Source organism: Mustela nivalis, assembly GCF_964662115.1.
Source record: "Mustela nivalis genome assembly, chromosome: 9".
In the NCBI taxonomy this organism is placed as follows: Eukaryota; Metazoa; Chordata; class Mammalia; order Carnivora; family Mustelidae; genus Mustela; species Mustela nivalis.
The window spans coordinates 61920960-62179585 of NC_139028.1; the positions used below are offsets into that span (position 1 = coordinate 61920960).

General features: G+C 50.5%; 5 protein-coding genes, 2 long non-coding RNA genes and 3 pseudogenes across 32 annotated transcripts in view; 6 read left to right on the forward strand and 4 right to left on the reverse strand.

Moving 5' to 3' along the window:
- Positions 1-5008: 5008 nt before the first annotated feature.
- On the reverse strand, positions 5009-19050 carry LOC309872686. Of its 2 annotated transcripts, XR_014316055.1 has the most exons (4): positions 18700-19050; positions 9185-9251; positions 6876-6931; positions 5009-5566 (listed from the first exon to the last, which is right to left on the reverse strand). It is a non-coding gene; the product is annotated as an uncharacterized lncRNA (long non-coding RNA). The 2 variants fall into 2 exon arrangements; XR_014316054.1 differs by lacking the exon at positions 9185-9251.
- A 16416-nt stretch (positions 19051-35466) lies between these two features.
- On the forward strand, positions 35467-109033 carry ARRB1 (arrestin beta 1). Of its 17 annotated transcripts, XM_082747213.1 has the most exons (20): positions 45279-45338; positions 45857-45995; positions 54899-55026; positions 58491-58674; positions 59164-59343; positions 83106-83136; positions 84940-85000; positions 88085-88129; positions 88980-89176; positions 90404-90463; positions 91311-91378; positions 93569-93704; positions 94521-94605; positions 95045-95117; positions 95931-96068; positions 97222-97305; positions 98515-98538; positions 100767-100837; positions 101706-101757; positions 103138-109033. In XM_082747213.1, exons 5-20 carry the CDS (start codon positions 59273-59275, stop codon positions 103247-103249), a joined length of 1308 nt encoding a protein of 435 aa, XP_082603339.1. In that variant the 5' UTR covers positions 45279-45338; positions 45857-45995; positions 54899-55026; positions 58491-58674; positions 59164-59272; the 3' UTR covers positions 103250-109033. The 17 variants fall into 17 exon arrangements, with proteins under 17 accessions (XP_082603338.1, XP_082603343.1, XP_082603332.1 ...); XM_082747212.1 differs by lacking the exons at positions 45279-45338; positions 45857-45995 and adding an exon at positions 35467-35637; XM_082747203.1 differs by lacking the exon at positions 98515-98538.
- LOC309872690 lies at positions 70175-72032 on the forward strand. The gene is made up of 2 exons (XR_014316058.1): positions 70175-70550; positions 71716-72032. It is a non-coding gene; the product is annotated as an uncharacterized lncRNA (long non-coding RNA).
- An 8468-nt stretch (positions 109034-117501) lies between the features above and the next one.
- On the reverse strand, positions 117502-121700 carry TPBGL (trophoblast glycoprotein like). Its single transcript, XM_082749644.1, has one exon. It carries the CDS (start codon positions 121421-121423, stop codon positions 120254-120256), a length of 1170 nt encoding a protein of 389 aa, XP_082605770.1. The 5' UTR covers positions 121424-121700; the 3' UTR covers positions 117502-120253.
- LOC309840279 (olfactory receptor 2AT4) lies at positions 121357-232060 on the forward strand (the record flags this gene model as incomplete). The annotated part of the gene is made up of 3 exons (XM_082682361.1): positions 121357-121467; positions 129157-129244; positions 231028-232060. The coding sequence occupies exons 2-3, from the start codon at positions 129183-129185 to the stop codon at positions 232058-232060; spliced, it is 1095 nt and encodes a 364-aa protein (XP_082538487.1). The 5' UTR covers positions 121357-121467; positions 129157-129182.
- On the reverse strand, positions 152869-198564 carry SLCO2B1 (solute carrier organic anion transporter family member 2B1). Of its 2 annotated transcripts, XM_082749642.1 has the most exons (14): positions 197441-198564; positions 185609-185739; positions 184424-184561; positions 182878-183040; positions 179864-180103; positions 179522-179620; positions 177242-177432; positions 168135-168234; positions 164661-165018; positions 162607-162772; positions 158038-158201; positions 156292-156356; positions 155845-155965; positions 152869-154752 (listed from the first exon to the last, which is right to left on the reverse strand). In XM_082749642.1, the coding sequence occupies exons 1-14, from the start codon at positions 197454-197456 to the stop codon at positions 154572-154574; spliced, it is 2133 nt and encodes a 710-aa protein (XP_082605768.1). In that variant the 5' UTR covers positions 197457-198564; the 3' UTR covers positions 152869-154571. The 2 variants fall into 2 exon arrangements, with proteins under 2 accessions (XP_082605768.1, XP_082605769.1); XM_082749643.1 differs by lacking the exon at positions 184424-184561 and having other exon boundaries at positions 197441-198561.
- On the forward strand, positions 208499-212306 carry LOC309841240 (olfactory receptor 2AT4-like; annotated as a pseudogene). The gene is made up of 2 exons: positions 208499-208612; positions 211504-212306. The product of its transcript is annotated as an olfactory receptor 2AT4-like (transcript).
- LOC309841241 (olfactory receptor 2AT4-like) lies at positions 215583-217887 on the forward strand (annotated as a pseudogene). The gene is made up of 2 exons: positions 215583-215695; positions 216809-217887. The product of its transcript is annotated as an olfactory receptor 2AT4-like (transcript).
- Positions 232061-232687: 627 nt separating the features above from the next.
- LOC309840280 (olfactory receptor 2AT4-like) lies at positions 232688-235557 on the forward strand (annotated as a pseudogene). Its single transcript has 2 exons — positions 232688-232763; positions 234587-235557. The product of its transcript is annotated as an olfactory receptor 2AT4-like (transcript).
- A 19964-nt stretch (positions 235558-255521) lies between these two features.
- NEU3 (neuraminidase 3) overlaps positions 255522-258626 on the reverse strand; it is a 15741-nt gene continuing 12636 nt past the window's right edge. For all 5 annotated transcript variants that reach the window (XM_082749648.1, XM_082749646.1, XM_082749649.1 and 2 more), the window contains one exon: positions 255522-258626. This exon is cut by the window's right edge. The gene's annotated coding sequence lies outside the window, so the exon portion shown is untranslated.

The window sequence follows — 258626 nt, forward strand, 5'->3', positions numbered from 1 at the left end:
GGGGCTAATAATACATTATATGTTTATAACAAAATTTTAAAATTTTTAAAAATTATTTTTCCTTACATTTTGAAAAATTCAAGCATACAGAAAAGTTGAAAGAATTGTATATATGCCTCACCAAGGTGCTCCAATTAACATTTTTGCCATAATTGCCTTATCATATATCTATCTGTCTGTCTATTCACCCAAGGGTGAATCTTTTGATGCATTTCAAAGTAAGGGGCAGACATCAGCACACTTCACTCTGAAACATCTCAACAACAGTTTTATTGAGAAATAATTGCCATACATCACTGTATAAGTTTAACACATACAGAATGATGGTTTGATTTATAAATATTGTGAAATGATGACCACAATAGTTTCAGCTAACACCTATCATGTCATATAGATACAATAAAAAAGAAAAGAAAAAAAAAAAAGCTTTTCTGAACAGTTTTATTTTAAATTTGCATAGTTGGCCTACATTTAAAAATCAGGAATTTTTGTTATAAAACTATTTTAAGCTTCTCTTAAAAATGTAGAAAGACCTATCAAAATACCAAGCTCATGTTTCCTCATGGCAGCATTCTCCGTCCCTGTTAGATAGCAAAGGGCTTTCCAGTGTGCCAGAGTCCCTGGTGGTTTCACTCATTTACTGTCTGGCCCTAAAAGCTATTTGAGCTTTTCCCCAACAGTAAAAAGACTCTGATGCAAAGATCTGTCCTATAATCATGGAATTACCAGAGTTCTGGGGGGGGGGGGGGAGCAGAACAGAGGGACCAGGGAAGATGAAAAGACATGGATGGACTGGGATGCCTGAGTGGTTCAGTCACTTGAGCGTCTGCCTTTGGCTCGGGTCATGATCCCAGTCAGGCTCTCTGCTCAGCGGGGAGCATGCTTCTTCTTCTCCCTCTGCCCCTCTGCCTGCTTGTGCTTGTTCTCTCTCTCTCTCAAATAAATAAATAAAATCTTAATTAAAAAAAAAGAAGTGGGTGGACCAAAGAGAGAGTAGGCTATGGACCTATGTATTTTGGTGATCGATTGAAGTTGAGGCAGAATTGAGAAGGATACTCCAGTTTCTTTCTTCTTCTTTTTTTTAATTAATTTATTTATTTATTTGACAGAGAGAGAGAGAAAAAACAAACAGGGGGAGCAGCAGAGGGAGAGTAAGAGCAGGCTCTCCACTGAGCAGAGAGCCTGATGCAGGGCTTGACCTGAACCAGAGGCAGATGCTTAACCAACTGAGCCACCCAGGTACCCCAATACCCCAGTTTCTGACTCCAGCGGTGGGCACTTGGTAACAGCCCTCACTGAGATGAGGAACCCAGGATTTGGTTTTTCTTCCATGTATTCTCTCTCTATGCTCTTCACTCCATTCCTCATCCAGCTCCGTGCTCCATTAATTCAGTGGTGCCAGGCTGATCAAGTATTCACCCTAGTGAATCTGACTTCTCTATGCCCTCATTAGGGATGTGGGTGCTGTGGGAGAGCAGAAGCCTTGTATGCTGGGGTCAGCATATTTCCTCATTCGGGTATGCCCCTCATTCTCCCACAGTTCCTGTTCTGATCTTTGCCAAATCAGAATCTCTTCCTCACTCTCAACAATGAACTTGCCTACTAAGCTTTTGCCACCGGGTATATTTGTGTAATCTACCTGGGCATAGAACCAGGCAAGAACTGCCTCTCACCCATCCTATAATTCTGTGTGTTCTTGGCCACCCCTTCCTGCTTAGGAAAGAGACTCTTCTTGCCCAAGGTCAACCTCCCCCGTGCATTTTGGTTCAAGTTCAGTTCTCTTCTTTGGAGACCTTGCTCTTGCAGTCATACCTTCTCTTTCCTGTGATACTGTTCTTTGTTCCTGTCATACCTTCTCTTTCCTGTGATACTGTTCCTTCCCAGTGCTGGATATGTCACTTCCTCTTTGTTGCTCCCATAACCATAACACCTCATCTCACTGGGTTGGAATGGCCTGCTTGTGTGCCCCACTAGACCACCAAGACCAAACTTGTCTCTGTTCATTATATCTAGAGCCTAGGATATGGCCTGGCTCAAACTCAGTGTCAGTAAAAGTTTGATGAGTAAATAAATCAACACATGGGGGCGCCTGGGTGGCTCAGTGAGTTAAGCCGCTGCCTTCGGCTCGGGTCATGATCTCAGGGTCCTGGGATCTCTGCTCAGCAGGGAGCCTGCTTCCTCCTCTCTCTCTGCCTGCCTCTCTGCCTGCTTGTGATCTCTGTCTGTCAAATAAATAAATAAAATCTTTAAAAAAATAAAATAAATCAACACATGGATTCTGGTTTTAGATCATTTCCTAGTAGCATCATTCATATGAATTTGCTTGCAAATGCCGTTTCTAAACCAAGCTCTGGAGACTCCAAGTTGAGCATCAGACCATGGCAGGTAAATCCTGCTGGAGGCTCCATGGCTGCCCATCCGCTGCCCTTCCCCAGTGACCCTAGGAGGCTGCCCACCTGGGTATTGCCTTCTGGTTCTAGAAGGAAGCACACAAAGGAAGCCTTTGTCTTTATCCTGATGCCTTAAATTTTATCTAAGACTGCTGAAAGAAGATACTGTATTACTCAAAATGACACCATAAAAATAATAGTGGTCACAATACATTGAACTCTAATCCAAGCAGGGACTGTAGAGTGACTTCATCTCTCCCTTGGTATCTGAAGTGTAGACAAGGCTTACTGTGTTGAGCCCAGGGTGCCACAGAAGTGGCCTCAGAAGCAGGAAGAGGGAGCCGTGTGTGTGTGTGTGTGTGTGTGTGTGTTTGTGTGTGTGTGAAAGCAGATTCTTAATCTACTTAATCAGGCCATGCCTGGGCTCTGGGAGTGCCACACGGGTGCTGCCCTGAAATTCCTGAAAACGGAAGGTGAGATTTGCCCTGGTTGCATGGTTTTGAAGACAGTTTAGTCACTTGAAGACCAGAACACTGAAATCTCACAGAAAGCTTTGAACTTACCCGGCTCCCACTGGAGGAGTCGAGCAAGAAAAAAGTGCAAGCGGGAGTACCTGGGTGGCTCAGCTGGTTGGGCGGCCAACTCTTGGTTTTGGCTGTGGTTGAGGGATCCAGCACGCCCTCCGGCTCCAGGCTGGGAGGCAGTCAGGAGAATCTCTCTCTGCCCCGCCTGCTCACACCCATGCGCACTCTCCTCTCCCAAATGAATAAACAAAATCTTTTAAAAAACAAATAAATAGGGGCGCCTGGGTGGCTCAGTGGTTAAGCCGCTGCCTTCGGCTCAGGTCATGATCTTGGGGTCCTGGGATCAAGCCCCACGTCGGGCTCTCTGCTCAGCGGGGAGCCTGCTTCCTCCTCTCTCTCTGCCTGCCTCTCTGCCTGCTTGTGATCTCTCTCTGTCAAATAAATAAATAAAATCTTTAAAAAAAAAAAAACAAATAAATAAAAGTGTGTGTGTGTGTGTGTGTGTGTGTGTGTGTGTAGGGGTGCCTACCCCCTGCTCCATGAGCACATCCTCCAAATGAGATGGACTGAGGGAATCTCCACCCTCGCAGATGGTCTCACCCCTCAGGGGGCAAACAGCTAGGTGGGCTCTGTGTTCAAAGATTCATGTTTTTTTCTACACGACCCCCAAATAAGCTTATAACTCCATCTAGTGTTTGCCCAAAGAACTGGCGATCCTTGCAGGCCTGGAGGAAAAGCTGAATTCACCCAGAGAAGGTACACCCATCTCCACTAGGGCACTTCCTGAGGGATCATGTAGGGGGAAGGGGGCGGGGACAGTGACCATATTTAGTTATCACTCCCTTTAGATTCTAAGGCCCCACAATAGGACGTGATGATGCTGTCACATTCTCAGTGAAATTCAACAGTGACTCACTCTGGGCCTGGAATTGAGTCTCTGGATATGAACAGAAGAATACTGTAGAAAAAAATCTCAAAATAGGGGCACCTGGGTGGTTCAGTTGTTAAGCATCTGCCTTCAGCTCAGGTCATGATCTCAGGGATCAAGCCCCATATGGGGCTCCTTGCTCTGCGGGAAGCCTGCTTTCCCTCTCCTGTCCGCCCCCCCCCCCAACTTGTGTTCCTACTCTCACTGTCTTCCTCTGTCAAATAAATAAATAAAATCTAAAAAAATTTTGTTTAATCTCAAAAAAATTTTTTTGCTGCTTTGGTATCACTACTAAATCTGATACCCCCCCTTACAATACCAATCAGATCTGGTGTATGACGGAAGGTTGTAAGAAAACCTCAGACTGAGCGGGGGGGAAGGGGTATGAATTGAACTTCTTTGGGGAGGGCAGCTTGATGGTACCTGCTGTCACTTAAGATGTGGATTTCCCAGCAAATACACTCCTTTTTATCTCCTCCAGAAAAACACCTACACCAATGTACAAGGATGAAAGGGCAGGAATGCTCATGATAGCTGTATTACTAATAATGAAAAAACACATTAGAAACAGCCAAAAGCCATTCAACAGAGAAATGGCCATGGGATATCATGCAGTCATTGAAGAGAATGAGGTGATTCAACATATGCACGTGAAAAGAGTACTGAGAAATACTGCTATGTCAGAAAACCAAGTTGCAGAACAATATGGACTGTGTGATATTTTTGCACAATAAAATAAGACATACATGCATGTAAAAACATAGAAGAATCTATAGCCAAGGGATAGATAAGCTACTTCTGGGAATGGAACAGTATTGAGGGAGGGTTAAGGGGCAACTTACTTGATTGCTTCCCTTATAATAAAAATTTATTCACTACTTGTGAACTTAAAAACAAATTGAAAAGAAAAAGAAATGCAAGGGATCACTTGTGAAACAATGTGAATGTCCCAGCCTCCAGCACCAAACGCCATAACCCTTTCTTCTGAAAGCTGAAGAAAAAGAAAAGTTTATTTTCTTAGATTATAAATCCATACTGTCCCATACAGTAGCCATGGACCTCACAGGGCTACCGAGCACTGGACTTGTGACTGGTCAGAGTGGAAAGTGTTGGAAGGATACAATAAACACCAGATTTCGAAGTATTAAAAAAAAAAAAGAAGAACATTTCCTTAATCAGTTTTATATTGATTACATGTTGAGACAATAACATTTTATGTATATTGAGTTAAAACAGGCTATTAAAATAAGTTCACCTGTTTCTTTTGGTGTTTTTTTTTTCATGTGGCTGTTAGAAAAACTAGAATCCCATATGTGGCTTCCATTTGTGGTTCTTACATTTCCTATGGACAGTGCTGCTGAAGTCCTTTTTACTGCAGAGATCCATGGTGCCTGACTTCTTGTTTCCTTGGGATTGGGCGCAGAGATCAGCAGAGCATGGTAATCAGTAACTGCTCATGGACTTAATGAACCGAAGATAGCTCACGTGGAGTGTTACATACTGGTCTTGTTTCTCTGTTTGTCTGAGGGCCTTGGGAAACTCAGAGTTAAATTTCATCATGCTCGGTTGAGATCCTAGGACCCCATTCTGTCCCAGATCCACTCCAGACGGGTGGAAGAGACCCATCCAGAGGAATTCAGGATTGTTGCTGCTGTCCTCAGGCCAGGAAAGTCAGACCATCACAACCCATCTTCCACATTCACACGTCCTTCCTCTTCTATGGCCTGTGGGGTCCAGGGAATGAATAGGGGTGAACTCAGTGAGCTCAGTGAGAGCAATCATTTTATTTTGTTCACCTTTTTCTGAACAAACTGCCTGTGTGGTCACTAGAGCCACAGGGGAGGTTGGGGTATGGAGTTAAACCCCTGTCTTTGGGGTCAGTCAAAACACTTTTCACATGGAATGACACTTTGGAGAAATTCCAGGTTTCCTAATCCAGCAAAACTTTCCCAAGCATCTTTTCAGTATAGCATAATGTTTAAGGTCATGGATTGGAGCCAGACAGCCTGGGTACACATCCCTGGTATGGTTATTTTCTAGCTCCATGACCTCCAGCTAGTTAGCTCTGCATAAATTTCCTCATCTGTAAAATGAATGAAAAATAGGGGTGCCTGGGTGGCTCAGTCATTAAGCATCTGCCTTTAGCTCAGGTCATGATCCCAGGGTCCTGAGATCGAACCCCATGTTGGGGTCCCTGCTTGGCGGGAAGCCTGCTCCTCCCTCTCCCACTCCCCTTGTTTGTGTTCCTGCTGTAGCTCTCTCTCTGCCAAATAAATAAATAAAAATCTTTTAAAAAATGAATGAAAATAGTAGTAAACCTACCTCATGGGACAGTTGTGAGATTAAATGAATTAATAGAGGCAAAATGCTTAGCACAGAATAAAGCACCTAAAACATAGTAAGTGCTCAATTAGCTTTAGCTAGTATATGGATCTGCAGCTTTTGCCAAGTCCTGGGGAAACTGATGAATCTAACTGAACCCCTGCTCAAATCTGTAGGTGAGGTGGGGGTTACAGATAATAAGCATCATACCAGATCATGGGGACCATAGAGTACTGAGGGGGCAGAGTGTTTGAAAGGATGTCACAGAGACCCAGTCCTGCACTAAGGCTCACAAGACACTCAGGTGTTTGCTGGACCAAGAGACACCTCAGGCAGAATGAATGGGCTGAAGCCTCTGGGGGCAGAAGAAGGACCTCCCCCATGCTGAAAATAGTTTTCTGATTCAAAAAGTAAAATACATTAGTAAAAACCTTGGAAAAGAATCAAGAATATAAAAACAGTGCTCTAGTTAAGCAGTATAAACATATTGGGGCACATTTCCTCAGATCTTTCCTTAGGCGGTGGGATAGATTGTGATGGACAGATGGGCATTTGCAATGTCACACACACGGTGTCCTCATGAAGCACAGGTGCCAAGAAGGATGCTTGTGCCACATCAGGAGGGAATGTAAGCTGGATCGGAGGTGAGGGGGCACCGGGGAAATAATGAAGCCAGCCCCATCGGTTTCATTTTCCAATTCTGCCACTTACCAGCTTTGTGATCTCAGGCAAACCTGCTTAACCTTCCTGAAGCTCAGATTCTTCATCTGGAAAGAGGAGAAACAATCACTGCCCTCATAGGATTTCTGTGATCCCATTAAATGGTAGCTTAAAACACTCAATATAGTTGCCAGCACATGGAAACTGTCTGTTACGTGGGGCAAAGTAGCATTGCTTTTAGCACAGATAACTTGGCATTTAGGTTTGCCTCCATCTTCCATGTTTTTGGGTAAGGGGAGTTCTCTCGCTGAATGCTTCCCAACACTAACAGGTGGGCTCACTCGGCTGATCTTTGTGGAAGACCAGAACACACTAGCACCTTTCTTTTCTTTTTTTAGAGACTTATTTATTTGAGAGAGAAATAGAGAGAGAGAGAGAAAGAGAGTCTGTGCTTGCGCAAGTTGGGGAAGAGAGGGAGGGGGCAGAGGGAAAGAATCTCAAAAGGGCTCCACGCTATGAAGGGAGCCAGATGCCCGCTTGATCCCAAGACCCTGAGATCATCACCTGAACTGAAACCGAGAGTTGGGAGCCCAACAAACCGGGCCACCCAGGCGCCCCCACACTGGTACTTTTCTTTCTCACACAATTTGACTACTGGTAAAAGGACCATACTACTGTAATGTATAGGGTGGAGAAAAAAGTCCCTTAAAGGGAAGATGTGGAAATAATTGGGCCAAAGACAAGACTGCTGAAGCATTAAATTAAAAAACAAAACAAAAGGGGCGCCTGAGTGGCTCAGTGGGTTAGAGCCTCTGCCTTCGGCTCAGGTCATGATCCCGGGGTCCTGGGATCGAGCCCTGCATGGGGCTCTCTGCTCAGAGGGGAGCCTGCTTCCTCCTCTCTCTCTCTGCCTGCCTCTCTGCCTACTTGTGATCTCTGCCTGTCAAATAAATAAATAAAATATTTAAAAAACAAAACAAAGGAAAACAAAAACTGCTGAAGCAGAAAGATATAGCCATGGGACAGAAAAAAGCCACGAGAGCCTCAACCCATCAAGGCTTCCTCTGATGGCCTGGGACCAGTGTCAGGTCTGGAGAGGTGGGGCCCAAGAACAGCTGTAACAGGGACCAGGAAGGACGTGGCGGGCAGGTAAGGAAGGCCGGCTAGACCCTTCCTGAGAGGGTTTACCAAATCCAGTTCAAGAAGGGGAAACACGGGGGCGCCTGGGTGGCTCAGTGGTTGAGCCGCTGCCTTCGGCTCAGGTCATGATCCCAGGGTCCTGGGATCGAGCCCCGCATCGGGCTCTCTGCTCGGCAGGGAGCCTGCTTCCTCCTCTCTCTCTCTGCCTGCCTCTCTGCCTACTTACGATCTCTGTCTGTCAAATAAATAAATAAAATCTTTAAAAAAAAAAAAAAAAAAAAAAAAGAAGGGGAAACACGAAGTACCCAGAGACCCTCTCTAGTCTGACTTCAGAAATTCCACCATTCCCAAATTGGCTCTCCCAAAGCTTTGCTTACTTTGCCCTCTGGCGGCTACAGTCTGTAACTACATCACTTTGGTAGACCTCTTTCCCACAAAGGAGTGGGGCCGGTTGCTCTTCCCAGCGGGTACTCCTTACCCTTCAACTGATACGCTAACCAAATGGGCATCTTTGGTAGTCAAATTCCAGGGGCTGAGAATGTACGAAAGCACACAGCTTTAGGTGGGCGTGCTCCCCAAACAAGAGGCAGGAGGCTGGCTCCCCCAGATTTGACTAGTGAAACCCACACATCAAAATTTACTGTGACTCCATTTGGAGTGACGGGAGGAAAGGAATGAGATGGTAACAAGCCAGTGCTACCAACAGCCCCATTTCCTGCCCACACCAAGGTTGTGTGAACAGGTGGCTAGTTAGCTTGGAGACAAAGGAGGAAGGCAGGAGCCAAGAGCCGGCTTGTAGCCATCAAGGCTCAGGGGCAGGAGCCAGGCCTAGGGTATGACACGGCTGGCTGTGAGCAGAGAGGACTCCTTCTATGAGGTACCTACTCTGGGCTTTTGTAGAGAGAAGCCATTAGAACCTTCTGATCTAGTTCTCCAGACCCTGATCTGACAGGCTCAGGAGCCCTGGAGTTCTGGCAGCAAGTCACCTCCACTTAGCCTTGTACTTTCCCAGAAAGACATGGACATAGCAGCTTCCAGAATGTTGCAGACCTCCACACAGTCATGGAGCATGGGGGAGGAGTCTCAGCAATAGGATTCATCTCTATTGCTAGGGGCCAGCCAGGAAAAGGGGAGCAGGGTCGGGGTGGGGGATGTCAATTAGTCCAGCTGCTTTGGAAAGTTCAGTACCCTCGAGGAACCTGGATTGTACATCCACAAACCTCAGCCATTCCACTCCTGAGTGTGCAACCTAGACCCGGTCTTCAAAATTGTGCGCTCCCATCCTCCCTACAAGAATGTAAAGGATGCGGTTTTCCTTTGTACATTTCAAGTTGCATAGAGCTTTAACATAGGTAGAAGTTTTCACCAGAAGTTGGTATAATTTCCAGCACTCTCATCATGTCAACACCTTAAAATATAGCAGTCATTGTTTTAAATGTATCCATAGGAAGATAAATGCCACAGTGATTTGATACCCACAATTATCCACTTTAAAAATACACAAACACAGGGTGCCTGGGTAGCTCACTCGTTAGGCACCTGCCTTCGGCTCGTATTGTGATCCCGGGGTCCTGGGATGGAGCCCTGCGTTGGGCTCTCTGCTGGGTGGGAAGCCTGCTTCTCCCTCTCCCACTCTCCCGCTTGTGTTCCCTCTCTCACTGTGTCTCTCTCTGTCAAACAAATAAATAAAAAATCTTTAAAACAAAATACACAAACACACTTTTCTCAAACAGCTGCACCTTTTATATTATTTCAGTCTCTCCTTAAACTTATGTTTTTATTGTGCATAACCCCGAGAATGCCTTAATGCCCCCTGACAAATCCAGAGCTCCCTTGGATTGGATCCATGACCCTTCCCACTAACACTCCTTGTCCTCGTTGGCCAAGCTGACTTAGGTTTGATTTAGGTGGTTTTCCAGGAAGACCCCATACCAGCTGGGTGTTTTCCTAGCTTAGGGATCTGCTGAAATCCTTCCTTCCCATGACCCCTTGTTTACTCATCAAAAAGGGCCTGCAAAAAAAAAAAAAAGAAGAAGAAGAGAAAAAAAAGAAGGGTCTGAACCAAAGTCCTAGCCTGCAGGGTACAAGGTTCTAGCCACAACACTTGTAAAAGATTTCCGCTTATGTAAACAGCAAGCAATTTTATATACTAATAGCTGAACATATTGAGAGCTTATAATGTACCAAGCACTATGCTAAGTACTTTATATACATTATACATTTTTGCCCCATAATTCTCATGATGCAGTTTAACCTGCTTACTATAATATTAACCCATTTTACCAACCAAGGTCTTCTAAGACCAGCCTGGAAATCTACCCCCCCTCAAGAAAATTACGTATTAACATCCATGAATTTAAAGGGTTACACAATATCAATAATTTTCCCCCATCCAGAAGCCACAGTTGGAGAAGAACTTACCTGAGACACCTTAATTGTATTGAGACCCGTTGAAAAGATTGTAACTGGGGAACAGGACATTTCTTAAATTCTTTAGGTAAAGTGACTTTGAATTAAAATCAAGACTAAAATCAAAACAGGATAGTACGTGAATGCGATAAATGGTTTGGGACCACAAGGTATTTCAAGATACCAAGTCCAGTCTCACCTCCAACGATGAAAGGTCATTGAAGAGCAGGACAGCTTGGAAGAGCAGCCAGTAGAGGGCGGCAGAGCACAGCGGACCCAGACAGGTCAAGGGCGGCCTCAGCCTTTGACCGCGTGTCAGATTAACGAGCGCGGTGGTGTGCGCCTCTGCCTGCCCAGTCCTCACCAGACACCTCCACAACTTCTCGTGAAGGGCAAGAGAGGCAGGTGCCTGGAGGAAGTCTATGCACAGCCCTGTCCAGCAGAAATGTAATGTGAGCGCAGACATAATTTCAAGTTTGCTGGTAGCCACTCAGAAGGGAGGAGAAACAGTTGATGTTAATTTTAATATTTAATTTACCCCACCTATCCAAAAATGTTATCACTTCAACATGTAATTCATATGAAAGTTATCGAGATGTTTTGCTTTTTTCATTAAGCCTTTGAAATCCAACATGTATTTTCTATTTGCAGCACTTGTCAATTTCAAAAAGCCACATTTCAAGGCTTCAATAGCCCCTTGTGACTATAGACATTTAATTTACATCACTGAAGTACCTCTTGCTGGATAAGGGCCTTAGGAGGATTCCAGTAGTCCCAGAGAGGACAGTCCAAGGACCTTACCTGGCTCTGCCCACAGCTTTGACCTAGAGCCCCTGCCCCATCCCCCTCCCTCCCCTCACAGGCCTGCCACAAATATTTTCCCTAGGGCACAGTGGTCTCTCTCTCCTCACCTGTCAGGGGCATTCTTGCTCCTTCCTAAAATGTAAGTTAATGTGTCATGCCCCAGGTTAGGAACCCTCCATGGCTCCCCGTCCCCTCTGGTCTGACATCAGAGCTGTTCAGGCTTGGGGAGGTGTGAGGGTTTCGATAGATTTCATTTCAAAAGAGCGCTGTGATTGAGAGGACAACAACTTGATTCTCCATCCAGTTGCCCATTGAGAGAGGCAGATGCTCAGAGAGGAGAACAGGCTCTGGTCTCCCGGAGCCTGGCGCACAAATCAGATGGGATGGCCTTGGGCAAATGGCTTAAAGCTCTGTCAGGGTTTCCTCACCTTTCAAACGGGGATAATAAGAATACTTCCCCGCTAGGCTAGCTGTGAGGATTCCACGAGAGACTTCTAACAGTGCTTGGCACATAGTAAGAGCTAAATCGGTGTTAACTTCGAGAAAACTCCGTTGGCATGACAGCATTTCAACACTTTTAAACAATTATTTTTTGGCAAAATATTTAAACTTCTGGGAACTCTCTCAGCTGCTGTGCTGCCAGATGGGCCTGGCAATGTTCTGATCAAACCCTTACATGTGGTCCCTGCAAACCGGGACATTATGACGTTACCTCCCGTCCCCTTGGGCTAAATGGATCCCATCAATGCCAGTGGGACCCGAATAAAATTTGTAAACAACACAAAGGCAAAGATTACCAATTAAAATACCTTTAAACACAATTTAGTTCTTTGCTAATACATGGCTAATGCTTTCAAATGCCTGCAAAGTTTCAGGTGTTTTTGTTCTTTCCTTTTTTTTAAAGATTTTGTTTATTTATTTGACAGATAGAGATCAGAAGTATGCAGAGAGACAGAGAGGAGGAAGCAGGCTCCCTGCTGAGCAGAGAACCCAATGTGGGGCACGATCCCAGGACCCTGAGATCATGACCTGAGCCAAAGGTAGAGGCTTAACCTACTGAGCCACCCAGGCACCCCCCTTTCTTTTCTTTTTTTTTTTTTTAACATTCTTTAAGGCATTGAATTTCCACAACAAGTATGAATCAGAGTTTATATTTTGCATATGAAAAGAGAGGTCACAGAGCTAGGAAGTGACAGAAGATTCAAATCCAGATGGTGTGGCCCCAGAGTCTGAGCTTAGGCCATCCTTTTTACTTTTCATCAGCAAATTTATTCCATCTGCACCCCCACCCCCCATGACCTGTTCTGTGTTCCTGGATCTATGTTCCCAGTCGCAGGGTTCAGGCCTCCTGCTGGACACCTGTCACATGACATCACTGTGAGCCATGCTAGAAAGTAGTTCCTCATTCCAGGGTCCAGGCCTGGGGGAGGGAGCCGGACAGGCCAAGGTTTGATTTCTGGCTCTGCTCCTTACATCATGGGTGCCTTAAACAAAAGGCTTACCTCACTGTTCCTGCTAGGTCTCTAGTGCTTTTAGCACTAGGTGTCAAGTTCCTGACATGCAGTATATGTTTTATAAATCATGGTTTCTTATCATCAGAGACAACGATTATGCTACATTTTTTTCTGTGAATTAAAAAATAAGTTTCTTTACAATCAAGAAATGACATAATCAGCAAACTGATACAGCACACAATTTGGTTACAAACATAAATGCTTTAAACTTGCCCTGTGACCTTACTATTCCATTTCTGGCAAATTAGCTACAAATATATTCCTCTAAGTGAAAAACTGCCTATGCACAAGAACATGCATTGTAGCAGAAGAGTGGATTCCCCCAAAGTGTCCAACACTAGGAAACTGTTTCAAGATTTTATTTGTTTATTTGAGAGAGAAAGAGAATAAGCACAAGCAGAGGGGTGGGGGGGGGTGCAGGTAGAGGCAGAGGGAGAAGCAGACTCCCTGCTGAGCACGGAGCCCAACACGGGACTGGATCCCAGAACTCCAGGTTGAGGACCCAAGCCCAAAATAGACGCTTACCGGCTGAGCCACCCAGGCGCCCCCAGCACTAGGGGATTGTTTAAATGAGTTGTAATCTATCCATCAGATGGGCTACTATGAAATCATGAACAAGAATGAAATGGCTCTATGTGTAGGGGAATGAATCACTTTCCAGATTAAAAAAGGAAAGAGCCAAGTGCAGAACAGTATGGAAAAATGTTATGTTTTGTGCAGAAACTAGAGAAGAAGGTTATATATGTGAGCAATTACACTTGCACTGAATATCTCTGGAAGGAAATCCCAGACACTGCTTCTGGATGTGGTCTCTGGACAGGAGACTGCAAAGCAGGGCTTCAGACATGGAAAGGAGGTTGGCTTTTCAGGAACCACCCTTTCTGAATGTCGTAAGATGTGCATGCATATTGATTAAATTTTTCATTAATTTAAACATAAAGAAGAACACCTGAAGATATCCAGTCTCAGTTGTAACATTTTTTCAAGGTGATAAACAAATGGCCAATGGACACATGAAAAGATGCTCAGCATCGTGCATCATCAGAGGAATGCAAATCGAAACCACAACGAGACAAAAGCATCACCTCACACCTGTTAGAATGGCTATTATCAAAAAGACAAGAAATACATGCTGGCAAGGATGTGGAGAAAAGGGAACCACTGCTGGAAATAGATCCAAAGGAAGTGAAGTCACTGTCTCAAGGAGATATCCTTAGCCCATGTTTATTGCAACTTTATTTACAATAGCCAAGCCATGGAACCAACCCAAGTGGTGGCTGATGAATGAATGGATAAGGAAATGTATATACATTTCAACCAAGGGAAGGAAATGCTACCATTTGCAACACAGATCGAACTTGCAGGCATTATACTAAGTGAAGGAGGTCAGAGGGAAAAAATATTGTGTGATCTTAGATCTTTTTTTCTTCTGAAGATTATATTTTTTGCGGCGCCTGGGTGGCTCAGTCAGTTAAGCATCCTGGGATCCCAGGGTCCTGAGATTGAGCCCTACATTGGGTTTCCTGCTCAGTGGGAAGTCTGCTTCTCCCTCTGTCTCTCCCCCTGCTTGTGCTCTCTCTGTCCAATAAATCAATAAAATCTTTTTAAAAAATAAATATATTATATTTAAGTCATCTCTACACCCAACGTGGGGCTCGAACTCACAACCCCTAGATCTAGAGTCACAAACTCTACTAAATGAGCCAGCCAGGTGCCCCTAGTGTGTGATCTTATATGTAGGATCTTTAAAAAAAGGAAAAAGAAAGCACCCCGAACTCGTAGAAGTGGAGAGTAGATTGGTGGTTGTCAGAAGCTCAGGGGTGGAGGAAGTGGGTGAAGGTGGCCAAACCCTCAGTTATAAGATGATCACGTTCACCGCGGTGACTGTAGCTAACGATACTGTGTGGCACACTTGCAAATTGCTCAGCACAGATCTTAGAAGTTCTCATCACACACATCCACACTCACAGGGTAGGTAGCTATGTGAGTGATGGATTGTTAACTAACCTTAGAGTGGTGATCACTTCCCAACATATGTGTGTATCAAATCATTACACTGTACACCTTAAATTTACACAGTGTTATATGGTGATTTTATCTCGATAAAACTGAAAAAAATAGGGTGCCTGGGTGGCTCAGTGGGTTAAGCCTCTGCCTTCGGCTCAGGTCATGATCTCAGGGTCCTGGGATCGATTCCCGCATCGGGCTCTCTGCTCAGCAGGGAGCCTGCTTCCTCCTCTCTCTCTGCCTGCCTCTCTGCCTACTTGTGATCTCTGTCTGTCAAATAAATAAATAAAATCTTAAAAAAAAAAAACTGAAAAAAATAGTTGTAATAAGGGAAGTGCAAAGTAAAACAATGAGATTATACTTTTCACCCATCAGATTGGCCAGCACTTACTTACTTTCTTCCTTTCTTTCTTTTTCTAAGATTTTATTTATTTATTTGTCAGAGACAGAGAGTGAGTAAAACCAGGGGGAGTGGCAGGCAGGAGAAGCAGGCTCCCCACTGATCAGAGAGCCCAACATGGAACTCCATCCCAGGACCCTGGGGATCATGACCTGAGACTACGGCAGACGCTTAGACTGAGTCACCCAGGCGCCCCTGGCCAGGATTTTCAAGTCTGGGGTCAAGTACTGGCTCACACCGACTCTGTCCGATCCTGTTGTGGCAGAGTTAAAGGACACAGCTACCTCTAAAACAATCTGGCAGTACCTAGTAGGATGTATTTTTCAATGCCAGTTCAAGGCCAGAGTCAGAATCAGGTCCCTCCTGATTCTAAGGCTCCGCCTTAGCCCTGCAGGAACAGTTGTCCCCAGAGGCCTTGGGCCCAGACCGGAGGCGCTGGTCCGAGGACACTGGCCTTGCTGTACTCTTCCCCGTGTCTTCTAATACAAGGAGAAGGTTCTCATGCATTATTTAAGGAATGAAAAGTTTAAAAACTGTTAAGTATTTTACAAACATGATTCTCTAGAGACTTGTGGGAAAGGAAAAAGAGAAAAGGAGAGAGGAAGAAATATTTCTATGGCCTGAGGTAACCACCTTGACATTTTACATTTTCCCTTCATTGAATTTTTTGGTGCCTAGATCCGCCTGCGCAGTGCTGAGAGAGAACACGATTTCATATCCTGTTTTTCCCATTAACTTTGTAACTTGGCATTGGTTGTGAGACAGGACCATGAGTCTCTCTCCACGTCTTTTAATGGTCTGGGGATGTGGGGGCAAGGCGGGTGGTTAGGGGTGGAGGTGGGGCGGGAGTTCTGTGTGCCCTGGGTATGCCTAGAGAGAGGTGCACTTTGGTCTGGATAATTCTTGGTTGTGGGGAACTCTCCTATGCACTGGAGGGTGTTTAACAGCTCCCTGACCTCTGCCCACCAAAGACCAGTAGTACCACCCCTCCAGCTGAGACAACCAAAAATGTCTTCTGACTTTGCCAAATGTCACCTAGGGATATGGCGGCCAGATTTAGCTAACAGAAATAAAGGATTGCCCCACGGAAGCTGGATTTCAGATAAGCAAGAAATAACTTTCTATTATAAGTATATAAGAAAGACACACAGTATAGGGGACATAGCTACATGGAAAAACTACTTGTTTATCTAGAACTCACACTAAACTGGTGGCATGCATTTGATCAGGCGCCCTGGGGGTGGGGAGGGAGGGATCACCCTCTGCTGAGAGCCCTTGCCTCAGCAAACCAGACAAAACAGGGTCTCCCCCACTGCCCCGGGATTGAAGAGGTGGGGGTCTGCGGGGTGGCCACTGAGCCTGGGAGGGGTCACTGTGAGAGGGGAGCAGATTCAGAACCCAGAAACAGTGGATGAGACTGTCCGGTCATTTACTAAAGTTTACTTATGGAGAGCTCACTGTGTGCAAGGTGCTAGGGAGGCAGCGGGAAACAGGAAGAGCTTGTCCTTGCTCAGGTGGGCACAAAAGGAAGGTGCAGGCAGGGAGGACGGTTGGTGCTGTCTGGGAGAGGAAGGGCATCCAAAGGACCAGCTCGAACTGGTCTGGGGGGCAGACAGGTGATCAGTGGGTGGTAAGCCCAACTCTGGATGTAGGTAGAATTCAAGGTGCCTGAGACATCTGGGGTCCAGGGAGTGAGAGGACTGTGGATCTGGGCTCCAGAGAGAAATGTACTCAGAAGCCCTGGGGAAGGATGGCAAGAGTTGGTAGGAGAGAGAGAAGAGGGTGGGGACAGAGCCTGGGAACCTCAGTAAGCAGGGGCAGTGAGGGAGACTTTGAAGAAACAGTCAGAGGCCTAGATAGGGCTTGAGTCTGGAGGGCCAACACAGAAGAGAGGTCCCAGGAGGAAGCGGTGGGCAACCCGTAGCACTGCGGAAAGGGCAGGTGGGCTGGAGGTGGCAGTGGGGTCACCAAGGACACAAGCCAGCACAGTTCTGGGCCTCCATTTCAGGATGAATATTCACAGGCAGAGAAGATTCGGGGAAGGGCCAGGTGTCATTTGGGGAAATGTTTGAATGAACTGGGGAGGCCAGCATGAAAAGGGAGCCTCCGAGGGTCATGGGTGACCCACAGCTGCAGCCACTCAGACTCAGAGTGCCTAGGGTGGCAACACTGGCACCCACTCTGCCCCCTGCTCACTCTACTCCAACCCAGCTGGCCTCCTTACTGCTCTTCAGATATGCCAAATGGGCTCTCACCCCAGGGCCTTTGCACCTGCTCTTCCCTCTGTCTGGAACACTTCCCTAATACATCCTCATCTCCTTCAGGATTTTTTTTTAAAGATTTTATTTATTTATTTGACAGAAATCACAAGTAGGCAGAGAGGCAGACAGAGAGAGAGAGAGAGAGAGCAGGTTACTCAAATATTATCTTCCTTGTTAGACCTTCCCTGACAATCAATTTAAAATAGGAGCATCCCTCCCTGCATTACCCTTCCCTTCTATATTTTTATTTTTTATATTTTTATTTGTAATCCCCTTCCCTACTTTATTTTTCCCCATCACACATTTATTACCATCTAATAAAACGTACATTAAAATTTAAAAGTTATTTTGTTTTGGTTTGAATGGATAATATGTTCCCACAGTTTAAGATTCAAAGTTGTGTCCAGCACCACCAGTCCTGCAATGGATAACCTCATGCCTACATTTTACTGTGCAGCAGAACTCTAGGCTACAGTCCCAGAAGGGGGGTTATTGGGTCAAGGGGTAAATGCATTTCTAATTTTATCTTACTTACTTTTTTTTTTCCTGTTCTTCCAACTAGAATGTAAAGCCCAGTATCCCCAGTACTTTAAACAAGTTCTGATGCATAATAGGTGCTCAGTTAGTACATATTGAATGGACTATTCAATATGTATGATGAGGAACCCATTCCTGGAAGCCTGAAGGTATGCTCCTGATGACCCACGTGAACGTCTGCCCCCCTTCCCAATTTCTGGGCTATGAATCCTTAGAGATCCTTGAATACAGTACATGGTCTGCATGGGTCCCACACACCCTTCAGAAATGAAGAGCCTTTTCCTCAGCAGATTTCTAAGGCTGCTTGTTTACTCCCTCGTTTCCCCTACTTTATCCAGGAAGGCATTTAAAAAATATTTCTACAAAGCAACCTGCATAATTTCCCCTGTAAATTCCCTTCCCTGACTACAGTTTTCTCTTTTCTAATAATTAAAAAAATCACTGAATACTGGAAGAATGATCAGGTGGCAGAGAAAGTGGGCTCATTTTCAGAAATGGAATTCACCCATAGAATGTTTCTGTTGTGCCTGATCTTGCACTGGCGATGAGAATGGACAAGGAGAACATGATGAAAATCTTGCCTGCCAGCTGGGCTTCATCATTCACAGGCAGATTATGTTCAGGAAGTTTCCTTGAGGGTGGGGGCTCAGTGCCTGGGTTATTCAAAATAGACAGCCCCCTCCATGTGTGCGTGCACGCCGCGCGGCGCGCGCACACACACACACACACTAGCTGGTTAATGTTTAAGCCCCACCCCCAAGAGTGAAGAAATTGACTTGAATAATTCTCCGATTTTTCCTCACCTGTTGAAAAGACCATTTTTGGTTGGTGCTGCTGTAGGTCCGTTGATTGACTGTTGGTCGGTTCGTTGGCTGTTGGTTTCATGTTTCTGGGAGTGTCTGTTATTTGTCTGTGTCAACTGTTTAACTTCAGGAAACTTGGCCATTCTGACTCCAGGAAATCCCCTTTGGACCCCTCAGGGAACACCCAAGTTCCATTAGGACTTTTCCTTTTGGCTCCCAAGTGTTTTAGGATTGGGGAAGGAGAAGAAGTGGGTAAAATATGGAGCCAGACTAACCTGGGTCCAAAACTAGCCCAACCTATTGGTAACTGAGAAGTCTTGGGCAACTGAGATCCAAACTCCCTTCATCTTGTGTTCCAGCCCCACCTATCCCTTCTGCCCTTCCTGGAATCAACAACCTGATAAAGGGGAGGGAAGGGGTAAAGTCCAGCACCCAGGCAGGCTGGGTTGGGCTGGAGGTGCAAGGTTGCAGGATGGCAATCCTCCAGGTCAAGGGAGCAACTTATGACAAAAACTGGGACCCCTGGGTTCATTCCTAGGGGCGTCTTCTGTGGTTACAGCTCCAAAAACCTTTTGGCCCCTAACCTAGACTTTCTGGATTTTCTGAGGAGTCCATATATAAATTAGAGCATTGTTTGGTCTCTTTAATTTCCTCTGGCACTCAAGTATCCATAGCATGTTTAATTCGGGGAGCTTTTAATATTAACTTCGGTAAACAGAAAAGTCCAGAAGACTGCTAGACAGTAGACACCTGTCTCACTGTTTATGCTGGAATGAGGAATCCCAAATTTCTACATGGACTGGGTCACCAAGAAAAGGTCCTTTAAAACCTAAAGATAAAGCACCTGGAAATTCTTCTGCCTCTAAAGAAACTGAAGATTTGAGAGAGCTTGAGGCAGCATGAACTTGAAGTTAACCCCATGGTTATTTCAGGAGATGATATTGATTAAGACAAAGGATTTGGCCTTAAAGGAAGAACAAAAGAACCCCTGCAGATTTTAGATGGTGATGGATCAGTAGAGAAGGAAATGTCATTTCAGTCCCTTAACTGGTGCTATCCAAAGCGGAGTAACCCATGGGAGGCACAGAAGACACAGCAGCTAAATACAATACACAGACCTTGTTCGGATCCTCATTCAGACAAATCAACTATAAAAGACAAAACTGACTAGATTTTGAGATTGAGCAGACCTTAATAACCACTGAAGCTGAGTGATGGGTACATGCAACTGAATTTGCTATTCCTTCTACCTCTGCATGTGTTTGAATTTTTTCATAATATAAGTGAAAGAAAATAAGGCTCCCAAAAAGAGTATTTCAAATGTTAAGACAAAATACTTCTCTTGCCTTACATATCAATCATTAGAATCATGCCACATTTTTGTTTACTTCATATTGAATCACAATTTTCTGGTACAGTTTTGTGTTTTTCCTGGAGTTTCTTGGCATCTTTCCCATTTCTTCCTGATAGAAGAAACATGCTCCTTCTTTATCGTATGACTAAGAGCTTCTAACTTCTTAATTGTACAATCTATTAACTGGAAGTCAATTTATTCTTGAAGACATTTTTAAGACACTGTTATCAGAGCCCACGTTTTCCTGTTCTAATTTAAATGAAATACTTATAGGCAAACAGTTATTACCCTGGAGGTTCTTTTAAATGTGTATTGGGGGTTAATTCTACTGTTTCATGGCTATTAGGTCGTGTTAGTCTGAAGCAGAGCCTGAGGCAAGGATTCTGGGATAAGACCACTCCTCCAGTGGATCACCACCACCAGAATAAAGCAGGGGAATTCCGGAAGCTAAGCAAGAAAGTTTTAGAGGGGTTCCATGAAGACTCTGGAGACTGTCTCCCCTTAAGACTGGGGTTGGGGGGAGAGGAAGGAAGAGAGGACAGCTGCATTTTATGCAGCAACTCACAGCAACCAAGCAGTGAGTGCATCAGACAGCTAAAGGAGATTCGAGAGCGTAACCCACAACTCCATGGGTTCTGCAGCTTGTTAAATGACACAGATGGCTGAGCCCACCTCCAAAGTTTCTGATTCAATAGGTCAGGATAGGGCATGAAAATTTGCATTTCTAACACCTTGGGAGGTGCAGCTCCTGGAACTAAGAGAAGGAGAACACTACATCATGTCTTCCTTTTTCTGTTTTCCAGGAGCACAAACTCAGGTTACTTTTTCCAGCAAGATTGCATGGGAAGTAAGACTTCTTTATTCTCACAAGTCTATTTGGACCCTATGCTTGTTTTTTAGTTTGGGTGGTTCAAAAACATTTGCCCTGATTTTGTAGGCCATTGTTTCCTAACTTCTAGCTCCAGAAAAGCCTGATGCTAATTTGATCTTTACACCTTTATAGATCATCTGTTTATTTGTTTTCAATTTCTAGGAAAAGTTAGGTTTTCTGAGACCTCAGGAGACCTTAGGCATGGTTTTTGGTTTGTTTTTTATTCTGCTCTGCCTTCAGTGTGTACTTTTAATCTAAAGACTTGTTCTTTCTCTGGGGAAATTGTCTTCTATTATTTCTAACTATTTTCCTGCCTCTATTTTCCCTTTTCTCTCTGGAAATTTCATTACACAAACATTAGGTCTCTTGAATCAATCCTTTGTGATTCAATTTCCCCCCACTCTGTAAAAAAATTTTTTTCTCTATAATCCTGGAGAATTCCATGACTTTTGCTTCTAGATTTATTTTATTTATTTATTTTTTAAATATTTTATTTATTTATTTGACAGAGAGACAGATTACAAGTAGGCAGAGAGGCAGGCAGAGAGAGAGAGAAGCAGTTTCCCTGCTGAGCCCAGAGCCCAATGCGGGACTCGATCCCAGGACTCTGGGATCATGACCTGAGCCGAAGGCAGAGGCTTTAACCCACTGAGCCACCCAGGCGTCCTATTTATTTTTTAAAGCAGGCTCCATGCCCAACATGAAGCTCAACATGGGTGTTGAACTCACAATCCTGAGATCAAGGCCTCAGCTAACATCAAGAGTCATCTGACTGAGCCACTCAGGTTCCCCCTGCTTCTAGATATTTTTTTCATTAAGTCTTCTATTTTGGAATAATTTTAGATTTATGGAGAAACTGACAGGATAATAAAGGGGGTTTCCAAATGCCCTTCACCCAATTTCCTCTAATGTTAGCATCTTACATTCCCACGGCACATCAAAACTAAGAGATGAACAGTCATACGTTACTATTACTGAAAGTCCAGATTTTTTATTCAAATCTCAACAGTTTTCCACTAACATCTTTCTTCCCTTTCAGGACCCAAACCAGTATAGCACACTGTGTTTAGTCCTGTCTCCTGAGTCTCCCCGGGACAGTTTCTCAGTCTTTCCTAGTTTTTCGCCTTTTTTCTTTTCTTTTTTTATTCACTTTGACAGTTTTGAAGAGTATCACGTATTTTGTAGAACAGCCCTCAAATGGGACTTTTCCCCAGGACTAGAGCGGGGTGGGTTGCTTGGGGGAGAATACCACGAAGGGGAAGGGCCTCTTCTGTCGCGTGGTATCAGCTGGTGACGGTCACCTTGATCACTTGATTAAAGCACTGTTTGTGTGTCCGATTAGCCTGCTGTATAGTTACCATTTTTTCCCCCTTTCCATAGTCTATTCTTTGGAGGTGAGTCACTCGGTTACAGCCACATTCAAGGGAGAAGAGACAATTAAGCTCCATCTGGAGCAGAGAGTAGCTACATATGTTCCTTGGAACAATTCTGTAAGAAAGATTTATCCTTTCCCCGCAATTATTTATTTATTCAGTCCTGTAGGTCAGTCTGGACTCGTGTATATTTGTTTTGTACTTTAGGCAGCTTCGGCCACTGACGTCCCTTTCAGGTTGGCGTCTGTGTCCTGCTGACCCGCCCTCTCCCGGTTTATTTAAGGCCTTCCTTACTTTCTGGCACTAGCTTTTTTTCTTTTCTTTTCTTTCTTTTTTTTTTTTTTTTTTTAATTTTCCACATTTATTTGACAGAGATACAGTGAGAGAAGGAACACAAGCAGGGGGAGTGGGAGAGGGAGAAGCAGGCTTCCCACTGAGCAGGAAGCCCTACATGACCCCACAAGGGGCTCGACTCCAGGACCCTGGAATCAGGACCTGAACTGAAGGCAGATGCTTAAGGCTTAATGACTGAGCCACCCAGGCACCCCAAGGCACTAGCTTCTAGACTTTTAAATTATATATTTTTTTACCTTGGCAATCAGATTTTTCATTTCCCGAAACTCCTCCCTGGTTTTTTAAGACACATATTTCTTGTTTTATGAATCCATGATGATCTTTAATTAGAATCTATTTCTAATCATAAGGTTGTAGATGCTGTTTACTGGGTTTAAATGATCAGAATTACTCTCTAGATAAAGCATGAAAGATTCAATTATGGTTACAGGACATATATAACTATAACTCTTGGCAATGTAAAAGTAATGGTCTGTCAGAGTCAGAATGGGGTGGGGGACAGGCAAAACGGTGCAGGGAGGCAAAGTCTCCATTTTACATAGTAGAAAGTATGAGATGTAGTTAACATGGACGGAACCAGAAATAAAGATTGTCAATGACCATGGAGCTTGAGGAAACACTCAGTAGAAGGATGAACTAATATTACAACCAGGGCAATGTGGGGGGGATCTGAAGATGAGCAGGAGAGTAAGGGGTCAGGTTTCTTCATTTTTTTCCTGAAGGGACTCACTAGCTCTTAATTAGTTCATAAATCAAGACATGAAGGTATCGGCCTATGAATCAGATTTGTGGTGAAAGTCACCACGTTTAAAAGCAGAAAAGGTTGCTGGTTTCCTTGGGGACACAGGGCAGGGCGAGGTAGGGTGGGGAAAAACCGAGTTTTTCTTTAGTAGCATTCTATATTGAAAAACTTAAAAAGCGTACTACGTTTGGGGGCCTGGGGTAGCTGAGTCGGTTAAGCGTTTGCCTTTGGCTCAGGTTGTGACTCTGGGGTCCTGGGATCGAGTTCCACGTCAGGCTTCTTGCTCTTCTCCCAGGCTCCCCCTCTCCCTCACATCACATCTCTGTCACTATCTGTCTCTCTCTTTAAAAAAGAAAAATGTTTTACTTTTATTAAAATAATTTAAGTGTATGTAAATGGTAGTGCAGAAACAGGCTGGTGCTTGGTGGACCACGTTGGGTGGGCAGGGATATGACGAGGTTGGATGAAGTGCCGTGTGTGTGGGATTGTGGCTGCAGGAAAGAACCCGCCTGGGGTAGGGGTGTTCTGCAAGGCAGGGCCCCTTTGCTCCTTCAATATGTTCCTTCATTCAGCAATTTATCCGGCGCTCACTGAGTTCCAGACCCTGCTTTGGGGCGGAGGATAGGAGGCATCTTGGCTCTTGACATTTGACCAAACTTGACAAAGCTGCTCACCCTGGAGGAGGGGCTCCCCACCATGGCCAGGGGATAGTCCCTTCGTACTTTCCTTTCCAGGGTGAAGGTCACTGTGGGGAGGATTCCCAGGAGGTGCGGTGACCAACCATTCAGGTTTGCCTACCAGCATCCCAGTTTTCAAATGGGAAGTGCTTTGTGTCAGGAGACTCCTCTGTCTTGGGCAAACCTGGGCAGTGGGTTGCCCTTTCCAAAGGGACAGCTCTAGCCCTGACTCTCACTCTTCCTCCGTCTTTGTTCTGGAGGAGACCAGGGAAGCCCGCAGCTTGTGGGCTTGTGGGTGTCACCACTAGAGCCATTAGCATGATCTGCTTTCTGAATTTTAGGGGGTCTGCAGTGAGAAAGGGTGAAACATGGATCAGAAAGCTGGTAATGTCGATTTCTGGATGGTGAAGATGAAGGAGAAGGGAAGAGAGGACACTGAAGAAGAGAACTAGGAGACATGGGGTGAGGTAGGTTAAAGTGGGGTGTTTGCTCCACCTTCAGAAATTACATCTGACGGGGACATATAGTTCGACCTTAGGAGAAGGCTGAGTGGTAATGCCCACTCCACTCCTTAAAATGCACTTATTTAATCAATATTTACTGAGCACCTACTATGTACCATGCTGTGATCATTAAGTTGCATTATACTCATTCATTAATTCAGGCCTGTTTTAGACTCCAGAGATGCAGCAAGGAACCAGACAGATTCAGATACAGGTATAGAGTTCACAGGCCAGAAGGGAATGTTAACAACTGATCTGTGAGCTTATTTCCCTCCTGTTAATCTATCTTTTAAATTAGTACCACTCTGGATTCATGATTGCAGCTTGACATTAAGATCTGAAATCTTGTAGTGTGTGTCCTCCAACTTTGTCTTTTCCTTCCCCTCCCCCAGGCTGATTTCACTATTTCCATATACATATCTACTAAAAAAAAATTGAAAAGATTATTGGGGTTGTATTGACTGATTTGGGAGAAAAATAGACTAATATTGAGTCTCCCAAAACTATGAACTTAGTATATTTCCTCATTTATTTAGCTCTCCTTTGCTTTCTCTCAGCAATGTTTTATAATTTTTAGTGTAAGGGATAAGGTATTGCATGTCTTTTGTTAAATTTATTCCTAAGTGAGGTGCCTGGGTAGCTCAGTCCCTTGAGCATCTGCCTTTGGCTCAGGTCCCTGCTCACTGGGGAGCCTGCTTCTCCCTCTCCCTCTGCCTGCTGCTCCCCCTGCTTGTACTCTCTTTCTCTCTGTGTCAAATAAATCAAAAAGTCTTTTTAAAAAATTATCCCTAAGTATTTTATGTTTTTTGATGCTCTTGTAATAGAATTTTTAATTTCATTTTCAGTTCTTTCCTGCCAGTATACAGAAACACAATGGATTTTATGTATTGACTTCATTTATTAATTCCAGCAGTTGCACATTTCTAAGCATTTTCTGTATTAACAATCATGTCATTTGCCGATATAGACAGCTATACTTACTTCCCAGTCTTCGTCCCTTTTATTTCTTTGTATTCCTTATTGCAATGGCTAGGATCGCTGCTATCACATTCACTGGAAGTAGAGAGAACTATCTTTGCCTTATTCCTGATCTTAAGGGGAAAGTATTTAATGTTTCGAGTTTAAGTGTCATGTTAGTTATAGGTTTTTCATAGTTTCTCTTTATTAAGTTGAGGAAGTTCCCTTCTACAGCTAATTTACTGAGTGAGGGTTTGTATCATGAATGGATGTTGAACCTTGCCAAATGCTTTTTTCTGCATCTATAGAGATATTCATATGGCTTTTCTCCTTTAATCTATTAATGCAGGAAATTACATTGATTTTAAAATGTTAAGCCAGTCTTATGTCCTGAGATAAATCCACTTGGTCATGATATATTGTATTTTTCTTCTGCACCTGGATTCAATTTGGTAATACATTGGAATTTTTGTTTTTGGCACCTACCGTGTACTATGCTCTGATAATTAAGCTACATTGTACTCATGAATAGTGAGGTTTATGCAGAATATTTACCTACAGTTTTTCTTTTTCTTGCAATGTCTTTCAGGTTTTGGTATCAGGATTATTCAGGTGGTTACTACAAGTTGGCAAGTGTTCCTTCCTTTATTTTCTGAATCTGTCTGTGTAAGATTAGTATTACTTCTTCCTTAAATATTTTTTATAATTCACCACTGAAATCCTTTAGCCCCAGACAAATCTTTTGATAATAAAACCAGATTTGATTAGAATTCAGATTTTTTTTAATTAAAAAAAATTGTTTTTTGAGAGAGAGAGCACAAGCACACAGTGGAGGGGAGGGGAGCAGAGATGGTGAGGGAGAGAATCTTAAGCAGGCTCATGCCCAGAGAGCCCAACCTGGGCCTCAGTCCTGCAACTCTGAGATCATGACCTGTGCAAAAATCAAGAATTGGACACTTAACTGAATGAGCCACACAGGTGCCCCTAATCTCATTGATATATATTCTGATATTTATTATTTCCTTTCTTCCACTTGCTTTGGGTTTAATCTGTTCTTTGTTTTTTTGATTCCTAAGGTAGAAATTTAGGTGATTGATTCTAATCGTTTCTTCCTTTATACTATAAGCATATAAAATAGACATTTCCCCAAAGCACTACTTCAACTGCTTCCCCCGAGTGTTTATATGCTGCATTTTCTTTACCATTCAGCTCCAAATAATTTCTAATTTTCCTGGTGATTTCTTCTTTGACCCATGTGCTATTTAGAAGTCTGTTACTTAATCTTTAAATGCATAAAGCCCCATATCTTAATCTTATTAATTTTTAATTTAATTATGTTGTGTTCAGAGAATATAGTCTGTAAGATACCAGTCTTTTAAAACTGAGTTTTGTTTTGTTTTGTTTTGTTTTGGGAGGTCTTTTTGTGGCCCAGCATAAAGTCTACCTTGGTGACTATTTTATGTGCATTTGAAAAAAAAATGCGTTTTCTGCAATTGTTGGCTGTATACTTCTACAAATGTCAGTTAGGTGAAGGTAGTTGACATTAATGTTAAAATCTTTTTGAATTTTACTTATGCTTCTCTAGATGTTCTTACTTACCAAGAGGGGAATATTAAGAATCACCAACACAGGAGAGTGCCTTGGTGGCTCAGTTGGTTAAGCATCTGCCTTAGACTCAGGTCATGATCCCAGGGTCCTGGGATCGAGCCCCTCCCCTTATCAATATCCCTGCTCAGTCTGCTTCTCTCTCATCCCTTACCCCCTGCCTTTCCCCCTCCCCCACCCTCTGCCCCTGCTCTCACTTTCAAATAAATAAAGAAAATTGTAAGAAGAAAAAAAAAGGGAATCACCAACACAATTGTAGGTTTATCTATTTTTCTTTTTAGTTCTGTGAATTTTTACTTTATGTATCTTGAAGTTCTTTTATTAAGTGTGTACCCATTTATGATTATGTCTTCTTGATCAGTTGAGCCTTTATTGTTATGAAATATCCCTCTTTAATTTCAGATAATAATCTTATCTTGAAGTCTCTTTTCTTTGGCATGGATATAGCTAAATTAGCTTTCTTATGTTCACAGCTTTCTTATGCTTCCGTGGTATATCTGTCACCACCCCTTTATATTCTATCCATCTGTGTCTTTATATTTAAAGTGTAGCTCTCGAAGGCAGTGTATAGTTAGATCTTACCTTTTTTATTCTTTTCTTTTTATTTATTTATTTATTATTTATTTATTTATTTGACAGACAGAGATTATAAGTAGGCAGAGAGGGAGTCAGAGAGAGGAGGAAGCAGGCTCCCTGCTGAGCAGAGAGCCCGATGCGGGCTTGATCCCAGGACCCTGGGATCATGACCTGAGCCGAAGGCAGAGGCTTTAACCCACTGAGCCACCCAGGTGCCCCTTATTCTTTTCTTTGATTCCATTTCTATTTAATGTAATTTTCTTTCTATGGTAGGATTAGGTTTACCATTTTGCCATTTGTTTTCTTCTTTCGTCTCATCTCTTTTTTGGTCCTCTGTCTCTCCCTTCCTGTCTTCTTTTGGATTAGTCAAATACTTCTAATACTTCATCTTTATTTACTTTTTAAGTTTTAAGTGGCTGCTCTAGGGATTATAAATAGGCATCCTTAACTCATCATAGTCTACTCAGAATAGAATATATGAACCCTGCAACAATATAATTCCACTTATCTCCATCCTCCATGTCCTATGGTCCTAATGTTGTCATATATTTTACTTCTATATGAATTAAAAACCCCGTAATAAAATGTTCTTATTTTGGTGTTTAACAGTCAGTTAAAAGTAAAGGGAAAAAACACCCTTATTTGTCCATAGAGTTACCATTTCTGGTGTTCTTCATTCCTTTCAAAAGATTTACCTTTCCATCTGGTGTCATTTTCCTTCAGCCTAAAGAACTCTCTTTAGCATTTTTTACGCTGCCGTGCTGCTGGTTTTGGACAAGCTCTCCTGTCATCGATCTGAAAATGTCGTTATTTCACTTTCATTTCTTTTTTTTCTTTTTTTTTTATTTTTTAAAAGATTTTATTTATTTATTTGAAAGACGGAGATCACAAGTAGGCAGAGAGGCAGGCAGAGAGAGAGAGAGAGGGAAGCAGGCTTCCTGCGGAGCAGGGAGCCCGATGTGGGGCTCGATCCCAGGACCCTGAGATCATGACCCGAGCCAAAGGCAGCAGCCCAAACCACTGAGCCACCCAGGCGCCCCTCACTTTCATTTCTTGAAGGATGTGTTTGCCAGATAGAGAATTTGGGTTGGCCATTTTCCCCCTCTTCCAGCACTTTAAAGATGTCACTCCATTGTCTCCTGGCCTCTGTTGTTTCTGATGAGAAGTCAACCCTCATTTGTAGCTGCTTCACTGTGTATAATCGTGTTTGTAACGTGTCTTTTCTCCTCTGGCCACTTCCAAGATTTTCTCTTTATCTCTGGTTTTCTGCAGTTTGATTATGATGTACTTAGATGTTAGTCCTCTGTATTGATCTTACTTGGATTTTGCCAAGCTCCTTGGATCTACAAGCTGATTTTTTTCATCAAATTTGTGAGATTCCCAGTTATTATTTATTCAGATGGTTTTTCTGTCCCATTCTCACTTCCTTTAAAAAACTATCAGTCTTTAAGTTTGTTTAGAACAATTTTAGGTTCCCAGAAAAACTGAGAAGGTACCGATTTTTCATATATCTCCCACCCCCACACATGCATCTCCTCCCCCACTATCAACATCCCCCACCAGAGTAGTACATTTGTTACAATTAATGAGTCGACATTGACACCTTATAATCACAAGTCCACAGTTTATATTAGGATTCACTAGGAATGTCTTACATTCTAAGAGTCTGGACAAATAAGTAATAACATGTATCCACCATTACAGTATCATACAGATTATTTCCTTTTTTTTTTTTTTAAAGATTTTTATTTATTTGAGAGAAAGAGGGAGAGAGAGCACCAGCAGGGGGAGGGGGAGGGGCCGGAGGAGAGGGAGAAGGGAGCCTGATGAGGGGCTCCATCCCAGGACCCTGGGATCATGCATGACCTGAGCTGAAGGCAGAGGCTTAACCCACTCAGCCACCCAGGCGCCCCAGGAATATTTTCATTGCCCTAAAAATCATCTGTGCTCACCTATTCTTTCTTCCCTTCCTCCTCAATGCCTGGCAACCACTGATCTTTTTATTGTCTCCACACTTTTGCCGTTTTCAGAAGGTCATATAGTTGGAATCATGTAGCATGTAGCCTTTTCAGATTGGCTTCTTTCACTTAGTAATATGAATTGAAGGTTTCTCCAGGCCTTTTCATGGCTTGGTAGCTCATTTGTCTTTAGCATTGAATAATATTTTATTGTACCCCAGTTTATTTATCCATCCATCCATCTACTGAAAGACATTTTGGTTGTTTCAAAATTTTGGCAATTATGAATAAAGCCACTGTAAACACCTATTTCAGTTCTCATGCAGACATAAGTTTTCAGCTAATCTGGGTAAATGCCAAGAAACCTGATTACTGGATTGTATGGTAAAGGTATGTTCGGTTTTGTAAGAAACCATCAAACTTGTCTTCCAAAGTTGCATTCCTATCAGCAATGGGTGAGAGTTCCTGTTTCCCTGCATCCTTGCCAGCATTTGACGTCTGTATTTCAAATTGTCCATCCTAAGGGGTGCCTAGGAGTATCTCATTGCTGTTTTAATTTACATTTCCCTAATGACAGAAGACATGGATCCTTTTTTCATTTGCTTATTTGTCACCCGCATATTTGTCTTGGTGACATGTTACTTCTTCTTCTGGGGCTGAAACTACATGATTTTGTCCATGCCTCAGAGAGGACTTGAGGATAATCTATACAAAGATTTGGAATCTTAGCCCCTCTGTAGCTCCCTCCCTCCCAGGACTTCCCCTGTCAATTTCTGGTCATTCTAGCATTCTCAAATTCCTTCTTCTGATACCTCAAACAGCTTTCATCTCCCTCAAGCTTTCTGCTTGAGTTCCAGCTTCCCTAGAGGGAAGGGCCCTCAGTAGAAGAGCATATAAAGGCAGATTTCCCCCAGTGCGGTTCCCATCTTTCAAGAGCAAAATCCCCTCCAGTTTTGGACTGTTTCTGTTTGTTCTCCAGTGCCTTCAAATTTTTGTTATTGTATTTTGTTCAAAGTTTATATTGCTATCTACAGGGGTTAGTCAGCTAGAACATACTTCACTATTACTAGAATCCTATCTGCTGCCTCTCTTCTTTAGAAAGCTAACAATATCAGGCCGACCTAGCAAAGACCTCTCAGTTAGCAAGGGTAGCTGTCCCTTCCTGTCGTCTTCTGGCTCTGAGTGGTTACCAAAACTCATTCAGCTGCATTTCGTAGTAGAGTGGGTATTTGTACTTTTTGGCAGCTCAACCTCTAAATTCCCATCTTACGTTTGGGGAATCCTTTGCCCTACAAGTCTCGGAGTAAGTCAAAGGCTGCCTCCCAGTATGGAAATCACAAATGCCAACAAGGCAGTTTCTCAGGGTCCTTGCCTGCAAACCTAGGATCACGTGACCAGGCTCAACCAACCATGGGGTATTTTGAAGAGTGGAGGGCTTTGCCTCAGGGAATGTAGAGCCGGTGAAGAATCCTTTCCTTTCCGGGGACAAAGATGTGGCAGTGGCCATACCTACTTTCTAGGGCTAGGCTCGAGGCTGGCAATAGCTGGGGGTATGAGTTGTGGTGTTCCTTCCTCAGCAGCAGCAGCTATCTGAATATCCTGCCAATAAGTTCTTCGGATATTCGAGTCAGCCAGAATTGGTTTTGTCAATTACAAATGAGAACCTTGAATCATCCACTGAGTGATAGTTTAGATACCAACAATCCCACCAACAGCAATCTTGTTCAACAAGCTGGAGGTCTTGATACACCCTGACAAATTGGGGAGCTGACCCAGCTATGAGCCTGCTTCCTCAAGATAACGGCCCCATCCTCCTTTCCAGTCCTACTCCTCCCCTCTCTGTGCTCTGGCCGCAGATCCATCTGAATTCTTGCAAAGTGCTGTGCCCTTTTCCTTCCTGCCTGGCTTTGCAGCTATTGAATGTCCTCTCCCTGGAATGTGGTTATGTCCTTTCCCTGAACTGCAAACAAGGTCCCTCCCCTCTGCATCCCCTCCCCTCCAGCCCACATCTAATCCATCCTTTACAACAGCCAGAGCCATTGTCTCAAAATACAGGTCCCAGCATGTCACTGCTCTGCTTAAAATCTTTCAAAGCTCAAAAATCTTCATTGATCTTTGGATAAAGACCAAATTCCTTAACATGACCCTCCAGGCCCAGCATGGTCTGGGTCCTGCCTATGTCTTCAGCTTTATTGGGAGACACTTAGGAGGTAGATGCCCAGGATGGCCCGATAGGGATTAAGCAAGGCAAAGGAGAAGTCAAAGATGACACCTAGATTTCTGGTTGGGGCAAAAGTAGAGAATCTCCCTAGTTTATCAATCTTTAACATCTCAAAGGCATGCATCAGTCAACCTCACATCCTTTGTTGAACAAGGAGCTAGAAACAACCCCCCTCCCTGCCCCCACTCACTCCTTCTTCAATCTGACATTCAACTACCTGACCAACTAAGCACAAACTTTAGGTTTCAACTACAGGTTTGAACTACCTTTTATTTGCTATGTCCTTGACTTAGGCACGTTCCCTCTTAGAGGTTTTGTTTTCTCATCTATAAAGCAGGAATAATGCTTCATATCTCTCTTTCTCTTTTAGTAAGAGGTTATTATTGTGAGTGGTGAACTTCAGGGCTATGACTGGCCCAGGCTGGGTCAGAGCTGGACATGACCATCCCCTACGAACCTCAGGAGTAGAATCTATTTGCCTTTTAGAAAGACCAATCTGGTTTGCAGATGGAGGCTGAATAACAAATGGGTCAAGACCAGAAGGAGGGAGCCTCCAGGACTCCCAACCCTCGGTGCCCTTGAAGAAATGTGTGGGGGAGGTGGCCTGCATGAGGGGTGGAACAAACAGAACTGACCCAAACCTCAGAGCAACCTTGGATCTCCTACTGTCCACAACTGGTCCCCGAGCAGGTGCTCTACCTCCAAATATACATGAACCCCTTTACTTCTCATTTCTGCTGCCACCACCATTGTCCAAAACATGATCCGCTCTCTCTTGCCTACTGTCCCTACTTGTCTGGTCCAACACCTCTCCAGCCAACAGCCAGAGTGACCTTTCAAAATATAAGCATGTACTGTTTCTCATCTCTTGTGTCCTCCACTGACTCTCCAAACTCTTAGGCCAAACAACAAATGCTATAGGATCTGTATTCTGCTTCCCTGGCTCACCCAAACCCAGGCACCCTGACCTTATTCTTGGGCTTCAGAAGGGTCCAGCTCTGTATTTGCTCCTCCCTCTGCCTGGGCAGTTCTCCCCGCAGGCTTTCACCGCACAGCACCCATCACTGGGTCCTTACCCGCAGGTTTTACCCAGAGGTCAAGAGCCCATTTCTGAGTATACTTGCCCCATCACTCTTTGTTTCTTCACTGTTTTATTTCCTTCCTAATACTTGGCATTGCTTGAAATTAGATCATTTATACTTATAGAGTTCTCCTCAACATACCACATTTACATCTTTGTTAATTTTAAGGATACTAAGAATATTTTATACTGTCTGAAGGTCCTGATAGGTAAAGCAAAAATACCTCTTAACTCCTCTTCCCCCACCCTAGATCCCTCACTGGAATGACAGCCCTGTTTGTCCTACAGATCACTGATTTGTAAGTTCCCAGAACAGCGCATGGCATATTTGACGAACAGTTTTTGAATGAAGAGTAAATCAAAGACCAGTTTCTGGCTCTTCCATATACTAGCTTCCCTTGGTGGTGCGGGTGGGGGTCGGGGGAGCTGGAGAAGGGGAGGTCAGATGCCAAGGTCCCCGGGAAGGCTATGGATTTGGGCAAGCTACATAGCTTCTCCAAGCATCAGCTTGCTTATTTATAAAACAGGGAGAAGAGAATTTATCTCATAGAATTCTGAATATCAAGTAGTGTCAGGGACACCATTAACTCCCTCATGAAGTTTATGGGCTCATGGGGATGTACTTGACATCGTGTCTGTTAACTGCACAGCCTACCAATCTGTTCACTGTCCCCAGAGCATTAGAGCCATACTTCACTAAATGGGCTGGGAAGAGCTGTGTGGGGGCAAGAGTTACTTGAAACAATCTGATGCATCTTCCTGGACCATTCGTTTTCCTTGGAAGTAATGCACATTATGTCTTGTAGCAAACTAAACATAAGCATTTATTGAGTCAAAGGGAGAATTAAGATGTAAAATCCAGGTGCTTTCGGCAACACCATGAGGAGAGCCATTGTAGATCATGTGGCTGGGTTAACCCCATTCTCCCAGGGGAAACTGATGCGGAGAGTGGCAGAAGCTGGTCTCTCCATCCCAGTTAGGGTCCTCTCAAGCTCACACAGTGAGCCTCCCCTCATCACACAGGACTCTGGTACACTCCTCTCAAGTCCCTGGGCTCAGCAGAAACAGCAGGTGGCTTCTCTCCTTTCCCTGAAGGAGTAAGGGTGAAGCCCAGAGGCCAAGGCCAAGATGAAAGTCCTGGGCTCTAATCCACACTCTCTTAATTCCCAACATTGCCCAGACCCTGGACCACCCTGTCTGCCTATCAGCACAGCCCTCCTAACCACCTGCCTATCTGGACATAATTACAGTAATTTTATTGGGATATCCTTACCCAGCTATATATAACCAGCATAGGTAACTGCTTCTGAACATAATTACAGGAGATGTTTACAGACCCACAATCACATAAGAGTAAATGATAGCTTCCTTTCCTCCCATTAATATGCCAATATTAGGGAACTGTCTGGTCCAATTAGTCAAATCCCAGCAGTGAAGGGGTGGGAAGGACCTCATATTGTTCTACTACATGGACAGCAGGAAGGGGCAGCAGGGTCCCAAGCCAGGGTTTTACAGCACGCCAAGATGTCTGCAGAGGGATGGGCTAACATCTACTGGGCTCCTACCCCCTGCCAGGCACTCTGGGAGGCCAGCAAACACCTGTGAACAATTCTGCAAGCTATATTAAGTATCTCACTTTGTGTGTTTGGAGCCCTTTGGAGAGGGCTGGTGTCCAACGTCACCCGTAAAAAGCCATGAAGCTCGGTAGGGGCCTTTCCACGGTGCTACCCCACCAGGTCAGACTCCCAGGCCACAGGAGACCAGCTCTAAGCTTCTTCTTACCTCCTGTGCTCACTGCTTCCTCTTCTTAGGCAGCTACCTCCACCCGCCCCCTGGTGGTCTCTGGCCCACGCCCCCTCATCAGTTCCCCAGCGTTGATGGCTGCCTTCTCCAACCCCCCCCCCCCCGCCCCTTCTTCCTGTCCCGGTAGGGTTGTTGGGTGTTATCTCTCCAGAAGGGCGGGGAGTTGGGGTGGGGGAGGGTGAGGCATGGGGCTAAGGCGGTGCCAGGCACCCGGGGTCTCCTACAGGCCCCCACCCGCCCCCTACCAGGGGCGCCGCTGGGAGGGAGCTAGGCCTTGGGGTGGGCCGACCTTGGGCTTCCACCCTCCCGCATACACAAAAGGCTGCCTCGCTAGCACCGGGGAGCCCTCCTGCACACACGCACAACTGCACAAAGACGTGCATACCGTTCCACCGCACGAACACACTCCCGACTCGGCCGGAGCACACGGCCGTGCTCACGCACCGGCACACTCGCGTGCACACACGCGCACGTATAGACACCCCAGCGTGCGCCCTCACGTACACAGACACACAGCGGGGTGCATGGCGGTGTGGACCCCCAAATGCCGGCCTTGAGGCCCTGACGCGCCCGCCGCCCTGCCCTGGCGCGCACACGCAGGCACACGCGCAGGCACACGCACCCTCCCGCACTGCTACACGCCCCTGGCCGCGGCCCCGGCGGGCGCTGTGCTGCGCGGCGGGCGGGCCCGGGGCGGGGGCGGCGGCGGCGGCGGCGGCGGCCGGGAGAGCGGAGGAGGCGGAGCAGGGAGCCGGGAGCCGGCTGGCCCGCGCTCCTCCTGCCGGCCGGGGATTTTCCAGCCTGGGCGCTGTCGCCTCGGACCTCCTGCGGCCGTGGCGGACCATGGGCGACAAAGGGACGCGGTGAGTGCCGGCGGCGGCCCAGCCGAGTGCCCTGGGGGCGACCTGGGCGAGGGCTCGGGCGGGGGTTCCAGTCGGTCACCCCGGGAGCGCCGACGCCTGGCTCCGCGGTACGCAGCTCTCCTGTGCCGGAGGTCTCCTCTGTGTGGTCGCTGGCGGGGCCGAGGAGACCCGGGGGTCCTGGGTGGGGGGTACCTAGAGTGAGGACCTGGACGCCCCATCTGGCTCACATCTCCTCGCCGCCACCGCCGCCGCCACACACACACACAGACACACACACTCACACTCACTCGCTGCTGACACCCAGCACCTACCGGCCAGCAGACGCAGAGACGCAAGGGGGCAGGTTAACACACAATGGCACACACGCTCCTGGAGACACACGGGCACACTCATCCGTGGGCACACTCCTGCTGGCATGCACACGGACGTTCACTGCCACAAGCTTATCGTGTACAATAACACACCGTCACACACTCACTGGTACACATTCATGAACACATTCTTGCTGACAGTCATGTTGTCGTACACATGTCACACTCTAACACACATCAGTTCTACCACACCTTCATGTTGGCACACTCATGGTGGCCTACACAGATACACACTCACTGTGACAAACACTCTGGGATATACCCTCACACACTCATGTTGGCACCTATCTCCCCAACACCTTGTTTGTGAGACCCACCAACTGACCCCCACAGACAGTCAGACTAAAGCCCACACACTCTGGTGCCCCATGGTCACTAGCCAGCAGACCCTGGGGCCGTTGACCGCTGACACACTCACTCCAGTCCCTACATGGCACGAAGTGGAAAGACACACATCACACAGGCCCCCACAGAGCCTGGGAAAAATGCATCCCATCCACTCTGTTTCCCTCCCTCTGACCTCCAGAGGCCTAGGGTGGCTGGCCACCATCTGTCTGAAGCTGGGGTAGGGAGAGGGGTTCCTATCTCCTTAGGAGCTTGGCATGGCTCAGAAAGGGAGAGGCTTTGCCTCTGAGATGGAAAACTGGTACAAAATAGGGGGGGGGGGGAGCTGGGGCAGGGCAGCCCCTGGGGATAGCCTCTGTAGACAAGACAAGCCCAGATCAGGCACTCTGGTTTGTCACCCTGGTTGTACCCCTTCCCTCTGCCTGCTCCTTTAAGTGCCACTAGACGCTTCCCTCTCTCCTCCCCCTACCACTTCTACAAGCCCTTCATTTTCATTTTTTTCTTTCTTTACCTTCTATCCTTGTGCCCCACTTCTCTCTCCTCTCTTCCCTCTCTTCTTGCTGCCAATAATTATTTATTGAGTGCCTGCTGTGTACTAGGCATGGCGTGGGGATCAAAGACATGTAAGACCTATTCCTTCCCCAAAGGAGCAGCTAGACTAGGAAGACATGACCCCAGTGGTCATTACGTTTTGCCACCACGACAAAGCAATTTCACACACAGCCTGCTGTCTGACAGCGTTAGTGAGATCCTCTAGAGACTATTTTCTTCTCCTCAGAAGAAGAAACTGAGGCTTGAAGATAATTTAGAAACTGCTTCCCAACCGTCCCCCTGACATCTTTTTCAAGGAGGCTAATTTTCCTTTTCTGCTTTCCAGAAGAGGAACCAGAGTGTTAGAGGTTACCTGACTTTCTTAAGGTCAGGGGACATCAGAAGCTGGGCAGAGGCTGGGCCCCGCTTAGTCCATTTCTCTGGGGCTTGCCCTTGAGCAGTGCCAAACCCTTTATGGGCCCTGAGGGTGCCCTGCTCTGTGTGTGGAGGCCCTGGGCTTGGAGGCGAGGCTGCAGAAGATCCTGAAGCTTCTGCATTCACCTTGATGACTAGTCCTCATTGCAGCTGGCTGGCCGGCACTGCGACCATGTCTTTGTCCTCACTAGGATGTGCGACTCTCTCTTCTGCTATGGCTAATGTCCCCCAAAGCCAAGATCCTCCTGACCATTGAGATGAGACTTTTCTCCCCGTGAGCGTTAGGAGCCTTTGCCCTTCTCACTTGTTCCTCCTGTGCTGCTCTACCATCAGGGTGACTCAGCCCCTCTTGGGCCTTGGTTTGCCTCTCTGTGACTTGAAGAGGTGGGTCATTGCTGCCCATGGCTGGCATAGAGTGCCAGCAGGATGGGGACCTTGTGAGCAGCCCAGTACCTGTTGGAGACCCTGTCTTTGGGGTCAAGATCTTTCCCACGACCCCCCCCCCCACTTGCCTCTAACTCACAGGGGGCTTTGGACATTTGTCCTTACCCTTCTGGACCTTAGTTTTCCTGTCTGTAAATTGGAGCTGTCAGTACTTAAGCATTTCAAGGCTCTGTTGTGTTTATTGAATTTGCTGAGCAGGGAAAGAGGTGCTGCCTGAAGCCTGGAGCCCAGGCTTGGCTAAAGTCCATTGGATGGATGGTGGCCCTGCTTTCCCCTCCGCCCTCTCTCATAGCCCCAGGAGGCCAGGTTTCCTGAGGCATTTGGAAGAGAAGGACGAAATCAATAATGGGCTGTACCGTGCCTCACTTCGGAGGCCATGGGTTTCTTTCTCTGACCTGGAAGAGGAAACTGCAAATACCTCATACTGTAAGGCTCAGGAGTCATGGCATCCATCTAAGCACTTGGACTCAGCCCCATGTGGAAGTGATAGTGAGAATTAGTTAGAAACTGTCACTGTCCTCTAGGAAGTCTTGGGGTCCAGGGGGAAGGCCGGGGAGACCAATGTCTGGATGGGATTAATTACGGGGCAGGTGTTACGATGACTGTTCTAGCAAGGTGCTCTGGGAGCAATCGTACACCCATTCAGCAAATGTTGATGGAGTGTCCGGGGCTGGGGCTTCTGAGAGGAAGGGTCCCACTCTGTCGCCAAAGGATTTAGAGCTGAGCAGGTGACTACACTGCAGGGTGACAGGTGCCATGGAAGGCCTAGGGAGGAGTCCCCACCCCAGTCCCAGCAGGGGACATGGTGAGGGACGCTTTCCTGGGACAGAGGTGGCTCTGGAGCCCCTGAGCTTCATTTGGAAAGACAAGGAGGCCAAGGCGGTGGCCCTGGGGATGGTGTTCCTGGCGGAGGGCGCAGAATGTGAAAAGGTCTGGGAGGCTCGAAGCACCCTGTGTGTGCGACCTGCGGGCGGGGCTGGTGATGATAGGTGAGCCTCAAGAGAAAAGCGCAGGCTAGTCAGCAACAGCCTGGAACGTCACTAAGGAGAGAGTCTGCGGTGGTTCAGGGGGCAGTGTGAGAGGAGAGACGAGAGCAGATTTCCCTTGCAGAGGGACACCTTTGGCAGTGGCAGGGGTGCAGAGGGCAGAAGCAGGGAGACTGGGTGAGGAGGCCGAGGAGGAGCCTGGGAGAAAGCAGGGTCCAAGCTAGGCTTGGGGAGAGGACGCAACTGAGAAATATGAATGAGGAGGTGGTGTCCATTAGTCTGACTGCTCGGTGTCTGGTATGTGTCAGGAAACTGACATGCATGATCTCATTTGGTTCTCCCAGTGATCCTGTTAATGGAGGGATTGTTACTCCCTTTTACAGCTGAAGAAACAGACTAAGAGAGATTAAGTAATTTGTCCGCTGCCATTCAGCGGAGAAGCCAGCCCGTGTGTTCACAAAGCCCTCTGCGGCACCGAGGGAGAGGGCTGAATGGCCCACACAGCCTCCCGCACCTCCCTGGCCAGTCCACTCTCTCTCGGGCTGTGCATCCCTTCTGGTTCTTGCTGTTCTTCCTAATTCAGCTGCCAACACTAACGATCAAAGTGAGATAACAGGAGGGACTTCCCGAGAGGTAATGGGAAGGAATCGAATTCTTGTTCCTACAGATGGTTATGAAGTTTTCTTTGTTGGAAGGGGAGGAAGGCGGGTGTGATAGACATGTCATCACCAGCTCTTCGAACCTTGGCTGTCATCTCTCTCTCAGCAGTCAAGCCCTCTGTGACCTATCTTGGGTGGAATAGGGAGAAGTCTTGTGGCTTTGTCCAAGGATGCATCTGAAATTGCTGAGAGTGGCAGTGTTGAACCTGACTTACCATCTCTGGTCCCCAGTCTAGGCTGGCTTCTGGGCTTCAGACTTGGCCACAGCTCTTTCCCTTCCAAGTTTGGGCATCCTTGCCTGAGGCTGAAGTTTTCCATTGGCATGGGTTCAGGGGGCTTGTCACACCTCGGAGCTGTGACAATGGAAAAACAACAGAGAGTCAACACCACCCAAGTGGCCCCTGGCGTCAACCAGGCCACCCTCCACTGCTTCCAGAGTGACCATTCTGGCCATTTGTCTGTCTGAGGCCGGCAGGGAAGGGGCAGCTTGGCAGGGAGCCAGACTGGAAGTTGAGGAAGATGTAGGGAGACTTCTGTCTGCATAGATGGGTCAGGATCCTGGGGGTAGGGATGGTGGAGGGAGGTAGGGATTGGAAAGTCCCAGGTTTGGAAGTGGCAGTTGCCTCCAGGGGTGCGTGGGTACTGTGGCGTAGGGAAGAGTTATGGTGTGTACAGAGAGGAGAGTTAGGGGCAGCTGGGGCCTTGGAGAGCTCAGGTGCCTGAGGGGGAAGAGGGGACCAGCTTGAGCTACGTACGCACCTGGGAGTTGGCCAGAAGGCAGCGGCTGGTGACTTGGTGAGAGGGCTTTTGATGGGGTGGTGAGGGCAAAGCTGGGTCACAGGGGAGAGGGGAGGACCTGCTTTTCCCCTGTGCTTGGAGCTCAGGTAGGTCTCATGGAGGAAGGGTGTGAGGCCCTGGGCTCAGGTGGTGGGGACTGGGGGTGTGGGAACCTGGGGGGTCAGGCTCAGCTAGGGGTGGGAGGGACACGGTAGAAATGCAAGCTGGTCACAGGAGAGGGTGTCTCCTGAAAGAGGGGCCTCTGATTGTGGCCCGGGGTTTTGGGAAGCCTTTCATAAGGAAGTGCCTTCTGAGCTGGGTTCTGGAGCAAGGGGAAGGCCGAGTCGTCTAGACAGAAATTGCGGACAGCGGCTGCAGGCCCCGGAGTGTGGCTGCTGAGGGACGAGGCTGCCCTAGGAAGTAGGCCTTGGGTACTGGGTGGGTGAATTTCCTGGCAATTTCTCACACATTTATCCATACCCCAGGTGTTTTTATTTCCCAGTTGGTGAGCTTCTTGTGGTTTGGGAGCTATTTCTGTTTTCTGTTTGCTGGTCTGTTATCCACCTCTGGGTCTGATTCATTGGAGATGCCTGGGAAGGGTAGTTGAGTGCACTGAATCCTTCCTCCCCTCTTGCCTCTGCTGTCAGCCTGGGGGCATCCTAAGGGCTAATATTAGGTCCTTCCCATTAGGGGATTCTAAGGATGAAAGCCATGTTTCCCACATTAGACTAGGTTTGGTGGGTGGAGAGTGGGGAGTCCATTTCCTCCATCAGATTGTGAAGTCTTGAAGGAGAGGGAGGTCCCATCCCTATCAGAATGGGGTTCCTCAGAGTGAAGCCGGTTTCTCCCCCATCAGACAGGCATCCGAAAGAGGAAGGTCTGTCTGCCCCATCAGACTGAAGGCTGCTGAGGGTGGGGCATGTCTCAGTATGAGTAGGTATTATCTGGGATGGTTTCAGGCTCCCTCTCTGTCTTCTGTGTGCAGGATGGGTCCTGCCCCAGGAGTGGCTGGAGTCCTAATGGGGGGGGTGTCCAACCAACAGAGGGGGTGGGGCAGGACAGGGTGGCTGCTTTTGAGAGGGGAACAAAGGCGTCTGTTGTCCCAGCCCCAGCCCTCCCTCCCCAAAGGGGCCCTGGCAGGGTCATCTCTCCGGAGACGCCTCCTCCTTCCTGGGACGGGCCCCATCTTTAGTCCACTTGAGAGGAACTGCCTGTTCCTTCCCAGGAGACCTGGTGCCAGATGAGGCCGGGCTTCGGGGACTGGACCAGACAGGTCCTGGAGTTCTGTATGGCTGAAGTCACCACAGCCACTGAGTGGTTTTCCCTCTGCCGAGGACGGGGCTGGGCCTGGCTGGGACCACAGCCGAATCCCTGGGGCCCCTTGTACTTGGAGAGGAATCCATCTATTGGTCTGAAGAGCCTGGAACAAGGGGGACACTCTGGCTAATGTCAGGCCGGCTAGAGACTTACTCCTCGCTCAAGGTCTGAGCATTCAGTGGCAACATGGCAGGCGCCCACAGGTCCGGAAACGGAATGGGTATGGGCCTGGGTGAAGTCAAAGGGCCCTCCCATAGTGGTTGTGGGCCTCTGGCCCCACAGCTGGTCCTCCTGGTTCTTTTGCGGCTCTATCCTCTTGCCTTCTCCCATGCCATTAGTGGGCATGGGTGTGTTTTGACCAAGGGCAGGGGCGGGGCGGGGGGAGGAGTGGACAGCTGGGATGTACCATCACTGGAGGGTCCCAGAGGTATGCTCTAAAGCTTAATCATTACTGTGTGATCCAGGCACCACATACACCTTCTCTGGGTCTTGGTGTCCCTGTGGAAGTCAAATCCTCCATGCTGTGCAAGGAGGTAACTCTCCTTGAGATATCTCCTTTCCTGTGTTCTGCTAGTGGGCGTGGGGGTGATCTTTCTTCCAGAGGGTGGCCAGAAGTGGGGGATAGGTCAAAGTTCAGGCCTCTGTCACAGACCAGTGGGACCGAGATTGCAGGGGAGCTGGGCCTGGGTGACTGTGGATTGTGCCCTCAGCCCACTCTGTGATCCGATTAGCATAGACTGATTAGTATAGTGGGTAGGCTTTACGAAGAACCAGATTTCCTGGTTTCATATGCCAGCTCTGCCACTTACCAGCTCTGTGACTTCTATTATTTAACCCTTCCTCTGCTGTAGCACTCTCATCCGGGAAATGGGCCAGCAACTGTGCCTATAGAGTAGGTTGCCTCAAGGAGTAACTGAGCTGAAATAGGTAAAGCTCAGGGACAAGTCCCTGGCCAAAGGGCGGTATTTACTTGAGGTCAGCTCCCTCAGCAGGCTGTGAGCTCCCACACAGAGTAACCATCTCTGATTCACTCCTGAGGCCTCAAAGTTCTTGGCACAAGCCTGTTTCATCATTGGCCCTTAGTACACAGGTGGTGACCTGACCCAACACAGTGCCCTTCCTGTCTGTCCTTCAAGGCCTGCATCATATATGGCCTCCTTCTTCAGGAAGCCCTCACTGATCACCCTGATCACCAAGTACCTTGTGGGGTTTTTGTTTTGTTTCTTTTGTGTGTGTGTGTGTGTGTGTGTGTGTGTGTATGTTTTCTTGTGTTTTGTTTTGCATTCTTTCTGTCTCTCTCTCTCTCTCTCTCTCAGTCTTGGCATTGATCCACTTCCCCACACCCCCAATATGTCCTGGTTATTTACATAGTTGCAGTGTCCCCTGGGTGAGACCAAGGACACCTGTCCTGAGTCTTTTGTCTTTTGTCCCTGTACCTGTGCAGACCTGGCATGGTGCACTGAACTACGTAAATATTTGTTCAGTGAAGGAGACTGAATGTAGGTGTTTCACTGGGAGAAGAGATACTTGGAGGGGGAGGGGGATGGGCAGTATGGTTGGTGAGGACAATGGGATATCTTTGCCGGCTTTGAGACACCTACAAGTGATTTTGTGTGTGTGTGTCACCCAAAGGGCGGAGGTCATTGGATGAGCGGCTTTACCTGGCTAGGAGCATGTGTTTTCTGATAACCAGAGCTAGCCGGCATGGGGTTTGGTGGCTCGTTCCAGCCTTCTTGCTTTTGCTTCTCCTGCTCCCCCCATTTAGGGTACCATCCTTGCTTCTTACCGCTTGTCCAAATCCTTCTCCCTAAGTAAGTGTCCCAGCCGTGGAGCCATCCCTTGCTGGCCCCAAGAGTGTGGGTTCCATTCTTCATCCCCATCCTCAGACATTTCCTGAGCCTTCCTGGGTCTGGACTGTGGCGTACATGATTGTAGAGTCTTTAGAATGGACATCTGGATCTGGCCCCAGTACACCCAGTGTGGTTTGACCTGGCCTGAGGAGGGGTCCGTGGCTTCCGATCAAGGAGCTCTTTATGCAGCTGGAGAGATCTCCCCCTTGGCTTCCCACTGGGCAAGTACTCAGGACCCACCTAATTACTGGGGACAGCGTTCTGGGCACTGGATCCAGCAGGCTGCGGTCATGATCAGCTAATTAAACCACCCAAGAATTGCTCATTGGCTCTGAGGAGGGGAAGGAAGAACGTGGGGGGTGGTGGGGCTCAGAAGAATGTGAGAAGGCGAGCAAGGCTGTGAAGGAGGCTTCAGACATGGGGCCTGCAGGCAGAGCTAGGAAAAGAAAGCAGGAGGTGGGGAGAGAGAGTGGGGGAGCTGGGAGAGAGACAGACAGACAGACGGATGAGCCAGAGTGCTATCTGGGTACAAGAGCCAAGTGAGATAAGTCAAGGAGAGGGGTGCTGACCTGGGAAACAGGGACCCCACTTCTTTGCTATCCCTCTGATACCCTGGATAAGCTGCTTTTCCTCTTTGGGCCTCAGTTTCTCTGTGTGTCAAGAAGGAAGGAGAAAGGGCTTTGGCCTACGAGGGCCTTAGTACTCTTTCCTTCTCAGTTCTACAGCTGGAAGGGGAGAGGGCAGAGACAGCAGGCTGTCAGGCTGTGCTCTGTGCTGGATAGCTTGGCCGCCAGCAGCCCTGTGTCTGGAAGGGGCAGGCAGTGGGTGGGTGTGATCCCGCCTGAGATGGAATGCCTCGAGTTGAATCAGAAGGGAAGAGTCTGGGTGGCAGGCAGCAGGCAAGACCTTGGCCTCTGTTGTGCCCTGTCCCTGTCTTCATGGCCATCCTCTGGCTCCCAAACTAGCTTCCTCAGTGGGGACCAGTGTGGTGTCTGTGTGGTGTCTCCCAATAGTAGCACCCCCGGATGTATGTGGATCCCCAAAGCTAGAGCCATGAAGTCTGGAACAGGGATGGTAGAGTCTCGCAGACTTGGGCAGTTCTGCTGTCCAGCATATTGCACACCAGCTCCATGACTTCGGGGGAAGGCTCTCTGGGTGTCAGTTTTCTCGTTTGTGCGGTAGGCATGATAACATCACCTAGTGCATATGGTTGCTGTGGCCCAGAGGGTAAGGATTTGCTGAAGCCCTCACTGTCATTCAAGACCAGGAGTGGGTCTTAGCTCTTCTCTCTGCTTCCCTGTCTCCTGCATCCCCTCCCTCCCGCCCTGTCTGGTGCTGTGCACTCAGATGAATATGCGGGGGTGGGGGTTGCACCAGGCTAGAGAAGAAGTTCAGATGGAGGCAGGAAAGGGAAGTGAGATTGCCCAGAGGCCAGGGAGGGGCAGTGCGGGGCAGCCTGAGCCCCCAGCCCTATGGCCCCTCACCTATGACAGATTGTCTAGGAGGCAGTGGGGAGAATCTGGGGGGCAAGAAGCTGGGGCAGGGGTGGACACTGTGGAGGGCCCCAGGCTTCTCTCCCGTAGCCCATGCCCCCAGGTGCTGCGGTGGGGACTAGAGCCAGGTTTTTTGCCCGGGAAGCCAGCAGGCCACTGTTTTACACACACTCCGATGACAACAGCCCTTCCTGGTTCCCACCCCTAGCAGGAGGGTGCCTGCTTGGAGCTGAGAGTCTTGGAGAACAGCGCCAGCCTCCGAGGTCTGCTGAGGTCTGGAGGAGAGGCAGCAAAGGAGGGAAGCAAGCCGCCTCGCCCTCCCCCAGCCTCTCCCTGCAGTGCTGGGCTGTGACATGCCAGGGCCTCTGACTCCAAGGAAGCTGGTTACATAACTCGGCCCAACTCCCTGGTTCCTTCTTCTCTTCCTCCCCAGAGGGGCCCAGGAGGAGGCCGGAACTGCTTCGCTGGGGATTTCTGGGCCTGAGATGTCAATGTGAGCAGTCCCCTGCCTGGGCTGGTGGTATGTGCTGCCCACACCATTTCCGGGGGAGAGCTGTAGGGCCGCTGAGGTTGGCTCTGGGCACTGCCCCCCTCCCACACTCCTGGGAGTAGAGCTGCAAGAGGGAGAAGCCCTCATTAGAGGAAACAGGCTGTGTCCTGAGATAATTTGCCCACGAAGTACCCCCAGCGGGGACCTGGCCTCTTTGCAGCCAGAGGAACAAATAGCCAGCATTTTTCAGTTTGTTCCACTAGGTTCCACAAACATTTCTCAAGCACTCGCTGGGTGCCAGGCCCAGACCTCCATTCAACACATGTCCCCACGCTGCCTGGCTGACTTGCGGAGCAGCTCTGCTCCTGTCCCCTACCTGAAACCCCTTCTCAGAGGCCTAGCCCTCGGGGGCTGGGGTAGCGGGGACTTCCATGATAGAGAACACCATGGGGGCTCCTCTGGGCTGGGCATTTACAGGCTTGGCTTATCCCTTTCTCTTCTGCCACCCCTGTCCTCCCAAGAAGAGACCTGTGAATGAACACTTCCGGGGCTGGGCATCTGAAGCATGAAGAGGAGGAAACATGCAAGTCTCAGCCCTGGGGCTGCTCCTGTCTTTTGAGGGAGAGGAAATAGATCATCACAACACACTAGAAGAAGGGGGTAAGGTGGATTCGTTTATATAGGGGGGGCAAAGCCCGCCAAGTGGCTCAGGGTCAGAGGCAGCTCCTTAGAAGTGGGAGACCCTGGAGCAGGCTTTGGCTGGTGAGTCTGTGCCAGGCACAGTGTCAGACCCCTCAGCTGCTGTTAATTAGGGGTAGGCGGAGACTGCAGATTGTTTTTAAACAAAAAAAAATTTTTTTTAAAGATATTATTCATTTGAGAAAGAGACAGAGGGTACATGGGGGGTGGCACAGAGGGAGAGGGACAGAAGGCTACCCCTTGAGCTGGGAGCCCAATGAGTTCTGGGCTTGATCCCAGGACCCCGACATCATGATCTGAGCGGAAAGTAGACGTTTAACTTACTGAGCCACCCAGGTGAGGCTGCAAAGTGTTGGGGAGCACAATATTTAGGGTGAAATTCAAGGTTCTGCCTCATGGCCTCACAGTGAATGTTGGGGCCTGGATGGAAGAAATGGGACGGATATAGGAGGAGACACCAGGTCCTGCAAACCCACTGTCAGAAATGAGGCAGTTTGGCGGGGGGGTCTGTCCTGGTCTCTTCTGGTGGAGGGCCATCAGAGCAAAGACTTTCCCCGGTGGAGGAGATCTGTAGAAGGTCTGATGACTTCTAGATGAGCAATGGACATGAAATGGGAAACAATGTCTTTTGAGAAACAGTGCTAAGCTTTGGGGCTGTGGCGTGGCAGTGGAGGTGGGGGGCACGTGGCTCTGAGGTCCATCTCTGGAGGTGAGGGGCTGGGTGGCCAAGAGAAGCAATGGGTTGGGGTTCTCACCTTCCTTCTAGCAGGATCTCCAGTATCCCTGGTAGCTTTTCCGTTCTTTCTCTGTTGTATCTGTGCTAATGAAAGTGCCCAGCACGTCAGCAGGATGATTTTATTATGGACCTTTATAGCCCCAGGGCAGTGGAAGAAACCAGGAGGCATTTTTAAAACTCAGTAAGGAGAACTTTTTCTTTGCAAGAGATTTTTTTTTTTTAATATCCTAAAAATGACAAAGATGATCACATGGGATAATGGAATGGTTAATATGCTCGTATTCATTTCTCATTTAGAGGGCTGACTTTAGCAGCAAGGTCTCAGTGCACAGACTTCAGACAATCTGATCAGCTCTGACGTTCACTTTTTTACAGTCAATTTTGCTAAAAAAAAAAAAAAAGGTAAAAGTTTTTTTGGTAAGTAGAACTTTCAACCAAAGAACCATGGCCCAGTCCCAGATCGAGTCCTGTCCCAGGCCACACACACAGCAACTTGGCTCCCTCCAGCCTCAGCTTCTGTTGGAGTGTTTGGGGGCAGGGATGTGCCAAGCTCCTGATCCTTACCTTTGGGGCACCCAGCCTCATGGTGATATATACATGTCCTTATCACCAAAGTGCTTTTCTTCTCCCTATTCTCCTCTGGCTGGCTCAGGCTAAGCACTGCTTCCAGCCTGGACTGTTACCAGAATCTTCTGGCTCCATCCTGGTCCTGCTGCTCATTCTAGATGCCCCCCACACCGTCCTCTTATTCTGAAATTCACATCTGACTCCATTTTTCTCCTCTGTCTTAGAAACTGGCCGGTTGCTCCCCATTTCCTGTAGGACAGTCCACATTCTCCAGGGGGCATTGGAGGCCCTCCACCAGTCTGTGCCAAACTGCCTTCCTGTGCTCCTTTCCCAGCTCTCCCCACCACCCTGCCCACACCCCAGCTGCGCTGATTTTTTTGGGTATTCCTCTACAGTTTTCACATTTTCTCCGCACTGTGCCTTTGTTCAAGCCGGCCTCTCCAACTGGAATGCCTTCTTTCTCTGACTGGGCACAGCTCCCTTCTATTTGAAGGTTGAACTTCACCCCCGTGTGGTATAGTTGATCTGTTGTACTGAGCACCTCAGTACAACACCTTCCCTTGACTGGGCGCCCTGCACCAAGGCCGTCAGTGTCCTCCTTCGTGCTCCTTCGCACCTCACAGTCTTGCGGGTGGGATGGCACGTTCCGTCACAGCTGGCTGCTGACACATCAGTTTCCTGTGCTTTCGGGCAGACCTGTGTCTGGTACCTCTTGGCCCCCCCAGCTCCTGATAGGGCTGGCCTGGCCCCGTGAGGTCTAGGTTTGCAGAAGTGAACTGAAGCAAGAGTACAAGCCCCACACACCCATGGGCATGTGTGCAAACTCACACACTTCTGACACCCATGGCTGTTGGTAGGGGCCAGAACTGGGTGGAGGTGTGAGTCAGGGAAGATTCCCTGGAGGAAGCGAGCCCTGAGCTGCTGACCCAAAGGAGAAGCACTCTTTCCCTCTTCTCACTTCCTTCCTGGCACTAGCGCTTTAAGAAAACAGCTGACACCGGCTGTGGAAAGGGAAATGTCGGTATTGTGAGTTGGGGGTTGGGATCTCTGAGCCTGGAGGTGATTAAATTAGGCACGTGCCTCCCTCCCTCCCTCCCTTGCCCTCCCTCCCTTCCATCCCCTCCCTCCCTCTCTCTCTTCCTCCCTCCCTCCCTAGTCCCTCCCTTTCCCTTTCTTCCTCCCTCCTTTCCCAGTCTCCTTTATCTTCTCCCTTCCTCCTCCTCCCTTCCTCCCTCCCTCTTCCCTCCCCTCCCTGCCTCCTGCCCCACCTCTCTCTCTCCTGCCTCCCCTCCCTCTCTCCTGCCCCCTCCTTCCCTCCCCCCCACCTCCTGCCCCCTCCTTTCCTCCCTCCTCCCCGCCTGCCTCCTGCCCCACCTCTCTCTCTCCTGCCTCCCCTCCCTGTCTCCTGCCCCCCTCCTTCCCTCCCACCTCCCTCCCCTCCCTGCCTCCCTTCCACATACATTTCTGAACCTCTAGCACATGCCAAATATCTGGGGCTGATACACAAAACTGATCAGATAAAACACATCTTTATATTTTTCTGTCTTCAGAAAAATTCATGTTGGAACCTGCCCTTTCCTTTTTCTGTCTCAGGGGATCTGAGTTCAAGTGTTGGCATGTCCCTGATAGCTCTGGGCCGGTCAAGTCACTTCTCTGAGCTTTAGTTTCCTGTGTATACCATGGAGATGATAATACCCTCCTCCTGAGACTCCAGTGGATCATATGTGTGAGGTGCCCAGCAGGCGCCTTTGATGGTAGTTCCTCACTGAGTGAGAGCCACTCTCCAGCTGGAAGCCAGATCCGGTGTCTCCTCCTTGACCAGCACAGGGCCAGGCACACAGTACAGCGGTGTGCTCAATCATTCCAGTTTTCCTGGGACTGTCTTGGTCCATCTAGGGATACTCCTTTGTCTTGGGTGACTGTGGACAGGACTACATTCTCCATAAGGGTTTGTAGAACAGACATATGAGTGGGTAAATCATAAGGGAAGGACAGAGATGGGACTTGGGCAAGCAAAAGCAAGCACAGGGCAGCTGGCTTGTCAGGGGAGAGGTGGTCTTGTGAAGGGTCTGGGTAGCGGAGCAGGTGGAAGGTGGGAGGTGGGCTCGGGACCTTCTGCTGCTTGGCAGCATAGGGAAAGGTACAGGCCCTGAGTCTGCAAGGCTGTTGCTTTTAAGCAAGCTTCAGGCTTCCAAAGCATATGCACTCGTTGTCTGATCCCCTTTTTCTAGGAAGGCCTGTAATAAGCCACTGGCTGCTCCTCTGCTTCAGAAGCTAGAGGCCTATTGTTCCTCATGGGACACACGGTGTTCCTCAGGAGCTGTGTACTCCAGACTGTGAAGAGACTAGGCCGAGGTCCAGGCTGGGAGATGGGAGAGCAGGGCTCTAGCCCCATTCCCTGGTCCTGGGCCAGAGACCTAGCAAGGCCTCAGTTCCCTTCCTGTTCCCTGAGGATCCAGCCTTTCCTGCCAGAGTGTCTGTGAGATATCACCTGCAAAGTTCCCTTGGCATGTCTCCCCCAGAGGAGGCATAAAATGCGTGTCCTCTGTTGTTCCTTTCTGTAAATGGGGACAATACAATCAGCTCTGCCTACCTTCCAGGGCTGATGTGTGGACCAGATGGGATGCGGGATGTGGGAACTCTGGGTAAACAGTGTCATAGCCTTCAAATATTTGGGGCTGAGGTTCTTGGTGGGGCTGTTTCTGCTGGCCCAGGGGTCCAGGCACAGGTGGGGGCGACCCTGCCCACCCAGGCATGGAGGACCCTCCTGGAGGCATGCTCCAGGATCACAGAGAAGTCCAGCGCTGCTGTCCATGGGAGCACACACACTCCGTGGGCCGGTCCTGAGCTCAGACGAGCTCTGCTGCTTCCGAAACCGTGGCGAGAGGGAGACAGCCAGCCAGCCAGACTTGGTTCTGTGGCAGAGAGGGTTTAGTTGCAGCAGGACGCGTGACCAGAAGAAGGAATGTCCTCCGGAGCCTCCTCTGTCAGTTGGGCTGGGGGCAGGGCCTTTGTGAAGGCGGGTGGTGTTCGGATCGCCTCTGGGCCCTTCCTCCAGCCCAGGGGCGGACTCACCGTGAGGCTGGTGCAGCTTCAGCTTCAGGCCCTCTGTGCTCCAGGGCCCCTTCCAAGACCTAGCGCTGTGTCCACAGACTCAGAGGTTCTGTGAACGGTGCAAAAAGAAGATATTTTTGTACTCTTCTTTTTTCTTTTTTTAAAGAGGGCTTCCAAACTCTATGAACTCATTCAAGCCTCAATCCCCCCCTGCTCAGGCCGGGTGGTCCTTTGTGCCAGGATGTCAGTGCCATGTCCCTGCGTGTGCTCGGGGAGGTCTCACCCCACACACACGGACCTGGTCATCAGTTATGGCCCTCCCTGCTGAGGCAGGACCCAAAAGCCATCTGGGTGAGCCACTTCCGGGCCAGGCCCAGCTGCCAAGCTCTCTGGCTGTGTAAAGGAAAGACTGGAGAAGTCCTTCGGCCCTCAGACTTACTCATCTGTAACGTGGACATCATCCCTACGTGAAAAGGCCTGGAAAGGTCTAAATAATGTGCCACAGGTGAGACCGCCTGGGACAGCCCCCGGCTTGTCGCGGGAGCTCAGTAAATGAGTGGAACCTGGATAGAGATGGGGAGGGGTTGGGGTAGGGAGATTTGGAGGCTTGGGGGAACGGGGTGGGAGGCACCCCTTCCATTGGGGTCTCTGTCAGATTCACCTATACTGTGCTGGGCCTGGTGCCAGCATTCAGACAGCTGGGGTGGGGTGCCGGTGGTCAGATGAGCTAAGAGGAGAAAAGGGTTTAATAGCTGTGGAGTACAGTTTCCTGGGAAAGGGCCATTGTAAACTGAGTGGCCCTTTGGTGGGGGAGGGCAGAGTGGAAATCTGGATCGAACTTTCCTGCTGCTGGGGGTGAGAGGTCACCAGCCTGACCTGTTTGGTTTGAGTGAAGCAGCCCAAGCAGGCAAGCCAGACCTTTCCTGCTTAGAAGGGAAACCAGGCCGGCAGGGTGCGCTGCTTCCCACGTCGTGCATGCGGGCGCTGAGCTGGGGAAAGGGGAAGGTAGCTTAATGACGGTGGTCCCGTCCCTCACAACTTCAGCGCCCCCTTCAGGGAGGGGAGGGAACGGCAGTGAGGTGGGGACTGGGAGGAAGGAATAGAAACTTTGGTGTGAGGCTACCTTTCAAATCCAGCCACTATTGCTTATGTCTCTGACCTTGAAACAGTTACCTAATCTTTCTGAACCTCTGATTTCCTATCTTTAAAATGGGGGTGATAATATTCTCTCCCCACTGCCTGGGTTGTAGTAAGGCCTAAATGAGATGGTGTAGGGCTTAGCACTGGCACACATTAGGTGCTCAGTAAATACTGATTATCCCTCACTCCTCCCCCATGACCCTCATCCAACTGTCTTGCATTCTACTCCATTATCCATATGCGTATACCCTTGGTTGGACTGGGATGCCCGAGGGCAAATGTTGTGTTTTATTCATCCATCACTACACCCCCAGCCCTGGCACAGTATCTTCCAGACACCTTGAACTGGTTGGCGAGAAGCTGCACTGGGTCAAAGAAAGGTGCGGGACATTTAAGCCAGAAACTCACTTACTGCACACCTACTGTGCGCTCCTGCCAGAGGCCTAATGGGTGGTCTGTGCCCTGCCTGTCAGTAGTAACTTGAATGGCCACTGACTGTCAGTTGTAATTTGCTGTCACCCTCTGTACCAGCGACTTTCTTTTCTTTTCTTCTGGTCCCAGTACCCGGCACAAGGGGTACCCATACATTTTTGGTGAATGAATGGCTGCCTTCCTCCCCTCTCTCCCCCGCCTTTCTGAAGTCAGGCTTTGTGTCCCGCCCAACCCAGCCACTTTCCAGCTGTGGCAAGTCACCCTGCCTTGTTCAGCTTCAGCTTCCTCCTCTTTAAAACGGGGAAAATAGTGGTATCAGATGTCCAAGGGCCCAACTGTGCCAAAGAACAAGGTAAGCACCCCATAATGTCAGCTGCTGGTTTTTGCATGATCTCCAGGGGTCTTTGTCATCTGGCAGGGGGAACATTCCATTCCTGCAGACCCTCTCTGCTGGCCTCACAATGGATTTGGAGCTCAGTGCAAACTGTTTATGTTTCCCCAGCAGAGTTTATTACTCAGGCAGTCTTACTGCAATTAATTACTAGCAGAGCAAATAACTTGTCCCTGGGAGGCTGGGCTTGGCATAAACATTTACATCCAGCCAGGGGCCAGCCCAGGGGCTAGGCTCTTTCCTCCAGGCTCTGGAACAGAGGGAGATCAGAGGATCAGGCTGAGAGGTGTAGGATGGGGTGGGGTGCCAAAGAGAAACAGCTTTCCTTCAATTGCTTTCCCTGGAGGACTCCTTAGCCCTTGAGGTGCTGGGCCTCTGCTTTCTCTTTTCATCTCCCTCGCTGCCCCACAAGGAGAGTCCTGTGTGCAGATGGGGAAATTGAGGCTCCGCTAAATTAAGCAGCCTGCTTAAAGCCACAGAACCTGCAGGAGAGGCAGGAGGTGAAGGTTCAAGTGGTAGCAATGTGGAAAAATAGACTGGGAAAGGGAGGCTAGAAGCTGGGAAATCATTGAAGGATTGCTTGTTGGTTCTCTTGTTCATTTGCCACATGTTTGTCTGGCCTCTGTGAGGGGAGCCTGAGGAGGCGGTGCTGACTGTTAGTGACGACTGAGACTGACCAACTCCACACTGAGTTCCAGAAACTCCCTCAGGATGGTCCCATTAACAGTTAAACATGTGGCAGAGGTAGTTACTTGGAGGACAGGAAGGAGGTGGCCTCTGTGTATCTCTAGAGCTCAGAGCCCCACTGTCTTACACAGAGAGGTGGCCTGAAGGGGAGTAGTCTTCAAAAAACAAAAAAAACCAAAAAAACCCAGAAGGGTCCCTGGATGGCTCAGTCAGTTAGGCATCCCCCTCTTGATTTGGGCTCAGGTCATGATCTCAGGGTCGTGAGATTGAGCCCCATGTCTGGGTCCATGGTGGCCACGGGCCTGCTTAAGATTCTTTCTCCCCACCTCCACCGCCCGCCTCCCCATACCTCTTTCTTTTTTTCTCCCCCTCATTATCAAAAACCCAAACACCAAACCAAAACAAAACAAAAAATACCAAAAGGAAGGGCCCTCTGAAGGCAGCTCACTCCTCTCAACCTAGAATCTAGAATTCTAGAGTCCCGCCTGAGCCCCAACTTTTGGGCAAAGAGAAGGTTCAGAGAAAGTTTAGCTCAAAGTTCCACAGCAGGAAGGCTTAGTGGACATTCCAGACAAAGGGCTTTATCTCGTGCATTTATGTCTTAGGGGTGAAATGACCGATCGTAGGGGAAACTCTCGTGGCTGTCCTGATCCCATGCCCCCTCTCCACTCCTTCCAGCTCAACATTCCTGCTCCACTCGAAGTCTTGCTGTGTAACTCTCTAGAGCCTCCTGCTGGGGCCATCTTCCCTCTATGCTGGAAGGAAAGCTAAGGCTTAGGGAGGAAAAGGAGCAGGGTCCTCCTGCCCCACTCATTCTGGATGTGGTATGCCTGGATTCTGGAACCTCTGGGGGTGGGCAGGAGCGCATCTCTGCAGCTTCAGGCCCTGGGGCACCCTGGGGCCTCACCTAAGCCCTCCACTCTGTGTTGTCAGCACCTGGCCCAGAGCCTGGCTTGTGGTAACTGATGTCCAGGGAAGGCGTGGCTTGCAGGGTGGGTGACTGGCTGGTGGCAGACGAGGGTGGCAGGCAGGGGGCTCCACTCCGAGTCACCTCTGGACCACAGATGAATATCGGCGTTGCTTCTAGAAAGGAGACAAGACAATAGTCCTCACTCACAGGGTCATGGTGAGGATCAAAAGGCAGCCGAAAGTGGAAACAGATGGTCCAAATGTGCATCAGTGGATGGATGTCTAAACCAATTGTGGTCGGTCCAAACCATGGAGGAGTATTGAGTCATAACAAGGGATGACACAACGGTGCCTGCTGTGACAGGGACGAGCCTTGAAAACATTGCTCTAAGTGAAGGAAGCCAGTTGCCCAGGTCACACATTGTACGATTCCATTTATATGAAATGTCTAGAATAGATCCATCTGTAGCTGCCAGAGGCTGGGGGAAGGGGAGAATGGGGAGAAGAGACTTCCTATGGGTGAGGCATTTCACTGTGGAGCCATGGAAATGTTTTGGAAATGGAGGAGGTAGGTTTTTTGTTTTGTTGTTGTTGTTGTTGTTGTTTTTGCACATCTTGAATGTACTAAATGCCACTAATTGTTCACTTTGAAATGCTAAGTTTTATGTTATTTGAATTTCACCTCAATACATTATTTTTTTTTAATGCCCCCCCCCAAAAAAAAAAACACATCCGTAAGGAAAGGATGCTGGAGGTGAGACATGGGTGTTGGGGTGAGCCTTCTGGAGGAGGGTGGGGTGAGACTGAACAGCCGTGAAGTGTGCAGGTGTCAAGTGGAAGGCAGTTTGGCAGACTGGTAGGACCAAGGGTTCTAGAATAAGACTGAGGGGATTCAGAGCTCTGTGGCCTTGGGCAGGTTATTTAACCCTTCTGTTTCTGTTTTCTTAGGTGTGAGATGGGAGTAATGAAGTTTTTATTATGGGACTCGTAATCTTTTATTACGGAAATCATAAGATGTTCCTGAGGATTAAATGCATTAATATTTGCGAAATGCTGAGAACGGTGCTTGGCACAAAGTGGGTACCGCGTTGAGTGTTAGCTGCTGTTACTGTCGCTCGTTCATATTTTCATTTATTTGCTCACTTAGCACCAGGCCCAGGTTGTGCCCTGAGGGCGGGACTGGGAGAGCAGGGAGGTGGGGTGGGAATGGGGGTGCTGGGTCCTGTTCTCAGGGGCGCCCTCATATCTGGATGCAGAGTCAGGCCCTACTGTACCTCCTCCCCCACGCCGAGCCTGTAGCTCCAGCTGTTAATGAAAATCGTGCATCACCTCCCGGTTCTCGGAGTTTCCTGAGCAGGCACTGTCTCCCTTAGGACCTGACAGTCCTCTTTCTTAGATTTTGAAAACACCTGGGTCTTGGGGGCTGGTGCCTTGGGCTTTCTGGAACGTTAGTAAGTCCCTGGGCCTTGGTTTCCCTGCTTATCCTGGGAGAGGTCAGGCTGTGCTCTGGGGCTGTCAGTGTCTTTTAACCTCCAAACCTGAGCCCATGTGTGGGATGGGCCTGACATGTCACATCTGTGGAGATTTAATTTATAAAAAATGGATAGTATTTTTAAGGCTTGCGTTCTGGACAACTGAGGTAGGGGGTCAAAGAGGGAGTCAGGGGTCTCTCCTGAGCTCCCGCCTTCAAGCTTTTGCCTCATTTTGGGCCTGGCCAGCCCCTGTCGGCCTCCCCGACTCTTCTAGCAGTCATTCAGGCTCAGAGTCTCATGGACTGAAACAGTTTGTTTCTGGCTGCCGCCCATCTCTGCTGTCAACCCATCCATGTCGGCACCCCTCCCACTGCCGTCCTCAGCCTGTCACTCCAGCACGGTCATATGCCCCATTCCCTCCCCGTGACACTCAGTACACACACAATCACCAGGTCCTGGTGACTCCCGTTCACCCCCAGGGGAGTCTTGCTCAGCTCCCGTACTCCCCTTCTTCCACCTGCATCCCTCAGCTCACGCCCAGCCACCTGCCCTCCTTCCACCTAGAGCTCTGGCTCCACCTGCTGGCTCCCCTGCCAGCTGCTTGTCATGGAGGTTGTCCCAGGGCAAAGGAGCAGAAAAGTCATTCCAGGAAGGAGCTTGCTTTCTCTCTTCTTGTAAAAACAAAGTTACGTCTTAAGTAGCTTGAGTCAGGCTTCCAGAACTCCTCCCTGGTGGTGGGAGGATGGATAAAACAGGCCGTGGCCCTGTGCTAGAGGGCCTCTGGAAGCAAGCAGAGCCAGTCAGGCCAGGCAGAGTTCTCTGGCTTCTCAGAAAGCCCTGATGTATTCATATCCCCTCCCCTCTCTCCCAGACACAGACAGCACACTCCTGCACATGTGGACACTGGCTCTCAAGGGTTTGGCACACTGGGTTCAGGGAAGTTTTCTTGGGTAGAACACTCATTTATTCAGCCTTTCATTCATCCATGGGTCTTTGTTCAGTGCCAGGCCCTGTGCCGAATCCTGGGGATATGGAGTGGGGCCAGACCAGGTCCCCGTCTGAGGGCTGGTTCCGGAGGCTGTTGGGCACTCAGAAGCACACAGTGCGGTCTGATAAGTGCCATGCATTCGTTTGCTCATTCAACAAAGGCTTGCTAAGCACCTGCTGCGTACCAGGCCCCATTCTAGCACCGGGGCACCGGCCCAGAACAACAAAGGCAAGAACCCTTACCTTTACCAGGCTAGCCTTCTGGGACTGTGCCATCCCAGAGACACAGTGACGAGAGTTCTGAGGGCACATTTAAAAAGAACTAATATTTATCATTCAATAACTATTTTAAAAAACACAAAATCAGGGGTGCCTGGGTGGCTCAGTCATTATATGTCTGTCTTTGGCTCAGGTCATGATCCGGGGGTCCTGGGTTCGAGCCTGGCATCCTGGGATCTAGTCCCTCCCTGCTCAGCAGGAAGCCTGCTTCGCCCTCTCCCACTCCCCCTGCTTGTGTTCCTTCTCTCCCTGTGTCTCTCTCTATCCGATAAATAAATAATGAAGTAAAACTTAAAAAAAAATAAAAACACAAAACCTTCAGTTTAGACAAGGAGAAGATAGCAATTGTCCATAATTTCATCACTTTGGAAGAACATTAAAAATTTTTTTTCAGTGTTTGCCCTCTCTGCTATGCATGTGTGTGTACGTGTATGTGTGCAGGTGCCTGTGTGTTCAGGGACAATGGTGCATAAGCTGTCTGTGACATCTGGACTAGTGTCTTTTTTCCTCCAGCATTTCCCTGCCATTAACCCAGCATTAATAAATCCATATTTATTAATGACACACAGAGCTCCTCATGCAAATGCTCCTCAGTTTATCGAACTCTCCCCTTCTTTGGCATGGACATTATTTCTAGTTTTTTTGCTATTCCAAATAATGCTGAAACAATTAGTTTCGAAACCACCCAATGACCCTCTGAGGGCAGGATCCTGGAAGTTGCAAAGGTCCCAGGTTCTGCAGCTGCCCGTCCTCCCTCTCCCCTGCAGGCCTTTCTCGCTGTGAAGGCTCAGTGCCTTGCCTATGGGAGAGGAGGCGCCCGCCAGGTCAGTCTTAGTACAAGTTGTTGCATTTCTCCTTGGCTGCATAAACAATCAGCTGATAACTTAGTAGCTGGAAATAACAACGTTCATTTTTTTTTTTTTCTCTCCTGGTTTCTGCGGGTCAGGATGTGGGAAGGGCTCAGCTGGGCACGTCTGGCTCAGGGTGTTGCGCGGTCACAGCTGGCCCTGGGGCTGGAGCAGCTGCGTGCTTGAAGTGGGCTCTTGTTGCTATCACCGCTGGAGTCCGGCCCTGCCTCCCTTTGTCTCATGGCTCCCTCTCACATGAGGGCGGCCTCCATGTCCGTGTCTCCCCTGGGCAAACCATGCCAGCTGAACACACAGGGCTGTCTGCGGGCCTGGGATTCTTGCCAGTTCTTGACGTACGTGAAGTTGCTCATTGAATCCTCACAGCAACCCAAGGAGGCAGGTGCTGTTGGGATCTTGCTTCCTGCTCAGAAAGTGCACATGTGGGATCTGAACCCAGAGCAGCCTTATTACTGAGCCTGCCTCCCTCCCCCAAACTGGTCTGCCAGGGTCTACTCCAGCCTCTCTGCCCTTCCATTCTCCGCCTAGTGGCCAAAGTGAGCACATTTAAGGGTCATTCCGTTGTTTGCATCCGTTCCTTGCTGAAACCCTGCCAATGTCTTACCAGGCTGACGATTAAAATCCCGACTGGTGACCAAGGCCACCTGGTGACTGGGTGCTGTTGGTCTTGTCCCCTGCACCGCATGCCCCTTCTCCTTCAGCACCTTCAGTGAGGCTTGCCCCTGCCTCCGAGCCACTGTGTAATGGGCCACCCCTTGCCCCTTTCCAAGTTTTTACTGCTGCTGCTTTAGCTCCTAACTCAGACCTCCTTTCCTGAGGAAGCCTTCTCAACTTCCCAGGCTGGTCGATCACCTAACCTGGGCTCTTGGAGCCCTGTATTTGGCAGCCCTTACTGTAAGAGTCACCGTGTACTATTTTCGGATGTCTGTCTTGCAGGGCTGTGGAGCTGCACACTTGTGGGTGACGCTGTTGGCATTGTGGCCTGTGCCACGGAACCCCCTGGTGTTGGGCAGTGTGGAGCCCTGCTGTCTTCGCTGCTAGAAGGGAAACATTGGGTCTGTTGTACAAACCTGCCCTAGTCACCATTCGTCCCTGGTGGTCAGCAGTGTCTGACATGGAAGTAAATATTTGTGGAATATTATTCATAATAATAAGAGGTATATGTGTTACCAAGCATTAGGCATTATATTTGGTCAATCCTCAGAACAACCTTATAGGGTAGGCCCTCTTGTCATCGCCTCGCCTTGTCATTAGGTGAGGAAACAGGCTGAGGAAGGGGGAGTCACTTGACTTACGTCCTCTAGTGAGTGGAAGGTTCACCCGAGGCAGACTGGTTCACTATGATAAAAAAACAAACAAGAGAAGGATCCCTCAATTCTAGCAGCTTAGAGCTGGTCAGATGAGGGAGAGCCCAGACACACCCCAATGCAATAAAGCTTCCCACACAGTGGTGAGGACGTATGTGCGGGGAGGGTTGTTTTCCTCTAGTAGGGAGAGAGGAAGGAGAGAAAGGGCCCCTGGACAGGAAGTGAATTTGCTTTGGGGCCACTCTCCCATTTGGATGCCAGGCCTGGCCACATTCTCCTGACCACAGCCTCTGTCTCCCCAGCTCGCTATCCCAACATGAAGGCCTGAGGAAAGAAGATACCAGCCAGGACAGGGATGGGGTGGGACTCTCCTATGTGCCCAAGTCATACCAGAAGCCTCAGCTCTTACTTATGTGGAGACCTGTCCTTAACCTGGTGATTCTCCTGAGAGGAAAACAGATAGGAGAATTTCCATTATACAGGTGAGGGAATGGAATAACCCAGAAAAGTCAAGAGAATGATCTGAGTCCTAGAGCCAGGATGAGAACCCAGATCCCTGGAAGCCCCTCAGCCCCAGGACTCTCTCTGTGTTGCAAGAGAGAGTGTGTGTGGGAGTGTGTGTGTGTGTATGAGAGTATGAGTGTGGAGTAGGGGTGGGGGACAAAGATGAGGACTCCCCCTTCCTCTCCCCTGGTTCCTCCTGACTCCTTATCCCAGCAGCCTGTCCCACCAGCGGAAAAGGCACCCATTAAGGCTCTATGGATTGTCCTACAGTGCTTGCCAGTCCTGTTTGTCTGGGAGTTCGGAGTTGCCTCAGTGCCTGCTCTCCATCCGTTGAATTCCTTGGCTTTCCCACCAGCCTGTGGGCTTTCTGAGGGCTAAGCCTTGACTATACCATCAGGTCAGTTTTGCTGCCCAGTATTTTCTGAGTTTGTGTTCAATCCTGTGTGGAGCCCAGCCCAGCCCAAAGGTTGGTTCAGGGGCTTTGGGAAAAGTTGGTACCTGAGTGGATCGTGAAGGAGCAGTAGGAGTGACCAGAGTCCTTGTCACCTTCCTCCCTGAGCCCCAGGCCCTGTGAGTACAGAGCTGGGCAGGCACTGGTGATTGATGCCCAACCCCCACCCCCCATGCCAGCTCCAGTCTCTAGCAGGGCTGCCCAGTCCCTGAAGATTCCAGAGACTCCAGCCCTGGGCGCCTGCCCAGACACTGCCCCTCTAAGGCCCCGGCTTCTTTCCCTGTCTCCTTCCTCACAGGTCTGTCTTCTGGAGATTCTGTTTTGGTTGGAAAGAGGAGGCGGAGGTGTTTGCGTGTCTGGCTCTTTCCTCCTTTCTCATTCCTCCTCCCTTCCTCCCTCTTGCCTCTCAAGATGTTTCCTCTGCCAGTCTGGCCGCACTCCAGGCTCCCTGCTCCTCAGTAGCCGTCCTCTCCCGCCTGGGGCTTCTGCGGGCTGTGGCTTTCCCTTAATGCCTTCTGTCTCCAGACGAGAGGTCCACGGGACATATCCTTCAGGGTGGGGCCCATTGCCTCCATCTTCCCCTCCTGTTTAAAACCCACGTCTCCTGGGAGAGGAGGCTGCAGGCCCATTTTAGCGCTGCCTCCTGCTCCAGGTGTCCCTTTTCCCCTCCAGGCCTTGGTTCCCTGTGGAGCCCATGGCATAGGCAGCCCCTTGGTGTCAGGGCACATAACGTGCCTTGCGTTCATTTCATTGTAGTTTTGTGCTGCTTTGGCAAGGATCTGTGCTCCAGGCATGGGACACTGGGGAGCTGCTCCCTCCAGCTAGGCAGTGGCCTGGAGTACAGAATTTGCACTACCTACCCCCCAGCCCCAACCACCTTTTCATGTTCCCAGCTGAGGTCCCATCATTCCCTGAGGACCCTCAAGGACCCCTTCTCCATCTGCCCCCCCTGGAGGAGGTTCACAGGGTGAAGGAGACCCATACTCGGGCCCAATGGAGCTCAGCCTGGGCTGTGTACCCTCAACACATCGCACCGTGTCTGGAATAGGGCAGATAACTTGGTAAATATTTGTAGAATGACTTCTGGAGGAGCAGCCAGTGAACCAGAGTGTGGCACATTAGAGAGGTGAGGACGGATAAGGTGCTGAAGGGGCACTTCCTAATAGAGGTGACATGTTTCAGAATGGGTCAGAGCTGGACAGAGAGCAGGGTAGGGAGGGTATTCCAGACAGAAGGAACAGAGGGTGTGTGATCTGGGGCTGAGAGTAGATGCGAGTAAGTGGAAAGAAGGGAGGCTGGAAAGAAGGACTGGGATGTGGGAGGAGCCTCTGTTCTGGGGATGGGTGCCCGGGCCTGTTGGAATGGTGCCAGCACTTAGCCCACTCAGCAGGGTCCCAGGTCTCTGTGCTGTAGGCCTGGGTTTGCGGGGGCAGGCAGGTGGTGGAGGGGGAGGGCCCTCAGGGCTTTCGAGGCCTTGCTGGGGCATGGGACTGCGTGAACCCAAGGCCACTAGCTCTGTTTCCCTGGGCCGAGCAGGTCATGGGATTAGAACCTGTCAGGGCCAGCTGGATGAAGCAGGCTTGTGACAACACTTACGTTAGAACCAGGTTCAGCTGCGGTCTCCATAATTTCCTGGCCAGGACCCTGAGCAAATCACCGACTTCTGCATGAGAGATTTCCTCTTCAATAGAGATAACACAAGCGGCCTCTCGAGACTGTGACAAAAATTAAGGTAACCTGTGTAAAGTTTTTCTTTTTCCTCCGTTTCTCTCCTTCCACTCCCACACTCCTTCTTGGCAGGGCTGGCCCTTTGCACTGGGGGCCTGGGTCCGCTGGCAAGGACGCAGGATATTCTCAGCGCTGATAGCCCATCTCTCCTTCCACAGCGTCCTGGATTCCGCATGCCTCTAAGTGTGCATTCCTCTGGGTAGCGGTTCTCAGCATCTCGGGGCCACTGTGTCTGAAGTACCTCTAAAAAGGCAACAGTTGGAAATGCATATTCCCAGGCCCACCTCTCACCCTCCCCACCGAATGTGAACTCAGAAGGTAGGGCCCAGCAAGCTGGGTTTTAACAAGTCTCCCACGTGATTCTGACCCATGCTCAGGTGTGAGAACCTTTCCCAAAAGAGACTGATGCCCAAGGGCCTCTCAGCCAGAGGAGCCTGGGTTTGGGTCAGGAGTCAGAACATGGGAGTGCTTCCAGGTGGGTGACCTGTACGTTCACCTAGAGCCCCAAGCTCAGGAGGCCCTCTGGACTGGTTAAATGCTTTTCTGTTACTGTCTTGACATCTGAACAAGGGGCCCTGCATTTCCATTTGGCACTGGGTGCACAGATGTCTTAGCTGGTTCTAGGAGCTGGTCCCAGCCACGGGCCAGGGTAACTGGGTGTCCTCAGGGAAGTCGCTATCTCTCTTGGTCTTACGTGCTCATCTATACAGGAGGATGAGAACCCCCACGTCCTAGTAAGCGCAGGATTCAGCATGAAGCTTGGGCTCAGCAGTCAGCCCCGTGCCGGGCCCAGGCCAGTGTAGAGTGGCCTGCCGAGGCCACGTGCCAGTTCTAGGCACAGCCCTGGGGAAACTAGGGCAGCACACAAACCCTGTCCTTGGCTTCATGGGGCTTTCAGTCTGGAGCAGAGAGATGGCAAGAGTTCCCACTGTGAGGGGTGCCCTGAGAATACCTGAGGGGGTGCTGACCTACTTGGGGGAGGTCACCAAAGGCTTTCTGAGGATGTACCCAATGAGCGAATATCTGAGATGGAGTGGATGTGAACTTGGCATTGGGGGTGGACAGCCTTGTCCGGATGGAGGCAACAAAACGCCATGTGCTATGTTCATAGTTACCAACAGCGGATCTCTGGGGAGGCTGAGGTAAGGGGAGAGGGCCTGGAGTGAGGTGATGGGCCCCAGGAGCCGCAGGCGGCTGGTCAGGAGGCTGGCCAGGAGGCTGGCTGCCTTGGGGCCAGATCATGGCTTTGGCTTCCTCCCCTGGACCCAAGGCTTTAGAATAGGAACAGCTCTTGCCCAGAGGCCTCCTGGAGCAGTAGGAATGTGGCCTTGCCAGCTCCCGTGGCTGGCATGTTATTGACCCTCTGCAAACCTCAGCTTCCTCTTCATCAGAATGGACCTCCTAGTCCCGTCAGGTGGCTGTGGTGAATGAGGTGTGAGCAAAGTGACAGCCCAGAAGCCCAGCACAGTGCTGCCTGTGGGAAGCGGATTCTTCCCTCCGGGAGGGCAGTACAGTGCCCTGATTTGGATCAGGAGCCCCTGTAGCCCAGGCTGACTCCCTTGGGGTAGTCCTTTCTTTAACGGGAAGGAAAATCAGGCTGGTAATCCCTTTCCTAGAGACAATCTGGTGGGATTAAGAACTAACCAGCTTTGGGGGCCCAGAAGCAGCGGCTTTGCAGACAGCTGAGTATCCTTCTGTCTGGGTGTCCCCCACCTCAGGGCCCAGCCCGGGGTTAAATGAAACCTACCGGCTATATCACAGAGAGGGATGAGCTCCCCCAGCCAGTGTCCTGAGTCCAGTCCCTGCTCTCTCAATGGCGAGAGTGGCTTTCACTTCACACAGGCCTCCCGGCACCGGGTCCTGTCCATGCGTTCATCAAGAAAGGCACTGTTATTTCCATTCTATCGATGAGGATCAGAATAACTCGTTCCTTGCCCAAGGTCACCCAGCTTGTGAGTGGCAGACCCAAACTCCCATAGTGACACAGTGTGGAGCCAGGGGCGAGTCCTGTCCTTCTCTGGGCCTCTGTGCCACTACGTGTGTCCTGAGGGGTGGGCCCTAAGGTTCTTAGAGACCCCATCAACCCCACTGCCCTGGGGTCCACACTTCTGGGAGGGCCTGCTCCCCCGTGAAGATAACCCACCACACTCTGTGCCCCATCCAGGGTGCTGTTCCTTTACTGTGTAGGAAATGACTGGCTCACTCGGGCCCTCTCAGCTCCAGTCTGCCAGGCCTCCTGCTGCCGAGGGCTGACCTCTGGCTTTGATCCCTCTCCCTTACCCTCAAAGAGGAACGGGTGTGGCCAGGACCATGAGTGCGTGTGTACTGGGCTGATGAGGCAGGAGCCTCTCTCCTGTGGGAGAGTCCACAGAGTTGTACAGAATTTGGTGTCTTCAGGGAAGTAACCACGGTCAGTGTGGCTGGAGGGCGTGTGTATGGTGGAGGGACGGGAGTGGGTGGGTTCAGACTGTGAAAGGCTTGCAGGAAGCAGTGAAGGGGTTTGAGGCCCAGAAGAGACTCAACAGGTACGCATCAAGCCTAACAGAAAATGTCAGCGACAGGAGACACAGAGTTCAGTAGTCATTGGTCATGGTTTCCTTACGTTGATGGTCACAAACACGCAGATTCCTCTTCTTACCAGCTATGAGAACTTGAGGCCACCACTAACCTCCAGGGCCTCATTTTCGCCACCAGTCCTGTGGGAAGAAGGATAAGGAGTCTTCCTCTCAGGGGTTTTATCAGGAGCAAAGAGAGATAATGGGGAGATTTCATCTAATCTTGGTTAATCCTGCAAATTCGTGGCCCACTCTGCCCAGCTGCGTAGCCAGGGCCCTTCCTCCCTGTCATAGGCCTCCCCCGCTTCAAGGTTTGGGGCAGGGTAGTACTCAGTCACTGGCTCCAGGAGGCCCCAGCCATAATACAGTTACTTGTAGGCACGGCTTTACCCTCCCCAGATCCCATCCTTCCGCTATCCTCAACCTTGACCCTGCAGTAGTAGACCCCTGCCTCCCTCTCAGACTTTCCCCTAGCCTTGAAGCCTTGGCCAAGGGGCTCCCAGCCTTCATAGCCCCCGGAGAGTCCCAGGGGGTCCTCCAGTGTGTTGTGGGAGGGAGCATGCAGGACCCAAGGAAGTCACGTGCCTTCCCTGAGGCTGTGTCCCCATCTGCAAAATGGGAATGGGATGATTAGTCTCCTGTTGCTTCTATAACAAATTACCAGAGATTTAGTGGCCTAAAACAGCACATATTTCTTCTCTTACAGTTCTGGAGGTCAGAAGTTCTCAAGTAGGTTGGTAAGGTTGCGATCCTTCTGGAGGTTCGAGGGCAGAGTCCGTTCCTTTGCCTTATCTAGCTTTTGCAAAGCTGCCTGCATTCTTTGGCTCCCGGTAAAGCCAGCAACATAGCATCTTCCAATTTCTTTCTCGATGCTTCCCTCTGCACAAATTTGCCTCTTCTCTCTCTGACCCTGCTGCCTCCCTCTTATAAGGAGCTTTGTGATGACACTGGGGCCATCTGGATAATGTAGGGGAGTGGCCCCATCTTGAGATCCTTAACTAAATCACACCTGCGAGGACCCTTTTACCATGTAAGCTACACTAGTCACAGTTCCAGGCATTCGGATGTGGGCATCTCAGGGGGCCATTCGTCAGCCTGCCACACATACTTTGCAGGGTGGTTGTGAGGATTAAGGAGACCAGAAATGTGAAAGCTTCCAACAATGCCTGGGACATGGCAGTCAGTCTCCAGACCTGCTTCTTTGACCTCCTCTCTCTGGGCCTCTGTCTCCCCATCCATAAAAAGAGGCCCATTCCAGCCCCAGCAGTTAGATCCCACCTTCATCTAGAGCAAGTGGTAAGGACAGGCAGACTGTGCCCTTAGCCTAGCCTGGGCTTCAGCAGAAGCAGCAGAATGGAGCCCTGCCTCCAGGACGCCCCCAGTGGCCCTCGGAAAAGCCCAAAGCCTATCTTCTCCTCCTCCCTCTCTGGGGCAGGCCTCTGCCGGTTCCTGGCCTTCTGTGCATTTCCCAGCATTCCCAGGGATGGCTGATGGGAAAGGCTGAGCTCACTGCTCCCTGGGGAGGGCAAGAGCTGGAGGGAGGAGAGGGAGCGGCTGGCGGCAGCTGTGGGAGCTGAGGAGAGGATAGGATATTTGCAGTAGGAGAGGTCGAGGTTATCAGCGTTCGGGAGTGGGGGGTGGCGCCTCCAAACTGGGGCTCCTAGAAGCTCAGCTCTCCCTTGGCCTCCTCTGAAGGCTGCTCTGTCCCTCTGCCGGCCACCCTGCTGAGGGGCCTTGGGCTCTCTGGAGGAGAATGCACGTATGTTGGGGCTGGGAGGAGGGCATCACAGACCAGCAGGGTCGGGGAATGAGGGACTATTGCCAAACAGGAATAAGAATACCACCCCCTTCATGGGGAGAGGCTATCTCGGCCAGCATCCCTCCTTTACTCGTACCCTCTCCCCCGGAAATTGGCCCCCATTTACCGTTGGGCTCATCATCTGTCTTCCCTGGACCTTATTTTCCTTATTTGCATGTGCGTGAGGGGCAGTGAGAGAGGGCAGGTAAGAACACCACTATGGGATTTGAGAGAATTGAATGAGATTGTGATTTTGGAATGATCTGGAAGCATAAAGTCTGCTCTAGAAGGATATGTATTTCCACGCATACGCACATCACTTCAGTGTTCTCTCTTCACCTTGATGACCTGGCAAACTCTTAATCATTCTCCAAGTCCGATCACACATGTCGCCTGTTCTCTGTGACTTCCGAGCCACTTCCTGGAATTACTGTCACCTTCTTTACAACTCTCGCTCACAGTCCCTTTGCAGGGTTGTCTTTGGTTTGTGGCATCTACCTCCCCTATCACATGTGGGCCTTGTGTTCACCCCAGACCCCCTCTGCTTCTCAGGGTCCCCATAGTTGCAGTAGAATAGAGGCAGGATGGTGAAGGCTGGGCAAGCTGGCTTCCTGGGGTCTGGCTGGGGCAAGGTCCCCATGGGGCAGTCCAATCCTCAGAATGGAGCAGGTCCCCACAACCAGCTCCATTAGATTTAAAAGCATCTGGGTTGGGCAGCCAGAGCTGGTTCTAAAGGAGCCCCACACTGTTCCTCCTGGCAGGCTTCTCACACTTCCCAGGACAAAGAAGGGAATCCTAAGGAGCAGGTGGAGGGTTTGGGTTGGGTATGGAGGTGTTGATTACTAAGCCCCAGGGTGTGGTTCTGGGAGAGGTTTGGAGATGCCCTGAGGGCTCCTTCCTGCTTGTGGCCTCACTGAGGACAGCTGCTCTCATCTGGCCTTGCTGTGCCCACCTGATCTGTAGGCCTCTGTGTTCTTGAAAGTAATGAAAATGGATTTCTTACAAATGCTTGCTAATTCAGCCTTGTTCTTATAATAGGCCTCTGTCTCTGGCCTCCTAGGAACTCCTCATACCCATTACCTCCTCTCAGCTGCTAAGGCCCATCAAGGTAACGTGACCTGGATTGAGAGCTGGTGAGCCAGTTGAGGCCAACGTGGGCAGGAACCTGCCCAAGGCCACTCAGCGAGTTTGTTTATGGTGGTGGTGGTGGTTAGTATTTTCACCACTTGCAGGGCTCTAGCTGAGTGCCAGGGCCTCATCTAACCCTGCAGACAGCTGAAGTCCGGGCTGATGAAGCCACCCGTCTTCTGCCTGACCTCAAGCCGCTAACCCCTTTGATGCACCTTTTCTGGGCCAAGCGCAATCCCCTCCCCTGAGCAGCTCCCAGCCTGGGCGGGGCTGACATCAGTGGGTCACGCCCACCACCACGCCCACCAAGGTGCAGCAGATAGGCGCCCTCAAGGGACTAAGGGAATAATGGCTTCTCGATTTGCCTTCAAGATTAAACATGAGAAATACGCAAAGTACCTAGCATATAACAAATACATGAGAAATCTTAAACCGATTGCTATTGTGGATTTTTCTTATTTTCTAAATTTTAATAAAATTGCTCAGTGAGAAGTTTCAAAAGAAGAAGTGTGTAAGTGTGCCTGGGTGGCTGCGTCCATTAAGCATCTGACTCCTGATTTCAGTTCAGGTCACGATCTTGTGGTGAGATCAATCCCTGCATCGGTGTCAGCTTGAAATGGTCTCTCTCTCTCTCCTTCTGCCCCTCCCCTGGCACACGGGCTCACTCTTGCTTGCTCTCTCAAAATGAATAAAATCTTTAAAAAAAAAAAAAAGAAAGGAGAACTGTATTTTGAGAGGACTGAGAAGCTTGTGTTTTACAAATTTGTAATATTCTCTCACATCTTGAGAATACCACAGTATGTTCAATAATGAATGTATTTGGTTTGGAAGACAGGATAAATTATATCTTTCAAAAGTATATAAGTCCTTTAAAATTCAGAAGCATTGTAATTATATTTTCACTTCTTAATTGATGAAGCAGATCATTTGAGCTGCTTTTGTTTTTTCTCTTCTGCTCTGTGATGTTGGACAAGTTACTTAACCTATTTGTCTCTAATTTTCATCCTGTGTAGAGTGGGAATAATGAGAGTATCTACCTTACAGGGTTCTTGTGAGGTTTAAATGAGTTAATATAGTGTTTACAATAGCAGTGGGCTTGTATTAAATGCAATAAATAGAACTTATAGTAATAATAACAAAATATACCCAGGTTAAGTTACCAGATTAAGGTGGCTTTTCAGCGAATATGTATTCAGCTGACATTTGCTGGGTGCCGGCCCTGGACTTGTTTGGGCCTTGGCCTTGGGTCTCCACTGCTCTCTCCCTCTGCGCAGTGGCCTGGGCCCCCCGGCTCCATTTCCACATCTTGTTCCTAGCCCCCAGGGCCCCGGGTGAGGCTAAGCTCATAAAAAGTGTCAGCAAAGCACTTTGTGGATCGATGCTAACTAATAGCAGCTCCCTGAGCTGGCACATGTAGGGAAGAGGACTGTGAAGGCAGCTTGGACCAGGCTCAGGGATGGCACCTGGCCCTCGGGGAGGCCATTAATGTCCTCACAGCGGGACCTGTCCTTCCTCTCCTGTGCCTCCTGTCACTGTAGCCAGCAGTGGGTGCTGATTTGGGGGCTGGGGGGGGCATTAGTGGCCCCAGAGGGAAGAGGTTTGCCCGCTGGCAGCAGAGGCAGGACCAGAAACCGAGGGAGCCCACACATCTGGTGGCATCCAGGCCAGAGCTGGGTGCCCAGCTTGTCCTGGCCATCCTCCTGTCAGGGCTTTCCTCATCACCCCCTCAAAATCGCTTGAGAAGTCAACATTCCTGGATTGGGACAGGCGGCCGCTGGCCTCCATCCAGACACATGGCTATCTTAAGTATGGCAAGGTTGCTTTGGGTCGGTTGAGGGCATGAATGGGAGGTGGTGTGAGACCCTGCACAAGGGACGATTGGGCAGAACTCCCCCTGGTTCTGCCCCCAGAGGAAAGCCCTTCTCCTCTTTGACTGAATGAAGTCTGTTCCGAGGACTGTTGTGGGGGCAAGCAGGTGGGGGGGGGGTGTCCTCTGGGAGTTCCTAGTCTAATGGAGGAGGCATGGCCCCATCTTCCAGGAGAGAGACTCCTGTCTGATGGTGGGGGGGGATGCGGCTTCTATTTCCTGGGGCTCCCCATTTAATGGAGGGGACATAGCTCTCTTGTCCACCGGCAGCTCGTTGTTTAAGGAAGGAGGCATCATCTTTGTCCTGCAAGAACCTCTAATAATTGAAAGTCACAACCACTTCCCTCAGGGGAAATCTTTATTTGATAGAGGAGATCTGCCCTTTGCCCTCAAGAAGGTCTCCTGTCTGATGCGGGAGGCTCATCTTGTCACTCAGGAAGGCCCATTGATGGCCTCTGCCCTTGTCTCCCTCCTCTCTGCTTACCCGCCCCCCCCCAGCATGATTTATGGGGCGCATAGATCTACAGGCAATAGCCACAGAAGGCTGTGCCATGTATGTTGAGGGGGGGTGGCTGCTATAGGGCAGGGAGGAAGGGAAGAAGAGGGACTACAGAGGGACTTCATAGCAAGTGAGGGTGACATGGAAGGCTTCCCAGTAGAGGGGTCTTTATGGGACAGTCTGATGCACAAGAGGTGCCTGGCTGTGATGAGTATCCCCTGGGGGATAATGTATAGAGGCTCCCCTGGGCTGGGAAGGAACACTTGAGAGGTCACTCCAGGGAGCCCCTGTTCATGCAGGCCCGACTGCTGGAGTGGACGGGCCCCAGGGAGACCCTCACCTTCTGTCTGTACACAGCTGAGTGCGGTCAGCCCAGAGACATCCGCCCTCCAAGGCCCGAGAACCCAGAGGAGGAGAGGAAACAGGACGCGTATCAGGAACGCCTTTTCCTTTTCTTTGTAACTAACCCCCTCACTCGGGGCTGGGGAGAGCTGAAGGGCCTGCCCTGGCCTGGCTGTTGCTGCCTCCAGCCCCCAGCTCTGGGTCCTACACACACAGCCTTACCCGCCCCCTTGGCTGCTGCTTCTGGGCTGGTCCCTCGCTTCACCAAAACTCAGGACTCTCATCTGTAAAATGGGGTAAGACTTCCTATCTGCCTCACATGGAAGTTTGTTTTTTTTTCCTCTCTGTGTAGGATTTACATAACTTATTCCTTTATTCCTGAGATGGACATTGAGTACCTAGGAGCTTTGGGTTGGGCAGAGGCATAGAACAGAAGTAAGGAACAGATGTGGACAGACAGGAAGTCCATGTGGGACTTGTCTGAGGAGCTGGAGGACATCTGAGTGGAGATGTCACAAAGCTGGTGGGTGTGGGGTCAGAGAGGATCTGGCTGGAGATGGGGTTTGGACTCACCACCCTTGAGTGGCAGCCAAGTGGCTGGGTGGGTGGAGTCACCCAGGGAACTGCTTGTCATGCACCCTGGGAAGGAGTGGAGGGCCAGACTCTGGAAGCCACAGCCCTCAGGGCTCAGTGTACAGATTGCTGGACACAGAGCAGGGATGGGGAACCATGCAGCCAGGGCTCCAGTGACCAAGAGGCTGGTAGGGAGGTGGTGTGTGGGGAAGGGTAGGCCACAGAGGATGAAGAAGGAGTAAAGGTAAAGGTACTGAGACACTGAAGAAGGCGGTCAGTCAGACTGGCATTCTTTCACTGTTTGCATGATTTCAGATACTATTGGTCTCTGCCGACCAGAAGGCTCCTTATGTGTGTGTTTGTGTGGTGTGTGTACGGCCTGTGTGTGGGGATATTAGAGTGAGATATGTGTTGTAGGCGTGAGTGGTGTGTGTGTCTGTGGAGTCCGTGTGCGTCTGAGGTGTGGCGCACATATGATGACGTGTGTGGTGTAGGTGGCAAGTGTGCACAGTGAGCGTGTGCTGTGGTGTGTGTGATATGTGGGTGCTTTCTGTATGTGTGGTGTGCATGGTGTTTGTAGGTGTGGGTGAGGGATGTGCAGTGTTTGTGTGGTCTCTGTGGGTATGTGTGGGGTGTGTGTGTCTAAGTGTGTGTGTGTACGGTGTGCGTGGCAATTGTGTGTATGGGGGGGGGGTAGACTTCGTGCACATTTGGATCCTGGTTCCACACTGCAGAAAGCAGGCTGGTGCTGAGCCATTTACCTGGGCTGAAAACTGACCAGCATCTCCCAGGCTTGTGAATTCCCTTCTTTACTTAGGGTTACACCCAGTGGTGTACTGACAACAACTGGCTGTCCAGAAGACAGCGGAGGGGATGTGGTGGTACTTGCTACCAAGTTCTCCCACCAAGGAGTTCGCACTACTAAAGTGATGTCATTGAACGTGGGGATGGGGAGAGATGCGCAGTAGGACACCATCCGACAGCATTCCCACGGCGGCATAAGTAGCCTCAAGAGCATCGTAGGGAAATTTAGTGAAATTACAGTAATGATAAATTTGGAGTATGTATTCCCTTTGTTTTTAATACAATTTATTTAACTCTAAGTTTAGAGCAGGATTTCTCACTATCAGTACTTTGGGCTGCAGAATCTTGCTTGGCGGTGGGAATGGGGTTGACCTATGTCTTGTGCAGGCGGCATCCCTGACCTCCACCCACTGGATGCTGCTAGCACCCATCCTCCAGAATGTCTCCAGACGTTGCCAAATGTCCCTGGTGGGGGATGGGGGGTGGCGCATTCACCCCGCCATGGCGAGCCATGGCAATGGCTCTGTTCTTCCCATACGAGCCTCCTCCTGCCCGTCACAGGCACCTTGTCTAGCTAAATATGAGACATGGCTTTTTTCCCTTAGAATTCTTTCTCAGAGAAGAGCTGCCACCCGAGGCCATAGCTTTCAGTCTGGACAGAGCCCCTGACCACAGAAGACGTTCAGCCTCTGACCCGCCCCTGGGGAGGTCAACACAGAGTCCGAGATGCGCTCCATAGCAATCGGCTCTGCTGTTTTATGACCCACTAGAAGGAAAAAAGTATTGCTTCTGAATTACTGTCTCATTTTGATATGTTATTCTATGATCCTAAAACTTTGTATGTGCGAATTGGCAAAACAACAAAACAACCAAACCCAAACAAATGAAACTTCAAATAAAGTCTTCCTCTGGGGACATCTGACTGCCTTGTGTCTGGGGCCGCCCTGTGTGTCCTGGGCTCCCGCTGAGGCCCACGCGCCACGTCTCCTCCTGCTGGCCAGGCTGCCCACCTCTGATTTGCCACTTGGCCCTGGTCTGTTTCTCCCCAGCTTCATGCTTGGGGGTTGGCTCTCTTTAATTCCTTTATTCATTCATACAGAATATTTATTTAGCACCAGCCATGTACCGAGGAAAGTAAATGATTGAGGGAAGAGGCTTCTGATCTCTGCAGTTTCTCAGTGTTGCATGGCTGTCTCCAAGGAGAGGTGGGATACAAGCCAGTGCGGATGCCGAGGGGACATGGGTGCTGGATGGGGGAGGGGAGGGACAGGTGCTAATGTGTGTGGGTGGCTCTTTTGTGCCTGGAACCGAGCTGGACATTATACATCCTCTCATTCCGCCCTCCCACTGTGCTTTTGAGGGAAGCTTTGTTTATTTGTGGAGCATCTGTCTTCCTGCTCCAGAGTGTAGGTACCCTGGGGACAGGGCGCAGGGGCCTAGATCTCCTGGAAGTAAGAACCGTGGCAGGCCCAGAGATTGGAAAATAAAAGGAAGAAAATAAAGGAAGGAAGGAAGATGGATAGAAAGAGGGGAGATGGGAAAGAGGCAGGAGAGAGGAGCCAGCACAGTCCCTCTGGAGATGAGAGCAGTCAGGGAAGGCTTCTCGGATGAGGTGACATTGGGAAGAAAGGATTGCAGTTGGGAGAACAGAAGGAAAGGCTAGTACAGAAAGAAGAAATAGGGCATGTCCCCAGAGATTTCTGAACTGTGAGGGTCTAAACTGGGAAGAGAACATTACAAACTATTATTTTCCATCTGAGACCAAGAGGAAGACAGACAACTAAAAAAACTTGCCTGGGGCGCCTGTGTGGCTCAGTGGGTTAAGCCTCTGCCTTTGGCTCAGGTCATGATCCCAGGGTCATGGGATCGAGCCCCGCATCGGGCTCTCTGCTCAGCGGGGAGCCTGCTTCCCCCTCTCTCTCTGCCTGCCTCTCTGCCTACTTGTGATCTCTCTGTCAAGTAAATAAATAAAATCTTTAAAAATAAATAAATAAATAAAAAAACTTGCCTGGCCCAGCAAGGCTAACATAACTATCTCTTCCCACCCCAAGGCCTTCTCACTCAAAGGACATTTAGGCAAGAACTCTCCCCTGGGTGCTGGAGGGGGAGGGGAACAATGATAACAACAATCATCATATTACCAATCATGTTGGCTTCCTTTTATCAGTTCCCTGCTGTGTACCAAGTCCTTGTATGTGCCTTCATGCTGTGTGGTAGATAGCGCCCCATATTCCTGACAGGGGAAAGTATGCCTCAGAGAGGTGCTAAACTCACCCGAGGACACACAGGATTCCAGCCAGGTCTGCCTGCTTTTCTGCCAGCAGTCTTCCCTAAGCTGAAAGAAGCCTGGAGAGTATTCAGGTGCGGTCTGTGGGCTCTTTGGGATCCAGTTGCCAGCCCGCTTGTTGAAATTTTTATTAGCCTTTGATGTTCAGATCTCCAGTTTCTTAGGTTACCAGCAAATGCGCCACGCTTCTTTAAGAAACTCTCCTCTCTCTTCAGGGCCACCTGGTGGGCCCCCTCCTTCCTGACTCTGCACCCTGTAGATCTGGCTCAAGGCCAGAAAAGGGAACCTGGGAATGCAAGCAGAAGGGGGAGGGGTTGCTGTCAGCTCAGAAGCCAATGGGAAGTCCAGAGGCTGGGAGCGTGACTTGGTCAGAGCCCTCATCTACCACCCTTGCCCCGCAGCCCTGCCAGACACGCTGCCCTCTGGACACAGGAGCCTTGCCAGGTGTCGAGCTGCTGCGATAGGACAAGAGCACCAGGAATCTGGGGCTCCCCTCCCTGTCTGGGACTCTGTGCACGTGGGCAAATCTCTCTGAGCCTATTTCCTGGCCTCCGCAGGGACCCTTCCCTCCCTTGGGTTGTGATTTCTCCATCTGTGGAATGAAGCAGGCTGTAGTGTGCTCCCTCAGGCTCCCCAGATCTGTGAAATGAGGGTGACATTTCCTGTCTTCCTGCCCTTTCCCCCTCCTGGACTGTCCTGAACTGCAGGTGCACTAATGGTAGGTAAACAGGCAGGCGATGTTCTGACACGGGGGGGGGGGGGGGGTGTTCAATTTTGCCAGAGCGGACGAGCTTGTACATAAATAACTCTGCTACCAGGGAGCATGTGATAAGGGCCCTAGAAACCTCTTTGCTGCCATAGCCACCTGCTCTTCATGCCTCCCTGCTCCCTGATGGCTGCTCTCACACCCAGAAAGTGGGTCAGAATGTAGGGCAGAAGGAATGCCCCCTTGTGTTGTCCCCACCCTGCCCAATTGAGTCTATGATTGCCTATCAGGCCAGGGATAGAGGAAATTTATGGGGTTGGGGGCACGTCTGTGTCCAAAATACAGTCCTGGCCCATCATTCTCCCTCCCCCAAAGGCCCAAGGCTCCCTATTGCCTTCTGGTTAGGGTTCACGTTCTTTAGCTTGGCATTCAAGGCCCTTCACACCTAGCCCAGGACCTGATGGATGGAGGTGCTCCATGACTCTCTGGGCTGTGAGTGGACCTTTTTCTGGTCTGTCCTCCTCCCTGGTGCTCCTCTCAGACCTGCAGGACAAACAGTAGCCACACCAGCCTGCCAACCACCTCCTGAGCACAGCGTGGACTCAGTCGCCCTCTCCAGACCTTGGCCTTCATCTCTGACCGTTCCTCAAGGTCTTCCTCATTGCCCCATCCTCCCTGGAAGCCTTTCCTGACTCGCCAGACAGAAACACACGATCCCACTTAGAAGGGAGTGTGAATGATTAAAAGTGTGTGATCTCTGGAGCCTGACGGCCCTGGGCTCCAGCATGTAGCTACACCCCTTACTAGCTGTGTGAACTTGGGAAAATGAGACATCCTCTGTCTGTGTCTCAGTTTCTGCATCTCTGAAATGGAGATGGAGTCATACCTCCTTATAATGTTGTTGGAGGAACACAAGAGCTGATATTTATGATGCACTTAGAGAAGTCCCTGGCACCTGGTTTCTCTCCAGGGTGAGTTTTCCGATGGTGATTGAAGACTGAGTAATATTTGAAGGTCTTCCCCCATTCACTGTATTTGTTGCATTTTTCTCCACCATGAATTTTCGGATGCTCATAAAGGAATGAATTGTAACCAGCACTCTTCCAGTTCACTGGTAGTGAACCCACATTCGTGGGTAGTCCAGGATGAGGTTCCTGGACCTCAAGTTCTATCTGATATTGAGTAAGACAAGTTCTGTCTAAATGATTCCCTGTAAGTGGGGTTTCTCTCTGGTATAATTTTCTGATACTGACGTCATGACTTTAGATGTTATTTATTGGAGTCTTAGGTTTCTCCTCTGGAAAAAATAGGAATGTTTAGATGGAATAACAAAATATCTTTTTTTAAATAAAGATTTTATTTATTTAATTGACATACACAGAGAGGGCACAAGCAGGGGGAGCTGCAGGCAGAGGGAGAGGGAGAAGCAGGGAGCCCAATGCGGGGCTCGATCTCAGGACACTGGGATCGTGACCTGAGCCGAAGGCAGACGCTTAACCGACTGAGTTACCCAGGTGCCCTGGAATGACATAGTATCTTAATGTGTGTAAAGTGTTCACCATAGCACCTGACTCCTAGGGAGAGCTTAATGCATGGTGGCCATCGTATGTGGTTGGTTCATCTAATTTGACTATGCCATGGTCATTGGTCAGCAGGGACCACGAACTGCTCGCCTTAGTACCCCCAGAGCCTGGCAGTGACAGGGGCTGTGTGAAGGTGGGCAGGTGAGTGATAAACTTTATCAAAGCTGAGTAGATGAGACCTGTTTGGGATACACCCGTTGTATTTTTGACTTAGCCTGATGGTGGCCGGGACCCTGCCCCTAGGAAGCATTTTCTAAGCTTGATTTTCATAGATCCTAACATCCAAAGAGAAGGATAGCTCCAAGAAGAAATCTCTGGAGTCTGCTAGCCAGAGAAGATCATCATCAACCCACCATCTTTTTAAATTTCATCCATCCTCACTTTTGACCATTCTCTCTTAAAAAGTTTATTCATTCATTCAACAACATTCACCCCCTTGTTATTTACTGAGCCCCTACTATGCCCCAGGAACCATGCTATGCCCCAGGGATCGATAACACAAGTAAGATCTGTGCTCTCACTTATGTAAGTGAGGCAGAAAGTAAGTAAACAAACCACTGCCAAATGTGGGACATGCTGTGACTCCCTGCCAGGTGTGGGGCTTGGAAGAGTCAGGGAGGGCTTCCTGGAGAAAGAAATAGCTGAGCAGAAGACAGCACAGCAGTTCTCATAGCTGGCACAGCAGGCCCGGAAGGGATCTGAGCAATCACAGAGAAACAGACTCCACAGTGTAAAATCACAGCATCAGAGACTCTAACATCAAAGGATTCAGAGTAATAGGTTCCATATTTCTCTACTAACAATATTTTTTTTTCCAGGCTCTTCTTTCACCAAGACCTCAGACGTATCTTGTTAGGGAAGCCCTGGCATCTTTACAAAGTGACTTACGCCTATTGTACAACACAGAAAAATAATATCTATAAAGAAGTGGGTTCGTGGGTGGAGGGAGTCTCCTTCAAGCCCTGGTAATATTTGGGCATGTTTCCTTTCCTTTCGCGTACTTTTTGGGGGTTTGTTTTTAGTCTTTTATTTTTTTTCAATTGATATAATTTACATACTGTAATAGTCAGAATTTTTCTGTAAAATGTAGTGGTTTTTAATATATTCGCAAGGTTGAATAACCGTCACCACTGTCTAATTCCAGGACATTTTCATCTCCCCAAGGAGAAACCCCCTACCCGTTAGCAGTCACTCCTCATTGCCCATTCACGCCAGCCCCTGGTAGCTACTAACCTGCTTTTTGTCTCTATGTGCTTGCCTATTCTGGACATTTCATGTAAGTGGGATCAAACAGTAGGTGGTCTTTTGTGTCTGGCTTCTTTTCTATGACATGTTTTCAAGGTTCGTCCATGTGGTAGCAGGAATCAGTATGTCATCTCTTTTTATAACTAAATAATATTTCTTTAGATACCACATTTAAACAATACATTCATCAGTTGATGGGAATTTGTTTTTCTTTTTCACCCTTTATGACTATTATGAATAATGTGTGCTGTGGACATTTATGTACACATTTTTGGTGGGGATCTGTTTTCCATTCTCTACGGTATGGACCTAGGGATAGAATTTCTGGGTCATACTTTCAGAGGAACAGCCAAACTGTTTTTCCAAGTGACCCCACCGCGTTGCATTCCCACCAACAATGTATGAGGTGAGTTCTGATATCTATGCATCCTTGAGAACACTTGTTATTGTCTTTTTTTTTGGATTGTAGGTATCCTAGTGAGCATGAAGTATCTCATCGTGCCTTTGATTTGAATTTCTCTGATGATTAATAATGTTGAACATCTTTTCATGTGCTTATTGGCCACTTGTGTATCTTCTTGGAGAAATGTCTATTTGAATCCATTGCCCATTTTTAATTGGGTTAATTGCCTGTTTATTGTTGAATTGTAATAGGGTTTTTATATATCCTGGATACTAAACCGTTATCAGATACATGATTTGAGAGTATTTTCTCTATTCTGTGGGTTGTCTTTTCACTTTCTTGATAGTGACCTTTGAAGCTCAAAAGTTTTTAATTTTAATACAAGACAATTTTTTCTCTCTCTCTCTCTTTTTAAAAGATTTTATTTATTTATTTGACAGAAAGTGAGAGAGATCATAAGTAGGCAGAGCAGCTGGCAGAGAGAGAGAGGGAAGCAGGCTCCCCCTGAGCAGAGAGCCCGATTCAGGACTTGATCTCAAGACCCTCAGACCATGACTCGAGCTGAAGGCAGAGGCCCAACCCACTGAACCACCCAGGCACTCCAATTTATCTCTTTTTAAAGTTGTCTATGCTTTTGGTATTATATGTAAGGTTACCATTGCCTGATCCAAGGTCATGTTGATTTACACTTAGGCTTTCTTCTAGGAGTTTTATAGTTATAACTCTTAGATTAAGTTCCTTGATCCATTTTGAGTTAGTTTTCATATATGGTGTGAGGTAGTAGGGAGTCTAATTTTTTTGGGGGGTGGGGGCATGTGGATATCCCGTTGTCCCAACATCATTTGTTGAAAAGACTGTTTTTTTGTTTCGTTCCCCCATTGACTTACTTTGGCTCCTTTGTCAAAAATCAATTGACCATAAATATATGAGTTTATTTCTGGACTTTCAATTTTGTTCCATTGATCTTTGTGTCTATCTTTATGCCAGCCTCACAAGTCTTAATTATTGTAGCTTTGTAGTATGTTTTGAACTTGGGGGTATAAATCCTCCAAATTTATATTTTTTCAAGATTGTTTTGGCTATTCTGGACCTTTGCATTTCCATATGAATTTTAGAGCCACCTTTATTTTTCTTTCTTTCTTTATTTTATTTTATTTATTTATTTGAGGGAGAGAGAGTGAGTAAGCATGGACAAGCAGGGGGAGGGACAGAGGGAGTAGGAGAAGCAGACTCCCCGCTGAGCAGGGAACCCACCCGCCTGAGTGCGGCTCTATCCCAGACCCCAAAACCATGACCTGAGCTGAAGGCAGACACTTAACCAACTGAGCCACCCAGGTGCCCCAGCCTGTTCATTTCTGGAAAACAACAACCACAACCACCACCACCACAACAACAACCAGCTGGGATTTTGATAGGGATTACACTAAATCTATAGATCAATTTGGGAAGTATTGCCATCTTAACATTAAGTCTTCTCATTCTTTCTTTTGGTATTTTTGGATATAAAGTTGAGCTCATGCCAAATATGTTGTTTTGAATCCTAACTTACATTGCTTAATATTCTGTCATAGGCATTTCCTTGTGTTTAAAAGATGTAAGAATAATTTTAGTGCTACGTAATATTCCATTGTTTAGCTGTACCACACAGAATCATAAACTTTTGGTTTTTGGCTAATCTGTCATGGGCCCCTCATGATGCAGGCACAAGGGGACACTGGGAGTCCAGGTGGCTCACAAAAAGCCAGCAGAATATTCAAGGTATCCCCTGCTACAGGGGCTCACTGGAAAAGACAACGTTCTGGTTACTGGAGAGCTGACCTGTCTGCCCACCTTGGGAGCACCACCCTGAGGGAATCAAATCAGAATGTTGTTTTAAGCTACGAAGTTTGCAGTCATTTGTCACAAGCTTGGTAGGAGACAGAACGTGTAGTAGCCCTTATGTGCTTCTCCCCTGAAGTGATATGTGACACTTCTACTCCTTTCTTGTTGGCCAGAGCAAGCCATGTGGGCATGCCTAACTTCATAGGACTGGAGAAATGTGCCCAGCCTTACAGGGAAATGGCATATTGATGAATATAGTCATATCTGCTCTATCCCTGCTCTCTGTGTGTCTTGCTGATGTCTTCTATTCTAGTCCGTGGAAACAAAACAAAACAACAAAGTGCTGGTGGCAACCCCCCCCCCCCTTTTAAAAGATTTTATTTATTTATTTGAGAGAGAGAGAGATCACAAGTAGGTAGAGAGGTAGGCAGAGAGAGAGGGGGAAGCAGGCTCCCCGCTGAGCAGAGAGCCCGACATGGGGCTCTATCCCAGGACCCTGAGATCATGACCCCAGCCCACTGAGCCATCCAGGCGCCCCTGGTGGCAACTCTTTTAAGTAGATTTTGTGATTCACTAATGGGCTGCGACGCCCTGATTAGTAAAACACTGCTCTATAGACCCTCCTCCGAGAACCCTCATGGAACACATGACACGCCCTCGATAAAGCTGATTGGTTCAGGCAGGGGGGCACCTGACCAAAGCTGATCAATCAAATTCCTCTCCTGGGAATTTGGAATTGGGCCATTCAGCCAGTTAACAGTGCGAAGCTGAGTGAGAGGCTGAGTAGAAACAGGGTTGGAGTGAGCTGCATGCGAGCCAGAATGACGGAGGAGCAGAAAAGGCTTGAGTAAGCAGAGAGAGTTGGTCCCCAGAGACAATGGAGCAGCCGATCAGAGAACAGCACAGCCCCGAGAACATGCAGCCCCAGGGGGAGAGGCTGAGAGAGAGCTACCACCCGAGAGGCTGATGGCTTCCCCATTCGTGGCTCCAGCACTCCTGCGTCCTGCCTGCGCGTCCTTCCCGTGAGAGTTTTGTCTCCTTATTCTCCTCCCGCCTCCTTTCCCCTAGCCACCCTCGCGGGGTTTCTGTTCCTTGTCTCCAGGGAGCTTTAGTCTTCTAGAACCAACCCCTGGTGTTTCTCTTACATGGGACTCAGCTTTGACTCTTAGAATCAGGCTGGTGGGGCATGGATGGGTCTGAGGGGGTAGGGGGTGGTGGACCAAACCCAGCTAGCCCACAGTCTTGCACGTGTGACCTTGCCCTTCACGGTGGACAGGCAGAAGCCATCTGCGTGGTGCTGCACAATCTCAGGGTCCAGGGAACTGGAACACCCGTCCCCACCCCCTGCGGGGGGGGGGGGAGTAGGGGGGGGGGTTCCTGACAGTGTTGGGGTCAGGAAGCCAGTGGGGTTGTTTCAGGGAGGCCTAGGCTATGCAACAAAGCGGATAGGACATGGGCTCTGGAGACACACAACCAGAGTTCGTTCACCTTCCAGAGCCTCAGTTGCCTCATCTCTGAAATGGGGTTGTTGAAGGATCAGCAGTGTCCTGGGAAAATTACTGAGAGGTAGGACTAGGGCAGAATATGGACTTGGGGCATGGGAGGCTGCTGTTGTTGTTTGAGGAAGCTGTCAGAGTCCAGGCTTCCTGAGGAGGTGGCCCTGGGGGCTGATTGAGTTAGCTCAGGACATTCCCCACCACTGGCCATGTTTCCTGCCCTCGTTGCCCTCACTCTCCTTCTCGCCCCACACGCACCTTTCCGTCCCTTTGCCCTCCCCTCCCCTCTCCAGACTCATTTCCCCTGTTTTCTGTGTTTCCCCGAAGCTGATAAAAGAAAATAAATAAATAAATAAATTTAAAAAACACCTGCTTTAGGAAAGCAGCAGAATTGGATATAAAGTACTCAGCCTCTGGAGGCAGACAGAATTGGGTCTGAATCCTGACTTAGACTCTTGGCTTGCTCTGTGTTCCTGGACAAATTGCTCCATCTCTCTGAAACTTGAGTTCATTATGTGTAAAATGGGAGTTACATTTTACAGTGTGTTAGGAGAAAGAACTAATTAGGCGCTCAACAAATGCTAGTTCTGTCTGTCTTACTGCCCTTCCTCCTTACCCCCCTCTCTTCTCGACTATCGCTTATCCTAGCCTGGATCCCAGCCCCCACCTGTGGTAAGGATGCCCCTCGCTCCTCTCCAGGATCACCTCAGTGGCTTTCCCTGACTCGCTTAGAACTCAGGCATTTGTGTTCTCTCCTTTCCGTCAGGCCCCAGGCTCTTGAGAGGTGGGCTGAGGTTTCTGGAAGCAGCTGGGAATCCCTGTGACTTCTCTGGTCTCCTGGACACAGGTCCAGCCCTAGCTTGGGAGCTGCTGGTTCAAACTGTGTGATCTGTATTTTTTTTCTCACGTTAGTGACTATTACACCCCAGCTGACTGTGGCATTTTCACACTGCAAACACTGATAAATATTTATGAGGAGGAGAAAAGCCCAGAACTAGGGTTGGTGGAGGGGAGAGAAGTGCCAGTGCCTTCTTTGCAAGCCAAGCTCAGCCCTCTCAGTGGTCCCTTGCGCCCTAGATGTTAGGGTGGGAGTGGGGTGGTGGGGTCCACGGAGGCAGAGCAGAGCCACCCCCCACCCCTTCAAGGAGGAGCGACTGTCCCCATGGCACTGTGGAGCTCACCCCACCTTGCCCTGGTGGCCTGCTGCACTTCCTGCTCCTGGGGGCCTGTTCCATGCTCCGGGTTTTTGGCTGGTTTGTTTCATCTCTCATTCCATCTGTTATGCTCACACCTGCAGGGCAGCTTCCCTCTCCTCTCCTCTCTCTCCTTCCCTCTTCCTCCAGTACATTCTCTGGTCTCTGCCTCCTTGCTTTTTCTTCTCTCTTCCCAACATTACTCTGAGCAATTCTGGGGCTAGATGATGGGGTTAGGTGAGGGGGTCTCAGGCTCCCAGACCAAGCTGGGGGAGAGGACAGGGCCTGGTGGAGACTGCAGTGTGCTCTAGAAGGCCCAGAGAGCACTTCGCAGGAGTTGGGGGCTGCGTGTCTGCCTGACTCGGTGTCCAGTGCCCTGCTCTGTGGCCAGGGGCACATCCCCTGTCTTTCCTGGGCCTCAGTCTCTCAGTTGATTCCTTCACTGATTCCTTTGGCGCCCACTCAACTAATATTTGTCAAGTGCTTGCTACCTGCCATGCATTAACACAGATCTATTAAACGCCTACTAGGGACACCATTCTAGGGACTCAGGACACATCAGGTGGAGAAGAAAGTTCAGGCTGTCTGCCTCGTGGAGCTGGCATGTTAGCAGACCAGACAGGCATAAATTAGCAAGTCACTTGAGAGTAGGTTAGCAAGTGCTGAGTGCTGTGGGAAAGTAAATAGAGCCAGAGGAGGAGAGGGAGTGCAGGGCGTGGCCATGGTGAAGCCCCATCACAGAAGGCATGGGGCTGGGCCAGCAGATCTGTGATGGGGCAGGTACTGCTCGAGCAAAGGCCCTGAGGCAGGGCCAACTCACCCTGGTGAGTTGGAAGAACAGCAGGGAGGCACTGTGACTGGCAGGGTGCGAGAGAGTGGGAGCTGATGCGGACGGGTGAAGGAGGCAGAGAAGACCACTCTCACAGGGCTTTTCTTCTGCATGAGCTGGGAGGACTTTGAGCAAATGAGTGGCAAGGCCTGACATGTCTTTTGAGAGCCCCTCAGCCTGCCGTGTGAAGAGGAGGCTGAGGGGGCCACGGCAGATCCCACGAGAGCTACAATGGCCGTTAACAGAGGCTTGGGTGGGGTAGCACCGGAGATGGTAAGATCTGATGACTGCAGATGCTGTTTTGGCTCTCAAGGCTTGACAGTGACTGGAGATCACTCCAGGTGCTTGTTCTCTGTCCTGCTGAGGGATGGCGTGTGGAGATCTCCCACCTGGCAGGATGCACTAATCCTAGCTTCCTTTTTTTGTCCACAGGGTGTTCAAGAAGGCAAGCCCGAATGGAAAGGTGAGTCCATAACAACCGCACCCCAGCTCCTCCCTGGGCCCACATTCTTGTCTTCTCTTGGGCATTTCTATTGCCCATGCAGGACCCCCGCACAGCCCCGTCAGTCCCTAGGAGCTGTCTGCCACAGGGGAGGGACTCTCAGGGAACTTTCTGTCTGAGGAGGGCAGTCCGACTCCCCTGGACTTCAGGGAGCCCCTACTCCAGGCTGAGGCACAGCCTCTCTTAGAGACACTTCAGTGCAAGTGTGGTCATTAGACTAAGTGCCAAGGGCCTCAGAAGCACTGGGTTCCCTGGTATGAGAGGCCACTAGAGCCTCTCCTCTGAACCATGGCTTCACCTAGTTTTCTGGAGCAGCTCCCAGGGCCTGCCCTGCTTTCTTTCTTTCCACAGGCCCCAGGCTCCATCCTGCTTTCCTTTCAGTTCAGCAAATAGATATTACTGACATCATTCCCTGTCGGGTACAGGCCTGGCCAGCGGGGCCCGGGATAGGGTATACTGAGACAAATGAGGTACGGCTCGGGCCACTCCCAGCCAGACGGGAGAGGCAGACACAGACACCCATTACTTCAATGTGTGGCAGCAGGGGTGAGATCAAGGGATGCCTGGGGATGGCAGGACCCAGCCTGGGCAGTCAGGGATGGCTTCTCTCCAAAGAGGCTGCGTATCCAGGCGAGGCAGGGTGAAGAAGGGCATTCTAGGCATGAACATAACTCACTGAGAGTGTGGAGGCATCAACAGCAGTTGAGTTGGAATGCCCAGAGGGAGGCTGGGGGAATTGGGAGCTGAGGGGAGGCAGTTGCCGGGTACAGGAGCTTGGACTTATGGCCTGGGCTGGCAGATAGCACTGCGTTGCACCCAAGGAGATATCACGCATCCCTGTTTGCCCTTTCCTGCTGAGCCAGGATTCCATCTTAGATGCCTTCTCGGCCCAGAGTCCCTAGGCAGGCCCCCTGACCTATCAGAGCTGGCATTTGGAATGAAACCCTTTTGTCATCACCTCTGGGCACAGCAACCATTAGAGGGTTTTCAGACAGGAGTGACAGCACTGAATTTGCATTTTAGGAGAACCAGTTTGGCTAAGGAGGGGAGAAAGGCCTCCAGTCCAGAGCCATAGAGGGGGCTGGTGTGTCTGGTGCGTTGTCCAGGCAATGGAGGCTGTGGGGAGGAGGAGGGTTGGACCGAGACAGAGGGGGTGAGGGGGAACTCCGCACAATGCAGGGACTGTGCAGGAACACGAAGTGTCTGGCATGACACTCTGGATCCTAGCTCTGGAGGGTTTTCCCAGCAGGGCACTGGCTCCTCGTTCCTCATTTGCCTCGAAAAACCAATCCTAGGATGAGTGGAACCCGGCCAGACTGAACAGGGGCAAGGAGCAGTGAGGAGCACAGAGCTCAGGGTTGTGAGCCTTTGAGCCCATGCTGAGTTGCTCTTGCTGTCTCGGAGATGTGCCCAGCACCTCCTGGGCCACAGACTTCTTTGCTGCTGCTGCTCGACGCTCAGCAGTCAATCTTGGTGTGAAGATCTCAGGCCTCAGTGTCCTCATCTGTAAAATGGGAACAGTAACAACTGCTTCGAAGGGGTTTAGGATAAATAGGCACTTTCAAAATTGTACAAAGGTTTGGTTTGTATTGGGGCTGGAGCTCAGGTCCAAGTCCAGTGTGGACTTTAGTGTGGGCTTGGGTTGGGTTTAGTGGTTGCAGAAGCAGCTCCCAGGGTTTCCTCCCGAGCAAGGGCTGGGGGCTTTTCAGGGATGTGTCCTCCAGGTCCACAGCTGCTAATGTCCCTTGTGCCTCTCTTCCCCAGCTCACTGTCTATCTGGGAAAGCGGGACTTTGTGGACCACATTGACCTCGTGGACCCTGTGGGTGAGTGTCTGTAGGCTGTGGAGGAAGGTGGGGAAAGGTGGAGCTGACCTGGTCCCTTCTAGGGAAGGGAGTGTTAAAGCCACCTGGGAGTGGCCCTCAGGTCTCCAGACGGGCCTGGCACCAAGAACAGGAAGTGAGTGTCTTCCTGTGACCATTGGCAAGCATATACCATGTTTACTGAGCAGCTCCTTGTCCCTCAGCGAGGATTATGTGAGTGGAAAGTGCAGGTGGATTGGGGGGGGCCTGGAGCGTGGCCAGATGATCGTGAGGACGGTGAGCAGCCACCAGTGCGAGGCTCATTACACACAGACACTGGGGTAGCTCCATGATTATCCCTGCTTTGCTGCTGAGGAGAATGAGGCACAGAGAGGTCAAGTGACTTCCTCCAGGTCACAGAGCTAGTGGTTTGAGGAGCCTGGATTCAAACCTGGGCGGCCTGGGTCCACAGAACCTTTGTTCTGTTGCATCCTGATGGCAAAGGTGGGAAGAAAACCTTGGAGCCTATGAAATGGGGGCTGTACTCATGGGGGTCTCAGCATGCGCCGGATTGGGGCTAAAGTTACCTTTCAAAGTATTACTCTAGCTCAAGTTTTCTCAGCCTCGGCATTCTGGACAGTTTGGGCTGGGTGATTCTTTGTCCTGTGCATTGTAGGTTGGTTAGCAATATCCCGGGGCTCTAGCCATTAGACCTTAGGACTACCCTCTCCATCCCAGGAGGACAATCAGAAATGTTTTTGGACGTGGCCAGATCTCCTCTTAGGAGGTACAGTCAACCCTGGTTAGGATTCTAAGAACCATAGAAGAGCCTGACCTCACTGCCTTTTTTCCACAGCTATAGGAGGGAGGGAGGGAGGCCCAGAATTATCCGTTTCACATAGGGGGATGGTGAGGTCCAAAGCGGCTCTGATTTCAGAGGGACAAGACCAAACCAGAGTAAGGCCAAAGGAGGTGACCACTGGGGAGGATGGACACTGGAAACTGCCTGAGGCCAAGTCCAGGTGAAGAAACTAGATGTGTTACATGGGGAACATTCACAGAGAATGTGGCCTCTGTTACATATCCCTGGAGTTGTCCTGGGGCCAGAGGGCAGAAGTGAGCATGCGGTTCCAGAGCCGAGGTGGGAGCAGAGAGAGCATAGCTGGCAGGTTTCGGTTCACTGGGAGGAATCCCTTTGTGACAGTGGGGGCAGGAGAACTGGGGAGTCCCTGGGGTCTCTCTGCTGAGGGGGTGTGTACAGGGCTGTGGCTCATGGAGGTCAGCCCCCGTTAGGCCCTCCCTTCCTGGCCTGGAGTAGGATGACCCCACTTTTCCTTCCCTGTGCTGTGGGGACCCTGTCCCCTCTGCCATTTTCATCTCCTCGGTAAGCTGCCTCTTGGAGGGAGTGAGCAAGCATCCCAGTGTTTATCTATGGCTTGCTACAAAGCATAGTTTCCGGCAGACTACCTGGGGCCAGGGCTGTCCCTACCCATTGGCCTATTAAGGACAGCAGTGGGATGGCACTGAGGCTGGGGGGCAGGGAAGGAGCAGGAGGGAACCAGCTTCTTCGGTGCACACAGGCACCCCGAGAACTATTTGGTCAGTGTTCTCAGAGCAGAGCAGCTACTTTGAGCCAGGCCCTGTGCTGGGCCCTGGGGATCCCAGAGAGCTCTGGGGCACTGTCCAGAGTTGATCAAATGATCCACAGAGAGAAAATATCAGCCGTGACATTTGGCTGATTATGAATTCCCAATGCATAGCTATCCCCTAGGGTTCCCTGTTAGGCTCCGGCGCAAGTCTGAGACTCCCGTCACATGCGCCCACCCCACCCCCTGTCTTATAGACAGGATGCCGCTGGTCAGGCCTGGCCCTGCTTCCTCCAGCACCCCCAGGATCTTCTCTCCCAAGCCTCAGAGCCACACCCTTCCCCCTGTCCGCTTTGTTATGCCCCATGGTCATCTAACTGGTGACCCATACTGCCCTTTAAGACCTGGCTCCTGCTTCCCTCCTTCAGGAAGCCTTCCCTGACACCCCTGGTGGTGGGAGTGCCCTCTCCCCAGATTTTGTGCAGAGCCCCTGGTGCTCGGGGACAGAGGCAGAAGGAGAGAAGATGGGCAGGTTTGGGGACAGGGTGGACAGTCCCCTGATCAGGTATCCCTTGGTCCCGCCCAGGGCTGGATAGGACCAGGAGCCCTCCGGCACTCTTTTCCAAATGTGGTACCCTGAGATTCCCTGAGAGATTGCTGTATGGGCGGCTAGGGGGAGGGTAGCGGTGGATGAGAGCTGGGGAGAGAACATTTTGCTTATTCCATGGATATGGCTGGGTGAGGTTCGGCCAGAGGTCACTGGGGATGTCAGGCAAGGAGGCAACCCCTGAGCCTGTGTTTCTGGTCTCCTGGGGTCCTGCGGGGAGAAGATGTCTTTTGTGTCCAGCTGGTCTCTACATGGCCTCGGTCAGGCCTGGGGACATTTTCTGGGATCGCATGAACGGGATACTGTCTCAGCCTTAGATGTATTAACTCCATCTTCACATCAGCCCTGGGAGGTTGGTTCTATGGGATTGCAACTTCTGATGGCAAATCCCAAATCCAACAATCTCTAGAAGTCTGCACTCGTTCCTAAGTTTGACATGGGATTCATTTAGTGGCAAAACCTGACCTGAACTAACAGGAAGGTCTTTATACTTCAGCCTCTCAGTGAAAATATTCCTGTTTCCCTGCAGTGGTGTTAATGGGTTTGAGCCCAGATCCTGCAGAGGGTGTTACGGAGTATATGGACGATGTACCCTGTTGTGGCCTTTCCACAGTTCAGAACCTCAAAATTCTAAAGTACACCTGATCATAGCAGTTTTGGGCCTGTATTGTTCTTATGAACAGGGAAGAAACAGAGTAGTCACCTGCCCTAAGTCACCTGCTGGGCCTATAAGTCCAGCCTGCAGGGAGGGGGTGGGGCATGGCAGCACCCTCCCTTGGGTGATGGCCTCCCCATGTCTCTCCTGAGGCTTTCCAACAGAGGGATAGTTAGGTTCAGGTTTGGCTTGGTGTTTGGCGCTCAGGAATTTGAGAGGTTGAGCTGGGAGGGTGTGCTTACTCTCTGTCCTTCTTCTAGATGGCGTGGTCCTCGTGGATCCTGAGTATCTCAAGGAGAGGAGAGGTAAGGTGGTAGGCCCCACCTCTGGCCTGTGAGGGGGCATCCTATTCCCCACTGACCTCTAGCCTAGGGCCTCCCTGAGACCCTGTCCAGGCAGGACATTAACTAATTCTGCGGCCTTGACTTGCCCAGCCCCACTGGCTCTTCCCTTGGCAGCTTCAACAAACATCAGAGCAGGTGCCCTGGCCTCCTCTGGCCTGAGCAGTCCACCCTTGCCCATTTTAGAAGAACCTGGTCAGTGCCCCAAGCATGCTAACGTCAATATATAGTGATTTTTGCAAGGCCAGGATGCCCAATAGGTCAAGAATAAGGGTCTCATTATAGATGAGAAAATTGAATCCCAGGGAGGTGAAGGGATTGTCCAGGGTCTGCAGGAAGACACAGGGTGGAGATTGAGTTAGGACAAAACCCCGTGCCTCCTAGACACCACTCAGCACTTGTTTCCCCTTACCCTCCGCTCTCTCCAGCCACAACTCTTCCCCAGCCACCCCCACCCCAATCCTGCCAGCGTACTCCAGCCCTCACCAACCCTGTAAGACCATCTCCCGTGCTCCTGCACACTCCACTGGCCAGAGTGGGTGGGGTTGTGGGGGGAGAAGGACAGAACCAATCCAGTAGTCAGACCCTACCTCCCCGACCCCTGGGACCAGGCTTGAGTGGCTCCCCTGGGTACCTGGTTCCCCCATCCCCAGGGTAGCACAGCCTTTCCTACAGGAGCTCTGGGACAGACCTGGGAACTCCCACCCTGGGCCAATCCCAGGGCTCAGCTGGTGCTCTGGAGTGTGGGGGTTGCGGGGGGGGGGGCTTGTTTGCTGCCCTCTGGGCCCATCCTCAGCATCCCCTACTCCCACAGTCTATGTGACACTGACCTGCGCCTTTCGCTATGGCCGGGAGGACCTGGATGTCCTGGGCCTGACCTTTCGCAAGGATCTGTTTGTGGCCAACGTGCAGTCCTTCCCGCCGGCCCCTGAGGACAAGAAGGCCCTGACGCGGCTGCAGGAGCGCCTCATCAAGAAGCTGGGCGAACATGCCTATCCTTTCACCTTTGAGGTTAGGGCAGGCCGCGCCCCCCTAGGAAGCCCTGTGGGCAGGCACATGAGGGCAGCCCTCAGTTTCTCAGTGTACATTGGGACCTGGGGCGCTGTCACTGATCCTGCCTGGTAAGTGTCTCTTCTCTGGCCACTGCCAGGGTGTGTCACCTTACCTCTGAGCTCCTCCTTGGAGCCTCCAGAGTCCAGCTCAGAAGGGAGCCTGGTCTTGCCCCTGAGTCATTACAGGACTGCCTCCTCCTTCAGACCATCCACACGCCTGGCTTCTCCAGCCCGGCTCATAAACGAGGCACGGCACGTAGTGAGTTCCCTTGCTCTGCCCCTTTTCCGAATAGAAAGGCTCCCAGACTCTGGGTTTTAAAATTTCCTGTTTCTCAGACTCCGATTCTGTGATTCAGTGAAATCCGCAGGCTTTCTGGGAAGCTAGAGCGGGAGGGAGGATACAGTCATTCCATCCAGCGTGCATGTATTGGTTTCCTGTGGCTGCCTTAATGAGCCACCGCCAACCTGGGGGGAATGAAACATGACCGTGAAAACACGCGTGGATGAGCTTACTGTTTCAGAGGGTAGACGTCAAACACAGGTCGTGCTGGGCTAAAATCCAGGTGTCAGCCGGGCTGTATTCTTTTTGGAGGCTGTAGGTCCCGCCCTTTCCAACTTCTAGAGGCTGCTTGTGTTCCTTGGCTGGTCGTTGCCTATGCCTCTGTCTTCCAAGCCCGCAGTGGCTGGCCAGTCTATCTCTGAGCCTACACTCTGACACTGACACTTCTGTTTCTGGCTTTCCCTGCTAAGGTCCCTTGTGGTTACATCGGGCACACCTGGATAACCCCGGATCCTTAATTTAATCCTTAACACCTGTAAAGTCCCCTTTGCCAGTCAGAGGTTCTGGGGATTAAGACGTAGGCATCATTGGAGAGGGCAGGGGGATGTAGGGGGGTGGCTCTTATTCTGTCTTTACCACAAGCTAGGGGTGACCTGTTAGACAAAGAAAAGCATTGACATCCTTGGCTTTGCCGAAGGGGCTTCTGGCCCAGTGTGGGGTATCCTTGGGATGATCTGACAGGGGAGACATTGTCTGTCCTCTGGAGCCCCTAGTCTGATGGATGAGACATGGCCTGTTGCTAGGGGCTCCCTGGTGTGACGAACATGTATGGGGGTGGTGGGTGGGCAACATGGGGAGGTTAGGGTCAATATGACAGGAGACCTATTCTGTCTATCCTCTTAACAGATCCCTCCAAACCTCCCGTGCTCTGTGACATTGCAGCCAGGGCCTGAAGACACAGGGAAGGTGGGTCACCTCTTTGGATGCGTCTCTCTGGGCATAGGACATTTGTATCACCAGGGCCCTGGCTTGCTCTCTGAGAGGCATGGACCCCTCTGTGTGGAAGCCTCTTTGTGTCTAGGCCACTTCAGTACCACCTCAAATAAGCAGTCTCTTCTCATAAAAAGAGGGTGTCACTCCCCTGCCCCCCGCATTCAGTTACGTGTCGTTTCTCCTGGGCTGCTTTTTGGCTGCAGCAAAACCAAAATGTTCTCTGAACTACCACCTGGCCTCACTACCTTGCATGGGGGTGCATTCGTTTTGGTTTCAGAAGTGGGGAAACTGAGGTTCCAAAAGAGGTGACACCCCTTGTGTTGTAGGCCCTAGATCTAAGCCCCTGTTTCCTCATCTGAAAAATGGGCACAGTAAAATGTGCCGCCCCGTGTGGTTGAGAGGGTGGAGTGAGGCCCTGAAGCGCCCGATGGTCTGCACACAGTTTGTGCCTCCCCAAGCAGGGCTGTGGAGGCATCCGTTGTGATTTCCGGGTGGCTGCCTCTGTGAGGACAGCCACCCAGACCAGTCAGGTGTCTGAAGGTAGAGCCCAGTTAGGACAGTTTGGGATGTCCAGAGGCGGGGCGGGTGGGGATGGGCCGTTCTGGGAGAGCTCTGTGTATAGGTCAAGAGGGGGAGACAGCCACCCCCAGAGGAAGCACAGTGCTGGGGCTGACGCCGGGTCCTGAGTCAGGCTGCGCACCAGGCTGTGGGGTTGGGTGTTCCTATCCAGTGCCCTGGTTTGTAAAATGAGAGGGAGCTGGCTGTGATGTGGGGACCCTGCCCTGTCCGAGACCCGTGGTCAACAGCTGCTTCCCCTCAGGCCTGCGGTGTGGACTATGAAGTCAAAGCCTTCTGTGCCGAGAACCTGGAGGAGAAGATCCACAAACGGTGAGACGGGTGCAGCTTCTGTGGGGTGTGGGCTGCCCGCTGGCAGTGGGAAGGAGACAGGGCCAGCAAAGCCTGAAGAGATAAGTAACAATACCGGGAAGTGTGCGAGGAGGGGCCACGCATTCCAGCCTCAGGAACCCCAAGATGGGTGCTCTGGAAGGCTGGCGAGTCATGGAACATTTCCTGGGGCAGGTGATCCAAGGACTTGGGCTCAGGCCTCAGTGTTTCTCCCTTTACACTGCTGAAACCCCCTCCTCCAGCTCCCTGCCTCTCGGTTTGCCCCACCAGACTGCATGGCTCTTTATTTTGTTTCATAAAGAAACAAAATTCAGATTGTTTTTAACAGTGAGCAAGACTTTTCCCAGCCATCCTAGACCCCCACTTCTCACTTCTCCTCCTGGGGAGCCATTAGCAGCAGGTGATGGTTGGGAGGGTGGTGGGGACTGGTTATGGGGTCAGTGGAAACTTCTAAGTAAGGGAGGGAATTGTAGTCAGAGAAGCCCCTCTGGGGAGAGTGAGGGGGGGAAAGTCAGCCCACATATCCGAGAAGGTAGCATTTTCCTGGAGAGGCACAGCCCTGGGCAGAGAGCCCAGGCTGGCAGCTGGAAAGAGCTGGCCTTGACTTCTGAGATGGACTGCCCAGCCCTGCTCTCAGGCCTGCTCCTCCTCAAGGCAGGCTCTGCCCTGCTTCCTGGTGAGGCTGGCCTCAGCCCCCAGATCTGGTGAACCCACTTCACCAGGCAGTCAGTGACCCTATGGGAGGAGGCTGGCTGAGGGTGGGCGCTGCAACTTCCTAGGAAGTGGGCTGAGCTTGCCACCTGGCGGCGGGAGAGTGTATTGCAGGCATCTCCCTTTCCAGCCTGGGCAACTCTGGGGTGTCGGGAGATGGGGCACTTTTTTCCCCTTGCTTTTCTGTCTTGCTTTTCCTCTTAAGACCCGAAACAGGGGAAAGAAGGGAGGGTGTGGTTTTTTTGAAGGGGGCCTGACTAGAGCAAGGAAGAGGAACAACACTGAGGGCTACTGTCTTCGGCTCACCGTAATGGCACATTTTAAGTCCATACCAGAGTTAATACTAATGATGATATAGCAACTATCATTTATCAAGGGCCTATTAAGGACCAGACACTATTCAGAGTGACAAACATGTACGAACTAATTTAATCCTTTCAGCAAACCTGGGAAAGAGGTGTTGCTATTATAACCATTTTACAGATGAGGAAACTGAGACCCAGAGGTGAATTGACTCAAGGGGGTATAGTTAGTAAGGGGAGAGCTAAGGCCATAAGCCTGGCTGTCCAGTTCCAGGGAGTGAAGGTGAGCAACAGGGATGCTGGGTCCCCTAGCACGCCACAGACACTCCCTCAGCAGGTCCCCTCCCCTCCCAATCCTTGTGTCCTCGTTTCCTTCTTAAGCCCCTGTCACCATCCTTGAGACCCATCTCATCTCTGGACCTCCGTCTATTCACTGGGTCCCTGTTCTCTTCAATGACCTGCGTCCCCCTGACTGAATCCACACCCCTTCACTGAACACTTTCACCTCTCTGAGACCCCACTTCTTCAAGGGGCCCCTCTGCATATTTTGATCAAATAGATATTTGGAAGGTGTTCATTATATGGGAGGTACTGTCAGAGGTGGTGAAAACCCAGCAGTGAACAATGTAGACAAAAATTTATCTCCTTCAGGAGCTTGCCACTATTAAGTAACCTAAGAGAGGCTGGAAGTGAAACGTAGTCCCTTTCTTGTCCTCCTGAAGACTGGCCACAGGGGTTCAGCTCTGATGGGGTGGGAGTTCAGACAGGAGAAGATCAAGTGAGCTGATCCAGGAAGGCTTCCCAGAAGAGGAGGTATTTAGCTGGGCCTTGAAGAAGGAAGGCCCAGCTAACTGCCTAAATGAGGGCAGAAGTGGGAAGAAGGTATTACAGGTGGGAGGCCAGTGGAGGCAAAGCTGCAGAGACAGGACTAGATAGACTAGGATGACAGAGAGGAAGTGGGGATGGCTGCAAACACAAGGCAGGAGGATGGAGTGGGACCAGGTGGTGACAAGGCCCCTGTGTCTGCCTCTGCAGTTTGGACTGGATTCGAAGGTCACGGGAGCCATGGCAGTCTCCTGAGCAGGGAAGGGAGGATTACAAGGGAAGGGGATGGAGCCACGTGACTCTGGCTATCTTCTGCTCTGCCCATGTCCATTAGGAATTCTGTGCGCCTGGTTATCAGGAAGGTTCAATATGCCCCCGAGAGGCCTGGCCCCCAGCCCACAGCTGAGACCACCAGACAGTTCCTTATGTCGGACAAGCCCTTGCATCTTGAGGCTTCCCTGGACAAGGAGGTAGGAGGCTTGGACTTGGCAAGGGGTGGGGGCTGTTCAGTGGTGGTGGGGACCTCCAGCTCAGCTCTCTCCTGGTCACTAGAGCTCCTGGGTTCAGGGAATCGGAGACCTCCCTTGGGGGATGTAGGGAAGCCTTGGAGGCTGAAAGGAGGGGCAGAGTGGAGCATGAAGCTGAAGGATGGGATCGACTTTGAAGTCAGGGTACCTCCTGAAGGGATATGGGTCCTGGCCATTTTCCTGCACCTCTCGCCCCCTTTTACAGTGTGGGCATGCCTCTCTCTGTGGGGACAGTTGAGGGCAAGTGCTGGTGGCAAGATTTGAGCTGAAGTCCTTCAGTGAGAATTCCGACCCGGTTTCCTCAGTGAGCCAGCCTTTCTCCTGCTTCTTCCAGACCCGCCCTGAGTCTAGAATTCCTGGCCTCCAGTGCCAGCAGGGACTTGACACACCACCTAGTCCAAATCCTCCACTGAGCAGAGGGGGAAACTGAGGCTTAGGTAACTTTCCCAAGGTCACGCTGCTCTCATTCTCTTCATCATTGTTATTACTATTGTTCTCACTTTCTGGTGACCAGATCAGGACTGGAGCTCAGGAATATCACCTTCTAATCCAGTTATCTTTCAAAATCCCATGAAAGCACTAGTCTAACCTGCCCAGTGCCTTAGCATCAGTGGGACGTGGCTCAGGAACTTGAGGCCAATGTCAGAGTGGCCAGAGTCTGTGTGGTCAGGAGTTGTGTGTGGGGCCTCTTCTCCCTCCCTCTGTCTAGAGTTTTAGTAACCCCCCGGTCCAACCCTCCTGCCTTCTTCTGCCTCCCAGATCTATTACCATGGAGAACCCATCAGCGTTAACGTCCACGTCACCAACAACACCAACAAGACAGTAAAGAAGATTAAGATCTCGGGTATCCAGGGCAGAGGGCCAACCCAAGGGGCGGGCAAAAGGGACTCCTCCCAAGGGTTGGGGGTAGCTGAAGGCTCTCCCCTTGTTAACAGCCTTGTAGAGAACTACCAGCCTGTGGGGAAGCCCAGGGCCTCCTCTAAGCCAAAGGGGAAGGCTTTTGAGGCTAGTAATGCAGGCTGCTCATTGGCCAGGTAATAAGTTTACTGTGTAAGCTGCCTACTCTTAGGTTCCCTGGGTTCTCAGCAGAGCTGTCCCCAAGGGAGGGTTTTGATGATGGGAGGGAAGGGTGCCTTTGGGCTATGCTTCGGGTATAGACGGGGTGGTCTCTTGCAGGATCCCCTGGTGCACTCCAGGGATGAACATCCCCAAGTCGAGGGAGCCTGGGATGCCTGGGAGCGGCAGCCCTGGCTCACACCACCTTGTCTCCCTCTTCCTCCCAGTGCGCCAGTACGCGGACATCTGCCTTTTTAACACAGCCCAGTACAAGTGCCCCGTGGCCATGGAAGAGGCCGAGTAAGTGAGCACAAGCCCAGCCTTGGATGTGTGGGGCTGGGCAGGGAAGTGGGAAGTCCTGGCTGCAGGGACAGGGGCACATGGTTTTTTCCCACCTGCCAGAGGGCTGGGCCTTGGACTTCAGCCACTCATGATACATGATCCCAAACAGCCTTTTAGAAAACACCTACTTGATTTTAGCTACAAGAAAATGCATACTACAGTCAAGGGAAAGATCTGCTCAAACTAGAATGACAAAATGAGAGCTATTGAATTGAAGGGGACCGGGGCTGTAATTACACTGTACCGGAAACCTAGATTAAAGGGCAGACTTTGCTCTGAGCTTCCTGGCAGCCAGGGCAAAGAGGGTAAGGCACTAGGTACATAGCTTTTCTTGTCTGATGAAAGACTAATCCAGCTCATTGGGTAAAATGGTTGTATGTGGAAAGGTTGAGAATAATTATATATAAAAAATTTAGGTTTGAGGGGCAGCTACTATGGTTGGGCGTGGAGTTTTGTCTCAAGCTTGTTAACAACTCAGGCAAGGGGAGAGCTCTCCAGTGAAACGTCTTTTCTCACCTGAAGGAAGTAGATGCTCCCATTAGAAGACACACCTGGTTTTTGGTTTTTCCTGGCCCTGCCTCCCTTTGGGAGGCAAGTGCATTAAGTGTAATTTTTCGTGTACATGTGTGTTTATGGACAAATCTAGCCCTCAGTATTTTGGAAAGTTACAAACGTGTTTTTAATGCTACTCTGTGGTCTCTGAGTTGTTATAACTGGGCTATGGGGGTAACGGATGGGGTGTGTTTCCATACCTGCCTCCCTTCTTCCCAGTGACACCGTGGCTCCCAGTTCAACCTTTTGCAAGGTCTACACACTGACCCCATTCCTGGCCAACAACCGAGAGAAGCGGGGCCTCGCTCTGGATGGAAAGCTCAAGCATGAAGACACGAACTTGGCCTCCAGCACTCTGTGAGAATCCACCTTCCCTCTTCCCTGCCCCCCTCCCCGGGGGTCCACAGCCTTCTTTCCCACCAGTGCCTGTCCATGCTGTGGTCTTCCTTTCCCCAAGCATGGTCCCTGGCCCCATCCTCAGGAGCTTGAGCTGTAGGGGAAACTGTCCCCTTACTCCCATCCCTATCCAGGGCTGCCCCAGAGAGCCAAATGGGCCCCTAGACCAAGCTCCCTCTGTCAGTGCTGGGATCTGCTGGCTTCCCAAAGGAGGGCAACCCAGAGAGGCTTCCTGCAGGAGGCAGCAGCTCCTGACCTAGTGTCTTGAGTCAGGTGGGGTATGTCCCTGAGGCAGAGCAAGGCTGGAAGGAAAGGAGTGGCTTCGGTGGGAGAGGATGGATCAGGAGGTGAGTGGGGAGTCTGGGGAGATGTGGACAGTGAGCTAGGCTAAGGGGTCCCTGGGCCACGTGATCACTCTTGTCTCATGGGCATAACTGACTTGGAGGCTGCCCTGCTCTCATGGAGACCTGGGGTATAGGGAACTCATCTCACCCTACCCACTGAGGTCTGACCCTTCTGCGGGCTCTGGCCTGCCTCTGCTGCACCCCTGCCCTGGACTCCCAACGTGGACCCTGTGCTCCAGCCACACAGCTGGTCACACGCGTGCTAGCCGCTCACCTCCAAGCCTTTGCCCTCTTCTTCCACCCTGACCCAAATCCTACCAGTCATCAAGACTTGGTGGAGGGACCACCTCCTGCTGGGTCTTCCCCAGTACCTCCTCCCCTGCCTTGCCAACCTCCCTCCCTCTCTCTGAACTCCCTGTCTAGCCCTTTGTGCCCCATGGGTTGCTCAGTAGTGGGAGAGAAACATCCATCCACCCAAGGGTAGTAGGAGCCCCCCCTCCGCATGCTGCTGGGACTCAGACCGAGGGAGGAATGGGGCTTATCAAGTGTGCCCGAGGAGTGAATTTCACGGCCAGATAGGGGGCCCAGGGATCCAGGTTCCCCCCAACTCAGGGCAAAGCTTCCCTTTCTTATATACTGGGCTCTGCACATGGTGGCTAAGTTACCCAAGAGAGGGACAGATGGCAACTGCCCCCACTGCACCCCACTCTTGCCATGTCTCTTCTCCCCAGAGATCATTGGTGAACCTGTTTCCCTGTGTCACCTTGCAGGTTGAGGGAAGGAGCCAACCGGGAAATCCTGGGCATCATTGTTTCCTACAAAGTGAAAGTGAAGCTCGTGGTATCACGGGGCGGGTGAGTGTTCTAGCCCAGCCCAAGACTCCCTAAGTGTATAACGGGGTGTCCCAGATCACCTGCAGCTCACTGCCCCATCTGTCTGATAGCTGCATCCACCGAGAGGGTAAACCAAGCTTGAAGACTTCCTGTTCCTTCTCTTCCACCTTCATGCCTCCCTTTTCCTCCTCCTCTCCCCCACTTCCCTCACCCACATCAGAGGCTTTTGACCCTTCCCCTGCCCTTTCCATGTCTCTCTCTCCCTCTTCCCCCTTCTTCCTCCCTATCCCTGTCTGGACATACAGGGCTGTTGTGGGGGAAGCTTCTTCAAAGTCTGTGCTGTGGGGTCTCCAGAGGGTTCTATTCCCTCACTATGTCTTGGGGCCCAGCACCCACCCCTGCTCATGTCCACGCTGATTTGCTAAGGAAATGGTTAAAGGGGCTCAGAACCCAGCGCTGGATTAGGGATGTTCGGACTCTCCCATTTTACAGATGGGGAAGCAGAGGCCCAAACCATTCTCCAGACATTTCCTGAAATGTCCTCCCCAACCTTCAGGTCACAGGCTGGGCACTGGGGTCACTGCAGTGGGCCAGACATATTCCTGCCCTGGAGCATGGTCTGTGCCCCACCTCAAAAGGGGGGAGCTCAGATAGAACAACTTTTCCCCACAGATGGGGCCTGCATTGTCCTAAACCTAGAATTCTGAATCTGGGCTTTTCGTCTGACTCATAAATTTCTATGAAAAGATTTACAAGCTAATAGCATTAGACGTTAGAGTCATGCCCTGTGTAGATGGCTTTCTCTAATACTGACCGCATGTTCTAGGACATCTCAGAATTGCAAATCCCAAATCCTGGGTTCTTTGACTCTCCACAACTTCCTTGAGGAATCCTCGGTGAATCCCAAATTGATTTTTCCTGCTGTCAGAGAGGCCTCCGTAGGGCAGGCTGCACAGGGGTTGGCTATCATTTCTCCTTTGCCGAGGGGGATTCTGGGGACTCAGTGAGTCCTGGGATTTCGGTACCGTCCCCCCCCCCCGCAAGGCTAATGCCATTTCTGTGTATCTCTGAATGAGAGGTCACAGCTGCAGAGCGGTGGGTGGGAGGGAGTGCGTCTCAGGGTCTACCCTACCCCGGAGGGCAGCAAGGTGGTGAATGAACGTGCTTTCTGTTTTCTTCCTCTCTGAACTCTCTCCTGAACACCTCTCCCGCCTCCTCTGACCCACCCAGCCTGTTGGGAGACCTTGCATCCAGGTAAAGCCCCTCCCTTCAACCTGACCCACGCACCTTCCTGGAGGATCCAGAGACCCCTGGGCTGACCATCCGGAACTGTAGGGCACTGGGTTGGGAGGAGTCTTAGCACTCACTTTCGATGGCCAGGCTCGAGCAAAAGTGCTAGGACTAGAATCCTCTCCAGAGGGACTAGGGAGATTCAGTTTCTGCTTTAAAACAACCTTGCCCTGTTCTTCCATCCCTGCCAAGTGAAAGGAACCTTTGCAGATAGCAAAGTCAGCTTCCTGGATCTGGGGCAATAGACTCCCGGCCCCCATCACACAGTCTGATGTTTTGGAGAAATGCAGGCTTTATGGCTTCCAGACTTGTACCCTAATGAGAATTAACTGCTGGCCATGTGGAGAGGGAGACCTAGGGAGAGGTCCTGCGGTCCTGATCTTGTACACAAGGTTCATTGTAGCACCTGGATCCTTACACCTTCCAAAAAAGGCATGTGCCCCACATGCAGTGGTTTTGCCTCATCTTGTCACCAGATGGCAGTAGTGCTCACCCCCAAGAAATCAGGCTCTTTGGCGAGGTGAAATTAATTCATTTGAGTTCAGTTCAATATAATTCAGTAAAGATTTCTGGAATCCAGATTTATGTCCAGCCTTGTGCTACAATTCTGGGGCCCCAGGGAAGAATCAGACCTATCCCGCCCTTGATTACTCATGGTGTGCTGGAAGGTTAATGTTCAGATTTTTCCATCCAATCACTGTATGGCTTTCACAAAGGTTGGCAAAAAGCATTCCTCCCTTCTGTTAGTTCACTCTTCCAAGTGAACCTGGAAAAGCAATCCGCTTGGCAAGCAAAAAGAAAAAAAAGGAGCCAAATTGTTTCAATAATCTGTGAATCCTTATGGCCCCATGGAGGGGAAGTAAAGCTTGAATCAGGCAGGTGTAAGTTTCACAGTTCAATCAAACCTTTTACCTACATCATCTCCTAGAAGTTCTCGTGGTTCTAGAAGTTAAGCATTGTTATTCCCATTTTCCAGATGAGCTCAGTGAGACCTGAAGATATAAAAGTGTCCCCCGAGACACTGCTGGGGCCTGAGAATGGACCTTTCTGGTTGTACAGCCTCTGTCCCTTCCTGCTCTGTTCCCCTCTCCCTCCCTGCCACCTGGGCCCCAGGCAGAAAGGTCAGTAAGATGAGGTTGTGCCTGAACATGGTCACAGTTGACAGGTGACACCAGCCTGCCTGAGCTGAGAGGAGGCACTTTTGTGGCTGCTTCTCTAGGAGTAGAGAGCAGAGGTTGGGTAAGAATGTGAATTATGCGGTCAGATTCCTCTCTCTCACTTCCAAAAAAAAAAAAAAGAAAGAAAGAAAGAAAGAAGAGGAATCCTGTCTCTCATTTCCCATTAATAGCTGTGTGGTCTTGTGTGATATATTTTTCCTCCTTGTGCCTCAGTTTCCTATTCTGTACCTATGGTACAATAATGGGACTGTTGTGGAGATTAAATGAACTACTTAACATCCTTGGCACAAAGTCAGTACCATGTGTTTGCTCTTGTTATTATTTTGCTTGTCAGGGCCCAGCAGAGGGAAGTCTGGGTCAGAAGCACTGGCCTGTGTCAGCACATCCCCCGTTCTTCCACCCCCACCCCCCACCCATACCCTCCATCCCTACAGGGCTTCAAGGAAGGCTCAGTGCACGATATCGGTAGCCCTGGGCCCAGACAACCTGAATTTGACTAAACTCACCTCAGCAGTACGTCATCCAGGTGGCAGGGCCCCGGAGTACTTTTACTAGAGCCTCCTGGAGATGTTGGGAGGTGGGACTGAGTAGGGGGGAGAGGGAAGGGCAGGAGGGCAGTGTTAGGGAAGGCTGGGCTGGCCGCAGCAATCTGAGGCCTTCGGGGTCCTCGAGCGCCTCTGGAGTCACCCAGGGACCAATGTGTACATGGCCCTGGGCAGTCCTTTCCCCACCCCCTTGCCTCGTCTCAGCTCATGAGAACCCAGGGATCCTTATCAGGAAAAGGGAGGTTTCCATTTCTTTTTGGAGGCAGCAGAAAAGGTCTTCTAATTCAACTTCTAGAGGAAGTAAGCTTCAGAGAATGAGAGAACTGGGGTCTGAGTCTGGATTCCCTGCCTCAACTGAGAGCTACCTCCTCCAACCATAAACCCCTCCCCAGGCCTCAGACTGGTAGGGCATTGAGTCTTCTAGCCTGAGACTGACCTTGAGGCTCACTGGGTCCGGGTCTTCTTTCAGTGACGTGGCCGTAGAACTGCCCTTCACCCTAATGCACCCCAAGCCCAAAGAGGAACCCCCACATCGTGAAGGTAAGCAGGATCTACGGATCACTGGAATGGGGGTTTCCTGGTTGCCCAACCCATTCTCCACCAGCTACTGTCTCTCCCCATCACCCCATCTAACTGTGGGTTAGCCTGCAGGCCAGGGTCACCCTTTTTCCTCACCCTCCCCGGGATTTTTTGTGAGGCCTACACTCCTCTATTTGCATCTGACTCCCCTAAGAAGCAGAGGTCTGACTCCTTTCTCCATGGGGAGGGAGGCTGGGAGCTTTCTTGGAGCTCTTCAGGCCGTTTTTGGAGCTCTTATCTTGCATCCAGGCATTGGGAAGGGGCTGCGCAGATTAAGATGGTCCCTGAACATATCTTAGTGATTTTTCGAAGTGATACCAGATTGGTCATATTTCTGTAAATCTAAGACTGTTTAAGTTGAAAGGGGCAACACTATAGTCTGAACCACAAAGAAAGAAAAATGTTCCCACAATTAAACTGTGAAATGCCATTGGTTGTAAAATACACCCTGAGTTCAGAGATGTGCAGATGCGCAGGTGTGGGGGGAAAGTAATGGTTGTCTTAACACTAAATGCAAGTCATGTATTTAAGAAAATAATCTAAGTCATGCAGAACACATGCCAAAGAGCAGGGTCCAGAGGTTTTTCTGTCCTGGCGCTGCTAGGGGCCTCTGGGGCCTCCTTGGACCCTCCCTGGACTCTCCTTCCTGCCATTAGGATGATTGGGGGGTGTTTTCCAGACCAGGGACCAACACTTCTTCCCCACCTCCCTTCTTTCTTAGCCCTCCCCACCTTAGCTTGGTTGCCTTAGGGTGGGGATCTGTGCCTGTTTGCCCCGTGCCCCCTGCCCTGCCCACTAACCCAAGGGCCTCTGCCCACCCTGTGTTTAGTTCCAGAGAACGAAGCGCCAGTAGATACCAATCTCATAGAACTTGACACAAAGTAAGCCAAACCCTGCCCGCAGACGTCGCAGGGGTGGGGGGGGGGGCATGCCTGGGGTGGAGGCGGGGCAATGGGGTCATTTGCATATATGCTTATTAACCCCTGAAGAACAGCCGGTCTAACCCCATGTGCTGAGAGCTGCTTCTGCTCGCCTCTTCAGCAACCCGCTTGCCTGCATGTGACTTGAAGGACCCTCCGTGCCTGTTCCTCTTCCTCCTGCCTTGGTGGGGTCTGTCTTCCTCCCTCATCCTTGCACGTCCGTCAATCCCGTTCGTCCGCCTGCAGCGCCTGCTCGGCTCTCACAGGGCTGATTGGGTTCGGGGGCCCTGGGTCTGGCTCTCCAGCCTTGCCCGCACCCAGCCAGTGGAATCAGGCTGTGGGGTGGGGAAGGTTTGGGGAGCTCTTGTTGCTTCTGACTCCTGAGGACAGATGCGGATTTTCCTGCTGTCAAAGGCCATCGCCTCACCGGACAGTGGCCAGAGGGGGAGGACCTGGGCGGACTTCCTGAACCACCTCCAGAGCCAAGCAGCTTTCTCTCCAGCTCCAAATCCACCCTTTCATTGTCTCCCAGGAGATATTTGGGGGTGTGGGGTCTCAAGTCATGCCTTGAGGATGTCTCACGGGGCTGGCTGAATTCTGTGGGGTGGGGGACTTGGTGGGCTTAACTCTACATGTTACGTGATAGAACAGAACTCACTGTTCTTAGAAGCAGCCTTCGTCCCCAAAGCCCACTCAGGTGCCCCCTTTCCCCACCTACCCTTCTTCTAACCCCACAATTTAGATTTGCTACCCTCAGACCCCCTCCTATCCAAGATCACTCAGGGTAGAGTGGGCTGACAGCTCCCTGGAGAAAGGGCGTTTTGTGGTTTTCTCTTCCACCAAGCCAAGCCCACACGGTGCTGTGCAGAAACAAGAATTCTTCCTGAGGGTAGTTCTTTTGGTGGGTGGTATGGTTTCTTGGGCCGGTTCTGGGGGATTCGAAATATGCTGGTGGCCTGGTCTCTCTGGGTAGGACTAAGTTTTCCCTCTGGCCCCAGCCTAGCTACACTGCACCTTCATCCCTCTTTGATACCTCCCCCACTCCCAGATCCTTCAGAACCGGGTCACTGTCCAGTCCTGGTTACTTTCCAGGCTGGTCACTTTTCAGCCCTTAGGCATGAGAATTGAACTCATGCATCCCTCTGGGATTTCCACAACTAGCTGGAGCCCGGATGCGACCAGTCCCACTGTCTCCAGAGGGCATCTAGACATGCCAGCCTGGAAGGCCTTTCTGTCCACAGGCTGCCCCAGGGACTGGCCTCTGAGTCCCCTCTGAGCCTCTGGGGTTGCCTGCTTCCCTGCCTGGCAAACAGGCCCCATTTTCCTTGTCTTTCCCACCAGCGATGACGACATCGTGTTTGAGGACTTTGCCCGCCAGAGACTGAAAGGCATGAAGGACGACAAGGAGGAGGAAGAGGATGGTACTGGCTCGCCACAGCTCAACGACAGATAGACTGGGGCCGGCCCTTCCTCCGGGCAGCTCCAGGTCCGCGTTCATGCACTAGGATGCTTATTCGTCTTCTTCCTGTCCTTGTTACCCCTCCCCCTTGTCCTTCTAGTTCCTTCCGGGGACGGGGCTGCCCAGCGGTCTTCCAGGTCACCGTGGTGAACCTCTGGCCTCAGGATTGGCCCCACGCCAACAGGATCACGAGGACCACCTTCCCCCGTCACCCCACTCATGGGTCACCCCTCCAGCCTCTTCTCTTTTCCTGCTGACCCCCAGGAAGGCCATCAGGCTCTGGCCTTGGGATTTTACTTGGGATGAGGAGGAGAACAGGGAGGGTGGGGCAGAGAGCTCGAGACACGGGAGAGGATGCCTGTGGCCCCAGGTGGCTGGCGCAGCTCTGGCAGCTAAAAGATGACCATGCTGAGGGCCTCCCTCTTCTGGCCATGAGAGGCACACCTGTGGATTGATTCTCAATACTTTTTACAGTCCGGACCCACCAAACACCTCTCCCCTTCCACCCCTCCGTCCTCATCCTGTGTCCCCCTGTGTCTCACAGTGACATTGGTGAAGGTTCACAGACCCCAGAAGTAGAGAAAAGCCACTGGACTGACCTTCTTACCAGCAGTTACCTAGTCTAAGGCAAGCTGTGTGAACTAGCCCAAGTCTAATTCAGTCCTCTCAGGATGTGACGTCCTAGCTACCTTGTACCTTATGCGTGTGTCATATCTATACACATGCACAGAGGGAGAAGGGAGGAGTCTTCGCAAAGCACCAACAGGCCGCATAGTGAGGCCAAGCTCCTGGGGGCTTTTCCAGAAGGATGGCTCCGAGAGATGGGGGTTAGGGGCAGGAAGATGAGTATCTGCTCAATTCCCTCCTTTGTAGACTTAAGAGCAATTAGTGATCCCACAGGAAGTAAGGCTGGAGGTCCAGATGGGGCTGGGGACACTGGTCCAGTCCCCTACTACCTCCCTTCACAGCCCTCCAGGGCTGAGCTGGGCTGGCCCTGCAGGGTGGGAGAGTGTGCTTGGGGGTCATCACGCCCACAGTCAAAGGGCCTCCTGCCCCAGGAGGTGGCGTGGTCCATCAAGATGTCCTCCCCTAGAAGGAAGGGGGCTGCTGGGTAGCAAGGAACCCTTCATTTCATTGGGGATTTAATGATCCCCCAGTAGGTCCTGGTGTCATGGATGCTTGGTACCCACTGGCTGGGGTTGATGTGATTGGGACTTGGGACAGGGCAAGGCAGATGATGAGGCAGAAAGTGATAAAAGGTATTCGTTCTTGTCTGGTCTTTGATGCCCACTTACTGTGTGACCTTGGACAAGTTTCTTTCTCTCTCTGGGCCTCAGTTCTTCACCTAGAAGACTGAAGGATTTGACCAGACTCTGGTCTCCAAGGGAGACCCCAACTCTGGCCTCGAAGAATTTGTAAACCTTAGAGCTTCTGGTATGATGGGTGGAACCATCCAGACCACTGACTCTGGTCTCTCTGCCTCCAGAGATGATTCAGGGCCCCAGAATTGGCAGGGCCCTGGAGATCTCCTAGCCCATCCATTCCCATGCCCCTCTTGGGCCACTGGAGGGTCGTCTGATGTTAAGCTGTGGCCATAGCTAGCATGAGCTGCTTGGCCCTAAGGCCCAGTATTAAAGATGACAAAGCTTAGATTTGTTTATGATAGGGCCTTGGGTACCTCACAGCTCCCTGTGGCTGCAGACCCCCTAAGGCTCACCGTATACACAAGCAAATATATTTCTTAGCAGGGTGAGGGGAATGTCTCCTCCATCCCTGCTCCCTTTTATCTGTTCCCATGCTTGCCTGGAAAAGGAGACAACAAAAATGTTATTATGGGGACCCTTTTCAGGGCAGCCCCTCCTGGGGTGGGCTGGGTAACCATTCTCCACGGCAAGAGTGCCCAGTTCACAAGCCCAGCTCAGCACCCTGGCCCTTACCCTTCTGAATCTCATGAAGTTGCAATTCTAGGGAGCCCTACCCCACGGCAGGCCAAGTCAGCTTGCAGCGGCCACGATCTTCTGGCCAGTTCTGGGGTCCTAGCTGTGGGTACCCCAGGCATCCAGCCCCTACCAGAACTTGCTGGCAGTTTGCACCTCCTTGGACAGTTGAAGAGTTGATGAAGGGCTGGAATCCATGCCAAACATATGCTCTCCTGTGTCTTCCTCTGGGAACTTTGAGGCTGGTACGAGGATTTGAGGGGATCACTCCCCTACCGACTGGCCTCTTCCTCCATCCCTCAGCTGTGCTCACAGATTTGTCACTCGGGTTTCTGGAGCTTCTTCACCTCAACATCCACACTCCCCCTTTCGGATTTGTCCATGTATGACTGATTCCCCCAGCTGCAGGAAGTACCATACTCCCATCTAGACCTTTACTCTTTGGGCCCAAGGCTGCAGAAGGGCGGCCCCTGTCCTCAGGAAGCTCATGGTCAGGTGAAAGTTCTAGGGGGAAGCAATGGGGGCCATTGGAGTCAGGGGTCCTTGGCTGCTGCTAGTCCATATAGTGCCTTGATGTGAAGTAGAAACAGTCCCCTTCGAGGTGGGTTCCGTCCATTTGAATGCTCAGCTTTGAGAATGGCGCATAGGCTGGAGTTCAGCCCCACTCGCCCCAGCTGGGTGCAACACAGGCTGGAGTGTTTCCTTGGGTCACTTCCTGAGAGAAAGCATCTTTCAAAGCTTCTGGTTGGCTCCAGACCCCACAGTGTTGGCTCTGTGCTGACCCCAGGGCTCCGCAGTGGTACCTCCCAGTGCCCCTTGTGGGTGGCATAGAGAGAGCAGTCTGGGCAGGAAGGAGAGGCCTGGCGCTGGGGGAAAATCTACAGGCGGAGGCAAGCTGGGCTCCCTCAGCTTTCCGACCACGAGAAGGGTGAAGTCCTGTGAAGAGAAGGGCTGAATTATTTGGTCAGCCTCCATAGGCATACCAGGTGGGGGGTGGGGTTGCTTCAGCTGCTTGGCTTGTCCCTGACAAGCTGGTTCCCACATGGTGCTGTGAAAAGCATGCTGGCCTGGAAGCCCACGGTGTCTCCAGCTCAGTTGTCACCAACCAGCTGAGTAGCCTTGAGCAAGTCTCTCACCCTCTTGGGCTCAGTTTCCCTAACTAGAAAATGAGACTATAATCCCTTCCCCAGCTGATGTAAGGGATCTGAAGCCCAGAAGAGACAAGAGTCAGCTCTGTAGCTCCGAGTCACACAGGAAGATTGCTGCGGGCTGTGTCCTCCCACCGGTCTTCATCTCTTGCCCCCTTCTCCCTTAGGCAGACATCAACCCGGAGGAGATGCAGTTAGCTTGGCTTTGGTGACCTAGCTCAGAGAGAAATGTGGACACTGCTCAGGAATGCCTTGCCCACAGATAGTGGTCCCAGCAATCATGACAGAGAGACAAGCCATGGATATTGCGAGTGATTGGGCTTGGGCAGGGGGCATCCTGGACCCTTCCAGGCCTGGTGGACCCCCATCTCCCGTCTTTCAGTTCCCACAGAGGACAGGAAGCCTTGGCTCTGATCCCAGATGAGGGAGAGCCACCCACTTCCAGGCCCAGGGAGGGCTGAACTATCATTCCATCAAAGAACCCCAAGACTGAGGTGGAACAGAAATTGCCCTTCAAAGTAGAAGCCCTCCCCCACCCCTCCCCCTGCAATCCAGGATCGAGCACAGCTGCTGAGGCTCCTTCGTGATACCTGGAAGGGATTCAGGTCCAGGGGAAACCCAGGCCCATTCCCCTGAGAGCTGAGTCCCTGTGGACCCATTCACTCCCCATGGTTACAGCCTCTCACAAATGCAGCCTTTCCTGCCAGTGACTGGGGACTGGACATTCTCCATCCATCCCAGAGGAAGGCATTGGCCCCAATCTTGTATTATAGGGTCTCATGGGCACAGGCTTATGTTCTAATTTTTTTTCTTTTTAAAGTAAAAAAGGACCAAAATAGACCCTCCGACCCTCATGCATAAGGCTGTGTCGAGCAGTCTGATGGCATTTTGCCATCCTGGTCCAGGGAGGTCCATCACTTCTGTCCCCCATCCAAGGCTGAAATGGCCTACCTGTGGGGCAGGATCCCCACCTCTTCCACTCCTCTACATAGTGGCTTCAACGAGAGGCCAACAAAGGGGGAGCACCCTCCCACCCCAGCACTCTCTCCAAAAGGGCAATCAAAGCACAGGTCCCCAGGACCCATGACCTATAGACACTCTGATGCAGTGGTTTTTCAAACCAGGTGCTGTGGAACCCCTGGAGTTCCACAGAGCTTCGCCAGGGGCTGCTAACAGTGGGACAGTGGGGGTGGAGGCAAAGGCTCAGTCTCCAGCTCTCCCCAATCCCCACTTCTACCAGGACAACTCTGCTTTTTTCTGTCTTGCCTCTTGAGGTTCCACCTTCAAACTTTTGAAGAAAAGCTTCTTCAAACCACCATTCTGAGGTTTGATCTTCAACCAGCAAGCACAGGTTCTCTTCCTGCTTTTCATGTTGGAATGGCTTTAGCATTCCAGTACAAGTGGCTTGTACTGGAACTTGGGTTGCAGACCCAAGTCCAAGTATTTGCTTACACAAATACACATACTTGTTTGATGGTTTTGTATCTCACCCACCATGGAAGCTTCCCTGGCCTGGGTTTGGTTTGGTCTTACCTTGGTATCAGCCATGCAGAGTGGGGGACAACAGAGCAAGGAAATAGGCCCAGCCCCCACCTCACGACTTCTGTCTGCACCCCACTTCCCTGGCCCAGGCCTGGCCTATGGGACACATGATGGGAGAAGGAGAAACTAGTCTCAGGTTCCTTTTTACATACAGCCAGATGGATGGATGTCTGGGTTCTCACATAAGAAAACTGAGGGAGGACATTATACAGAAGTCCCTCCATGAGGACACGACAGGGTCCCTCCAGAGACCTTTAAAGCAGCCAGTTTCCCTTGAGAAATTCTACTAGGCTTCCACTTCCACATCTGTGGACAAGCAAATATGTGGGCAACAGGAAGGTTCTGGAAGAGATGTTGGTCCTCCACCCACAGTCTCTGCCAACCTGTCCATCTGTCCAGGCCCCCCTACCAGGGCTAGCTGAGGGGTGGCACATTGGTGAGACCCGGACTAGCCCTTGACACAGAATCCTGCCTGGGGCTCTCACTGAGAGCATTCTAGGTGAAAATGCGGGTCTCAGGGCCCAGCAGATCATGTGGCATGGGAGAAAGAGAGTTCTATGTTCAGTCTGAGGTATCCCACTGACCTCAGTTTCCCCAGTATGTAAGATGGGGCTTGTGCCGGGCTCTGACCACCTCGCAGATTACTGAAAAGGAAGGTCATGGGGGGTATGATAGGTGATGTCCTATGAGAGGTGGGAGCCGCACAAACTCGGGGTGTGGTCATGGCCTGCACCGCAGAGCAGCAGAGCACTTGAGGGAATGAGTATGGGATAATGCCATCTTCCCATACTCTTGCACTTCCCAGACTCTACTCTGATTCCCATCTCTGCTCAGCGCTAAGGTCCAGCCACAGATGCTATGGGAGATTCCTCCTCTTCCTACCGGATGGGAGCCAGCATTCAGCCTGGCTGAATGTGGATCCTGGACGCAGGGAGTGACAGGTGGCTGGGACAGGTCTCCAGGTCTGTAGCCCTTCTGTTAAGTGATTATTTTGTGACACCCTCTTTCCTGGGCCACCTGCCAGGTTTATCTGTTGTACCTGTGGCATTCCTTATTATGTCAGATAAGTTATTACAGTTTATTCAACTCTAACAGGACAAATGAACAAGAGAACCATAAATAGGAGACCATTAAAGGTCTATTGTGACAGATGCTCCACGTGCATTCATTTCTGTCTCATCAGCTTATGGCAAGACCTAGATCAGCAAATCCTGTCCCTACTGCCTTGGAATGTTGGACAGCACCCGTGACTGGGTCAGGTGTTGTCTTCCTTTCTCTGTGGCCCCAACTCCAATCTAGTCTCTGCACCCTCTCTGGAAACTAACAAAGAGATCCTCCCCTCCCCATCAGTTACCAGTCTTCTGGCCCTGGGGATGTTGCCAAAACTCTCAGACATCACTGGATCCCATGACCCATGATTTGCTGCTCAGGTTAAAGCCATCCCATCTTCTCTTTGGCACCACCAACCACTCCAGCTGGAATCCTGCCCCAGTCTCAGCCCTGGGTCTTATTCAGTACTTATCTCCTGTTCCGTGGGTCTCCCCAAAGTCACTTTACTTTCCTATGACTTACCCAATGCCTGTTCCAAAAGAACACATGGGAAGTATGGGGATATATGTGAGGAAGATTAGAAGTTCTAAATGATAATGTGTTGCGTTAACACAAAAGGGGGATGCCAATGAATGTGAGATGGCTTTCCTGGAAAACTGATTATGTATGAAAAAGAATTTGTTTTTACATTCCTCTAAAATATGTGACTTAGATCAAAGATTGCCCTCCTGGTTGAGAAGGTAGTCTCTTTCCTCTGATGCTCCCTTTGGACCAGAGAGGGTGGTGGGAAGATGCTGACATTTGAATCAGGAGGCTTCAGCTCGGGGCTCTCATTCAGCCTTCCCATATGGTCTGTATCAGTCTAGGTCCAGAGAAATAGCCTCCGCCCATATTTCAGTAGCAGGGATTTTACTGATGACACTGGCTATAATGTTGCAAGGTTAAAATGCAAGTGAGGCAAGGGACGTGAGGCGACCCAGAGATTAGGTGTAAACCGGAAACCACTACTACCCGTGAAGTGGAAGGACAGGGTGAGGAGTGACAGCCCTGAGGAAATAGGAGCATTGAGGAAGGTATCTGAGGAATTCAGACCACAGGAGAAACACGTCTGTCGCTGGAGATGCTACCCAAAGCAGAGAGAGAGAGAGAGAGAATCACTCCTCTCTTTCTGCCCCCTTGATTTTAGGCCCATGCCTACTTTTGGCAGATCTGGGTGCCTCGCAATACAGAACAGAAAAGTCAGGAGATTAGATCTGAGACCTAATAGGCAAATTACCAGCTCTTCCTCAATCTTCGCACCCCCAAAGTAGAAATAGTCATATTGGCCTGGATACCACAATTGAGAAGGAGTGTCCTGACATCCACACAGGACCATAAATATGGAAGAAGTATTTGTTTTTGAACCAAAACCTGATAGAACTAAATGGAGAAATACACGAATCCACAACACTCCCCTCTCAGTGATCAGTAGAGTAAGAAGACAGAAAATGAATAAAGAGAGAGAAGACCTGAACATTATCAACTAACATGGCTTACTTTATCTTAATAAAATATTTCACCTTAAAATAATAAAATGTGTATCATTTTCAAGTGCACATGGAACATTCACCAAGAAAGATAATTTTGTGGGCTTAAAAATACCTTAACCAATTTAAAATAATTTAAATAATAGAAAATAGGTTTTCAGACTGTAACAGAATTGAATTAGAAATTAATAATAGAAAAGTATCTGGAAATTTTACAAATACTTGGAAATTAAGCAATCTCATTAATAAAGAAAAAATCACATGGAAAATTAGAAAATATTCTGAATTAAATAAAAATGAAAACAAAAATAAACAAATCTGGGAGGTGCTGCTAAATTATTTCGATAGATGCAGAAATGGCTTTTGACAAAATTCAATACCCACTCTTGATTAAAAAAAGCAACAACAACCTGAAGCCTTACTGAACTTCCTTAATCTAATAACAATCTAATAACCATACTTAGTGGTGAAGCGGTGTCGTGGTGGTGGCAAATGATTTTCTTTGAAGACTGGGAACAATGCAAAGATGGTTTTTCCTAGCCCTCTTATTTAACATCCTACTAAAGGTCCTAGCCAATACAGGGAGGCAAGAAAAAGATATAAAAGGCCTACTGACTGTAAAGAAAAAAATAAAATGTTCTCTATTCACAGACAACATGATTATTTATGTAGAAAAGCCCAAGAATTCTACCCCAAAAATGTTCTAGCACTAATGAATGAGGCTACATAGGTTACAGGATACATGATCAATACACAAAAATCAATTGTACTCCTGGATAGTAACATCTAAGCTTTGGAAATTGAAATTAAAAAGACAACACCAAATCAAAAGATAACACCATTTACAACAGCACCAACATGGAAATACTGAGGTACAAATGTGACAGAATATACACATAATCTCTACACACATCTTTAAAGCACAAAATGCTGGTGAAAGAAATCACCAAATTGAGACATTTACCATGTTCATGGATCAGAAGATTGAATACGTTAAGATATCGGTTCTCTCTGAACTGACTTTAGAATCAATGCAATGTGAATCAAGATTGCGTCAGGATTTTTTTTTTTTTTTCAGATAGAGACAAGCTGATTCTAAAATTCATATGGAGAGGTAAAGGAACTAGAATAGCCAAGCAATTTTTTTTTTAAGATTTTAATTACTTTGAGAGAGAGCGAAAGCGAGAGCGAGCAAGCGAGCATGAGCAGGGGGAGGAGCAGAGAGAGAAGGAGAAGCAGATTCCCCTCTGAGCAGGGAGCCCAAGGCGGGGCTCAATCCCAGGACCCTAGGGATCATGACCTGAGCTGGAGACAGACACCTAACGGACAGCCACCCAGGCATCCCTAGCCAAGCAATCTTTAAAAGGAAAAATAAAAGTGGGATTCTCTGCTACCTGATCTCAGGAATTATCACAAGGCCATAATAGCCAAGATAGTGTGGTAGTATAAAAAAGAATAGAGATCGACATCAGATGGGACAAAATCAAGAAATAGACCTGTATATACACCACCAATCATTTTTCCAAAAAAGTGCAAAGGCAATCCAATTGCCTTTTCAGTGAACAGTGCTGGGAGGACGTAGAGAGTGAACAATCCACACTACCGGTGGGAATGGGAAGTGTGTGGACACTTGGAAGAACAGTCTGCCAGTTCCTTGCAGATTTAAACATACTTACATAAGACTTAGCAGTTCTATTCCCCAAAGAAATTAAAAGGTATGTTCTCACAAAAACCTGTATGTGAACCTTAAAAATGGCTTTATTGTCAACAACTGGAAACAACCCAAGCGTTCTTCAGCTGGAGTGGAGGGATGAGCTATTGTACCGCTGTACCAGGGAATCCTGCTCTGTAGTAAAAGTGAGCAAACTAGCAATGCTTGCAATGATCTGAATCATAAATACATGGCGCTAAGTGAAGGAAGACAGACTTGAAAGGACACATATGTGTGATTCTACTTATATGACATCTGGAAAAGGCAAAAGGATAAGGACAGAAAACAGACCACTAGCTGCCAGTGGCTGGGTTTGAGGGAGGGTCAGCTATAAAGGGACTAATGAGAGGGATTTTGGGGGAGAGGGCAATGGAACTGTTCTGTATCTTGACTGTCAAAATCATCTGTAAGCCCAAAAGAGTGGATTTTACTTTATGCAAATATGTGTCTCAATAAAAAAGCAAAAAGCAAAAAAAAAAAAAAAAAGAAAAAAAAAAGAAAAAAGAAAAGGAAAAAGGAGGGGAGGACAAAGAAGTAAACAATTTATTATTATCATTATTATTTTTTAAATGTTATTTGGCAGAGATAGAGAGAGATAGCATGAGTAGGGGGAACAGCAGGCAGAGGGAGAAAGAAGCAGGCTCCCCGCTGAACAAGAAGCCTGATGTGGGACTCGATCCCAGGACACCTGGATCATGATCTGAGTCAAAGTCAGCCGCTTAACCGACTGAGCCACCCAGGCATCCCCAAAGTAAACAGCTTATATCACAGAATGCAAACAATATTTACTAGGCACATGCCCTTTGCTGCAGTTTATGCTGGACCCTGAAAACATAAAGATAAATAAGATAATCTCTTTCAGGAGCTCACGGATTCACAGGAGGATAAGACATGAAAACAAAGGTTTGGAATTGCTGCTGAGGGTTCCTGGAGATAGGGTTGACATGTATTCACGGCATGCCATGAGAACACTAAGGAGGGGTCATCATGTTTAGCTGGGGTGAGTGAGATGGGGAATCAGGCAGCCTTCTTAGGGGAGGAATTGCTTCAACTGAGTTTTGAAGGCTGAGAAGGAGTTAGGCAGGTGAAGGGAGGCTATGGACATTGGCCAGAACTGACCTCCCATCCAATATTTGGATATTCAGTCTCAGCACTTTTGCACCCACTGCTTCTTCTGTGCAGCCTGATAGCTCCTATGGAGCTTCCCAGCCTACAGGGAAAGCCACTTTCTCAGAAGGGTCTGCCTGACTACCCTGGTATCAGGGTAGTCCTTGACTATCCTTCCCCATCGCTCTTTTATCACTCAGTTTATTTCCCTCATAAGAAGTGTCTTGCTTGCTTAAGCCCTTGCTGAGCACGTGGGCTCTGGGTTCTAAATCCAATATGACCTTGTGCAAATCATTCGCATTTATGTGCCTTGACTTCTCCATTTCTAAGTAGGAATAATAACTACTTCGCAGAATTGTCATCAGGCTAAAATGGGTTAATATATCTAAAGTGCCTAGAACAACTCCCAGCTTCTTCCCAGTACAGTGCTTAGCACATAGTAGGCACTTTATAAAATACTTGTTGGACAGATTGTGGCTAAATGAAAGAAGGAACTTTCCCACGTCCACCAGCAAATGATAACATGTATGCAAGAAAAATTAAAACTGGTTCTGCCCTGACACAAATTGGCCAACAGATGTCGCTGCGGCTCTCTGGGTAAAGGAACCAAGACCTGTGACAGGCTGAGATACGTTACCCGGATAGGATACCAGACAAGTATTTCAAATGGAGGGCCCAAAAGTTGTAACCACACTGAAAAGTCAAGGTTGAGAAGCTAAGGCTGAATTATGTTGTACACGGTAACATATTCTATAGCTGCATTTTCTTTCTGTTTTCTCACTTTTATCAAATAGTGACAAGGAGCTGACCACACAGGCATCTTATATTACCACAACCTCAGTTGGATGAGGTGGGAGTTTATGAGAGTCAAAGGGAGTGAGCTCAGATCTGAGTGCAGCAGAGGGAGGCCACAAGCCCTGTGTGATGTGGATCTCTGTGGGGCAGGGACAGTGCTGGTAAATCTTCTGTGCCCCAGGACTGGGGGTCACCAAAAGGGAGCCCAGCCCCCAAGGGGAACTTCTCATCTGGTGTGGACAATGGGACAGAAAACTGATCTATACAAATAAAGGTCTGGGGGTGGGGGGACAGTGATTGGAAGAAAGGTGAGGTTAGGACAGCAGAGGGGACTCAAGTTGTCCTGAAGCTCTCTGCATAAGGAAGGCATAGTAGGCAGAGAGTGCTATGTGAGCAAAGGCACACAGGGCCTGGAATCACTGGGCTTGGGTACTTAAATCGGAGTCATTTGCTATAGCTGGAGAACGGCATTCAAGAAGGTGTTCAGCATGGCTGGAGGATAAGGTCAAGGATTGGGAGTGTATTATTATTAGTGTTGGTAGACTAGCAAGTCTAGCAGTCTAGCACTTTCTCTTTTCCCCTCCAGTCTTGTCAAAAGTCACTGGAGTCCCAGGCCCACCAGCCTGGTACAATCCTGAATTGTTCTTGTCCCAATTTAACTCTTAATAGTGGCCGCTTTCACTCTCTGAAGTTTCCTGGACTGTTTGGTCCCCTTATTTAGGGGCCACATGTGCTTCCATTATTATAGTGACCTCGTCTTTACTGGGGACAGCTGCAGGATCTGGCCCATCTCATCGGGTGCTCAGCAGAAAGTAGAGGCTCAGGAAGAAGGAGTTTTATATCTGGGGACCATGGAGCTTGGGGTACCAGAGCAAAGCCCTCTCTCCTCTCAGGGAGGGACAGAGATGCCCCTCCCCTGGGGAAGGATGCCCATCAGGGTTTTTGCCCATAAGAGGTTGAGGGAGGTTTCTGAGGCCTGCTGGGAGCCACTGATGAAGGCTGAGAGTCCTCCACAGCCCTCTGTTAGCTGGCTTCCTCCTCCCACAGCCCCCTGTCTCCTGGCCACCACAGGTGTGGGCCTGGCTGCAGGAGGCAATGACAGAGGTGTGGAGATGGAGGAGATCTTGATCTCGATCTCGAGGAGATCGAGAAGATAGGACAGCCCTGCCAGACACTCAGACCCAGAGCAGGACAGGGATGGCCCCGGGGCCATCCTGGGTTCTGGATCTGCTCTGATTCTGGATGGGCTCCTGCACTTCCTGTACCTCAATTTCCCCATGGGTACTATGAAGGGTTAGTTGGGGGTGGTCTGCAAGGAATTAGCCCACCCCAAGTGAACTGGTCTGAGGCAGCACTGAGGGAGGAGGGGGGTGGTGAGGAGGGGTGGGAGCGTGGAGGAGGGGACTCCAACGGCTGCCAAGCACGTTACCGCAGGAATATTAACTGTCCCATCGCTTCTCCCAGTCTGGCAAAGGCTGTGTCCATAAATTAGGGCCGTGAGTTTGCCAGACAGAGACTTAATGAAGAAGGAGGTGAACTTCAGTGAGAGCAGGCAGTCCCTCTGGAGGTCACAGGTCCAGCCCCAGCCTGGACAAAAGGAACCTGGAATCAGAGAGGGGCCTGGGGTGTGCATGAACACCCTGGCCTGAGCCAGGAAGGCAGGAGCGGCTCTGTTCACTGTTGAATCCCCAGCACCCAGCGCACAGTAGGGGCTCAACCGGTACTTCTGACTGAGGACCAAACGGTGTGGCAAGTCATGCGAAACTCAGACCCAAACCCAGTCCTCTGGACTCTAGCTGGGCGCTTACCAGTTCCCACACCGGACCTGAGGGGTGTGGGGGAGGAAAGGAGTGGCAGAAGTAAAAGGCTTCTTGAGGAGATAGTGATCATGGCTTCCCTTTGTTTCTGAAAGGAAAGCTCAGCTTTTATAGCACCACAGACCCTGTAAAGTCTGACACGTTTCTCAAAGTGTGTAGTTTCCTGTCTATCACATTTCCGGCAGTTACACCCCTTTCTCTGCCCCTCTGCTGCTCTTTAAGGGGACATCCTTAAAGAGATGGAGTTCGTCCCCCCTTACCACTTGGCCCTTGCACCACCCTGCCCCCCTCAGACTTCCAGCAGCACTAGCAGCATTGGGGTAGATGGGGAGGCTGGTCATTTGGTGAGGCTTGGGTGTTGCTGAGAGTGGCTGGAGTGGTGGGTGACATCAGAATATCAGGGCAGGGCCAGCCAGACCCCTCCATATCACCCTTTCCTTTCTCTTTTGGGCTCCTAAAATAGCCACTGCACTTGTCCCCCTCCCTTCTGGGCTCCCATGGGCATGGCTTTGTCTGACTCCTGTCTTCAGTGCCCAGCATGAGGTCTGACATAAAAAGGATGGACAGAAGGAAGCAAAAGTAAGAGGCACTGGGAGGCTCTCCTGCTTCTCATATTCCAAGTCTCCACTTCCCTGAGTTCTCCTCCAAGGGCAGAGGTCCCTCTAGAGCCTCCCAGTGAAGGTGGGGAGCACAGATCCATCTCAGGCACACACCTCCACCTACTGAACCCCAGCCACTGGTGGTCTTCCCTGTTCTCAGACTACCAAGATCTTCCTGCCTCCAGGGCTTTGCACAGAGTGGATACCGCTGATCCTTCTGTTCAGAATCCTACTCATCTTTCAAAACTCTGCTCACAAGGAGCTTCCTCTACGTAGAAGTCTCTCTAGGCTGGGTCAGAGGCCCTTACTCTAAGCTCTTTTTCCCGGGACTTCTTTTCTCTAGACTGTGATTAAATATGATTTTCCCATAAGATGGGACCGGGGAGGAGACAAATCATAAGAGACTCTTAATCTCTGGAAACAAACTGAGGGTTGTGGGGGGTGGGGAGAGGGATGGGATGGCTCGGTGATGGACACTGGGGAGGATAAGTGCTATGGTGAGTGCTGTGAATTGTGTAAGACTGATAATTCACACACCTGTACCCCTGGGGCAAATAATACATTATATGTTAAGAAAAATTTTTAAAAAGTAAATAAAAGTATATGATTCTCCCTGGGTCATCAGCTTCTCTAGAACTGACAAAGTTGTAGTCAGTAGAGGAGGAATGGCTGGCTGGATTTGCAAAGGAAGCAAGACTGGGGGCCCAAGGGCCCTACTGAGTCCCATCAGACTAAAGTCACTGATGGATTTACAAAAAGGGTGGCACCCCAAAAAGGACATTTAATGGGAATTGGTGAATGGCACTAAGGTGAAATATCAACTGGCATACCCTAGGCACTCAATTAGTTGATTTTTGACAACTATTGATTTGGTACTTAGCTTAGCAGCAGCTTTCCTATAAAACCCTCAAAAATTTTTGCTGACAACGAACCCATAGCGAACACCATGTTTTATTTGCCAAGACCTACTGTAGTCTCAGGCTACATTACGAGGGCATGTCTTTGGAACTGGGGAGGTAACCTGTTAGACACACAGGTCTCTAACCTGTGTTAGAGATAGCCTTCCATTTTGTCCTGGAGAACCCGGAGAAGGTCATTCCGAAGGTCATTCACAGGTGGGATCACTTCAAGGGAATTTGAGCCCTTCTCACGAGGAATGACTGGGAGTCTCCAATTCTGTGAGGAGCAGTGCTGGGTGAGGTATACTTCTGGGCCCAAGGCATAGCTGGGGCTGTCAGGGAATTCCAGGCAGACGCCCCTGGCAATGAAAGGGATGTTCCCAGGAGGGGAGGAAGTGTACCTCTCATCAAGAGAGGGTGCCCCTTGTTGAGAGGGTCTAGGAGGCTTCCCACATTATCTCTGAGGTCCTTTCCAGTGTCTAAAAGGCACAAATTCTAGCATTATGTGGCTCTAAGATGCACAAGTGCCAGAATACTAGCCTTCTGCCATGAGGTTCTAGGGGGTCTGAGAAACTGAATGTGAGATGATCCAGTCTGGGGCCCCTGGGGCAGGAAATAAACCTCTTACCATGGCCCTGATGGCCCAGAACTCACCTGTCTCCTCGATCCCCGTATCTCAAGGGGTCATTTTATCCATACCCACCCCCTCTCAGCCTCTCACATACCCGAGGTGCAGTCTGTAGTCCTCTCCCCAGGAGAGCATAGCATGACACAAGTTATAAGGGAGTGGCAGATAATTCATCAGAGGGGATGACACCAAAGCACTAAATAATGATCCCTCCTTTCCTGCCTGAATTAACTGCCTCTGATTCTCTGTAGCTGGATTTCCTCCCTGATGGCCTCATCTGACGCTAATTAATGTTTCCAGTCCAATGGCACCTCCCCCGTGCCTCCAGTCCAACCTCACCTCCTCCACCCCCACCGCAGTGATGAGGAGTGACAGGGTGGAAGGATGTAGAGGAAGTGCAGGATGTCACCCTGGCTATGGAAAGCCCCCTCTCAGAGGATAAAAGGCAGGCTGGTTTGGAGAGCGATGGAATCCCAGTGGGAAGTCCCTCTGTGAGTCTCCCCTCAATCCTGCTACACGCAGTCAGAGCCTTTTTCTTCTCCCATACGCCAGGAGAAGATACCAAAAGGTGATTGCCTCACCTCAGGGAGGTCCCAAATGCTCTACCAAGTGTCCCCTCCCACCTCCTTCAACACCCCAAGATCAGCAGGAATGACATGGCACCACTTACAAGGGTAGAGTATCCGAGATTATTGTAGACTTTATAGAAAACTGCCCAAGGGAGATCCAGATGTCTTGGGAGGGGATGGGAAGGCAGGCCTCAAGCCAGTATATTGGGGAGGGGGAACTTCCTGTGTGCAGAGGCAGCACAGGCCAGCCATTCTGCCTGACCTAGGGGATGGGAGTCGGGAGGGGGCAGCCTCCTCCCCACTCACCAATTGTGCTTTGGGATCATGCAGAAGGCAGGGCACTGAGGCTCTGACCTTAAACAGGAGGGCTTGTGCCTGAGACAAGAGATGAGGCCCCTCACCTCTTCTAAAAGGCATGGGGGGGGCATGGCAGCAAGGGATCTCCACAGGAGGAGAATTACAGGGGTGGGAAAGAGCTTTCAGGCAGCAGCACCCAGCCCTTCAGAGCCTTCACCCTTACCCCTCTCTGAGGCCACGATATATGGGTGATCCTGGTTCTGAGGCCCAACCAACTGCTTTGAACCCCTAGGACTCTCAACTCCTCCAAGGGGATCTGCCAGTATGGTTGGGGGATGCTTGGCCTCGGGACCTGTCTTGCAGGCCTGGAGAGCTCCTCCCAGGAGGAAAGGGGAGGTGGGCACCCCAGGAATGGATTCCTCACTGGACCCTGCCCCAGTGAATGCAAGCAATGGGTGTGTGTGTGGGGGGGGGGGTGGTTAGAGAGTCTAAGACTTGGGCAGGGGGATTAAACTCTGATCAAGGTGAAGAGCTGAGAGTCTTGAGATTAGGGACAAGCACTGAGTATTGGGGGATCAGAGCCCCAGTGAGAAAGGCTGAGGATCTGTTCCATACTAAGGCTATAATAGGGTGTGACTATCCCTGGGATGGGAGACAGATGGAGCTGAGCCCCAAGCCTGGGTCAAGAAAGGGAAGAGCCTGAGCCAGAGCTGCAGTGCTGGGGATAGTATGAAATATAACCCCAGACTGGGGGAGGGTGCCCGACCCTCAGAGCCCTGGGATGTGGGTGTCTGGACAATGGCAAGGCTCAGAGCTCCGGGATGAGAAAAAAGGCTCAAAGCCCACAAAAGCCTTCAGAAGGGTGCTTCCAAGACCAGAATGGGATGAGAGGGTCCCCAAGGCCTGGGAAGGGAATTGAGGTCTCCAAGCTGGAGATGGGTGTCAGTGATGTCTAAGGTGATGTTTCCCAGAGAGGTCAGGCCTCAAAGCATAGGGTGGTGGGAGGCAGTCCTGGGGCTTTCGGATGGTAGGACAAAGTTTCCTGGCCAAGTCTCTCGAGGGGGAGGGTGCTTCTGAGGGTTCGGGAAGGATGTGTCCGAGCCTGAGATGGGCAGATAGGGTTTCTGGAATCAGCAAGGGTGTCTCTTGATCCTTGATGGTGAGAGCTCTCAGAGGTTGGGGAGGAGGGATACAGCTTGGGGCCTCCGGATGGGGGTGGGGTGGGGGAATGCCATAATCCAAAGGTCTCAGGCTGGTCAGGAGCAAGTCTGAAAGCCCCCAACTCGCGGGCGTCTCACCCATGATTCAGGCCAGGCAATCCCAATAAAGTCATCAGCTGGCAGGGACAGCCGTCAACCCCAGAGGGGCAACCCTCAGAGGCCCGAGCCCGGCGAGGTGGCGCGGGACCCAGCGGGGGCGGCCGGGGCGGGCGCTCGGCGCGGGTCGGCGTCCTGCTCATAGCGGTAGTGGTAGCCCTCCATCTGGTCCCGGCAGGCCTCGCGCAAGTTGCGCATCCAGCGCTGGATGCCGCGGCGGTTCAGGTAGAGCACCATGAGGAAGATGAGGCCGATGAGCGCCAGCACCAGCCCAAAGAAGACGTAGGAGGCTTCGAGCTCCGGGCCGGCGAGGTCCACTTCTTCCCCGCGACTGTCCGCGTCGCCGTCGGCGCAGCGCAGCCGCGCCTCATCCAGGTCCAGGAAAGGCCGGTCCTGCAGCGCCCGCGGGGCGGCGCAACGGAGGCGCCGGGAGTCGGGTACGCGCTCCGTGGCGTTGCGCAGCCAGGCCAGCAGGGGGCGCGCGGCACAGCCGCAGCGCAAGGGGTTGTCCGCGAGCAGCAAGCGCGGCGCGGGGAGGTCGCCATCGCGCTCGAGCGCGCGCAGCTCGTCGGGGCCCAGGCCCGCCAGGGCGTTGAGGCGCGCGTCCAGCTGCTCCAGGCGCGGCAGACGCAGCGCGGCGGCCGGCAGGCGGCCCAGCGCGTTGCCCGCCAGGCCCAGGAGGCGCAGCTCGTCCAGCGGGGCGAGCGCGGCGTCCAGCGCGGCTAGCAGCGTGGGGCCGCCTCGCGACAGCGCGTGGTTGAGCTGCAGGGAGCGCAGCGCGGGCAGCCCGCGGAAGGCGCCGCCGCCCAGGGCGCGCAACGGGTTGTGGCTCAGATCGAGAGCCGTCAGGCTGGGCAGCCCGTCGAAGGCGCCGTCCTCCACCACCTCAATGTTGTTGTGCGTGAGGCGCAGCGCGCTCAGGAGCGGCAGGCGCACACCGCCCGCCGCCGCCTCCTCCCCGTCAGCGTCCCCGCCGGCGAAGGCGGCCGCGCGCAGCACCGTCAGGTTGGCCCCTACGATGGTGAGGTTGCGCGCGTCGGGAGGCACGTCCCGCGGCGGCTGCCGGAGCTCCGCGCCCGACGCGCAGCGCAACAGCAGCTTGGGGCCGCCGAAGCAGTAGCACTGAAAGGGACAGGGTGCGGCGGGCCGGCTCAGCGCCGCCGCCACCAGCAGCAGCCCCGGCAGGAGCGGCCCCCTTTGCTCCGGCTGTCCCGCGCGCGGGGCCATCGCAGCTGCCCCCGCATCCAGCGCCCGGGCCGCCGCGCTCACCAGTGAGTTCGGAGCGCCTTGGGGGCGGGGAGGGGGGCGGGCGGGGCAAGTCCTTGACCCGGAGCGGCTGGCGGTCGCGGTCGGTCCGTCCGCTGGCTCTAAAGTCCGAGGAGCCTTCACTTTCCTGGCTGGGGCGAGAGGGGTCAGTCGGGGAGCGGAGCCCCCCGCCCCCGGTGCCCTCCTCGCCCTGCGCGCCGGCCTCCGACTTCCGCGGCCGTTCCGGGCTCCAAGCCGAATGGGCAGGGTTTGTCTCCCCCCACCCCCCGCCCTCCCAACCTCCCAGCCTCCCGGCCTCCTCCTCCTCCCCTCAAAGGAGTCTCCGCGCCCTCCTCGCCGAGAGGCGGGGTGGGAGGCTCCCGAGAATCAGGGCTATCGGCCGCTGCGCTTTCTCTTCCCCCCTCTCCCGCTCCGGGGCTGCTGAGAAGTTTGGCGCTCCCAGGCTCTGACTTGCTTTTACCCTCATCTCCCCCATTCCGCCCCCCCCCACCCATCGTTTAAGCTGGTTCCTTCCTCCTCCCTCTACGGCACGTGTGGGGCGGGGCCGAGCGGGGGAGAGCTGGCAGGTGGGTCAGCACCACAGAGCAAGAACTGGGGGGAGGACCTAAGGGTTCCCCCTACAAGCACAGGCAAGGATGAGGGGTGGGCTAAGAAAGTTATTCATCTTTCAGCCTCTTCCTGATCTGTGTGACCAAGAAGAGGGCTGTGCTAGCAGAGACTGGAAAATCCCCAGCCCTGGTCCCCCCCTCAGCAACCCCAGTTACATTAGGCCTGGCTGGGTCACCACTCTTGCAAGTCCTGTGGGACCAGCGTTTTCTCGACCCCATCCGTCCACTACTCAGGGAAGAAAGCAACAACCCCTCCCCGCGCCCTCCACTCCCCTCCAACTCACGGGCTGCTCTGCTGGGAGTTCTTCCATCTGGTTTCCTCCACCAGGCTGGACTCCTCCCCCAGGCACTCTCCTAGGCCCTAGGACCTGGTGGGTGTGGTGATTCAGCTCTTTGCCGTCCTCTCCCTACTCCAGCACCTGGGCACCCTATTAGCTTGTTCCACCCGGTATCAGGCCCCTGGGGTTGTTGGACTGCTCCTCCTCCCCTCCAGGGTATCCCACCTGTAAATGCTGAAAGGGTGGGAGGGTTTGGAGCTCTAGAGATTTGGAGAAGCTAACAGATTTTGCAGCATTGAGTTGGGGGGGTGGTCCCAGAGGGGGCCAGGGCCTGAGCTGTTTATAGGTTTGTTTTGTTCTGGATTTTTTTTTTTTTTTCCAGAACTGGGAAGCTCCAGACTTGATTTAAAGAGATATGCTCCTGAGAAGGGAGCACTCCTGGTCTTGGCATGAATTATTCAGGCTGGAGAGGCTGACACTTGATCCACAGGCCATTCTGCTATCAGCAGAGCTGGTAGGGATAGAGGCTCCCCCCTCTCACCGCCCCCCCCATAACAATCAGTCAGTCTTTCTCCTGAATTAGGGACAATTGTTGGGTTGACTTCTTCCCTGAGGTTATATTTAACAGATTGACCAAGAGATCAATACCACTTAAGGAGAAGAGGCAGACCCTGTGGTGGCCTGGGCCCCAGGCGAAGACCAACCTCACAGGCCAGATCTGTTGATGCTGGGGTGAGGGGTAGGGGCTCCTCTCCCCCTTCCTTCTCTCTCCCCATCCCTGTCATCACTCCCGGGTATTGGCAGATGAAAACTGTATTTGCTCCTGCAGGATTGGATGTGTCTACAAAGGTGTACACGTAGGTTGTACACGCACACACGTGCCTGTATATGTGGAGGCATGTGTAACACATAAATAGTTCAAGATGCATCCACATATGAGGAAACACAGACTCCCGCTTCCTTGGATGTGCATACACGTGCATGGGCCGGTGGGTACAGGCCCACACAGGGTTGTAGGCAGGCTCAGATATGCTTCATACAGGTATATGCAGGCTCGTTCATACAGGTGCACATGTTAACACAGATTCGAGTCCATCCTGGTATGTGTCTATACACTCTTAAGCATGTAAATACTTGAACATTTGTATTTCTGGGACCATGTAGGTTCTTGGGGACATTCCCAGAGTGGCAAGCTTACAGATGCATGCATGCAAGCACGTGCATCCAGGGACTAGACGACATACTCTGAGCCCATTCCTGACCTCCACTATGCCCTTGGTCTGTATAAGTAACAGGCTGAGCTACCTTTGCTCATATGGATGCAGGTGCTCAGACAGCCCCTCGGGCTGTGCCCTCAGCTATTGTGCTCTCCTGAGCCCTGGCCCAAGTCAGCTCCAAGCCCCAGCTCTGACATCTCCCTGGTGAGAGGCACCGGCTCCTTTTCCCTGTTGTTCCAGCAAAGGGACTAGCACGAGCGAGTGTGCATTAAGTTCTTGTAGAAAGATGGATGGATGGATGGATGGACGGACGAATGAATGGAAAGGTCTCTGCTTTCCTCTGCCACTGCATAGAGCCCCTTCTGCTTTCAGCCTCCGGAGAATCAACAGACCAGCTGCCAAGGCCAGAGTCCCCTCTCCAGGCCCCCTTGTTGGCTGGTTCCTGGTGGGCTAATGGCCTCCTTGGGAAAGTGCCTCAGGGCAGCAGGCAGCCTTGATTGGTGGGTACTAAATGAGATCAGGCATGTTCAGGGTGGTATGGCCATAAACTGACTGGGGGGTACTAGACATCTCAATTGGAGAAAGGAGGTGCAGAGAGAACCTAGAACCATCAGGTACCAGAGAATGAGGCAGGGACTGTGTTTTATAAGTGGGGAGTCTGAAGCCAGAGGGCCAGGGAATTGCCTCAAAGCCAGCGGCTATCAGGGTTTAGCCTAGCCCCAGGCTCCTTGCCCAAGGCGTTTTCCAAGATAGTAGTTGCATCTGAGAAGGGCCAGTGCACCAGGAAATCTCATCCTGACCCCAGGAAGCTGAACCCAGCAACAGATGCCAGGGTGAATGTGATGTGACATTGGACCTCTCTCCACCTCTGGGATGTCGACTTCTACTTCTGGAAAGTAGATGGGCTTCTGAAATCCTATCCTTCATAATCTTCTCAAGGCCATCTTGACAAAGTGAATGGAAAGTGCTTTGAAACAAGAAAGGCCATATCATCTAGGGTTTGGGGGCCTTTACCATATGACTGGATGAGGCATTAAGCTTTTCTGGGACAAATTAGCTCCCATGTCATTTTGCCCTGTTCCGTCTTCCTCCCCCAGCATAGCAAGTTCATGGTAGATGGTACAAGGAATGAGTCTCTACTTGCTCTCCCTGTGAATGCCTCTTCCCAGCCTCCCTGCCCTCCCCTCTTCATGGAGCTGTTCCCCTAATCTGTTCAGGTTCTCCTGGAACGAAGTCTGCAAGCCATTTAGGGGTTTCTGTTCTCTGGAGAAACTTCCCTCAATCTTGTCAGTATTCTGTATGCAGTAGGTGTTCAATAAATGTACGTCTAATTCTGTCTGGGGCTGTGTTCATTCTCTGATGCATCCAGTGGAAGTATCTTTGCTCAGTTTGTTTGCCCCGCTTGGGGTTCTTTCTCCCCTTGACTGTTTCTTCAGCCCAGCCCACTGATCCTCAGGGCTTGGCTTGAGTTCTGTCCCTTTCAGGAAGCTTTCATGGCTCCTTCTTTCTCCTTTGAATTTCATTTAGCAACCAGAGGGCTGGAACTCCTCTGACCCCTCTAACTGTCAGCACCTGGGACTCAGGGCTGGCTGCTCTCCTGTGTCGTTAGCCCAGAGCTCAGCATGGAGAGGGTATCAGGGAACATTTATTGGATGAGATAACGTTTTAAAAATCTCTGGCTTGCTCCTCTCATCTCTATGAGGCAGACTAGGTGAGGAGCTCCTGTCTATACTTTATACCAGGAGGCAGGCTCCCAGAAAGGTGAAGTGCTTTCCTCAAGGTTGCACAACTGAGTGAGACTCAATCCTGACAGTAGCTCGGGTTTCCTGCTCATCTTCTATGCTGGAGCCCTCCCCATTCTAGGTTCTCTCTCTCTGGAGAGTGTGGCTGGGTCAGGCCCCAGGGGACCCTGTGCGCAAAGAGCTCAGGGCCTCAGGGCTGCCTTAGTACTCAGCAAACTAGTCACCCCAGCCCACCTAAGCAGAGTGATTGTCCTTTGCTGGGTTGAGAATCACCCTCATGTCAACTACAATAGACCCTGTTTTTCATTTGTTTGTTTGGTTTGTTTTGTTTTTCAGAGAGAGCACATGCTTACAAGCTGGGTGGGGGAGGGCAGAGAGAGAGAGAGAATCCTAAGCAGGCTCCATCCTCAGTGTGGACACAGGGCTCTGTCATGACCCTTAGATTGTGACCTGAGCTGAAATCAGCTTAACTGATTGAAACACCCAGATGCCCCTGAAGCCCAATTCTTGAATTTATTACCCTTCCTAGGATCTAGAGCCCCTCTCTGAGCTTTCCAAGGTACTGCCCCTCCCCTAACTCCAGCTCCTTTATTGGGGTCCTTTTCTCTCCACAAAGGCCCTGCTTTCCATAAGGACCACTGAGCATTGATAGGGAGCCTGCAGAGGTCTGACAAGTTCCCTGGGGCCACCCACCAGGGATCCCCTTCCCTATCTGCCTCCAGCTCCAACTTGTCCATCAGAGGTGCCTCAGTGTTCCTCAAGTCCTTAAGCAAATCTGCTCTCCCAGATCTGTTTCCTGTCTGCAAAGACGTTAAACTGTGTAGACAGGATGATCTTGGAAGGCTTTTGGTCCTGTGCCCCTTGGCCTTTTAGGGATGGGGATCATGGAGGGGAAGGTAATACTGTGATTTGTTCCAATTGGTGCCCCCACCTCAATATACTATTACCTTGAACTTGCCCCCCCCACCCCGACTAAAGTGTTGGTAGCATAGTCTGGTGGGGGAGGAGGGTCCTTCTGTCAATAGCAGCCTGTGATATCCAGGGTCCCTTTATCTTGGCAGACTCCCTTTCCCTCTGACCCCCCCTTCCAATGAAGCAAGTGGAGGAGCAGCTGGACAGGGCTGACATGATGAAGCTCAGTCATTAGGTAGTGGGGGAGGCCCTAGGTTCTCTCCTCTAGTGTAGCTTCTGCACTGGCAGCGAGAGGAAGACTCCACCACAGGTGTTGCTGCTCCCATTTCTCACTTCCCCTTCCCCCCTGCTGCACCAAACATGAGACTCAGGAAAATCCATAGACCCAAGATTCATTTTCTCCATTGAGTCAGCAGAGGCCACACTCTGCTTCTGAGGGGCCAGCAACTGGCTTTTAAATAACTCTCTGATATTTAATACCCTCCTCCACTCTGCAGCCTGGGCCTCTGGGGGAAAGGCTAGAATAAATGAGCTGGATGAGTCCTCTGAAAGTCGTAAGTGCTCCTGCCTCCACTTCAACCCACCCTCCCCCACCCAGACTCCCAGGCCATTGGGAAAAACCTGATTGCTTATTAGTTTTGCACTGTGCCTTACGGTTTCTAAGTGGTGTCCCAGTCTGGGTCTCTCATCTCCCGGTTAGAATTGAAACCTGAAGTTTAGAGAAGGGAAGTGACCCCATCTCATTTTTGGTCTTGGTCTACTAGTTGCTGGCTCTGTGACTGTGAGCAGGTTCATGTCCTAGTCTGGGCTTCTAATTCCTTAACTGTGCTACAAGATGGTTCAGCTGGCGGGTTGTGGCTGGTTCCTCTAGCTATAAAGTTTTCATGGGTTGCTGCCCTGATCTAGGTCCTCTCTCACGCAGCTACTTTTCAACTCCACGTTCCTCTTCTTGGGGAAGCTGAAGGCAGAGGAGACTGAGGCTCAAGGCCAGGCAGGGTTTGGCTCCAGGGTTCCAGTGTAAACTCAGTTGAGTCTGGGGCAAGAGTTGATGGGGGAAAAGAGAAGGAGCAGCATTGGGGAATTTTCCTCTCCTCCCCTTCCCTCCCTCCCAATCTCCTCCCCTTCCTTCTTCCTTTCTTCTGCTAGTAGAGAATTAGAGGTCAGGACAGATCAAGGGCAATAACCTATTTAAATTTTGGTTTCCTTGAAAGGGTCTCTGCAGCTGTAGATGCAGTTTGAGGAGGTGGGATTAAAACTCTAAGCTGCACCAGGTTCAGGGTCCTGATAATGGACGTTGGTGGGCCCCATTCTCCTGGCTTTACCACTGTTCTTGTCTTTCAGAAAATAGGAATTGACATCTCTGTTGGTTGTAAGAGAACATTGGGAGGTTAAGAGTGATGCTTGGGGCTACCCCAAATTCATGATGGAACAGGGCCTATATTTTAGGTTTTCTGATTCCCAATTTGGTGCTCATCCCACCATCCTGCTGCATGCAGGAATTTGGGGGCTGAGGGATGGGAACAGGAGAGGCAGGTGGGTTCTTGCTTAGGTCTGGGAGAAACCTTAAGATTTTTTTTTTTTAATTTGACAGAGATCACAAGTAGGCAGAGAGGCAGGCAGAGAGAGAGAGAGGAGGAAGCAGGCTCTACACTGAGCAGAGAGCCTGATGCAGGGCTGGATCCCAGGACCCTGAGATCATGACCTGAGCTGAAGGCAGAGGCTTTAACCCACTGAGCCACTCAAGTGCCCCAGATCTGGGAGTAACCTTAGTTTGCTTGACTTCCTTAGTATACTCTTGTTGAGTCTTCATGATCCTCCTCAGCCTTCTACTCCTAGAATTACAGAATCTTGGAATCTAAACATTGAATTATAAGAACCACAGAGTTGGAAGGCCATAGAACCATGGTCTGTTTGAATAAGAACGTAAGACTCTTAGAGTGGTAAATGAACCACTTAGAATTTGTGGAAGGTTGTTATATTAGCTCCCCCAATGAATCCTGTGTATTTGCATGTATACTTTTGGGTTGTTCCTTCCCATACTGACTGGTTTGGCCAAATGAATTCCTTTGGCTCATGAAACATCTGCAAATGTCATGCAAGCAAAGGATTTAAAAGTGCTTGTGCATTGGGGCTTCCCTCTTTTTGTTCCCCTGAGATCTCCATGTGTAGAAACCCAAACAAGCTTCTTAGAGGAAGAAACCAGAAGTGAGCCATCCCAGCTGAAACCCTCTAGATCAACCAACTCTTAGGGGAACTTCTAGGTGATGTCAGCTGCCTGAGTGACCCCAGAAAAGATCAGGAGAACTATTCAGCTGACCCAAGCTTAAAATTGCTGACTCACAGAATTGTGAATAAAATGGTTGGTGTTTTAAGTCATTAAGTTTGGAGGGGATGTGATTTGTTAGACAGCAGTAGACTCAGAGGTTTAGAGTTAGAATTGTTCTAATTAGTCATAGTTTCCATATACCCTTATGAGCATGAATCTTGGTTCTTGGGACCAGAGACTGGAATCATTGATGTAGTTAGTACCTGAGGAATAGAGGGCCCTTACTTTTTTAACTCCCACTCAGTGCTACAAGCTCTTTTACAGACTGATTGCTAGACCAATTGATTCACTCACCTTCTTCCAACCTGGAGCCCTCCCCCACCCACAGCATCCTTTATTCTTTGGCATTTTGTCCATTCTGTCACAAGGTCATCTTGCCCCATTCCTCAGCTGGCTTTTCATTCCCTTCCTTCCACTTTAGGAAGGCTTCCCATGGTGATCTGCTTGTTTTGGTCTTGGGAGCTAAATGTTGATGTGGGGATAACTTGTCTTGGTATTAATCCCAGTTCCTTGCACGATACCTGGCACAATACCTGGCACAGAGTATGGGTTAATGAACATAAACTGAAGAAAACTACCACCACCATCAAACAACTAATTTTTTCCTGCAGGTACCACAGGGTTCCTGGAACTGTCCATGGTGCTGAATGTCTTTTTCCTTCTTGCCATGGTCTGCCTCAGAATGGCTACTTCCAAAAGGTAGGAATCATTTCTATGTCCTAGAATTAAACCTCTCAATCAATGCCTCAACTTCTCCTTCCCTTCCTCTTCCTCATTCTGTCTTCCTCTCCTTCCTTCCTCTCTCTGCATCTCCCATTTCTACCTTCCTGCAGCCCCCCTAATCACTTATACAGATCTTTAGCCTGGTACATTTAAAGAAAGCTAATATGTGGCGATATACACTAATTAGGATTAGGTTCAGGGGTATGCATCAGAATGTCTTGAACAACAGTCTCTTAAATGATAAAAAATATAACTTCATTTTTTCATTAAAAAATAGAAATGTAGCAGTTTAGAATCTGAATGGTTTCTCCACAGTCATGAGAAACCAATACTCCTTCCCACCTCCTACTCTGCCTTCCCTAGAAACTTGCCTCTGGAGTGTGGTCCTCATTCTTTGGTACAGAATGGCTGCTAGAGCACCACCCATCACATCAGATTGCAGATGGAGACAAAAGATAAATAAGGGTTCTACTTTCCATAATTTTATTCAGTACTTTCACCTAACTAACTTCAAAGAACATGGTAAATAATAGTCTTTGAACTGGGAGGTGATGTGCCCAGCAAAAAGTTGTAGTCCATATTATTAAGAAAGAAAGAGAAATAGCTACTGAAAAGTAACTAGAAATCTCTGATATTAGTAATAGAACAATGGCACTGATGGAGAGGGTGACTGTGGTGTACTAACTGTGGCATTGATGGAACAGTAATGGTAATGGTGGTGTTGGTGGTATTAGAGGGGATAATAACAGTAGTGGTGGCGATGGTAGCCGTGATGGTGATCAAGAAGACGGTGGTGAGAATGGTGATGATAAAACTGGTGGTCCATGTAAGCTCTGGTCCAGGAACACAGATTCACTCCAGCATCAGCCTGGACCAAAATACCAGAAGATGGACTCAGTGACACAAGGTGTTTGGAGTTTGGGGCCTTCCCCAAGCCACAGGGGCACTGATGCTTTGCAGTTCATCAGCCTTGAGCCTCTTCCTGTCTTGGGTCCAAGTCACCCCCAGCAGGGCATGAATCAGATTCCTCCCATTTAGGCTGGAAATAACTCTGGAATGAAAACTTAAGGCCTGAGGGTGGTGAAGCAGCAAGGGAAGTCTTGAACTTCCATTTATTAGGCCGTAAACAGTGAGGGAATTTGTTGTTGCAGTCAAGGAGGGCTTTGCTATGAAATACACAGAGAAACACATGGACATGTAGTCTCATAAATAAAAATAAATAGATTCAAAGACAGACATACAGAGAGAGTTAGAGATATTAAGAAAGAAATAGCCCGGGGCACCTGGGTGGCTCAGTGGGTTAAGCCGCTGCCTTCAGCTCAGGTCATGATCTCAGGGTCCTGGGATTGAGTCCCGTGTCAGGCTCTCTGCTCAGTAGGGAGTCTGCTTCTCTCTCTCTCTCTCTCTCTGTCTCTACCTGCCTCTCTGTCTACTTGTGATCTCTCTGTCAAATAAATAAATAAATAAATCTTTAAAAAAGAAAAAAAAAGAAAGAAAGAAACAGCCCCATAGTCATGGAGACCCATAGACATACTTTGTCTCATAGGGGGGTACCAGGCCAACCCTTCTCCCCAGAAACACAGGACTTCCAGCCATCTTATTCCACAGGACAACTTTCATATTGTCCTGGCTCCCATGGCCTGAAGGTGCCAAGGACCAGAAATGCCACTGCTGAGGGGGCTTAGAGCTCAGTGTGACCTCTGATACTCCTCCCCGATGGAGTGAGGTTGCACTAGTGCTTCGTGGCCTGCCCTAGGCCAGCCCAGGTTCTGCTGCTGAAGGTGACCAGAAGGGTGGGACTTAGGTTGGACAGGGTGTGTCCTCCAGGATGTCTCCCCCCAGGGGCCCAAGGACACACCTGGAAGCCATTAGCAGAGGAGCCATCAGGCAGCAGGCTCTGGCTCCAGGTGAGAAGGCGTGATGAGAACATGTGGCAGCCTCCCGCCCGCTGGAGCTGGAGGGTGGAGGACACCTTGGCCTGAGTAATTTCCAGCATCACTGTCCTGGCCCCCACCTGGTATGCAAAGGTAACCCAGACCTTGGCGCTCAAGACGGTTGACCTTCAGTTCATCTCCTGAACTTTTGAGGCCAGGTTTCTTGACCTTCACAGTGATACTTTTCTTCCAGGAAGCCTTCCTGATGACTCCTTTGCTCTCTGCTTTATTCTCTGCTTCTTCTCAAAGCTCCTATATTATATAACATCGCCCTGACATGCCTACCCTTTCCATGAATCTGTGCTTCTTTGTAAGGGGCAGCCCTGCCTGGCTTCAGCCACTGTGGTCCTCCTCTCTGTGCACCTAGAGCATCTTTATTTCACTGTGGTTTCAGTCTGGTCTTAGTGATTGAAGATGTTTGGGTCCCACCTTGGGTCTCAGCCCCCTTGGCTGCTAATCCTTGGCCCTGGGACTCACACCTGACTCATTTCCCATCTCTGGAGTGCAGGAGCTCCCAGCCTATGAAGGAACATGCAGAGAGCCCTGCTCTTTGTACTTAGATCATCTTTTGCCACCAGACTAGACCTCAAGAACTGGAGGTTGTTGCTACCCAGGAGCTACTTCTTGCCTTTCTCACCTTACACTGGCCAGGATGATCAAGCGCTGGCTTCCCCCAGCAGGTCAGATTCTGAATTCCTAGATTTCCCCAGCTGTGTCCCAGAAAACATTCAGCTTCAGGTGCATTGGAGTAGCTCCCCCAACTCTAAGGGCAGAGTTCCCTGGGAATCTCTAGGGGCCCATAACTTTCTGGAAGACCCTGGGTGGGTAGGAAGATCTGGAAGGCTAGCCAGAACACTGATTATTGGATGTCCCACATATTCCAAGACTTAGGATAGGAACCTCAAGACAGATGTGTGGACAGCTGCCTAAGCAGTGCTGTGTTGGGCCAACCCGAGTCTGTGCCTCAGTAGCTCCCATGGCACAGCCGGCATACACTGCCCTCACCCCTCCTCAGTGCACTGCCTGCTGTGGCAGGGGCTTCAACTTGGCCTGCCAGTGTGTCCCAGCCCTGCCCTGGGGAAGGAAAAAAGAAGCCAATTGGAGGTTCAGAAAAGGAAAGGCTAAAAAGGAGCCCACAATTGGCCCTAATTAGCCACTGAGAGAGAGAAAAGGAGGTCAGAGGCCTGAGTCTGCACCCCCCTACGACACAGCATGGCAGGCAGAGCCATGGCTGCACCCCCACATGACACAGCATGGGGCTTAGCCCCACACAAGCCCATCTGATCCTCAGCTCAGGGTGGGCTCTGCAGCTTCCCATAGACCTGTCATGGCTCTCTCCTCCAGAAGAGGCGGCTGGCTCTGGAGAAAGAGGAAAGGGTAGGGGGCAGGGAGGGAGGGAAGGCAGACAGACTCAAGTGAGCATCGACCATACACTGTGTGCTAAGTCGAGAGGTTTACATACATGATTGTATTTAATTTTCACAGTGGTCCTGAAATGGAGGTACTTTGGCCCCAGTTTTTAAATTAAGAAGTGGACACTCAGGTTAAGTAGTTGACCCAAGATCACACAGCTTAAAAGGGGCCGAGTGGAAAGTCCAGCTTAGGCTGTGTGCTTGGCAGCCTGGGCTCTTGGTGCTCAAAAATGAGCGCTCAGAGGGCAGAGCCCTGGCCTGCATCATCGCCTGTGTCCCAGTGCACAGCCCAGGGAGGGGCAGGCGTACGGCTAGTGCAGGGAAGAGCTGTTCTACTCAAGAGGCAGGACAGGCTGATCCAAGGAAGGACATAAAAAGAGGGGGACAGAGGGAAGATGGAGGCACAACAGAGATTGGGACGTCGTGCAGGGGACCCCTGGGGCAGCTTTGCTGGCTCTGAGGACAGTGCAGGCCAAAACACAGTTTGTGCCCGGCTGTGGGGGAGGCAGGGGAGGAAGACGTGCAGGAACAGTGCATTTCTTCTCTCCTTTTTGCCACTCCTCCTATCCTCCCACCCACCCCAGATGGTTAAGCCAAAGCAGAAAACAAAATGAAGAACCTTTAGCCTTTGCTGGAGTCAAGCCACCTCTGCTTAGCCTGGGCCGATCCCCAGCAGGCCAGCTGGGCCAGGGCCAGGCTGTGGTCCAGAGCAGGGCGGGGGGCATCGAGGAGGAGAGGATACACTGGGCCTCAGGGCAGGGCTGCTGTGGGCACAGCGCTCCCCCACACAGGCCAAGAGGCTGAGCATCCCTAACAGAGGAGAGAGGCAGCAGGATGGGAGAGGGAAGGAGACACCCCCCCCCCCCCACTGGCCCTGCTTATGATCAGCCCAGTAGCAACTGGGAAATAGGAGAGAAAACATTTTGGTCAGATAGACTTCACGTAGCCACTGTCTTTATAACCGCCAGCCTCAAAGGTAGTGATTCTCAGTCGTGATTTTATTTTATTTTTAAGAACTTTTAAAAGATTTTATTGATTCACTTGACAGCGAGAGAAAGCACGAGGGGTAGCAGCAGAGGGAGAGGGAGAAACAGGCTCCCCACTGAGCAGGGAGCCCGATGTGGAACTCAATCCCAGGACCCCAAGATCATGACCTGAGCCAAAGGCAGACACTTAACTGATGGAGCCACCCCGGTGCCCATTAGTCCTGATTTTAAAGATGAGGAAACTGAAGCACAGATTGGCTAAGTAACTTGTTTAAGGTGTAGGAGGAGGGCTGGGATCCCACCCTTGGCTCTTTGGCTCCAGGCCTGCCCTTCGCCATCATCATCTCCTGAGAGCAGCAGCAGAAGCTTGCCTGTCTGCACCCACCAGCAATTAGGGGCCCCTCGGCATTGTGAAGAATGTCAGTGGAGTGTGTCTGATTAGGCTCATCAGTGCCCAGCATGGGACACATGTGTTTTTAAGAGGGATCACCATTATCCTTGGCTGAAGAATAGCGTGGGGTTTTCTAATTACAAATTATTCCTGCTGGATTTCATTATGCTCCCTCTTGTCTGGCTTTTTGTGTTCTCAATCTTACAAAATTTTGAAAATCACAGTTGGCCAAGCTTGTTTTCTTGGTCTTAAAATACACAGCTAAGCTTTTATTAAGATACAATGTTGTTATATTTTTAACGAGTGAATGTTTAGCTCAATAGTACAAGAAGACAGCCATTATTTGAATTTAACCATTCCACCTTTATAATGAGTCAGAAGAACAGGATGGACATTTACCTTCTTATAGAAAACCTTCATTCATTTGGAAAGCAGATTTCCTGTGGGAGCGGGAGGTTCTCATTTAAGTGTTTTGAACTGTTTGTTGTAGGCAAGTCGCCTGTGTTAATTCGATCACCTCTAAGTGAGACTTTTCACTGAAGACTAAAAATTCTGCAGATTTAACAGCACTAGCAAAGATGGTAGAAAGAGAATGATCTGTGTCCTTGAAAGTAGAAGAAAATGTAGGGCTTCCCAGGACCCAGCAGAGGTTGGTTTGCTTAAAGGAAGTCAGGCTAATTTCCCCTCTCTTCTCTGGGGAGAACCTGAGTGGTGGATTAGGGGTCTGTCAGAGTCCTGAGAACCTTGATTCCAAAAAGGCATTTGGAACACCTCCCAAAGTATTTTTATGGCAAGATGAGGGGCAGGATCAAATAGTGATACTCTAGGGGAATCCCTAGCTGCCTGGACAGCTGGTGGAGGAAAATTGATTGGTGGATCAATGGCAGTCTGGAGGCCAAACTACAGCCCTGCTCAGGACTCAGTCTTCCGTGCTGATATGCTTGGTCTGATGTCTTTTTGAAGGACTTGGATGAAGCCAAATAAAAGATGGATATCGAATCTGTAGACTGTGTCAGGGGCAGGACTGGGATTCAAAATGATCTGTATTGACTTGATGTATCAGTGACGATCGTAGGTTCAAGTTCATGGAAGTAAATGCCAACTTCCTTTTTGGGGCTCAAAGGCCGGGGTGGGGAGAAGGAAAGGGATTATTGAGCACATACTGTATGTTATAACTTTTGCATAAGAGGACTCACTTAGTTATGAAAACCCTCAGAGGAGGACATTGTTCTCATTTTATAAGGGAAAGACACCAAGGCCCTGAGAAGCTGAGCATTGGTTTGAAGTCACAGCTAGTAAAGGGGGAGCTTAGCTCAAAATTGAGGCTGATCAGACTCGTAGGTCCACCTTCTTGCATAATGTTCAAGACAAAGGAGACAGAGTTTAATGGCAGTTATGGGGAAAAACAAGAAAACATATATTTATGTGATGCTAATCCCAAATTGTAATGCCAAGTGTATTTTGAACCTCTCTTTTGGGACCACCCTGGAGCCAGGCTTGGGGTACAGAGATGAAATCATGTGGCCCCAAAGCAAGCTGAGTTGTTTGGGGAGAAAAACCCACACAACAGGCAAATTTGATAGTGCTGGGCACACAAATGCCACGGAGAGCCCCAGGGAAAACTGGGCCTCCTTCTTCAGGGAGTCCTGGCACACTGCATGGAGGAGCCAGTGCCTGGCCTGAGGCCTGAGCCTGGCTGGCTTGTTGGGGAGCTCAGGGAGCACATGGCTCACGAGTCCAGGTGGGGTGCAGCAGCCTGGACACTTGGTTTCTTTTACCCTTCAGCTCTGGGCCCCACTGGAAGGCCCATAGAGAAACCAGGCCGCGGTGATGGGGATGTTGTCCATTCTCCACCACCCCACCCACCCCAGCTCACAGCCGAGGAATAGAAGAAGAGAGCAGCAGAGGAGTAGGAGATCTGGAAGGCATCTGGGAACTGGAGTCAGGGGTTTTCCTTTGGGAACGCTGGGAGGTTCTGGAACCTTGGGCTCCAAACCTGCCAGTTACTTTGTAACCACTGGCTGCGGCCACAGCTCTTCCTTTAGGGGCCTGAGATTGATGCTCAGGGCCAGGGTACATGCAAAGAAGAGATGTCCTGGGAGTCATTTGGAAGAGGGAAGGAGGGCAACCCAAATTTTTGAAGCCATGGGCCATCAGTGCGAATATCACTTGCAGAAGTCTGAGCCCAGAGCACGGGCTTGGTGGGCCAGAGACAAGAGGTCTGGACATGGGGGGGTGGGTTGCTGGGATACAGTTGGAAAGGTCTGTAAAGGCCAGGCCGTGCAGGTCTTGTTCAAGATTTTAATCTTTATCCCAAAGGCAAGAAGAAGCCACCGAAGGCTTTTAAGCAGAGAGATGACAATTTTCTTTGCTTTTCTGAGAGATTGCATCACTATGTGATTGAAGTGGGCCCAAGTATGAGAAGACAAAGGAAGTGCTTGCAGTATAGGTGGGGGACAGTGGAGCTGGGGCCGGTGGTGGTGTGGAGATGGGAGGGGTGGGGGGCTTGTTGCTGGGGCCAAGGGAGGGATGGCTCTGGGATGTCTGGTTTGTGCATGGTGGCAGGAACAGGTTGGGCAGAGAGGGTGAACTCAGCCTTGGTGCTGCTGCATTAAGAGACACAGAGGCATCCAAGTTGAATGGGCAGGTGGATATTTAAGGTTGGACTTCGCAGCCATGTCAGGGCTGGAGATGCAGAACTGGAGTTGACAGTATTTAGGGGACAGTTGAAGCTGCCTGCTTACCGAGGCCCCCTTGGGTCCATTGCCTGCTCTGAGAGGCAGTACCTGACCCCCCAAAAGCCCCTTCTGGGCTTCCAGAGCTCTTTCACTGCAGAGGGTGGTTGGCGTCTGCCTCCCCCTTTAATGGTAGGCTCCATGAGGTCAGGGACCACATGTGTCTCTGCATCCCCAGAGGCCAGCACGGATCCTGGCACAGAGGAGGCGTTGGGGGTGGGGTGCAATTTGATAATTGGTGCGTGAATGGACTCTCAGAGGAAGGGACTGCCATAGAAGGGAATGAGCCTCCTATTCCAGAAGGCACAAGAGCAGGGGTTCTGTGGGCCCATGGGGGAGTAGGGAAGATTCCTGTTCCTAGCAGGTGTCCTCTGGGGACCCTCTCAACCCTGGATTCTAGCTTTCCAGGACCTGAGTCATTTCCCCTAGGGAGTCCAGTTTGGGCTGGGACTCTCTGTGGTTTCTTCCGCCTCTGGAGAGATTTCTGGAGGCAGTGCTGACCTCAGCAAGCGCTCCCCTCCCCCTCAAGCCTCTCCACTCTGGAGCTCCACCGAAGCGGAGATGCCTTGCTAGGGTTTGCAGAAGCTGCTGAGGTAGCTTTGGCTGGGGCTGTTGGGGTTGGCCGCCTGCCCTGCCCAGCCGCCTCGACCTCGGCCTTGGCCTGAGCCCTCCTCCCTCCCTGGCCACCTCTGCTCTACCCACTGCAACATTTACTGCAGCAGCTTGGCCACTGCAAGAGCCAAAGAGGGTCTTAGCCTGGAGGTTCTGGGGGCTTTGCCGGAAGGGGACGTACCTGGAAGGAGGAAGAGTGGGAGCAGATTAGATAAGAAGCTGAGAAGGGAGAGAGGAGGTCTGGGAAGGGGCTAAGAATGTCTCCACTGGGTTGGAGGATCTTTGAGAGTATCCAGCTCCCTCGCTTTGGCTGGGGAGAAACTGAGGAGCCAGGGTGGGGTGGGGGGGACTCTTCCAGGGTGGGGATTGGAGTGTGACTTGCCAGAGGATATACAGGGCATAAGAAACCTCCATGTGATTGGGGAGGTGGGGAAGGTGGGGGGAGCAGAGGGCCATGGAGGCCAGGGAAGGCCATGGCAGTTGACTATCCCACCTGGAAGAGGGGTTGGAGAGGTGTGGGAGTCCTGGGACAGAAGGTTCTGGAGTCAAGGTTGGCTGAGACTGAATCAGCCTCACTCTCTCTTCTCTGCATCACACTGGAACTCCTAGAAAATAAGGACTGCTTCTTCCATCTGATTGAGATGTTCCTAAGTCAGGGAATAGTCTAGAATCTCCCTGAAATTAGAAGACTGACTCCCCCACCAGACTGAGGCCAGGCCAGAACTGAACCTCCATTCTCTGTCCATCCACAGCCCTGGGGGCTAAGGAAGAGAAGGGACTGCGGACTTGCCATTCAGAGCGGCCTAAACTTTGACATGACTGACCAGCCCTGCCTCATTCCCAGAGGGGAAGGTGAACCTTGGAGCCTGTGAGGTGAGAGAGAAAACCAACAGAGAGGAGGACTCCAGCTTCAGGGGCCAAATCCTCACAGTGTAGCAGGGCCTGATCACTTACACATTGTTACAAGAGGTGGGAATGTTGGGTTATTCCCACCCTGGCTCAGAGCATCCCCCTGAGATAACCTGCAGTGGCCGCAGTCCAGGTTGACAGGGCCAGATGCTACAGGGACCGCCAGGCTGCCCCGGGAAACCTGGAACTGCCTTGACTTCCAAACCACTCTACACATGACTACGGGAACTTAAAAGGACCCAAACATGGCAGCACTGTCTCCTTAATATCAGTTCATGCTTGTTTTTAAAAAGTCATTTTGCTTTTTTTTTTAGAGTGTGCTCACTGGAGAAATTTTGGAAAATGGAAGTTGAAAGAAACATAAACACCCCCATAATCACACTATGCAGAGAACTTTTGGACAGATTTCCTTCTAGTCTTTTTCCTATGCATAGTTTCTCCATCACTGTGTTAACACCGCTCTCCTCTTTAAAACTGTTTTATTACTTTCTTTCCCCCTTAGGATTTTTTAGGTAAAGCATGCTCTAAGTTTTATTTTGCCTTTTTTTTTTAAGAAAGTATAGGAGAACATTAAAAAGCTGGAAAAAATTACTCATAATCCCAATTTCCCATTGTTGTGTGAAGACATTGAAATATTTGCATCTAGTTATTTTTCTCTGCCCCACTTTTTTTTTTTTTAAAACACGTTAGTAACCCTAAGTACAAGTGCTCTGTTTACAGTGTGGGAGACTGCATAAGGTATTTATAACAACAAAAATGACAAAACCCACCTGAGGATGCACTGGTGGCTCAGTCAGTTAAGCTTCTGACTCTTGACCTCAGCTCAGGTCTTGATCTCAGGGTCATGAGTTCAAGCCCAGTTTTGGACTCCACACTGGGCGTGGAACCTACTTACACAAACAGACCTACCTGTTTTCAAATCCTGGCTCTATCTCTTAGTAGCTGAGTGACTTTGGGAAGGTTCCTTTTACCTCTAGAACCTCAATTTCCTTAACTAGATAATGAGATCAACCATCACTCAGAGAATTGCTTCACAGATGTGTGTAAATGAAACATCTGGTAATGCATCTAGCACTTAGTCCTCTGTGAACATGTAGTAGACTGTTGTCACATTTTTTTGCTGCCTAAAACAAATAAATTTTTATATTTTGAATGAATCTCCCAGGAGGTGAGTCCTTATGGAAGGTGGGACCCCACCTTCTATTTCTGCCCCCAAAGGGGGCCAGATGCTCTCCCCCTGCCACCCCGTAGCAATTTGGCCAGCCGTTTCTGGCTCAGGATTTTGATGTGACAGTTAGTGAAGCTGCAGGAAGATTCATTAGAATGTATTTGTGCTTGGGGCTCCTGGGTGGCTCGGCTGGTTATGGATCTGCCTTTGGCTCAGGTCATGATCCCAGCATCGGGGGTGGAGTCCCGTGTCAGGCTCTCTGCTCCTTCTCTGCAGGGAGTCTGCTTCTCCTTCAGCCCCTCCTCCCGCTGTTCTCTCAATCTCTGTCTCTCAAATAAATAAATAAACTCTAAAAGAGATAATTTATTTGCACTTATGTCATGCAACAGTGCCGTATCTGGGTGTGTAGTGCTGTGAAGAAATGCACAGGCCATACTGTTAGAGGCATCAGGACCAGTCCCTATGGTATGACCTTGGCTGTGAATTCAGGTGCCCACTCATCTGATTCTCCAGCTTTATCCTCCATTCTGAGCTGCCCAGTGGAACTGCTAGTAATTTCTTTTCTGTTTTGCTTAGTCTGAGTCAGTTTCTGTTGCTTGCAACCACAAAGGTTAGATCCTAAATATTTCAACAGTGAAATAAATTTTAGGCTCTCGCTTTAATTACCAGCCAAAGTTTTAATGCAGAAGGTCCTGAATGTGCTAGACGTGTTGTGCTGACTGCTGGCCTTTTGGACAAAGAACAGGATGATCCTAGATCGTTGCCTCCCAGCTCAGCCCAGACAGAGCCAGCCTGGAGAGAGGACTTACTCAGAGCTGCTGAAACAAAGAATTAAAGGAGATAGTGTGTAAGGGATGGATTTCTATGTTTGCTTCCTTTAGGCAACTTGTGTGTTGTTCACTGGAATTCCTCAGGCTCCTTGGACCTCCACCAGGTGAATCCTGTGACTTAAGCAGCCTGAGACCTTGGCAGCTCATTTTCTTCCCCTCCCGATCTGCATTTCCCATAAGATGGCATGGCCCAAGAGAAAAACCCTGGTATGTCTCTCCAGTCCACCTCCTAAACATTTCTTCATCTAGACCTTGCCTCCATCCCCAGAATATCATCTTAGACCATCACTGGTTCTCTTTTTCTGAATTTGCTTAGGGGACTTTGCTCATCATAGGACTGATCTTCAGGAGGCTAGTTAGGCGTCCAGGAATGGATCCCCAGTGGCCAGCTCAATTTTGGCCAGTAAGACTGCTTGCCTGGGTGTCTCAGGCAGGGGACTGAAGGTAGGATCAGCCAGCAAGTGGAACTCCAGGGAGACCATTCAGGCCTGAATCCCGTCTGGAGCCAAGCTGGGACTATATAAGGGGGGATATCTGTGTGTCCTTCTAGAACTTCTGAAGGGCAGTGCCCAAGTCTCGTTCATCTCTGTTTCCCCCACCCCCACCTGCTCCCAGTTCCAGAACAGGGCCTGGCATAATGTCAGTGCTTGGGAAGTGTGGATTGGTCAGAGACTCTGGGATTATTGCTTCAGTCCTTTCTTGGCATGCCATCAGAAGTGAGACCTGGACCTGGCTATGTCTCCTGCCTCATCTCCCCTCATTCCTACCTCCTGCTGTAGGCTCCACCCACAACAACTAGTTCCCTGAATGTGTGCCAGGCAGTCTCACTGCCACGCCTTTACACATGCTGTTCCCTCTGCTTAAGGCCCTCCCTCAACCAGGTCAGCCTGAAGAACTCCCACTAATCCATTCTTCTTTTAAGGCTCACTGAGTGCAAGTACTGCCTCCTCCAGGCAGCCTTTTGGCACTGGCCCTGGGAGGCCTCCCTCACTGTCTAGGTCCCCTCTGCACCCTGCCCATGCAGCCCTCTGTTATACCACTTGGCAGAGTGTTGCAGGTATGAGTCCTCCTACACAAGGCAACACTTCTCAGGGAACTGGACCGCTTTCACTCTGTACCTTCAGAGCCTAGCCAGGATCTGGCACAGAGGGAAAACCAGCACGTGTTTGTTGGTTTCCTCTTTACCCACCCCCACCTCTTGGAGGCAGGATATGTTGCAGGAGAGTTTTCAGGGCCTTAAATGCCAGGCTAAGGAGAGAGGCGTGGTCAGATTTTCATTGTTGAACAATCTTAGTGGCTAGGACCCCTCTCATTTGGGGTAAGAAGAGTGTTTTTTCACTTTGGCTCTCTCTCTCAGCCCAGGGAACAGGGGGTTAGTTCTCAGCAGGAAGATGGAAGATGGGCCTCTGCTTAGGGTTATCACTCCCCCTTCCCCTGGACTCCCTTTGCCCTTTCTGCATTCACTCCTAAATCCTGAAGTCTCATCTCAGAGGATTGGGGTCTAGGATCCACTCCCATTACTCAAGGGCCAAGTCCAAACCTCAATCCCCTGTTATGTAAGTGAATTATCCTCTGTTCCCAACCAGCGCCAGCCAGATCTCCTCCTCCTAATTGATTTAATCTTCTCATACCAGCGAGCTGGGCGGGGTTGGGGAGACAGCATTGATCAGAAGCCAACACGTCAGTGACGTAGGCTCATTAATTACAAGGAATCTAGGTCATGGGTTGGCTCTGAGTGGCTCTGATTCTCCCCCTCCTCAGTCCTCTGGGTCTCTGAAAGGACATTTTCATCTCCACCTCATTTCTCAAACCCCAGTCTTACGTGAGGAGAAAGTTGAGGGTCCCATAAAACACTATCTCAAATTTCCCCCAGCCCTCAGCTCTGGACAGAAATTCCCTGCATTCCAATCTGAGCACAGGGTATATCAAAACATAATTTATTGAGAAATGAGGGATGAACAGATGATTTAATTTGGGGGTAGGAAGAGACATTGGAGTTGTCTTTATTTACTTTCTACACCAAGCATATCTTCACTTTGCAGCTTCTCTGATAAAGGATATCCAGATCTTGCGTACCCACAGAGATGGGGAGCTCACTCCCTTAAGACAGCCCTTCCCTTGTATGATGGCCTTTCTTGCATGGGGCTGAGATATCAGTGTTGTGACTTCTGCTGGGACCCAGTTTTCCCTCTGGGGCCACAGGCCATGCCCCAGGACAGCCAGTCAGATCCTGAGATATGATGGTTGTTCTTCAGGATGAACACCTGCCTCTTTCACCAGCTCCTCATTTGGTAGACCTTATATATTACTCCTCACTGTATCTCTTATGGGGACAAGTCATGGAGATCATCACCTCTCCAGATGCACGGAGCAGAATACAGACTCCAGGGCCGTGTGAACAGCTCAGGTCAGAGCAGGACTGTCACATTTTCTGATCTTGGTATTAGAGTTCCACTGATACAGCCTGATATTGCCTGAGATCTTTTGAGACTTTAGCACATTTTTGACTCAGCTTATGCACAGATTCAGCAAATACCCATTGTCATTTTTGTGACAATGGAGTCTCCATGAAAATGATCTTTGTGATATTAGGAACATCTCCATCTTTCTTCCCCGTAATTCTTTTTACCATCTACTCGAACATTTCCCTTCTTACACAGTCATGTAACTACTATGTAATTATCCATCCACTCATTAACCCACACAACTATCCAACTATATGTTAATCCATCCATTCACCAACCCCACTATCTGCTTAAATACCATTCCATTCAGCTGCCCATAGATTCATTCAGGCACTCAATCATCTGTCCATCCATCTACCTGTCTACCAACCTATTTACCCATCTATACATTTCTCTCTCCCTATCTGAGCATGTACTTAACTGTCCATCCATCCATTCATCCACCATCTATCAATAAACCTACACACCCATACATACATACATGCATACATCTCTTCATCTGTTCCCTCTCCCAGTCATCCATACATCTATATTCATCCATCTAACCATCCATCCATGCATCAAGTACTTTCTGGGATTCTATTACATTTCAAGTCTGTGTTGAGTATTCTGAGAGATTTAAAAGTGGGTAAAATATAGGTGCTCACTCTTTGGGAGCCTGCAAACCAAATGATGGTGAGTACTGTAAAACAGGGACAAAGAAAATGCTTTGGGGATTCAGAGGAGGGAGAAGTGGCATCTGGATATGGTCATGGAAGCCTTTCCCCCAGGATAAACTTTTGGTTTGGGTCTTAATAGAACAATGGTGTTTGGACATACATAAATGCATTATATATAATTCCGAGTAGAAGGAATAACATATCCTGCTAGAGGAGAGATGTCATATCTTATTCTTTATACCCCCACTAACGTACCTAATACAGAACTGGGCACACATTAGTAACTTAATATATACTTGGTGATTAATATTTTCCCTTCTCTTCTCTGACAGGATAAGAGTTCACTCTTTCTCTCTAGGAGAACTCTGCAGTTGCATTGCTGGATGGCCTTGGAGAAGTAACAAAACCTTTCTGGGGTTCTCTGAGTTTGGGGTTGAATTTCTGTCTCTATCAGGTGGTCCTTTTCCCCTAATTTTAATTATTTCTACTAAGTTCTCTGCTCTCTACAGAGACATCAACACTGCCACATATCTTAAATTTTATTTTCTTTTGTTGGCACCAATAAACTCAATCCCAGCTGTCTTCAACCTCCCCAGCCTCATTCCCAGGCAAGAAATTCTGTAATATGGATGAAGGGGAAGTTCTGTGCAAGGGGAAGAGCACTGAAGTAGAAGTCAGGAGCCACGAATTCAAAACCAACTTTGCCATGAGCTTGCTATGCTCCCTGAGGCAGTCTCCTTCCCTCTCTCTCTTTTAAAGCTCCTTCCATCCCCACATAGAATCTTAGCACTGAACACAGCATTTGAGATCCTCCAGCCCAATATCGTCATCTTATAAATGGAGAAATAGGCTCATAAATGGCATGTGACTTGTTCTAGATCATATCTAGATTAGCAGCAAAGCCAGAACAGATTTCCTGACTTTCAGCTCAAGGTTTTTTTACCCAACCATTTTTCAGTCTCCAGTCACAACCCCTATATATCTCAGGAAAAGCTTCCTCTCCCACCTCCATTCTTCAGGAAGGAACATGTGTCTTCCAAATGTTTTTGACTGTGTGTTACTGGGTGGGGGCTGGGCAGGCAGTATTTAAGAGCAAGTATTCCCAGCCTGACGGAGTTAATTATGTTCATCAGGAAGAGAGAAGAGAAAGGAACAAGGCGCTCTGGTTATCTACTGGGTTTAATCAAATTGAGAAACGAGGAAATCCATCACCCAGAGGCTAAGGGAGTTCGAGAGCTTGGCTTCCGCTGGCTCCAAGAACTGTAATGGGTTGGGCACTGTCCAAGGTGCTGACATCTTCACTTACTGCTCTGAGATGCTGGGAGAAATGGGAGGGGTCCATTCTGGGCAGAGGGCCGGCAGCTAGCTTTTAGGAGATGGCCTGGGATACAGCAAGAAAAGGTCAGGACATGTTGGGAAGAGGCTTGAGTTCCTATTCTGCCTTCTGAATCTTCCCTTTTCCATTAATTTGTTTATCATCTTTAGAGAAAATATCCTTTCTTATGGCCAGAGTCCTCAGCTAGGATTGAAGAAATAGGAGGTGAAGGGAAAGCCCTAGACCCTTAGCTTTCAGGGAGATGGACCCCAGTATGAGGGTGGAGGCCCAGTTCTTGGCCTTAGGGACTTCCCCATCTTAAAGGGAGATGTGACTTCCGCTTTTATAAAATCCTCAGTCCAATGATAGAGTCATGAACTGTCTTTGAGGATTTATTAATCTGGTGGAGGAATGTCACTCTGTCTTTAAATCTAACTCAAGTGTGATATAAGGGAGGCATGGCCCATGTCAAATGGAGCCTCTAGTCTTACAGGGAAGACATGGTCTTCCTCTGGAAAAATTTTTCTGGCTAAAGAGACATGTTCTTGGTTTAGGGGGAAACCTCAATTATAACCAGGAAGACAGGATGGACAGATGAGTTAAAATGTGCACAATAACCAATGGAAGAGCTCAGATCTTCATGCCTGTGATTGAGGTTATTGGCACTAGATATTGTTAATCAAGGAAATTTTTCTGGTAGAGGTGAGCTTGAGCTGAGCTTAAAGGAAAACAAGAGGCTTGGATCTCTAGATCTTAGGCCTCCTGAGAATCATGACTGTACCTTCTCATTCCCTGTATCCCCTTTGGAGTAAACACAGACCTGGGCACAGAGAAGGTCCTTGTTCAATGAATAATCACCAGCAGATAGAGAGTGAATGTACCTACTTGGTGTTTGGAAAGATAGAGTGGGGGAGGTGTAGAGATCAAGGAGGAGGGTTGGTTGGAATGGAGAGTCTGATGCTGGGATGGGGGATAGCGATGGGGTGATAATATGGGCAGAGGGAGTAGCCTCAAGTATGTCCAGCCCACTGAAGCACAGAAGCACAGCATTTGGATCAACTCCTTTGTGTTTCTGAGGCGGGTGAGAGATTCTTTATTGAATCTGGGATTGTTAAAGCTAGAAACTATTAGGTTACAAACTCATAGACTTCTCAGCTTCTAGAGCCACACAACCATGGATAGTTAGACTATTAAATCCATAGCATCTTAGCAGGACAGAACACAGTGTGTTAAAATTGTAGAACTGTCAAATACTAGACCCAAAGAGCTAGAAGTCCTTATTAGAGATTCTTAAAATCCAAGAATCTGAGTGTCAAAAGGAAAAAGAAACCCCAGTTTATGGACTCCCACTATGTGTATCGATTATGGTGCTGGGAGTATCAAGCATATTATTCCATTTAATTTCCTCCATAAGGTTTAAGCCATTTAGTCCCAGCTCTACTCAGTGGAGTGCTTCTGTCAAAGGTTTATCAAACATAGGCTTGCACAAGCTTCATGACAGGAGAGTCATTACCTCTGGGCCTACCTCTACCCACTGCTGAATGGCAAATAGAAAGCTCTGTGTTATATAAGCTGCACTCTTTCCCTGTAGTGTCCCCACACTGGTCCAGTTCTTGTCCTCTGAGCTACACTGAGTAAGTCTAATCTCCCACTCACATGACAGCTTTTCAGTGGGCTAAAGACAGTCTTTATTTCTTTCTTCTCTAGGATAAGCTGGTTTGTTCATCATGTCGCTAGAAATGGGACAACAAATCAAAGAATATTTGCCCTTAGAGGTCATTTTGTCCAGAGAATTCCTTTTACTGCCAGGCAGTACAGCACTATGGTCAGGAGCCTGGGCTTTTAGAGAGAGAACGAGCCTCAGTGCAGAATCCAGAGATCCAGCACTAAGCACTAACTTCATATGTAACCTTGGACAAATTACCTAATATATTGGGCCTCAGTCTCTTTATCCATAAAATGAAGAGAATAATAGTCGATGTGAGGATTGAATGAGATAATGCAAGGGAAGCTCTTAGAGGAGTGCTTGGCACACAGTAAGCAGTCAATAAATATTAGCTATAATTATTGGAGGTCCAGAGGGGCAGGGAGTTGCTCAAGATCACAGAGCAACTCACAGGCAGAGCCAGGGTTAGACCAAGGACTCCTGCCTCCCAGGCCAAGTCACTTTCCTGTTTATATTTCCACTCTGTCTTCCTTGGGGGAAAAAATAAATAACTCCAGAGGGAAATGGAATACTTTACTCATTGAATCAGTTAGAATGCAAGTGAGAGAATACCTGATTAAGAGGCTTAATTAAACCTTTTGTTTCTTTAATAAGGAGACCAAAGGAAGGTAGATCCAGGTTTGTCTGGTGACTCAACCACGTCTAACGACCTAGGCTTTCCCCATTCTAAGCTTTGAGAGGGACTCCTCTGCCTCGCAAAATAGCTGATGCGGCACCAAGCACCATGTCTTCCCAAGCAAGAAGAAAGGCCATGGGGACATAAAGGGTCTTCTCCTCTCATGCCCCTGTCTCATCCAGGAGGGGATCTTTGCAAGCAGACCATCCCCTTATATCTCATTGACCAAAATGAGGTCCCATGTCCACTCAGACTACTCACTGGTGAGAGGAAGGCGTTTCCATGAATGGTTTGGTTATCCCTGTGGCTAGCACCTTGCTACTAGAACACAGAAGAGGGAATTGGCTGTGGGAAGGCAACCAGGAGTGCTTGCCACACTTACTCTGTCTCCTCTCTGGATTGGCTTCCCCTGTCCTCTTCATGTCTGCCAGGGAGCCTGACCTGGTCTCCACCCTTGTCCAGCACACCCTCTTCTACCATGTAATGGAGCATCACCCAATTCAAGTCTACTTTGCCGAGCTCTCTCATCTTTCCATGTTCAGATCTTGTCCCCTTCAGTTTAGAAGCGCTGGGGGAATAATAGCAGCTACTAGGGACTAAGTACCTATTGTGCGTCAGACACTGCTCTGGCTGCTTGTAACCAGCTTCCAGATGGCTTCCAATGATCCGTATCTCCTGGTATTCACACTATTTTGTGTTCCCCTCCCCCATTATACCAGGGCTAGTCTGTGTGACTGTGGCAAAAGTGATCGTCTCCCACTTCCAAGATTACATCATAAAAGACACCATGGCTTCCATCTTGGCAGTACACATTCTCTTTCTTAGATCATTCATTCGAGAGGAACTTAGCCACCGCGGCAAGAGTACCCTTCTGGAGAGGCTTGCCTAAAAATTAAACCCTTTGACCACCTTCCAGCTGTCAGGAGTCCTGACAGCAACCACAGAGTGAGCCCAGAAGTGGATCCCTGCTAAGCCTTCCAATGACTGCAGCCCTGGCTGACCTCTGACTGCAACCTCACGGGATGTCTTGACCCCACTGTCTCCCAGTTTATTCACTTCCGGGTTCTCGATCTTCAGAAATTGTGTGAGATGATGAACACGTGTTGTTTTAAGCTGCTGGGGTTTGGGGTAGTTTGTTCCTCTGTAACTACTGTAGTGCTATATTGTCATATTAAATCCTCGCACCATTCCCGAAAGGTGGAGTTTGCTTTTCCCATTTTTAGGATGAGAAAACTGACGCTGAGATGAGGGCAGTGACTTTTCACACCTGGGCAGTGGCAGGGCTGGGATGTGCCCTCATAGCCATTGGATTCCAGAACAGAAGGAACCTGGTTCTGTTTTCTCAGCTGGAATGTCTGCAGGGTGAGGTAGAGGAACTGGGAATGGGAGGAGGTGGTCTCTTTCTTTGATGTGTTTTTTCTCCTTTTTACTTTTCATTCCAACCATGTAGTTAGCAGCCGCTCTATTATCTAGTATGTATATGTGATTCCAGGACAAGAAGTTGTATCAGAAAAAACAGCAGAGTTTTGAGAGGCTTTTGAGTGACCTTGAACAAGTTCCTGCACTTTTCTCGGGCTGTGGTTTCTTTGTCTGCTGTATGGGGAATATAATCCTCCTTCCACGTGTCTCACTAGGAAACCTCAAAGATCAGGCATGAGGGGATTTTGGAAAATGCCAAGGGTCCTGGTCATGGAAAGGTCTGCTTTGAGTATGGAGCACCCCTGACCCAGGGCTCTCACAGTCTAGAAGGGAGGCAGTCCCGCATAGCGATCTCTGCGTAAGTGGTAAGTGCTCCCTCTTCTCTATCACCCTAGTCTAGCTTCAAGAGACAGAGAACACAGAAATTGAAAGCCCCGACCCACTTTTTCAGCCTCATCCCTCACCATGACCTCTCTGTTAGGCCACACCACAGCCGGGCTGAACTAGTGGAAATTCCCCAAGCCTTCCGGGAACTTTCTGTATGCTGAGACTTTATCTGTGCCATTTCTTCTCCCTGGACACCCTTCCCAACTTCTCTACCTGGTGTGTTCCTACTCATCTTTCAAGACTCAGCTTAGATGCCCCCACTTCTAAGATGCCTCTTTTGACCCGGTTCAAGGCCTCCTACTTCTCCCCTTGATTAGTGCACCAGGCTCCTGCCTGAGCTCTTGGCCTCCAGCTTCCTTTTTCCACTCAAAGCCCCCATGGTGCAGCCAGCAGCCTTTCTAAAACACAAATCTTGTCCTGTCACTCCCTGCTTAAAATAACCAGTCAATGGAATAATCCATCAATCAATGCTTCAAGGGCTCCTCCTTGCCCTCAGGAAGATATCCAAAGCCTTCAGCGGGAACGCAAGGCTTGGTCCCCGCTGGTCTCCAGCCTCAGCTCTCCAGTCTCCCCCGATTGCCCTGCACACACGGTACACCCCTGCCACATTGCTCTCATATCATGCCTCAGATGCACCTTACTCTCTCGTGCCTCCCTGTCTTTGCTCATCCTGGTGTTTCTCATGCCCATTCCCATCTTCTCCACCTGCAGACTTCCTGCCTAATCTTCTACGTCAGCTCTGATTTAACTCTTCTGGAAGCCTTTCCTGGTGGCCCCAGGAAGAGTTCATAGCTTTCTCTTCTTCCTTCTCCTAAACGACGAGTCATGCTTTTGTTACCATTTGTCATTTTATCTGCTTACCCTGGGAGTTTGCTGTATCCGACCCTGGCTGTGTCCCCAGCAGTGCCAGTTCGGGCGTGCAGAGCAGCCATGTAGGATTTGTTGGTTGGTTGGGTCGTTGAATGAATGAGTCAATGGTGGCTGAATCCAGCCTTGAACCATCACTTCTTGGCCAGCCCCAGACCTGCTGTTTCCCAGGGTAAGCCCATTTTACAGCCAAAGGGGAAGCAGAGGAAGGGACTGCTCTGGAAGGGAGAAAGAAAATCAATAAAAATGTAAATCTAGTTGGGAAGAGCTGTCCCAGGCTGGCTGTGGGGAGAGATAAGACTGGGCAGGCTGAGCCCTGGCTGACAGTGGAAGGGAGATTAGGGGACAAGCAGAGCTGCAGCCGGGGCAGCAAAGGGAGTGTGTCTCCCCTCAGTGGTGCCTCCTCCCTCTGTCTTCATCCCCAGTCCCGCCCCCATGCTCTCTGTGCTCCTTCAATTCTTTCAGGGACAGAGGAAGGAAACTTACAAATATCGGTCATTCGGTGCGCTGCCTCTGAGCGAGTGTGTTGTTACTCAGTCTTCACAACTTTTGGGAGACAGAAGATAGGAATGACCAGCCTTACTATATAAGTGGAGAAACAGAAGTTAAATCACTTATTCAGGGTTACACTGTGAATAAGTGGCAGTCAGGATTTGAACCCAAATCTCTCTGACTCTAAACCTCTGTTCTTTTCACTCTGCTCCACTGGAGGTCTACAGCCAGGCTTCAGATGGTCTCCAACCTCTGAAATCAGAGGCTCAGGTGTTTATATGATTGTGTGTGATTTTTTTGAAGATTTTATTTATTTATTTGACAGAGACAGAGATCACAAGTAGGCAGAGAGGCAGGCAGAGAGAGAGGCGGAAGCAGGCTCCCTGCCAAGCAGAGACCCCGATGTGGGGCTCGATCCCAGGACCCTGAGATCATGACCTGAGTTGAAGGCAGAGGCTTTAACCCACTGAGCCACCCAGGCGCCCCTTGATTGTGTGTGATTTTAATGTAGATCCATCTTTCATCATTCTTTAAGCTGATTGTCATCCACTCTCCATTACCTGTACCAGGCTTTCTCCCTAGAGGTGGTGGCCTTTGAGTTGGGTCTGGAAGGTTGAGTAGGACTTCATGAAGTGGGATGAAGAGGCCAGCAGTGGGGTGGGGATGAAGTCCCTTCAGGTAGAGGGAAGAACACATGCTGGGGCCTATTAGGGGGAAAGGATTCATTAGGGCCAAAGAATGGTGAAGGTGCTGGGTTCTTTCTCTTCGTTTATTTGCACTCCATGCATGGCGTCTGGCTCCAGGCTCTGGAGAGGCATATCCCTGCTGCAACTCTCTAGCATGGGTCTATGGGCCAAAGGGCCTCTGAGCCAGGCATCAGGATGTTCATTCTTTTTTTTTTTTTTTTTTTTTTAAGATTATTTATTTATTTATTTGACAGAGAAAAAGAGATCACAAGTAGGCAGAGAGGAGGCAGGGAGCAGGCTCCCCGCTGAGCAGAGAACCTGATGTGGGGCTCGATCCCAGGACCCTGAGATCAGGACCTGAGCTAAAGGCAGAGGCTTAACCCACTGAGCCACCCAGGCACCCCAGGATGTTCATTCTGCTTCCAGGAGAAACTGCTGGATTTTACTACCAGTCAGCTCTAGCATGGAGACAGTGCCTTTCTCCCAGCTTCTGGATGCTGGTTAAGAAGAAAGTGAGCTCACAGATGTAATTGCTTATGGGTCCTCATTGGCCAGAGGCCAAAAGAGGGCTGCTCCCTGGACGGACCTTCTTGGTCACTGGGATCCCCTCCAGTGCTGACCTGCTCCACCCCGGCTCTCAGCCCTATGTCTCTCTTGTGATGACTTCTCACCCTTACCAGCCCAGGAGGTTTTAAGCACAAGGACCTCACCCTCTCCTTCAAATCTCAGCTCAATCCAGAGGCGGACTCAGCATGAGGCTAATGTTGCTTGAGTATCATCGTCTCTCCTCAGGCCCAGGGAGGGGCCTCTGCAATGTGTTCACATTGTCATGTTCTTGGGAAATTTGCAAAGGTGAGGTACTTTAATCACAAGTTCTTTCTACTCCAACTACTTGTGTCCCAGTTCCTCTTTATGTGAGGTGGTTGGAGAGGCCAGTGGGCATTTCTGGAATCTGACTAAGGGGCAGGTGAGTTGGGGATCAACTTAATTTGGGTTTATTGGGATATATTTATATGGTTCTCAGTCACCTCTGTTTCTAGATAACTTATTGCTAACCACCTGCATGTAAAGATGGCCTCTAGGAATCTTCCCATCCATGTCCAACTCAATCAGCATTGTGACATCAATGTGTCATATCCAGAGGTCATTTTGGGGCATGAAGGTGTTTCATGTGGCCTGGCCCTGGAAGTACCTTGGCAACAGAGGGAAAAGAGGTTTGCAATGACAGAACCAGAAGCTAGGCTACAGAAAATCCTGCCAGTCGTCGGCGGAGGAAAACATATTTTAGACGTGTGTGTGACTGTTGGTAAAATATATGCTATTTTTCTGAATTGTGTGATGTATTTGCCTTGACTTCTTTTCTCGTTCTACATAAATATTCACTTTCTTACCAAGTTTTGTGCTCTTCTTCTTCTTTTTTTTTTTTTAAAGGTTTTATTCATTTATTTGACAGAGATCACAAGTAGGCAGAGAGGCAGTCGGGAAGCAGGCCCCCCACTGAGCAGAGAGCCCGATGTGGGGCTCCATCCCAGGACCCAGAGATCATAACCTGAGCCGAAGGCAGAGGCTTTAATCCACCGAGCCACCCAGGGGCCCCTTGTCCTCTTCTTCATAAAGAGGGCTCCCCAAAGTGTATAAGCTTCCGTTCCCACAAAACCCTGGCTCCACCATTTATGTTCTATATGATCTTGGACAAGTTGCTTATTCGTTCTGAACTATTTCCTCTTCTGTAAAATGTGAACAAGAATCTGAACAGGTGAGGACTCGAAAAGCTTCATGACCTTATTCCATTTCTAAAACCATTATTAGAGGAAGTAACCCAATCAAATGAAAATTAGACCAGAATATACAGCTAGGGAACGATGTTGTATGCAAGAAATAACAGTGAACAATGAATCCAGTAAAACTTAAATCTAAATAACTAGAAATAATGTGGTTGCTGCAAATTCTAATGCACTTTTCAAGAAAGGAATTTTGTAATATAAGAGACATTATGCAAGAACAAATTTAATAATAAGCCGTGTCTATAATTTCAAACTATTTCTGCAAAACCTGGGAAACAGGAAGGAAGGAGAAGGAATATACACATATGAATGGCCTCATCTTGTTGGAAGAAACCTTGAAATTCTTGACATTGATAAATACAGGCTCAGATATTTATTAAACATTTGAAGTTATCAACCAGTAGAATCAAAATAGGAGTTAGAACTTCTGTACCTTCATCTTCCTCTTCTTTCATGTGGGAGAACCTCACAGTCCAGCCACAGGAGCTGTTCAGAGGGCCAGAGCCACATGGGCCCCCAGTGCCCTCCTCCTGCCCCCCCAGCTTCTCCCCTGCCTCCAGCACAGGGCTGGACACCGGGCTTGGGAAGCCACGGCTGACAGCTCTGTCTCCTGCTTCCCACACAGCAGGTCCCAGCCAGGTCAGCTATCTGGTGACATCAGAATGGGCTGGGGTACATCAGAAAACTCTCTCCCCCTCCCCGGAGGGACAGCCAGGCTGGAGAAGACTGGCCATAAAACAAGACAAGGCCCACTGAAGGACCAGTTGGTTCAGACCCAAGCATTCCACAGACCCCCTCCTTACCCAGAGCCAGACGTTTCACTCCTTGGCCCTGCAAAGAACAGGTCCTTACACCAACTCAGGCATCACAGAGAACCTGGTGTCACCCCCAAAACATGGTTATCACAGAACCAGACATTATCTACAGAGCGACGGGCAATGAGGATTGGGGCACCCGAAAGGAAATGGTGAAATTTGGATTCTAGTCCACAGGGGTCACACTGATTTTGGTGGGCCCTGGTCAGTGAGTGAAGCCTTGGCCATGCATAAGTACCAGTGAATGTGTGTTGGGTGTGTTTGGTCTTTGAAGTCAGAAAATGCCCAAATATGGGGCCTGGATCTCCTTACCCCCTGGAGCCCCTAAGGCAGAGACCAGGCCCAGACTGTGGCTCCCTGAGGCAAGGACTAGAATTTCCTGAGTCTACAGAGTTAGCCGCCCCCTCAGCTAAGTGCCCCAAGGGGCCCTCACGCCAGGTTTGCTGAAGGCCCTGACTGGCCTGAGTGTTCTGAGTGTGAGGCCAGCTTCCTCCCTGGTGGGCACCCCTCAGAGCTCAGAGCTCTGCCTCCAGGGGGCGCCAAATGGATATTTCTTGACAGAGGCTGTCCTGGCCCCGCCTCCAGGCTGAGCGGGGCTAGGGAGGAGACCTGAGTGCATCCTGACCACAGAGATGGCCATAGCTGGAAGGGGCCTAAAAGCTGGCAAGTCCATTTCTACCCATCAGAGATGGTGCCTGAGGCCCAGAGAGGGTGGGCTGTTCCAGGCGAGCGGCAGAGCTGGGCTAGTACCAGCTCTGGTCAGCCTGGCAGCCTAGCCTGCTATGGTCTACTTCTCTATTCTAGGGCCTGGGGGAAAGAGAAACAGTCCTTCTGCCAGGAAAGCCTGGTTTCAGGTCAGCCTGACCGGCTGGCAGAAGAAGGGGGAACACCATCATGCATGCTTTACAAGTGGCTAACACACCAAACCCCTAGACAACTCTTTGGTTCAGATGAGTTACAAAGGCCCAGAGAGGGTGACTTGCCTGAAGTCACAGAGTAAGTTAGCAGAGGAGTTGGAATTGGAAAACAGGGTTCCTGACACCCAAGATTAGGCAAAGGGCCCAGAGAACGTATTCCTGCCCCTCTAGGGCCAGCTCACACTCTGGATTCCTCAGGCTTCTTTTCTGGCCCTGATGTTAACAGCTGCTGCTGTAGGCCAGATGTGGATACGGTCACCTGGGTCCCCTCCTCTTTGTCCTGCTGCCTTAGGATGGCCAAAATTAAGGCAAAGCAGGCCAGGGAGCCTGTCTTGAAGAAGACCTGGAGGCCAACGAACCTGGAAAAGACCAAGGGACCCGTGAATTTAGGACCTCCCTGTTTAGGGGTTGGATGTCCTCGGGGTGGGCCAGAGCAAGGTCAGCCATCACCAATGTGTGGTCAGAGACATTGAAGCCCTGTTGGGGGAGGCAGGGAAAGAGGCCTCCCACCACAGGGCAGTAGCCCCATCACCATGGCCTTTGTTGAGGAGACAGGGAAGCCCCTGGAGTTGACCCCAATGGGGGCCCTTCCCAGATAGAGGGGGAGAAGCTCTGCAGAAGGAGCACTGGGTGGGGGGCAGAAGCCTGGGCATCCTCCCTGCCTTGTCCCTAGCCAACTTATAGCCTGGGCCATGCCTGCTTTTCTCTGACTGTTGAAGAATTCAGGGGGCCTGACAGTTGCAACTTTAGATAACCCCACCCGCCACAAGAGTATTCCCTCTCCCCTGTTTTCCTAACTCACCAAGGCTCTTATTCGATTTTTCTTCCTCTAGGAAATGCCCGGTTCAGTCCCAGCCCATAGAGCCATACCCTCTGCAGAGCTGGCAGTGACTAGCTCCCTGCTCCCAGCCCTGTCACCAAGTCCCCTTCAACCTCCTGTCCCATCCCAGCAGCCTCTTGGTCTTCAGGTTCCTTTGGGCTCCCCATTGCACAGATGGGAAGACTCGGTTCCAGAAAATGCAGGTCTCTTGATGGACAGACAGATCTGGGCTGGATACCAGGCCTCCTGTGTCCTAGAAAGGCCTTCTCCCAACCCCACTTCAACTCCTTGTCTCTCTCTCACAGCTGGGCTTTTCCCTTCTCCTCACACTCAATCATGATGATACATTTCCTGCACAGACCATGCTTAGACCACTTGGGTTCAAAACCCAGTTTTGCCAGTTATCAGCTGTGTGACCTTGGGCTGCTTTAACTCTCCCTTTCTTCACCTGTAACAGTCAGGGACCATGGCTGGGTCATAGGACTTGTGAGTTCAGTGTAAGATACAGACCTGCTGCCTCACAGTGGGATATGAATGGGCCTCTTGTCCCTGCTGCTCTCCTACCTGGGACCCCAGGAATATTTCTAGCAGCCTTCCCAGAGGCCCTGGCAGCCCCCACCCCAGGTCTCACCGGTTTCGGAGCAAGTCGTGGTCATAGTAGCGGCACACGGCCCGACGCCCACAGCTCTGGGCCCAGTGCACACAGGTGGTGTCGATGGCGCTGCCGTGGATCACGGGGCTGGGCATCCAGGCTGCAGGAGGAGGTGGTCAGGGGACAATGACGTCCGGCGTGACTGCATTACCCACCTCCCTGCTCCCTGGCAGACACAACCCCCCCAGAGCCACTGGGGTCTCTTGTCCCATAAATCTTTGGCCCTCATGCCCAGCCCTTATGCTGGTGCTGCCTCGCTAGAAGGCTCTACTGCTGTTCATACACCCACCTCCAGGGTCCCAGGTCCAATCTGTTGCCAGGGTCCCACAAACCCTAAGGTCAGGACCTGGGTCCTGCTCACCCCTGTGCCCCTGGGCCCAGCACACCATGGGTGTCAGAGCTAAGGGTCCCAGGAAGGTTCTTTACCCAAAACTCTCAGGAGCATGAACTGGATTCCCACAGCCAGAGTCTTGTCTTCTTTCTTCACTCCCCTAACAAGCAGAAACACAGCAACATGAGGATTGAGAGGGTCCCGGCCCCCCAGGGACTCTCACCATCCCCTTCTCTCTCAGAACCCAGGGCCAGCCTTCCCCAAGTCCAAAGATGCTGGGCGCTGGGGTGGGGGTGGGTTCAGGCCCCCCACTCCATTTCCCTTCAACCCATGGAGCCCAGCACCCACGTTCCAGGCACTCCCACTAGCCATCAGGACTCTGTGCTGACCTCCCTGTGTTATTGCTCACAGACACCCCCCACCCACTCCCCCGACCCTTGGGCCCACCAAATTCCTCCTCCTTCCTCCTACACTCGGCAAAACCTAAAACTAGGTAGTCAGATACGCCTTCTAACTTCTCGAAATGCTTCGTGGCCCTAGCCTAGGATTCCCCGAGCCATGACTCCTTCCTTCTTAGCAATACCAGCAGCTGGTGTTTACAGAGTGCTTACTACGGGCTCTGTTATTCTACACTGCAACCCCTACTGTACCCCACATGACATAGGTTTTATCATTAGCCCATTTTACAGATAAGGAGACTGATGAATGTTGACACAGCTTAAGTGACTTGGCTAAGATCCCACAGCAGGTGGGTGTCAAGGGTCGGTCAGAAATTGCAGCCCACTGCCTGAATTAACTCCTCTCACACAGGCTGCCTGCCTGCTGGGACATAGGAGTCCTCTACCTCCTCTCTGGAGGCCAGCCAGTTTTATAGATCTGTGTGTCTTCTCGTATTTGTGAGGGGTGCCATCCCCCTTGTAATTTTCCAGAAAACAGATAAGGAAGAAAAATAATCCCAGGGGCGCCTGGGTGGCTTGGTTGGTTAAATGTCTGCCTTCGGCTCAGGTCATGATCCCAGGGTCCTGGGATCGAGCCCCAAGTCAGGGTTCCTGCTCCGTGGAGAGTTTGCTTCTCCCTCTCCCTGCTCCTTTTCTCTCTCTCTCAAATAAGTAAATAAAAATCTTAAAAAAAAAAAAAAAGAAAGAAAAGTGGTTTAAAAAAATAATCCCAGCACAATGAAATATCCTGTTCTTGGAATTATCCTGTTCTGAGGTCCCCTTATTCCGGCCCCCACCCTAGGCACGCTGACTTTGGCCTCAGGTAACAATCTGTCAGTCCCAGCAGGCACCCTTAGGACAATGGTCGGAAAGATCAGGGAACAAGAGGCAGTATGCTCTTGTGGGCTGGGTCCATGGTGGGCCTGTAAGGGCTCATGGACTTGAAAAACCATGAACCACATGGACAGGGCTGGGTTTTCTGGCTGTACCCTCCTGCAACCCAACCCACCCTCTACGGGCAGGGTGGGGGGATGGGCCATCAGGCAACGCTCTGCTTTGTCCTCACTGTGCCTGGGTGGCCTCTCCTCTCCTGGGGCAAGTAGGGGCCTGGCTCTGGGCCCTGGCCCTGGTACTGCTCTACTCAACACTTGCCATGAGAGCTGCGGCTGGCTTCTGAATTTCTCTGAGCCTCAGGTTTCTTACCTATAAATGGGGGTGGATGGTGTCACTTTAGTAGGTTGCCATGAAGATGGAGACAGGGCAAGGAGAACCTGGTCTGTTGTGGGGAGAGGGGCAGGACACCCAAGTGGCCTCCTTCTTCAAACCCTGCCTCTAGGATCCCTTATCCTACCTGGGTTTAAGGACTTTTTGGGATCCCCTGGGTCTGGGCTCGCCCACTTTCACCTTAGGATGAGCATGAAGGAAGGTGTATGGGTGAGACTGGCCAGGGAGGCCCCCAGGCTGACCAGGACCATGAAGGGCAGCACCAGGTGGCTGCAGGACGATTCGCAGGAGCCCGCGAGCACAGGGCCGCCCCCCACTATGCAGCTGCAGTTGGCGTAGAAAACCTAGAGCAGGAAGGGGGCAGAGAGAAAAGCCTTCAGGAGCCTCGAAGGGCAAGCAGCTAGCCAAGTGCCTGAGGCCCCCGAAGGCTTATGGGGGACCTGAGGGCACCAACGAGCTGGGGCAGAGCTGGCTGAAGGCTAGGCTTTCTGGACCCAAGGCGAGTGGGAGGGGGCAGCCAGGCAGGTACGCAGCCCACATGCTTTCCACACACAGGGGCTGAGGCTGTGGGGAGAGGGAAGCAGAGGACAGAAGAGGGCGAGGGGCTGGGAGAGCCTCACCCCCTACCACACCACACACACTCCCATACACACCACTGTCACTTTAACGCACACACCGCAGTCCCACAGCATGCACAATCATACACACACATGTGCACACGAACTCGCTCATTCTTTCACCTGGTGATGTCAGAATGTTCCAAATAAAATCTTAAAAAAAAAAAAAAAGCTATGGGGGATAAAAGGGCACCTGGTTTGCTCAGTCGGTTAAGCATCTGCCTTCAGCTCAGGTTTTGATCCCAGGGTCCTGGGATCGAGCCCTGCATTGGACTCCCTGCTCAGCGGGGAGCCTGCTCTTCCCTCTGCCCGTCCCTTGTGCTTATGACCACTCTCTCTTACATGCTCTCTTGCATGTGCCCTCTCCCTTTCTCTCTAAAATAAATAAAACAATCTTTTAAAAAACCAAACTATTTAAGAGTGTTTTGGGGAAGGAACTCAGATTTTCCAGCTGAGTATCCCTTTCTACTTCACTGAGGTCCTCCAGGGCACTGGGTCGCAGAGGAAACTCTCAAGGAGAGATTCCAGCACAGGAGAGAGGGACCCAGACAGCACCATGGAAACCAGGCTTCAGCAGGTGAAGGGCAAGGATGACCTCCACGGAGAGGGGTGCTAGATTTGGCTCTGGAAGAATGAATAGGGATTTGCGAAGAGGAAAACTGAAATGAGGAGAGGGAAGGAAGGTCAGATGTAAAATAACAGGAAAGTGGCAGGCAAGAGCGCTGCAAGTCTTTGTCTGCCTGGAGCGGAGGGCAGAGGGGAAGCGTTTGGGCTGCGCTAGGGCTACCCTGGGCCCAGCGGCCTGCTGAGCTTGGGACACAAAAGAGGAACCTGGACTGCTGTTTCCAGAAACACAGTGGGCCAGGGCCCTGCCAGTCATCCCGCTGACAACAAAATGCTGGGTAAAGTATTGAAAACATTGTCCTGAGGGTACCCAGGCACTGGCAGAAATGGAAAGCTGTTTAGAGAGGCTGAAACCCAGCAAGATGGGCAGGGTCCTGAAGCAAGCTTTGGCCCCAGCAGGGTTGCAGAACCTACACAAGGGAGTACGGCTTTCTGAGGTCTGGGGGCTCCAGGGCCAGAGGACAAACCCTAGCCCTCCATCCTGCCAGGGTAATGTCCAATAGGAGACTCCCCCCCAAAACTGGGACCCCTCCAGAGGCAGAAGTCTGTGAAAAGCTGACTCCTTTTCAAGCTGCAAGGAGTGGCCCCCAGGCTGGCCCAGGGGCATGCTTGAGGACAGCCTGCAGTCTCACCACCACATGGCCTGGAAAACTTCCAGCCCCGGATTCCTTCAGAAGTGGTCTCCACTGCCCATGTCTTCGGGTGCTTCCCAGGAGCAAAGCCAGCCAGGAAGCCTAGGCTTTTCTTCCCCCAGAGAACAGAGTCTCTGACCAGTGTGTCCCAGGGAGCCTTGGCCTGTGCTGGGAAACAGGTATGCAGGGCCAGGTGCTATCAGCCCTCGAGGTGGTTCACTTGGCCTGGGGCAGCCTGTCACCTCCAGCCATGGACAGCCTCAGACACTTCCTGTTGTGAAAAGGGTTGGGAGTCCCTGAGGCAGACTCTGGGAGCCTTGGGAAGCATTTAAGCATGGGAGGGAGAGACGAAGGCTGACAGCACCAAAGTCACTGTGGCTCCTTCAAGAGGATGGGCCAGACGGGGGAGGCAGGCCAAGAGGCCCACTGTAGAGAGAGTGGTGGGAGGGGGAGGACAGTGGGAAACGAGTTTTGATTTGAGAGATACTTAGGAGGTAGAATTAGGGCAAGGTGAGAGAAAGAAAGAGAGAGATCTGGTGTGTGACCTGCTAAGCACATACCATGTAGCCCTTTCCCTCCAGGCTGAGCAAGCCACTGGGTTGGAGGCACAATGGAGGGACAGGTAAGGGGAGAACTAGGCCTGGCAATGTTGCTAGAAGAGAGAGACCCACCCTCATGCCTTTTCTGAGTGGCAGAAGATGGCTGGGCTGGACAAAGGGGGCCTTCCTCTTGGAGTTTTCCCAGCTCTCATTCCCATCCATCTAACTCCAGCAGCAAGCTCTTCTTATGGATGACTTCAATCTCTCCATCTGCTTCCGATTCTCACTCCCCAGGGGGACTTCAGCCTCACCCCCTGAGCCTCAGATGCCACCTACCGTCCACCTCTCCCCGTCTTTCCCCTGGTCATTTACACCTTCATAAATTGTTTCTGAGCACAGTCGCGCCGACTGCTGAGCGACCCAGCCCCGGGCCCGCGAGCTCACTCACGGTTGGCCTGAGGAGGCAGGTGTGCAGCGAAACTATTCCAGGCCAGAGCGACACTTCCTGAGTGCTGACCAGCCCACCTTCCTCCAAACACTATCCCCAGACACAACCTCTGAGGAGGCTCTGGGGAGGGAGCTGGGCTGGGAGGCCAGAACCCTGGGTTATAATCCCAGCGCTGGCATTAAGACTGTGGGCAATGCCCGGTCCTTTCCTGAGCCTCCATTCCCCATCTGTATAATGGGCATAACAGGAGTGTGTACTACCCAGCGCTTAAAATTTCCCAGCCACTGTGTTAAGTACTTTTCACGGGTTTTGTCATGTGACCCTTTACTCACTGTTTAATGAATTCACCCAAGGAAAGCATTCAGCACAGTGGCTGGCATAGAGTAGGTACTCAATATGATCACCTCTGTTTTATAGACCCAGAAAATGGAGACACTGATTAAATAATTTGCTTGAGGTAACAGAGTCAGTTACGGGAAGAAGGGGGCAGGGTTCGAACCAGATGACCTGGCCACGGCGCTCAGGGGCCCACATCCGCAAAAATTCACTGTTCCCTGGGGGATCTTGCCCCAGCCGGCAGGAATTGGGGTTCCCTGGAAGAGTCTCAGGGAGATGAAACCAGGTAAAGACAGTGAGAATTAAGAAGGCCTGAAGACCGGGATTGCAATTGCAAATGCAAAGGGTTTGCACAGCCCCTAGGTGGCGCCTGCTGGTCTGAAGCCCCATCAGCCAGGAGCTCTCCAGGGCTCCAGCCCATGGGTCCCAGGTTCCTACCGGGAGGACCCTTGGGCTTGGACACTGATGCCCAGAGGATGTAAAGGCAGGAGTTCCCCATGACAAAGGTAGGGAACTCTGGAGAAGGAACCCCTTATAATGGCCAGTTTGACACTGCACACACAGGCTCTTCTACAGTCTAGGGGTCTGAGGAAGGCAGGTGTTCTCTTCATTTCTCATCTGGGGGACTGAGGAGAAAGGCGAGGGGTGGCTCGTCTTGGAGACCTGTTTAAGGTTCACACTGTATACATTGGGGCTGCTTATTCTGCCTCCTTCACTGCTGGGAGTTCCTTGAGGTTAGGTCCCTTGGCTCTGGGTCCTCAGTCCCCCACCCCTCCCCACCGCACACAGGGCCCAGCACAGAGGAGAAGCTCTATGAAGGTTTGTTGACTGAATGACTGACTGACTGGGCTTACTGGGCCAGCCTCTGCTCACCTTCCTCCAACCTACAGCCTCAAGTGTGATCACATACAGATCTGACACTGTTGCCAGCCTAACCAATGCTCCCCAACACTCTCTTGGTGAAGTCCCTACTGGTGGCCCGGCATTCAAGGCCCTTCTTTGCCTGTGCCTCACTTTCCCTCTTTGAAACGTTATGCTTCTGCTCCAACAAGTTCTTTCCAGGTTCTTGAAACACTGTGTGCATGGGTGTGCAGACTCTGTTTCTACAGCTCCCCCTGCCTGGAAAGCCCTTTCCTAGTTGGCTCCCTCATCCTTGTAGACCCAACACAAATGTCATGTCCCAGGAAGCCTTCTAAGACCCTCCCCGGCTTCTTCCATCATTGTCTGTACCTGCCTATCCCCACCCCTGGAATTCCTGACTTGTTTCCTTTCACCTCTCTCCTGCACAGAGAGCTGGAGCCAGATCGGGCTCACCCTTGTGCTCTGGGGCCCAGCCCATGGCTGGGCCCAGACTGGCAATGAAAGGTTATTGCAAGAATCATGTTTTCCATTGGCCAATAGAAGGAGGCAGACTGGCCAACAGATAGATGGACAGACAGAGAGAAAAGCCCCAGAATGAGAATGTGGAAAGATGGAGAGCGTGATGGGTACACAAAGACAGGGAGTGGAAGGGCCCAAGGGAGGCTGAGGGAGTGCTTGGAGCCCTGACCCACCTGACTTTTGTCCAGAGCCTCCTGGAGCGCCCAGCCTGTGCAGCCCGCCTGACAGGGAGTGAGGTACTCCACGTGGGTTTTGGGGTCACAGACAGGGTTAAAGTCGTCCAGTGGGCAGAAGCAAGGCTCTGTGCAGGCTGTAAACAGCTCCGGTCGAGGCAGGTGGCTGGTGGGAGAGAAGGAAGCAGGGTTGGCCTGGCTTTCCGGCTCTCAGATCCTGAACTTCTCAGCCCCACAGCCCAGCTCCCCATCCTGAGAACAATGGCCAGAGATTTGGCTCCATGCAGAGCTTTTACTGCCAGGGATGCCCCACATGGGGAGCTCCTTGAAATGGGGTAGGGGAGCAGGGAGATGGGCTAGAGGCTCCCAAACAGGAGGACTGGGGGGTAGAGTTGGATGGAGGCCTCTGAGACCCCTCTCAGCCCGAAGATCTTACTAGCCTCTGAACTTTTGCAAATATTCTTCATCCCTCAGTGGCCCTTCTTTGGGGAACACAAGATAAATTCATCCCAGAATGTAGTCTCAGATGAAGAGGGCCTTTTTCTTGATGGGCTGGATTGCTTCCTTTTAGAAAACTCAAGTTATGTGTGTTGGAGCAGGCAGGACACCTGACTAGCTGTGGGATCACCCAGCAGTCTCTGCCTCTCTCTGGACGTCAGTGTCTCTGTTGATTAGCTCAGCTGGGACAGAAGAAAAGGGAAAGAGGCATGTGTGCTAGGCTGACTTTTTTCCATTTACGTTTAGGAAAAAAAATCATTTAAAGGCCCTGGCTTGGGGCACCTGAGTGGCTCAGTCGGTTAAGCAGACAACTCTGGATTTTGGCTCAGGTCATGATCTCGGGGTCCTGGAGGGAGCCCTGCCTCCGGCTCTGTGCTCAGCGGGGAGTCTGCAGCAGGAAGTCTGCAGGAGTTTCTCTCCCCCCCCCCGCCCCTCCCCACCTCATGTTCTCTCCCTCTCTCTAAAACAAATAAATAAATCTTAAAATAAAAAAATAAAGGTCTTGGTTCTCCTCAGACCAGGGACTTCGGAGGGCCTGGGTAAAGCTCCCCTCTGTGTCTAGAACAAGGGCTCCCCAGACAGGAGGCAGCACAGCAGCCTTACTGTTTGGGAGAAGGAGGGACAAGGAAGGAGGGGAAGGGTAAAGATGATAGGGGAGAGGCTGTAATGTGGGGCCTGGCCCAGAGAGAAGCGCTAAGCCTCCCTCAGGTGGGGAAAGCTGGCGTGTGGGTGGAGGGAGGAGATGCCCAGGGAGAGGTGGGAACAGGGACACCTGGGGAATTCTTGCTGGGTCTTGGGCCAGCCTCAGCCTGGAGCAGTTCCCAGGAAAAGCGAAGTCATTCTGGAGGAGAGACAGTGAAGTAACTTCCAGCATCCTCTCGAAGATGGCCACCGCCAGGAGAGAGCATATGTGTGAGGGTGGGATGAGGGAGAAATGAGAAGGGAGACAGGCATGGGAGGAGGCTGTCCTCCTGGTGCTCCCTCAGATGTGGACAAAGAGCCTTGAGTCTTAGGGTCATGGAACAACACAATTTTAGCTGCCAGGCTCTAAGAATCACAAGTTAGACCAACCCCTTCCTAGGGCTTAAGTCCCTTCTCCAGTGTCCATGATAGATGCCTTCCAGCCCCTGCTCACCCCTTCTCTCTACAACCCCACCCCAGGCAGGCCTTTCCTCTGCCCAGGAGCGAAGACTTCCTCACGCTGAGCTGGGCCCTGCTCTCTGATGTGGCCTCTGCCTTAACCTCCATTTGGCCCACAGGGCTTAGCCTCTCTGGAGACGCCGGCCACACAAGCGGTTTGCTCTGTCTTGGCTTCCATCTCTCCCCAGGCCTGAGCTGTCCTGTCTGCGAAGTTCCATCCTTGCCCCTCCTAGTGATGCCTGACACCCTCACTGGAGACTTGGAGATGGAAGTCCCACTGCTCAGAAGCCAGGTGGGGAGGGGAGGAGAAGGTGCTGGTGGAAAGTGAGCTTTGAGGTAGACGGGTACCCCCTTTCCCTGGCCTTGTCTAGGCCTCCTCCCTGAAGCCCTCCACCACCTGCTTCTCACACACTCACCCGGGGGGTTGGGTGATGCCTGCAATCTGGTGGGTAGAGCAGCCCATGAAGAAGAGGGGCAGGCTGAGAAGTAGGCAGAAAAGCTCCCCCAGCAGGCAGAGGACGGCACAACGCACGGGGCCCAGATGGAGGCGCTTGACCAGGACGCCCCCGATCACGATGCCTACGATGGCCGACGGGATGGTGAGGCAGCCGATGAGCAGGTTGGCGTAGGACGCTGTGATGGAAAACTGGCGCTCCAGGAACTTGGGCAGGAAGGTGGCCATGCCTGCCACCATGGATGACATGCACACCTGGGACAGGACCACCAGCAGGAAGATGGGGTGGCGCAGGGTCCTCAGCAGCACCCTGGGGAACACTGTTGAGGTGAGTAGGGAGCAGGTCAGAGTGGGCAGGCCAGCCTGCCTTTTGTTTCTGTCCTGTCTTGTCCTGTTCAGTTTAAACTGGTCTATTCCTTTCATGCTGTCTCATTTAATTCCACTGCGCCCAATTCTATCCCGTTACATTTGACTCCTCTCCATTTAATTCTGTTCCACTTTTGAAACTCAGTTTTGTTCCCATCCTTTGAATTAGACTGCACGCTACTCAATTGTGCCTCTTTCCATTCAATTCCGTCTAAAATTCGATGCCACAGAGTTCGAGCCCATGCCTCCTCTTCCATTCATCTCATTGCCTCCCACCTCATTCCATTTCTTCTGTTTTGCTTACTCATCTCACTTTCTCCCACTCAGTCCTTTTCATCCTGTCCTGCTCTAGCTCTTTCTAAGCCACCCCATACCTGAGGCTTTCCTCCCGTGTCCCCAGCATGGGACAGCAGCCTGCCCCTGATCTTCCATCCCTAGTTTCTCTTCTCCGCAGCACTCTACCTAATGTACCACATGTTTCACTCCCTTAGCCATTTTACGGTCACCCCACCGGAATATAAGCTTCATTCAGAGCAGGAATTTTTGTCTGCTCTATTCATTCCTGAATCTCCCGAGCCTGGGGCACAACAGGAGCTCAGGAAATATTTAGGGATAAATGAATGGAGATACAGGCCAACACGTGATCCAGTATTACGATGTTGGGGCAGAAGGAAGACCTCCAGAGAAGGTGAAAACCAAGCTGACTTGGTGCTGGGGGTGCTTCTCGAGGTAGGACCTGAAGAATGGACCTGAAGGAAAAGAAATTTCTAGGAGGGGCACAGCAAGAACAAAAACACATAGAGGGGCATAGAAGCGACAGGTCTGGCTTTGATGACCGCCTCAATCACCCGTTATCTCCTAACCTGGTGCCTCGTGTACAGGTTTCCTCTTTGCAAGTCCGCTAACCTGAAGGGCACGTGACCACGTGACATGGGGGAAGTCTTGAAAGGGCTTCAAGGGCAGCCCGGGTGACGGCCAAGAATGCTTTCTCTCCAGACACATGCAATTCTCTCCCCACTGACGTCAGGAGAGAAGGGGATGTGTTTCTGCCCGCAGGAGGTGAGCTGGAAGTTAACGTGAGGTGTGGGGAGGGCAGGCGAGGAGAGGCCCTTCAAAGAAGAGACATCAGAGGAGCAAACCGCCTGGCATTTGGGACTGGAGGGGAATGATGGCGCCGGGGCTCCTCTGGGCCAAGTGGGAGGGTCTGTTCCTGCAGTGGCAAGACCAGGGTCTCTGTTGCTGGAGATCTCTGTCTGCCCTCACAGTGTGGCCAGAGCCCAGTCAGCTAGTTCTGTAGGCCCCTGGGCCAGGCCAGGAACCATTTCCTTAGCAGCCAACAAATAAAGGCAAACAGTCCGGGCAGGGTGGGTAGGAGTTGGGGCTGTGGAATTCCCCATCTTTTGTGTCCCAGCCCTGCCTCCCGTCCTGAGTCCCTTGCCCTACATACGACGCATTCAGCCAGTGCACTTGACGTGGGAAGGTGTGACACATGGCCTTCACCCCACGTAGCTGCTCCAGCCAACCTCCCTCCTCAAGCGGCCTTGGAGAGCATCTGCCCAGACCAGATGGGTGCCCTCACCAGGTGGGGCCCAACTTCATCTAGAGCGGCCAGGTCAAGGCCAGAAGTCGCCAGGGCTTTCCTGACTCTTAGTGTAAAGGTCATTCCTCCTACTATACCCCATGCCACCCACATTCCTGTGCCTCTCTGGCAGCCAGAGGGCTCGATCTCGTTCCTTGCTTCTATCTCCCATCGCAAATACACTTTGTACATACCGTCTATCTTTTCATCATCTTTTGCCTGTCCTTAGAACAGATGGAAAATTCCTGGAGGGCAGGGCTATGCCTCTCACTCAGATAGGGATGACTTCTGGGGAACCCAGAGCCATGACTGCTGGATAGCTGCTTCCCTTAGCTTAATGTCTCTTCCATCAAGTAAGCTAGGGCTTCTCTCCACTCAGAGACTGTGTCTCCCCCATCAGACAGGGGCCTTCTCTAACTCAGGGACTGTCTTTCGCCAAGAATTTAAGCCTTCTCCAGCTGAAGGGTCCTGGTTCCTCTTTCCTTTGGCTCCCCCATAGCCCCATGTACTCAAAGCCAAGCCTCAGGTCATCACTGATCCCTCTGGAACTCAGCAGAAAGGCCAGAAGCCAGGCTTGGGACCAACTACAGGGCCTATGGCTAGCCCCTGCCCTGGTCTCCTCTAGGCTCACGGAGAAGCTGAAACCACCAGAGACAATCTGCCCAGGACACCCACTCCAGGATCCAATTTCGGTGATTGGCTCCAGCTTCCCTCTGGGCAGAAGCCAAAGCTGTGATTAATAAACTCTCCCAAGGAGCAGCCTGCTGGGGCCTTTCAGCAGCTGGGGAGTGATCTGAGGTTAGGGAGTCTAAGCCCCTCCTGCCTCTGGGCCCAGCCCCATGCGGTCCAGCCCCCCAACCCTTACCCCAGGGAAGCTGGAGAACTGGAGGCTGGATTACTGGTATCCCAAACAACATGTCGTAGGATACACTTCCAAGAATTGGGCCTGATTAATTTCCTGTTTCAAGAGTCCTCAGTGGGGGCAGGGGTGGGCGCTGAAGCAAAGCCTGTAGTCATCACCTTCCTAAACCATAGGCAGCTCAACTTACTGTAATAGTAGGGCAGGGGTGATAATTGAAAAGATAATTATACCTTATATAAGTAGGGCTTTTTTTTTTTTTTTAATAGTATGCGATAGGCTTTCCATTCATCACCCCATTTGAGTCTTGTAATAGTCCTTGAGGGAAGCAGAGCAAGGATTATTGGCCTTGAGGGTTTGGAGGGCTGAGAGGAGGGAGAGCCAGGCTTGCTGGGGGGAAGGAGAGGAATAACACTTGCGCTTGACCTAGGGGGACAAGGAAGATTTTGATAGATAGCAATAGAAACGAATGTTCCAGGCAGAAGGGTTCAACTAAGTCAAGACTTACAGAGTGTATGGTGCTCATGAAGGGTCTGTAGGTGTGAAAGAAAAATCAAGAAGGGCAGGAAGGGGCTGGGTCCTGGATGGCCCCATGTGCCTCTCTGGTCCCACTTCTCTATATCCTCCCTTACCTTTGATGAACTGGATCACTGTCAGGTCTGGTGCAATCTGGGTGAGGCTGTCCTGCTTCTCTTGGGACTCCGCCAGGCTCTCAGGGGGAGAATCTTCACCCTGGGAGGACACACAACCAAGGGCCGTCAGCTGGATGCCAGACATTCTGCTCTGAGATGCCTGTGGGCTGGGGAAGCACTCTGGGAGAGAAGAGGGCATGAGCCAGTCACCTCATCAGAAGCAATAGGGGTCAACAGTGCTCCATGAGCTTCAGCCCTGAATGAGCATGGATGGATTGATGCCAACATGTGCTGGGGCGGGGAGAGAACTGGTCCCTGAATGCCATATAAGGACCTTTGCTTCACCTTGGCCGAGGAACTCCGAGAGAGGCTGAGGTTGAGGGTCCTGCTAATCCAGGAGGTGGGCATTCTGAGCAGAAGGGAAGTTGATTTTCAGAGAAAATCACTATGTTCCATATGCACATAGGTCTGAGTCAAACGTTGTTCAGTGTCTCTCCCCTTCTGGGCTCCCAGCTCTGCGAGAGCAGGGATCGTGCTTATCTTATTCTCTGTTGAAACCCTGGTGCCTAGCATATGGCCTGGGGTGGAATAGTGGGTATCTATTAAGTATCTATGAACAGAAAGAGTGGAAAAGACAGCTGCCATAGGCAAAGAGTGCGACCAGGCTCTAGGAAGAAAAAGATTGACAGGAGAGGCAATTGCGAGGCAAGTGAGCTCCTACACAGCTTCAGTTCGGAATGGAGCATGGGGTCCACACTGAGTACCCCAGGGGCCTGGCAGAATGGAGATTCCAGGTATCCCAGGTCACCGGTATGCAGGCTGGGGGCTCTGTCCTCATGCGCACCTGCAAAGGAAGGAGACTTGTGCTCCGCCCAGGAGCAAAGCAGCTGTGAGTTTCGGTAACTTGCTCAACATTGCACAGAACTATGATCTGAGCTCAAGCCTGCATGTGCCTAAAGCTCATGCCTTATCCCCCTCAGCACCCATGAGTCGGAAGCCCTGGTGCAAGACAGGCAGAACTGGGAGGCACCTTTGTGGACTAATGTGAAGGGGCCCAAGAGCCCACAGTCTAAGTCACTGCGTGAGGCACTGTGGGTCTGTTACTCATTTATACCTCGAAGCTACCAGCCCTGTGTGGCCACTGGGCACTGGAGATACAGCCAGTCCAGACTGAGATGTATCATGAGTATCAAACACAGGGGGCATTTCAAAGACTTAACATGGAAGAAAAAAATGGAAAATAACCCATCATTAATTTTTTAAACTGATGATATGCGGAAATGAGAATCAGAGATCTCCTTGCACCTTCCCGTGTCCTAGCCAAGCCATGGAGAGTGGTGCAGGAAGGCCACAGCACCTGAGGGAGGGGTGCTGCGGTTGGGATACTGCCCCAGGAACAGAGGGAGGAGGGGCTGAGATAAACTAAGAACCTTCCAGTGTTCTTATCCAGTATGGATAGACAGACGGGATGCCAGGCTTGGCTCCGCCCTTGGACGGGCAGAATCTGTGAGTTCCTTCCTTGCTTGGGGTTCCTTGTCCTCATGAAACAGTGAGGGTGACCGCAGCATCTGCATCTCCAGCGCCCTGTGGTCTAGGCAGCACTTTCACATCTGCCATGTCATCTGATTGCCACAACAGTCTGGTGAAGGGGTCCTTATAGCACCTATTTCGCAGAAGAGGAAACTGAGGCCCCAGAAGAGGATGTGTCACCCAGGGAGCCATGGCAGAGCAGATTATTGAAGGCAGGTCCTCCAGGATCACCATCTCACCCCTGGGTCATGCTGTGAAAAAGAGCATGGAGCAGGGGAGGGGTGGAACTTCAGGGGCTGGGGAGAGGGAGTGGTCAGGGAAGGCCTCTAGGAGAAGTGAGGTTTGGGATTTGGAAGGGAGGAAGGGAGAAGTTATTGGAAGCAAGGGCATAGGATAGCAGGAGTGAGGGGGGGGCAGTTGGGGGAAGGGCCTGTCTGTGCAGTGGTTTGTCAGAGTGGGTGATGGGGAAGCCATAGTGTCTGGGGCAGGAGGTGGTCAGTTTGGAGGTCCATGCTAATGGACTTGGGCTTTATCAGATGGGTGCTGGGCACTCCTGTCCTGGGTTCTTCACACGTTTCTGCCTCTCTCCCCAGATCTGTTTTGAGGACTCCCGACCAAGCGCCAGCTCCGGAAACTAGAAGCCTTGTGGCTAGCTCAGAGCAGGGCTTGGAGTCAGACACATCACATCTGGCTGTGGTTTGCCCTGGTCAGCAGGCCTGTGCTGAGAGAGCCGATTAGAACTTCCCCTCCCTCAGGGCCATGTGCTGACAGCTGCAAGCTTGTGGGACCCAGAGAGCCGTGTGTGGTCCGGTATGTGCAAGGGCCCTGTATCTGCTGGGCCTCTAGGGCTCCAGGAGCTGTCCTTGGAGGAAGTTGGGTTTCTGGAAGGGTCTAAGCAGGCCTGTGACCCCAGCCCCACAGAGCCTCGCAGACCCTGGCGGGTGATATGGTATTCTCTGCCAGCCCTCAACTGTCATCGCACATGGCCACAGCAAGTGGCCACAGGGATGGGGTGATCTGCTAGCCTTCCCACCACCATGAGAGGGAGATCTTGTTTCTAGCAGAGCGCCTGGAGATCTGAGCTCTGCGGAGGATTGCGACACACTTTCTCCAGCTTTCTTGTTGAGATCTGTGCGACTGGCCATGCCTCCCTTGTCCCTTTGGCCACCAGCAAGCCCAGAACCAGATAAGGGGTTTGGTTTTATCAACCAAATTCATCTTTGTGGTCCACGCTCCTATGTTTCCCCCTCTCTTGCTGATACCCCTTTTGCTGCTGTTTCTATTTTCCTGCTTCTTGGTCCTGACTTAGTGATTCAGCCCACATCCCTCCTGCTCTTCCCGGATCTGAATCCCAGCTCCGCCCTCCACTAGGCCTGGTGGGGGGAGGGGGGAGTTGTTTAATCTCTGTAACTTGACCCTCAGGTGTAAAATGGGGGCTGTAGTCTAACCTACTTCACAGGTGGATTACAAAGATTAAATGAGATCATATATACAAAGAGTTTAAAACAATACACAGTCCAGAATAAACTATAGATGTCAGCTTAATTTCCCACTTTTACTAGTTTGGTACTTGAGTTTGGTGTGAACTGTAAGAGTATTAGAAAAAAGGTCATTTTTCCATTGTTTTTGCTCTTAAGATCTGGCTCGATCAGAGAAAGATATTAAGAATAAGCACTCCCGCTGGTCAGGTACTGAATAATCCACTTTCCACTTTGCTGGTTTCATTCTTTAAAAATCCCAAGGTGTAGGGCACCTGGGTGGCTCAGTTGGTTAAGCAACTGCCTTCAGCTGGAATTGTGATCCCGAAGTCCCAGGATTGAGCCCCACATCAGTTTCCCGGCTCCATGGTGAGTCTGCTTCTCCCTCTGACCTTCTCCCTTTTCATGCTTTCTCTCTCTCTCTCAAATAAATAAATAAAATCTTAAAAAAAAAAAATCCCAAGGTGTGGATATTAGTGTTGTAACTATTTTACAGATTTCAAAGTTCTAGGTGCGGAGGCGGGATTCATAACCAGGCTGGTCTCATACAGACACAGCGCGTCTGGCTCCTGCTGGGGGCCTTCCTGTCACCGGTGCAGATGTCTCAGGCACCGAGAACCCCAGCCTCCCAGGCCAGATCAGCTACTGATCAGCTCTCTCTGTGAGCCTCAGTCTCCTCCTCTGTCAAACGGGGGTATTGGACTTGATCAGTGTTTTTAAAATGGGGTTTTGGCAACAAAACCCTTTCTCCAATTGAACCTCACTCAAAAGACTGATTAAAAAAAAACACATAAAACTAGAATCTGTCTGATTGGGGTGTGTGTGTGTGTGTGTGTGTATACACGTGCTGGTGTGCAGAGGGGGTGGAAGACCTTTAGTCCTATTGGGGGACACTCTCTTCAATCTCCCTACAGTGGCACCCTTGGAGTTCTGTGGGTACAGTTTAAAACCACTGAAGCAGATCGCCCCCAAAAGCCTTCTAGTCCCAGTGTTTGAGGAAGCTCTGATCTACACCAAGCCGTGAGTAGGGGTGAGGTTCACCGTAGCCCTGTGGGGCCAGACTTGGCTTGGTACAGACTGGTACATGGGGAGGTGGTGCTGGCCAAGCTCTGGGCACAACCTTGACCCTCTCTGGACCTGAATCCCTCCATCTGTAAGACAGAGTTGGGGTTGAACTGGATGATCTCTCGAGACATTTTACCTTAGAGCCCTGAGGAGGGGTAAAGGTGGAATCACAAGGCCTGGGTTGCTAGGGATGAGGAAGGACGCATGTGGGCTCCTGGGTTGGCTGGGAGGGGTCTAGAGGCAGTGCCTGCAAGGGAGAGGTACCAGGCACAAGGGAGACCCAAGTCACCTTGGACCTCTCAGGGGCTGCAAAGGAGCATGAAGTCCAAGGGTAACAGAAGCCTCCCAGCTGGCCCTAAGTCCTGGGTTTTAAGAGCCACTGCCATTGCCCACTCGTGCACCCATCCTTGACCATTCTCCCAAAGAAGCACATCAGGTCAATGATCAGGAGAAAACAGATTTCATGGACTCCTAGACTCATGGGCCAAAACTGTAGCCATATAGAAACATGAATTTTGGGAGTCAAAGACCATTTGAGGCATAGAATCATAAAACAGAACTACTTGAGAATCTTTGCTAGAAACATAGAACTTTAAACTGTATAATATTAGAATCACAGACTCTGGGAGACAGCCTAGAATAACAGACACAGAGACTCCTGGGAAATAGGAACTGAGAGAAGATGACAGAGACCAGTTGTGCTCAGAGGCCAGGCAGGGACAGGGGCTCTCGATGGATGAGACCCTTCTTAGCCCCTGGTCCAGCACCAGGGGCAGGCATTCAGCGGGACCTGAGGCTATGGAGGCCACAGGAGGGTTGCTGCCTGAATGGTGTCCTACAACCATAAGGACAGATGGGGCCAGGTGACCTGCTAGGGAGCTCCTAAGAGGCCATCTCTACTCCATAGGCCCTACAGAGCCATGTGCCACAAGTCCTATAGAACCTTAGAAATTGGCTGATTATGGAGAGGGAGACTGAGGCTTAGAGAGGACTAACATCTGCCATGGTTCACTCCTAGAAGGGTGTCTCCTGGCCATGATGAGATCAAAGATTCGTGGGCAGAACCAAAGACAGGAAAGCAGAGCTCCTCCCCTCCATGTCCTGTATGGCCTCTCCCATCTACCATCTCCTAATCTTCTCTGTGGAGACTCTTCATGCTCCTCTCCCTGCAGGCAGAGAACCCTAAGCACTGGCCATGGGAGAAGCATGAGCTGTCCATCAGTCATCCCTCTGTCCGTCTGCATCTGGCCTTCCTTCGTTACCTGAGAGCTTCTTGGGGGCAGAGGCTGAGGAGTGCACCCTTTTCTCCCACAGTGGAGGGGCTCATGTACTGCTCCATTTAGAGAACACATCATTGAACCTGTCAGAGCTGGTAGACCCTGTCCAATCTGCCCATTGTACAGATGAGGAGACTAAGGTCAAGACCTCCACTGGGTCACAAAACCCTGATATTACATGCCACCATTAAAAACTGCATTTACGTGTAAGAGGCTCTTTAGGGAAACTCTGAGCCTGGGAGAAGATACCCGAAGGGATTTCAGAAAGAATCTCCCCTTCACTTTCCTCTGCTCCCCACCACCTGTGCCTGTTCCCACTCTCTACAGAAGATACATCCCCCCATGCCTGTGAACCTGGACCTTCTGGCTGCCAATTCTGCCTCACTGGGCCCTTCCTCCCTGTCCATCTACCTCTCCTTCAGTGGCCTGAGTGGGCAGGGGCCGCCCTTGTCGCTGTAAACAGAGCTGGCCCAGGCAGAGCCTCCTTGAGGCGGGTGGGGGCGCGGGGAAGGGGGGAGAGAACAGTTCCTCCCACATCAATATTTATTGCCTGCGAGCTGCTGCAAGCAGATCTTCATGTTCTCAGCCTTCGGTTCTTTTTTAAGAACCTCTCACCCCCTTCCTTCCTCACTCCCCATCCCCCATGTGCTGACAGAATGAATCCAGACAGCCAGACAGGTTCACAGCCGGGGAAGCAGGGCTTCCAATCATCACAGAGATGCTGCTCTTCAAACCCAGATGTCTGCCCCACAGCAGCTTGGACGCAAGAAACTGTGCATTCTTAGACTTTTAGGCACACAGACTACAGCTCCCCAGAATTGGTCCTTGGCACATTATTACATTATGGGGCTGCACAGAATGGGGAAGCGTCTTGTTCAAGGTCACCCATCGGACACATGACCAAGCCCAGCCACGCCTCCCACTGGCTTCTTCACCTAGTCCACCCCCTGGCTCAAGCAGCTGTCCTCTGTTCAGATGTGAGGCTCAACCTGGACATTGCCCATAACCAGAAACTCCTCACTTCCTCTGTGACCACCCCTACTTCTAAGAACTGTTGCCCCAAGTTCTAGGAATTCTTACCTCATTCAATTTCTGGCCTGAGCTAGGCAGAACCAGGAAGGGCCATCTGTGGTTTCAAGTTGCCTTCTTCCCCTGAAATTGGTCACTCTGCAAGGCCTGCCTCCCCCTACCTCTGAGCCCAGCACCAGCCCAGGTTTGCACTGTCCTGGGATGTCCCCTAGCAGAGCGGCACCCAGGCCCTAGCAGTGTCCCTCCTGGGTGGCTCCTGGACTCCTCCCTTTGTCTCCCCCCACTGCTGGTGCACTGCTTCCCACCTGAACCATAGCCAGAGTGGCTTCACCAGTTTCCCTGCCCTCCCTGCTCCCCACACATGTCCTCTGTCCCTTCCTCTACTTAGACCCAATGACAGAGCCATAGGACCCCCATTTACCCTCCTTCCAGGGCAACCAGCTGTTCTTGAAGCCGGCAGGCAAGCCCTTTCCTCTTCTGACCTCTATTGGCTGTTCTAACATCAATTTTCACTGGTCTCCTATATATAAAACTTCTGCTCCAGCAGGGGGTAGGGGATGGGTAGTGAGGTTCACAGAGCAGCCACGTTTGGGGTTGGACAGACTTGAGCTCAAATTCTAGTTTTTCTAGACGAACACATTTTCAGTTCTCTCCCCTAGGCCCAGACTTTTATGCCCTAAGGAGGAGGGAGGGCCTCTCTCCCATCACAGCCAGCATATTCAAATGCACCAACATGCCTCATTAAATAGAATTATTCTTGCTGCAAAATATTCGACAGGCTTTTTACAAATCATCCCCTTGAAACTAGAATTACTTAGCAACAAATAATTTATGATCGTGACTTCTCAACAATTACTTCGCTGTGAAATAATAAGAAATATATATTTATGCAAATGTATATATTCCTGACACAGAGCTCATAAAACTCTTGTAAATAAGAGTGCTTAGGAAAATCTTCTAATATTTAGTCTTTGACCCCAGTTCCTGACATAGAGCTCCGAAGATCTGTGTAATTCCCTGTGTGCTAGGAAATGACAACAAACTCTTAAATCCCTTGCAATTTCCTGGGTGAGAGGAATATCCTTTGTTCTAATGAGATGACTCTCGGTGGGATCTTGGAAGGGAAATGGTCACCAGAAAGAAGATGCTCCCCTGCTCCACCCCCAATTCTCTAGAGGGGAAGAAGGGCTGGGAATGGAATTAAGGATTGAGCATGTCTATGTGGAGAAAGCCCCCCCCCCCCTGAATCCTAATAGTATAGGGTTCAGTGAGCTTCAAGGTTGGTAAACACATCCATATGGCAGGACGGTGACATATCCCAACCCTACAGGGACAGAAGCTCCGGCATTTGGGACCTTCCCAGTCCCCTCCTTATGTGTTTCCTCATCTGGCTATTAATCAATACCCTTCATCAGATCCCTTACTATATAATTAGCAGGTAAACATGAAGTAAGTGTTTTCCTGAGTTCTATGAGCTGTTCTAGCAAAGAATGGAATCCAAGAAAGGGTGGCAAATCAGGAACCCCTGATTTGTATCCAAGTAGGACAAAAATTGTGGGTAACCTGGGGACGGGCCTACTACCCGCAGCTAAAGTGGGACTGAGCCCTAACTGTGCGATCAGAAGCTATCTCCGGGTAAACAGTGTCAGAGTTGAGGGAAACTGTGGGACACCTAGTGGGTGACACACATTCTCGGCCGGCCTGAGAATCACCCCACACACATGGTCACAGAAGTGTTGTATGTGGGTCCTCAGGAAAAGAGAAAATTGAACGTGCAAAATTTCAGAATGTAATGAGATGTGTGTGAATGCTAAAGAAAATTCGATGAAGTCAACACTAATGATGCATTGAACTTCTATAAACCCTTCCTATTTTGTCATTTTGTTGTGTACTTTGGAGCCAATTGATTGTTTTAAAGGGCTCTGGAAAATTGGAGGGACCTACCCCCAATCTTCTCTCCTGCCCAGGAGATCTCTGAGGAAAGACCACCTGCCCCTCAGTCGAGCAGGGGGTTTTAGCAAGAGATCCTCAAGCACCTCATAGCTTGTTACTTATCCATCAATCTTAGTCCCCTCTAGGCTGTGCCTGTTTTAAGAGTAGAGGCCACATGCTGAGCTCCGGTGCCGGCCTGACACCTGGCCCAGAAGATGCACTTCACACACATTTGTTCCCCTCCCTGCTTCTGAGAGGCTGGATTCTTTTCTAAAAGCTGAACCCTTTGTACACCCTATGGCCACACCTAGAATTCCCCCTTTCCCCTCTCTAGGCTTCCACCGTCCGTCTGTCAGAGCCCAGTCAAGTCCTGCCCCTTCAGAGAAGTCTTCTCAGACCCCCTACCCATTCTCCACCACCTCCTCCTCCTCAATATTGCTCCAGCGTGGCACGTGTAGAACTCATAGAAAGTGTGAAGTGATGAGCAGAGAGATAGCGTGTTGGTGAGACGGGGGCATGGGCTCAGACAGGCTAGGGTTCTCCCCGCAGTGCTGCCCTTGCTGGCCATGTGATCTTGGCTAGGTCCTTTCCCCTGGCCCCTGATCTCCTCAGCTGTGAAAGGGGCAGGACATATTCCCTGTGTGAGGCTGTCGGGGGATGCGACGGAGCCTGGACGGAAAGGCTTTGTAAACTGCTGAGTGCAATGCCCAGGAAGGATGAAGTCTAAGGTTCTAAGGGAGGACTGGTCAGTGGGGGCCGGAGCCTGGACTAGGGTGGATTTGTGGAGGAGACTTACTTTGCTGACAGATGAGGCTGTGGCTTCCAAGACCCTTCGCCGAAAGCGGAGCTCTTGCTTCTCCCTGGGCATCTCCCTAGGGAAGAAGAAGTAGGGCACCGCGGCCAGAGCCACTGCCCCCGCAGAGACGAGGAAGCCCAGCCACCAGGCACCCACCCATCGGGGGTCCTTTGAAGTCAGGCTAATACCACCTGGAAGAGAAGACCAAGGTGATGTTAGGGTCAGGATGGGCTGTCCGTCTTGGCCACTATCCTGGGACTGGCCTTTGAGGCCTGAGGTGGCCTGGGTCGGGAGTCAGGAGACCTGGACTCCAGCTATGGTTTTGCCAATTACGTCCCGTGTGACGTTGGGCAAGGCCTTGATCCTTCCTGGACTCAGCTTTTCAATGACTGGGTCATGATAGCGGTCAAGGCTATGGACTTTGGAAATGCACTGCTGAGTCTGAATTCCATTACTAACATATACTTGGGCAAATTGTTTAGCCTCTTTGTGCCTCGGGGTCTTCCTCTGTAAAATACAGACAGAAGTAGTACCTACATCACAGGGTTGTTGTGAGAATCATAGAAATCAATACAGGTAAAGCATATAGAATGTGCTGTACAGATGTCTGTTCTTCTTCCTCCTTTTACTGTTACTGTTATGAGGGTTATTATCATTAAATCAATCATTAGGACCCTTCTTGTGCTTCTCAGACCTGCATCATTAAACCACCAGGTGTTTATCAAAAACACCTCAGACCACCTTAAAACTACCATGGGGTGGAGTGGGAAGGTGACCAAAGAGACTTCCCTTTAACAAGTTCCCCAGGTATAATTAGGACTTGATTATTCCAGATGTGCCTTCTGGCTAGAGGCCCGCTTCTCCCATCCAAGCCCTTACCTCGAGGCTGAGTCGAGGCTGAGTCGGATACCTCCTGCTTCAATTGCCACAGCATCCACAAACACTTTCTAACCACAACGATGCATAAACACAGCAAGCCCAGGAGTAGGGCTGGTGTCCAGGTGCTTGGGCCTGAGCGCTCCTGGCCAGGGGCCAGAGTACACAGTTGGCACTCAGCAAATGTATCTGTAAAGCTGGGGCTGAAGCTGGCTTTTGTACTAATTCCCTCCTCCGGCTATTATTCCCCCTGCTTCTGTGCCAGCCTGGTGAGTGCGAGCACAGGCATCTCCCCGACTCCCCCGCTTCTCACACACTCATCTGTGCCTGTAACACACCTGATCGCCCACCCCATGAAATCCCCCATAGAGAAAGGGTAGGAAGATCAATCTACAAGAACGCAACGGCCCGTGGAGGAGCCACGTCTGCCAGGATGATGTCAACAGAGCCCAAAAACATACCACCTTCCCTGAAGCAGGGGCGTGTCCAGGAAACCTGAGGAAAGCCAACCAGAGCTGGCACTGGGGGGCTGGGCCCCTGCTTTCTAGAAGGAAGGAAGCTGGGGTGGGGCTATACCTAGTGAGTCTTGTTCAGAACTGCCTAGGAGGCAGCCTGGTGCAAAAGCCAGAGAAGAAGCAGAATCGGCATGTTCATCCATTCGCACGTGTGTCCCCTGAGGTTCCTAGGGCTTGCTGGAAATCTCCAGGAGAGAGGGATCCTTGCCTTGTTCCTACAGAGCATCAGAGCTCAGGGACCCTTACCACTCCCCACTCCCGGCTGCCTTCAGATCAAGCTTTGGTCCCACTTCTTGGCCCACCCCTACTACTGCCCGGATCAAAGACTATGGTTCCCTGAGCGGAGCCCTTGGCACAGGTTCCCAGACTCTGAAATGGTCAGAAGTAGAAGGGTCCTGAGAGGTCACCCAGTACATTTCCCATCTGAGGTTGGCCCAAGCTCACCGAATTCTGCTCCAAAAATTCTCTCCTGCAAGCTTCTCTATTTGACCTGGGTCTTGTTGCCCCTAAAAATGGGAGCTCCCTACAGGCCAAGAACATATGTGGTCCTGTGTGCCCTGCAGCGTATCAGAAAGCAGGCTGGGGTCAGGGGGAGCTCAGGGACAGGACTGGGCAAAGAGTCATCCTAATAGCAGTGATAAGACAACTGCCTGTCTGGTGGCGGTCTGCCATTTCTCTTCATCTCTCACTGGATTCTGATTGCAGCTTGGGGAGGTGGGCAGGACAGAGTATCTCAAAGATGAAGTTGAGAGTTTAAGAGGCCAAGGTCAGGGGGATGGCTAGGATTTGAACGTGACCTCTCTGGCTCAGTGTCTCCTATGAGGCCAGCGGACAGTGAGCTAGCAGCAGTGTGCCTCCCAGGGACGGCTGTGTGCTCTTTGAGGCTCACCTTCTGGCATCCTGTCTATGTCCACATAAAGGCGCAGCATGAGACCGCCCAGCCCATAGGCCATGCCCGGCCCCATCATGGTTACTGCAAACAGGATCCCTGCAACACAAAGCCTGAGTTAGGCTCCCTGGCCCTGGCTTCCCTCTACAGATCATTGCCTGCCCCGTCTCCAGCTGGCAAGAGTGGCCCAACTTCCCCCGAGCAGGCCCAGAAAACTCCAGGGCTTCTCCAGACCTTTCCTGGCCACATGCGGCAGAGGTTGGGAACTCACGCCCAGCCCCTACCTGGTCCTCTCACCCTCTGACCTCTGAGCCTGGCCTTCCCTCCGAGCCCGGTTCTCACCAACGTAGAGAGGCGAATTGCTGTTGTGGGCAAAGTCATCGATGTAGGAGATGCCGAAGGGCTGAATGGGCACCGCGCCCACGCCGAGCAGGGTCTGGGCCGCGAACATTATCCCCACCACAGCCAGGTGCTGGGTTTCCGTGTAGCTTGAGCAGCTGCTGTTGGAGGGGTCTGGGGTGGGGGCTGGGACCGAGGTTGTGGGCTGGCACAGAGAAGCCTCAAAATCCTGTGGCATGTCCACTATGAGATGATAAAAAATATTATGACGAGAGCTGAGACTCTTAACACAGCATGCACTGGACACAAAACACCATTTTAGGTGCTGTGTACATCAACCATGTTCCTCCCTTCCCCCAGCAACTCTAGGGGATTTGCTCCCTTCCCCCAGCAACTCTGTGCAATGGGCATAACATAACCCAATGTTGTGCCCATTGCACAGAGGAGGAAACTGATGCTCAGGCAGCAACTAGCAAAGGCAGAGGCATGGTTGGAACCCAGGCAGCTTGGCTTTGAGCCCTTGCTCCTAATGTACCCTATGCCACTTTTCTGAGCAGAGGTATGTGGAGGTGCCGTGGCAACTGTGGTTCTCAGGTGGGGTGGGCTGTCAAAAGAGACTGAGGTTGAACGGGGCCAAAAAGGACAAACAAGATTTTCCAGAAAGAGAAGGTGGGAGGGGTGCTCCAGGGAGCGGTCAGAGCACATGCAAACCCAGGGGCTTGAGGACTTCAGCAGGACAGACTCACAGAGCCTAAGGAACAAGGTCAGGGCTAAAGGCAGAGCCAGGCCAGGGAGGGAAGCTGGACTGAAGAAGGCTCTAGGGCCTTTGGCCTTCATTTTGGGTGGGCTCGGGTCAGCTCAGGACACAGACACAGAGTTCAGTGAAGGGGAATTTCTTAATTTAGTACCAGACAGTTTCTCCCTGTAGCTCACCAATATTTGGTGAGCAAACTTAAAGAGACCCTCATGCTATTATTATCCCAACTGTGGGTATAGATGCGGCCTTCTCTCTGTGGCCGATCCAGCCTTTTCTGGAAGCCGGGACACTCAGAAAAGCCACGTGAACCAGGGTCAAGGTCCTGGACCTTCAGCTGAGGTTGTGTGAGTTGAAACCCGAGAGACCTTGACAGAGGTCCTCAGCCCATCTGGGCCTCAGTTTCCTCACCTCTCAAGAGTCTCCTAGAATAGAAGTTCTACAGAAATTCAGAATTCAGAAGCAGAATAATTTTATGGTTTGGAGCAGGGTTCTGGGACCAAGCTACCTGGACACATCATGGCCCCACAAGCTGTGGACCTTGAGGAGATCCCCCTCTCTCCAAACATCCATCTCCCCACCCATAAAATACGATGCTGCCAACACCTGCTTTAGGCTGTAAACATGGCATGTGTGTACTGCCCACGCGCAGAGCCTACTAGACGTGACAGACAATGATTGTGATAGGGCTCTGTATTCTTTTCGCTCCCCTGTGACGCCAGGGCCTCGCAGGGGGCCTAGTAGAGAAGAATTAGCAATAAAGAGACTAATTCATGCTGGATGAAGAAGGGGTGAACAGAAGAGTTGGGGATGCCAAAGCCGGCTGTGTGCCTAGAAGTCACCAAGTCTAGTATACTCATCCGAGACAGGCCCAGGCAGGAGAATGGCTGCCCTCAGGCTTTCCTGGGGCACCCATGGCAGAGGGCTCTTGTGTGGCAGAAAGGAGGAGGAAGAACATGTATGACCCTCACAGAAAAAGCTCTGTTGAAGAGAAAACTCTAGAACCAGAACCAGAAACTCTAGCCCAGCATTCCAGTCAGGCCTTTTGACAGCTCTCCACTCGGGGCCTCGATAAGCCCCCTGAGCTGCTCGCCCACACTCTACTTTCCCACTTCCTGGCTGTTGCCCCTGTGGCTCCTGGCACTTGAAACATCCACCTTCTCCTTAACTCCCACCCCACTCAGGGCTCTGCTGGTTCCCTCTGGCTGACTCCCAACGAGCTGGAGTCTCTACCCTGCAGAAAAGCTGCCTGGGCCTCTAACCAGTGCCTCCCTGGGAGCTTCTCGGGGCTGGTCATGCTGCTCCCTCTTTCTGCCCTGGGTCCTGGCACAGAGTGGGAGTGCTGGGGTGTGAGCGAGGGCGGCAATGCTGACAGTCCTCTTCCCCTGGGAAGGTTTCCATGCCAGGCTGGTCCCGGTGCTTCCTTTCTCACACAAATGACTCACTGCAAAGGTTTTGCTCACCTCTGTCTCCTCTCCCAGGCTGGAGGCTCCCTGGAGGCAAGACTGAGCTCTCTGAGAGGGTCTGACACTAAGTAGGCTATACTAAGGGTTGTTGGGTAGAACACTGGATGGATGGATGGATGGATGGATGGATGGATGGATGGTGGATAGATGGATAGATGGACAGGTGGATGCATGGGTGACAGAGGGGTGGGTAGCTGGATGGGTGGATAGAATATTGAAGGAATGAAGCTCAGGCTGCTTGGGTTATTCTCTAAGGGACAGGCATCTGCTTATGCAATAGGCCTTCACCAACATCTCACTAGGCCTCACAACTCCTGTCTAAAATTCTTTCATTTTTTAATTGGTTCATGCACTCATTCATTCTTTCATTAATGTCATGGCTTCTTGTGAGGATTAAAGCACTAATACACATAGAGTACTTAAAAGAGGCTGGCACACCATAAGGGGTACGTGGTGCTATTATTATCATTCCACAAACATTTCCTGAGGACCTACTCCATGCCAGGCCCTCATGTAGCCTGAGTTGTAAATTCCCCCCACCTCAAAAACACAGTGATACCCAAGCAGGCCCTCACCAAGGGAGGCCCAGAGGGTTATACCCCACTGCCCCCAGAACAACCCCACTCCCCAGGACTGCCAGAAGGACCCACCCATGCTGGGACCAAGGGAGCGGGGAGGACCCACGGGTGCCCTGGGGAGCCGGGCCCATCCTGACCCCGGGGGCCTGGGGAAAGGCCATGGTAGGGGGTAAGGCGGCTCCTGGCATCCGTCTCCAGCCCAGCCCTTCCTGCTCTTACCGGAGTTAGTATGGTCGTAGCGGTATGGCTCGGAGATGAAGTGTGGGAGGCTCATGAGCAGGCCTGCCAGGGCCACAAGGACGGCCCCACAGCCGATCAGTCGGGGCCGGTGTACCCGGCTGCCAAAGTAGCTCACAAACACAATCAGGGCCGTGTTCCCCACCTGCCAAGGGATGAGGGGACTCATTCAAGCAGAGCAGAGTCACCAGAGGCCAGCACTACCCCGGCTTCTCTTGCCAGCCTGGTGCTCCCCTCAGTCTAAAGGACTAGCTGATAGAGTGAGAATCATCCAGGCCCCTCTAAACACAGAATCTGGGTCCTCTGTGGAGGTGGAGGGGGCCCCACAGCCCCCATTAGGGGGAGAGAAAGGAGGGCAGAGTGCACAAGGCTAGCAGCTCCATTTCATTCTGGAAAGCGGGTTGGACCCCACGTTAGAACATGGAAGAGTCAACGGAAGGGTTTTTAAGTGTCTGAGATATGGGGGAGACAAAATCTCAAGCCAGAGAACTAAGGCTTTGGAATTTTAAGGCTTAGAATAAAAAACTGAGGCTGTGGGCACTGGAGGGGATTGGAGAGCTCGCAGGGAAGGGACAGTCTTTGCAGCCAGAAGCTGGGGTCCGCTGCCTACCCCATTGCTTCTGGGTCGTTATACTCACCCTGAGCCCCAGGTTCCGTGCTGCTGGAGGGGGCCAGGAACCACAAGAGAGCTGGTAGGAGGACCAACCCTGAGAAGGATAACCACTCTCCATTTTATAGGTGGCACACTGAGGCTCAGAGGTGGGGAGTGACTTCCCCAGGTCCCAGAGCTCGGTAATGACATTTCCTTCCCACCTCTGAGATCTGGAGGTGGAGTCTGAGGACTATCCAGGGCTGCTGTGTCGTTGGCAGGCCAGGGGGAGAGAATTGACTTGAAATCTCCAGACAGTGGCCTCCTCTGAGGTGGAGAACATCTGGGGGTGGGGGTGCTGGGGCACAGCTGGACCTTGATCTCTAAATTCCCCCAAAGCAGCTTGTCCAGTCTTCCCTGCTTGGCTGCGGGCCCCAGACTTAGAGTTCTCCAGGCGACTCTGAGGGAACATGTGTGTCATGCTATCGCTCCCTTCCCCAGCCACCCACTGGTTCCAAATTTCTGCCTTCAATCTCATTTAAATCTATCACACTACTATTGAAGTGACTTCCTCTGACTCCTTCACGGGACAGGCAATAGCCAGGTAAAGGAGCCAAAGGGAGAGTGGGCAGTATGGGAATTCTGCTTACCTCTACAATACCCCCCACCCCAACCTCTAGAGTGTCCCCAAGGGCAGGACCGCCCTTGCTGTGACATTACAAGGAGGCAGAGGTTGGTTTCTCTACCAGGACATGACGAAGGAGCTGGAGATTTGGGGAAGGAGATTTGGAGATTTGGTGAAGGAGCTGTGGTGAGGTTGCCTGTGGACACCGGGATGGAAAGGGTTTCTGTCAGGCTAGTGAGAGAGGGGGTGAGGAGGTGGGGGCAAGAGTCTCCCTCAATCCTTCTCCCTCCTAGTGGCTGCACCAGGGCCGGTACCTCGTTGAAGGCAGCCAGCAGCCCTGAGGTCTGACTGGAGAGGCCAAAGCGCTTCTCCACAGTGGAGATGGAGCTCTTGAGGTAGCCGGAGATCATGAGCTGGGCCAGCTGCAGCAGGCTGTGGCACAGGACGAAGAACTGCCAAGGGAGCCATGGTGGGAACAGCCGGGGGTGGGTGGTGGGCAGGGAGATAGGTGGGGATTCAGTCAGAGCGGGTGGTCATTGGGAGACAGAGATGGAGTTGGGGAAAGGGAGGAGCAAGGAATAGAGATGGGGAAACAGAATCAGAGGAGACAGACACACAGGAGAGAGAAAAAGAAAGAGTTACTAGAGTGGCCATTGGCTTCTCACACAGGCCTAAAAACTACACAAACTGTCCTGGGTACATTCAGGGGTCTTGGTGCCACCTGAGACCCACATGACTGAGAGTAGGGTCTTTCTGGGGCCACTCTGACCCTCACAGCTCCCCTGGGCTGGACTGCACCTTCCTCCCTGTTCCACCACCCTGTCCCTTTCTCCAGGAAGCTCTTCCAGATCCTTCTCCACCCCAGCCCACCCACTCCTCCCCGACAGTTCCCTTGGGAGATGACTTTCATACCCTGAATCCTCAAGCCACCCACCCCACCTAGCCCCACCCCAAACATCCGGGCCTCCCTTCTGATGAGCTGGCAGAATTCCCAGGAGAAGAAAAACTAACTTCAAAGAAGGGTGTTTATGCCAGAGCTTAAAAATGTTCGCTCTGTTCTTCTGACTTGGTTTCCTCTTGTATACAACAAGGACCGTGTCCATACCCCTCAGGGCTACCGTGAGAATCAAACAAGACAGGTCCTGGCACCCAGAGGATGCCTGGAGGTTTAGGGCTGCCTCTGGAGGAGCCAGAGCTCCCCCAAATTCATACATATTCAGGATCCCTGGGGTCCTTCTCTTTCTCTCTAGGACAATGGGGGACAGGGAGCATGGCCCCCCCACTGCCCACAGAGTAACCCTTCTTTCTTCTCTGGAAGGAGAGAATGTGTGCCCCAAACCCAACTAAATGCTTTCGTAGGTTATCTCTTGGATTCTCGTGGCCACCCATCCTACAGATGAGGAAACCGAGGCTCAGAGAAAAGCAGCAGCTTGCTTAGAGTTACATAGCCTTCCCTATAGGTCTGGACAGCCCTATTCCAAGCAGGCCCTGAGTGATACCTTGATGCTGTAGAATATGCTTCGCCTCAAGTCCTGAGGGTTTGGGCTGGCTTTACCTCCAGATGTGTCTTCTGCACCCATCATGGCCTTGGCATCCTTGCCTGGCATCTGGGGCTCCTCACCCACTGGCCCTGTGAGACAGACATCCAGGAGGTGAGAGTGGTGATAGAATCCCAGAGAATGGTCGTGCCCCAGGTCACCCACGGTGCTCCAGGGGTTGGTGGCAATCTGAAAGTCTGAACACCCCCAGCCTTCCTGAGGCCCAGTGATGGGAGGGCCCTTCCTAAGGGCTCTGTGTGCCAATGCTAGCCAGATCCCAGCTGGGACCTCCTGTCTCACACCGTCATTCCATTCCCAGTATTAACCTTCCTTCTAGGGAGCAGCTGCTGGCCACACTCCATACGCTTCAAGCAGGGACTCCGGCAGTATGGATGAGCGGCCTTAGCCCCTCTTGGACCTGTAGCTGCGAGACATTCAGTGCCTGGAGGCTGAGTCTGGCTGTGGGTCTGTCTGGCTCAGGGTAGGATCTCAGATTTAGGGTCAGTGCAGGGTCAAGACTTGTTCTACAGCCAGGGCATAAAGAATTTTCCTGGGAGTCGTTCAGAACAGATAGCAATGCCCCCACAGGGGACTACCCCTTGTGTAATCCCAGAGCTACCTATCAAACCATGTGGCTGGTTGGCGCAGAAAGGATCCTCAGAGACATCCCACTTAACCACCTCCCTCACCCTGGACAAACTGAGTTCCCCAAGTGTGACGATGACTCAGGAGGCAGAACTGTGGTTAGAACCTGGATCCTGGGCCCCGTTAGGCATGTCTGGGTTCCTCCATGGAAACCATGCCTGTATCCCACTCACCGCAGGGAGAGGAAAGCTGAACCCCTTCAGGGGCATCTCCTAGGGTCTTCTGATGTTTCATCTCAGTGAGATCTCAGTGAGGAGCTCCTAAGTCTGGCCTTGGGAGACTCCACCCTTCCACTTACATGGACAACGACCCCTTAGGCCTTCCTCCCCTCCTGGGGCCCTGGCTTCCCGCGGAAACCTCCCCCATTGTTTCACACACTTCTTAACCTGGCAGGAGTTTCCCTTCATTCAACAAGCTCCTTCTGGAGCATGGAACCGGATGCAAGGACACCCCTGACCCAGGCAGGGACGTGGGGACTCTCCATCTCCAGATCCCAAAGGCAAACTCAGGGAGGGGTCACAGAGGCCTGGAACCGCCACAGTGAAGGCTCTGTTCTCCTCAAATGAGGTACCTGGAAACCTAAGGAATTTTTTTTCAGTTGAGGTATAATTCATAGGCCATAAACCTCACCCTTTTAAAGCATACAGTTGTGTGGGTCGGGGCATATGAAAAAAGGCATACCTCATCACCACTCATTCCAGAACATTTTCCACCATCCCAGTAAGGAACTCCATACCCCTCAGGAGTCCTCCCTCTCCCCAGCTCCTGGCTTTCCAGCTTTGCCTACTCTGGATATTTCATATAAATTCATATAGGCAAAATAGTCCAATGTGTAATTTTTTGTCTCACTGTTTTCACGTAGCACACTGTTACAGTGTACCTCCGTACGTCATTCCTTTTTATGGCTGGATAAGTCCCTTTGTACAGACATACATCACATTTGGCTTATGTTTCAGGTATGGCGAACATTCAGAAGTTGTACACATTTTTGTGTCAACGTATGTTTTCGGTTCTCTTGGGTATGTAGCCAGGAGTGGAATTCCTGGGTCATGGGGCAACTCCATTCAACTTTTTCAGAAACTTCCTAACTGTTTTCCAAAGTGATCTGGCTATCTTCTGCTCCCACCAGCATGATCTGATGGGTCTAATCTCTCCACTTCCTTCTAATACTTAGTACTGTGTCTCTTTGATTCTAGCCAGCCCGCTGGGTATAAAGAGATATCTCATGCGGTTTTGATTAGCATTTCCCTAATGACTAATGATGTTAGGCAACTTTTTGTGTACTTATTGGCCATTTGTTTATCTTCTTTGGAGAAATATCTATTTGATTCGAAGATCTTAAGGAATTTGACTGAAGAAATGGGAGTGTGTGTGTGTGTGGCGGGGGAGGAGTGCCTTGGGGGAGGGGCATAAGGATTCAGGGGAAATGAGGAGATATTGAAACCAAAGTGACACCTGTCAGGGAGAAGATAAAGGGTTGGCCTAGGGAGGGGATGGGCTCTGCAGAGGTCACTTAGAAAGATAAGGAGGTGAGGGGGAGCCCGAGCGAACTCTCCCAGAAGGGACTGATGGGACCACTTCTAAGCTCTGGTTTCACTCACCAGCACAGATGGGTCACTTCCTAGAGCACAGAGACTGTTAACACACTCTAACGCAGCTAAGCCTTCACATGCATGCTCTCCTTGTTCCCAAAGCTTCCCCACCGCTCTGGGCCTTGGAGTTTTCATTATCTCTATGCATCTGATGAGCACACTGAGATAACTAGCTCTGCTGGTTAACGTTGGTGAAGGGACTCAAGCCCAGCTGTTAACATCACTGTCAACATCACTCCATGCTCCTTGTACAGGTTTGACAAGGGGAAGAAGCACAGTGTTCTTCTCCACCATGGTCCAACCAAACCTAACTGGGCTAGCTGAAAGCTGGCAGCACCCACCCACCAAGGAGCCAGGCCAACCAGATGATGAGGCTGGAGTAGAGTCTGTGAGGGCAGAAGTCACTGACCAGGAGGCCTGGCTCTGAAAGAAGTCCAGGATATGGAGAAGGGAAGGGGACAGAAGATCAGCAGACAGACTTAGAATCTTTTACCTTCTCATGGGCTAGTCCTTAGCTTGAGCCTTCAAATGAAGGAGGGAAGCCATGGCCCCTGCGATCAGTCTGTGCACTGGGTAGTCAGTTGGTCACTGAATGGGGCTGGTCAAGCCGGTAGCCAGGTCTCTTTAAGCTCTTCTGGTTAACTGAGGCCTCCAAGAAGGCTGGCAACAGTGTGACTCTCTAAGTAAGGGCAAAGCTCCCTTCAGAAGGAGCGTCCTGAGTCCAGTAAAGTATGTTCTCTTGTGTGACATCTCCGATGGCTTTCCCATCCCGTGAAGATTTTGTCAGGGGTCACCCTGACAGGAGACAGGGTTGCTGTGGGGGTGAACCTGGACTGGGCTTGGGGGTGGCCTGTGGGAATGAGGGGAAAGATAGGGACCCAAGCCCCAGGGTAAAAAGCCCAATTGTTTCTCTCCCAGGTTTAGGGGCTCCAGGTAGGCCAGGAGGTTCCCAGGGCTAGAGCCCACATCTCCGGAGAAGGCAGGCGGGGAGTCTGGGGGCCTGTCAGTTGGTGGCATGGCCGGCTCTTCACACAGGCCCAATCAAGTCCCTCAGCTGATCATTCATGAGTCTGGCGGTCTCTCAGGAAACTTGTCTGTTCAGGCAAACTGAGCTAGCTAGCTAGTCAGTCAGACAGTCATCCTGAACGTCTGTCAGCCAGAGGCCTTCAGTCCACTCAGAGATCCCAAAAGTCTGTCTAGCGATCCCCTCCCTGGGCAGGAATCAGCATTCTTCACACCAGCTGAATCCAGAGTGATGAGGACCAAGGTTTCAGAGAGCTGCCTGACAGGGAAGGATAGATTTCTCTGCCTGCTCTTTGCTGGAAAGGCTCAAAGTCCTACCGCCTCCACCTGAGGGCAGTTACCCTCCCCTCTCCTCATAACATTCAAGCACCTCTCAGACCCCAGGGCCCAACCGAACCCTTTCCCTTCCATGTGCACCTGGGCCCCCCAAGTTAACATTTCCTCTGACAGCACCAAATTCCCTCCCTAGATTATCTCTCCCTGTCACCCAAGTCCCAATTTACCACAAGGAGGACCCGAGACCCCTTCCCCTCATGCATACTCCCAGCTTCAGAGACAACTGCCCAGGTTTGAATCCCCACCAGCTGCAATCCTGCTTTGTGGCCTGAGACCAGGGACCCTTTTGCTTCCTCATCTGCCAGGCAGGGACTGTAATCCCCACATCCCAGGACAGAGAGCGCCCACGGCAAACCAGATCCTTCCACCCCATCTTCGGCCTGGACACCGAGAGCCTGAAACCACTCCTTAAGGTTCACATGAACTTGGCCTGGCAATTCCACTGTCTTCATTCACACTTTTTCTTCTGACGCTTCCCAGACTGATCAGCTTAAATAAATGGCTTCATGATTCATTACAGGAACTTTCTGAAAGACCCCTGACCCTTCACGGGAAACCACAGAGCGTGTACCTCTGACTCTTTGAATCCCTCCCCACAAAATCCTTACCTTGTTGTTTCCACCAACAAACTATTGAATCATGATTCTTACCCAACCCCTGTCAAGCCTCCCTCCTGTCCTTCCCTCCCCACCCTAAAGGATGAGCCTTAAAACAAACTTCCAATCCTCAGCAAATATTTACCTTACTTCCCCACTCTGAATCATCGCCAAAGCTTTGAGAAGTGGTCTTATCCCTGCTCACAGTAAATAGACATTGTCTTCCTAACAGGTTCTGTCAGTAATGTGTGGGGAGGCAGCCCAAACACAACGAGTAGCAGCTGCGTGGTAAATGTTTATTCCCCATCAGGCAGCCAGGCTTTCTGTCAGCTGTCTGTCCTGGCACAAGAGCCCCAACTGGCTTCCATACTTGCTTTGCGACTGCAAGGACCACATTTGGAATTCGAGAATCCAGAGAAAGTTCAACCCTAGAGGGCTGAGAAGGTGGAAGGCTGGGAGCCCCAGCTCTCTGGCTCAGCCTAAGCCCCTACAGGAAGTGTCTTGGAGGTGTTTGTCCTGGGGGCTTGTGTGAGGAGCTCCCACAAACCAGCAGCACTATGTGCTGGGCTGGGCTGGGCTGAGCTGGGCTGGGCTGAGCTGGGCTGGGCTGAGCTGGGCTGGGCTGAGCTCACTCACCCACCCTCCTAGCACGGCTTAGAGGTAGCTGCTGTGATTCCATGGTACAGAGGAGGAAACTGAGACACAGAGAGGGGAAGCAGCAACGTACCCAGGGTCCTGGGGCTGGTAAATGGCAAAACCTGGACGGGAATTCAGATCTGCCTGGCTCTTGGGCCCCCAAGAGCAACCACAAGAAGGTTGGCTGCAAAGAAGGCCTTAGAACAAATGAAACTTAATCCCCATGTAGCCATTTCTTATTCCAGCCTGGCTTCCTTTATGTCATTTGTCAAAGGTAGTTTTATGGCAAGAGCCTGCCCTTCTACTAGCTTCTTAAAGGAGTCAGCCATTCGCTGGTAAGTTAACACCCTCTTCTAATGGGCTCAGAGAGTGCTGTGAGGGCAAGGCTGGAGAGACAAATGAGGCAGGAATGACATGTGGGGACCTGAGTCCAATACTCCAGGCGACCTGAGCGTGGTGGGAGTTCAGGACTCAGAACCAAAGCCCAGTTTTGAACTTTCAGAAGGGACCTGCTGGGAAATGCTAAGAGAGCCTGTGAGGGTTCTCACATCCTGAGAACAGAGGAGGGACAAGACAAGGGCACTTTCTCTCCATAACGTTCCAGCCTGTCTCCAGCAGAGAGGGCAAAATGGAAGATCACAGAGATGCTGTATGGCCTTGGGCCAGCAATTAGACTTCTTTGAGCCTCAGCCTTGAGAATACTAAGCCTTGCCTCTCAAGCCTGTGGGAGGGTCACACGGGATAATGTCCTTTGTCAATATCAGGAAATCCCGCAAGTGGCAGTTTCGTCAGCCTTTGCTCCAAACTCACCAGGAAATCTATTTCCAGGTGTGGCCACCAAGTCCCAGAAAAAAACGATACTCCTTCCTGTGGGAGACTCAGCCCCGGCATCACTCAGTCACCTCCTCCTGAGCCTCGAAGCAACACAGATCGCTCTAGAGCCCTCCCTCAGCCATTTCTCGTCCTCTCCCAACCCCCACCCCATCCCACCAGCTGCATTCCAAGGTCCCTTTTTTTTTCCTTCTAATAACTTCCCTGTACGAGAGAATAAAAGGCCTCTCCCCCACACCCTTTGCCAAGGCCATCACACAAACTAGGAGGGATAGAATATAAGGCAGAGGTTACAATGGAGAGGCGCCGGTCAGTGGCCTCATAGGCAGTTATGTGGGCTGCACAGCCCAAAGTGAATGGTGCCTTCTGGAGTTGGAGTTGTACAGTGCGTGGAAGCCCTGCCTGGTGGTGCATCTGGCTTCTAGATGTTTTGGGGGTGGGGGGGGTTGCGCAATGCTTGCTGAGTGTTTGGAAGTTAGTGGCCAGCAATTAAAAACAGGAAATTTCACATAAAACTCCAAATTTTTGCTTTTTCCTGAAAGATGAGCAGATCTGGCAATCCTGGGCCCACATTCTCATACAGCAGCACCCAGCTGGCCCAAGATGCTGGGCCTACACCTGGCAAGTTGCCCCATTGGAGTCTCTCTGTGGGGGTGGAGGGGGTTTGCCTGCCTGGTGTGTTTTCAGGGACCCTCTTCATCGGCCGGTGACTTCACAGCCACACTGGGCTGGGACGTCCCCTGGACAGGAAGCCAGGGCTGGGTTAAGCCTTTGAGGGGCGAATAAACAGGGCCATAGAGGACCCTGACTTGCCCAGGGACTTTACATGAACTGGTCTCTGCTGGTTCTAGACCTAACAGTGAAGATTCATCCCGCACATCCTGACAGCTCTCTGAGGCAGGCTGCTGGGGACACAGAGGCCAGCAGGCCCCGTCCTTGCCCTCAAGGAGCTCCCAGTGTCAGGGAGTGGGAGTGGTGGGGAGGGGAAGCAGACATCAAACACAGAATCCCAGTGACCTGAGCTCACTGATGTAACACAAGGAATTTCAAGACTACAAAAACACAGCAGAGGCCCTAGCCTAGATTGCAAGGTTCTGGAAGTCTTCCTAAAGGAAGAAACAACAGAGAAAAGGGCAGACAAATCAAAGTACAAAAAATGCTCAGGGAACAAATGGTCTGGCAAGGCTGGAGCACTAGGGCCGCGGTAGGGGTGCAGTGTGGGGGACTGGGGCTGGAGCGGTTGGAGGAGCCAGGCTACAATGAGCCTGAATGCCAGGTTGAAGGGCTGGGCTTTCTTCTGAGCCCAGGGATGAGGTCTGATCTGACCGCCTGGACAGACCTCGTGCCTGTGGGGTGAGAGTGAAAGAGTCAAGCAATGGGCAGGAGCCAGGGAGAAAGCAAGAGTGGGGTCCAGAGTGGCGAGGGACCATGGGTCCTGGGTTAGGCAGTGGCTGTGGGAAAGGAGAGTGACAAGCTGAGGTATCACAGTGGGGAGGTAGGACTTGGTGGAAGATCAGATGTAGGGAGTGAAGGAAGCCGAGGAGTCCTGGGGGCAGGGATGGAGGGGAGAGAGGAGCAGCCCAGGAGGAGCAGCTCTGCCTCTGGGCATGCCATGGTTGAGGGCTGGGACTGCAAAGGTGTGATGAGTTCAGCCTTGACCATGGTGAGTTTGGGGTGGCAGGCTGGGGTGGGGCGTGTGCACCAAGGGAGGCTGTGGGCTCTAGGAGAGCCCAGGAGAGGATACGGGCTGGAGCCAGATCTCTGGCTGTCTGGAGACAAGAGCAGAAAGAAGGTAACAGAAGCCACAAGTGGGCAGGCAACTTGCCCAGCGAGAGTGAGACGCCTCTGCCATGTGTCCCGTCTGAAGAAAACAGAGCAAAAAGAGGAACCTAACCTGGAACCATGTTCAGGTGCCAAGGTCGGGGGAGGGGACAGTGTCACAGAGGTGCCAAGATGTTTTTGGAAAAACTACCAGCTTCCAGCACGGATACACCCAGAGCCCGAGCCTGGGAAGGGAAATATTCCCAGCAGCAGATATTGGGTAATCCGCCCCTCATAACAAATGTCAGATACTTCTCCAGAGAGAGGTGCTGGAGTAGAAGGAAACTGACGTGGCCAACCCCTTCCTTGAGCCCTTCTTACTTCCGAGATTGCGCTGTATGCCCTCAGCTTGCAGTTTCCCTCACTATTTACGTCCCTTGATGAAGCAGTGAGCTCCTCAGGGCAGCACCTGTCCCATCCTGTGTCCTGATGGACCATGTCCCTGCTGAAATCCTCTGGATTAGAAGACTTTGGATTTAAATATTTGCTTTGCCCCATTGGAGCTGTGTGACCTTGGGCAGCGTCGTTAGCCAGTGTCAGTTTCAGCTTCTCTGGGAGCGAGGGAAGAGAGCCCATCTCATGGAGGATTTGTAGGATTGCAGGAAAATGTCATGCTGGGTGCACTGCCATCTTCAACAGCAGTTACCCCCTCTGCACCACATGAAAACAGACATCTCAGCCTCAAAAGGTCAAGGCCCCTGGGAACCGCACCTGTCTCATCTACCCACCCCTAGCAAACAGTATTCTCAGGCTCTGTAGATGCTTGCCATTCCCCAAATTCATCCTATGCTTTTCACCCCTCTGCCTTTGCACATGCTGCACCCTTGGTCTGGATTGTCCTTCCTCCCCAGCAAACCATTTCTCATCTTGCAAGGCCTGGTCCAGGTTAAGTTGAACCGAGCTAAGCTGAGGGAGAAGACAGGGCTGGAGCATGGGAATGTGGGAGGAGGGGTCCAGGTTGGGGTTGGGGAGGAGTGGGAGCCCTGGAGGCACAAAGGGCTTGGCTGTCATCTTTGGGAAATTCCTCCTCCCAGGGCTTTGGGTGGTCTGTTGGGATGACAATAGCAGGCTTGAGGTCCAGCTTTTATAGGCCTCCCAGCTGTTGCTTCTTGAGGGAGATAGTGCAGGGTGGGGGAGGAGGCCAAGCACTTTCTGGTGGTTTCCAAGCTGGGTCAGGCACCCTGTGCTGGGACTTTCTGTTCCCAGTTCCAGCCCTGGCTATCGCATCTAGACCCAAGATGACCTTAAAAATAGTGAGGAGGGCCTTGGGGGAAGGGTGAGCCTGGAGCCCACAGGGAATTCAGGTCAGTCTCCTTCTGTCTAGAACACGGAGCCTGAGGCTCAGAGAGTGGCCATTGGCTTTGGCCATGACACCTCCCCTGATCATGAGCCCCAGCTCCTCTCTCTGTGCTTACGTTTACTCCCTGGGGCCCTATTATAGCCAACCTCACTCCATATCGTGAGTCTCTAGTCCTCTTTCCAAATAGGTTGGAGGGAAGGAAGGAATGTCATGGGGGGAGGCATGGAGTGGAGGGAGGACAGCTTAGACACTGAGACTTTCCCAAATCCTTGCATTTGCCAAGCCTGTGCTGAGATCTGGGGCCCCAGGAATGGATCAAATCTGGCCCCACCACTGGGGAGCTCCAGGTCTGGTGAGGCAGCCATTGTTCTCCATCCTTTCAAGCATGAAGGCTTGGGGCTCTGGGCTGCAACCCCTGAAGGATGGCAGGGACCAAACTTCTTTACTTTTTCCTGACCCCCAGTGCAGCTGAAGTTCAAGCTGACATGCTGGAGATAGCCAAGCCCCCTTAACACCGATGGGGAGATCTGATCCTTCCTCTACAGACGGCTTTGCTGCACTGCTCCTTCCAGAGACAGAAGACCGAGCCTTTCAGGAAGAGACCAGATGACCGCCTCAGCCCTCCATCCACCACACAGAGAAAGTGAGTCCCAGGAAGGGACAAATGCAGATGGGGCGTTGAATGCCTGGCCCCTGACTGTAGAGTCCAGCCAGGCAAGCTTCCCATCTGGTTCACAGCTGCCTGAGCTCTGGCCTAAGAGGCAAGGCCTAACCTGGGAGGAAATAACTACCCCCAACCCTGCCCACTCCCTAGTTACTAGCACCCAGAGAATAGTTTGCTTTGTCTAGAAGCAGTGGAGAAGTGCCCGAGTGGGTGGAGTCTCCCTAGTGTGGGGTCTGCAGAAGAGAGGAGGGAGCCCTGAAGGTAATGACAGAGAGAGGAAAGAGTTTTGGCATCAGGACGACCTGGATTCTGGCCCCCACTCTGCTGCTCCCTTGCTGGGTGACCTGGGGTGAGTCACTTGCCTTCTCTGAGCATCTGTTTCCTCAACTATTAAACAGGGTGAGAGTATGTCACTGAGTTCTCATAAAGCCAGTGATTTGGAGCTCAAATTTTAACCCAGGGCTGCTAGTTCTCTCCTTTGCACGATGTATCTGCACCAGATCGATGCACTTTGAACCCAGGACAGCTAAAAGGCAACAGAAACAATATGAGGAACAAGAAAGAATCATCTTCGGAGAAGTCAAGCAGCATACGTGAGACAGGTTACTTCTAGCTGGAGAATCAGTCTGGAAGGCTTCCTGGAGGAGGTGATGTTTGGAGGAGTTAGCAAATGGCAAATTTCACCAGAATCGGTAAAGAAATGAGGACAGATACCTCCCTGGTAGAGAGGTAAAAGCTGTGAGCAAAGAGACAGAGGTAGCCAAGAGGCTTTTCTGAAATCACAAAAGGAATGGCCTTGGGAGATCATTTTCTCCAACTCCAACCCCACAGACAGGGAAATCTGCCTGTGGCCTAAGGGCACTGGTGAGTTGGTAGAAGAGAGCCAGATGTGACCCTGATTCCTCTCTCTGCTGTCTGCCCCTGGCTAGGACCGCTGACCCCTCTCCTTCACATCAGCTGGCCCCTGCTCTTTTCCCAGGCTCCAGGCTCTGTGCCCTGCCCCACCTGCATTCCCACATCCCTCAGAAGCCCTCAGACCAGGAAGAGCGTGGGGGAAGCCAGGCCTCAGCTCAGGGTGAGGCCTGAAGTGAAGCCAGAGGGGGCTCCTGGTGGCCCAGCAGGCAAATGCTGGGATTGGCCTTCTGCTATATGTGCCAGAGGTGGGCACGGCTGGAGAACAGTCTAGACCTGAGCCCTGCAGGGATTCAAATAATGGTGGGGTGAGGGGGTCAAGTACGATACAGCCAAAGTCACTAGTTTCTTCCCATACCTGTAGGGTCACCCACCCTCCCATCCTGCAGCCAGCCAAGGCTGATGTGGACTTTGGGCTATCAATGGCCCATCTCCAAACAAGCCCGCCCAAGTCTGACCTCATTGTCATCTCTCTGGCGAGGTCCCCAAAGGAAACATCCACCCCACCCTTCCTGCCACTCCAGGGTACCCAGGCCACGTCAGCCTGCCCACGAAGCCCTCCATGTCACCCGCACAAGCCAGGGAGCAGGTTCACTCCTGCCTGAGTGGGCGTGAGGCTAACACAGCCGCGGAGGACAAACAGCTGGCAGGAGGCCAGAGGTGATCACTGCAGGGCACCCTGACTGAAGATCTTTTGTTTTCTTCCCACCTCCCTCCTCTGTCCAAGAAATGATCAGCGGGGCGCTCCATTCCCAGAACTGCCGCCCTCTCCACGTGGCGCGTGTCACGCACGATCCAGGCTGGGCTCTGCAAGTCTCCCTCTGAATCCCTTTCTCTTCTGTGCTGAGCTTTCGGATTTTTTGTGGCCGGTCTGCCTGTCTCTCTTCTCTCTGTCTCTGTCTACTTCTCTTCATTTCTCCATCTCTTCTGCAGCCTTCTCTCTGGGACGGACCTCCTTCCCTGTCCCTGCACATTCCTGCAGACACCTGTTGGCCTTTGTCTTCTCCTCTGGCCCGCCCTTTGTCTGACTGCGTATCTCCGGACTTGCTCTGTCTGTGACTCCACTTGCAACGATATCATTCTCTGCCTTGTCTGTCTTTAGCTCTGCCTGCTTCAGCGAGAAAGCAGGGCTCAGCGAGGGGCTCTCCAGTGGCCCGAATTTCCATTGTCCTCCCAGTGTCTCTGTCATGGAAGGTAGGCTGGGTTCCCCGCCTCCCACTGAGTAAATGGCATCCCTTCCTGCTCCTTCCATCAGTCATTCATTCATTTAACACACTTTCTCTAGGTCTGACCTTATGGTTGGCTCTGTGTGGGGAACTGTGAGCCTCCAACCCACTCCACCCCAGTGGGCTCCCTAGCCTCCTCACCCTCCACACTGGGAACACGGCCCGCAGCCTCCCTCCCAATGCCCCTTCCTTAATTTCATCCAAGACTTACCTATCCTGGGTCCCATGATTTTGGGGGTGCAGTGAGTTCCAACCCCTATTTCGAGGTGAAAAGTGGAGCTGAGCAGGAGAGAGAGTGAGACCGTATCAGGGCCCCCTGGAGATAGCCGCTGTGAGCCACAGAAGGGAGGCAATAATGTGGACACTCTGGCACGTGGCCGGTGCTGCTCGGGCCGCACTGGACAGCAGCCGCCTCTTCTGAGGTGGTTAGGAATTCCCGTAAAACTTGACTCTACTCTCCCGGTGCCTGCCTCATCCAGTTACTTTGCTCCTTCTGTTTGCCTCTTTCTGAATTCCTCTGATTTTCGGCTGGGACAGCCCAGGGCCAGAGTGGTGCAGGAGGCTGGGTTTCATTTCCATCCAGCCCCGCTGCTGGGAGGAGGCTGCTGTGGTCTCCTCCCCTTCAAGCCTCTGTCCACGTTCCCCTGAATATTTTCTCTTCCTCTGTCAGCAGTAAAGAGGTAGCAGGCAGAGGGAATGTGGACGGTCCCTAAGCTCTGGTCTCATTTCAGTCCCAATTCTCCAGTCTCCTCTTGCACTCCCATTCTCAATCTGTACCCCACCAAGGTCTTGTCCCCCATTTCAGAAAGTCTGTCACCCTCCATGAGCCCCATAGAGAGCCCCTGCCCCTCCAGGGTCCCCCTTCCCAGAATCCCTGGCCCCCCTCTCACTATACCCCATCTCCTTTCTGAGCTCCGAGGATCCAGAGCAAGGAGTAAGTCTGTTCACCAGGATTCACAATGGCCAGCTTGCCTTGAGGGACTCCTGGCAACAGTTCTATAAAGTGGAGCTCCATCTCGGCAGAAGGGGTTGATGAGCAGAAGGGCAAATCTGAAATTTCAAGAGTTTTCTAGACCGAAGGCTGAGGATGGAGGCCTTGGAGCCTGACAGACCTTGGTCTCATTTCACAGCTGGCTCTGTGGTCTCAGACAAGTTTCTGCATCTCTGAGAATCATTTCCCTCATCCATAAAGAAGGGAGAGCTGGTCCCTCACTTGCAGGGCTGCTGGACAAGTTCAGCCAGCAAGGAAAAAGCCAAGCCCGAAGGCCTGGATCTCAGAGAAGGAAGCCACAGAGTCAGGGCTCAGATCAGGACAGCAAGAGGAAACACACTGACGAGTTCGCCTTTTCCAGCTGGTTCAGCACTCTCCCACTGGAGGCCCCCTGGGTCCTCCCATCAGCCCTGTGGGCCACGTATTTATTCCTCCATTTCACAGATGAGGCACTGAGTCTCAGTAACTGCCCCGAGAACACCCAGCTAGTAGAAGGTGGGGCCATGAGGTTCAAGAACCTCCGATGCTGGACCCAGGCCTTTTCCTCCATCCAGGCTGCATTTTCCGAAGAAGACCTCCGGGTTTCCCAAAATCCAAGATACAGAAGTGAACTTGACCCAGTTCCAGGAATAGGGTCTTTGCATGAAATAGGGATGTGGATTTCAAACCCAGCTTTCAGGGTACAGTGATAAAAGAAATATACATGGACCCCGCTTGGCTCCTGGGGGCCGTATGAGGGAGCAGGTGGGAAGCAGGGAGTCTTTGAAATAATCAGTGTGCAGCCTGGCACATAGTAGCGCCCAATAGATACACATTGCCTGGCTGTCTTTGAGAAACCAGTAATGTGAATGCGTGACCCCCATTCTAGGGAAGGTCAATAATTGGCTCAGACTGATGTAAAGACCAGTACCTGCTCCTGCTCGAGAAAACCAAGAGGTGCCCCCTTCAGACTTCAAATTGCAGGTGCATGGTTAAGAGGGAGAAAGTCCCTTTAGGCTTTCTGGAAGTTCAGTTGCCTCCATCTTGGCTTTAGAGGCTGAAAATGTTCTATACATGGATTGGTCTGGGTACCTGCTGCGCCCAGCTTGGCTGGCTAAGTTCATCTCATCAGTCTTTGAGTGAAACAGTGCACAATGCCTCACAAGGCGTGGAACATACAATAACCTCAGACATGAGTGCTCTTCCTTTACCAGCTGTTGGCAAAGCCCCTCACGGCTTGCAGAGTTTCTGAGGCCCTGTGATGCGTGCACAGTCTTTCATCTCATGCAGAGCCTGATGCTATTCGTAAAAGCTTGGGCTGTTTGCAGAACCCAGGCCCTTCCCTTCTTTAAGTTAACCCATGGAGGGTGTTTGCACACCCAGAAAAAATAGGACACTCTTCATTTTATAGAACTATCTGAACTGGGGTGTAACTGAATAGTGCCGAGCCCCAGACTAGAGAACTCAATTCTGGTCCCAGCTCTGTCACTAACCAGCTATGGGATTTGCAACAAGTCCTTTCTCCTCTCTGAGTCTCAGTCTTCTCATCTGTTAAATGGAGATCATGACCTCAAACTGCCCACCTTCGGGACCGTCATGAGTGTCACTGTGAGAATGTCCAGAAGATGGGGAGGCAGGGGTGGGAAGGGGAAGAGTAGCCAGAGGCTCCTTCCTGAAAAAGTCTCCGAACTGCCGTCTCAGCACCTTTGCTCCCACTTCCCTTCAGCCTGGCAGCCAGGGAGCGGATGTCTATAAATGAGCCCTTGGCTGAGCAGACAAGTGAGGACCTCAGTCAGAGTTTCAGCCTTCCCCACCCCCGAGACGCTGCCTGGGGTCAGAACCCAAGCTACACAGACATGCTCCCATGCATGGCTCATTTGATCTGCTCACAGAGAGCTGTGTCATACTTTTTTCACCCATGTCGACCCTGACACTCAGAGAGAGAGCCCATGTGACTTGCCCAGAGCCACAAGTCAAATAAACAGCAGGGGCCGGGATCTGTGCCAAGGACACCAAAGCTGGACGCATGGTACCTAGGAGGTCTGAGCAGGATGGAACCTGGAGCACATTTAATTCAATCCTCCCCTTTTCCCGACTGAGAGACCGAGGCCTAGCGAGACAACAGGGACATCACTGCCTCTCCTTGGTCTTCAGTTTCTCTCCCTGGTGGATGAGAAACAGACCCCAGCCTGCCCAGGGGGTTTAGGACCTCATCCCTCTTTGTTGACACCACTCTTGGATCAAGACACAGGAAATTTCCCAAGCATGTGAGGAGAAGCACAGGTCTGCAGGCAGGTGGGTACACAGCCTGGCCCTCAGCCCGGCCCACCTTGGCTGAGCACGGCCTTTCTCTTCTCCAGTCCACCCAGCCTTGCATAGCTTGTGCTGTGCTCTTTCTTACTCTAACCCTGGAGGTTCCTCCCTGGGAAGCCCTTTTGCCCCAACGGGTCCAACAGCATCCACCTCCCACCATTTCCCCCTCCAGGCTGGAGAGAATAGGTACTCTGCTAGAAATTCTACATCCCTCCCTCAAAGTGGCAGCCCAGGCCCCAAAAGGCATGAGCGGGGGCATCAGACAGGTCAGTTTTGACCCAGTAAGAAAATCACTGAGACTTGATCTCCTCATCTCGTAAATTCAGGATAACAGGACCCCTCCAGGCAAAGCCACAACAAACCCCAAACATCTCGCCCGCCCTATCTTCAACTTGGTATGTGCATAGCTTCCCTCTCCCCAGAGATTGTAATCTCTCCCAAGGCCTAGCTGGGTGACCTGGGGCTAGTCACTTGCCCTCTCTGATCTTTACTGTCCTTGTCTGTGAAATACCATCTCAATGCTGTCATACGGTTCAAATGAGCTAACGGATGGATTAGTGCTTGCTAAGTTCTAAGAGCTGAGCAGACATGAGCCATTATTAATAGGGGGATGATGGTAATTGAATGACTTATAATTCTGCAAGCAGAGGATGAGGAGGAAATAAATTGTGGCAGGTACGTGCCAGGTCTGTCTGACCTGACTGACAACTCATGGGAATAAATCACTAAGAAGGCCCCCTGAGGTGGGAGGGAGCTCAAGGGGAAAAAAGGGATCTGTAGGCTAGCTGGGTGGCCCTTGTTAGCAGTTGTCTTACTACGGGCACTGTGGGGCTATGCCCTCTCCCAGGGTCCAGACTGGGTGCTGGCTGGCCCGTAGCTCCCAGCCCTGGCTCTGCCACCATCACGCTGACATTAGTCACATCCCATTTCCTGCCCAGTCCTCAGTGTGCTTATAAAAAAGTGGGGGAGGGGGCGGATAGAAGGAAGGGTCAGTGTTGTTCTGCTCCGCCCCAGTCTTTGGGGAAGAACCCTGTGAGCTAATGGATGTACCACTGCTTTTGTAAAGTGCCAGGTGTGGAACATGAAGGATGATGGTTATTAATAATTTGGATCGTGGGAGAGAGGAGGGGGTTGGGGGCTTATGGGGGGATGCAGCAAAGCTAGGGCTCCAACTCTCAGAAGACTTTGCAACACTGCCCCCTGGGGGCCAGGGAGGAGGTCTGTGCCGGGGCTTTTCCTCCCAGACTCTTCCCAGTCAGGGAAAGGGGACAGAGGCCCGCTGTCCAAGGAGGCTGAAGCAGACAGGCCAGGGGGAGCCCAGGGAGAGCAGTCACAGGCGGCCTCTGCCTCTGCACACCTGCCTATGTGCTTCACAAGTCTTTCAAGCTGGCCCAGTTCTTTCCATCTTGCCATCCCCACCCTGGTCCAGACCACCAGCCGCCCTTGCCTGGAGCCTGCCCCAGCCTCCCCACCACCTCCAGTCCCCAGAGCCCTCAGGAGCAAGTGCCTCTGTCCCTCAGATCAGTATCTCTGCTTGCAAATGAGACAAAATAGCAGATGGTTAAGGACAAGGCTTTGGGGCCGGACTGCTGGGTGGGACTCCTGGCTTCTCCAGTTGGTAGCTATGTTACTTCTCCGCTCGTTTGTAAGTTTTTTAATAGACATAGCATACAATTTACCCTCTTAACCATTGTCCGTGTGCCATCCAGGGGCATTTAGGGCGTCCCCCTGTTTGTGCAACCACGACCCCATCTCCACAGCTGTTCTGCCTTCCCAAACAGAAACTCCATAACCATGTGCTCCTTAATTCTTTTTTTTTTTTAAATTTTATTTATTTGACAGACAGAGATCACAAGTAGGCAGAGAGGCAGGCAGAGAGAGAGGGGGAACCAGGTTCCCTGCTGAGCAGAGAGCCCAATGTGGGGCTCAATCCCAGGACCCTGGGATCATGACCTGAGCTGAAGGCAGAGGCTGTAACCCATTGAGCCACCCAGGCGCCCCCATGTACTCCTTAATTCTTGATGCCTCTGTGTTCTCATCTGTAGGATGGGGCTCATAAGCGGCCGTCCTCACACAGTGCCTGATGGGTGGGTAATGTCCATCGACATTACTAGGATTTTCTTCTCTTGAGGAAAGGGCTCTGGAGGGCACATGAGGAGCACGGCTCGTGCAAGCTACAAAAACCCGAGGGCCCGTTCCTCCCTGGGCTTCATTTCTGGGACTTGGGCAGAGTTTATGACAGCTGCTGGGGAAGCATGCTGCATGCTTCATCTAGGAAGATGACTCACTTCCTCCCTGATGGGCTTGCGAGCCTGCAGATGGGGAAGGCAGGAAGCCGAACGCACAGGCAGCTGATCTCAATCCGGCGGGCCCTCCGCAGATGCCCGGGTGAGCATTACTGGGGCAAAGCGCATTCTGTATGGCATTAGGGCCCAGTCTAGGACCAGGGCAGGACACAAAATTGGCCTTGGCTCTAACGCCCTTGGGAGAGGCTGGAACAGGCTGACTGCTTCCATCAGTGCCATTTATCTGGAGCCTTGTCAGTTTACGTTTTGTTTGGTTCTCTCCTTCTCACATTCCAGCCAAACACACCTACCCCCACACTCTGCACACACTCTTCCTAGCTTCGCTCGCTCCAACTGTTCTGGCACTCATGCCTAAAACACCCTCATTATCAAAGTGTCGCTGCCCTTATTTAAAGGCCTGCCCTTTTTTGTCTTCTGGGTGAAACACAGATGCGTCTTCCTGGGGGAGGGGAGAGACCAGGCCTGAGCTGTCCCAGATGGAGCGGACCTGGTCTCTGGCCAGGGCAGGGGTGGATCTTTCCAGCAAAATTGAGCCCAGGTCCACAGAATCCCTTCTGTGGAGACTTTAGTTTGCAGACTCCTGTCTCTTGAGTTGAAAACATCCAACCATCTTCCAGAAATAGCCACAGGGGAAGGCAGTTCAGCGTAAGCAAACCAATCCAGTCTTCGGAGTCACTTAGGTCTGAGCTCTGCCAACAACAGGCTGTGTGACATTGGACAGCCACTTCATTCTTCTTCTTTTATTTCTGAAAGATTTATTTATTTTAGAATGAGAGAGAGAGAGAGCATGGGGGAGGAACAGAGGGAGAGGGACAGAGAGTCCCAAACAGACTACGCTCTAAGCACAGAGCCTGACATGGGGCTCGATCTCATGACCCTGAGATCATGACCTGAGCCAAAACCAAGAGTCGGAGGCTTAACCGACCACATCACCCAGGCGCCCCATCCACTTCATTCTTTCAAGCCACAGTTTTGTCAACCATAAAACTGATACAATAAACATGACTGGCATTCATGAATCACATGTCCAACATTGTTCTAAGTACTTTATTTGTGCAAGGACTCAGTTAGTGCTCCCAACTACCCATTAAAGCTCCCAGTTTACAGATGGAGAAGCTGAGGCACAAAGATGTAAGAAAACTCGCCCAAGGTTACACAGCTGTTAATAAGCAGAACCAGGATTTAACCTAGAGAGTCTGGCTCTAGAACTTGTGCCCAGAATCGTGGCACTTAACTGTCTCGGAAAGCTAGTTTGAGGACTCAGTCATCTGTCCACCAGTCCCTAAACCATGGGCTTGAATAGAGTTAAGTATGGAGCTCAACACTTTTGACAGGGGTCCAGGCCTGTTCTACCGATCACCATCTGAATGACCTTGGATATGTCACTTTCCTCCTCCTCAGATCTCAGGTTTCCATCCCACAACAGAAAGGGCTTGAGCCCCAGCTGGTGATTCCTAGATTTTGCTCCAGCCCAGGCTCCCTCCTGATGTCCACCTGTTCTTGGGGGGTTGCCCAGGCACCTCTGGCTCAGCAAGAACTCATTGCTGGCCTGGAGACCCTCGTAGGCCCTTCCTAGGACCCTGCTGAGCCCCAGTCTCACTGAAGTCAAGTCCATCCCTGACCCACCCTCCTCCTTCCCAACAGCCCATGGCAGCTCCCTGTTCTTCACATTCCTGTCTCCTCCTCCCTGTTCCCCTTAGCTCATAATCCGTTCCTCCTTCTTCTAGACTCTTTTAGTCCCTTTATTCTTCTGTGACTCCAGATTCCCTGTTCTAATTCATCTCCTCCGTTCTCCCAGAGTCATCTTTCCAAACCCCAATCTCATGGCACCCAGCCCTGCTCCTCAGAGCAAAGTTAATTTTTTAGCTAAAAATTGATGTTTGTCATCACATCCCTATGATCTGCCTTACCGGCCTCCCTGCCTGCCCTGGTCCTCTGCCCAGAGCGTACCCCACACATTCATGTCTTGGTACCCGAACACACGCGGTGTCTCCCTGCTGAAATGCCCTTCCACCGTTTGTCACAGGATTAGCGCTCACCCTGCAAGGACCACTGCCAACCCCCACCCCACCCCCTGCCCTGGTCAAGTGTTTCCTTGGACAAGGTCAAGATTACATCCTAGTTCTCTACGTGACCTTGGTCAGTGAGCATTGAACAGGGTGGCCGTACCCTCCGGGAACTTTCCATCAGCCGTTTCCTCTGCGTCCAGCCTTCCAGGGTGAAAAACCTCAGAGGAGAAGACATCCAGGGGTGGTCTTTCTGTGGCTGAGGTGGGGACAGCTCTAGAAAACTCCTTCATAGACCTTCACATTTTGCAAAGTACTCTCACCTAGAGTCTCTCACTAAACCTTCACTCCAGCCACTGTTGCTGGTGCTGTTACCCCCCATTCATGCAGGGGAGACAGAGGCAGAGAGAAGGGAAATCCTTTGCCCAAGTGCAGCCGGTGGGTGGAGGAGCTAGGATTTGAACCCGAAGTGCATTTGGCCCCCAAAGCTGATGTACCACCGCCTCCTGGTGGCGGGAAGGATGGTGACAGTGATGAGAAGGTTGGAGGACCCAACCCTGGACCCAATTCTGGACTCACCGCCCTGAGTGGACTCACTGCCCGCAGCTGGGAAGGCAGCCTAGGTTCTCCCTGAATGTATTTATAACTTCCCTTTCCTCCTCGGCACTTTCCGTTTCCAGCCTCTCGAGTCTGCAGGAGCATCGCACCGGTGAGGGTGAGGAGCGGTAGGGGCGAGACAGAGAGACGGAGCGTGACCAACTTTCCAGGGTGGAGCGGGACAGCTGCCGGCCTCTGCAAGGGTGGGAACTTCAGAGGGGGAGGGTTGTTTTCTCTTCAGAGCTCAGAAAAGTTCCTGAGATGCACGGACCCTCCTGGAGACATGTCTGGACCTCCCCACTTCATAAGGAGGGAGACGCCTGGCCTGTGAGTGTTCTGGGCCTCCCTGTGGCCTCAGGACAGAGGCACAGGGCTTGGGCAGTCTGGGTGGCGAATGCTTCTGACCCCAGCTCGCACTCTTCACCTCTTCTCAACCTGTACCGCATGAGCACAGAGCTCGTACTCAAGAGACATTCACTCAATGGACAAATCCCCATTGTACGGAAGAGGGAACCCAGGCTCAGGAAGCTGAATGTCAGGCTTGAAGCCAACCGGTCTGGCGCTGAGATCTGAGCCTGCCCTGCTATATGCGCTCCAGGTGCCCCTGGGTGGAGAGAACAACTCCCAAAAGATCCACATCTCTGCGGAATTCGCCCACCATTCTGGTCTGAAATGAGATTTGCCCTGCCCTGCCCCGCCCCACCACACCACTAAATCTGCAAACCTGCTTTTACACCCCTCCTTGTTGTACCTCCCTCCCCCACCTGACTCACCAGGAGTCTAGACTCCAGGCTCAGAAGCTCCTCCTCTCTTCTGTCAACCTTCTTCCTCTGGTCCCTCTCTGGGGCTTATTTCCACCAACAAATGCTGGGAATTCTGCTCAGGCATCTCCAGTTTAAAAATACAGCAAAATTCTCCCTGACCCCAACCACACATCTCTCTTCACAGCCAAGCATCTTGAAATGCTACACCCCTCTCCATTTGCTCAGCCCCCAGTCTCCCACACCTGCTGTTCCTCTGGACCTGTTCACCCCAGGGTCACCAGTGGTCTCTTCCTTGCTGGGTCCCTGGACACTCTCCACTTCTCAACCTTTGGTCCCCTTGGCGGGTCACTGCTGCTGGCCTTGTGTGCTCTTTGATATCATCGTGGCTGCATTCTCTCTGGGCATTTTTTCCCTCGGCATCTTTTGCAGACCCTTCTTGTTCTGCCCCATGGAGGCTGGTTTCCTCCAAGGTTCTGTCTTTTTCATGCCACACTCTTTCCCTAGCTCCATAAAAACAAAGTCTCCCACCTCCACCCCAAGTCTTGGCAACTCAGCTCTCTCTCAAGGGCTCCAGACTTAAACCCTCAAATATCTGCTGAACATACCCACTTGGATGTCCCACTGGCTCCTCAGATACAACATGTCCAAAACGGAGCTCCTTATCTTCCTCCGAAAATGTCTTCCCACATGCACTGCCCACCACCCACCTCCATCTGCCTTGTCCCCCAAGCAGGCATGCTTGGACTCCTCCAGACGCAGTTATCACATTTTTGGCCAGTATGCCCCCTTGAAGATTTCTCCGATCCTGGGTAGTAAAAAGGTGTGGGCCTTGGAAATGTTAGAATTCTAACAGTGGCTTCTTGTGGGCCCAGAGGAGGGACCAAAGCACGCTTAGTGACAACTTTTCTGAGCTCCATTGACTACGCAGCAAGGGCAATGAAAACCACCGCTCAGACAAGCTGAGACGAAGCAGGTGATCATTAGCATATCATTAGCACAAGTAAGCCCTCAGGAAAGGCAGCGGTTTCCATTGTCGGGAATATGGTTATTTCTCCCTATTCGTCTTCTCCCTACCCAATCCCCCACTGGCTTCCCTGCCTCTAGCCTCTCCCATGAGAATCTGCTCTCCATGTGGCAGTGGGGGTGATCTTTCTGGAACAGGCAGCTGACTCTAAGTCCCCTATCTGAAGGCCGGCCCTGGCTCTCCCATGTCTCGTGCTGAGTTCTTGTTCTGTGGTCTGAAATTCAAGCCCCTTCTCTCTCTGGCCCCTGCCAACCTCTGTAGCTTCCCTTTTTGAAACTCCCAGTCTTTCCCTCCATTCTGCATCACAAATACACCTCCATCTGCCCGTTGAACATACCTTCTGCTTTTTCAGCCCTTCCTGACCCTGTCCGGGCCTTATTGGCTTGGAGGGCTTTCCATATCTGCTTATAATCCACAATCAGCCCACAAGATGTCTTCCATGATGCAAGCCTGCTTTGTTCCCTCCTCCGGAGCCCTTCAGCTCTCTAATAGTACACATCACACTGGCTATGACTGCTGGCCAGTGTTGTCACTGGCTCTCCCCACTACACTATGTGATTCACTGTGAGCGGGCAACCGGCACACCACCAGCTTTATTCAACAGGGAATGAATTGTCAGCCTCAGTTCTCCTAATTTTAAAAATCAGCAGCATAGGCAGCCAGGCCTGGTTAATTCAGAAGAGAGCAAGAAAGCCGGGGGCTAGAGGAACATGAAATCACAGAGGGCTTCCTGGAGGAGGTCGGACTGAGTAATAAGGTGTCTAGCATAAAAGAGTAAGCATGAAGAAGAGAGGACAGACGAGTGTGAGCGAGTGAAGATCTGGCAAACTGAGTGGCTCCCTGCTCTGTCACACTTGTTCCTCTAGCCTCAAAACACTCAAAGCCCAGCCCCCATGCCCTGGCCGATAGCAGAGGATAGACTTCACACTTACACAGAGAATTTTCACAGACTTTTCCCTCTGTGTGTGGTCTCAGAGGCTAGCCTGAGAAAATGGGAGACCTCAGATCTGTCCTGGCCCTTGGCTTGCCATGCGACAGGCAACTCCTTCTGCCTCCGAGCCTCTGTTTCCTCATCTGTCACCCAGGGCTCCCAGTTGTTTCTCCATGGCTGGGAAAACATGCACAGACCACAGAGTTCTGAGCCCCAGTGAGGACTGTTCCTCTTCCTGTTCCATATAAGCAAAACCCAGCGGTAGCTGTTAATCAGCCACCTGGGAGTCCCCAGGAAAACATTACTCAAGGCCTCAGTAGAATGGAATCTCAAGGGGGAGAGCCCCAGACGGCTAGTAATGGGCAGCCCTGGAGGTTTCATGGGACCAGGTTCAGCCCCAACCTGGTTCTCCCCCTGGAGGCAGCGCTGGCCTGGGGAGAGGAGGGAGCAGCTGAAGTGGCCTGGGTTGCAGGTGAGCTGGGCCACCCTGCAGAGGTCTTGGGCACAAAGGCAGTGCCTGGAGCTGGTCAGAGCCCAAGGAAGGACAAGGTTCTGGGAAGGCAGGCTTTAGGGGGGCAAGCAGGTAGAGACTCTTACCCCACTACAAGAAGGGCTCTAAGAGAAGGGAGATAGGCTAAAATGTTTCTGCCCCAATTTATAGCATCCTGGGCAGGCTGGTTCTGCTTGTAATTTGCTGTGTGAATTTAGCCAGGTCATAGTCCCACTCTGGGCCTCTCCTTTGCTATCAGCAACAATAAGGGAGCAGGACCAGAAGGCCTCCATAAAGTCAAGTGTTGTCTGATTCTGCAGGAATGCTGGAGAGGATTCCCTGAGGTTGTGGGGACAGCCACGCTCCAGTGTCTCTTTGTGGAATCACCAAGAAGCAAAATGGGTCCCACTGAGAAGCTGGTTTTCTAGGAGAGGGGTCAGAGCCAATCTCCAGTCCCAAAGAACCCACAAACCAATGAGGGAGATGTGGATGACAACTCCCAGAATGATCTGGGCCTCCAGACGGGAAAGCTTTGGTGCCTCCCCAAAGGTGGCCCCTTTCGAGGGCCTGGGCAAGGAGCCAGGAATGTGGCTGCTAGTGTGGCTTTGCCACCAACCCCCATGTGACCTTGAGCAAGTCACTCCCTTCTCTGGGCTTTTTTAATTTGAAAGACAAGGAGCAATGAAAACGGGGAAAAAATGAATGGGGATCAGACAGTCCTAATGGGGTTTCAGGAGGCTTCTGGCTCTGATGCTCCGTGATTGCCCAGCAAACCCAGCATGCGCCGTTCCCATGGGCCCAGTCTGTGGGGGGGGGGGGGGCACAGCCGCTCAGACTCACAGCAACTCACAGGGAACGCGGTTTGGATCAATTTCAGTGCTGAAAGAAAATAGAAAACCCTGCCGACAAGTCCATTAGGGGAAAAAGTTGAGTTTCCCTCAGGTGAACCATTTCAGTCATAAATTCATTTATTAAAAAATATTTCCTGAGGCTTTCCGATGAGCTGGTTTTACCAGCGGGGTGCGGGGTGTATAACATTTCCACTCAGGACATGGGGCCTGGCTGCCATGACTTTCTCTTCACAGCTGGGCCAGTCCATCTCTTTCCTAAGGCATTTCTCGAAAAGAGCATTTTTCTAGACATGTAGGGCCTCCGTTTGGTAACCAGCCCATCTGAAACTGTTGGAAAACACCCTCAGAAGGAAATAGAAATTTATAGTTGTCTCTGACATCAGCCTAAGAAATCTAGAGAGGAAAATAAAACCTTTGGCCTAATTTTTCCCTAGGTGGAAAGCAGAGCTTCCCAGTTCTCCAGGTGTCCAAGCTTGGTGGACGGAGGCCAAGGCCAGAGCCCAGAGGCCTGCTTTCCAGGACCAAGTCTGGCAACAAGCTGCTGTTGACCTGGGCTTGCTCCCCACCCCTAGCCCCACAGATTCTGCGTTTGTGAAGAAAGGACCAGAGACTGGCTTCTCTGCAGGGCCCTTTCCACTCTTACACATCCTGTGACATGAGAAGGATTTTGTTAAGAGAGAGAGAAGCAGGAGGTGGTCTTGGAAAACCAGGCTCAAAAACACTGCTCATGCCGTGGTTGGGAGAGAGAGGCAGTGATCTGAATGTCAATATACCCTGGCCCCAGATCACGGAGTCAAGGTCAAGGGCGAGCCCACACCTCCTGCAGCTCAGTTCCAGGAGTTGCAGAGTCTCCCTTCAGGAATTGGGCCAGCGGCCAGGGTTGAGCGATGACCTTCTTCAGCTACCTCTGGGGAGCAGGGTGCCTCCCTGTGGAGCGATCTGCCAGCTCTCCTGACACTGGTTCTCTGCAGTGCCCTCTGAACTGGGGCCAAGAAAGGAATGCTCCGGGGTGCTGGGCATAAAATGGCTGATTACTAACACCAGCCAAGCTGCTGCAGCCAGGAAGGGGAAAGACATATGGAGGGTCCCTGGAAGCCGGGTTGTTGTTGTTTCCCCCCCCCCCCCCCCCAGTAGGGAGAATTCATCTTCAATTCAGGAAATGACTCCCTCCCCCAAAGTCATATACAGTACCTCTACCCTTCTGGGGTAACCATCATTCGGGTTTGCTGGGGACAGAGTGATTTCCTGGGACATGGAAATTTCGGGACTAAAAACAGACAGTTCTGGGACAATTGGGAAAATCAGTTCTGGTTGCTCCCTGGATATGACAAAATAGCCAGGATACAAAGACAGGTCACAAGCACTCTGGTTACAGAGGGACAGACGGAGGGCTCCACTAGCGGCTCCAGAAATAAGGAAGCCAATCTTGGGTTAAGGAGACAGCAGTCTGTAGTGTTCCTCAGAGGGAGCCGCTCTCCCTATCCCTCCCACAATAAGATGGCCCAGAAAGGGAATCCTCAAAGGAATGGAAATATAGGGACAAGGAACACTGATTCAAGAGACACAACATCACAGCTCAGATGGAGTGAGACAAGAATGAGTAGGGTATAGAGGAGGAATCAAATCCAGAGCTGTACAGAAATGGTTATCTCAGTGTCCCCAGAGAAGTGTTCCCACGAGTTCTGTAGAGCTCCTGATCTGTAAGCCTCTATCAGAAACCACTGACAATCCTAGGCTCAGAGGGAGGAAGGTAGAATCAAGGGAACCTTATGGCAAATTATGTCAGGTTTTCACTGCAGGCCTTACCCTCGTCTTTCTCAACCAGTGATCTTCTTATCTTCCCGGTATCTCAGATCTAAAAACTCCATCCAGGAACTTCCATGTAGAGATCTCCAAACCAAATGGGCTTGTACCAAATGACTGCACTCAAGGTTCTACTGCTAACGGTAGGCAAATTCTTGTAAGGGTCCATCAACATCACCATACCCAGAATGTTCCTTCACCTATGGTGGCAAGGACTAGGCTACCTCACGAGATCCCAGCCTCCACAAGCCCATGGACTTCTTCCTGATCAGTCTCTCAGCCCTGAACATCCTCTGCACCATGACCACTGTCCCTAAAATGCCGTCCCTTCTCTTGCTTGAGGACTGCTTCCTTAGTTTCCCCACCTGCTTCCTGCAGATTCACCTCTTCCACAGCTTCTCCTGCTCAGAAGCCTTCATCCTGGTGGCCGTGGCTATGACTGCTATGTGGCTATCTGCCGCCCCGTGGGCTATACCCTGTCCTCATGACCCCCACGCTGATGCCACCCTGGCAGCTGAGACTGGCTCACCGCCCTTCTCCTGCACATCCCCACCGGGGTGCAGACTTCCTGCTTGGCCTTTGACAACACACATCCCTCGCTGCTTCTGTGACCACCTGGCTGTGGTCCAGGCCTCCTACTCTGACACCACGTCCCAGACCCTCATGGGCTTCTACATCACCGTGGAGGTATCCTTCCTGCCCCTTCTCCTGTGCTTCTCTCCTGTGCCCACATCCTGGCTTTGGTGTTTCCCATCAGCTCCCAAGAAGGACGTTCAAAAACCTTCTCTACCTGCTGCTCCTACCTCCTGGTGGTTGGTAACTACTACTCACACATTGCCATAGCCTCTGTGGCCTACAGGGCCAGCCTGCCCCTCGACTCCCACATCATGGCCAATGTGGTGTATGCTCTTCTCACCCCTGTCCTCAACCCTCTCATCTATACCCTGGAGAACAAGGATGCCAAAGCAGCCATCACCAGTAGGGCATGTCCCCGGGACCCAGGGCATTCTGGGTACTCTTGATCCTTAGACACAACTGGCTCAGATCCCTGGACACTAATGACAATGTCTAGCGTAGGATGGAAACACAATACATATTTTTAAATGAACTTCAGCAGTCTAAATTAGCCTAATTCAATTGAGCAAACATCCAAAACCTGGGCCTCAAACACTGGATCAAGAACGTTTCCTTCTGGTGCTACAGAATAATTGTAGTTTTCATCAATCTCTAATGTGATGAATACAATCATCCAATCATTCAGAAAAAATTTTACTGGATGCCAGAGACCGAAATGAACCAGATACAGTTGCTGTCTTCAAGATAACGATAATATCTTCAAGATAATGATCTGGGGGGGGGTCACATGCAGCAAATAATGGAAGATGATAGGACAGAGAGAAGCCCAGAGGATCATGGGGAACAAGAAATTTGCATTTAATTCAATGTTAAATGTTTTTCCTATTAAGTTCTTTTATTTTGGCATTGATGTCACTCGTTGGTTCGCAAGCACTTGTGTGTCAGAAATATAGTTGAGGGCAGGTGGGGGGCTTGAAATAATTGCCTAAGAAAACCACTGACTGCTCCGATCAAGGAGTGTTAATGGAGTCCATGTTCCTGTCCAAAGGGAAGGATCCGTTTTCAACTTGGATACCCATTAAAAAGTGACGCTTCCTGCCAAGAGCCAGTGGGTGGATGGTAGAGTGGCTCCACTCACTGTCACCCACAGTGACCCCTTTTGGGGCATCTGTCTTTCCAGTCCCTGCAGTTTAGGCTCGGTGGATTAAATGGTACTGATTCCACAGGAGACAGAGCAAGTTTCACCAAACTTAAAGCTACGACAGCTGTCTGGTCATTTTAAGCCCACTGTGCAAGTACATCAGCAATCAGAAAAGGAGTTACTATACTTGCAAGTTACTATACTATACCTCCTGATCTTCAGGAGGGAATGAGGCTGCTCATACACCGCCAAGGCTGGAAGGTTGGCACTCAGGGACAGGAGCATTTCTTGTTTCTTCCATGACCAAATTTAACTATAAATGAGCCATGAGAGCAATCATAACCAGAGCTCAAAACTGTCAGGGATGAGGGTCTGGGTCATGCTAGAAGGGAATCCATCCAGACCAACCAAGGTGATTCAACGTGAAGGTAAAGGAAAAGGGAATCTAGAATGGGTAGTAGAGGAGAAAGAGGATGAGCCTCCCTCGCAGCCATGGGGCTGGCTACAGTGGCAGAGGCAGTAACTAATCCCCCTTGTCCTTGTCTTAGAAACCACCCCTCAATTGTGTTTAGGTCCAAACGGAGTGAACTTTTTGTGATGAGTGAATGAAATCTGCGTGGTTTGAGTGATAGACCGTAGGAGACACAGTTGGTGGCCTGCCCTCTAGCAGCTGAGCCTTGGCTGCTGACAGCTCACACGCATACATCTTAAGACATGGCTCTAATGCCCTGACACTGATTGCTTCTCTTTGGAGAGGAAAGGGAACAAGAGAGTAGCTTTATGAGCTTTATGCAACAGTCTAAGCTTAGATGCCAGCTAGTGACCGTAGTTCTGATAAACCAGCTGGCATCCTGAGACCCTCAGAACCCATGAAACTTGCATCTTTTCCTGCAGGAAATAGACATCACCAGTCCCCTGGGAAATTAAATCTACGCAGGCAGCCTCTCCCCCTGGATATTTGCCTTGTAGAACACAGAGAGCTCCTGGAGAAATTTTCAGATAATCGTGTTTCACTCCAAAAAGCCAATATCCCTATCTCATTAAATCCTCCCTTCACTTCTCTGGACCTCAGTTTCCTCCTCTTGGGCTGCCTGTCCCCTCTGGTTCTTCTGAAGACCAGAGAGAATAATGTCAATGAAAGCTGTCCCATTGGCTATAAGTTCTGGAGCCCGTGAGGGCTATTAACAAAGCTGTTCCCATTATCAGCAAATCCCAGAGGTAAGTCCCATCTCAACACATGCTCTAGGAGGAGCTAAGAAGTTGATCCTGGGTGATGAGAGGGCAAAGAGCTCCAAAGGAGCCCTCTAGCAGCTGATGGAGAGATCTTGACGGAGAGAGCCCCAGAAGTTCTGGCTGAAGGAGGGATTGGAGGGCTTAACACAGCTCAGTGGCTGCCTGGTGCTTCCCTGCCAGGCCAAGTTGGAAGACACAAATGAGACGCCACAGAAGATACCAAGGAGACAGGGATTGACAGGTGAGGGAGCAGGGGAGGAAGGGAGTGTCAAAACTCAGCAAAGACTGGAGTGGAGAGACAGGGGCAATGATATAAGGGGAGGGATGTAGAACCAGGGCTGGAGATCAGGAAGACAGATTGGGTTGCATACACAGGCTATGGGATCTTAGAACACCTATCCTGCCAGATCCGGACAAGGTGCACCTCTGGGTGGGATTGAAATTATCTTGGCCAAGCCTCTACCCCAGGAGAGCAATGCTGATGACAGCAGACACCAGTAGAAACACGGGCAAGCTCTGATCCCTACGTGTTCTAGGGTCACACGTAAGCCTTGTCTAAGCGTTCTCTCCATAAGGATCACAACAACCCAGGAGGTCACAGATGAGGGAAATAAGCTCCGGGATAGGGAAGTGACTTGCCCAGGGTCACACTGCTGGAAGTAGGAGCTGAAATTGGAATCAGGTCCTTTCTGATTCCCAAGTCCACACACTTGGCCACTAAGGTCCACGTGACAAGATGAAGGAAAAGAATCTGGCTGACAGCAGGTACCCACTAGGCAGGAAAGCACTTACCCTCTCCCTTTGTTTCAAAAAGATTTCTTTTTGAAATGTATTCATTTGAGAGAGATACAAAGACAGAGCAAGCACAAGCAGGGGGAAGAGCAGAGGGAGAGGGAGAAGCGGCCATCTTGCTGATCTGTGAGCCAGACACAGGGCTCAATCCCTGAACCTGGAGATTGTGATCTGAGCTGAAGACAGATGCTTAACAGACTGAGCCACCCAGGTGCTCCTCCCACCTTCTCCCTTTGGGCAAGGACCATTGTGATATCTGATCTGTCAACCACAGAGGGGACCCTCCAAATAGAGCTCATTGAATTGGAAGCCCAACCGAGATCTTTTCCTCCAAAGCCCTCACTGCCCAGATGTGAAAACCAAGGCTCAGGGACCCAAAGTCACAGCAGGCGAGTGGCAGAGCTGGTCCAAGAACCAACACTCTTGGTTTTCCAGCAGGGCTCAGAACACCTCTTGCTGTCTTCCTCACCAGCCGTGGCCTTGGACAGACCCTCAGATTTACGCTGGCTAAAGGGCATAACCGCTCCCTGGCAGGCTTGGATGATGAGAGGGGACGATGGACGTGAAGGACAGTGTCAGGTTGTGCATTCTGGTGACTGGCTCTTCGGTCCAGCTGTGTAATTGGCCGGAGGACAATCCAGACAGGGAACAGCCTTGCCAGTTCCGGTGGTAAGTTCTGTGCCCTAGGAAATACCACCCTTCGGACCCGCAGCACGGGCCTGCGTCATTCACACGTCCTAGATAGTCCAGAGTAAAACAAGAACCCTAACCTGTAAATTAAGTGTAAGAAGATCCAGCCAAACTTGGATATCTCCTAGGATGGGCCAGTTGAACGATGCTTGGAAATATCAAATGCAAAATTGTTTAAGAAATTATTTCTGGTGCCCCTGCTTTGCTGGTGAGCCTGCACATGCTTGGTGTGCCTGTTGGATGGCCCAGCACCGCCTGGCAGTGAGAAGCACTTGTCCTACAGGTCATAGCATCTGTATGCCCATCTGCAAAGCAGCAGAGCAGACCAGAGTAAACAGCTGGACTCAATGGCCTCTGACCTTGACTCTCTACATTTCTGCCTCTTAGATGCCTTATTCTGCCTCTCAGATGCCTTACTCTGCCTCACCGGGGTGAGGGTGTGAGAAAAAAAAAATGGTGACTGGATTTGTCAGAATGGATTTTGATCAACTGAGGGTTAACCCTTTAAAACGGAGACAATGAGGGGCTCAGTTGGTTAAGCAGCTGCCCTCAGCTCAGGTCATGATTCCAGGGTCCTGGGATCGAGCCCCGAGTCAGGCTCCCTGCTCAGCGGAGAGCCTGCTTCTACCTCTCTCTCTCTCTGCCTGTCACTCTGCCTATTTGGGCTCACTCTCTATCTCTCTGTCAAATAAATAAATTAAATTAAATTGAGACAATAAGAGTCACCTGCTTCTCAGGTCATGCGAGAAGCTCTTTCAATGTACTTATCACGGTTGTAACCAGAAAACTGTGTATTATCTTTTAAATATATCAGCCTGTTGCCAGAACGTAAGTAAGCCCTGTGAAGGCAGGATGCTTTGTTCACCTTCTCACAGCCTTGCCCATTGTAGGTAGGTACCTCCTGAATGCTTGATGGAAGATGGAAAGAGGGAATTGTGGGTTAAGATGGAAGAAGCAGTATTGGAGGGTACCACAGTCCTCTAAACTTGGCCATAAATCATTTGGGTTGCAATAATTGTACAGTGACGTCTACGGATTCCTCATTCCAGACTCCTGGTTTCCAGAAGCTCTGGCTGCCTGTCACGCTGGCAGGCAGCTTTGTCTCACTGTGGAGGCCACAACCTGTAATGGATCAAAAGAATTTCCACCAATCTTCTACTGGGTGGGCATCCCCTCTCCACAGGTGTTCCCCTTTCTTCCATCTTTTTCATCTTCCTGTTCCTCTACCTGCTCATCCTGGTGGGGAACATGCTCATCCTATGGCTGTGGTGAGAGAACCCAGACTCCATAAGCCCATGGACTTCTTCCTGATCAGTCTCTCAGCCCTGAACATCCTTTGCACCATGACAACTGTCCCCAAGATGCCATCCCTCCTCTTGCTTGGGGACCGCTTCCTCAGTTTCCCCACCTGCTTCCTGCAGATTCACCTCTTCCACAGCTTCTCCTGCTCAGAAGCCTTCATCCTGGTGGCCATGCCTATGACCGCTATGTGGCTATCTGCCGCCCCCTGGACTATACCCTGTCCTCATGACCCCCACACCGATGCCACCTGGGCAGCCTGAGCCTGGCTCACTGCCTTCCTCCTGCACATCCCCACTGGGGTGCAGACTTCCTGCTTGGCCTTTGACAACATAGCTCACATCCCTTGCTGCTTCTGTGACCACCTGGCTATTGTCCAGGCCTCCTGCTCTGACACCACGTCCCAGACCCTCATGGGCTTCTGCATCACCGTAGAGGTGTCCTTCCTGCCCCTTCCCCTGGTGCTTCTCTCCTGTGCCCACATCCTGGCTTTGGTGCTTCGCATCAGCTCCTGAGAAGGATGTTTGAAAGCCTTCTCCACCTGCAGCTCTCACCTCTTGATGGTTGGTACCTACTACTCATGCATTGCCATAGCCTCTGTGGCCTACAGGGCCAACCTGCCCCTCAACTCCCACATCATGGCCAATGTGGTGTGTGTTCTTCTCACCCCTGTCCTCAACCCTCTTATCTACACCCTGGAGAACAAGGACGTCAAAGCAGCCATCACCAGCACAACAAGTGTCTGGGACCCAGGGCATTCTGGAGACCCTTTATCCTTAGATGTAGCTAATTCTTCTTCCAAGATACCAGTGTGCCAAAAAGAAAGAATGCCATCAAAAAAGTTTCTTGACAGGAGGAATGACTTAGAGTAGAGCCCAAAATATACCATTGAGGCTTCCATTTCCATTAATGATAGACTAAGTTATAAAATCAACACTTCTGTGGAAAGAAAAATGTCAGATAAAATAGAAAAATTATCTTCTTTAAAGTGTCAAAATTATCATTTTCTTAGTTCAGTGGGCAGTGTGTCAGTCTCATAAATGCATCAAATAGATTTTTTAATATAAAGCTAAAATAGTAATAAAGATGAGAACACAGAAAGGTTAGTTATTAAGACATGAATGGGTGGCTCAGTGGGTTAAAGCCTCTGCTTTCAGCTTGGGTCATGATCCCAGGATCCTGGGATCGAGCCCCAGATTGGGCTCTCTGCTCAGCAGGGAGTCTGCTTCCCTTCCTCTCTGCCTACTTGTGATCTCTATCAAATAAATAAATAAAAGATCTTCAAATTTTTTTTAAAGATTTTATTTATTTATTTGACAGAAAGGATGATTCCAATTATATGAAGTTCAAAGACAGGCAAACCTAAACTACATTTTTTATCAATAGATAGAGATGTCATACACTGTGAAGAAAAGAGAAGGCATATTTATTATAAAAATGAAAATCAGGGGTGTCTGTGTGGCTCAGTGGGTTAAGCCTCTGCCTTAGGTTCAGGTCATGATCTCGGGCGTCCCCTTGGGCTTTGCCTGGGGAGCGCCTTGGGGCGGTGCGCCTCTGGCAGCTCAGGACCTGGTGCAGACCACGGGGAAGACGGATGTGATCTTCTCCTGCCTGGAAAATCTTAAGTTCTTAGAAGTTTCACTGCATACCTGAGAGAGAGAGAGAGAGCAAGTGAGCATAAGCAGGAGGAGCAGCAGGAAAAGGGAGAGGGAGAAGCAGGCTCCCCGTCAAGCAGGGAGCCCAATGCAGGACTCAACAGGAGCTGAAGGCAGATGCTCAACCGACTGAGCCATCTAGGCACCCTCTATGTTTTTCCAATCTGTTTGGAATCTTTATATTTTTCCAATCTGTTTTGGAATCCCAAAATCCCGATCCTGGGATCAAGTCCCACATCAGGTTCTCTGCTCGGCAGGGAGCCTGCTTCCTCCCGCCCCTCCCCCTGCCTGCCTCCCTGCCTACTTGTGATCTCTCTCTGTCAAATAAATAAATAAAATCTTAAAAAAAAATCAGAGTTATTGCTGTAAGAGAGGGAGAGAGATGTGAATCAGAGAGCGGCACCAAGGGCCTTCTGAGGAATTGTCAGTTTCATTCTCCCCTGAATGGTGGTGACATGATCGTTCACTTTACAATCAAACTCTCTGTATAGACGTATACATTGTGGCTCCATATTAATACTGTATTTCATAATAAACTCTTACAAGACATCATGCCATCAGGCAGAGGCTCCAATGGTAGTTCTCAATGTTCAGTTCAAGTGTTTCCATGGGTAGGATGGTTTGTGGTGGTTTTTGCATTTGTAGTAAGCATTGAGCTGCCCAATATAATTTCCCCTGTTTGTCTATCCATTTTAGAAGACTTTGATTAACATTTGGGAGGTGCTTGGCCATGTGGTAAAAGCTAGACACCACAGAGAGAGATCGGGACAGTCACTGCCCTCAATTTGCTTACAATCTAGTGAGGAAGATGGACTCGAGGAGGAATAGCACAGTGTGGTAGGTGCTGTATCAAAGGGAAGCACAGGGGATGGTGGGAGCATGGAGGATGGTGTTTAATCCAAGACAAAAATGTCCCCTGTAAATATATATTAACCTATGGCACCTGCTGCTGCTTGTTTAGGAGTCTTCATGGAGTTAACAACATGGTGGATATGGACTGACTGAACAGAATCCCTGAGCTGCTCCCATCAAGAAGGAGAAGTTTCATTCTGGAGCTGACCAGAATGCAGGATGGACTCCTTATCATGGGGTGCTGATTTTTTTTAGTTTAGACCCCCGCCTCAGTCAAGAAATGGAGTTCTCACTCAAGCAAACACAGAAGACTTTGCCACTCAGTCTTCCTCAGAAATCCCATAGGTCAAAAAAGGGTGGACAGAACTACAGTGCCCCTGAAAGAGGCAAAAAGGAAAACCACTCTCAGAAAAGTGAATGGCTCAGGCAGTGACATTCTTGTGGCATATGTTAAAGGAAAGAAACTCTTTCTTAGCAAATTGTGATCAAGTTGCAGGAGTGATGGGACTTGAAGCAAGGGCATTAGCAGAGAGTGAGAATTTCAGCAAACAGCAAGGGGGTCTTTTAAAGCCACGATGGTAGCAATTTTAAGTCAAAATTGTGAATCAAGGCATTTTTAGTGAATTTCTGTCCCCATTTCTGCTCCTTCCACCTATTGCATTCCCTCTACAAAAATTATTTTTATTCATTTTTTTGTTTTTCTTTCCATTTTTAATATAAGCATATCCATAGACTTACACACACATATACAACATATAAATACAGCTATATTATCTCTTTCTTGGAGAAACAGTAACATATTAGAAGACTGGTCTGCACCTTGATTTTGAAAAGTTAATCAACAGTTGGTAGAGATAAAGTTTTTGTTCGAGCAAAAAAAAAAAAAAAAAAAAAAAAACTGGTGGTGGGAGAAGGACGGGGTCATTGCTGGAGAGACTGGCCTTAGGTAGGAGCATGAAGAGTTAGTCCAGGGGAATAGGCTGGAAGACAGAAGGAATGCAGGCATGGATGGCGGCAGGCGGGTGAGCATGGGACGGGACTCCGTGCACTCCTCTCCTGATTGGCTGTAATAACAACAGGAAGAGGTATTGGTGAATGGAAGAGAGAAAAAGTCGTCAGGAAGAGGAAATGAGGGAACAAACCAGGGATATATCAGATGACTGCCTGCCAGAATTAAGGTCTGTGAAAAGCTCTTATGTTAAGCTTGGATAAGATACATATTCATCAGGAAAATGCTTTCTTAAAATCCATTTCACTTCTCCCTAAGGGTGCAGGGCTCAACCTGAGTCAAGGCATGTGGGACTGATGTCCCAGTGTTACTGATTATTCCCAGTGGAGGTTTCTTTTTTTATCCAAGCATTAGGATAATTCCATAAGCCAACTGGTTTTCAGGCAGCAATGATTTGATTTTTTAAAAAAATCTGATCATTTATCTGTCCTCACAAGTGGCTACCTATGCTTCTTGTCAAGAAAATAAAATCTGTCTGCTAAGTGACATATCTCAAGTACATATATCATGAGCCTACTATATGGTATATTTTATATCTCAATGTTATTGGGAGAGGAAGGAAGAAAAAAACACTAAAAAATGAATTCTGAAATGTCAAATGCTAGTTTAAAATGCTTCTAAACTTGGTTACAACGCTGAGTTCTAAAGATGGTTCCACTTACCACTTACACGTAGTGAAAATACTTATGTAGTCATGAGATTATGATTCCATTACAAGAATGATATTTATGGTAATACCATTTCCTCTACATTAACTTCTTATATTCTTGATGCTAAGTAAAATGCTTATAATATGTTAAATTCTTATTTTGTGCTTTCTGTTTGTTTCAAACAGCATGATTCACTTTAATTTCTTTTATCCTCCTCTTATGTGTTCTTCAAATATATTCCCAGCATTGTCCACAGTACCTGGTCTAGTTCCATCTTTAAAGCCATCACTATTACTAAACTAGATATTTTGGTCCCAAGCTATATATATTTTAAATAACCTGCCCATTATACTATTCTATACATCTTTAAAATAATAAAAATTCTATCACTGAATGCTGCTTCCACAAATATGTGGAAATTAAACAGCACACCCTTAAAAAACCAATGGGTCAGGGGCACCTGGGTGGCTCATTAGGTTAAAGCCCCTGCCTTTGGCTCAGGTCATGGTCCCGGGGTCCTGGAATCGAGCCCCATATCAGGCTCTCTGCTCTGTGGGGAACCTGCTTCCTCCTCTCTCTCTGCCTGCCTCTCTGCCTACTTGTGATCTCTGTCTGTCAAATAAATAAATAAATAAATCTTAAACAAACAAACAAAAAACCAATGGGTCAAAAAAGAAATCACAAGGAAAATGGGAAAATATCTTGTAGAAAATGAAAGCATAGCATAGCCAAAATCAGGGGATACGGCTAAAACAAGTGCTTTGAGAGAAATGTAGACCCATAAATGCTCATATGAAAAAAGAAGAAAATCTCAAGTTAATCATCTATTGCTATTAGATTATTTATTAAATTATTTATGATAATCTAATTTTTACTTTAAGAAATTATTCTTTTATCATTTTTCTTTAAAAACAAACTCAACTCAAAGCAAGCAGTAGGCATCAAATAACAATAAAGATTAGAATAGAAACAAATAAAAAAGATGGGAAAAATTGACAAAATCAAAACTGGGTCTTCGAATACATCAATAAGATTGACGAACCTTTAAGTAGATTGATTAAGAAAAACAAAAAAGAAAAGACCTCCAAGTACTAAAATCAAAAGTGAAGGAGGGAACATTACGACTGCACTGCAGAGACATAAATACAAAATGTCAAAGGCAGAGACCAGCATGCCACACCTGAAAACAGAAGGCTGAATTTACCACCACCTTAAGCATTGGGAATGTTCCAGCATATGGTTCTGAGGAACACAGGGAGCTAATCTCACACAGGGCTGGGGACAATGTGGAAGGGAGGGGCTGGTGGACCTTCAGGGGTGCTGGTATTGAGGGAACAGTTTGTCTTTGGTGGTGGAAGTGTGGTTACTGGGGTGAGGGTGTTGCTGGGTGGCTGACTTTTAGACTGGCTGGCTTTCAGGAACGTGGATATTAGTGCAAAGCTGTCATTGAGCCATTAAACAGGTTTAAAACAAGTTCTGAGGACTATTTGTAACCATGGCTATCGAACAGCCCATCATTTCCTAGAAACCTGAGGACATTTTCCTTCTCAGAGGTAATAAATTAAATCATATTTTATCCCCTAATGTTATACTAGGAAGTCTTAAAGTGTTGGCTTTTTGCAAAGAAATCTCAGCCACCAGATTAGTTCTATTTTGGCTCATTTTTGTAGGTAAAACGAAATAAACTTAGAAACCTGAAAGGGATCTAAATCTTGGTTTCGGTTTGCTTTCTCTGACCTACCATAGTTCAAATGCTGGTTGTTTTCTCTGTGATCCTTTCCTACCAATAACCAAGTCTTGTCGTTAGTTTCATTTGTCACACCCCAAAAAAGACTTTAGTCTTTTTCATGCTGCCAAAGGCTGGTTTGCGGGGGTTTCTTTGTTTTCTTAAGATGTTATTTATTTATTTTGAGAGAGAGAGAGAGAGAGCAGGGGGAGAAGGGCAGAGGCAAAGGGAGAGACAGAATTCGAAGTGGACTCCCTGCTGTGGCAGAGCCCAAAATGGGGCTCGACCTCATGAGCCTGAGATCACAACCCCACCAAGAAGCAAGAGTCTGACACTTACCTGATTGAGCCACTCACACGCACCTGTTTTTGTTTTTGTTTAAGTGCAAACCTGGTTAATTTTTTTTTTTTTTTAGAGAAGTATAGTTGATGCACAACGTTATAACATAGTGATTCGGCAAAGTCTAGACGTTATACTGTGCAGCTACCATCTGTCACCATACAACACCATCATGGCAATAGGTGTTTATTAAGGAGCTCTGTCATGGGCAACCCTGTCGGGGTCCCCTCTCACTCTTGAGAGCTTTTTCTGTATCTTCACTTAATAAACTTCTATCATTTTATTCACACACAGACACACACACACACACACACACAAAAGGAGCTCGATCATGTCTGAGGAACAGAAAACAGAACAAAAATCCACCAACAGTCCAATGATTCTGCGGGAATTCTTTGGTTAGATCTCCTCCCCTAGAAAAACCCTCAGCTTTTGCCTTTGTGGCCTTGAAGCAAAGATCCACATATACAAATTTATCCCAACCCAAAATTCCTCTCTTCAGTTGGAAGGAGTAGATCTGGAGAGGAGGAGAGACCAAAGAAAGTTCTGGTTTGTTCTTCAACAAAATTTCCCAAACCATCTTCAGTGCCCTCAGAAGTTCCTTCGATCAGAAGGGGCTACAGCCTCTGCTGTACTATTCTTTCGGTTTCCAGGAAGCTGCCAATGGCTTAGTAATCTTACATCCCGCAGTTGTAAATCTACAGTCCGCAGACATCACTTCTGGAAGTCTCTACTGTGGGCTGAAATGCTTTTGCCCTGGGTCAGGGCAGCAGCAATAGGTCCAGGTGCAGCGAGGTCATCTCAGTCATTGCTGGAGTTCATGTTCTCGGAGTCTCTGGGTTTGAAGCTGGGATGCCCCTGCTGCAACAGATGAATCCCTAAACTCTACCTCTGACCCTAACAATGCACTATAGAGTAATTAGTTGATTTAAAATAAAATAAAATAAAATAAAATAAAATAAAATAAAAAGTGCTTGCTGCTTGGATCAGGAGTTCTACTTCTAAGGACCTATCTGAGAGAAATATCTGGGTACCTATCCCCAAAATGCATGTTAAAAGGACATTAATTATAATAATGTTCAGAATAGCAATAATTGTGTACAACCTAGATGTTCATTGGCAGGGAAATGATGAAATATTTTGAAATCTGAAAATACATGAAATAATTGGTGTCATATCCATACTATGAAATACCAAGTAACAGATTAAAAGAATGAAGTATGTCAGACAGACAGAAAGGTTCCAAGACTCAGTAAGTTGGAACATAAGTGACACCATAAGAACAAAATGACTCTATGTTAAAGGAAAAACAAAACAGTCCCTCCAACCCCCACCACACACGCATGCTTAGGGAAGGTGTGGAAGGAACACACCAAATCGTTACCTTTGTTGGGGGAGGGGAAATATGAGGAAGGGTTGGTGTGAAGAAAACATTTACCTTTTACCCCATAAATCTCCATATTGCTTAAACTATTTTACAATGGGATCTATTTATTACTAGTAAAATTTTAAAAATTGTTTAAATTTTATACAGATTAGTGGAAGTGTGACAGAGTCAGAAAGTGAGAGCTATGGAGCCACAGGAAGGAATCTGACCGACTGAGGTACAAAGAGGCTGTGATCCAACTTGGGCCCTTCCTGGGGCTGGGGCACAGTCCACCCTACCCCACATTCTTCCCACAGAACCTTAGCAAGTCCCTCCTGGAATAGCTATGGTAGTGTGTCCCGGTGGCACAATAGGGTTTTCCTTTTTTGGTTTATCCAAATAACAGCTCTCCCTTACTGAACGTTTACCATGTGCTAGACCCGAGCTCAGCACCTAAACCTTCCCAGAAACCTGCAGGATAGGCAATGCTGTTATACCCTTTTGCACAGGTAAGAAAATAAAGGCCCAGGGGGGTTAAGGGATTTATCCAAAGAGACATCACTGGAAAGAACTGAGGTCTCTGCTAAACAGCTGAACCGCAATGGGAATCTTGGGCCCAAATTCCAGCTCTGCCAGCAGCCACTCATGTGACCCTGGGCAAGTCATTTCCCTTCACTGGATTTTTCCTCAGCTCTCAAATAATGAGGACAATCCTGGCCCTGCCTGTCTTCCCTGGCTGTTGTGGGGCCAGATGGGAAAAAAGAATCGAACTCTTACATGGGTGATAAAGTTCTGGGACCCATGAGGGTTGTTAATGACACTATTTCCATTACCTGCAAAGCCCAGGGCCACGTCCCCCACTCCACCCTAGGGAGGTGGTCCCAGCTGGCGGGCGTGGAGTCCTTTAGGGGAACCAGCTTGAGGGAGAAGGCCCCAGCAGGCCATGACTCCAGGGTTTAATGGGCCGTGGCCCAGCTCCTTCCTGGCTCTTCTACCAGGGCCAAGTGTGGTGACGCTACAGAAGACAGCAATGTGGATCAGGCCTGCAGGTGAGCTGAGCCAGGGCTGGAGTTTTCCAGAAGCACACAGGTTCAGAGAGGCCTGGAATGTGTACAGCCATAGTCAGGAGCCCAGGGTGCACCCCCCCGTCTGTGTGGCTCTGGGACAGACACCCCAACAGGACGGGCAGGGATGGGCAGTCACAGGCAAGAGGCTGATGCTTTTGTGAGAAAGTTTCTCACAGAGAGGCAAGGCCAATGACAGTGAAAGAAAGGGAAATATTTAGTGAGGCATCTGTAACACTGTGAGTCACGGGTGAGGGAACTGCAGTTCAGGGGAAAAGTAGAAAGCGGTGAGGCCAGAATGGAAACCCAGGTCGCTGTAGCTCCAATTACTGAGCCAGACTCTATCACGTGCACATATCCTGCTCTTGGACTACGGGAACGGCACAGGATGGTGGGAATACTGTGGGAGGATGGCGTGGATTTGGGAGTTGTGGTGAAGCGTGATGATGCAGTCACCATGAGAGGCAAGCATGCCACAGGGCCCTCGCTCTCCCTCCTCAGAGGCTGGGGCCATGAGATGGCTATTTTGGCCCCTCACCGGGCCAGACACAGAGACGTGCTCCAAGATGCTCACTGAGCCAGAGGAGATCATCTCTTCCAAAGCCTTCTTTTACAGGTGGGAAAACTGAGGCTCAGGGACCCAAAGTCACAGCTGGCAAGAGGCAGAACTTGCCCAGGAAGTGGCACTCTTGGTCACTAGGTGGGATTCAGGCCTTTGCCGAAGGCTAGCCCCAGCTCACCCTCTGCTCCCACCCCAGAGAGATGGACCTTGGGGACTTGGGGACCTTGGGGACCTTGGGGACTCAGTTTCTCCTTTGTTCAAGAGATATAACCACTCCCTGGCAGGCTTGGATGCTGAGAGGAGAGGATGTATGTAAATTGTAGCATCAGGCTGAACCCTCTAGTGAGTGGTTTTTCCGTCCTCTGTCCCCCGCCAGTGCTGTAATGTGGCTCACAGATATTCCTGACCAAGGAAATTTCCCAAACAGTATCTTTGGTGCCCTTAAGCACCAAAAACACCCCTATAATACATATTCAACATGAACTCCCTTCATCTAAACCACAAACTAAATGTAAGGAAGTCCAGAAATTTCTGATTATGAGCACAATGCTACATTGGGGCTTTTCAAAAATAATCAGATACCAAATTCTGGCAAAAATGTTTTTCAGCGCTCTTGTCTAGTGGTGCCCAAGTCTGTGCTCTATCTGTTGCCTAGGTGCATTCTGAGAAAATGGGAGTTTAGGGAAGGGAAGTGCCTCAGTGCTTTTCAAGGGGAGCAAATCAGTCTCACTGGTGAGTCTGTTCCGTGGCCCCAGGAGGGAGGGCAGCCAGGGCTCCTCCTGAGGGATCCCCAGCTCCAGGGGAAATCCAGCCCCTTGGAGAGTCTAGTTCTTGTTCTGTCACCGGCTTACTGTGTGCCCTTGAGCAAACCACAGCCCATTTCTGAACCCTCCCTCCCCACCCCCATTTGTGTGCCCTAGCTGTGTGAGAAATGGTCAAACTAAAACTCTCTGCTTGCTAATGACTCCTTCATGCCGCCTGCATGATTCAGCAGCCACTCAAGGCCTGCTGGGAAAGCTATGTCTGGCTCCCATCTCTGGACCACCGGGCTCCTGGTAGGGGTGGTGGCTCACTTTCCAATAGAAACAGTCGGGCTCCATGATGTGTGTGCTTGGGCCTGTGGGACCCATGGACAGAGAAAGAGACAGACACCCCCACCCCCAGTATGATCGTAGTGATGACGAAGGAAAGCACAGGGACTCTAAAAGCCAGAGAAGAGGGCCCAAGCCAGCCAAGACCAGCAAAGCCTCTTGGGAGAGGGAGCATTTGAATTGAGGCAGAAGAAGGCAAGAGTAAGAAGTTACCGTGTGACTGGAGTAAGAAGGCTGCCAGAAGATCGATCTCGGACGGCAGGTGAGGAGGTCATCTTCTCTCATGAAAAATCCTTATGAACACCACACAGGAGCCAGAAAACTGGTCTCAAGACCTGCCTTGGCTGTGAACTTGTTGGCTGACCTTGAGAAGACGCTCTGTTTCCCAACTTCAGACAGCATTTGCCCTCTCTACCAGTGTTGTTGAGTAGAAGTGGGACAGAGGAGCAAGTAGGGGCTACTGATGGACTTGCTGGCTCTGAATTTTTGCACCTCACACCCCAGCTTGACTTAACTCAGTGACCATCAATCGCAAATCATCTCCTCTGAGCTATAATGACATGTAGGCAAATGTAGCTGGCACCATTTGGGGGTATGAGGAAAACCTGGTCAGCTGGCCAAGGCAGGTTGGATCTGGTGGTCTTGTTAGCTGAGAATGAACTCTTTTCAGCTGAGGTGCAGCAGCTTTGCTCTCCTGACTGGGGACTGGGGCCTGACCTTCAGAACACAGTATTTTTTTTTTCTTTCAAGGAAGCATTCACAATGAAGTGGTTTGTTCCATGTGTCTTTTGGGAAAGGCATTTTACCAGCCTTCACTACCTAAGGAGAAGCCAGGCCACCCAGCACATACACTAAAGAGATTAAAGAACAAATTGAAACTACTTTTTTCCCCCAAGTTGAAATTTCTGATTGTGGCTGCCAATATCAGCTTAGAAATGGAGAAGAAAAGAGGAAAAAACTTTGCCCCAATCTCTTCCCAAATGAAAACTTCCAGATTGTCCAGGGGACATGATCTAGAGAGAGAGCCCCAGTCTGGGAGTATGAGACCTGAGTCCTTGTCCTCGTTCTGTGACTGACTGGCCCCATGTGATCTTGGGCAAGCCTTTGGCCTTTCGGTCTATAAAGAAAAAATCTGGCAACCATTTTCAGGTTTAGTATTCTTATGATTCAATGACATGAGAAAGGTTTTAGCACAAGTCAGAGAAACAGGACAGTTCTGGAAAAATCAAGAAGGGAGTCGTTTTAGAAATCATCAAGGTTAACGAGGCCATGATATAAAGTGACCATGGACTTGTTCCTGTGTATGAAAGGAATCCATATACCCAGTCGGTTGAAGGCCTCCGGGTCTGTGAGTGCTCAGAAGCACACATCTCTCCTTCCTTGACAAGGGAAGCCCCTGAGGGAGGGGCTTGTGCCTTAGGCACTGTCACAAGAATACTGTGTTTGTCTCTCCAACAGTGGCCCCTAAGACCCCTAAGTTTCCAGTTTACTACAGTACCTTCTTAGCTGGGGCTAGGGAAGTCTACAGGCTACCGTTCATCAGGAAATCCTGCTCTCCTGCAGCAGCAACTAGGAGAGAGGGAACAAATCATATCACACTTGAAAGCCTTTCAATCTTTCTTTCTGCCACTGGATTGAATATACCTTTAACCCTGACTCCTATCAGCAAGCAACTTCTCCAACAAAAAGCTGCCTCTGCCATTCCTCTCACTGTAGTAGGACAAAAACCCATACACACAGAGGCAAGATTTAAAATATCCTGTTGTTTTTGTTTGCCTGCTTGCTTGCTTGTTTAAATAAGGTATAACTCAGGCGTAATAAAGCCTACAATATTAGGTACAAATATAGATCTAGCTATAAATATAGCTATAGCTCTAGATTCAGACATCATAGTCACAGACACAGATACAGATATTGATATACATGCAAATATATATCTATAGGGGCACCAGGGGTGGCTCAGTCAGTTAAGCAGCTGCCTTCAGCTCAGATCATGATCCCGGGGTCCTGGGATCAAGCCCCGCATTGGGCTCCCTGTTCAGCGGGGAGTCTGCTTCTCCCTTTGCCCCCAGCCTTGCTCATACCCTCTCTCTTCTCTCTCTCTCCCTCTCTCAAATAAATAAATAAAATCTTTTTTTAAAAAAGACAAATATAGATATATAAATGTAAATAGATCAGCTAAAGATATAGCATATTTTCAGCAACCCAGAAGGCTCCCTTGAGCCCAGCCTAGTCAAATCTCCCCACAAAATTGAGCTAATCAAGGCTTGAGTTAGGTTCAGTTTCAGTTTTCATAAGATTCATTCTAACTTGAATTTGCTCTTGTTCTTAAGGTATGGCCTCCTGGGCTGTGGATTGTTAACGTGGCGGATCTCTGTCTCCTCAGCCCTGAAACATTATAGATTTGTTTCTACCCTTTGGAGGTTTTGAACTTAAGCTTTAGCAACCTTGCCACCTACTCTCTCAACACACACACACACACACACACACACAGAGCTTCAGATTTTTTTTTTTTTTTTTTTTTTTTTTTTTTTTTTTTTACAGCTTCGGAAATTTTGAAAATGTTTTGAGGATAAGACCTTTATGTTTTGGAGGCAGGCTCTTTCCCTCTAACCTCTTAAGCATCATGGGATCTACCTTTTAGAAGTCTCTTTATTATTTTTTTTGGAAGCTTCAAGCCCTGCTTCCCAAACTCTTTTGCATAGCCCCCAGATTCAGAAGCTGTCCCATGGGGAAAACCTGTTCTGCATTTAGATTGTCTTAAATTTCCAGTTTGTTTTACAAACCTTTTTTGACTGCCAAAAAGCACTGCTTTTTTTCCTTTCGTCATCTGTGTCCCTCTGCCTGGGCCAAGTCCAATCCACGCAATGGTCCCCAAATCAAATGTTCCCAGGAAGGATAAGAACCGGTGCTTGGCAGTTCACTTTGGAAAGTCCCTCCTCTCTGGAGTTCCAATTCATTTCATCCTCATGGAAGCCATGTTTCTCCAATTTATTTTAAAAAATGTTATCTGTGTATTTTTTCCAAGTTTTCCTAGTTGTTGCCATGCAAGTGTTGGGCCACCATGACCTATTACATTGTACATCTGTACATTGTACAGATATATAGCTTAAGAGGTATGTGGAAAAAAAACACTACTCAAGGCATACAAGCAAGAAACAGGTTTAATAAGTATGTGAGCAGAAGCAAGTTGTGGAGAGCCTTGGAGACAGCAGCCCTTACAAGATGGCGGCAAGATGGTAGAATTTGAGTGAGTGCAAAACTAGAAACACAAGCGTAAGGACTTGATTTGAGAGAAGAGACATCCCAAGCCAGACAACATGGGACCCAAGATGAAGACCAGAAGAACTCTTTCTAAGCATTTTTCACAATTATAATTCTATAATCAACTGTTAAGATCTGACTTTCCCAGTAAGACGTGAACTCTCAGATAGGAATTTCGTCTGCTTTCTTCACTTTCGTCACTGTATCACATGAACACAACATAATGACTTCTGTCTGGTAGGTTATTATGAACTAGTAATTAATATTTGACCAAAGAAGAAAGGGAGGAGTTTGGGGTTCCCTTGATAGATATCATAGATAAATACCACAACTTACAATCCGTCTACTAGAATTGGCTGTAAGTGATTGTGCTTATGTTAACTATAAACATTAAAAAATGTCATTCCAGTGCCCTTTGTCTCTATGGTTTTCAGATATCTCCAGGATCCAGATGTTCCAGCTGCCTATCTCCCAGAAATCCAGCTCTGCTTCACTATGGAGGCCACAACCTGCAATGGATCAGAGGATGGATCACCAGTCTTCTACCTGGTGGGAATCCCCTCTCTGCCAGAGACCTTCTTCCTCCCTGTGTTCTTTATTTTCCTCCTCTTCTATCTTCTCATCCTTCTGGGAAATGCCCTGATCCTGGTGGCTGTGGTGGCAGAGCCCAGCCTCCACAAGCCCATGTACTTCTTCCTGATCAACCTCTCAACCCTGGACATTCTCTTCACCACGACCACTGTCCCCAAGATGCTGTCCCTGTTCCTGCTTGGAGACCACTTCCTCAGCTTCCCTGCCTGCTTATTGCAAATGTACCTCTTCCAAAGCTTCACATGTTCAGAAGCCTTCATCCTTGTGGTCATGGCCTATGACCGCTATGTGGCTATCTGCCGCCCCCTGCACTACCCTGTCCACATGACCCCACAAACCAATGCTGCACTGGCAGCCTGTGCCTGGTTTATCGCTCTCCTCCTGCCCATCCCAGCAGCGGTCAAGACCTCTCAGATGGCATATAAAAACATTGCTCACATCTACCATTGTTTCTGTGATCATCTGGCTCTGGTCCAGGCTTCCTGCTCTGACACCATGCCCCAGACCCTCATGGGCTTCTGCATCGCCATGGTGGTATCCTTCTTGCCCCTTCTCCTGGTGCTTCTCTCCTATGCCCACATCCTGGCTTCGGTACTTCGCATCAGCTCCCGAGAAGGACGTTCAAAAGCCTTTTCCACCTGCAGCTTTCACCTCCTGGTGGTTGGTACCTACTACTCATCCATTGCCATAGCCTATGTGGCCTACAGGGCCGACTTGCCCCTTGACTTCCACATCATGGGCAATGTGGCATATGCCATTCTCACACCAATCCTCAACCCTCTCATTTATACGCTGAGAAACAAGGATGTTAAGGCAGCCATCACCAAAATCACGTATCTCAAGACCCAGTCTTGGATAAGAACCCTCGCGCTTTAGACGCAGCTTATTCTGCACTCAGGACACCAAATAACAGTGCCCGAGACAGGTTAGGAGCTCAATAAATATTGTTGAGTAAATAAATTAATGAATATAGAATGATAAAAGAGAATTCAACCGAGCAGACGGTTCCAACAGGCCAAGTCAGGTAGACAAGATGACACATCCATGCATTTCAGTCAGACTTCCCATTAAAATAAAAAGCCTACACCATTGGCATAAAGGGCTGAGCCCTTGAGGGCTGTTAATGGTACTCTTCTTGTTATCGGCAAAGTCTAGGGACAAAGCCTACACTCCCCCGTATATGTCCTAAGAGATGCCAGGGAGTTGATCTCTGAGGGATGGAGGGTACAGTTCCCATAGGAGGACCATCTTGAAAGAAAGTACCCAAGAGACCTGGCTAAAAGAAGAGAGCTTAGGGTCTAATAGGTCATGGCGCCATAGCAAAAAGGCCTTGCATGGAGATACCACAGGAGATACCCGTGTGGACCAGGGCTAGCTGGTGAGTAGGGCTAGGGATAAAGTGCCCCATGACAGACAGAGAATGCTGGGGTGGGAAAACGAGGCAGAGAGGCCAGGGCCTATAAACCAGGACCAGGGATGAGAAAGAGAGATTGGGTGCACAAGATGGAGGCAACTAGGATCCAGGCCGGCGGCGGATACACGGGCTGTGGGACCTTAGACCTGGACAGATCTGGACAAGGTGCGCCTCTGGATGGGATTGCAAAGCAGCCAAGCAGAGGAGGGAAGAGAAAACTGCTGGACTCAGTGACCCCTGAGGACCCCTTTGGCGTTGACCCTTGGCGTTTCTGCCTCCCGATGTCCTATTCTGCCTCACCCGGGACTGTTGGCCTCAACTCCCTCTCTGAGCACAGAAATGCCCATGCCATGCAGTCACATTCTTTCAGGTGTGAGAAAATCCCAGAGGCCCAACGTCCAGGGTGGGGTTCGGAGAGTAAGGGATAAGCCTCTCAATTTAGGACAGAGGACTTTCTCTCTTGGGCAAGGTCCTTGGGTCTGACTTCTGGAAGATTTCAAAGGAACTTGAATTGGCAGATACCATGTCTTGTTTCAGCACTCGCCAGAGGGAGACTCAGAAAGAAATATGAAATATAGATGTCTCTGATGTTATCAACGGAAAAAAAAAATGGAAAGGGAAACAGAAAATCTTTGTCCTAGTATTTTCTCCTCAAGTTTCTTTCCTGGAAACTTGAGCTTCTGGATCCTCCAGGAAACATGACATAGAAGAAAGAGCCTGTTTTTGGAAAACGAAGGCCTGAGCTCTGGTTGGGGGCCCTGCAGGTTGCCTGTGGCAGCTGAGAAAGTCCCTTTCTTTCTTTCTTTTTAAAAAATATTTGTTTATGTATTTGAGAGAGACAGAGAGGCTGGGGGAGGGGAAGAGGAAGAGAATCTTCAAGCCGACTCCTCCCTGAGCATGGAGCTCAACACGGGGCTCAATCCCACGACCCTGAGATCACCATCAAGTGTCAGACGCTTAACCAACTGAGTCTCCCAGATGCCCCAACCCTCTGCCCTTTCTATGCTTACTCTCTGGTCTTTGGGGAGAAAATTGTTGCATTTGAAAATAAAAATGTTTTTTCCAGTTTTTACATTGTTGGTCTTCCACACAGAGGTGTTGTGAGAAGAGAGAGAAATTGGAGGTGACTCCAGGAAAATCACGGGGACACTGCTCATGGAGTCACCGGAATTAGTGAGACAGGAATACCGATATCTATATAGATTTCTCAGGGCCCTTCGTCCAAGGGACAAATCCAACAGGGAGAGCAAATCAGTATTTCCCTTCTCAAACCCACAGATCTGTGGGTTGAAAACCCAGAATCCCTTCCGGTTCCTCCGAGAGGGGTTCTTTCACCTTTGAGCAGCTACTGCAAGCCAGTTTCTCTCTATGGTCAATGCCCCCCAGGTCCCATGACAACTTGTGCCCAGACGCCAGGGGCCTGCTGGGTAGCGGTCATGCAATGGTTAAACAGAAGCCCCCCACTGAGCCACGGCAGCCAGCCTGAAGCTACAGAAGATACCTATGTCCTATGGAGTCACACAGATGCTGTCTTGGATTCTTTTTTGCTGCCAATTGTGGGAGAAGCCACCATCGGTTCTGACTCCAATCAGGAATGATTCTTCCCATCAAGAGCGTTTCCCTTCACTGTAACCTGACAAAGAGCCTCACACCCAGAGACAACAGAATCCTTCCATAACACGTAACACAACTATAATTAATATGTGATTCGTTGCTTAATGTCTCTTTTTTCCACTAGAAACATGTCCATGAAGTTAGAGACTGTCTTGTTCAAGTATTTACTCTATACCCAGCATGTGACACATGGTTGCATATTGTAGACACTTTCCCATACTTGATTATAAAAGAAAAGAGGGTAACCTTAATTATTCAGTGATAATCACAAAATTATCATTCCAGAAGCATTGATTGTTCTGATTTCCAGATATGATTTGTCCCCGGACGTTTCCACTCCCTACTTCCTGGGCATCCATAGTAACCCACCACAGAGACCATAGCCTGTAATAGATCAGAGGAGTCCTTAGCCATCTTCTACCTGGTGGGCATTCCCTCTCTGCCTACATCCCTCTTTCTTCCTATCTTCTTTGTCTTTCTCCTGCTCTATCTGCTCATCCCAGTGGCTGTGGTGGCAGAGCCCAGCCTCCATAAGCCCATGGACTTCTTTCTGATCAGTCTCTCAGCCCTGGACATCCTCTGCACCACGACCACTGTCCCTAAGATGCCATCCCTCCTCTTGCTTGAGGACCGCTTCCTCAGTTTCCCCGCCTGCTTCCTGCAGATTCACCTCTTCCCCAGCTTCTCCTGCTCAGAAGACTTCATACTGGTGGCTGTGCCTATGACCGCTATGTGGCTATCTGCCGCCCCCTGGACTATACCCTGTCCTCATGACCCCCACACCGATGCCACCCGGGCAGCCTGAGCCTGGCTCACTGTCCTTCTCCCACACATCCCCACCGGGGTGCAGACTTCCCGCTTGGCCTTTGGCAACACAGCTCACATCTCTCGCTGCTTCTGTGACCACCTGGCTATGGTCCAGAACTCCTGCTCTGACACCAAGTCCGAGACCCTCATGGGCTTCTGCATCACCATGGAGGTGTCCTTCCTGCCCCTTCTCCTGGTGCTTCTCTCCTGTGCCCATATCCTGGCTTTGGTGCCAGGATATGGGCACATTTGCATAATCTCCCAAGAAGGACACTCAAAAGCCTTTTCCACCTGCTGCTCCCACCTCTTGGTGGTTGGTACCTACTACCTATGCACTGCCATAGTATCCTCTGTGGCCTACAGGGCCGACCTGCCCCTCAACTCCCACATCATGGCCAATGTGGTGTGTGTTCTTCTCACCCCTGTCCTCAACCCTCTCATCTATGCCCTAAGGAACAAGGATGTCAAAGCAGCCATCACCGAAACGACAAGTCTCCAGGACCCAAAGAATGTGAGGAACCCTGATTCACAGGTGTAACTTTACCTACTCACAAATGCTAATAACAATAGAGGGAAAAGTGGAAAATTCAGATAGCCGGGTAGAACAAAAATCTCAAAAAACAGCCCTAAGTGTTTCTCCTCCCTTATAATAAAATAATGAGTTTCTTTCCTTTTTTTTAAGATTTTATTTTTTCATTTGACAGAGAGAGAGACACAGTGAGAGGGAACACAAGCAGAGGGAGTGGGAGAAGCAGGCTTCCCGCTGAGCAAGGAGTCTGATGTGAGGCTCGAGCCCAGGACCCTGGGATCATGAACTGAGCCAAAGGCAGCTGCTTAACCACTGAGCCACCTAGGCACCTACCTTTTCTTAATTCATAGATAAAACATAAAGGATTTTTCTATTCAATTTTTAAGTTATGAATCCCAAATCTCACAAGACTATGAAGATAATTGTGATCACAATTCCATTAGTTCAAAGAATTTTGAATCTCAGAGACTTCAAGCCTTTGACTAGCAAGAAATTCCATCTTTCCCCTTGTGTCTCTTCTTCCCGTATTTCTAGATGTCCCCAGGATTGCCAACAGATAGTGTGAATCAGCCTTGCCCTTTTCTGCTGTGGTAGCAAGTCAGAAATCCCCTTCCAGGAAAAAGTCTGACATTGCCACCCTCTAGGTCCTTGTTGCCTGAAAACTCACTGCCACAACAAATACTATAACACCAGTCACATGGGAAATTTTCCTCTGGTTTCTAGACACTCGTGTCATAAAAGTAGAGCAGACCCTTCCTCTAGCTTCTGCTTAGGTAAGGGACGTTCCTTCCCAAACCTGTGTGGGCATCGAAGCCTTACAGTTCTTTTATTTCCCAGCCATTCCACAACAATGGGGAGCTAAGTAGAGAAGTCTCCCTTTACGGTTACTGTGTTGTGTCTACAACCTCTACTCTTTCTCTTTTTCCTCTTTCTGGCCCTAGCAGCCCAGCCGGGCTGCTTATTCTCCACCCCCGCCATGCCAGATTGTCTCTTGAAGACCTGTCCAGCTTGTCCACGCAGGGACAGACAGACCATGCAGTGAAAGTATCTGGGGGACCCAGGTGACAGAACCTCATCTCTGGCTCATCACAGATACTCTCATTCCAGTTTCCAGGGTTCAATGTTCTGCCACTCATGGAGCTAACTTTAACCATTTTCCTGTTGCATAAAACCCAAGGTAGCTGGGAGTTCAACCGGTGTTGCAGCTCAGCCAAGGGGAGGATTTGTTCCCAGACTCCGTGTTCCACGGTCTCACCAATCCTGGTGTGGTCAGAAAGGGTTTCTGGAAGCAGAATGGCAGCAAGGCTCTCAGTCTTGTTGCCCCTGAGCAACTGAAATCTGGACTCATGCTCTTCTATCTATATCACATGCACTCTGCAGCACTTGCCTTAGTCCTTGAAATTGGTCTCTAGACCTCCAAGGGACCACAATCCTCAAGGTCTAAAAAAAGACAACTTAGTAAGTTGCCTTGCCTCTGAGCTCCATAAGCTCTTAGAATCTAACCTAGGGACATGGAAGGGATTTTTTTTCTCTTTACTCCACTACCACCCGATAAACAACTCCACGAGTAACACCACATTACTACTGAAGTTCTGTCTTGTGCAAATTCTTTTCTGGTACCAGTTTCAGATTCAGTTCAGGGCTGTGGTTTCCTGCGTGTCTGTCAGAGCCTCATGACATCTTTTCATCTTCAGTTCCCCTTCTAGAAGGAACATTGACCGAACCACAGCGGATTATGGTGCTACGGAATCCCAGGCTGGTTCCACCCCACTCACTGGGTCCCTCTCCTAAACATTTTTCAGAAGCAGGCCTGAAATAATAGCAGCAACAATGATAACGATAATAACGTTTCCCGCCTGCAGCCTCACCCACCACGAGGCACAGTCAATGCATATCTCCTGGTTAAAACAATAGTTTCAACCTTTTTGCATCACAGGACACTATCAAGAAAGGGAAAACTGATCCCCAGAATGGGAAAAAATATTTGCAAAGCATACACCTGACAAGGGATTAATATCCAGAATATATAAAGAACTCCTACAACTTCACAACAGAAAAATTGAAAGGTGGGCAAAGGAATTAAATAGACATTTCTCCAAGAAGATATACAAATAGCAAAAAAGCACATGGAAAGACACTCAACAACATTAGTTATTGGGAGAAGGCAAATCAGAACTAAAATGAGAAACCACTTCGCACAAATTAGGATGGGCGTTGTTAAGAAACACACACACGCGGAAAATAGCAAGGGTCGGTGGGGACGTGGAAAAATTGAAATGCTCTGGCATTGCTGGTGGCTGCTGAATGCAAAGGCCTGGCCTAGGGTATGGCCCCTAGTGAAGGCTCAGTGTAGGACAGTGCTACCCAGGGGAGGGTGGTTCTTGTGATAACAATGAAAGACCTCACACAGAGTTAGAGGATGAAAACTCTTCTGTGGTTATGTGCACTTGTATTTTTCCTGTAAGTGGACAGTTTGCCTCTGAGACCTGCTCTCCCCAAGAGGGACGCAGCTCAGCACAGGACAGATGGGCCTGCCTCCAGCCCATACACACGTACCTCCCTTTCCTCTTCCAAGCTTCCAGTTGCCCTAATTGGCCTCCAGCGGGGAAACCGTTCTAGTTGAAGGGCCCTAATTAATCCCTAGGAATTCGGTTCCCCACATTCTCCCCTCGCTCCACTCCAACTCCCTAGTTACTTGTTCCAGACAGGAAAGGAACTTCATAGACTCCCTGAGGAAACAGAGGCTTCAGAGGGGATCATATATGTGGCCTGTGCCAACTACCGTAATGAGGCCCCAGGAGGCCCTGCCTCATCAAAGCAGACCCTGAACTTAGAAGGTGAATGCTTGGGCCTCTTCCCAGCCCCTGTTCTGGCTTCATGTCCACACCCACTGTGCCCCATGTCATAGGCACTTGCACTCTCACCTGGCTCCCTACGAGCATCTCTGTTTATACAGCTCTTTCCATCCCATGGCTCTGGAGACAGGGTCTGGGTCTCTGCCAGACTCAGGAGGTCCTGCCCTCATCACATCTGTTTCCATCACACACTCCTGCTCATCCTACAAGGCTCAGAGCAAATGCTCCTCAGTGAAGTCTTAGCCCAGTGCTAGACAGGCCACTTCGCCCTCTGTGGGGCACCCATGGTGTGTGGCTCCTGGCAGAGCCCTTAGTGCTGAGGGCCTGGAGCAGAGCTGGTTGTGTGCGTGTTTTCTGGCCATGACCCCCGATCCATAAGCAAGCAGAAGCTGCATCCAAGGCAGAGGAGGCCTCAGTCTTCATTCTGCTCTATTATCATCTTTACTCCAAGGTGGATGATGCTCTGCATTGTGTTTGTAACTGTAACTAAAAAATGGCTTCTGCAGTTAAAGAAAATTATGGAAGAAGACCTAAAGCTTTCCTTAGATGCAAGACTCCTTAGAGCCTTTACTAGGTCCGTATCCACTGGGAATCTCTGAGAAGGTCATTGAGGATGCAGCAGTTCCTAGACTTTCTCACAACAGACCTTTTGACTCCGAGGATCTTGTGGGGCCAGTACGCTATTGAACCACTCCGGAAAATTCTGACGTAGATCGCAATTCACAAATTATTTTATTTTTAAAGACTTTATTTATTTATTTCACAGAGAGAGAGAGAGAGAGAGAGAGAGAGAGATCACAAGTAAGCAGAAAGGCAGGCAGAGGGAGAGGGAGAAACAGGCTTCACTCTGAACAGGGAGCCCGATTCCAGCGGGGCTTAATTCCAGGACCCTGGGACCATGAACTGAGCCAAAGGCAGATGCTTAACCAACTGAGCCACCCAGGCACCCTGAGGAAAATCATTTTAAAGCTTCACCTTTTATCATATTCCAAAATAAACCCTAGGTGCATTAAAGAATGAATGTAAGAATGAAACTATAAAAATGAAAGAAGATGCAGGCGGGGAACTGTGGCTTCCCAGAGCCTGAGCCTGGCCCCCCAGTGTTCTCTGATGATCTGTGGGATGAACATGGGGACTGCAGTGTCACTGAAAGACATGCTATGGGGGTAACATGCGATTGGGTGTCTTAAACAGGCTGCTTCAGCTGCAAGATTGATGAGGGTCCATTTTGGCCATATTCCTCCTATGAAATTACATCTAGGAAACTAATAACCTCACACCTGGAAAATCTCCCTCATGGCACCACTTAATGTGACCATCATGTTGAGCCCACCCGCATAAAACAGCCTTTCATCCTAAGCAGTGACTTTAGCCCTGAGAATTCAATGATTCACTGAAATATGGAGAGAGACGGGGAAGGCTCTCCTGGCCCTTTCCCTGGCAGGGGCTAGCTTTCTGATCAGGACTCAGTCCTCTGCAGGCCCCTGTGGGTCTGAGACACATACTTGGCATCCTAGCTCAGGTCTGGCTACCGTCACCCCTGGGCACCCAGGATCCTGACAGCACAGGTACTCTTGCCAACACCCCCTCTCGGGCACCCTCCCAATCCATCTCCACCCACCACCACGATGATTTAGCCTCATCTTCTTTCCCCTAAAGGATCCCTGTCCCCGATCTCCAGGCCTGTGAGCTGCGAGGGCAGGGACCAAGTGTCCCTGGCACCCAGCCGAGGAGCTCGTTCCACTGAATGGGTGGTTCCCACTGGTTAGAGAAAAGTCTTGTCCAGAGATGGAAATGATGTTGGGACAGCCAGGGAGGGAGCTGGGCGCCTTCCAGTGTCCAGGTGCTCACCACCCCCTCCACGTGCCCCAGAGTAGGAATGTGGCAGGCTGGGTGGGCTCCTAGGGTCTTGGTTTCTGGTGTCAGGCTTGGTCAGACCTAACATTCTGGGGCATGTGGGCAAATCCTATCCTACCCTGTGCCTTAGTCAGCTAAAGCACTGAGACCTACAATCCCTGATATGACAGAACCAGCAAGGGGCCCAGTAAGGATGGGAACTCAGTCCGTAGAAGCCTCTCCCCATCCTTGAGTCTCTCTGGCTGAGCTCACCTAACCACTAGAGGAGAGGCACGGTGGCCAGGAGGTCCCTTTTGCCCAATCCCCTTTCTCTGTCTCTCCTGCAGTTCTGCTCCAGCCCTGAGTCCCCCACTCCAGAGAGCAGGCACCGGAGGAGACCCACCCCTGGCTCTACACTGACTTGCCATGTGGCCACCGCCCCTCTCTGGGCCTCCCATTTCCCCATCCATACAATGGGGGACTAGAGGAGGTCACTTCTGGGACCCCTGTAGCTCAGACATTTCTGGTCATCAGCTGCAGGAGGGAGAAGAGGTGACATCATTCATACTTGAGGCTGTGGGGACTCTGGGGGAACAGGCCCTCTGTGGGGCTCGGAACTCCAGAAGCTTCTGGAGAGGCTAGAGCAGGGACCAGTTTGGGAAGATCCTGTGTCAGAACTGAAGAGAGGGCAGGCGGGAGGTCTAGGAGAATAGTTTGAGCAAAGGCACTGAGGAGACAAGTGAGGAGACCAGCCTGAAACGTGCAGATAGGCGAGGCACAGAGGACAAGACTGGGCCAGATCACCTAGCATCTTCAATGTCAAGGAAGATGAAGGAGGGTTTGGCACAGGGTCCAATACATGCTTTAGGTGGGTCACGTGACCGGAGTGTGGAGAAGGGTGGGCAGAGAACCTTTATGCCAAGGTTCAGGCCGGGACACCAGCCAGAAGGCCCCTGGGTTGGTCCCGGAGAAAAAGATAAGTACTGAAGGGAGGTAGTAGCCCTTATAGGAGGGGGGAGGGGAGGACTGGGACACTTGGAGGGATCCATGACAGGCCTTAGTCACTGACTGGCCCTGGACTCGGAGACCTTAATTACCTCATAGATCACATAGAGAAATCTTACCGACAGGGAAAATGAGACCGGGAGCCGGTCAGAGCCCTGCTGAAGGTCACATAGCCAGATAGTGGTAAGACTGTTCCCAGGCCTCCTGGCCCCCAGTCTCAAACTCTTTCCCCACAGTGATACCGAAACAAAAAAAGAAAACAAAACAAAACCCAGAGTTAGAGCCTGAATGCCAAGCCTGGAAATTTGGATTATTTCCATGAGCCAATGGGAGCCAAAGCAGATTCTTACTATTTGGCAACATTTCCTGTTTCGTTGCTTTCCCCAACAGGGAACCTTCTAGTGATGTTGCTAAAATGCAGGACTCGGTTGCTTATAGATCACCCCAACCCCCCGAGCCTTCACACGGAAGACAGAAGCATCCTCTCATCTTTACTAGGAGAAGGCACAAATCTCAGGGGTCCAGAGATTCACCTAAAGCCACACAGGGAGTTGGTAGCCTGGATTTCCCCCAAATCCCGGTATGGCTCTCCTATCCCCTGGTAATGAGACGCAGAAGGCTGAAATGATGGGCCTGGAGGAGGAAGAGTCTGACTCAAGGTCACCACAAGTAGATGGTAGAAGTGGGACCTTGACCTCTCGTGGAAGGGACTCCCAGGGCCGGTGCAGCTGCCCACTAGCCGCCTCCCCTTCTCTGGCCTCCCCTCCATGGCTGCCATCACGTGAGCATGTCTGCATCCTGTCGTCCTCCCTTAGCCGGCATTGTGCCCCCATCTGTCTTGCCAGGGGCTAGTGCTGCGACATCTCCAGGCTGCCTTCAATTACGAGCCAATAAATATGAGATGCGCTGTGCGAGGAGCTGCCACTTGGGCCGCCGCCCTCCCCCTGCCACCGCCACCTCTCCCAGCCTCTGCGCCAAGGAAGATTGGATTTTGTGCCGTTCATTTTTTATCTCTCCTCCATGTCGGATGGGGAGATATAGGACGTGGGCAGTAGATAATTTTATCCTTCCCCCACTTATCGAGTGCAGCACTGAGATGAGTGTGTGTGATGTCCCCAGGTCAGCTGCTGCCGTCGCAGGGGGAGACACCACCCAAGCCACCAGCTCTGGGCTTCTGCTCTCTGCTGGAACAGAGTGACCTGTGTGGTGAAAAGAGTCCTGGACAGGAAGACCAGGAACCATGGTCCAAGCCTAGGCAAGCCTTGGGCAAGTGTCTGAAGACATTCTGTGAGGCCTTTCTTTATGCCAAGCCCTACGCAGGCAAGCAGGGGTCATAGAGCTGAGTCAGACCTGGCCCCTGCCCTCCAGTCAATTCCAAGTATATAGACAACACCCTTGGAGGGGTGGCAGGTGTTGGCTCTGGACATGAAGAGGGAGGACGAGTCAGGCAGGGAATGATGGAAGCGTGGGAAAGGAAACCTTCAGGCAGAGGCCATGGGAACTGAGTGAGTAACGTGCTCTGAGACCTGTGAGTGTGGCTGGGACACAGATCAGACAGAATGGGGGAGAGAAGAGTTTTAAGCAAGTAACTGTCTGATCTGATCTGCATTTTATTTTATTTTAAAATATTTTATTTATGGGGCACCTGGGTGGCTCAGTGGGTTAAGCTGCTGCTTTCGGCTCAGGTCATGATCTCAGGGTCCTAGGATCGAGCCCCGCAACGGGCTCTCTGCTCAGCAGGGAGCCTGCTTCTCTCTCTCTCTCTGCCTGCCTCTCTACTTGTGATCTCTCTCTGTCAAATAAATAAATAAAATCTTTAAAAATAAAATATTTTATTTATTTGACAGATAGGGAGAGAGAGAGCACAAGCAGGAAGAGGGGCAGAGGGAGAGGGAAAAGCAGGCTCCCCACTGAGCAGGGAGCCCAATGCGGGGTTCGATTCTAGGACCTTGTGATCATGGCCTGAGTTGAAGGCAGATGCTTAATGGACTGAGCCACTTAGGACCCCCCAGATCTGCATTTTCGAAAAATCTCTCCCCCTACTGCCACAAAAGCAGATTTGGAGTGGTGATGGAGAATGAAGGCAAGGAGCTCTGGGAGGAGGTTGATGCCATCAGTGGTCCACAAGAGAGAAGATGAGGCCCTGGATTAGAGCAATAACATGAATCCAGAAATAATAATCTCTGTCGTTATGATGAGTACTACCAGCAAGTGTTAGGACCAGACAGGCACTGGGTAAGGATTTACATCAGTGTTTCTAATCCTCAAAACAAGTCTTCAAAATAGGTTATTATCCCCATTTTGTACATTAGGAAATTAATCCTTGGGTAAATTAAGAGAGTTGTCCAAAGTCACATCGCCAGTAAAAGAGGCAGGATTTCAACCCAGGTCTGTCTAACCTTAAAGCCCATACTCTTTCAACTGTGTTCTACAGTTTCCAGAGAGTCTATGAGGGCATAGATCCATCCAATTTCTGCGGGGCTTGAGTATGGAAAGCGAAGAGCAGAGGACTCCCGAGGACTGTGTGTGCTTCTGGCCAGGGAGGCAGGGGCGGGGAGAGGGAGCCCAGGAGGAAGGGCAAGTTTGGGAGCAGCCCATGGGCTTGGTCTTGGCCATGGAATTAGAGGGCAGTTCAGTACGTGGGTGTGGAGCCCAGACTTAGCGTGGAGATAGAGATTCGGGAATGGCCACGGTTGTGAGAGTGGATTTGGTCATTAGAGGGAAAGTATACAGCAAATGGAAGATCAAGGTTGGAACCTAGAATTCCAGTCCTTAGAGGATAAGCAGCAGAGGACAGATAAGGAATCAGAGTGGTATAATGTGATGTCGGCCCAGGAGGAATGGAATTGCTTCCTGAACGTCAAGGAGTCTGAGGCTGCCGGGTGACCTGGGCTGATGGCCCAGCAGGCTGCAGGCGGCAGAGGAACTCCGTGGAGCAGTCCTTGGTAACCTTGGCAATGCAGCCTTCCTGGGCCCAGTGTTACCGAATGGCTGGAGGGGTCTATCCACACCAGACCCCGACACTGAATTCTCTCTCTTCATTAGGTCTGGGGACATCTTTTGAAGCTTCTTTTTAATCTCAATTACATTGGCCATGGAAGTGCTACATCTGGAATGTGTTTTACAACTTATGGAGCTGATCCCGTGTTTGGCTGACGGGTTTTTTCCAGCTGTGGATGGGCACGCCGTTTTCCCTTCGGAAAGGGGAGGGCACCGTCTCCATCTGCTTAGGGCAGAGAGGGAGGAGTGGAAGTCAGTTTGGAAGAGGAGTGAGGAAGTGTAGACAACACCTGGAGAAACTCTGGCACATGGGCCGTGAGTGGGGGAAAGGAACAGAAGTCGCTGCAGAGTAACGTGGGACAGAGGATGTCATTGGCAAGGGAAAGTCGCAAGTGGGCTGGGTGCTAAGGAGCCCACGGAGAGACCTTAAAGGGGTGTGTGCGTGTGCGTGTGTGTGTTGGGGAAGGGGTGACTGATGGAGCCTTCCCAGAGGAAGTAGACAGAACATGGGCTCCAGGGCCTTGAACTGGAATGTGGGCAGCTCTGTGGCTGCTATGCTGTAGCACAATAGTCTATGCTGTAGCTGTACAGCTATGCTGTAGCCAGGGGTCTATGGTGAGAGGCTGGATCTGTAAGCCAGGGATCTACGGTGAGACGGCCAGGCTGTGAAACCTGGCTGCATCAGGATGACACGACTGTGGCCCACTTATTGAACTTGAGGCAGAGCTCTCAGCTGTTTCCAAAACAGGGATACTGAATGAGCCTATCTTCTAGGGTTATGAGGAGGACCCAGTAAACTGCTTACAAGTAAAGTGCTTACAACAGTGCCTGGCATGCATAAAGGGTCTGATAGAAGTTAGCTGTTAGCTACTAGAGAGAAGGCAGGAAGTACCAGTACACCCCGTGGAAGCCGTGCTTGGGTGGGATTAAGGATGCCTTAAGCATCCTTAAGCACTCACACCAACAGCTTGCCTCAGGAACTGGGGATCTGCAGTTCCAGCCGGCTTCACCTTCTCTCACCGGGCCAAACCTCCCTGTTTTCACGGGGACAAAGCTTCGTCTCAAGGACTGTAAAGCATTCATAATGTGAGTGGGTAAATCACCGAGCACCGGACCAGGTCCTTAAAGATACTCCGTGACTATTCACAGTTGTCACCTACTCCCTTCCCAGGGACAGAGACCTTGCTTGGCAGGAGGTCTGGGAAAGATGGCAGAGCTGGGGTCTGGAACTTTAAGTGGGAGAAGGTTTGCTGGGGTGGGGAGTGGGTACTTACCCTGTGCCGGGCACCCCATGGGCCTTTTACATGTGTGAGCCTGTCCAGCCTCAACCCTCGTCTGCTAAGAGGCATGGCAGTCCAGGGGCCTGTCCCTCCCACAGATCCATGAGGGACTTGTGACCTCCTAATCAGGGGCAAATTCCCTCTGTCATGCAAATGAATTGGGAAGGATGATGGGAGCATCTGGTAGAAGAAGTGAAGACCAAGGGAGGAACCATGGACTTGGTTGTAGCCACGAGAGGTCATGGGTAAGCAAAAGCTGGACTCAGCCCTCTGGCTAAGTGTCAGAGCTGGAATTAGAATCCAGGGGCCTTCTTCCTCCAGAGCCCACTCCTCCTGCCCCAAGGGCACCAGGGCTGCTTCTCTTCGTCCCCAGCTCTTACCCTCAGACCCTAATGCCTCTGAGAGAAGGGGATGACAGATCCCTCAAATCCCAGCCAGAGTCCTGTGAGTGGGAGCAGAATCAGATCCCAGCAAGAGGGTCTCCCAGAGAGCATGGAAATGGCCAGACTCAGGACTGATTAGTTCTCTAACCCCATCTTCCCCTCGGGGCCTCCTCTTGGGATCCTCCAACCCCTTGGTTTCCTCACCCTTCTGGGTACCTTGACATTCATGCAGAAAGTACCCACAGTGGCTGGGCACCAAGTTTTAGGGCCCTGGGGAGGGTAAGGAAGGGTATACAGGCCCCAGATGGGGGGACAAGGGCCAGACCTGAGCAGTGGGGATGAAGATAAAAGCTTCCCCAGAGTGGATTCCAGGTCTACAGAGGGCCCAATAATGTCCTTGGATCCTGGCAACTTCCTAGTGAAGTCAGCACCATCCTCCCCATTTTACAGTTGTGGAAACTGAGGCTCAAAGATATTGTCACCTTTCCAAGACTACAATGCCATTAAGCGACAAAGTTGGGACTTCCCCTCTGGCCTCCGGACTCCAAGCCCAGGTTCCTCCTGCCCCTGCAGCTGCTGCTTGTCCCCAGGAATGGCCTTCCTCCTGGGGAGCTCCCCTACACCGCATCCCACCTCTGCCATCAAACATGGAAGAGCTAGGGCTCTGGGCCAGCAGCTGGATGGGGAGAGGTCCACCGGATTGCTGAGGTCTGGCTGCCTGCTCCTGTGGGGGGTGCGTCACAGACGCCACTGCCAGGCATCATCCCAGCCACTCCCCCTCCTCCCTAATAATTAATCTCCAGCCAGCAGTCCCAGCTGCAGTGCTTTCATCATCCAATTACCGGGGCTGCTGGCACAATCAATCTTGGTCACACAAATGCAGGCAAATCTGCGGCTATTTGCACGGCCATTACTGTGCATAGGACGTTGAGACTCAGGTCATTTGCCTTTCTGACGTGGGCCATCATTTCTCTGTGGAAGCTGCCTCCTCCCCTTCCACCTCGTATCCGCCTCAGCACACAGCTTCCCTTCACCTCTCCTATCTGGATGTGGTGGGGTCAAGATCAGAAGACTCTCTGTGACCTTGGCCAAGGCAGTTCACCTCTCCGAGCTTCTATTTCTTCACCGGTGAAACAGAAATAACATCACTGACCTCACAGGGTTTTGTGAAAATAAATACCCCAAGCGTGGCAAACGTAGGATATTTATTGGTGGTCTCTGCTAATATTCTTAATAGTTACATATTTATTTTAGTGTGTATTTTGGAAAAAAAATAAAACTGATATATCAAGCCTATGCTTTTATGAGTATTATTACTTAGGAGATAGTGAGATTAGGTATATTCGTAAAATCTACTGAAGAAAAATATTAAGAATATGTCGATTTAGCAAAAATCATGGAAGAGGCATGAGAAGGAGAGAAGTATGGAAACCCGGAAGTCATAGCTGAGTGGTGCTTGCCTTCATAGACATTTCTTCTGTCCTCCATCCTCCCACTCCCTGCAGAGGGTATTGGCAGAGGAGGGCTCCAGAGGGAGGAGACGGGGGCTCCAGAGGGAGGAGAGCCATCCTGCTCTGAGGGGCGACCCAACTTAATCCAGGGTGTCGGGGGAGATCACCTCAAGGCCCCTCACTCACATGAGAGATCTGCCCAGGCCTACTCCATGCAGGCCCTGTGATGCGTGCTGGCAGCGCAGAATGCAAATGGCAGCTCCCTGCCTTCGTGGAGCTCCTAGTCTCCCTCACTTCAAAACGAAACCCTTTCAATGTCTGTAAATGTAGCTGCCAGGACCTTTGCTTGACAGGATGTAGAAAAGGGCTTCCCCTGAGGTCGCAGGCTTGTGGAACTGCAGGGAAGGCCCCCAGCCGAGGATAGGAGGCTCTAAGACCACACTCTATTGAGACTCTGTGAAGAAACACAGAGTCTTAGGAGGGAAAACAGGGGGATGTCAGCTTAGGCCTGAGAGGAGTGCTCTGTTCCTGTGGAGAAGTTCTTGCCATGATGGAGAATGGGAACTATTCCAGAGCTCCTCAGAGAAACTGGCCATGGCAGCCAGGAGCAGAACCTTGCTCTCTTACCCAGGCAGGAAGCCTGCTGAGCTGGGAACCCACAGGCCCACCCCGAGTGGTGTGGAGACTGGGACGAAGTTTCTAGTAGAGACATCCAGTGGCAGGAATCCACTGAGAGGGTGTGCTGTTCCAGCCAGCAGCCATGAAAGGAATGTGTGAAGTGTTCCTGGAAGGATGCAGAGGTCCCCCTCCTAGCTCCTCCTGGCTGTAGGCAGGCGTGGAAGGAGATCGCTGGTTACAATGGGGCCTGGGTCTGTCAGGCTGTCCAGACAACCTCAAACCCGGTGAGGGTGACCCACCTACAGAAGAGGCTGGGCCTTGCACCTCTCCCAGAGTCAAAGGACAGCTCAGCTGCCACCACGGAGCAAGGCCTGACAACAGAAGGGGCAGAGGGGTGCCGAGGGAGTCAGGCTCAGCCTGTCTCAGCTGGTGACAGGGCAGCAGGTTCACCAGTCGCAAATGGAACTGGACTGAAGCAGATCCCATGCCCAGGCACACACACAGAACCTCCTTCTCTGGAAGGCCACAGCCCCCTCTCAGGGCATTTGAAACATGTTGTTTCCCTGGTGGGAACAACAGTGCTAAGTGATGCTTCAGGGCGGCTTTGAAAGACCAGCCAAAGGCAAGGCTATCAGAGTCGAGGCCGCCTGCCGCCCGCAGCAACTTGGGGGAGATTGCCACCTGGTGGACAATGTTGGCAGTGCTACGGGGCTACAGGTGGGAGCACTCAGGTCCTGACTTTGTGTGACCTTGGGCAAATCACTGCTACTCTCTGAGCCTCACTTTTGTCATCTAAAATGTGGGATAGCGAAGCCAGCCTCTCGGGTCCATGGTGAGCTTTACACTAAACAATCATACTGATGTACCCATCTTGGGCAGGCTCTCAGCACACGTTTGACCCACCCGGATCTTGTTCCAGCAGGACTCTAAGCAAGGGGTCAGCCCCAGGAGATTGGGGGGATGGTGTGGGGGTGTGGTGAGGCAAACTCACAGAGATCCCTGCTCCTCGGGTTTCTCTCACAGCCCCCACCCAGGACTCATTCCATGTGGGGGGAGCAGTTCTCAGCCCAAACCCGGACAGTTCCTGGGATTACAGAAGTGCAGAAAAGTGGGGTGCTGACTTCACAGAACCTCCGGATCAGGAAACTTGGTTCCAGCCTCTGTTCCATCACTTGTTGTGTGACCTTCAGTACTTGGGCAAGTCTACGCTTTTATTTCTTCTTTTATACAAAGCAGGTACTTGCTCCTGGCCCAGAGGAGCAGTGAGGACTGGCTGGGCAGCCTGACAGGACATGGTCACTGCCTTCACTAGCACAGCCGTTCCCGTTGCGAGGAGCCCAGCCTCCTCCGTGGGTCACTGTGGTCCCCCCGATACGAGAGAGACCCCTTATGGCTCTAGTTTCATTGACAAACTGCCTCAGGCCCCCTGGCACTGCCCAGAGATGCAAATAAGAGGAAAAAAGGCGGGGAGCGAGAGGACAAGCTGGCCCATCCCTGCCCCCATTGCACCACATAGACACACTCTGAATCCTCTCGACAACCTGGGGTTCACGTTATTGTGCCCACTTTACATGGAAGAAAAGCAGCCTCAACGAGTTTAATAAATTGTCCAAGGTCTCACTCAGCTGTTTTTTGTTTCTTTGTTTTAAAAAGGAAGAAAGAAAGGAAGGGGGGAAGGAGTGAGAGCTAAAAAAAGAAAAAGGACTAAGAGCCTTTACTGCCATTCCAAGCTTCCTTTTCATTCCCGGCATAACCCTAATTTCCTATCATTTCGCTCTTTTCCGTAAGATTCTATTCAATGAAGTGCCTTCTCCTTAATGTCATTTCAATGTTACCCTCCCTACTGCCACATCCTTCCACAGTCTGTTACTAATTCCTACCCATAGGCCAGAGGGCCCACTGTCAAGTACATAGGCCTCTTTCGAGAATGGTCTGGGTACAGGGTAGCTCTATCCCAGGCCTAGGTCAACCTCTCACAGACATGGCAAGAGAAGAGGCAGCTCTTGATCCCAGCACCTCCCAGAAAAGCCAGGCGTGGGTTCCCCAGTCCAGAGCTCTCGGGAAGTCATGCTTAGTTTCACCTGAGGCACCCCAATCCGGGGCTTTTCCATGGTCTACCCTGTACTCATGGGAAAACAAGCATTTGCTGCCTTACAGGTCCATCACTGGGGAGCTCTGCATTGGCTGGATTTTGGCTGGGCATTTTAGTACGATACACCAAAAACACCAGCCTTGCCCAGACACATCACCTACCTGAGCTCCTGAATCTGGAACCCAACTCCGCAGCTGGTGGGATCAGGGATAGCTCCTGAGCAAGCCTAACTGTTTGCAGCTGTGGATGCATCCTTGTCAGTCTCCACTGGGATCAGGGAGGTCTGATGAGGGAGGATCTGGCCCTACCTCCTGACTCTGGGTGGAACAGGAGGCCTGTACCTTCTGTTTGCAGTTCTGGAAGCACTGGGATACTCACTGGCCTGGAAAACAAACATGGCACCCTACTCCCAGCCCCACCCCGATCCTCCTGAGTGTCCCAAGGAAACTGTTACTTTCCAGCAAGGTGGAAACTTGACATGAGGGGTGGAAGGCTGACACACCAGACTTTGGCCTTATGATTCAGCTTCTCCTTTAGGTCTTCTCTCACTGGTTCCTGCTACTGTTACCACACTGACCTTGGGAACCTCACTCCCAACTTTTCAGGATCCAGGCCAGTGGAGCTCACCCAAGTATCCCTCAGTGCTTGACAACACAGCAGATGCCAAACTACGGTGTTCAGACTGGGCTTTAGGAAAGGTTTTCCAGTAACAACACAGACCGTGATGCAGACCCAGATTACTGGGATGACAAAGAAGGTGTCCCTCAGCTCTGGCCTGGGAGACTGCTCAATAACACCTCCCTGAATCCAGGGTTCATTTTAACTCAGGCTACCAGGGATCATCTTCTGGATCATTTAGATGTCATCAAGTCTCAAACCAAAGAAGTGAGGTCAGGAAAGGCAAGCGTGTCCTATCCTGCCTGATATCCACCTTCAAGTTCCCAGTTTTGGAGGATTGAATATGGAATGGCCGTTCATTCATTCATTCAACAAATTTTTATGGAGTATCTACTATGCCAGAGGATGGATTAATATGGAGAGCAAATGGACATGGTACCCTACCCTCAAACCTGCCCATAGGACTTGACCTTAACCCAAACTCCCTGGCCTATAACCATCTTTCAATTTCAGTACAGAAACCTCAGCTTTCGAATTGGGCACACAGAGCGGCAAAAAGGGCACCAAACATTCCTGACCATTTTCCAATGTCTCGATCCAAAGATATCTGGGCCTGGGGCCCTGAGGGGAAGGAGCTAAGGAGAGGGTTATCAGGAGAAAGCAAGGATTACCTTTGCCTATGGCACACACTGTGCAGCCACCAAGGGCAGAAACGGACAATCTAAAAGAGACACTGAGTCAGATTATTGACCTTTGACCCTCATACTAATAGAGTTCAGCAATCTCTAGCTTGGCAACTCTCCAGGCTTAGCTCATGCTCTGTGCTGAACCTCACGCTCCCCTGTGCAGGTATGAAAAGCCCCTCTTCACGGAGCTGGGTCCCCAGCAGCCCCACTAACCCAGAGCCTCTTTTTCTGCTGCTTCCTTGGTACTCACTGAGTACAGGAGTCTTGTAAATCTCTTTTCCAGTCAGACAATCACCCTATGCCCACAGGCCCACGTCTGTGCCCAAGCTGTAGTGTCCCCTTTAAGCTCCATGAGATTCGACAAGAAAATCAATAGGAATCCCAGGCAATTACCATGCCACTGGAAAGCCAAATATCTGACCCAGGCAAGATGCTGCTCATTGGCAGCCTAGAGACTGAAGTTAGACATCTATTGGGGAAATAAAACGAGCTTCACACAGATGCTAGTAATAGCAGGCTATGCTCCTCCTACACCTGGAGCTGGCCAGGGTGTGAGTGAGAGGCAGCTGGGGCAATGGATGGAGAGGGGAGCACTGAAACATAGAGCTCGCTATTCAAAGAGTAGTCCATGGACCTGCAGCATCAGGGATGACCTGTAGCATCAGGATGTCAATTTTCAAGCCCCACCCAGATCTACCAAAGTAGATTCTTTGGGGTTGGGGTGGGGAGACAGGAATCTATCTTTCTTAACTTTTCCAGGTGATTCATATGCACACGTAACCTGAAAAGTACTGTGACCCCACTAAGCACACTTGATGGGCTAATATAAGAGTACTACAGGGGAAAATCGTAATCACAGCAGATCCCATTCTTTGATGATCTGTTTGATTTTTATCTAAGTTTAAATACACATAGATTATTTACACTTAACCCTCACCACAACCCTATGAGGTACTTTTAGTATCTTAGTTTTTATGGATGAAATTATAGTTAAAATACTTGTCTGATCTTTTCTCTTTTCCAAGGCTCGGTTTCCTCGTCTGTACGCTGGGGAGAATAAGGCCTCGTTCCCCTGGTTGTAAGGGTTAGAGACAATGTAGGGTGGACCATCTCCATTGCATGATGGGCTCAGGCCTGGCCACTGGGTACAGCTCCAAGGACCTGGCCTACGTGGGGAAAGGCAGAGGTAGGGTTGCTCTCTCCAACCTGTGGCTCAGTCTGAGGCCTGCCCGGCGCATGCTGGCCCTGACCTTCTCACTCGGCACTAAGAAGGCTTCACCTGCCATCCAAGTTCTATGTTTACCCTTCAAGAGAATCCATGCTCTCACCCTGATTCTATTTCTGGTTGATGACAACACAATCTGTGTTTAGGATGACGCTGGGTCGTGGGAGGCAGCTGTTCTGAAGTTTGGAGCTACTGGAAAATAATCTCCAGCTAGATCTGGGCTTCCAAGGAAAGAAACTAATGCATTACTTTTTTTTTTTTAAGATTTTTTAAAAAATTATTTTTAAGAGAAAAACTAAATTAAGCACACAGGCAGGGAGAGAGGCAGAGGGAGAAATAGGCCCCCCACTGAGTAGAGGGCCCAATCCAGGACTCGATCCCAGGACCCTGGGATCATGATTTGAGCCAAAGGCAGACGCTTAGCTGACTGAGCTGCCCAGGCACCACTAATGCATTTCCCTTGAATGAAATAAAAGGGGAAGAAAAACCTTTGGTCTGAGAGGCCACTTTGGTACGACTATAAAATTACTACAGGGGTCATCATCATGAGCCTCTTACTGGAGACTGGATGCCTACTGTGTTCCAAGGGATTAAGAGGCACTATCTCTGCCTCATGTCACCTACAGCTCTGCTTCTTATTTGCCATATGACAAAAATATAGGCTTGGAATCGGATCCGACTTCATCACTTACAGGTGTGTGACATTGGACCACATCATGTAACTTTGTTGAGCCTAAACTTTTCCATCTCTAAAATGGATTGTTGAAGTAAAAGAGATAATGCATGTATAACAACCCACAGTAGGCACTTTACAAATGCTATTTCTCTTACATCCTTCTTTCCTGTATGTGCTATGCCTGGCCTTATGGTGGGCACTGAAAACACAGATGACTCAGACCAAGTCCCTACGTACTTGAGGCTGAGAGTTCCCTCTTTTATACCCAAGCTGGATCATTCTTCATAGAATGGTCTGGGGCAAAATCGGAAGGTTGGGCAAAACCATGAAGGCTGCAGTTTGTTAAGGACAGGACAGAGGTGAGGCAAGATTGCTGTCCACGGGCACCTGAGTGGCTCAGTGGGTTAAGCCGCTGCCTTCGGCTCAGGTCATGATCTCAGGGTCCTGGGATCGAGTCCCACATCGGGCTCTCTGCTCAGCAGGGAGCCTGCTTCCCTCTCTCTCTCTCTCTGCCTGCCTCTCCATCTACTTGTGATTTCTCTCTGTCAAATAAATAAATAAAATCTTAAAAAAAAAAAAAAAAAGATTGCTGTCCAGCCTTGCAGTGCCTTCCTCCGTGCGCCCCCCTGCCTTCTCCTCCTTCCTTCTATCCATCACCTTAATTTTCAGCATTTGACTGTCAAATGTTGCCAATGCTGATGGGTAATGGAGATAAAGGAGTGAAAGGTAATTTGTCCTCTATTTACACGACATTGCACCAGTTCCTAAGCCCTCCTGAGGATTCAGTAGCTCCTCGCCATAACTCCTGGTGGGTGGGAGGGCAAGGATTATCCCCCTGCTGTAGCTGAATAAATGGGCTCCCAGAGAGGGCCAATGGCTGGCACAAAGTTGCCCATCAGATCAGTGACAAGCTCTAGGACAAAGACCCAGGACCTTTAGTCCCGTCCTTCCTCCATTCTCTCCCAAGGACTCTCCTGGTAGTGTACTCTTTAGGGAATGCTGTTAACTTCAGTAGACTGCACTGAAAGGTAATGCGGTTCTGTTTCAGGTAGTAACTCACACACAGGTTGGAGTACCAAGTAACCAAATTTCCCGTGAACATGGATAGTCTTACTCTTTTACCAGCAAGTGTATACACCCAACTCAAACTGGCTGAAGAGGTAAATAAAAATAAAAACATTCTGGTGGGGGGGGGCACCTGGGTGACTCAGTAGGTTAAAGCCTCTGTCTTCAGCTCAGGTCTTGATCCCAGGGTCCTGGAATTGAGCCCTGCATCGGGCTCTCTGCTCAGCAGGGAGCCTGCGTTCTCCCCTCTCTCTACCTGCCTCTCTGCCTGCTTGTGATCTCTGTCAAATAAATAAATAAATCTTAAAAAAAAAAAAAAGTTTAAGGGATTCTATGTTCCCTTAACAGGGAGAAGCCTAGTAGGGATCATTAGGACGGTTTCTGCATGGCTGCATTCCTTCAGGCTTCTCCTGCATTCAGGTATTTTCCACCCATGGAGAAGAAGCTGTGGTTCCAGGCCTCCAACCTCCCATGTTAATGCTCCCAGTGGAAATGGTACTTTTCTTTGGATCTGCTATTACTAAAGAGCTAGAAGGTGTGGCAGTGGGGACAGCCTGATCAACCCAAACTCTGGAGAGGTCTTAAAAGTCAGAACCCTCAAAACATGTAATAACAGTAACTAACAAAGTTAAATCTATGGCATCAGCTCTTCTGTACTCCATTTTGGTATAAGGGTATCTTTTATAGTCATTGGACTTATTTATGTTTTATGTACTATTTATGGTGTTTGAAATTTCAAAAGGCTCAGCTATACTAAATTTGTAACTGGTATTTCTATTGAAGGCAGTTTAATCAAATTCGTTACTGCTTAAGTATTCAAGAGATTTTCCATGTTTTACCGAATAGGAATTTAAGAAATTGAGCACCAGGGACACCTGGGTGGCTCAGTCGGTTGAGCGTCTGCTTTTGGCTCTGGTCATGATCTCAGGGTACTGGGATCGAGCCCTGTATCAGGCTCCTTGCTCCACGAGGAGCCTGCTTCTCCCTCTCCCTTTGTCTGCCACTCCCTTTGTTTGTCCTCATTTTCTCTCAAGTAAAATCAATCTTAAAAAAAAAAAAAATTATGAAGTGCAAGAAAAGGCCTCAAATCCATTTTTCGAAAGAAGCTGGGTACAAACGAGATGAAAGTATTAGGATAATAATCACCTCACGGTTTGACAACAATGAAACACACAAACAGCAGTCACCAGAATTAAGCTCTTTATTCATCTCCCTTGTTCCCAAGAGTTCTGGTAGTTTCTATAGAACAGAGGGCACTTTAAGCACTTGGGATCACAGAGCAAGACACGCTCAGAACATTGAACCACGGCGTCAGCCCCAGAGTCCTGGAGGAGGGGCAGTTACAGAAATGCCAATCAGGGACAGAGGGGAAATACCACTGATATGAGAACCCATATCGAGGCTTGGCTTTGGGCTTGGGCTGTAATCCTGAGACACCCAGGCAGGACTCAGCTGAAGCCAGAGAAGAGCTCTTTAGGGACTGACCTGGAAGCAGGCCAGCAGGGAGAAGACTCATTTCAGGTACATGGTCAGCGGGTTTAGAACACTATCCAACCCGCAGAGGGAGGCAACCTACTCTTGGGGGGCTCGCCCTGGCCCTCTCACTTAGCTCCAGAAGGCCAAGGATCTTTGATTCCTTAATCCATTCAGCAGAGCCTTACTGCTGCCCATTCTGTGCCGGGAGCAGAGGACAGCGAGAGGAATCGGGCACAGTCCTTACCTTCAGGGAATTCCAAACACAACAGAAAAAGCCAATATTTATAAAGAAATTATTGTTAATTCCAGGTAAAAAGGATAGAGAGAGGATTCATACAGACTTGGCCCTCAAGGAATTCACAGCCTAACAGAGGCCCAGAGGGCACAAGACAGACAACAATGATACCCCGCACCCTATGGTAATGAGCAAAGGGGGGCCCCAACTGGGCACTGTGGGAACACAAAAAGGGATGACTTGACACCTACCGCATAACGCAGTACGGGAAACGCACAGCCTACTGCAGAAGACTGGGGAGGCTGAGCTGGCCGAAGTGGAAGTATTGAAGCCTACTGCCCTGGAGAGGAGGCAGGGCTGCCTCAGGGTGACCTCTGTGGGTGCCTCAGGTTCCCCAACAGACAGGGCACGATGTCTCCTATCTATGGCTACTGTTGCATGATATCCCAAAGGACAGGACAGGAGGGAAGACTGATGACCAGGAGAAACAGATCCAAGGAAAGCACCCACATAAAAGCCCTGAAATGAATAGTAGGGGCCTAGGAGTGAGGGCTTCGGGAGGTGAGGAGCCTGAGCCGGCCCAGTAGCTTGAAGGGGTGGGAGTGGGTCTGGATACCTATCAGCAGGAGGTGGCCCCTACCTATGCTTTCTTGCTCTCCCAGGGATGCGCCATGTGTGCCGGATGGATCCATTCTAAGGGCCCAGAGACAGGGGAGAAGCACATCGGGGCAAAGGGGCCACAGCCTCTAAACTAGAGGCCTCCAGTCTGCTGTCGTCTTTTCTTCACAGCTGCCATCACCCGCCCTGTCTTTTTCACTCTCCCAAGCTGAGAGGGCTTGGAAGAGGCTTGGTTAGGATACCAGGGTCACGGGATAAGTCCCAGGGCCCTGAAGGCCTCGGGGAATGGGCACAGACAAGTCAGGAATGCCTACAGCTGTCTCTGTTGGTCATCTGGAAGGTGAACAAGCTAGGTCAGCTTCCAGTGACAGGGCCGGGGAGGAACCGGTCTGTAGCCTGAAGCGCTGGCCGGTCGCACAGCTTGGAGTCAGCTGCCCCAGGGCTCCTCCCACACGCATCAGGAGACACCCCCAGTCTGTAGTCATTTCTTCTTCACAGCAACCACCACCTACGCTGCCTCTCCGGCCTAGGTCTCTTATCTGAGCCACATTCTCTTTCTTCCTAAAGGTGCCGGAACTCCTGCCCTGCTGTTTTCTTCATAGCTGCCACTGTCTGCTCTTCCTCTCCAAAATCTTCATCCTGCAGCCAATGCTCTACCCCTGAGCTCTATCCCCATTTAGCCTCATTCTGGATTACCTCTGTCCCCAACCCTCTTTTCTTTCCAATCCTGAATGATGCACACAGGCCCTCCACCTATGAGGAGTTTCACTTCTAATCACTAAGGAGAAGCAAACATAAAGCAAAGGGGAGGGTAATTCAGAGGAGGATAAGACATCTTTTGAGTGCTGGTCCTGGACAGCTGTGGTCCGCACTGGCATGTGACTGAGGGCCTGTCCCCTACTCCCCTCTTGGATGTTCCCAAGGATGTCTTGCTATTTTCATTCTCTTCCTCCTTTAGACCTTGTTGGAGAAGGAAGCCATCCCTGCTATTCCTATCTATTTGGGGGTACAATGCTCAGGAAAGATCTGCAGAACATGAAGCTGCTATGACTTAGGAGAGGGCTGCCCGTCCCCGGTTCCTCCCTGTACCACCAACTGCCATGCCCTCCACTGCCAGCTTAACAGAGATCTTCTCTGATAATGGGCTTCATACAAAGAAACAGAGATCAGTACGCCTTATCTCCCCCAACAACTGAAGGCCCTACATGCCAGACTAAATGAAAAACACCCTTTGGCAGGCAGTGAAGAGCCACAGATGCTTTTCAACCAGGGAATGGCAACAGATAAAGCACCTTATATTACAGATGGGCTCCCAAGAATATTTAGATAACTGTATAAATGAGTGAATGAGTGAGCAGAACAGCATCCTGGGTGGATAAATTTGACAAATGGATGAGAGGTTAAGGGAGTTTTATAAAGTCATTCTAAGCCATGGACTTAAGCCATATGCAGGGGAAATTAACTTCTACTTTCATCCTAGAGGACTCTCCCTCTTATGACAGGAGCAACCGCAGCCTCCAGCCTCCTGGGCTATATTCTACAACTAAGACTTCCTCCCTAGGCAATTACTCAGCACCAAATTTGGTTATCCGATACAAGTTGAAGGTATTTCTTCTCCTAAAATAGGCTGAAAAACCAAGTCTTTTGTGATTGAATTTCTGTTACAGAACAGGCTCCAGGAGAAAGATTCTAAAATAAGAGCAACTCATCTGGTATCATCTGAGACACCCAGCCATGGTCAATTTCAGCCCCAAACCCATCAGACAAAGGAACGCCCCTACTTCACAAATAGTGATTGTAATAGGTACAAAAAAAAATTGGCTTGATTCAGAGGTCTAGGGTCTAGAGACCTTCCTCATGGTGAAGACCTTCTCCATGAGTAGAGGAGTAGCTAGGCCAGAACAATATTCTGAGAAAAACAGACATGGGAGGAACTCAGTGGTTGGCCAAGCCCTGGCA

Excerpts from the sequence above, each read along its gene's own strand:
- ARRB1 (XM_082747201.1), top strand. The coding sequence starts at position 73,359 with ATGCCTCAGAGAGGTGCTAAACTCACCCGAGGACACACAGGATTCCAG. Across the intron at positions 89,177-90,403 it reads CCTATCCTTTCACCTTTGAG|ATCCCTCCAAACCTCCCGTG; the intron begins GTTAGGGCAGGC and ends TCCTCTTAACAG. Across the intron at positions 91,379-93,568 it reads GAGGAGAAGATCCACAAACG|GAATTCTGTGCGCCTGGTTA; the intron begins GTGAGACGGGTG and ends CATGTCCATTAG.
- TPBGL (XM_082749644.1), bottom strand. The coding sequence starts at position 121,423 with ATGGCCCCGCGCGCGGGACAGCCGGAGCAAAGGGGGCCGCTCCTGCCG.
- SLCO2B1 (XM_082749642.1), bottom strand. Across the intron at positions 179,621-179,863 it reads CAATTCGCCTCTCTACGTTG|GGATCCTGTTTGCAGTAACC; the intron begins GTGAGAACCGGG and ends TTTGTGTTGCAG. Across the intron at positions 162,773-164,660 it reads GGCATCACCCAACCCCCCGG|CCACCTGCCTCGACCGGAGC; the intron begins GTGAGTGTGTGA and ends CTCTCCCACCAG.